This window comes from Mastacembelus armatus, chromosome 7 (genome assembly GCF_900324485.2).
Source record: "Mastacembelus armatus chromosome 7, fMasArm1.2, whole genome shotgun sequence".
NCBI lineage: Eukaryota > Metazoa > Chordata > Actinopteri > Synbranchiformes > Mastacembelidae > Mastacembelus > Mastacembelus armatus.
This window is the reverse complement of record NC_046639.1, coordinates 21,722,300-21,986,220: the sequence shown is the minus strand read 5'-3', so window position 1 is coordinate 21,986,220 and position 263,921 is coordinate 21,722,300. Positions and strand designations below refer to the sequence as shown.

General features: G+C 39.0%; 1 protein-coding gene across 3 annotated transcripts; it reads left to right on the top strand.

The window, feature by feature from the left end:
- The first annotated feature begins 38,887 nt into the window (after nt 1–38,887).
- Nucleotides 38,888–245,084, top strand: LOC113145505 (plexin-A1-like). 3 transcript variants are annotated; one of them, XM_026332321.1, is made up of 33 exons: nt 38,888–39,034; nt 70,753–72,151; nt 89,457–89,639; nt 140,607–140,738; nt 151,575–151,675; nt 152,386–152,509; nt 152,825–152,978; nt 153,970–154,069; nt 162,391–162,505; nt 176,052–176,252; nt 185,909–186,005; nt 190,011–190,234; nt 196,095–196,246; nt 196,997–197,117; nt 197,280–197,416; nt 200,171–200,338; nt 206,589–206,682; nt 208,220–208,456; nt 211,773–211,916; nt 216,813–217,047; nt 221,084–221,226; nt 225,027–225,124; nt 225,779–225,937; nt 227,000–227,066; nt 230,578–230,724; nt 231,353–231,512; nt 231,980–232,083; nt 232,182–232,278; nt 234,125–234,315; nt 237,306–237,475; nt 238,477–238,689; nt 241,360–241,510; nt 243,302–243,397. In XM_026332321.1, exons 2-33 carry the CDS (start codon nt 70,979–70,981, stop codon nt 243,395–243,397), a joined length of 5,688 nt encoding a protein of 1,895 aa, XP_026188106.1. In that variant the 5' UTR covers nt 38,888–39,034; nt 70,753–70,978. The 3 variants fall into 3 exon arrangements, with proteins under 3 accessions (XP_026188106.1, XP_026188105.1, XP_026188104.1); XM_026332320.1 differs by having other exon boundaries at nt 221,084–221,232; XM_026332319.1 differs by lacking the exon at nt 38,888–39,034 and having other exon boundaries at nt 70,979–72,151; nt 221,084–221,232; nt 243,302–245,084.
- Nucleotides 245,085–263,921: the final 18,837 nt, after the last annotated feature.

Sequence of the window (263,921 nt, the reverse complement as noted above, 5' to 3'; positions counted from 1 at the left end):
TGGAGATATCTGTTTTCAGCAACACAGGTGAACCCAGGTGTGCAATAATGTGTTTGATTGACTTAATGTAGCACGTCTGACTCAAGTGGCTGTGCTCTGGGTAATTCTTCCTGAGGTGTAGTCTTAAATTCTGTAGTGAGGCTTTGGTAATTGGAGTGGAGCACGAGCTGGCATGCTCTGCTGCTATGCACCTCACTGTTGAGTAGTTGCACACAATACACACATTTGGGCACTAGCGGCCAATCTTAATAAAAGAAATGACATGGGGGTGGGGAAGGTGGGGTGGAGGATGTGGTCATGCAGATGTTGCTACGGTAACAGCGGTGAGTGAGGACTAGGAGCTAGAAGGCAGCAGGTTAGAAAAGAGAAGTGAGGAAGATGACGTTCGATGCATTTAAATGCATCCTCACTGTCTCCCAGTTGATCCTGTGTCATACCCAATTACCACTGCAGCGAGGGGAAAGAGGGAGTGTGCATCTAGGGGCCTCAGGTGGGGGTTGAAAAGAAAATGCAGAGAGTGAAAGAGCTGTGCGCTGGTGTCTGCTTAAACCTATCACAGAGATGCTGCACTTGTGTATGCCGACACCAGCACCCACGCCTGTCATTTCACGTTTACAAGGAGAAAGTTGTTGCAAAAATCTTTATCTGCAGCTTCAAGAAATTGTGTGAAAGACTGCTGAAGATTTCACTGTGTAACTGCTGCTGTGTAAAAATGTGCCAATATATGGAATGTGTGTGGAAGTAGAGACTCAGATCTGCATACACATTTGTTCCTGTACTGAAAAGATGAACTTTTTTGTCTGATAAAGTAAATTGCCCGAAGGCACCCTTGAGTTCTCACATTCACTCTAAATGATTAAACAAAAGATTTTAAAAAATCACCAAATAGGCCTATATAGTATTTTTTTATCTGTGTGTTTGTATAGTTGCATATTTGTGTTAAAATGTGAAGAGGAGGTGAGACATGTTTACCTAAATGACAGTCCTAACGTGAAACAGATGCATACGGTTTACAGGTTTATCTAAATCAGGTTGTTATCATAGTTTAAACCAACTTTTCTTTCAGTGATTAATTGCAAGCAAACCAACAATTTATCCAGATTAACCAACTTTGACAGTAAAATCAGACATACGTACATTTGAGGTGTGGTTAATAATCTCAGGAAAACTGGGTGTGTAGATCAGTATATCAGCACTATACCACACTGCCATCACACACATACGGTCATTTACACACTTGTGTAATCCCACTGAGAATATAAACCTGAAATTCAAACACCATAAAATCAAATTCTGGAAAAGAATCGTTTTTTCAGTTTTGAAAAAATGTTACATGTTGTCTTTTTTAAAATTTTGGTAATTGTTTGTCCACACACACTTATACACACCTGCCACAAGGGAAATCATGAGCCATGAGTTAACTTTCCCCCCCATCAGATTACTGGGAAAAACTGGCATCAATTAGCCTGAGCCTCCATCTGCTGTGTGTGTGTGTGTGTGTGTGTGTATGTGTGCATGCATGTGCCTTCACTTTACACTCCGATTAAAGACTTCCACCTTTCTGCCATTAGAGGTTGAGAAAGTGGCTGAGGGGATGAGAAAAGAAGAAAAACAGGATGGGGAGAGAATGGTCTGCTTAACCTCTGCGGTCTGACGGAGCACACGGAGTACAGCGAGGGAAGGATTTTAATCCCTCTGTAGTAGCCTGGATTAGTCCTCTGATTTATCACTGCCTCGCTCTTTTTTTTTTTCTGGGCCTCGCTGTCATTTTCTTTCCTCTCTCATCCCTTTTTTCATCCTTCTTCATCCCTTCTTTCTTTCTCGGTAATGCGTCTGCTACTGAGTGGCTTAATGGTGTTTAATGTGTTGACTTTTTTTTGTCTAGAGTCTATTTTTGTCTATTGTCATTACTCTTTCTGATGGACAAAGCGCTCCTATGGTGAAGTTTCCATGGAGCTACTGACATCAGTGTATGTGTCTGTGGGCCGTTGGGGGAATAGCCTTTTTGAATGATATATATATATTGTTTATTTGTTGTTTACCAACATATAAATGCAGCACTTTCGTATTAAAAAAGGCAGTAAGCCCTGAACATTACTAGGATAGCAGCTCATTCCACCTCAGTAAATGAGCCTGGTGCAATTCGGAGGTGAAATTTTTCTGTGATCTAACATATTGGAACCATGTGTCATAGTTACAGTGATAATATTAATACAAATATAAGCATTTACAGTGTACTGGTTAGAAAAGAATATATAAATAAGTATAAGCTTTAGAGATGAAAGACAGATTTTTGAATTCTGGACTGAGCCATGAGGGGCTAAACTCATCAAATCCTGAGTCCAGCTCTCTGCATGACATGCATAGACATGCAATTGTTAAGATTATCTCAGCTCACTCGGAAAGAAAGTAAATGGGTGTATGATGGTATGAATGTTGAAATGTTTCTTTCAAGACTATGGAGAGAATTATGCAGCACTACTCTGGACCAACTGGACCGTCAGGGACAAATGTGCCAATTTGGTTTCACCAGTAATTGTCCCTCACTTCCTGTCCATTGCAGTTTGTGGAAATCATGGAGCACCAATGACAAGCGTCATTCCCTCAAGGCTGTCAGAATTTGATCAGTAGTACAGATGACGTGTGACAGACAGATGAATGCTCTGAGACTGATTCTCACTCTACCACCCTTGTTAAATTTTAACAGACTGACTACAACTCACCAGCTGTCAAAAGGTTTGCTCCCACAACTGCTGTCAGGTCGCTCACATTAAATGGCATACACCTTGTTAGGCAAAAAATTTTGGACTTGCTGCCTCCTTATTAAGTGCAGTTTTTTTAGGTAGAAAAGTGAAGGGGAAATTGACAAATGTACTATCCACCAGCCTTGTTAAAACAGGACAAATCTTTTTCTGCTGAGCACTTCTAGGCCAAGGAACAATTGTCACTGGGGCCAAATGTAGAATTACAGGGCCTTCATTTAGTATATGTATTTCAGCCAGCACTATGAAGAGTTAATTAAAAGGAGCTTAGTGTTTGTGGTGCAAAGGCTGCTTGTTGTTTAATTAAGTGGATTTTAAGAGTGTGGAGAAAGAAATACAGTTTATGATTTTGCAGATAGTTGAATCATCCACTGGCCACAACAGAGGTCATGAAGCTGAGTGCTGACGCAGAAACCAATTCATCACTAGAGCTCTTTTGTGACTGTTCTGGTGCTTTCAGTCACAACTTGACATTTTCTAAGCCCACCAAACAACAAGTCTTGGACACTGTCTTTAATTTGGCTTATTTTGTGCCTTTCTAATGACATTTTTGTCACTCTGAATAATACTACCATCTCTTCCATTAAGGATCATAAAAAATCAGCATTCACTGTCCCCTCTTTTTTAAAAAAAATGTTTTAACTAGCTTTCAGATTTTTGTAGAAGTGTGGATCCATACATTTTAAAAAGAGCTTTTCAGATTCTATTTCATGTCATGATTTGTTAGGGAGCATTGTGGAATTCATGGCTTCATTTTGATCTGCTGTGACTTTGCCTCAATAAAGCTTCAATCAATCAATCAATCAGGAACTTTATTTGTCCCCTAGGGGCAATTCAAGGCACGTAAGCAGTTTACACAGTTAAACACACACAATAGCATCCTCTATATAAATGTAAGAAGAAATGACAAAACTAAACTAAAACAAAAATGGCAAAAATATAAAAATAAGAAATAAATAAAATAACATAGTACTGTGGTAACAGGTTGGAGTATTAACAGTATTAACTTCTGTCAAATAATAATTAATGTATTGATTTGAATCAGGGACATACAGTCAGATGAAGTAATTAATTGGTTTTATACAGGACATTAAAAAAGACAAATAGATAGACCCTCTCATGCAGTTCTCTATAAATGTTGGTCAGTCAGTCAGTCAGTCCACCACTTAGGTTTATGACCAAAATGTGTGATCCTAACACTTTGTTATGGTTATGTTTATGTAGTCATAACCCTCAGTTTAACATTAGGGACAGATTGAGGTCTTGTTTGATATAGAATGAGAGATGTGTTTCAAGTTCTAAGTGACTTGAGTTACATCGTGTGCATTTTGATGTATGTGCATATATTTGTGCCTAGAGCTTAGCTTTTGAAAGGCTGCTCTTTGATGTGTGTGTGTGTGTGTGTGTGTGTGTGTGTTGGTGTGTAACAGCACATGCAGTCTGTCTATACCTCTAAGAGTATGACTACATATCATAAATTGTACAAAAGGGGTGATAATGGGTTTGGAAAATTAACAGGGATCAGGTCTACCACAGTGACACATACAGTACTCACATCATTACAGAGTCGCCTCTTACTTTCAGTTGCATGATGTCATAATATGCGTCTGTGTGTGGGTGTACATGTGGATATGTGTGAAAGAAAATTTCAACAACTTATTACTAAAGAAAAAAAAGAACAATAGGTCATATTGGGAATGTTCTACATGGTCATTAACAATATAAAAAGAATCACTGACTTGTCTACCCAGCCAAGCTGCCAGTGGCTTTGATCATTTGACGTTGAAATTGTCGTCTGAACATGTGAACACAATTTAACTATGGTAGAATTTAAAAAATAAACTTGCGTAATCAGTCTTGCAATCTTGCCAAATGTTGATTACCAATGGGTGGTGTATAGTTTCAGTATAATGTCGTGTACTGGGCATTTCTGTTAACTGCTTTGCTGTGTCAGTCTTGAAATTTTAAAATAATGTCCACTATAATTTACAAATTGACAAATTATTGAGCCTTTAGTGTTGTTGGTGAGAGAGACCTGGACTCAGATGTAATCACTGAAAAGTTTAGCACACCTCTACTCATTCACATGGACTGCTGGCAGATCAATAGAATATGGGTCTTGTCTCTAGATACATAAATGAAGGTGCAGAAACATTCACATTTTTCTGGGAGTCATGTTATCAGATGGAACCGGAGATGTAGAGCTGCTGTCTGGCTGCCCTGCAGATATGCCGCAGGAATTTCTGTTATTTGTTTTGAAGTTTATAATGCCTTCTGCAGAAATGATATTTTTTGAGGTAACACAGACAACACAATCCATATGTTTAATCCCCATTAAAGAGACTAACAAATGCTCTGTGTCAAATTGTCTTCACTGTATGTCTTGCCTCACTAGGCTCAGCAAAACCCTTGACTTGTGCAATGTTTCTGTCATAAAGGTTCATACTGCAAATCTGACCCTGCATCAACCGGAGACAGATAATCACAGCACCATGCACTTTATCCATGTGAGTTGCTATTCAGACATGGCCTGATGATTCTGCTATGACTCTCCAAGGCTGTTTAGATTATTTGAAATGGAACATGTAAAAAAAAAAAAAAAAAAAAAAATGTAGAGTGATATTGAATACTTCAGAAATGTAGTCAGCTCTTTGATGTCATTTTATACAGATACATAGTGTGAAAGTGTTTTCAAATGGTCCTAGATAACTAAATCTTCTTTTGAATGTGAAATAGAACATAAGAAATAAAAATCTGGTGTACATGTAGAATGAAACAACTTTTCATTAATAATGAAGCCTTTGTGTGGTTGGACTATATTAAATTAACAAAAATAAATCCAAGAAAAACAGACAGATGATCTAAGTTCTGCTGTTAAAAGATTGATTTTAGCTTCTTTTGTCCTTCCATTAAATGTGAGCTGTATTAAATGTGTTAATGTTTAAAGCCCAGAACTAAATCTGGCCCCAAGACTCTTTGTAACATGTTCCTCATCACCCATTCACTGCCATCGGGGATTAGTTTAATACACCACCTGATAGTGGAGTGGAAGTAACAGTCTCATGTCGTACCTGTTGCTAACAGCAACCACACATATGTATTAAGTGTCAACCAGAAGCCTTGACATCTCATGATTCTTTTGAAAAAGGGATGAAGTGAAAGCTGGAGGTAGGAGGAGGAGAGTAGTTGAAATGGGCATGCAGTGTTCATCATCTTTCCAGTATATTTTTCTGATTATATAAAATGTGTTTGGTTCTTTCTGGATTGTGTTTAAATGTCATTGCATTAATTTACTAATTGCAAGTTTTGAATCCCACAGTGCTTTAGTAAAATGTGGCATCCTGTAGTATCCTATCCTATATACTCTAGTAGCTTACAGCTCAAGTGTCTGCTGTGATTTGCTACCACAAATATGGTTGTGAATATACAATGTGTCTTATTGTTGAATTATTGAATCTTGAGCAAAGGGAAAATGTGTAAAATGTATTGAGACTAAAGTTTTACTTGTTTTTCTTTGCTCTAAAACAACTTAGACTTTTGCTTTTAAGTAGAAATAACTGACTTTTTTCACCACTTGGGGGCATCAAAAACAATTGGTAAATACAATACTGACATCGCCTTAAAGAGAGTCTGGGTCATTGTAAGTAAGTAAGAGCCTCATGGAAAATTACACTGACATTTGAAAAAGGCAACTAAACAGATAGGCTATCTCCTAAGCCTATTCTTTGACTGCAGTTACTCCAATGAGATTTTATCAAGCATGTTTCATGGAATGCGAATTTAAAGTAGACAATCAGATAATACAGTTCCTGCCAGAATCAAAAGCCTTCCTCAACTCTAAAATCACTACCTCAACAACATCCCCACCCTTATCTAACTCATCCTAAGTCTCCTCTGGCATTTTTCTGAATTTATTTGAACTGTTGTGTTTAGCTTAGTTAAATCCTGTGTATCAGAACAAGCCTACTTAGTATTATATATGATAAATTTGATAGCTGGGTCAAATTTACCAAGAGGATTGTGCTTATCTGTACCCTACAAAATCCATTATTAACAAGGAGCCAGAAGCCAAAACATCTATTTATTAGGTACCAGTTAGTCTCATGCTCCCTCAAACTGCCTCCTGGACATGTCATTATTTACCCAATTATTACAAGACTGCATTTTTACATTGCTATATCCACGGCTTTCTAACCTAGCCCTATTTAATGATGTATGACAGTGTCTGGTTTGACTCCCCCTGTGGTGCCCTGACTGGCAGACAAGCACTTAACAAAACACCAAGTGGAAAAACACTCCTGCTCATCCTTCTCAAGTGAATTTTTAGTCTCATTTGTTTGTTTGCTTGTTTGGGTTGGAGTTTTACAGACACTTTATGTCCAACAAATGATGTCTATATGTGTGTCTGTGGAAATAATGTTATGGCTGATTTTATGAGGCACCACTGAAAGGTTTATGTGTCACATGGAGGGGTTGCATGTAAGGGTTTGGTGGACCAAGATATTTAAGGTTTATATGGTCTTTCTTATTGTAGGTGTTTTCAATGTGAAAAGGAATAACACACACACACACACACGCACACACACAGACACACGCACACACACACACACACACACACAAAGCTCTAGGAATGGATAAATATTTCAGATTTTACCTTGATTTGGTCAAACAGTTAATCATGTTAGGCTTTACTTTGTTAAAGCCCCATTTCAGACAAATATGCAAAATTGGGTTTCTGGAATATAAAGCCCTCTGGGAAGAATGGCTTTGCGTTTTCTACCCTGGCCTTCTAAATTTGTGTGGGCCAGCTTAATTGGGGCTAAGTCTTATCAAAACCTTGTAGTATTTTCTAGCTTAACAAGAGGTTGCTATGGCAACGAGCCAGTAGGTAACAGAGGTCTAAAACACTATTGCAGAAATAATAAAATAACTTTCAAGCTGGAGACTACATACCAACTTTCAAAACTGGCTAATGAGTATCCAATTTGTTTTTGGTTGTCAACATCCGAAAAACTTCTTCTTTCCCTTTCGGCTGCTCCCTTCAGGGGTCGCCACAGCGAATCATCTGCCTCCATTTAACCCTATCCTCTGTATCCTCCACACCCACACCAACTATCCTCATGTCCTCCTTCACTACATCCAAGAACCTCCTCTTTGGTCTTCCTCTAGGCCTCCTTCCTGACAGCTCTAACCTCAGCATCCTTTTACCAATGTATTCACTGTCCCTCCTCTGAACATGTCCAAACCATCTCAATCTGGCTTCCCTGGCTTTTTCTCCAAAACATCTAACATGAGCTGTCCCTCTGATGTCCTCATTCCTGATCCTATCCATCCTCGTCACTCCCAGAGAGAACCTCAACATCTTCAGCTCTGCTACCTCCAGCTCTGCCTCCTGTCTTTTTCTCAGTGCCACTGTCTCTAAACCAGACAACATTGCTGGTCTCACCACTGTCTTGTCCACCTTTCCTTTCATTCTTGCTGACACTCTTTTGTCACACATCACACCTGACACTTTCCTCCACCCGTTCCACCTGCTTACACACGTCTCTTCACTTCTTTTCCACACTCTCCGTTGCTCTGGACTGTTGACCCTAGGTACTTAAAATCCTCCACCTTCTTCACCTCTACTCCCTGTAACCTCACCGTTCTACTTGAGTCCCTCTCATTTACACACATGTACTCTGTTTTACTGCAGCTCAGCTTCATTCCTCTCCATTCCAGAGCAAACCTCCACTCTCCAACCTCTAGATTTTCGTCCACCTGCTCCCTGCTCTCACTACAGATGACAATGTCACCTGCAAACATCATGGTCCACGGAGATTCCTGTCTAACCTCATCTGTCAGTCTGTCTATCACCACAGCAAACAAGAAGAGGCTCAAAGCCGATCCTTGGTGCAGTCCCACCTCCACCTTGAACTCCTCTGTCACCCCTACAGCACACCTCACCACTGTCTTACAGCTCTCATACATGTCCTGCACCACTCGAACATACTTTTCTGCTACTCCAGACTTCCTCATATAAAACCACAGCTCCTCTCTCGGCACCCTGTCATACACTTTTTCCAAATCTACAAAGACACAATGCAGCTCTTTCTGGCCTTCTCTGTACTTCTCCATCAGCATTCTCAAAGCAAATATTGCATCTATGGTTCTCTTTCTTGGCATGAAACCATACTGCTGCTCACAAATTCTCACTCCTGACCTCAGCCTAGCCTCCACTACTCTTCCCATAACTTCATTGTGTGACTCATCAGCTTTATTCCTCTGTAGTTTCCACAACTCTGCACGTCTCCCTTGTTCTTAAAGATGGGCACCAGTACACTTCTCCTCCATTCCTCAGGCATCCTCTCACTCTCCAAGATCTTGTTAAGTAGCCCAGTCAAAAACTCTACTGCCACCTCTCCTAAACACTTCCATACCTCCACAGGTATGTCGTCAGGACCAACAGCCTTTCCACTCTTCATCCTCTTTAACACCTTCCTCACTTCTTCCTTTCTGATCTTTGTTACTTCCTGCTCCACAACAGTCACCTCTTCTACTCTGTGCTCACTAACATTTTCCTCATTCATCAACTCTTCAAAGTATTCCTTCCATCTTTGCATCACACTTGTGGCACCTTTCAACACATTTCCATCCTTGTCCTTGATCACCCTAACCTGCTGTACATTCTTCCCATCTCTGTCTCTCTGCCTCGCCAACCTGTACAAATCCACCTCTCCCTCCTTAGTGTCCAACCTATCATACAAATCCTCATACGCCCTTTGTTTGGCCTTTGCCACCTCTACCTTCACTTTACGCTGCATCTCCCTGTACTCCTGTCTGTTCTCTTCTGTCCTCACAGTGTCCAACTTCTTCTTAGCTAACGTTTTCCTCTTAATACACTCCTGAACTTCCTCATTCCACCACCAAGTCTCCTTATCGGCTTTCCTCTTTCCAGATGACACACCAAGTGCCCTCCTACCTGTCTCCCTGATCACTTTAGTTGTAGCTGTCCAGTCATCTGGATGAACCTCCTGACCTCCCAGAGCCTGTTTCAGCTCCTCCCTGAAAGTCACACAACACTCTTCCTTTTTCAACTTCCACCACTTGGTCCTCTGCTCTGCCCATGTCGTCTTCATCATCCTCACCACCAGAGTCATCCTACACACCACCATCCTATGCTGTCTGCCTACACTCTCCCCAATCACTACTTTGCAGTCACTTATCTCTTTCAGGTTGAAACGTCTGCCCAAGAATCTGTAATCAACTTGTGTGCTCCTGCCTCCACTCTATGTCACCCTATGCTCCTCCCTTTTCTGGAAAAATGTGTTCACTACAGCCATTTCCATCCTTTTTGAGAAGTCTACCACTATCTGTCCTTCTGCATTCCTGTCCTGCATAACAAACTTACCCATCACTTCCTCATCACCTCTGTTTCCCTCACCAACATGTCCGTTGAAGTCTTCCCCAATCACCGCTCTCTTACCACTAGGGACACCCTGAATCACCTCATCCATCTTTCTCCAGAATTTCTCCTTCTTTTCTAACTCACATCCTATCTGTGGGGCATAACCACTGACAACATTCAGCATCACACCTTCACCTTCTAGCTTCAGACTCATCACCCTATCTCATACTCTCTTCACCTCCAGAACATTCCCAGCAAAATCCTCCTTCAGGATAATTCCTACTCCATTCCTCTTTCCATCCACACCATGATAAAACAGCTTGAACCCTGCTCCTAATCTATAGGCCTTGCTACCTTTCCACCTGGTCTCCTGAACACACGATATCCACCTTTCTTCCTCCATCATATCAGCCAACTCTCCAGTTTTCCCTGACAAAGTCCCTACATTCAAAGTCCCTACTCTAAGTCCTACACTCCTGCCCTTCCTCTTCTCTCTTTGCCCATGAACACGCCTTCCTCCTCTCCTTTTTCGACCAACAGTAGTCCAATTTCCACTGGCACCCTGTAAGTCAAAGGCACCAGTGGTGTTCGTTGTTAACCCGGGCTGCGACTGATCCGGTATGGGAGTCATATTTGTGATTCACATGTTTGATTTGGCTTAGATTTTACGTCGGATGCCCTTCCTGACACAACCCTCTGCATTTACCTGGACTTGGGACCGGCACATGAAGACACTGGATTGTGCCCCCCTGTGGTTGCATTTGTCAACATCCGAAAAACATATTTATCAAAGTCTATATGAAAAATATAAATTGCAATGCAATTTCCTTATCTTTCATTTGTGTGTAATCTCATCATTTGTTATACAAAATCTGCAAAGGGAACACAATTAGTTTTTTACCTGAGTTCCCAGACAATATAAATTTATATGACCTGCACAACCTGTTTAAACATGGCTAGTGTTTAAAACACACACACACACACACACACACACACACACACACAAAGCAGCATCAATCACTGTTACTGTGATAATTTAAAAAACTGTATGTCAACTAAATAAATGCATGAACACTGTTTTTTCCAGTTCAGAGCTGACAACATACATTTTAAGAGAACTCTTTCATTAGTCTGCTACAAGTTCTTACAACTAAACCCATCACATAATCCAGCAAAATTGAAGCAAAACTAACCAGATGATTTCTAGCTTCAACACACATCGGAGGAATGCAATTTTCTCCTGGAAAACATTATTGAGTCAGAAGTAAAGAAATATATTGGTTTTTGAGTCAGAGGCTCAGACTTGCCAAACATCATATTGCACTTTATGGTTAGATCTTGCAGCACATATCGGATCTGTAGGCAAACAAACTTCACTGCAGAGCCTTAAAGAGATCTGAGCAATAACAGTACATGATTTTTCTCCATGTAGTCAGCAGCATAGTGGATTGGTTCACTGCCAAAATGTAACTTTAATTATTGAGTATTATATTTATCCAGCCCACTGTCAAATTATTGAACATTTTGTTAAGTACACAACATATTCAAATTCTATAATTTGTACACAGCCAAAACAATTTAAAGGTGCACAAAAATATCATAAACTATGGCTTCCAATGTGGTAGAATATTGTCCAGCAAATGTGAGGTTTAGTGATAATCTGTCAAAAGCAAATAGACACCAGTGTATCCACATAAAATATGTTTATATTTCTTTGTTACTTCCTAAAGGATTGATAAATGTCTCAGTAGATCAGAATGCACTACAGCTACACAACATTTCATTTGAGGAAGTAACACCACTCCAAGCAAGCCCCAGTGATTTGTCTCTGTCACTTTAGCCATCACTTGTCTTCACATGTACGCTGAGCCCATTGTCATATGCACATAGAAAGGTGCTGGGGATGTGTCTGTGTCTGAGGCTCCACAGTGAAAAGCAGTCTGAGGCATGCGCATATGATGAGATCGAACGGGAACGGTAACGATAGATGGCAGCCTTTGCTTCGGTTTACAGCTCACACAGTCACAGACATGATGCCCAAAGAGCCATGTTTCTGGCATGTTTATTTCTTTCTCTCAAAGCCCTAAACAGTCCAAATAAACAGCAGAAATCTGCACAAGGTGCTTGAAAAGAATATTTGAAAAGGAATGAAAATATTTAACCTCAAGGAAAAAATGGTGATCATTTATGCAAAGCTGATTAACAGAACTTATTAACTAACTGGCTATGAAGACTTGCCCAGAAAGCCACTGAGATGCAACCTAGAGGCACCAGGTTGCTCATTAATCACACAATTAAATTCCATGAAAAAATTAAACTTTGACTTTCATTTATAAAGAGATCTATCTGAAATTTTCAAACATGCAGTGTTTTTTCAATTTCAGGGTAGTTTAATTTTTACCTTAAAACAACCAGCTTTAACTATGCTGCTCTTCAAATTACAGCATCTCTGATCATATCTCTTATTACAGATCTGGCTGTCCTCTACATATAATTTGTACTGACCTAACAGCCACTGAAATTGTGCCTAGGGCTGCCCAAGGTGTCTCCAACCAGGCATAGAGAGGAGAAGGAGATAGTGATTGACCAGAAGGGAGAAGGAGAGGACATTAAAGGAGAAGTGAAAAGTGGTAGGAAGGAGGAGATGCAGAAGAAAACTAAATGAAGAGGATGCACAAGGAGGTGCAGGACAACAGAAAATGGTGCAGAACATAAAAAAGCAGAATATAACAAACAGGGTAAAAAGAGGGAAAGAGGTACAGAACAAGAAACAACTGCAGAAGTAAAGAAGGGAGGTGAAGACAATAGGTATGGAAGAACTGAACAGAAGGCAGGGAAAGGAGGAGGCAGTGGAGAAGTGTGAGAGAACAGAAAGAAGGTGTAGAATAGATTAAAATGTGGGGAAAAGGAGACAAAAAAAGCAACACAAAGAGCAGAACAGAGCAGAGGACATTCTAAAAAGAGAGGCGGTGCAGAAAAATGCACAGAAATGCTGAAGTCAGGAAACAAGGTGCAGAAAAGGGGTGTAACAGAACAGACGGAACGGAACATTCATAGGAGAGACTAGAAGTCAGAAGGAGAGAAAAACTGGTTTATAAGGAAAGGATAAAAGAAGGATTAAAATGGGGAGACAAAACAGAAGGAGTGCTAAAAACTGATGTTTTAAAAGAAAGATGAAAGGAGGGTGGAAAGAATGAAGGTCGTAGAATAGAGGGCAGGAAGTGCAAAAGACAAAGAAGGATGTACAAAAATGAGAAAAGGTGGGGCATATAGAACTAAAAGAACATAAAAAATGTAGGCAAAAAGAGTGAAGAGGAGGTGCAGAGGGAGCTACACAGCAATGCTCCACTGATCTGTGTCTGTCATGCTCACCATATGAAACACCAAGTGATGACCGCTGTGATTCACTGCTGGCTACAAACCAGCCACTGGCCATTCTGCGTGTGCATGTGTATGTGTGACTTTCAACTCGGTGCCGAACGCCCCTTTTAGCAGCAGATTTGCCCTGACGTGATTCATGATGACCTGTCTTCTGCAGGGCTGGGGGGGCATGAGGGACACATGCATTCGCAAACACTTTAAATGCTTCAACTCAACAAAATCATGTTTGAATTTTGCATAAAATTTAAATCCTGCAGGACTTCAACGTCGCTCTGGGTGACGTTTTGTGTCCACACACACACAGACAAAGAACTGATAGAAGAACTGTTGTTTCTGAGATAACAACCTCTCTTTTCCTGTTTGAGTCAAACACAGTCACAGGTGCATGGTGCACGGGCTTTGTGAATCCAGCTTTGTGTCTTTGAGTCTGTATAGTCTGTGTGGTTATGGTAAGGTTTAACACAAACACTACAATACACACACAGATGGGAAATGTGTATACTGAGGAGGAAAAACTGCTGTCATTTCCCATCCACATCTACATCAGAGGACCCTGAGACCACCAGCCAAGTAGCCACTAATGGAGGCTTGATTGACAGGCACTGTAGGGACACGCAGACCATCCCTGTGAGTCACTCTACCAAAGCCACATGTGTTTGTGTATGCACACTCCTTCAAGTAAAGGATTCAGTGTCTACAGATAGAGGGCAGAAAAGCCTACCTTAAAGGAAAGCACATTAGATTCTGTTAAATGTTTGCTATAAGCTAAATTTAACAAATAATTACTTGATTTTATATGTTGAAAGTTGATTATTGCTTTGTTCTTGCTATAGTAACACATATGGCTGTTGTAAGTAGTCCAGTTTATAATACAAATGTGTGGGTTTAAAAAACTTTTAAGTCAAACTTTTGGATTGCAGGAAAAAAAAAAACTTGACCAATGCAATGAAAAAATTAAATGCGTAACAAATTGAAGCAATAGAGAACAAGGTCAGGGTTCTTCTGAAGTAAAATTACCCACAGGACTCAAGTGGCTCGTAAAACATAGACCATAGTTCAGTTTTACAGTTGCAGCTTACTTGATTAAAAAAAAGAAAAATGCATAACATTTTTAACATCCTAAATTTACATAATTATAATTTAAGACTTTAGGTAGATTTACATCATTTAGTTGTGTACTGTGTGAGATAGAACCCATCTTGTTCTCTTGGGTGCTTTTTGCATGAATGAAGAAGGATGCAAAGGGCTCAGCAGCAAAATTAATTAAACTTCTAAAAAGAAGTGGTTGGGATTCGAGGGAGAGAGACGGTGCATCAATAAACCGCTGGACATGTCATCAAAAAGCAGTAAATGTGGTGAGGTGTAAGGAATTGAGAGGTGTATCAGTACTAATGACATAACAGTGGCTCTATACCATTTAGGTGTCCCATAGACAGTATGTACAAATGGATCCTGTGACTGTGCCCCAGGTTTCAATATAGGTCCTAAACCCTCCCCATCCATGTTAGTAGATGGGAAATGAGTCAATAAAAATTCAGTACAAAAAACAATTCTAAGAGATTTTTCCCAAAAGTGATTGCTGTCATTTTAGGTAGACATTATTACTCTGCTGCACAACATTTTTTTTGATAAGTTATTTGAAAGCTATTTTGAATTAGTTGTATATGGTATGATTGACAGCTTTGACTGACAGATTGATACTATGTTCCACCTCTGATCACTACTACACACAATCTGGTTTCAGAATGCATCACAAACCAAGACATCAGTCCGTGTAATCGCAACCTCACTTACTGTATACTTCATTTACTGCAACCCCCCCACTTGTACTCCCACAATGCAGTAAGTGGGGTGGTGCCCCAATGTGAGCTGATATGTAGAAATGGACTGTGCCTCAGTTTGTATCATGTCATTGAGGTAAAAATTCAGGAACAGGAAAATCCATTCACATCAGCCCCATAGCTGTATTTTAAAGCATTGCAATGTGGGATTGTTAGAAGAAAGTATCCAAAGGTCTCAGATAAAACAATAGCACTATACAGCACTAATAGGCAGCAATTCTGGGCACTGCACAGACACCTGAAATCAAAGCAGCTACAGAACATAGAATTAAGTCATAATTAATTTCATTGTTTAAACCCACACTTGTCCAATTGTGGCATGTCAAAATATCTTCTATGATAAAGGCCTATGAACATGTTGCAATGTTGCACCTATAATTAGCAGTGTGAAGGCTTAGCAGCATGCTAATATGCCCTCATATGAGCTACATACAAGAAGCTGCTGTTGTTTTGGGGCTGCAAATGCAAGGCGTTCTGCACGTCTGGCCACACCCTAATCAGTGATGCCACAGCAGGTGTTTCTAATCAGCAGTCCAGTCAAAACACCTGCTGTGGTACCAGGACAGAGCATATGAACCCATACTAAGCAGGAGCTGTCTGGTTTGTGTGCTTCATTATTGATTTACCCTTTAATATTCATGTTAGGCCAAGTTGTAGCAGCATGAAAGAAGAACTATGTAGTGGGATGTGTTGCAGCATGTTTGTAATAATTTTCTTCAGATACAGGAGGAGTTCAAAGGATCTGGTCACTCTGTCGGTATAAAGGTCAGACTTAAAGTGCTTTTAATGCAATGAACTGATCATTACTCAGGTCAAGTGAGGTTAAAAGTCTTAACAGTAGTTACACAAAAGAGGCATCTGACAATATAGTTTCTTTGTCTTCCAGAGGCAGTGGAAGCACATCTAGCATCTTTTATCTAAAAAGTGCTGTGATGGTGGGTCTGGATAGAAGAGGAGGGAGAAGATCTATGACCTGACTTCAGGACAAAAGGTAAAAATCCACAATAACAGTATGTTTTTAACAAAATGAAACTTATTTGAGTCTAAACTGTAAGTGACTAAACACAAGCAGTTGGCAGCAACATTAAATGGATAGAAACTGTAGGGATAAACAAGGACAAAAAAAATGTGTAAAGTGCTACTAGTTTACCTACCAATAAGGAATGAAACCATCTTGGAGGACAAATTTGAGATCTCTAACCAACTTCCCTTTAGACCAGGGGTCACCATCCCTGGTCCTCAAGGGTCACTGTCCTGCTGGATTTCCAACTATCCCTGACCTTCCAGTTTTTGATTGGCCAAACACATCTGCACCAGGTAATCAGTCATGGGTAGGGATAGTTGGGAAAACAAGCAGGACCGAGGTTGGTGACACCTGCTTTTGACTGAAGAAACTACTTGAATGAGTGGTGAAATGTTACAACTACTAGAAGTCCAGTTGCCATAACTCCGCTTCCAGTAGGATTCCTATCCAAAGCCTAGCAGTCTAACAAGCACCAAATCTACTATCTAACCCCTGAACATAAATGAGAATAAGAGTCCAAAAACACCCAAAGATCTTTTTGTATTCTTTAGCATATGAGCTGCAGTCCAGCATGTTGTGGAGAGTGGACAATATGTATGAGGGCAGCACCTGAGGCAGGTATACAGTTCTGCTGGGATGAGCTGTCTCAGCAGCAAGTGCATACAGTTGCAATACGCCTCAAGGGGAAAATGTATGTCAACCTGTTACCACCTGGAGGACTTAATGCAAGTTACACACACAACACTCAAGTGAGCTTTTAATCACCGTTTTAAGATGTAACATTATTTTAATCCTTCAAACTGAGTTGGACACAGGGCAATGTTGTTGCTATTTCCTGACCCAATACATATAATATTTGCTGAGTATATAGTAAAGAGAATCAGTACAAAGGATTTGATGTTTCCTGGTTTGCACTAGAAATCAACAGTTTTGCTCAAAGGTATCATTTGTCAACTAGTGTAATGTGCATGTGTGAGAGCTATTTACCTTAGCTGAACAGGGAGTTACTGGGAATTGACTGGTGATCTTGAAGAGAGGCAGTGCCTGAAAAGACTTCACATGTTCCACACTCTATTTTTGGCACATTTTCATGTGAGACCTCAAAACAACCTTTCTGCCAGGGCCGTCTGTGTCCTGTGTGCGCGTGTGTGTGCACGCGTTGCCTGGTGTGATCTGACCAAGTCAAGCTAGTGGTTACAGCTTTGAGAAGCAGCCTAATAATGCATCCTGTTGTTTGGGTCTTGCAGCTGCTGTAGTGTTTGTCTTGACAGTCATCAGAGGTTGAGGACAAACATGGAGCCATGAGGTTTCCAGTTTCCCCACTGTCACTTTGTGTGTGTGCTTTTCTGTGTGAGGTTTAAACCTGACTTGTCCCTCTGCTGTATGGTTGATGATGGGATTGGCAGAGGGGTATGGTTACCATGTTAAGGATTAGAATTGAGGTTGTTCATAGTTTATAGTCTGAGGAAAAATGCCAATCATAACCAAGAAGTTAAATTTGTTTCAGACTTTAAAAACTCTTTATCACAGTCTCTGTTCTGAACCTGCTGCAGTCTCTTTCCTTCTTTTTCTGTCAGCCTTTGCTAAGTTGAGGGTCACTCTCGTGTAAATGAGTGCATTGTTCCATAAAGGGAAGGCTGGCTTTGCGGAGAGGATTATCTGTTGGTGTTGAGCTGTGGGATTCAGTTGCTTCTGGCGTATGAGCTGGTCAGCGAGCTGCATCACTAAGCTTGTTATTATTGTTTTGGGAGAAGGAGTCAAAGTTCTGAGGGAGAAAGAAAAAGAGGAGGGTATAAAGTGGGAAAGACCGACAGAAAATGCAGAAAATAGAAAATAAAATGGAGGGAGAATGAGTCCAGGCCAAGTTTTTAATGATTTACTATATTTGTAAGAAAGGACAAATATAAGTAACAGCAGAAGGATAGAAAATCACTGCATCTGCAGAAACAGTCATCGGGCATAGGTATTAATGGGGAGAAGGAAAAACTGCTTATGTGCTTTTTCCACAAGCAGAAGTGGGTGAGAAACCTGAGGAAAAAGCTCAGTTATCTCCTCTTGAACAGACACACACACACACACTGACAGACAAAAACATGATTCCATGAAGGGTAAAGTTGTCTCTGCAATACAGAACCTTGCAATCTTTATTTTGAGAAAGAACAGTCATGTGTGACCAGACAATTCCACCACACTAAACCGGCACAGAAATAACTTTATATTCTGTTAATTTATGGAAATTTACTAGTTCATTGTGTTTTATGCATATTTAATATTATAAGCTTACACTGGTGTATTTCAAATGCTGAAACTACACACCAGGTAAGTTTTCATGGAGTAAAACTTGATACAACAAAATTATCAACAAATTGTAAATGGGAACAGATAGTAGTGTTCTGCTCATAGTCTGATTGTTGCAGTTTTAGCTCATGAGTGCTTGCCAGTCTTTTTACTCATTCTGAAGGTATTCTAAAAATAAATCTATGGAACTCTAAAGAAGGCACACACAGATTAGGTAATGGAAATGAACATGGAACTTGTGGATTTAATGTTTACTTTATGTATTGTGTTTAAGCTAATATGGGTAGGAATGATGTATGGTGCCAGCTCCTGTATTTATTCCACACTTCTGTAAATGCAGCCTGAAGCTTATTTTTAGACTTCAAGTCTACTCATTTCTGTATTATGTGCATAATGACAGTGTGTGTGTTGGGCTTTGAACCTGCCAAACTGAGTGACCTACAACTCAGTACTGGGATGTGTAGATGCAACACTACAAGTGCTGCTGTCACTCTGCTAATGTGCTGCTCACATTGTACCTCCTGCATAGACATGGTGCAATACTGCTATGTTACTGCATTATAAAAGTGACGTGTGTGTGAGAGAGAGAACTAATCAAACCTTTTCCACTGACGTAAATGTTTAAAATAAGTCTACATTCAACATGAACATTAAGGCTAATTGAATTTAAAGTTAGTAAGATTTTAGCCTGGGTTAGTAGTTAATAGTTATCTGACATCAAAGCATATATCACAAGGTGGACGCCAATCAAATAACAAAGAAATGTAAAAGAAGTCGTAGCAAAAGTCCTTCATTGTAATGTATGTGCACTTAACGTTTGACTGACTGACTGGATTGCTGGTAGCTTCCCTCTCCCATCTCTCCTGCCTGTCAGCACTTTGACTGGGGCTGCTTCAGGTACTGTACTCTGCTGACACTGATGGTCGCACCGTGCACATCCCATGCATTCAGGCTGAAAACTCAACCTGGCATTTTCTTGGAGCTGGATGGAAGACAGGGTAGACAGAGCACTCTCACACTGACAAGCAGATCTAGAGCCTTACTTATGACACAGTCATATCAAGGAAATCAGTGGCCGTAAAAATTGTGAGGAGTTAATGCTGCTTGGAAACAGTAAAAATTTATTCTCAATCTTTCCTCCACCAGTGTCCATAATTTCTTTAGCATCAAAATATGTCTATTTCTCCTTTGAGTAAAATGCTTATACAGTTTTTATTATTAGAAACATTTCCCATAATTGCAAATTTGACCTGTAGATGCTGCTCAAAGTCAGTGGTTTGGCGAGTCATTCGACTTTGACCACTGGGGACCATGAATCTGTTTAAAATTAAATAAGATAAGGACTTTGTCATTGAACAGCACAATGAAATTGAAAGTGTCATAAGTTGAAATATTTCTGTTGGAAGCAAAGTGGTGGCCTAAATCTCTTGGCTGCAGTAGCATAACTAAACACTCTGTATAGAAATGAATGGTACTTCATTTCATCTTTTCTTACATGTGCATTGGTACAGATGTATGAAGAGTATTGTTTAATTGAGCAGAAAATAGCAATTGGCTTACTGTATTAGGGGAAGATATCCTGGATTGACAAGTACCTCAAATTTTAACATTTAGCTTCACCCTGAGGCCCCATGTTCCTCAATTTTGCACCCTTGGGTACGTGGTGTGAGTCGTCTGTCCAATTTCATGTTCTTTCTATGTTTTCTACCATTCCTACCCCCATGTTAATCTCCTCTCGCCCTTTAGTCTGTGCAACGTCCTCACCTCACCCTACATCTTATCTCTTATGTTCTATCTTCCCATTTTCTCCCCTTTCTCCAACATCACCTTTCCATTTCCCCACTCTTTCCATTTCCATCCTCTCCCATTTTCCTTTCATTCCAGCCCACCTCTCTGGTGTTAATCATGGCATCGCTATCTTGCCACAAGGGAAATCTCCATCGCTACTCCTCACTTCATCTGGAATTAATGCAGGATGACGGAGAAGGATGGGAGATTCTGAGTTGCCAAGAATGAATAGTCAGGTGACTGGTAGAAGATACAGAGGAAGAAAATAAATTCTTTACATTAAGTATTTATATTCAGTGTAGGGTAAAACAAATTTTCCAGCTGTTGTTCCTGGGGGTCAGTCACCATAGCTTCTTCATCACTGTCACTACTGTCACAAGCCAAATATGCTATTTGGTATAGTATACTGTAGCTTATCAATGCTGATACCCATTGTAGTTTTTATTTTACTCATCATAGTCCCCAGTGAAGGAATCTGGTAATCACACGGAGTACTTAGTGTCTAGTTATGCTTAAAACAATTACAATGAAATCCCAATAAAAAAAAATCCTCAAATTGCAACTAAATCACTGCAAATTGCTTCTTCCTTTGGAAGGCCTGTTTATAAAACATTAAACTGAACCAGAATACCAAGATGTTTTAGTATTTGTAATGCAGCTCTCACATATCAGAAAGGGCTGAAGTAACTTTCTGTAAGCAGGAGCAACATATATATTGAATATGTACTGATACTTCTGTATCAGCAGGCCAAAGTAAGTGAAAGAGTTGCCTGCACCCTGAGTTGATGTAGTGCTGACATCTTTAAGCACAGACACTGTATGGTGTTTTGAATTCTGACCCGAGAAGAAAAGAAACCAAGACGGCAACTATGATAGAGAAAAAAAGACAAGTGGAAGTGACAAGTTGTATGTTTGGCAGTTTCATGACTTGAAAAAAATCCATGGCATGTTAATTACTGAGCTTCAGACAGGTGTTTGTTCCTTGTGGACAGAACCAGGCAAGCTCTTTCTCCCAGTTTACAGTACTAAACTAGCCATTTATACTTCAGAGTTGTATCATTCCTTTTATAAATATGCACATTTGCTGCTTTAGATTCAAGTATTTCATTAGGAGTTGAAACTATACAGTTTTATAGCAGTAAGCATGAAACCTTTGTCTAAAGTCACTCCTGTCTCTAGCTCATCCTTTGTCCTCATTTGACAAAATCTCTAATTCTTTCTGAACAAACACTGGGGTATAATAAACTACAGTATATTAAAATTCTGCTGATGCTGCACCCTGTGCTGTGTTGCTGCAGGCTGTTGGCTTAAAGGCCTTGCTTGCTGCAGAGCCTGTCTGCTTGTCTGCAGCCCCAGCTGGTTAGAATGGAGCTCGACTCATATCGTCTGATACAGAGGATGAATAATGAATGCACAGACAACCAACTAGCCATCCACAGGCAGCAGCCAACCTTTAAGCCATATCAGTCTGCCATGCAACTGGCCATTGAATCAACAAGCAAGGCTGTTGGTAGGAAACCCAGTCAGTCAGCCATGCAGCCTGCAGGCCTTGAACTCAGCCAGCCAATGACATGGGCTCCCATCTAATTAGCCAGTCAACCAGTCTCACAGCCAGCCTCACAGTTATGACCTTGATTCCTTTTGTAGAGTCCCATCACTGAAAATTCACTTTATCTCCTACCTGCCCTTCCTGACTTTCTGCTCAGTTTGTTTGCTTTTCTCCCCCACCCCCCATCAAGACCACTACCAACCCCAAGCCACCCACCCCTATTCTCCCTTTTTCTCTTCTTCTGCTGTATGTGTACAAAGGCCAGGCCTGTCAGAATAGTTTAGCCACAATGCTTTGTTTTCTCTGAGGCACAGACAGGGTCAACTGACCCCAAATGTGTATTTACAGTCAGGAAGGAGAGCAGGGAGATTCACAGCAGAGAAATCTAACAGTGGCTGAGCCTTTGACAATTCTGATTTCTTTTTGGGATTTAACACTTCAAAACACAACCCTCCAAGCTGTACTGTAGGAATGAAATTGTATGTAATTAAACAAATCATACTGTGACTGAAACTGATACTGAAAACTGACTTGGAGTGGAAAAGGTTTTAGTTGTCTAGTTTTTTTTGTTTGTTTGTATTGTTTTTGCTTTAAGTTGTCTTCAGTAGTTACAGTTAGTTGGTTGAAGACCTCTTGTTTAAAGGTGTGTGTGTGTGTGTGAGAGACTTTATATGTGTTACACACAAAGCATAAATACACCCTGTGTGTTGTGGTCACAAAAGTGAACACGAGTTGTTTCATTGTCTGTACAACAGTTTGAATCATTTAAAATAGAAATGTTCTTGCAGGAATGTATGAGAAAGGCAACTTAAATTATAACTGGATCACTTGTCATGTAAACAGTGTGTATTAGTTGTCACTTGTTTCATTTAGTTTTGTGGATATATGGATTTTACATGTCTAGCTGACAGGATGTCGCTGGAGTGAGCAGGGTAATGCATGACATCCCATTGACTCTCGGGTCTGTAATACCAGCTTCAGTATTTTATTTCATCACTCATAAGATTAGCTAACTCTGAACACAAAGTACAGCTGCTGCGATACAGTTTCATAGATAGCCAAACTATTCCAATTTATCTTTATCTCATGAATGTTGACGCACTCTCTTGAATAGCTGTTAAGATATTTTTATTGTGGAGCAAAGCAGTGAGGATGTACTGACCAGGGAACTAACAGAAGCTGCCATACCTAGAGCTTTGTTGTTGGTATGGCTTAAAAATAAGCTCAGTCACAATAATTAAGATTGTGTGAATTATTTTACCACTACTATAGAGTATTTGTCAGAATTGATTTTTTTTTTTTTTTTTTTTTCTGACTTTTGAACAAAAGAAACTGGGTCTGCACATTCAAACAATCTCAAATCACTCAATGTTCCGATGACGACTTTAAGGCTGTTATGTGCTAATTGAGGGCAAAGTTATTACAGAATTAAAAGAATATTATACACAGTAAAAACAAGACTGCAGCATAATTCTTTGTCCAATGTGCAATTGATTCTGTGCACTAGGCTGTGCCAAGACACTAACCCTAGCTGAAGTCAAGCACGTCTGGGTTAAATTGCATAAGAGGCTGAGCTGCCTTTTGGGCAAATTAAGTCCCTGTGTCACCCTGCCGTTGAGTGCCCCCATCCTTTGCTGCCTTGTTCACACTGCATTGTCCCTCTGTCTTTCTCACTGTCTCTTTCTGTCTCTCATTCTCGTTCCTTCACTCTCCCCCTAATGCTCTTTGTCCCCTCCCTCCTTGTACAGTACATATCCACACAGCTGAGCTGAGCCAAGCTGAGCTGGTCTGGCCTGCCTGCTCACCGTGATAGTAACAGCTTTAATAAAAACACAGTTTGGGGGATGAGAATTGAATTTCATACTTGGACGCCCTGACACTACATGTGTTTCTTTTTAATAGAGAAAGAAAAGCAAGCAGAGTATGTGTGAGAGAGAGAGAGAGCAAGAGCGCAGCACAGAGCTGCTCAACCAAAAGAAGATAGGCCAAGGCTTTTCTCATTTCTGCTCACATTTTTGCTACTTTAAGCTCAGTTGTGTGCTCGGTGTTCCATGAGGGACCTGGAGGGGACATCAGGCTTGTCAATCAGACCGTTTCCAGCTGGCTCAAAGATTTGTTTCCTCTCTTTTACGACACGGAATCACACAGATTTAATTTTAAGTTGGCATGCTGAACAGCAGTCAGAAGAGCATCATTAAGACACATGCTACATATATACAAGTTGTGAGTAGTGCAGAGAGAAACTTGACAGTTAATGCTCAGCGTTAAAGATGTAGACAGTTAAGATGCTGCAGTTGACCAATTCAGCTATTCATTACCAAACACACAAAAGTGCACATAAGAGGCAAACTTCAAAAACTTGTCCACAGCTACTGTCAGAGGCCATGTCGTTCAGTTTTACTTTTTCACTGTTTAATTTTTTTTTTTTTAAATATAATTTTCTTGTCCGATTTGTTTTTACCTTCTAGTAGTAAATCTTTAAAGACAAGAGTTTTTATGAATAGATTGTGGCTGTGGCCATGGAGAAGGCATTCAGAACATAAGTGAAATCATAAGTGAAAAAGGAGACAATTGTTCCAATAAAACAAAACAAAAAAAATGCCTCCTTGTTTGCATTCTGAGATCTGTGAAAAATCCATTTTCCAACTCTATCTGGTGGGATAATTATATGTCAAAAATGTTCACAAGATTCATGGATGCTGCCAGTGGCTGTGGTTGTGAGACTGCAGATGGAAAGTTGACTGCTGTAAATTTAAACCAGTGCAGACAGAATTTCCACAACACAGCAGAACTCTAAGCTAAGACAGATTAATTGATTGCTTTCAAATGTGGCTCTAAAATCTCAGATATTAGATGAGATATCAACAACACAAGGAGGTCAGTAATGTTTGCATTCATTTTGACTCTTTTTCCTTTCTAACAGAACTCTGAGAAACTTCTGTCAGATCTGGAAATCAGTAAAACGCGAATAAGTTGAAATGCTAGTCTAAATAAACAAGGTATTGGCCTCAGTCCCCTGTAACTGACCCAGTGTCGATTTCCTTATCATAACTGACCTGATGTCAGTGCACCATAGTGCTGCATAGCCCTTGACACAACAGTCAAGAAAGCAAGAAAGCTTAGTCTGCTGTTATTCCTGCAGGACCTGCTCTCATAACAAACGAGGCCAAAACAAAACAAAGCACCACAGGAGAAGATACAGTATTTAATGAAAAGCTTTGGAGGCTTTTCTAAATATCTGCAGAAATTCAGTAACTAAAACATGATTCTAAATATTGGCAGGAAAATAAATTACCTTTTTATTTTATCTCAAAAGAACACTCACATACCTCATACTGCACACACATACACCAAGAAAGAAAGCAGTTTGACGGTTGTGTCCAGTCATTATGTGTTATGCATTATGAAATAGAAGACCAGGGGAATTAATGTGTTTGAGACGAAGCATGAATGTTGGCAAGAAAAAAAGAACAAATACACAATTACAAATGAATGAAAAGAAATTAACACAATCTTCCTGTGGCGTTTGGCTAAAGGCATCTGTGTACTTCAAGTGATGAGATGCAGAAAATATTGTTGCTTAATTCTGACTGAGACTGTGTTGGGTCCTGGTTACTTTTTTCGTTAATAGTGTGACAGATTGCAGTCTTAAATTCAGTAATTGCATAATAGTTACTATAATCCCAGTTCTGCCATTCATTTTACTAGGATCTTGATGGATGAGTTGTTTCCCCCAAATCCATCTGAAATGTCCCATCATTTCCTACACAGGGAGGTGTCAGTCCATAAACAGCTTCCTCCTAGCAGTGTTAGATATTAGACCTGGTGCTTGTTAGCCTGTGGAAAGTATTTGTGATTACTGTTTTTATATTAGTTTGACACCTGCGTATCCTGTTAGTGTGCCCTGCACTCTTTTTTATTTATTTGAAGTTATTGGAAAGTGAATATGACAGAGATAGGCCAAGAATATTGAGGATAAAAGGAAAACAGACACAAACGAGCAAAAGAGGGGGGAAAAAAGAGCAGGTGGCAAAAGAAGAGATCTGGTGGGGGAGGGTTTAAAAGAGAAATGACTCTAGTATGAGTGTTGTGTGTATATGTGTATTTCAGAGCAAGCTAGTCCTGGGTTGCAGGTCCTCATGAGATCATGCAGACCTTAATAGAAAATGGCTGTGTTGTCTCCCATCTCATTTGAAATGTGGCGCAGGACGACAGTTTTTAAAGTTGCATGGGAAAACCTCTTAGCGTGCACGCATATACACACATATAGACAGTGCTTTCAATGCTGACCAAGCCATCATGGGAGAAATGAATAAATGGATGAAATGTGACATGATTCTGAGGATAGAAAAACTACCTGGGTAAAGAAGCAGATAAGAGGAGCAAGAGAGGAGAAGCAGGGGAAAGGGGGAAAGATAATAAGATAGAAGCAAGAATGAGCGATTGTGAAACAAGAGGAAGAAAGGAGAAACTGGTGACAAATTGCAAATGATTCCTAGCACCTCTGACTGACAGCCCAATCATCTTGAAAGCACATCTTGAGGCGATGCCTGGCTGACTGTTATTAATTGAAATGTGATTGGAGAATCTTGGGTGGAGGGGAGGAGGAGCAATTAATAACACATTCACTCCTCTCCACTCTCATCACCATTGATATTTCCAATGGTGACAAGAAATTAGAAAAGGAGAGAGAAATAATTGAAAAGGGATAATGCCAAAAGGGGAGCTGGGGGCGATTGATGAAATTGGGAGAGGGGATTAATTTGTGCAACAATTCAGTGGGCTGCCCAGGGGGGGATTTTTTTTTTTTTTTTCTTTCTAAATTCCCTGAGAGATTTTGCAATGTCCAAAATTTCTCCAAGTCACTTTCATTCATTCCATATACAGATTAAATGGAGAGTAATTTATTGAACTTCAAATTTTACATAAGCAGGTAGTGTTAGAAGTACTTCAGCTAAAGTCAGCTCCAGGCTACAAAGTAAAGTTCAGGTCATATTCCTATAGATTCTAACCAGATTCTGTCTCAGACATTTCTTTATTTCTGTGCTTCCTCTGTTTTTGAATCTGCCGACTACAATAGATTTATAATTGGTTAAATATTTGAAACATCAAGCATCCAGTTGGAATAGGGAAAGTGTAGAAAGAAATAATTTAAATTAGAGAGGTGTGTGGGACATGGAGGCAAGTAAGATTAAAATTTATGTTAGGTGCAACCTATGATGTACTACCATCTCCTCAAAATTTAAATAAATGGGTAGATGAAAACCCATGTTCAGGAGGGGAGGAAAGGATAGGTAAGGTCTGGTTGGTCTTGTTTCTGCGGTGTCTCCATCCAGCACCAGTCTTAGTTCTACCAATGTTTGGTGTTTACAGCAGTTTTAGTGCTAGCAATGTTTGGTGCATAAAACAAGCCTGTGGCCTGTAAGGCTGGTTTCTGCTTCTAGATTAGTTTGATCTGCTGCTGAGTGGACTGTCCAAGCTGGCAATATTTTTTATTACTTATTCATGTGCTGCGTGAGCCAGGTCTGTGGCATTCTGGTTAGTTTGCTACTAGCATAGTCCTACTACTGGTCTGGTTTGGGTGAGTGAAGGCAAAAAGGGGGGTGGTTATGGGACACTGGAACACACTGAGCCTCAGTGTCGTGAGCCCGACACAAGGCACCATTATCGAGAGGGTGCCCACCTGATGACACTGTAGCCGGCACTCCCACACCCATACTGAGGGCTTGTGTGTTTTGAAGTAATGTATGTGATTATCTTCGCTAACCTACTAATACTGAGCAGAAAGTAACATACAGTATAATGTGCAACTAGGTTCAGGATGGGAAGGGTTGGAGCATGATCTTGTTGAAGATTTATAATGGCATGGTCTGAACCCTCTTTTTGGGGCCACATGACAGGAGCTTCCATATGAAGGCTCATCCATTTCTTGGCACATTCTGTTGTGTATTTTGGTTAGTGCTTATATGTTTTGCAATTTAGTTATCTAAAGATGTTATGAACACAGTGTCTTAAAAGTAAATCTTGATACTTGTTTTTGTAAGCTGTAGATTATTTTACCTGATCTTTACCATAGTAAATGTTTCTAACTAATACAAATTTGTTTCTAACATTAACCACATTGTAGTTGTGATGTGTATACTCTGTAAAGAAACACTAACACTGTGTTTAGTTCAGGCTTTTACAGACTTGCCTGGTGATAGTTGGTCAAAATTGTCTTTCCAGTTGTCCTGGCAGCCTCATACTTCATGTTCTGAAGATGCAAAAAGATATCAGAGAGACAGAGTTGAATTAGTGTTGGCAGTGGTGTAGCTCACAGAATCTCAGACTGCCATGCAATGCTATAAATAGGTGTGTTGACTGAAAAAAAAATCATACATGCTATGTGGAAATGCAACTTAAATGAACAATACATATTGGATCCTGTTTCTCACCTTTTCATCTCCATTCAATAAACCCACTGTGTACAGTGCTATTTATAAATCCAAAAGTATGTGTGCAGCTGTATTTTCTTTTATTTGAAAGATTATATAGGCTGCATACATGATTTTTGTATGTATGAAGTTCACAGTCAGTTCACCTGGCCCCATCAACTTCTATCTACAACCAGCAAGAACTGAAGCAATATCAACACAGGTTATCAAAATTTTTAATATTTATGTACTTTAATTAAATTGGCACAAAATAATTCAGGTTTATAATTTATAAATCTATACATTTTCTTTTTACACTATCCGTCATTCACATTTTTAAGGAACTCATTCATTCAGAGCCAACGATCAATTATCAAAGAGTCAAGTCAACCATCAAACTTTCAACCTCAAAGCACTGCATGTTCAGCTTGTGTGTGTTGCACCGTTTCCCCTAGATTGTTACCTCTAAATACAAATGTCAGACACAAACTGCTGCACACCAAACTGGAGCTAGACAGCATCTATATACAAGAAGCTGCCAAAATTCAGTTAATTTAGTTTAATAAGTTTAAGTTCCGTTATATTTTCTATTCTATAAAGGGTAAAGTAAAGACAGGGTAACCTTGCCCTGCGTTGCAGCTTTTAATGTACACCTTTTTTTGTTTTTTTATGGACGTATTACTTTTTTCTCTTAGAAAACAAATCATTTTCTCAGGTTTGCTCTGACATTCACTCTCACTTCCATGCAGGCACACACACAGATTACGAATGCCAGCTCAATCAAATGACCCCTATGCTGAATAAGGACTTCCATTATAAATGAATCCACATCATTGTGAACATCTGCAGTAGGAAATGAAAAACTCAAAGGCGTAGAGCAGCACATAGAAAAGCCATACAAAACTTTGTGTCCTGGCTCTGTCTACACAACCTTGGCCCTTTGTATTTAGAAAAGCCATTCTGAGACATTACAGTCTGAATATCGTTTGAAAAATAGTTTACAAAACATGAGACAGTAGTCAGACACCAGCACTTGACACGGTATCAAAGTTTGTTTACAGCTTTTATAGCCAAGCTACTATCTACAGATGTATTTCAATGTGGCTGGTTTAGGGAAAGCTCTCCACTAAATGTTACTTGGGGAGGCCATGGTCACAGTGAATAAACTGAGTTACAAGAAGTTTAAATTTGCATTGGAAAGGTTTTTGAAAATATTCAACGAGATCTGGACATAAACATAAAAACCTTGATTAAAATGCAGACATTCTAGCATATAGCATTTAGGAAATGTGCCATTTGTTCCATAAAAAGTTTTTAGTCCTTATGAGTGGGATACATGTGGGGCCAATTCAGAAAACCTTATTGTTCTGGGCCTGACAGTGTCCAAAACATGTCTTGCACAAAGACAAAAGTGATGTGTTTAAAGAAAGAGAAGTGGTAGCTGCAAATGAAGTGTCTGCAAAATTGATGTGATGATGAGTGTTAAGCAGCTCTTAACAATCAAATGTTCTAGTTTTGTTAATATACTATTTAAAAATGCAGCATTTACAAAATGAACATCAAAGTTTACGCTGCATCCATCTTTTGAATCTTCACATTCTGCTGACTTCCTGTTATCCTTTGTCCTGTTTAAACTTTGATAGAACATGGATGTAGAAAGTACAATTTGGCTTTGAATAAATGTATTTTCTGATGTGCAATCACACATTTTTATCCACTGATTACAAAATATCTTTTGTAGTAAATACTATTAAACATTAAAAAGTACAGTTCACCTCCAATTTCAAATGAGGGAATGTATTTTTTTTTTTTTGTTTGTTTGTTTTTCTATTTAAGCATTCCCTTTCTACATTTGGGAGCTCTGTCTTCTCTTCTGCTGCAGGGCATCGAACAGTTCAGTTCATAAATCTGTTTCAAAATGCATATGAACAGAAATGCAAATACTTTGCCTGGTTGAAACTGTATAAACTGTCCGATCATCCAAGTGTCAGCAAATACCAGAAAACTCAGACAGCTTGCCAGATTGAGCAAAATGCGTTAGTGTTTCTAATGAGTAGGCCCTATCTAACACTGCCCCCCTGCAGTGGAAAATGTGCTATTAAGTATGCAGGGCAAGGTGCCTGTTCTGGACTAATCACAGCAACTGACTGAAGGAAATCAATGAGCTAAATGCCAACACATAAATGGACAAACTGGCCTGTTAACAGAGGCCAGGAGGGGACACTGAAAATGTGACTGTTATTGGCTAAATATTGCACAAGGGAACTGACTGATTTCTTCTTCCCAATTCTTTTAATCTTCTTCATTTTGTCCACCAGTTCTGGCCATTGACTGACATGTGCCTCTATAATGACTGAAGCCATTCCTGTCTATTCATTCCCTTCTCTTTTCATTTGTCTGAGTTCAGTTCTGCTTCACTGCCATCAAAACAAAAAGAGACTGACACAGATGAGGTAATATTACAATTATATGACTCGTACACTGAAGATCTGTGAGAAAATTCAGTTTTTAGTAGTAAGATAATAGAAAAAGTTTCTTTTGCTCTGCAGCTCAATAAGGCTATAAGCACAGTGCAGCTTCTAGCTAAATGATATTGTTAGCATGCTTTGGGTGATACTGGAATCATGCTGATGGTAGCAGATATGTTTTCCAATGTCATTATCTTAGTTGAGGCTGTTAGGATGTGTTAGTTTTGCAGATGTTTTGACAAACTGGTGGCTACAGTGGAAAAGTCAGTAGGTTTCATTCTCACGTGTTTACAAAAAAAATATTATGGCAATCCAGCAACTGTCGCTGTATTCCACAACTACTACTTTCTTATAACAGCCATTAAAGGATTTTTGGCCACTTGGAGGCAGTAAGAAGTTTTAAATAATGAAATATTTTCACAGCATAAAGTTGTTTATTTGTCTATATACACATTTGAGTTGCTTCTGGTTTACTTTACAGATGTTATTCTAAACAATCTTATCTTTTCTGTATTGTCCTCTGCCTCATATTGTTATTTCTTCCTATTTTTCCTCATGTCCTTTTCTTCCATTCCCCTCTCTCCATGTCATTCTTCCACTCTCCTGCTTTCTTGTCTTTCCTCTGATGCTTTCCTTTACCCCCTCCAGAATCTCCTTTTTCCCCAATCGTCTTCACTCTTCCCATTTATCCTGCTTCTATTTAGTCCTTTTGGATGTTTTTCCACTCTTGTTTTATATTCTTCGGACTCTTCCCTTGTCTCTCCATTGCCATGTCTCACCAGTTGCTTATGCCTCCTCAGTGAGTGCTATTACAGCATCACTTTGCATTTAGATAACCATCGCCTCACCACCCTAAATTGGTCTGGAGGAGGAGGATGATAAAAAGAGGGGGACAGGGAGGCAAAAAAGGAAGAGGAGGAGGGGATATTGAGGTTCAAGCCAAATCTTTCCAGGAGAAATAATTGTAGACATAAGGGCCATGATGACATACAGGGAAATTTTAGGGGAAATACAGACCGGCAATTATGATCAACAGCATTTTTTCTTTTGCTGCTCCCCTGCTGTGCCATCAACATGTATTTAATCCATTCTAGAATCCTTCCTGTCACCAACCAAGTTTATGCCAAAATGTTTTACATTATAATATCTGTTATATATATATCTTAATATCTGTAGAATGACTGTTTCGTTTTTCAGTGCCAATGAGCCTGAACTGTGTGGATTTAGGAAAACTTCTTTAAAAAATGAAACTTAATGTTTGGTCTTATGTCCTGGAAAAAATGCTGCTGGCCACATTCATGGGTATAATTTTTACTGATACACAATGCTGCTCTCTGCTTTGACACCAAATTTGTATGGACATAACACAGCAACATAAGCCACATCCATCAGTGTGCACAGCTACACTTATATTCACTCTGAATAAATTCCTTTCAGTTTAACTTTCCAAATGAGCTGTTTATCTGAACACTAAATCAAGTGATCTGGTAAAGTTTGTGTTTACGTGCATCTAAGCATGTAATTGGAGTAAATGTTGAAAAAAAAAAATTATTTTGAATTTTTGGACACTCATTATTTACACTGTGAGCTAAAAGAATAAGATATATTTGAAATTCAACATCGTTTTCTCGTTAAAGGAGAAGTCTGTTCTGAATGTTCTCACTGATGCACCTTGCAGTCTCATGACAGTTTAAGATATTGACAATTTTGAGACAACTGTACCAAAATTATAGTTTTTTTTTTTTGTTTTTTTTTTCCATAAGTGTGTGTGAGTGAGTGTGAAAGAGAGTGAGCTGTGAGCAACAGTGGCTGTGTGATTGTGTGATGCTCTGCATGTTCCTGTGTTGTTGAATCCCTAATGGGGACTGGACTGCTCACACATTTTATTTGTTACCATTTTGAAGGGCACAGACCTAATAATGCTGTCAGATTAGAAAATCCTTTAAAAGTCTGAAGGGGAATTACAAATTATGTGTTTTGTTGTTTGGAGAACTTGTTGACTATACAAACATGTTTGCAAGCTACAGCACTTTCTAAGGAAGTAAAATGGTGTTACTGTGCAACTGTAACTTTGAGGTTTCATTTCTTGGCAGCAAGTAAGTTTCTTATATAGGTACTATGATTTTGGCATGAAGGACTGATTGAATGGCTGAATATAAAGTAGAAGAGTGCTGCACAGGGAAACATAATGTGTGGGATTAGAGTGGAGAGGAAACCATGAACCAAAGAGAAGCTGTAATTCTGCAGATAAAACTCATCTTTGGTCTGTGTCTGTTTCTTTGCGATCTTGCAAACAATAAGAACAAAAAACAGATTCTTGTTTTCTCTGTGGCTGTTCACTGGGGTTCCCGCTCACAAACGTACAGTTACAAAGATTGAAAGTGTCTAGTTAGTCATAGCATTAGCAGCCTCCCCTGCTGCTCGACACTGGTCCGGCTGTAATTACCGACTCATCCAGGAGAGACAAAAGGAGGAAGCTAGAAAGAAGGCTGGCCTTTTAGCCCTGTATGTGCATGCATATGTGGTTACACCTGTGCATTGTGCGTGGGTGTGCATCATATGTGTGATAGGAATCAAGCAGAGATGCCTGGTTGTCCTTTGAGCTGCTGCTCTAGAAGAGCCCCTTCCCCGCCCCCCACTATCTCTTTGTTTTCCTCTGTATTTCTGATTGCCTTCACTTCCTTCTCATGTGTCTTCTCTTCTTGCTCTCTGTAATTGCTGTTGTATTTGGTCTGAATCAAGTTTAGCATTACATGGACTGCTCTGATTTTGTCACTGATCAAAAACAAAAAAATAACAAAGAATTGGATTAAAAAAAAAGCAAAAAGATGAAAACATGCAGAGGCCTTGTTTCTTATGCACAAAAGTTGAGAATTTGATTCAAGTCTAAAAGCAAGAAAAAGGTGCAAAAACACTGTATTTAAAATGCCTAATTGGCTTCTTGTACAGGCAGTACTCTGGAGATTTTAATTATGATTTGGCATCAATTTGCATTTATAGGATAAAATGGACATTGTTGATCATGTCTCGGTTGGATAGAGGTAAAGATGGATGGAGATACAAGTAAATTAGAAAATCGGAGAGGAGGATAGAGCAAATCGTTATAGCTGGAAACAGTTTCATCATACTTGAGTATTTACATTACATGCTGACAAGCGATGTATGCCAAGTCCTGTTCTGAAAGCAGAGTCAATTTGCTTGCTTCATTATTTGCATCTAAAGTCCAAACCAACAACATTTTAATATAATGTCTCTTTTCCTACTTTCTTTTGTCAGTTAAAGTAATGGCTCAGCTACGGGCAGCTAACAGGTATATTTCCATTTGCTGATCTAAGCAGGGAATGCCTCTTCTGTTTTGTTTTATTTGGGGAACAATACAGGCACAGTAAGAGATGTGTCTTGCTGGATTCAGTCACTTTAACACCTGACCCCTGGGTGCATCTTTGAATGCCCTCCCAGTCTTTAGTGATTATCTGTACAATAGGTGATCATCAAATGTTTGACTGGGTCGCTATATTCTATGTCCTGTATTTCCCCCTGGACTTCTGTGTGGTTGTAACATTCATATATTGTATGTTAGTAGTTATACAACATTATCTTCACGTTTGTCTTTTGGCTAAAAATATATTTTAACTGGTGCTAATCGGCCAGAAACCTTAGTTATCTAGTAATGGGGACCCTTCACCTCTCATGAGTGGAGTAGTTTACCAATAAAGTGTGATGTATGAGTGGAACATTTAGAATTATACAAAAGGAATAAGATCATTTTGCATATTTAACACCTAGGTCAAATGAAAACTGTCCAGTTTGTGTGGTTCTTTTAGAATGAGCCATCAATTACATGATGCATCAATTATTGATGAATCAATTCAACCCTGTGGGGCAAACAACTGGATCAAAATCACTAATGAAGGGTGATCTTGGACTGCTTCCAAGTGGACTTTTGTCCATAATATAGGAGAGAGAAAAAAAAATTACATCACAATTAGAAAATTGATCACCACAATGTTTTTTTGTTTGTTTTTTCTGCCCCCTTGCCTTTCAGGGGCTACATAAAGGAAGGCTCAAAAAGAAAAGGGGGAAGATATGTTTATCAAAATAAGAGCCAAGAGAACATCTTCAAATTTAAAAAAAAAATGTTCACATTCATTACATGCATGTTCCAGCCAGTAGCAGTGATAGGGACCATGACTACATGGGCATTTGCAAAAATTAGAATGCCACCCAGAGACTCCAAGGATATCCATGGACATTTAGGCAAAGTAGTAGTATTTGTAGTATTTTTAACATGGCTTCCTTGTGTTAAAATATTAATCAGGGAGAAACAGACTTTAAAGAAACACTACTTGTACAAACCCGTACGTTATTGCTCGTTGTGGCTAACTCTGAGAATGACTGTTTCCAGCAGCAAAAAGCAGATAAACATCTATTGTCTGCCTGGCACCAAACAAATGACAAAGTTGGTAACTAACTGCTGAACATAGTGGAGTATTTAACGGCTAAAGAGGCAGAGTCCTACAGGAATTAATGGAGCTGCAAACCACAGATTAACAGAAAGTGTATGTTGGACATTAAATTATCGCACCAAATTGGTAAAAAGAAAAATGATGCTGATTTAAATCTTAAATAAATGTCATTTTGTCTGAATTTCTCTTAAATTCTTAATAAATTGGTGTTAGTGTGTATTTTGTCTAGGTTTGCTATATAATGTTTTCTCATGCCAATAAATACATGTCAGGGGAGCATCAGCAAAGTGTTGTGACTTACTAAAAGTAAGTCTGTCCTTTCTGTTCTCATTTCTATCTACTTTCTTTAGTGCATAAATAAAATTGGTGAGGTTTTTAGCAATGTTAATACACTTTATTCAGTGTATGGTGGTGTACCATCCAGTCAGCGATCATAAGGAAAACAAAATATTGGTTCACTGTATCTCATGTGTATCCCCTTTTCCTTTTCTTTAGTCTAATAACTCACAGGAAATTAAACTGCAAGTATTCAACTGAATCTGGACCCTGCTTTTCAACATACAAAAACACAAATCTTTAAACATTTAATATTATACTGATTTTAATTGATAAAGGTTCCAGCTGTACAAGCAGAATATGGCACATGTCGATGAGTCAGATGTTTTGGGAATTATGAGATGGCAGTTCCTCATAGTCATGTAAGTCTATGGATGTTAGCAGAAAGGATGTTCTCACACACACACACGTGTGTGTGTGCGCGTGCGTGTGTGTGTGCCTGTACCACGTACAGTAATCTGAGCAGCGGAGTATCATCTGTGTAACCACATCCTCTGCCTCACTGTGGAGGGAGGAACCTGACACCTTGTGTCCCTGTATGAAAACTCCTAAGTCATCACTAATATGGGAAGGAATATCAACATTTAATATGCACAAGGGGACCTCAGAGGTCACAGCATGGGCTCAGCAAATACTGTGCAAATTCTTGCAGAGAAATGAAAGTTATGGGGTTTAAACACACACCAACAATTCATCAACCTTTCTCTCCTCTCCAATTCTCTTGTATTTAGGTTTACAGTGGATGTCATGTTGGAAAATTGCGCTTTTACCAGTCTGGCTTTTGCAAACAGAAACTGAATATAGCACATTTTTTAACTAAATCTTTTATATACTATATGATATTTAACTTTTCTGACAGTTGCTTTCCAAAGTTCAAACACTGCTTTATTTAATCTTCAAGCCCTTCACTGATTTCATTTGACTTCTGTATGTCACAGAAATTAACTTGCACATTTAAGTTGAACATTAGCCTTTTTTGAGTTAATCAGATTATTTTTAATGTCATAGTTTCAAGGAAGGACGGTTGTCTAAAACCTTAAATGTAATGTAGTAATAATACTAACAGTGACTGTTGTATTCGATGTCTAGGTTAAGACAAGACATAGTGACAATAAACCAGCAAGTAGAATATCAGGACCCACACCTGACACCTCTAAATCGGATACAGTTATCACTGATTTTATTTACGTGTTTGCTTTTCACACTGTGACATGTTAAATCCTTTTAAAAAGGTGTATCAGCTGCCAAAAAGCATTTGAAAATTTTATTCAAATGGACAAACAAGCAGACACTGACATGCTGCACTGAGATTTCATTAAATGTATTAATAACACTTTATCTTACTGTGATGAGTTAAGTTGTCTGCTACGAAAAAAGCATAGGGAAACATGAGCACAGCAATAGAGAAATGCAACATTTGTCCCCATCTCAGTAGTGCACAACTTATAGCAGTAGCATTACATACAGCATAGAGAAGCATGACTGATGACAGAATATTAATTTTACTTGCCGTGAAATGTCTATTTAAAATTTAACAGTGATAGAAGAACTATTGAGACTCTTTGAGTAAAAGCAGCACCACATTTCAAAAATAATCCATTACAAGTAGAAGTCCTGCATTCAAATCCTATATAAGTAAAATGTCTAACAGGCAAAATGCACTTAAAGTATCAAAAGCAAGACTATTAATAATGGAGAAAATTGTTGATTATTGCTACTACTGGATTAGTGGTTAGCACTGTTGCCTCACAGCAAGAAGGTTCCTGGTTCGAAGCCCATCAGGGGCCTTTCTGTGTGGAGTTTGCATGTTCTCCCTGTGCTTGTGTGGGTTTTCTCCAGGTACTCCAGTTTCCTCCCACAGTCCAAAAACATGTATGTCAGGTTGATTGGTGACTCTAAATTGCCCATAGGAGTGAGTGTGAGTGTGTGAGGTTGTTTGTCTCTATGTGGCCCTGTGATGGACTGGTGACCTGTCCAGGGTGTACCCCTGCCTTTGACCCAAAGAGAGCTGGGATAGGCTCCAGCAGATCCCTGTGACCCTAAGTAGGAATACGCAGGTATAGATAATGAATGAATAAATGAATTGCTACTACTGTATATTATGTTTTTGGATGAATGTTATGGTTGCATTATTCCATATATTGGATTTTTCTTATTGGAATCATTTAAGTCTGGACAGTTTTAAACTGGATAACCAATTCTGCAGCTGTGCATCATGTTCTCCAGTATATGTTTGAAGTTTTCACTGGTCAGGAAGTATAAAATTGAAAAAATATGAAATTTGAAATGTAACTAGTATCTAGAGCTGTTAGCCAAATGTAGTAAAGAAAGTACACAATTTCCTTTTGGAGTGTAATGGAGTAGAAGCATAAAGTTACATAAAATGCCAATACTCCTGTAAAGTACAAGTACCTCAAATTTGTACTTAAGTACAGGACTTGAATATATCTACTAAATTATGTTCATCACTGGATTTTAAAATAATATCAGTGTTAGTGTGTTGTGCATTTTCTCTGTAAAGACAAAGTTGGTGTTTCAAAGTAGAGTCTGGTCTTTGAAGTAACTGACAAGGCCAACGCTGCTTATAGAGATGATTTGTCAAGTTTCAAGGGCGCTGACCTTCAGCTGTGAATGTTATACACAAACACATGGGCACACAGAGCACTGCTGTGCACATATGCATGCACTCATGCTCAATAAAACACATGCACATTTTTATATAAAATTAACATAAGACCAGCTCATACACATAAAGTGAGCAGAGGGGAAGAAATGAAGAGCAGCTCCAATCAGCATGTTACACAATGACAGGAGAAATCATTCAAGCCGAGTAGTAGACAGTAGCCGAGTAGGAGCAGCCTTTTATCAACCACATATCAAAGAATCTGAGTCCAGTATCGCAATCTTTAGCATTTCACTTAGGAGACTTCGAGCAGCATGAAAACAGATGGTACTACAGGCAGAACCGGGGTAAATGCTGCCACCTATGCGCGCCATAGAACAGTGCGTCTAACCATCCGCTGTAACGCATTTACGCAGCCAGGGGGCGCAATCCTGACACTAACGTTGTCTCTCCCACTCGCTCTCTCTCTCTCTCTCTTTCTCTCTCTCTCTACACCAAGGGATGCCGGAGCCTAACCGCAGCTCTCCTTCCATTCATGCTGAGCGCTGCTCTCCTGTGCGCACGGAACTGCAGAGCCGAGCTTTGGAACCGGTGCTGCTGCTGCTGTCGCCTGACAAGCCCGCCGGGAATGGAAATGTCTACTACTTGCAACTCTTTCAACCTAATATGATGCCATACAAGACGAACGCGAAAGACCAGTAAGTACAGCCAAACTTTTCGTGGTTGTTAATTATCTCTGCTCTCGTCTCGGAGCTTTTTAATACTGTTCATCCGAAATGTTGGTGACATTTCTTTCCCTCTCCGACCCTTCCTCTTTCCTCTTCTTGTTACACTTCATACCTTCCGCCGATGTCTCTTTTCGAGTCATCTTCCTAACACGAGCAAAAATGGATCAGAGTGTGCGGCAGGAGATAACAGGTTTTGTGCTATTTCATATTTGCGCTTCGAAACACCGCATGGCTCATGTTGCGCACCCGGGGATCAGCAGTTAGACGCACGCCAATGTTGCGGGTGGACTATCTCCGAACTGACTGATCGCCCTTCTTTTTCTCTGGTGGAACTGGTCAAGTTGTTGAAGGTGAAGGATTGCTATAATTCGCTGGCAGTGAACAGCAGATGTGGGATGGAGTGTTGCCATATGTAAAGGCTGTTAGTGTGAGCGCCCACATCCTGAGCTATAATGTTTATATGGTACGTACATTCCAGATCGCAGGAGTACTATGGGAATATTGTCGCATTATTGTAGTGATGCTGTAGTGACCTACCTGTTATAATAGAATCTGAATAAACCTGCTGAGCACCACAGGCACGCCAAAACACCACACCTCTAAAAGAGTAGTGTCGGAGTTTTGGATGTGAAGCTGTGATGATTCTTTGTAGCCTGAGCGAACATGAGCATCGCTGCATCTGCGCTCAAGGGAAGTCAACTTGGAAACACACTTTGCGTTCACTGTGCACGTACATGCGCACGAGTATATATTCATGCCAGGTTTTATGCAGTGCGATCAGATTGTGTGTGTGTGTTTGCGCGTGTGCATGTATAGCTGCACATGTATGCAGCTCCGTGTATATTTCTGCTTATTTAGATGCAAAATGGAAATGTCTGAGGTTCTGCGCGTGTGCTTTCAGAGATGCGTGTGAGCGCATATACTTGTATTTGTATGGTTATGGACTGATGGGACTGCTTTGTGATTTATACCACTGACACACATTCAAATGGCTTTTAAGTTAAGGATTTAGTTTGGATGGTTAAGGTTGTGGTTTGGGGAATCAGTCATATCAGCGAGCGTCCTCATACACTGAAATAGCTGTAGAAATATGTGTATGAGAGAGAGAGACCCTCACTCAGCCATATAAATACACACACACCAGTATTTTTGAGTCACATAAACATGCTCTGACAGTTTTGTGTCACCTTTTGAATTTTTGACTTTAAATGCGTAGGTGAGACAGATGGGCTGATTTTGAGAGACGGTGGGCGCCAAGCCACCAGTCTGGCTGCCAACCACATAGAAAAAAAAAATCATTTTAGGTTGTGTGTGCACAAGAGAGAGAGGAAGAGATCAAGAGGAGAGAGAGCCTTCTCTGAACCTCCTCTCATCTCCTTCTCTCTCCTTATCTCACTCAGTGGTGAACTTGTGAGGGTGTGTGTGTGTGTGTGTGTGTGAGTGTGTGTGAGTATGTACAGGTGTGTGTGAGTGTGAGAGACAGAAAGAGGTGGTGTGGGAGCTATGAGGGGATGCTAAGAGATGTATGGGCAAGAAACACTTCTCACCCTCTCTCTTAAGTGTGTGTGTGTGTCATGATGTGCCTGTGCGCCTGTGCTGGGATGCGTTGATAAGGCTGAAACCCTGAACATCACCTTCTCTTTGGGGCTGAGGCATGACATTCAAAGTGGCTTCATGTGCTTCTAGTGTATAATGACTGTGGAGCATATTAGCTCTTTTTACACTGGCAGACACAGTATTTTCAGACGTTTTAGTCCAAAATCAAACTCCCATGACAGCGATGCTGCATGTGCTTTGAGTTGCATGTAACTTAATTACCTAATTTATTCTTGTGGCTTTTTATTATTTAGTTGTTTTCTTTTTACTCGTTATACATCTGCCTCCAATGCACTGTATTACAGACATTCATTAGGTGCTGTAACCAGCACTCGGTCATATGTAAAAGGATACAACTTCCCATGTGATACTAGTGTGATGCTATGGTACCCTATCATACCATTTTTTTTTGTGTGTGTGTGTTTTTATTATTTCACTTTAAAAAGGTATGACTACAGTTTTATTTGAGAGGATTGATATTGTGTTTATGGTGTTCAATGATATAGTGGATGTGGTAAGTCTCTAAGAGGTTTTTATGGGATTATCTGGGATTTAACCTGATCTATAATATTCTAAATGTTTGCTGAAAACTGTGAGGATCCTGTGTAGAAAAAAAAAAAGAAGATGATGAATCAATCATTGCATAGTGATTTTTGTAAGCGCTGTATTTTGGTATTTTGTATTTTAACAGTGTCATTTTCTGTTCACCTTCCTCCACCCAAGTCTGTTCCTTGTGGAGCTTCCTTGAGTTTTATGAGGCAAATTATAAGTGAGAGTGCGCTCTGCATGCTCACCACCTTGCCTAGTAGGGGCGAAAGCACCAAACGCCAAAGAGAATGTGTGTATTTATGTGTGGGACGTCAGGTGGGGGGGTGCTTGAGCTGTGTCTGCGCTTTCAGCCTCAGCAGTTCAGACCCCGGCTGAGATGAGAGCCACAGACAATCAGTGATGCACCCTGCAGTCCGTCTGCGTCAAGCTGCTTCATACGAAGTGCTTGTAAAAAAAATTAACCAAGGGGGAAATGGAACAAGAAACCAAACTGATAAAGCAGTTTTAACTCTCTTAGAAACCCCCCCGAGGAGCGTGTGTTATCAAGTCCATAGGATGTAATGAAAATGACATTTAGCTGAGAGTTTTTACTCACACTGTCTTAACAGTCGACATTTAAATGCTGTATGGGCGTCCCCAGCGGGAGCCACTGACCCAGCAGTGTTAGAGCCACGCTCTGTCCCTCTGAGCTGCTGATGACTAAACCGTTAAGTAAGCTTATATGGCAAAATACCAGTTTGAATCCCACATACTGTACAATACAGGTTTTAACTGCTGTTGAAAGGCAATTTGTCTGCTCAGTTTAAACCATCATATAGGTGAAATAAATGAGCGATAGCCTTAAACGTAAAGATATGATGTAATCTGGGAGCGTGAAGCATTTGCACTTGCTTACACACTTGATTATAAAAAGGCATTAGCTGTCTCTGTCAGTCTTTTGAGTAAGAAAGACCTGTTGGAATGAGCATCCTGGTCATGGTGGGGGTGATGGGTGAGTTGCCCCTGAAAGTCATAATATCACAACAGTTTTTAAAGAATAGCATCCAATAATAACTTGGTTTAAAGAATGTGGACGGAAAGATGATGGGTCAGGTTGGTTGATGAAAGCTTTGTGAATGAGAAGAGCTTTTGCAGTGTAATGAAGCAGAAGTGATAGAGATGAAACAGCTATAATTATAGCAAGTCTTCATAGTGTAGGATCAGAGGCAAATGCAGGTAGCCTTTTTTTGCACATGCATGAGACAACCATAGGAATGCCTTTGTCAATATAAGTGCATAGTAATTGTTTTGTATAGAATAAAATAAAACCCTGATTGTTATGACGAGCTGTAAAATATTAATGCTGAAATTGAACCATCTGGTTTTTGCTTTCTTTTTTGATCGACCTAAAGTGTTTACAACTCCCAATATGGGAGGGACAGAGAGAGATGGAGGGAGAGAGAGAGAGAGGGAGGGAGAGAGAGAGGGAGAGAGAGAGAGAGAGAGATGGTGCTTTTAAGTTCCCATCTTTTTGATGCAGCCTTCGCAGTGAAAGGCCACAGCAGATCAAACAGGGCAGGCAGACTGAAATAGTTTCTCTTGTAAGGGGATGAGGTGCTTCGATCCTGCACAGATGTGACAGGTAACCACAAGTTGGAGGTGGCAGCCGCGTTTACACGCTGCCTGATTGCAAACACTTGCTTCCCAAGTTCAAAAGGAGCTGTTGGATTGTCATTAGCATCCACATTCTGTATTTTCAAGTCAGACAAACAGTGTATGGGTGGGAAAGTTATTTCCTGTCCTAGTGTGAACAAGGATGATTCTGCTGTTTTGTCAGCAATTAAAAGAATTTCAGCAGCCCATTTTCTTCTGCTGCTGCAGACCATACAGCTTTTGTTTGTTGTCCCAAATGGCCAATTTCTGCCATATGTTCTGTGCTGTCTGAACAGTGGAGGCAGCAAAATAATCAGTGTGTGCGTGTATGTATATATGTGTGTGTGTGTGTGTGTGTGTGTGTGTGTGTATGTGTATGTGTGTGTGTGTGTGTGTGTGTGTGTAATATGTGTAATATATATATATATATAGACCCTTCTTGCATATATTTCACACTGGGTCAAGGTCAAAGTTGGAGTGCTTCATTCTTGTATTTTCCATATAGTGCTTTCAGGAGCAGATCTGTCTGTTGTTATCAGTCCTGCTGGTTAGATTTCCCCCAGGCCATGCAGACATGTCAAAGGGAGGTACAGGAGGAAAATGCTGAAATCCACTAAAGCAGAAGGTGGACAGAAGGAAAGATAAAGCAGTACTGCAAAACTTAGCCATCTTACCTTGTAATTCGAACATTTAAACAGCGCAATTTTGGCTGCCAAAAAATTAATTATATATGCAATTATTATATGTAGAAAATCTTGGTCATACATAATATTTAATGGGTTTTTGAGAGGGATAACTTTTCTGTGTATTTCATCTGGAAGTATCCCTCAGGCTAGCCCATGCAAAGCACATAGGGGTGAAGTTTCTGTGTTAAAGTGCCTTTCATTGCAGTCTCAGAGAGAGTAAGGTGTTTGAATGCTTGAAAATCAGGATTCCCATACCATAATGTCACAAAAATGCACACTGTAGCCTTATCTTAAACAGCCCAGAGGATGTCTTATGCTTTGCAGAAAATGACACTAAAGGCACCAGAGAAGTTAAAGCTCCAACACTAGTAGTTTGTCCAGTGCTCTCCTCCAGCTCTTCAGCTTTCCTGTGGGGAGAGAGAGTGAACACCAATACCAACACCAGAGAGAATCAGTTGAGTTAGGTAAGGATGGAAACCACGTTTGTGTTGCAGCCTGCTAAGGTTTGCTGTTATGAAAATGTCCTGTACACCCAGGGAAGAGACTTTAAGAACAGGGGATTTTTGTGCATCAGAGTTGAGTGGAGATGGGGATGAGGGGGTAACTTAGGTCTGTGAGAAAGTGGGCTGGGTGAGAGTGGTAATATACAGTGTGCTCTGCTGTCTAGGCTTGTTGCTGTGGTTCACTGAAGAAGTGGAGAGAAGTTAACTGATGAAAGAAGCTGTAGAAATTGGAATGATGTGGCAGATGAGATCAAAAGTAAAAGTAGGGTTACTGCTCTTCACACAGTTGTTTCAAAAAGTAAAATGCAAATTAAAATCAATATTGATTTTTTTTTTTTTTTTTTTTTTAAAGAAAATAAAAGAACAGATATGATGCACATAATGAGAAATCTTTTAAAAAAACAATCTGGCAAGGTGTTTTTGTTCTTTGATACCCACTAATGTTAGCCTGATATTATGCTCCCTTGAAGATGAACAAAGGTATTTGGTAATATTTTAAAACCACGTAATCTAATCTAACAAACACTTGAAATGCCTGGAAACACAGCCAGTGATCCATTTGCTCTGTCCCCTATTGAGAAGGCTATAAGATAAGGAAGAAAAATAAACAGAGAGGGAAAGCAACAGAATATCAGGACAGTAAAGTCGTGGAGAAAACAACTCAGGCAAGGTTTCAAAATTGAGAAACAGAAGGAAATGAAAGGACGAAAGGGAAGCTGGAAGAATTGAGACAGAGACGGCATTCCTAACAATGTGACTCAGATGAGTGGTCTCGGAGAAAAAGGAGGGAAAGGATAGAAACAAAGGAGTGAGGTTAAGGTTGTGCAATTCAAATTCTGCTCTTTCTGGAAGTGATTAGGAATTCAGAGTAAAAGAGAGAAAAGGGAGCTGGAAATAAAAGTGGTGAGAGGAGACAGAGACAGAATCACTTGGCTGACTCACTTGATGAAACAGCCTTTACACTTTGCAGATTTTGATGACTAGGCTTGGGTCATCTATTCTGTATAGTCGATATCGGTCTGCTGATCACTGTCTCCAGGTTTTTCTCCAGGTAGAGTTTTTCACTAGAGCACTGTAAGCTGTGGTCAACAAAGACATTGCCAGTGTGGACAACATGGGCCACAATGAGGTGTGCCTCTGACTTGAAGTATTCTGCTTCATTGTAATACAGTTTCACAGTTTCAGTGCTCTTACAGAGTAGAGTTTCTTCCTTCACTTTCTTAGCTGTCTTCTTGGCTCGGGACATCTCTAATAGTTTTATTAAATTTCCTGCCATCGAGAGTGGAAATTCTGCATTGTAACTGGATGGAAGGTGTGGGTTAACTTTCAGTAACTGGGCAGTTTAACCAGACAATTATGGTGTAGGTCAGGGACAGGCCATTCTGGGGCAGGGATAGTTAGAAAACAAGCAGGGCAGTGGCCCTCAATGACCAGATTTGCCCACCCCTGGTATAGTTATTGGTTTGACCTTTCATTTTTTAATGGACCAGCAGCAGCTGAGCTTTAACTCAACAGCTTGGAACTGTTTGTGTAAGCACGATGTCATTTTACATCTGTGTGAATCTGGATGTTCAAAGGAGTACACAAAAGAAAGATGACATTAGTTTGTGATTACAATGGATTCCACACTAGCAAGCTGGGTCTTAACCCTTGAATCGTTTTTTTACAAGCAGTGTAGTGTCCAATATAGTATTTATTAGACCACATCCACAGTTTCTCCAGAATGAACAATACTAATGTTGTTAAAGTGTGAACATGTCACATTTTTTGAGGAAAAAGCCATTTATTCTGGGAATTTCTGGCACTGAAATTTCCAAAATAAAGGTCAGTATAAAGAGTGAGTTGTTTGACTACATGACTTTTTTTGGATACTAAGTTCACTTTTATTACAATGCCAAACTTGGCTTTACTCAATTGTTGCTGTTAAAAATACAACAATCCTGCATTCAGTCATCCCTGATTTCCACTTGCAAGGAGTCCAGTCAGTAATCAAATCCCTGTTTCACTCCCAAAAGTAAACCACCAAAACAGAAAACAGTACTTTTATGATTAGTGTTTCATCAAGCTGCCAACAGAAACAATTTGGCAACTTTGGGGGAAATATAAGGTAAACAGACTTTGCCATTGATATTTTGTTTTAAACTCTTTGAGAAGGATCCTGACAGGTCCCACTTGGCCCACGCGAGGAAACTGTGGTGAGATGACAGAAATGACAACACAGAAATGCTGAGTCAGGGAGTACAATGACACCCCTCAACACACACACACACACTGGCATGCACACACATTCACTGAGCTTCATGTGATTTTGTTGACTGCTTAGTCAATCACCAGGCATGTGTGAGAAAGGAAGGGGTGTGTTTGTGTGTACCTGCGTTTTGAAAGTAGGACCAGAGAACCATACATGATGCTTCCTGCCATATGTCTCTCAGATCTTGCTTCGAGGTTGAGCATTTTGCTCAAGGGCACGCAAGCAAAGGTTTTTGCATCTTTACAAATTTTGTCATTTGATTCCTTTGAACTTTAATCAGTTTAGCACCAAGTTGAGCAAAGATGTGATCAGTGTCTGAAGGAGATTCTAGTATAGAGACGCTGGTTCTACTGGTTCATCATTCATCTTTCTCTAAATTGTAAGAAAAGTAGAGCAAGCAGGTGCTGCTCGAAGGTGACTGGCGTTAGCTTTGTTTTGATAGATGAGCTTCTTGCTCGAGTTGAGAAATGAACATTCTCTACTCAGTTTAAACCTCCTAGAGCTGCGTTCTCCCAATCCAGCTCCATTTCCCTTCTCCCTTTTTATCTTTGTATGCAGTTCTGTCAGCTTTGAATTCCTTTGCGATCTGTCTCTAAGAGCGATGTGACTGATAAGACACAAAAACTGTGTAGTGTTGATAGTAAATGCTTCCACTCCCCTGCAGCAAAGTAAACCACAGGGTCAAAAACATGTTGAAATCCATTTAAGGCACCTTGAGGTTTCCTGTGTAAAAGCAGCAGCGCTTAGGCATCTCCTTGGTCACTGAAATTGCTCCATGTTTCTCTACCTTTATAGTGTGGTGATGCATGGAAAACCATTTTAGGGCAATGCAGACGGGCAATTTAGCTTTTAACAGACACGGGGGGTTGCAAATGGACCAAAATTGGAGAGAAAGTGTTGAGTTTGGTGGAAGCAGCTGTGACACAACCACAGGAGAAGCTTTTGTCTAGTGAGATGAATTTACTCAATAACTTCTGCCTAATGGGGCTGTCTATTATTTTCTGTTTTTGTGCCTATATCTCTCTCTCTCTTTCCTTTCTCCACTGCTTAGGTATTGTGATATTATTTTCTGTTATTTTCTTCCCATCTCTTTATTTTCTGTCTGTCTTGTGCCCTTATTCGCTCTGTCCTCCATTCAGGAAATTTACATAACTTCAAATCTGTTTTTTTTTTTTTTTTTTTCCACTTTTCCTTTTATCTCGATCAGAGCTGCTACCAATGACATTTTATCTGATTTCACAAATTTAAGATTATACACTATATTGGCATCAAAACACCCAGACTAATTATTTCCTAGAATATGTAAGCCCACACACTGGGAACTCGACTCGGATGTCAAAAGAATTAGATGCCAATTGTGACATCAAGGTACAAAAAGGCCCCTGCAGATGTAACTGGGCTGCAGGTGAAGGTAAACAAGTGGCAAATACTCACATGCTACTTGTAAACCCATACAATAACATTGAGCATGTACTGGATTTGACGTTTAAATGATTTTTGGTGGAACAATGGTCCTTGAGTTTCTATAACCTTGGACTCGCCCTTGTTCTATGGGGGCTTCTGTTAAGACTTGTCTGTCTCGGCCTTAGGTCCCGGCTGAGACTGACACCATGACACTGGGGATGGCAACATTTCAACAAATTCTGAATGGACTGCCATGTAATGTAGTGTGGACATATTATCATAATGACTTCAGTGATTCCCTTTTGTCTTGTACTGCCACAGTGAAATTGATGCTTGTGGTTATCTGAAAAAATTCTCAGCTCCTGGTGAATGGAGTATCATGGTATTTGACCTGAGGTTGTCCTCATGATGAAATGTAAAAACTTTTTATTGGATTGAAATCTTAATTTTTCCAATGCTTTGGTTTATCACCAAATACATAATCAATGTCATTTGACTAATTTGAATGTAGATTTGTTTATAATGAGTAGGACAGTCAGCGTAGTCATTAACATTCTGTATATATTTTCTTTTGCACAAATGTACAGTAGTTGGAAGAAATGTTAAAGCTCTCAATGTCCCTGAAACTTTTAATCACAAAAAAAGCCACAGGAAAAGTGGCCTTATATCAATTTCCACGTTCAACAGTCACATTTTTACGAGTGAAATCAATAAATGTCAGATACACTCAAGTTGCTTAGTGTCTACTGTAGCCATACTACCCTTTTCACTCTTTATGATTCTGCACTCTCTTGCCATGTATGACAGTTGTATTCCTCCCTCCTCTTCTCCCTGTCTGACTAGTCCTGTTGGTTTTAGAGATCTCAGCAGACTGACTAGAGGAGGCTTTGCTGCAGGCAGCTCCTTCTCCCTAATGAGAGAAATAGAGCCAGACTACACATACATACACTTCTATGCTCTGTGTGTGCATGTGCACATGAATGGTTGTAGCAGTGCGTGTATGCAGTAGGAGTGTGTGGTTTGTAAAATTGCTTGTATGAAATGTGCTTGTGTGTGTGTGTGTGTGTGTGTGTGTGTGTAGCTGTGGGGTTTGTTTTTGAGTGTGTGTGTGTGTGTGTGTGCGTGTGTGCGTGTGTGTGAGAGAGTTTTATGCCTGGTCTCTCCATGCACTCTTTCAAATACTTTCCTGTTGTGAAACGGAGAAAAGTGAACAGTTTATGTGGCTGTTGAACACAACATTTCATTTTCTACTGTGTGCTGATGTACTGTAGTTGACTGGCTCTGTGTACTCTTGGAGGAGTTTTGCTCCATGTTTTTTCTTTCTAGTTCTATAAACTCACTTCATACACTCTTGCACTTGTAAGTATCTGTGTGTTTGAAATTGTACCATTGTGTGGAGGAAATTTTTTACACTATCCAAATGAATAGGTTTTAGTTAAGTCTGCCTTGCCTGTTTAACACCAATCATGACTATTTAACTAATACATTTTGCCTGAAACTATTCGATATTTTGTTATTTCCGTTTTACTGAATTGATTGAACACTTATTCTAATTATGAAGAATGATGAAAAATGTCCATTTCAATACAAAGTGACATTTTTAATTTCCATGTTGTAACTGACCAACAAAAGCATTCTGTTCCCAGTGCACATTAAATACATTGAGTTGTAAATAAATCACTGTTCCTTTTTTATTTAAAAAACTGTCAAAACTACTAATATCAATAATTGTTATAAAAATATTGTATAAATGTTGATATTCTTTCAGAATCATTTAACATAACACTGGGCTTCCATGGGAATGATCACACAAATTTTGGCATATTTAATCATGTTAACTTAAAACGCAATTGACTCCAGTGATTCCATGTTGGTGTCAGGATTTCCTTCTTTTGTCCAAATAAAGAAAGAAAAAAATAACAATTTGGGGGGTTTGAGAAGATAGGAAGAAGATGGTGCTGTCATTTTGGCCTCCAGTGAATTATAACACACTTCTCACTAGGTACTGAGATCTGCAGATTTATTATTTGTAGATTAATGGATGATGGAAATAATCATTAGCTGCAGCCCTAAAATTTATCTAATTTTCTACAATTAATATAATTGAAAGTCAAATGTTTTACTAACGTGAATCCTGTAGTGATTGTTGTTATTCTTTATTAAAAAAATTATCTTGAACATCTCCACCATAATCTTAAGAGCACGAGAAGCTATGGTATCATTAGAACCTGAAATGAATCATTTCATTGTCTATTTAAATTTTATATTACGTGTGTCATTACCCAATATTGTGATTTTTTTTTTTTTTTTTTTTTTTTTTTTTTTGTGTGTGTTATCAGTGTGCTCTTTGTGTTATATACATGTTACTGTCAGTGCGTTTGATTAGTCTATTCCACATAGCTGTTCTGGGAATTACTTTTGAGGCTACACAGAGAGGGAGAGAAATGAGCATGAAAGAGTGTGAATGGACCATGAAGCTCTGCCATGCTGAAGGGATTAGAGGGGGTTAAACTATGGGGTGCGGTAAAGACTGGCTTTTCTCCGTCACACATTCTCAGGCCTCGTGTACACACACACACACACGCACGAGTGAGTGAGAGAGAAAGCTGTATCTATGTGTATAAACAGTCATACTTGCAGATGTGTATGCCTGTGCAATTCAGCTTCTGGTGTGTGTGTATGTATGTGTTTTTGAAGTGTGTGTGTGTGAATGTGTGTGTAAATGTGTGTGGCAGTGACCTATAACTACCATGGGGCAGTCAGGCAGTTCCAGTGCTGAGCAGCAGGGGATTACTGATGGGTTTTTCTCTGCATGCTGATGCTCAGATCCAGAAAAAAAAAGTTGCACGGAGAGAAATACAGAAGAGGAGAGAGATGGAGAGGGAGTGTGTGTTTGTGCGCTTGCAGTGGAGCTGGCAAAACAGGGGGGGTGAGGAATCACTGCTCGTGTTGCTGTTTAAAAGTGACTTAGTGGCTGTTAGGCTTATAACATACTGCAGGAATATAGCGCAGCACCTCTGTTCATCATCAGAGGTCTACACACTGGCCTGACACTGGTGTTTTGACAGTGGAGTTTTATGTTACAGAAAACAGACAAAACTTCCACTTGTCTTGAAGGCTTATTTATCTATTTTCTTGGAACATGTTCACCTCTGCTAACAACACCTGGGATATAAAGGTTGTCATTTAGATGGCAATTCTTTTATTACTTGAAAAATGCCATGAGAGGGATGTTTTTCAATGCTTTTATTTTTTTTCTTGGAGCATGTTACAATTTTCAATTGTCAAATTAGGGCTAATGCATATGATTACTCTAAACACAAGGATCCACTGGATCCTAAGACATTTATGTTTTTATTTACATTTTTTTTTTTTTTTGGAAAAGTCTGTTTCTGAGAGTATTTTATTACTCATGTTTCTTACCTTCAGATTACCTTGATTGATATTACATTACTGATTTATGTCATGAACAATTGTTTTCTTTAAATCAGTGAAAGATTTGTTACTTTCTCAAGGGAGATTTTAACACAAGTAGCATGGAGGATTTCACAGTATTCCTTTAATATTGGCCCATTCATGCTCTCTTCTCTCCCCGTCGCTCCAGTTTTTGGCAGCCCTGTTTGGGTTCTGGAAATGATTACCGTGCCAGACAGACCAATCAGATAAGGCTGCTGGAGCGGCTGCAGAGGGTCATGGGTAGAGGTGAGAGGTCGCATTCCTTCCCCTCTGATTAGATTCACTCCTCACACTGTTGCACTGTAAACCATCACAGCTGCTGGAGTCCACATGGCACCGAAATCAAGGTTTCAACATGTTGCGTTATAATTGTTTCAATAAGATGCTTATGTCATAATGAGTCACCAACAGTCTTATGCATAATGTACAGTGGCGTTCTTCAACAGAAGACATTACAGGAGACAAGAATGAAAGATTGTCTTTCATTATGAAGGGGGCCAACAGAAACTAGAGCTGTCACCAAAACTGGGTCCTCAAATAGATTAGGATACAGACAAAAGGGCCTTTATTAGAAGGCGGATCTGGTCCACATCTACATATCTGGCTTTGTTGAAGACTGAAGAGTAGATTTGATTTGACTTTTTTGCAGCTGTTGTTCGGAAATCCTTTTCCCACTGCCAAAGTGAGCCAAACTGAGCTATGGCAGGCTAAGCTTGAACATGGCTAATGGAGCCATGGATTTTTATGTGTTTGTCCTGGTTCAGTGTTTCTGGCACTTTGCTTCGTGCTTGGAGTCACAGTGCATTTTTTCCACATTTTGTAGGCTGGAAAAAGAGGATACAGGGCCAGAGCAAGGCCTTTATGCCCCTGCATGTGCACGCACACACACACACACACACACACACACACACACACACGTTTTCATTCAGGCCTGTGCACTAGGCTGACCTCTTCACATGGGTGCTTGCACATGTGCACATGCTTTGTTAATTCAGTGAGGCCATTTGTCAACTTCAGGACTCTTTTGTATAGTTTTCCATACACAAAATAAGTTTAAGTCACATTTCTTTTCTGCAGTACAAAAAGAAATCAACACTACTGCTTTTGAGAAGCTGGACCGTTGACGTTTGTGTGTTGATTATGTCTTTACATTTATGGCTGCTGCTGTCTTGTTTACATGAAATGTGTGCCTACTGGCAAATGACTGTGTCAGCTACAATGACATGGTGAAGGGGATTACTGCTCAAATGCAGCGAGTATATCAACTCTGTCCATACATCTGGTTCTCTCTGAGTGGGAGTGTTACCCCACTCCAGAGGTCCTTTAGGGAAATGAATGCGCCTGATATACAGAGAGGGGCCTGCACACCCAGATTAACAGATTTTATCACCAAAAATAGAACTTTCTACAAAAACACAGTCACGCAGACGTTATTAGTATGCATCACATGAACAGCACTTGTGTTCACTCTCTTTTTACAGTCTCTAGCTTGGACAGATGTTTTTGGTTTTGGAGTCTTACACCTTTTTGAGTTAAACAAAGGTCACACATCTTGTCTTTCTAACCAGTAGTCTCTTATTTATTTATTTCCCTGCAGTGCCCTTTTATTTCTCCTCAGTCATATATAGTCTGTGGCTTGGTTCCATGTCTTTCTTACCTTCAAAAACCCATGAAAGTGTCTCTTAATGATTTTCAAATGTCTCACTCTGTCCATCTATAAGATGTTTTATAATTGGGATTGTTGTCTTTGTGACAAGATTATTTGGTGAAGCCTTCAGTCCATGTTGTGCTTCTTTATGTGGCAACATTTTCTGTGAAATAGCTTTGCTTCCTATCCTTTTTGTATTTTTATCTGTTCTGTCTTATTTCTTCAAGCTTAAAAACCACCTGCCCCCCTGACATGACTCTGTTCACATGGCAGTGATGCCATCCATCTTAAAAAAAAAAAAAAAAAATGCAATTGAATGTGTGAATAATGTAACGGTGCTCTGTGGCAGAAATGTTCAAAAAGCTTAAGGAGCCAGATAAAAACAAATAAACAAGTTGAGCTTGTGAGAAGATAGTTGGTCAGTGCCAAGCACCAGAAACCAAAGAGTATTTCATGTGTTCATTGGAAATGTTCCAAAACACTTAGAATTTTGGACTCAAGGCTTTTGATGAAAGCTATCACTTCCTTGACAGTGGCAACAGCAAGATATATATGTTCACAAAATGGAATATGCCCCCCATCCTGTGCCAAGAAGTACCGGCAAATAAAACTAATGCTTGTTTTTCAGATTGGTGGGTTTAGTTATTTAAACATTAGTCAAATGCAGATCTGCTCTATAGAGTAAAATTAGTAAACCTTTTTGTATAAATGACACCTATTCTTTTATAACAGAGTTAACGATGTTTTAAATATAGAAATCTATATAATGCATTTTCTTTATTTTATGAGCAGGGGAAGATTAGCAGGGTATGTTAACTTGCTGCCCTCTTTTGCTGTTAATCTGAACTTGAACTTGAAGGTCAGCTACTGTATGATAGATACACGTATTCACCTGGACAATTGAGAACTGGTTTATGAGGTAATCCTTGTTTTTGTATTGGCTCAATTTGAACATTCTAGCCTGAAAAGGTACTGTTCTTTAGCTCCAGCTTCTGTGTTTTAGTTTAGTAAACCATACTTCATTTTCTTTTGCAGCTGCTGCCAGATAAATCTTTAGTCAACTAAAATTTACTGCCGACATAAATGTTGAGTCATATTATTGGCTTTGTGCAATTCGGATACTGACTCAGGGTGCGTTTTATTTCCATTTAATCTTAGTGATATTCCTGATTCAACTTTCCCCAGGAAATGACTCAAGTAAATAAAGAAGCAGTCTGTAGCCTTAAAATTTCCAAAAATATAAGATGTGACCCTATGAATGGAAGGCAAGCAGAAATAGAAAAAGATGCAATGCCAACAGTCAATGGGGCTGCTTAGAGTTCAGTGGCCACATATTTTCACTCATGGGAAAGTATTGTTGCTCCCTTAATATGATGAATTTCCTGTTGTAATAGCATGATGGGGTGGGAAATGAGACAGCAAAGATTCAAAAATCAGCTAGAAGAGAAAGATAATGTTGTGAGACAGTCACAGTGTTAAAATATTTAATTCCTCTGATCTCTTGGGATTTTTTTTTTATCTCTTTATTAGGTAGCATCAGTAGAGATATAACATGAAATAAAGGAGTCTGTCTTAACCATGAAAGTGCCCTGTGATGGTTGAAAAGTGCAGACTGAGATCAGCAGTGAACATTTTCCAGGAGGGAGCAGTGTGGATTTTAAGAGTATGAGACTGAACGACTTGTCAAGATGGTTAATAACCTCGTGAACTCCTCTGAAAATCTTGTCTTAGTATCCTCTGGGGGTCATGTCTTGCAGGTTAAGGTTACACAGTGATTTTACAGTATTGGTTTGCTGCTTTGGAGCAGATCCACTGAGGTATGTTGGTGTCTCTGTCTGTTCCCCTCTCTCTCTCCCAGCCTGGTGTTCCTGTGCTCTCACGCCCTCTGTGACCCCCAGGCTCATGGGTGTCCCTCCACATGTCTGAATGAAAACAGCAGTATCAGGAAGACACTAGCTATAACATAGTCTGAGTATTTATTCAGCAGCAGTAGGCCTCTGGCTGTAGATGGATGATATGAGCAATGCTGATATTTCACCATAGAATTGTTTTTTCATTTTCCATTTTGCTCCTTCATGAGGTGCCTTGACTGGTCAACATTAGCAGTGCTTAGGGTGTGTGTTTCCCTCCTATGTACCCACTTTATCAATACTTTGAAACTAGAAGTATTGTTGAAAACACCTGCAGAAATCTGTTCTCACTTCTGCTTCATTCCTCATTTTAAGCCTCGTACATAATATTATACTTTATTTTTCTGCTGGTGTGTATGTTTTTTTCATAATTCATTTCAATAGAACATACACTGTAGTCTCATTGAAATCTTAATGATAGCACTTTAAAACTGTATTAACTGCTTTATGAAAAGGGGTTAGAGAGGGCAAGTAACAATAACAACCAAAATGCTATAATTTGGCTGTAGGTGCTTTTTTTTTTGTACCCACTTGAATTATGACTTCAAAACAGAAAGAAAAGCAAAATGAAGGCGAATTCCAATACATCATCACTCTCAACCAGGACAGCTAACATATGCGGTTGATTATTTATGAACCCCCATGGGCGTATGCCTGCCAAAATCTACACTACACTGCTGCACCCAGCTGAAATATTGCTTTAAGGTTAACAAGAGCAAATCATGAATAACTATAGCTGCATTACAGAAACACAACAAGCTCTAGGCCAGCCTTCAAGTTCCCTGAGATCAACACATCTAGTCAGAGAGCATGGCTGAAACATTGGGGTTAAAATGTTATGTTAACAAGAGCAATGAGAGTGCAAGATTGTGTTCAGAAATAAAATGTGTGTTACTGTAACTGACAAAGCCCTGTGCAAAGTCCATATCCTGATTTTGTGTGTGTGCGTGTGTGTGCGTGTGTGTGCGTGTGTGTGCGTGTGTGTGCGTGTGTGTGCGTGTGTGTGCGTGTGTGTGCGTGTGTGTGCGTGCGTGTGCGTGCGTGTGCGTGCGTGTGCATGTGTGTGTGCGTGTGTGCGTGTGTGTGTGTGTGACAGTGGCCAGTATGAGAAAACAAGAATTGCTGGATTGTATGAGTGTGTGCATTTCTGTGTTTGTATAGTAATTATTTTCAGTACTGTGGAGTTCACCTTTGAACGCCAGTTTCCCTGCAAGTAGTTTTATTGCCTTCACCAGTCCTGTTACCTACTTTAACTCTAACCTCAGTTAAAAGTGTGTTGTCATTTATAGAGTAACATAATTACTTTCTTTTCTACTTGAGATAATATAAAATGAGCCACTGATGAGATGATAACACTTGATATATAATTTTCCTAAAAGTCTGATTTACATTAGAAAATGGTAAGACTACCTGATTAAATGAAGGTTAAAACAATCATGACAAACAGGAAGAGAAAAATGGTTTGTCTTGTACAACAATATTCCTTCGGGTATAAGTGTAGGATCGCTATGTTAGATGCTTTTCAAACTTGAACCACTTGCTAAAGTACAGAAGCACAGCAGAGCACAGTTTTAACTGGTTTTGACTGTGTGATTGATCAGAAGTAATCCACACAGTGAAGCTGATATACATATAGATGCATTACCATGGTTACAGCCCAAACTGACAGTACAAATAGGCAAACTGGAGAGTTCATTTTAACCAAGCCGGCAGGTTCGAAATCACTGGCAAATATTCTTCACTTTTTTAAGTCAGCCTGACAGACATTTGTCTTTTTGACAGTCTTTTGTGGTGGTGAACTGCTCATGAACCATGTGAATGTTTATCATTTATTATGCTGTCCTTACCAGTAGACTGCAATAATATCATGATACTTTATTACTCCTTGTGGAGAAAGTCTCTTTGTAGTGTAGTTGCCCACAGAAAGGTCAGAGGTCAGGTTCAACTGCAGAACAGCAGGTTGGGTACGTTTAGGGATTCAGCACCTTGTTCAAAGAGCGGAGCTGATGGGGTCTGGGGTCTTTAAGTTCATTTCAAACTGAAGGATTAACCCTCATCTAGAAACTAGAATGGTTTCTCCTTCCTTCAAGTCAAGTACTATAGGATGAGCAGACCCTTACACAATGGGTAAATCCTTCCCCCTGTGAGGCTGTGGCCTTGCAGCAGTGCTGGAATGCTGTCAGTTCTTAGATGTAATAATCAGAACCAGATCCAGGAATCCAGGATCTCTTCCAATTGCAATCAGGCCAATGTGACGCCCCAAGAATCTGCCCTGCCGAACAACGAACATGTAGATCCAGACTGAATTAGCGATAGAAGTAGAACGGCATCATTAATGTTTTTATGTCACGGCCCACTGAGTAAAGACACGTTGAAGATTTTGTCCCAGGATCACTTGGCAGTTTATTAGGTACACCTGCCTACGACACTGTAATACTTCAGTACTGCAATAAAACTTAGTTTCATGAAGACTATATTCATATTATATTTTCTGATTTAGAGTGCAGTATGATTGTAGTGGAGGCTGTAGTTTGTGCTGCTGTTGAACTGCCCTGCATTGCATTATACAGTATTGAAATTAAGTGGGGAAAAATAATAGAAACGTGTGTCAGTGTAATGCAGTACAATTCAACAGCACCACAAAATTTGTGATTTGTATTTAGAAATGACTTCATTTGTATAATTGTAATTCAGTTTGTATAGCAGAAGAGCTCTTTGAAATTATTTTGCAAATGTTAGTGTTACTACTAAGAAACAAATGTATTCAAAATGTCACCCTGGGATCGATTCAGGTTAAGAACTTCCGAGTATCATTGAGACAACCAGGGTGTGAAATTTGGTTTCTTGCAACATCATTGATATTGTGTTATTCAGATGTGGAAATATTCTTAAGTTGATAATGTAGTTTTTAATTGATGCTGACTTTAAATCCCAGTAAATAAAATCTCTTTATGGCCATTTTGACGCTTAACAAAAATATCACTATCACACCCCCCTCCCTCTCCAAGTGCAGCACTCAACAGACACATAAAATAACAAGTAGCGTTTCAGTGTCTAAATCAAACAACATTTTAGTGTATTGGTTCAATCATTTCATAATCAAATGTAGCAAACAGTGACTGATTTCATTTTCCCAAATGCTTATATTTGAGAAGGTGAAGGAGAGTGATGGGTTAAAGGCTTTGGATTTAGACAAGCTTTTCTTCCATCTGATCTGAACTGCTGTGTGCACTTTAATAAGCACTTTCATTTATATTAAAGATGCAAATGTAGCCTTTACAAGGAGATTGATATGCATGGAGGAAACGCGTGTGTGTGTCTGTACTACTTTATCAGGGTCCTCTGTTCATTAGCCCAGTGTAATTGTGTTAGCAGTGTTGCTGGCAGGGTGGGAAGAAAATATCTGTGTGTAAAGGTCACATCAGAGGAGAGATGACATACGGATAGATGGCACACACACAGCATTTGCGGACACACGTAATTAACATCTACCGCACCACACATGCACATACATTCCGCCTCACTCTCAGATGCACATGATGATGCTTGTGTTTTGTGAGTGTGTGTGTGTGTGTGTTGGTGTAGGTCTGTGGAGGTGTGTGCATGCCTAACTCAAGTGGCAATGGTTAATCAACTATGATATTCCTCCTCTGTCAACTTGACACCTGCAATGTAGGCAGCAGAAAGAACAGTTACATTGATCTCCTATGTATTTTTGTGTTTGTTGTACTTAAAGATTTCAAAGCTTCAAAAAGAAGAGAGACCAAGATACTGTAAGCTATAATGAAAGTGCATATACACAAATTTACACAAAGTTCTGTGTGAAGTCTTATCTGATAAAGAGGTGCTGTATGTAGTTCTCCATATAAAACAGTAATGCTCTATTACTGGATTATCAGTAATTGACCTATCATACCAGTTAGATCATACTATTTCCAGCCTGCCTACATGTGTGGGTGTTAAAGTATGTCAGTCTATTATTACAGGGTCCTCATGACAATAGCTCTCAGAAATCATAATAATGACAATTTTGTGATGGTCTGTTGGAAACTAGTGGTGAAATTATCTTCAAAGCTCATGGTCAGCTGCAGAACAGGAGACGTTCTTGCTTAAAGATGTTGCAGAACAGGAGACGTTCTTGCTTAAAGATATTAAAGCTTACAGGAGGACTTTTTTGGCTCCACTTGCATGACAGCAAGCTTTTCAAACAAGTGGTTTTCAATCTCTGATAGATACTAGGGAACACTTTTGTTTTTATAAATTGCCATGGAGCTTGATTTTTTTTTTTTTTTTTTTTTTTTTAGAGCCATTAAAGACTTTCAGGAGGTAGTTGGTGACCTTCCAGAGTGTCTGATGGAGTAAGCAATTACCAAAATTTACCAGCTTTTGGCTCATGGCTGCAATTAATTTCTTACAAGCTTAAAGGCTTTTATCATAGCAAGAGTTATAAGAGCCTGTTATTACCTCTTTAAATGGCTGAAACACACTGTGTTCTGGTCAGCACTGACAGCACAGTGAACCTGCTGAGATCTGCATTACATCATGATGACACCCATAAATAAGTTTAAAGTGAAAGCAAGCCACTTATGGACAGAAATGGCAGCTAAATCATGTTTTCTTAAGGTTTGGAGGAATTATACAGTAAATAGTTCAGTATCATTCATCCATGATCTATACCTGCTTATTCCTAATTAGAGATACAGGATCTGCTGGAGATTAAAGTTTAGGTCATTATGTTTCAGAAAAAAAAAGTTTTTAATCTTTGCACTGAAAATGAGCTCACTGCTTTTCTCGCATGGTGATTCTGAGACTGCAGGTACAGTGCAAAATGGAACTGTCAGATCGTTGTGCCAGGAAGTGTCAATTGACTGATGGATGGCTGAGCTGTCAATAAGGATAAATTGAGGCTTGCACTCAAAGAGAGCAGCAGAAACCACAGAAGCACCACTGTGTGAGAGTCATACTACAGTAAACAAGCTTTTACAGAAGGGACAACTTAAAATGTCAGTAAAATATTTCTGTCGTTGCACTGAATGTGTCACTGAGGGCAGAGGGACAATAAATGACAAAGCAACAGCTAAAAAAAAAAACATGGTGTGCACACTCAGCAAATAGTGGCAGGAACATCAGTGAGTTTCAACAGTAAAGCAAAGGGATTGTGGTTGTTGAGGAGGGGGGAAGTAAAATCAGTGAGATTCTGACTAAGCACAGTGATTGTCAAGTTACTAAAAATCCAAATGTTGATTTTGACTAATAACGTTTCTGTACAACAGGATAATCCAGTACAGTGAACAAGAAGGTGTCTTTCAGTTGGTTTAAAGTGCTGCTTGGTCTTCATTTCACTGTGGCTGTGTTAAGTGTGTTTTTATATTTGTGGTGCAGTCACCTGACATCTACAGGAGGAAATGAAAGAATTCATGGAACTGTCACTGTAATGTAACTTTTACCTCTGGGCCTTGGGTTATCTGGACTTTGACTCAGGGACTTTACACTTTTACCAGGATGTTTGTGATTCAGACTGGGATGTTTGAGCAATGTGGGCATTTTCTGGATAGGAAGGACCCTGTGTTGACCCATAACAGGGATCGACAGTCATGATATATCAGCCTTCGTTAGTTGGTCCAGACTGAATTATCTCAACGACTATTTGTCATTCTGATGACATTTTTGACAATCTTTCCTTACCTAGTGATGAATTACTACATCTTATGTATCAAACTGTGCTCTATGGATCCATGAGGTTGTTTAGATTCATTATGATAGTCTATTACAATACCATTTCTTGGTCTATTTAAATTTGTGCTGTATATATAAAATATTCTAGTTTGAAGAGAGCTCCTTATCATTGTTGTTAGTGACTCAGCTGCACTCAGTCTCATGCAGAACAGACGTTGCTAAATCAGTGTTTATGTCCCCGCCCTTCTAATGGTGGCTGAACATTTGTACTAACAGCTCCAGTTTATAGTCAGTGTTACAGCACCACTGCGACAATAAAACTGGCTTCCATTGCAGCTTGAGTTTAAAGTCTCTCAGCAAAGATAGATGATGATATTCCTCTCACCTTTCAGCTATGAAACTACAGTACATGCTATGTCTGTTGTCTGTATGATTGTACACACACACACACGGGTTCTAATGCAGCAATTTTCTTCTCCCACACATGGGATGAATGGACTGCAATTTTTTTTGTTTTCTTTTATCCCCCATCTCTCCATCCTTCATTGCTCTCCCCCTCTCATTTTCTTAAACTGCAAAATTGCTGTTCTGCGATTGGGAGCCAGCTTCGATTATCTACGCCAAATTCCCTGATAAAGAACTGTGTTTCAGGGCCTATTCAAGCACTTAAAGCCCCTCTAAATGGCTTTAGCTGCAGGGTCCCCTCTTTGGAGACTGCACGCACTCACACACACAGCTTGAGCACACACACACATACGATGCAGTGATTTCAACACCCATCATGGGAATGATCCAACTGCAAAGTAATTTCTCTTTTTAAGGTTTGTCAGCACATACACGTCTCTCTCCCTCTCTTTCTTTCCCTTTCAATTGTTTCTGTTTTAAGAAAAGAAATGTTTGTGTTTTTGTATAAAGGAGATTGGCTTCCTAAAGAAAGAAAAAAGGGGGTGGGTGGGGGGGATCAAATTAAATGGCTAAATTGAGGGCTTAGGTTTGTGACAGATGAATGGGTTTACAGAGCATTTGACTGATTGTAAAAAAGTTCAGCTCATGTCATGCAAATGCAACTGAGCTTAAGATTTCAGGTTACTGAAATCTTGAAATACTACACATTTCAATTAAAGACTGTTTCTTTCAGCATTCATAGATGTGGAGCAGCACAAGCTGAGTACATGGAAGACAGGGAGACGATAATTAAAGCCATGTCACCAGACAATATGTGAAATCCCATAGGACATAGCACCAAAACAGGATCTGGCGTCCATTGCTAGACTGATGTCTGCTGCAGTTTGAACAGAAAAGGTATAAGGAGTCTGTCTGAATGAGATGTTAGACAGATGCAACAAGGACAGGCTGCAAGTCACTTAATAAGCCCAGATGTAAAATTCAAACAGGGTTGAAATAATTTATAATGGTGACAGACATTAACTGAAATAACATGTAAATCTTTCAACACATTGTCCTATCTCCCAACTGTCAGCACCGACTAACTGTAACAGACTTGGTCAAATTATTACTAGAATTAGCTCAACAGTTGTAATTTGTGTACCAGCTTTAGTTGTTTATTGAACACAGATTTAAAGATGTAGTTTACCATATGGGAAAATTGCTTAGTTGCCTTATTGTGGAAATTTGGAGGAAAAGATCAATACCACTCTCCTTATATTTAACAGACAGATATAAGTGGAATATTGATTTTTCTCATCTGCCACTTGGCTAGAAAGCAAATTGGCATATTCCTCTAAATGTTGGACTATTTCTTTTAACTCATGTATTGTGACTGAGACACAAACCACAGTCATTCTAAATGTTGGTTATTTAAGTCAACCAACTGTGATGTTAGTGGCTTTGTGCTTTTCTGAGTTTCAGCCCCTTCATCCTCATGACCTGGCCAACTTCTACAGTAGGAGCCATGAAAATAAAGTCCACTGTATTCATGCTGTTGTTTTTGTTTATGCACTTGTGTAAGAGTAGTTTGAATAGCTGCTCTGTCACTACCCTCAACCTTTTGTTTGGAGGGGAAAGTATTAGACAAGTAGTAGTGGGAAAACACCCACATGCACCTCACGTACCAGTTGATGGATTGAAATTTGTAGGGTCAATGAGGTGGTGACACACTCATATCTACACTGGACAAAAGTTGCTATTGACATTTCTGCAGGTAGAGAATCCAAACAAAACCATAAACTTTTCAACAGCTTTGATTAAATGTGAATTATATTTTTTTGTAGTGGAGTAGATGGTTTTTACCTAATTCTGATAAGTGGCCATGACAGAAAGAAAAGTGATACTGTATAAAGATACAAAAACAGACCTCAGTACTAATATATTTAATTTTATAAACACAGGCAAGGATATAACACATTTTTAAAGGAGATTATTCCAGTGCATGTATTGAGCACTTCCATCCCTTTTTAGTATTTTGAATTCCCAGTATATCTTTGGAGTCATTATCAGGAAAATCCCCAATAGAGATTTAATTGTGCTTCCCGGGTCTATTTCTGTGGTTTCACTGCAATTTTCTTTCTAAATGCACACTAATATTTCCAGCACGAGTACAGTTTCAAACGATAAATACAAACTATCAGTGCTAAGCAAAACCAAATCAAGTCTTCTATGAGTTTTTGTGTTCTTCTGACATTCAGAAATCCACTATAAGATTACAGATAACAATGTTTCCATAGACTTGTACTGTAATAGCTGTTTTGATTAAAGGGCATAACTCAACTTAATTTTGGAGAAAACTCTCAAAGCATTTCTGCAATCCTTATTGCCCTCACCACATACATGTACAAAATTGATAGCAAGTGTTCTATTCAATGGGAGTGAAGCCTGTCTAGAGAGAGTACCATACACAGATCAGGGCAGATTGAAACCAACCACATGCAACAGAAAATTTAATAAAACTTAATCAGAGTAAATCTTGAAAGAGACTGAGCATTTAAGGTTTTCTGCTTAAGGCATCTTTCTGAATAGCTGCACAAGTAGTTTTATTTTTGTAAGTTTATATGTTTATATAACATTTCAGTTTTACAGGAAATGACTGACTTGCTATCTTTTGTCCAAGTAATATCATGAATAATTTAAATATAACATTTTATCATGTGATTTTTTTTATTTTTTTTTATTGAAGGATTGAACACAAGCATACCACAGTTATCAGGTCTTTACTTTATCTGAAAAATCCCTAAAATCTTCCAGGTTGAAGAGCTTGGAGACAGAGTGAGCATATTGTAGAGGAGACTGTCAGATTAAGAATGATTAAGACTCAACCATTGAGCTCTGTTCAGTGTAGATTCTTAGGGCACTGTCTGAATGACTGATGGCTGAGCTGCACCTGACAGCTTGGAAAGTAAGTGTGTGTGTCTTTCTACCTGTGGGTGTACATGAGTTTGGATGTGTGTATGTGTGGCTGGGCTCATGTAGGTGTGTGTGTTTCCGTCGATATGTGGGTGGCTTTGTTTGTGAATGACTGTTTACAAAATCATCTGTTTTCGTACATCTGTTTTTTCTGAATCAAGTGGAGCCATTGTATTGTCTGCTTACTCCAGTTAATTACTATTGTTGTAAAAAAAAAAAAAAAGTGTGTGGGTTTCGGTCTGATTTAAACCATGGGGAATTATCTTAGGTTGAATGATTTTCATATATTGTAACTGCACAGGCCATGTTTGTGTGCATGCAGCTGTCTGTGAGGTCAGTGTGTCAGTTGTGGAATGTGACTGTAAATGAACCACTGTGTTCGCGCTCCATGGTGCAGCACAGCAGCCCACATGTGCACACACACAGTCAATCCACATTCTCTATTCTTGCAGCCTTAGATGAACGCATACTTCACACCATTCAATTCACAAACCAGTAGAGCCACAGAGTTTAGTTTAAATAATGTTGTGTATTGACATTACTGTCACCTGTTTCTGCATAAAAGATAAAATATGACACAATGCTACTAAAACACATCCTGTTCCAATGGTTCCAATGGAGTCAAGCAGACCTGTCTTAAAATGAAGAACTCTCAAATATCAAAATGAAAAGAAGTAAAAATTTCCTCATTCCTACATATCTATACATCTATACTGAATGAAACAGTGTACTCAACACAAACAGTCTGTGTAGGCTGAGTTTCAATTAAGCATAAACAATTTCAGTTTTTTTTTTTTTTTTAAGACCTTAGGTAGAGGTTTCACCACATCTGTGTTAGCTGATCACAGTCAAAAAGTGGGCAGCACTACATCAGGGGTTTTCAGTCTGACATTCTGCCCCCACCCCTCAGGACAATGACAATGTTGGGAGACATAAACAGGAAGTACACTTTTGGAGTGGAGTCAGTACATAAACAGCTTCTCTTACTGTTATTTTCTGTTATCTGTTATTTTTATTTTCTTTGCAAAGATACGAATGAATCTTACAATCAAGCAGTTTTGATGTCAATAATCTCCTTAAATAGCAAAATATCTCATGGTAAGTTTACACTTTTTCTTAATGTGACACTTGTTTTTAAAAAGTAATCATATATAAATAAAACACTAGATAAAATATACATTTAAAACAGGTTATTTTTGCAGTGTGTATAACTGTGTATGTATTTAATCAGGTTCCCGATCCGCTCCTTTCCTCCTCATCTTTTCTTATCTCTGGCTGTCTGTCAGAAGCCAGGAGAGGAGGGTGTGATTCGACTGCTGCCTACAGTATTAGCACTTCACAGTATTACGCCTTTTGGAAAATGGATTCCAAATAGAAATCTCCTCACGTTCAAGTGCATGGCCGCCTGCTGCCCCTGTTCCCTCCTCCAGTGTCCTCATCTGACCTGCACTGTGGCTTTAACTGCCATCTGTTGGAAGAAGCCTGGAGTTAAAAAGTGAATTGATGAGATCAGTTTCTGGTTTGATATTTCTATTTTGCTGCATCTTAGTAAATATGTTTGTATGTTGACTTCAGGAGTCTCATGGGCAGATTTCAGCAGATGTAAAATCCCTGTTCAGAGCTGACAAAGCCACTAACACTTCAGCCTTTCCATGTTTTAGGATAAATTGTGATGTTGTGCACTTTGACAAAAAGAAAAAAGGAAAAAAACTTCAATTTTCTACCTTCTACCAAAAAATGTAATCAGTGTATAGTGTCTTTCTATTCCCATGACTCATCAGAGTACGGAGTGGAAACCGTATATGTGTGATATGTGGTTTCCACTTCGTTTATGCTATTTAGCGCTTAAGAACTCCATATTTTGAAGAAGCCACACAATTTTTAATTAGATACATTTGCAATCTATTAAGTGAATTATTTTCTTTTTAAATTCTTTTGGCAGCTCCCGTTAGGGGTTGCCACAGCTGATTAATTGATCTGCATTATTGAAGTTTTACCCTGGATGCCCCGTCTGACCCAACCTTCTCATTTAGTCTGCTTGGGACTGACACTAAGACCACACTGGCTTGTGCAACCTCAGTGGCTGAGTCTAGCAGCCCTTGGTCTTCCAAAGGCGGTCTCCAATCCAAGTACTAACCAGGCTTGGTCTATTAGGTAAACCAGAGAAATCCAACCAGAACAAAGCTATTGCATCTAAACACTAACTAGGTTACAAAAAAAAAAAAAAAAATTCACTGCACAGCAAAATCGCCAGTGTTAAATCAACACTGCAAACTGTTTATGTGTGAACAATGGATACATACAGTATAAATACACAGGTGATTTTACTGTATGGATGATAAAATTCTACATTGTATGAAACAAATCTGTTGAATTGAGGACTATTGCTGTAATAGAGTAACAGATTTGTCATCCTATATGACAAAAATACTGTGATGTGGGAATTCCATTAAAGTTGTTGCTCCTTGTTGGAGCACCTATTCCATGGATTTGAAGCAGCAGTGTTTGTAGACTCACTTACCTGAGGCTCTCTAAGCACCATCACAGGCCAAAGCTGCTGAACATAACAGCAACATTACCTCAGGCACTCCATGCCACTTAGATTTTACACCTCAACCCTCTGCTCTAGGTTTAGTCAGTTGACTGATCTGATCATGTTTGGTTGATCAGCACACAAATGACACGACAGCCGTCAGTTTCATAGTATGAAAGAAAACCAAAGGGAAAGATAAAGGTTTTATGGATGAAACTCTTCCTAAACTTAAGATCTTAACAGAATTACATAATTCTCAAATGCCATTTTATACATACACAGGCTGAGTATTGAGACCCCAGCTCAAGGCTGAAGAAAAATGAATACAAATTTGTTTATATATGAGACATGAGAAACATTTCTTCATGTATGAATGCACATGTTTTGAAAGGTCAGCTGAAAAACAGAGTTAATGTTCAAATGGCTTGAACTTGTAAAATTGCTTGACCATTTACCTCAGTGGCATCATCTGTGTTTTAATTTTTTGTTGTCTGTAAAAATCAAAACCAAACAAAAAGGTTAATTTGCTTTAGTCATTAGGGTTATGCATGCAAGTAAAAGTCCCAAATGGTTCAATTCAAGCTCATATCTCCAGCATTTTCTCTTTCCACTACACTCTAGAAAGTGTAAAGATGGAATGGGTATAAATGTACATGTTTATACTGTGGTTTGTAGAGTTGGTCTGCCATTATATGCTGTAGGCCTTCTGTACATATAGTTTATAGTATAGACTGATGCGTTTGACAGGCATCTGTGTGTGTTTGAGTACTAGGGTTAAATAGATACAGGATGCTCACACACATGCACATAGCCAAACACACAGACTCACACAGAGTGAGGCCAGCAGGCATGGATGTGAGTTCCATGCTAAAGAAGTGGTGTGTATAAATTTGCCTAAGTGTTTGGCCATGGTCTGTGGTTGTGTGTGCAATCGATGTGCCAACAGCAATAAATCAGCTTGGGACAAACCTGAACGCCTCTACAGCTTCATCAGATGTGGCAGGTGGGCTTCAGGATGTCCCTGTAACACACACACACACACACACTCACTCTCACTCATTCTCACAGGAATGTTTTCAAATGAATAACATAATGCAACAACTGATAATATCTTGTCACATACTTTTATGATTAGTGAAGACTAGGTAATATTTCAAAACATAACTCAGGCAGGCAAGATAATTCTAAAGTTTTATATCCTTTTAGATAGTGGAGACTTATTTTGTAGGACTATTAAAGTGGTATTCATAAATGTAGCTGAGAACATATCTTTTAAGTGATTGTACCATGTATAATGTACTGTAAATAGAGAAATATACACAAATTCCCATATGGAGTGTCTATGAGATAAATGCATTGTAAAATGTGAACGTGAGACAAATTTGGTTGGAACACACACACACGATATAATGACCACACAAGAAGCAAAAAGTCTGTGCTCATTAAAGCATTCTGTCCCATTATCAGTATTTTCTTTCATTTGTGTCCAATCAATTTCTTCGTCCATCGAAAAACCTTTCTGCTTTTACTTGTTTTTCAGTTCACAAACGTCTTCTTTGCTCTCATCTTTTTGTTCCAGTTTAGTCAAACAGCTCTTGACAGCATCAGCACTCAACTCCACTTGCTGCTATTAGAATATTGCCATTGAGTTTACATGAACTGTTTTTTACTTATTTATAACGTTCATAAAGTACATCAGACAAAGTGAGATGAAAATGCTGTAAAAATAGACATTCTTAACAGATCACTTGGTAAAGCTCAGTATAGCAGGTCATTTAACTCGGTATCTTTAACTCTTGTCTGTTTCTTGTGTGTGTGCGTGCTTGTGTTGATCAGTTGTGTAAGTGCGGGATGGTGCATGAGTGTGTGTGGGCTGTTCTATGTGAATTATGTGTATAAGTGAGACATGCCGAAGTCAGTAGGGTATGTGATGGTGGGTAAAAATGCTTTTGACCACTGTATGTGTATTTTCGCATTTTATGTGTGTATATATGTCCAAGATGCTAACAGTAGCTGTATTGTTCTGATGGGTCAGGCAACAGCATCATCATCTGGGCCACTGTAATCATGGCTGAATTGGAGATGAAAGACGCTATTGACAAAAAAATGAAGTGTCTGAGGGAGAGACAGAGGAATGTAATGAAATAGAGCAACAGCAGCAGAAATAAGAGATGAGAACACTTTGCTGACCAAACTCAATTATGAAACAAGCCTTTGCCTTGTGGTTTGTATGTAGTGAAGCATAAACCAATGAACTAATAAAAAGAATGTTGTGCTGTTCCAAATTATAGCAGCGTTTGGAAACACTATTTTGTTTTTGTGCCCATCATGAGCTGTTTAACAGACTTAAGATATCCTAAATGTAATGCTTTCTTGTCATGGTTGACTAGGTGGATGCATTTTGAGAACTTTAAATTACTTAAAGTTCCTAATTTGACGCATCAAACATATTAGAACTACTTGCCTTCTATTGTGATATTGGGTTGTGGTGTTATATGTTTTATGAACGTGGTGTAATCGCACAGTGTTTGGGTAATGGGATTTTCTTTTTTTTTTTTTTTTTGCAGCAAGTCTGCTGACCATCAGAAAAGATCTAACCTGTCAAATAATTATTTGGCAGGTGATTGGGAAAGCCATCTGTCAGTCACTAGCTAACACTGCATAATTTCAACCAACCAGTGCAAGTAGTCACATGACACAGTAATTGTGTGCTAAAAAAAAAGAAATACAACAAATCACAGAGGAGCCATGGATGCTAATCTACCATTATCAGTGAACAGTCCACTTAAGATTTGTTGTCTTTGTGAGGTAAATATGTGCATAACAGGCATGTTATCGAACAAAAAAACATTGCTTTTGCTGCCATTGTTGTTTGAAACACATGCTCCTCACTGTCATCAGGATAAGCTGTCATCACGGCCCTAACTGAAGCTGCAGCCTCACAGGACCATTGGTCTGAACCAGCGGCGGTTCAATGAAATTACATAGCGCAGATTCTTGCAAGATGGATTGTCAGGGGTTTGTAAACTCACAAACTTGTGAGAATCCAGTAGCTGTGCAAGGTAAGATAAGACCAGCAGCAACATACTCTGCCATGCCATTTATCTCTACTAATACATGCTAAAGTGAAGCTATTCTGGACTGGATGCTGCAGAGCTTGTAGGTCAAAAATACTTGAATGGACTTATGTAACTGTGTAATATATCCGCAAACCGAATAAATAAAAATTCTGGTGCATTTTCCAAGCAGTGTCCTGATGCAAAAACTATGCAATCAAGATTTTTGTGTTAAGTCAAATCAAATCAAATTTATTTATAACACAGAAATAACACAGAAATGTCATCAAGTTAACCAAATATTATTTTCTGGTCTACTTGTTTCCAGAACTCAATGAAGATAAACTTTACTTGGGTAAATTTGATTTGTTGTGGTTTAGTATGGTGGTGAAGAGGTTTACGGAGTGATCAGCCTGTAGTGGTTAGAGGACAGTTGAGTATTCAGCAACTTGTGCATTTTGTGTTTCAGGGAGAGGAAATCTAGCTTTACTTCTGACTATAAATCTGAAGTTTTTTTGATAAAATTATTCTTCTACAGTTTAAATTAACCTGTATGTCTGAATTAAAAAAAACAAAACATTTGTCATCTTCATTACGCAATGATGATACTAATGGCAACAATGATGATACTAATGGCAACAATGATGATACTAATGGCAACAATGGTGTTAGTAGTTGAGCATGTGGTGCAGACATGTCATTTTTTCACTTGAGCTTTCAAGACTATACCTGTTAGTCAGTGTATGCTTAGATATATTGAACTGGTATGAAGCCAAATAGCTTTTATTTCTTTCAACCTCACTGTCTCCTGTTTTATTGAGTCAAACCAGTTCTCTCCCTCTCTCTTTCTTCAAAATCAGGGTGCCTGTATTGTTCTGCTCTCTTGCTCAGTAGTAAATATGCTATAGGATTCTCTTTGCAGCACAGCTTGGAATTTATGGATGTTCTCCTGTATCACGATGCTGGGCATCAAGTGCAAGTTTCTATATGTGTGTTGTTTTGTGTTGTATGCACATACTATTTAGAAATAGATCAATATGTTCTCCTACTTGCAAACACTTGTCATAGTTTGTATTTTTTGTGTGTTCAAGGTCTGCATGTATTTGTGTGTATGTGCGCTTTGTCTGCTGTATCCTTTAATACCTTCAGACAATCGATACGCAGAGGAGCAATGTTTGGCCCTGTCTTCTTTTAAAAGATGCACTCTAAAGAATGGTGCAAGCCAAGAGTTGAGAAGTCAATAAAACAAAGCCCATAGTGCCCTCATTTGTTTTTTTGGACTTTGGCATGCAAGCCTCCGAGTCCGGGTTTGCGGGCGAATATTAAGTGTCTTGTCATTTTGATACAAACAAATGTTTGCAAAAACACAAGTCCTGAATATATTGACATCTGTGTTTGCTAAGATTTTGCTTTGTTTCTCTTTCTCAGGGCTGGTGGCAGACACGGATGAGGATCAGGGGATGAGGTTATAAAAATAACAGCAGAAAAAGAAGGAAAAAAGGAAGAGGAAGTCGATTGCTTGGAAACTAATTTTGTATCATCCTACCCTGCAGTCCTATAAGGCACTGACTGACTCTGCAGAGGATTACACACTCAAAATTACACACCAATACCCAAGTGAACCCAAGTTCACACCTCCCCTCCCCTTACCACCATGTCTTCCCACCTCAACCCACCCCTTCTCATCCTCCCCATCCTCATCCTGCTGCTCTCTCTGTCCATGTCCTCCACCCCTGCTCCTTCCACCTCCTCCCTTCTCTCCTTCTCCCCACCTGAAGGCGGCCTAACACATTTGGTTGTCCACAACAAAACTGGTGAGGTCTACTTGGGTGCTGTCAACTGGATCTACAAGCTGTCCAGCAACCTTACCAAGCTGCGAAGCCATGTTACTGGCCCGGTCATAGACAACCCTCGCTGTTACCCTCCGCCTGGTGTCCAGTCCTGCCCCCACGAGCTGGTGCAGACCTCTAATGTCAATAAACTCCTTCTACTTGACGCGGCCCACAATCGCTTAATTGCTTGTGGGAGTACTTCCCAGGGAATATGCCAGTTTCTCCGTCTGGATGATTTGTTTAAGCTTGGTGAGCCCCACCATCGCAAAGAGCATTATCTATCCAGTGTTGCTGAAGCGGGCACCATGTCAGGTGTTGTGATCTCCCCAGATCTTTTTGGTGAAGGGGGAAAACTTTTTGTTGGCACTCCCATTGATGGAAAATCTGAGTACTTCCCAACACTGTCTAGCCGTAAGTTAATGTCTAATGAGGAGAATGCAGACATGTTCAGCTTTGTCTACCAGGATGAGTTTGTCTCTTCGCAGCTCAAGATTCCCTCAGACACGCTCTCCAAGTTTCCTGCATTTGACATCTACTACATCTATGGCTTCAACAGCGAGCAGTTTGTGTATTATCTCACCCTACAGCTCGACACACAGCTGACGTCACCAGATGCAAGCAGTGAACAGTTTTTCACCTCTAAAATTGTTCGCCTGTGTGTTGATGATCCCAAGTTCTACTCCTACGTTGAGTTCCCTATTGGCTGCACCAAGGACGGAGTGGAATACCGTTTGATTCAGGATGCTTATTTAGCTCGGCCAGGGACCCGTTTGGCTCGTTCGCTTGGTATTCAAGAGTACGAGGAGGTTCTGTTTACTGTATTTGCTCAGGGTCAAAAGAACAGAGCCAAGCCGCCCAAGGAGTCGGCTTTGTGTGTGTTCACAATGAGGCGGATAAAGGAGAAGATTAAAGAGAGGATTCAGTCATGCTACAGAGGAGAGGGGAAACTCTCCCTTCCCTGGCTGCTCAACAAGGAGCTGGGCTGCATCAACTCGGTGAGTTTTTGAGACTGTACCTTTCAGAGATGATCAGAGTTGTCACTGCTACAATATACTAATTGCCCAGAAACCTTTGTGGTTCTATTGCATGAGTCTGTTGGCAATTGAAAACACATAATAGGCCCTTTTTAAAATCTTGAGTTTCATGTGCAGATTTTAGTTCCTGGAATAAGTGTTTTGTCAGTTTTAGTGGGTTTGTGTGGCTTAGTTTGTATTTAAGAAGAATAGCAGTCTGTCTTTACCTTACACCTTGCCAAAAACATTTTAGTGGTCATGGCTCCAGGGTGTATTATAACAAGGCATTTCTTAGATGTTTCTGATGCACCTCCATCAATTCAGTGTTTCATTTATATGGATGAAAACACTGAATGGTATGTAGGGACTGCTGGGTCATTTTTTGTATTAGGGAGAATAGAATCAATGTTAAACTAAAAGTAAAAATCCAAAGGCAGGGTGTGGGGTCAAGTCTAACAATGACAGATTTAACTGAAATGATGCTGTCACCCTTGCCCTACACTCAAAGCCAAAACATGCTGACAGGATGAAAGGCTGTGTCTCCATCCATTTGCCTTACTGTGGTTAACCTGTAAGTGGAAGGTATGAATCTCAACAAATTCTTTAATGCAGTAAAGTAATCTCATCCAACCAAAATGTAGGTGGGATTGTAAGCGTTTTCTGCAACGTGAAATAAATTCTGTATCAGTGACTTTTCCAATCCAGCATGATAGAACCATGGAAGACCGAGCTACAATGCATAGAAATCCTTCATCCTCAGGCTTTCATTTCTCTTCAATGTTCTGACCACACGATGGTTGATGAAACAAAACAAATCATTTGTGGTCAGTACTAATCCAAACATAGCATGTTTCATAATTGGCTATGATGTGAATCTACCAGATGAAAAACTAAAATAACTACATGAATTTACTGCTGGTACATGCCGTATCTTAGAAGTGACATTGGCAAGAGCTAGAGGAACAAAAGCTTTAATCTTATTAGAAATTAAATTTAATCTTGTAAAAATGTCTCTGCTGTCAATGTGGCCCCGTTCTTTAGTTTAGGGACAGAGCAGCTGTCTTTCAAAGTTTCAGCATTAATTCAGTCCACAGGTTGAGAGGTTTGTCTTTCTTCGTCATAGATGAGTTGGCCTCAGGGTGCCTGAGAGACATTAACTGTGTGTGTGTGCGTGTGTGTGTGCGTGTGTGTGTGCGTGTGTGTGTGCGTGTGTGTGTGCGTGTGTGTGTGCGTGTGTGTGCATGTGTGTGCGTGCGTGTTTCACCTGCTCCCATTATCCACATCTTTCTCTCTCTCACACACACACACAGCCCTGTATACTCATGAATAATTCACCTGGTCTCACCTTCTGTTATTCAGGTGGTGCTCCATAACAACCTGCCATAAATCTCTGGACTGCTCTCCACCTCTCGGTCGCTGTATTTCTCTGCTAACCCTTCTCCTCCTTCTCTTCCATGCCTTTCAGCCTAGCCCTGTTATTTGCATAAACTTTTCTTTTGCTTTGGTAGCTTCATTCTCTCTGCACCTTTTTTCATTGTCCTTTTCTTGTTCTTCTTCTCTAATTCCCTCGCCCAACTCCTCTTGTGACTGCATTGTCTTTAATATAACCTTTAACCTCATGCATTTTTTTCACTCTTGCTTGTTTTGCTCTTCTTTTACTTGTTTCCTCTTATCCACGTCTTTTTCTCAAGTCTCTGCTGTTGCACCATCTCTCTCTGCCCTCTTCACTGATTGATTAGGTATATTGTAGTGACTTAGTGTTTTTAGCCAGGGACTCGATGTGATATGAAAATGCAACATGGATAGAACAGAGAAAAAAGAGCAGAGTGATGGGGAGTCTAAGAAATTGGGAGTCATGGATGAGATTGGAAGGGGGGGGGGTAGCTGCTGATAGAATGGGTTGTACACATATGGGAAAGGATAATAAATAACCAAGGGAAAGATGTGAACAAGAATGTAATGGCAGACAGAGAATTATCAGGATGGGCGAGGAAAACAGGATGTGTGAAAAAAGAAAAGAAGAAAGATGGAAAAGGAAAGACTAAATGGAAAGGAAGATTCAGGGAGAAAGAGGAAGGAGAAGTGATAGAAGCTGTTGATTTAGGTATAGAATGCTATGGAAATGTAAGTCTGCCAGTCCACCACTTCAGTCCATTTTGACATATCCCAACTGTGGGAGTTGGTGTAGGTGTATTGTCATGAAATTTTCTACACAACTGGTTTGATCCTCAAATCTCACAGTTAACACAGTCAGCAGTTTCATTTATTACTTTCAAAATATCTGTTTCCTCATTGGATTGGAAGAAAATATTGTACAGAGTGATTCCCAGACGATGTATCCAAATGACTATGGGGGCTGACTTTTCTTCTAGCAACAACAAAGAAGATGAAGTTTAGAGTTTTGAGTATCTTGGCAAATACTGGATGCATTGCTATGACTTTTGGGACACACTCATCTTCCACTCATGATAAATAATAGTCACATTGGTAATCCGGTGACTTTTAAAATCACTGTTGCACCATCACAAAAGTCACAGTTTTAATTTTGCCAATTCTTTGAATTATTATGAAGTAGTTAATGGCACTTAGATCAGTGCTTAGTTGTAGTTTGTGTTATGAGCACATTAGTGCATGTTAGAATTCGAAACACTAAACTAGAATTGTTTACATGGTAAACATGATAAATGCTAATTGTTGGTGTAAGCATGTTAGAATGCTGACAACATCATTAGGCTCAAAACACAGCTGTGCCTAAATACAGACTCATAGGGGTGTTAGACCTGGAAGACTACGCTACTTTCAGCTTGTCAACAAGGCTAAGCACAACAGTACCAACTGGCAGAATTCCAACATGCAAAAACACAAAGGTTTTAAAAAACAGATGTGAAATAAGAAATATTTAAAATATTGAAATATTTAAGAGCATAAACATTTCTAATGCTACAATGGATGATAAAAGTCAAATAAAATCTAACATCTTGTCATTTGGTAACTTTAACTGCTGTCTGTAATGCCTATGATGTGACTGATACCATAGCTCCTGAGCAGCTTTCATTGTTGTTTTTTGTGCCTATCAGTAAATATTGCATGTGAATATGGTGTCAGATGAGTGATTTCTGAAAAGAATCCCCTAACAGTGCTAATTCGACCCATAATGTAATCATGGTGGAAAATGGACCAGTCTTTGTCCATCTGTTCATTATATTTGATTTGTCTGACACTAGTTGTCCAGTTTTGACAAAGCACTGGGGAGCCAGAATGAGGTAGCAGGTTAATTTATGTGCTTAGATAGGCCATATGGCAGTTGTAGAGATCTAACCTGTATTTGTAAGGGATGGTCACTATAATCACTGTGTATCATGCTACCATTTTGTGGTATTAATAACCATATTCTTCAGTAACCTTTGGTCTAATTTCTCATTTTGTGCTACAAAATATAAGAAAAGTGTTGTCAAACATGGACATCTTTTTATTTATTTATTTGTTTATTTATTTATTTTGCCAAATGGAATAAAGCCACTGTTTCTGTTCAGTAGTAAAATGATAATATATAATTTTTTTGCATAAGTGAAGCACATTCAGTATGTTCTTGATCTGTTTGCTAATTTTATTTGTCCTGGCTCCTGTGAGTCAATTACAACATTACCTCTCTGTCACAAGCTGACTGGTGCTGTGTGAGCGCCATGTGGCCATGTAGTCTAAAGTATATGTATATGCATGTGATTATGCTAATGAGCATACAGATGATAACATGATTGTCCTTTTTGACCATCTGTCGTTCCGCTTGTGATCGATCAAGGTCATGTCAGCAGAACTTGCTGTGGGATGCTGGTGTGATGAATCTATCATCAGGCATGTTCAGTGTTTCCTGACGAGAGCCGTGACAGCTCGTTGCCTCTGCGCAAGTGTCATTGGAAACTTTCATAGTGGCTCATTTCAGGAGACAAGGTCGAGTCACTCAGTCAACACTCACACTCCTCTCTACCTGGAAGCTATCAAATGTCCTTTTGGTGTATAGCACTTGAGAAAATCATTTTCTAGAAAACTTCTCCATGAAGTCTATATAAAAATGTTATTGTTAAGAATATAAAAGTTTTCATCTCCATGATAAAATATGATACTCCTATTCCTGTGGCAGTGGAATATCATTGACCACTTTTATTACAGTTAGGAGGTGGAGGGACTTTATGGTCACACCATTTACATTAACTTGAATTACATCCAAGTTCAACTCCAATTTTCCTGTTATGACTTAGGTAACATAATTCACATAGAAGAGAAAATCATTTGTATTTTAGTCCTTGAGAGTCTACAGTGTCATCCATGCTGCGACTTGATATTTGGCACTCCATATTAAGGACAGAGACTATTTAGAGCTTGCAGAATGTCAACTTATATTTCACCTACAGAACCCCAAACTTCAGTACCAGGCCAGTACGAGGGAAATTCTATTCTAGCCCTACTGTCTGTGTCTCGTCACATTTGAGAGGCTGTTTTCTTGGGTTGTCTGCTCATTTTGTTGTCAGCAATGGCAGGTTGTACATACAGTGGACATCTGTGACATGGAATCTGTGAGTGAGACATGGGATACTGTATGGAAGAGAGATGGGCATGTAGATGGATAAAGGTCCATCTGAAAGCAAGAAAGCGTTGTTCCATTTGTTATGTATATGGTCATAGCTTAATGAAATACACTTAATCTTGCCTCATAATCATCTAGGCATTTTCTTTAGAACATTCGAGGTTGCCGAACAAGCAGGAACTAGTGCAGCATGACTAATCCATTGTAAAATAAAAATAACTTCAAAATGAGATCTGGTTTCCCTTTTTGTTGCCAAATGCATATTTCTGCGCATTTCCGATACGTTACCAAGTTGACAGGAGATATCTCTCCCCACTATTCAAGCCTTTAGTAGATCTTACCAGTTCAGATTGCTTGGGGTACAACAATATTTCAGTTTAGGATGTTTTCTCGCACAGGTCAGTGCCATGGTGGGTGTGTCTTAAATTGCAGGTCTCTCTCTGTGCATCTTTATTCATTGTACTCATTATTGGAGAGGCCAGTTTTAGGTCTCTTGGGAGTTAAAAGTGAGTGGTGGGTGACCTTCGCTGGGTGTGGGCTTTTATCCAGCTCTACAGCTCTGTAAGCAGGCTGACCGAGCAACACTACAGCCTCAGCATGACTAATGAGACTGATTCAGACAGAGCATGATACTGTCCTCTGACTATGTGTGTTTAGAACTATCTATCTACTTTTTAAATCTGCATCTCTCCCTCTATGTATACTTTACAATGCATGCTCATTTGTGCGTGTGCCCACCCCTTATCCTGGCCTCCAAAAAGACGGACAAAACAGTGAAAACAAACAGAGGAAAATGGGCTGATAACAATTTGTGTGTGTGTGTGCGCGCGCGCACGTGAGTCTGCATTGTCTGCAAAAAACACAAAGTGGACGTTAGAGGGGAAAATTGCCTGCAATAACAGAGAGCAAGAACACTCTACTGTTATTGCCCTCTCACTCTGTTCCTAACTCTCTCTATCTTTTCCCTTCCTCTCTCACGCGCTCTGTCTCAATTTTTCTCAGAGCATAATAGTGTTTATTAATATTTATCAGTGTTGATCACTGCTAGCCAAGATTATAGTCTATTTTAGTGGCATTTTGTATTCTTTCTTCCAGGCGGTTGGTGACTGGTGTGTCTGTGTGTGTACTTAGCCAACACTGTGAGGATCGCTTTGAGTTTTGGAACTGAGGATATTTTGGCAGAGTGAGAACATGTTGTTCGGTCCTTACCTTCAGACACACATTCAAAGGAGTGTTTTAGGGTCCAGAAGTGGTTTGAGGTTAGGTTAGAATTAGGTCTAGGTTTGGGGTTAGGCATTTAGATATGATGGTTCAAGTTAGGATAAGGTCCTAGGGAATGCAGTATGTCATTCAGTGTCCTCACAAAGACAGTTGCAAAAAGGTGTGTGTTTTTGTGTATTCATTGCTTCATTGTCTCTATTGTGTCACGTTAGCATTACCTTGGCCTCAGTGGATGGATCACACACATTGCATCACGCTTTGGGTCTGCTGGGTAGGGAATATCAAAGCTCTAATGGCTGCACTTACATCATGCTCATTAATATGTCCTGAATATTTGCCATCAGAAAGTTATCTGGTCATGTGTTGATGCATGTGAACACCATGAAAGGTATTTCAGGTATGTAGTATACCCAAGTCTCATTAATTTTTAGCAAAACAGTGTTGGAACACTTGAGTTGAGAAATATTCTGTGACTGTCAAAGAGCATTTAAGCTCATAAACATCAATTCATTAAGTTTAAAATGTTGTTGTGCATTCAACAGTGACCAATGATAAAGAGTATAAACCTGAAAAAAATGTTTTTCTAAAACACAGTTTAAATCACAAAGCTTTAATCCTTGTAGTTATTTGGCTTATTTAGTCGTTCACATGTGTGGCATGGTACAGTAGCCACATTCTGTCTTCAAACCTGGTGGCTGACCATGGTCTTTCTGCATGGAGTTTGCATGTTCTCCACAGGTCTGTGTGGATTTTTCCTGGGCACTCCAGCTTTCTCCTCCCACAGTCCATAGAAAGGCTGGCTAGTTTGATTGGTGACTCTAAATTGCCTGTAGCTGTGAAGGTATGCAGAAATGTTTGTCAGATTGGTCTCAGTCCTCTGTGCAACTTGGTACAAGACAAGAATCAAGGAGTACAATGGATGGATGGGCTTTTCACACCACTACTTAAAGCAGTATTAATTGATTTGTTGGTGGTTGTTTTTTTGTTTTTTTTTGTTCTTGCTATTTTTCTAGTGGAGCAGTTGGACCAGCAGTTGTTTTAAAGAAGTCAATTTTTTATGACTCAGACTAAGTGACTTGTAAATACGACTTTTTGTGGCAGTGCAGTGATAAATACATGCAGCGCTGAAGTGTATCACTGTCAAAAGCTGTCTGGAATACAGCCCAATGGGGGAAACGGTTTTGATGAGGTGCAGTTTTCTCTCTTGCCTCATGAGACATTTTGATGCATGACACAGCAAAATGGTACATACTTCCAGATATTTTAATGACTTTAGCTGTAACACTTCCCCACATGTTTTTGTCTTGTGAGATTTTTGGCCTCAGGCTGAATCACATGGTGTGTACCATGCAGTGAAATTGTAATACTTTATGGTGAATTCTCAATGGGAGAGTTTCTTAGAAACCCACTACAATATGAATGAAGCCTGTGAACTAACTTTATTGGACAGTTCATTGTTAATTCTAGCACATGACAACATGGATTAATGACTGCTATAGGCTCAGCCTTGGCTTGTTCCGGATTTGGAGTTTTGCAGATGCTTAGCCTTTTAAAGCTATATGAGTTGGTTGGACTTGTAGTGGCCTTTTTCTCAGACACTAACCAGTGGTCTAAAAGAGATTTTTGTGTTGATATAGAAATATAAACAGAAGTGCTGAAGTTTAAGAACCTTAGTGTCACATTTGGTATAAACAATTCTTAGCTGAAAGGCTGGACTTAGATGTGGTTAAGTAGTTCCATCAATTTACAAAACCCTAAACTTTGTTTCTGTGTGAAATATCATTTTTGGAATCACCAAAAAATCTGCTTAGAAATGACAGAAATACCCTGAAAGTGAAATTCATCTTCTAGACCTGGTTATTAATTTCTTCCCTTTTATACAAACACCCAAACTACTGACCTGCAGCATCTAATAAAGAGTTTAATTATTTATTGATGGGCCTTCATGCTGTGGGCATATATTTGTCTGTACTGTATGTAAATATGTTGGTTCATGATAGACATGGATATATTCATGTTTTGTGTATATATTCATTCAATTATGTACTCATATGTATTAATACATATGTATTAATACATATGTGCATATGATTGCAGGGTTGCACGTACTCTAAAACAGTGTGTTCCTGCTAGCTGCTCAATAGGACCAGCGAGTTGAGATAAACCTTAACTATGTAGCTCGGCTTGTTGTCGAGCGGTGTACACATACAAACACACATGCACTGACAGTATACACACAAAACAATAAACTCATATTTAAAATATGAGACAAGCCTTATTTTTTATTTAGATTATTATTATTTGTGTGTATAGCATGCTATTGTAGGTCTGCATGGGTGTTTACTATCGTGATCATGAATGTACATAGTTATACCATGTGTATAACTATGTACAGCACACCTTCCTCTCTGTCACTCTGTGCCTGCCATGTTGACCATACAGCAACTTAGTATTTCGCAGGCTCCACATTTAAGTGAATCCCTGTGGTGTTCTGTAATTGGATTATGGCTGTCAGGAAAGGCTTTAGATTTTAATCTGCAGTGCTCAGATGGACAGCCTGGCCTAAAGAGCATCATCTGGCTTGTCTTGCATAGAAAGAGCATTTTTGGCAAACTATCAGGTGTGATGTTTACCTACATTTGGTAAATGTAGGCCAAAGGTAGCAGTTGTGCCCACCACAGTATTTATCTACATGTTTACCTGTCTAGACAATCTATCAGTCAATCTATATACCTAGCTAGACATCTGTCATCTAGACGTTACATCTTGAGATCTAACTGGACATATTTTCAGATATATACACAGAAATGTAGACATCAGCCTGTTTTATTAAGAAATGATTGGATATAATTTCATTTCTCTTTGTATGAGACATGATTAAATGTAGAGAACTTAAAGGGTGAAAAATTATGAACTTGGAATTTGCAGTTTGTATCTGAGTCCAATGCAGATAGAGCATCAAAATTTTGATATAAAAGCTGTTTGACCACAAAACATAGAAATACGAATGAGGATAAAGCATTTATGGATTGTGGATATGTGGAGTACTTAATTTAGATTAGAGATAAGTCACTAAAAAACTCAATTCACAAACACAAAAATTAAAATGAACTTGCAGAAAGCAGTGTTTGAAATGTGCATCAGTGCTGTCAGCAAATGTCTGCTGTGCCAAAAAAAAAAAAAAAAAAAGATAAATAAATAAATAAACATGTTAGACCGGAGCTCTTCATGTGGAATTAGCTCAGCTGATGGCTGAGGTCATGTGGGGTAAAGCAGGCTGCTGTCCCACTGTGGCACATTAACCTATATGGCCAACTGACACTGGAGTGCTGGAGCCAAGCCCTCTCTTCCCACAGATCAGTCTCTGTCTCTACGGGATTCCTTTGCTTTGTACGTTTTGTTTTTTTGCACACTATCATGAAATTATGACCTAGAAAAGTTTCTTAGTAGGAATCAGCCTTGACATGCGCCTCCAGCAAGACTGACAAGGATTTTAAAGGTGCTCTACCTTATTTGAATTTAGTGGTACTTAAAGAAAAAGGCATGTGTTCATGATTCGTTTAACCTCTGCAATTAAATCAATTATTCTAAGAGTGTTGTAGGTATTTTAAAGTAAATTGAGAGTAACAAATATTGGAGCTTCCTGCATGCATGGACCCCTGTGTGGAAGGATGGTATAAGGAAGAAGAGATGATGGAGAGGAACTTAGATGACTAAGTAAAGTGATTATTGCCCTCACTTCATGTTCATGTTATTTTTTTACTGATGGATTAAATAGAAAGAGAAAAGAAAATCTTCACAAACATACAAATATGTTCACGCTTGCAGGTCAGTCAGGTTTTGTGTGTTTCACACATTGGTGCATCTGTTTTCAGTTGGGGGGGGGTAAGAAAGAAGGAAAAACATTTCAAATAATATTTATGGATGAGTAGAAAATGACGAAACCAACAAAGTAATGAAGTGGTGTGGAATAAATCTATCTGAAAAATAAATGTTGGAATAAGTGGATTAAATGTTGATCTCTTGGCATCCCAGCTATTCCTGACTGTGACCTAAGGGGCTGATGGCCCTCTCTCTCTCTCTCTCTCTCTCTCTCTCTCTCTCTCTCTCTCTCTCTCTCTCTCTCTCTCTCTCGCCCACGGCTTTTCATTCCACCAGAGCACCTCTCCTTACTGCCAGACTCCATCTTCAACTTAATACTCATCATTTCACCAAAGCCAAAACAACAGATGCAGAAATGTCAAATTGCTTTTCCTCCACTTGTGATCTCACAGAAAAGTTGAAAACATTCATCAAATTCCAAAAAAAACTTCACACATATTCCTTTTTCTGAATGCAAAAATCAGGAGCAGATTGTTGTGACTGTCCTTTTGCTTGCCAAACCTCAAAATGGATTTTTTAATTATTTTGAAACATCATATTTACATATTTTTTTACAATCAGTTGGCCTTTATTGCCACATTGATACATTTCTTGGAGTGTCAGTTGTGTATTGTCAAATAGGTGGAAGTGATTTGCAGCATCTGCTTGCTCATGTGCATGCATGTGCATCCTCCTGTAGATAATTCTGCATTGTGAGATACAAACACAGCATAAACCAGCTTGTTCAAATATAGCTCCAAATCAGGGAGAGCAAACTTCACAAGGTATTCTGATAGCAGAGAGAGAGCTTGTCCTTAGCTCATGTTGATCACCATAAACCCCATGTTTCGGTTTGGGGAGGGAGAAGAGGCTAAAGTGTGCTTGGACATCATGCAGCGAACAGGGGCCCACATTGAGCTGTCTCTTGCCAAAGACCAGGGCCTGTCCATCATGGTCACTGGCAAACTGAGCTCTATCATGAAGACTCGCAAGGAAATTGTAGCTCGCCTGCAGACACAGGCATCAACTACAGTCACCATCCCTATTGGGCATCATCGTTTTGCTTCAGATTCCCTACAGTCTGGCACCTGCTGACATTTCAATCATTGGGGGGCAGTCGTGACCTAATGGATAGAGAGTCGGATTTGTAACCCGAAAGTTGCGGGTTCGAGTATCAGCACCGGCAGGAATTGTTGGTGGGGTGGAGTGAACAGCCAGCGCCCTCTCCACCTTGAATTCCACGACTGAGATGAGACCCCTGAGCAAGGCACCGAACCCCCCGCAACCACACGGTGTGTGTTCACTGCTGTGTGCGCACCTTGGATGGGTTTAAATGCAGAGTGCAACTTCCAAGTATGGAAAGTCACTTTCATGTTAACATACATTTAGCACCTTAGTTTATTACTGGATTAGTAAGTTAGTGACAAATTGTCTTTTGTATTCATTTATAATAGTCATGGCTTTTTTGGATTTGGAGAACATGTGTGTTTGTTTGCTGGTATGAAAGGCAGATGCCCATGGTTCTGTTGCCATTAGAGCAGACTGCACAGCCAGATGTCTGCAAGAAGTCCACTCTGTGTCCTGTCTGCGTGTGTTTGTATGTGTGTTTGGATTTCTTGCAAAGGCTGTACACATGCCTAATACTGCACATACTCCTCGCCAACATGCACAGAAACTCACGTGTGCATATCTTTGTGTGTGTGTTTTTAGTTTAGGCAGGTCAAGGCTTTTACTAGCCCAGTCTGTTAGACAGATGTTTAAGATCCCTTTTGCACCCCCTACCCTGTCACAAACACTCACTGCCTTTCTGTCTCTTTCATATGCTCTGACAAACAAACACGCACACATATACACACTCATTAACAACCAATTAGAGAGAAGATATTGGCTCAGTGGGGGAATCTAAAGGCCAACCAGTGTTGTTCTCAGCATCCAACGCCAAGTCACAACAAATACCTGGATATAGGCCAGGGGAGTGTTAAGCATGTGTGTGGATGCACTTGTGTTTGTGTGTGTGTTGTTGACCTATTCATCCCAAGTTTGGCAATCCATTCTCATCTCCTGTCTTTATTAAAAAAAGACGCACACACACACTCAGGCTAACCCTCACATAATTAAATGCATTTTTCCACTCTGCAACTCTTGTTGTTCATTGCATCAGCCAGTGTGTCTCAGTAGTACAACTCTCACTTCAACATTATCTTTCTCACATGGGACTGATGCATGAGCTATGTTTAACATACACACACACTCACAGAAACACACACACTTGCTCATTCTCCATGGGACTGGAGCGATGTGTTTATGCCAATGTTGGATGAGGAGATGCTTGAGACATTTGGCTCTCAGGAGAGCATGTTGACAACACCCCCCCCCCCTTCTGTTTACCTCAATCACTGTCTCTGTCTTATTCTCTCTCCCTGACTCTGTGATTTTTGCAGTGTTTTCTTACATCTCTGAGTGAATGAAGCTTTGCAAAAATATCTGCTAACATTTAAGTTAATTTATGTCAATTAGACAGATGTAGATGTTTCATTCCCAATAAGCATCTGAAAACAAGGAGCGTTGGGGAAAAAGAGAGAAGTAGATACACACACCCACTCTAATTTGCACATTCACACACATACTGTTAAAAAAGGTTTTACTGGCTTAGTGATTTCAGAATAGAGGCCAAAACATGCCTGTGAATAACCTATCTGAACCCAGCATGTCTAAATTTTCATCAAAAGAGACCAAATCCGAAAGGGGCCCGAGGACCCTCATGACCTGATATGACTAAACCCAAGGCTGACTAAGTCCAGCTGACCCACAGGCACCCAAATAGAGAAACACTAACATTGAGAGCAGCTTAATGTGACATCAAAGACAGATTTTACATACCTATTGATTTTATTTATGCATTAATACAAATGCTAGTTTGCACTTGGGTATAATAAGTTTTTAAACCTGTAGTGGTTTGTGTAAATCAAGGAAGGAATAGTTGATATGATTAGCAAATAAACTCATAGTTCTGGTTATCAGATATGTTCACAAAAGCTTTTTCTATGATTTTATAGCTGACATCTGTTCTAATTCATGGGATATAATGTAACACCAACTCATTTATCTTGAAGGTTAAGTGTCAGAAATACAGATTACAGGTCACTTGCCCTCCTGTGACTCATATAATATTTGCAATATGCTACTTACATGTTCTTCCCAATGCTACATCTTCTGAAACAGTATGGTCCCTGCAGCACTTATGCTATGGCAGTTAATGGGCAATTCTTAGGGCTGAACCTGAACTCCCTCCCTCCCTCTCACTTCCTGGGTTGAGGCTCATTAGTGGCGACAAGAGCACTGTTGACCCTTAGCCTCCCCCTCTGTCTCTCCTCTCTATCTCCTCTCTTCCTTCCACTTTTTTTTCTCCCCATCTCCTCTCCATTCCCTTCATCTCACTTGCCCCACTCTTTCTCTCATTACCCCATCATCACTCACCCAGCAAGAATTTGGCAGGAGTGTGTGTGCATTGCCAGGGGCCAGCCTACGCCTGTGTACAGCAGAGGTCTTCAGCAAGGACAACATAGGGGACACTGTCCTTGTCTAACCCCCTGAAAATAGAACAAAGGTGTGTGCGTGTGTGTGTGTGCATGCATGCCTGTGTGCACGTGTGTGCGTGTGTGTGTAATAAAGCAATATACAGTGTCCTGACAATGAGCTATAGCTAGTAATAATAATAGCACGGTCAGAGGTCCAGAAGGAAGGTCCAACAGGAACAAGCTACATAGAGTTTCTAAAATCACTAATAAAAAGACAGCATGTGACCTTAAGTTAGAGACACAGTGAAGGATTATTACACTGATGTACTATTTATGTGTAGCTAAGGATTGATATGTGATTGATTAACCACTCAAATCAAGCTGTTAATATGGCATATATGTGATCTTCAAGGTCATAGATCTGTCCTGAACTAAGTGTGTTAGCAGGAAAAATGGCCAATAGCAAATTATATTTATATATATATATATATAAATTATTAAGTTTAAAAGGGGGTGGCATATCAAAATATATCCCAAATGTTAAACACTTTTACTTTTCATTTTTAACTCATTTGCTCTTCTGTATTTGTATCATTCATACATGTTGTACATTGGCCAGATGAGAAATTTAGTGTGACTGAGTGAGACAAGCTCTCATTAATGCTATTCCTTATGTTCCATACAAATTAATCCTTCACTGAACTGGCTGAACTGATCAGAGCTCAAATAACTGCCACAACAGTTCCAGTGCCATGTGTGTGATTGAAAAACCTTGTCATTGTATCAGTTGAAGAAACAAATGCAGTTCCATGTTTCCATGTTTTGGATGGTGCATACATACAGTGCTTATTGTGTTTACAAGACTTCAGCATATCATCATATTTTTTTGAGAGCTAGCCATAAAGTGTATATACAAGTCATGCAACGTTCTTTGTTTGAGGATGTACAGTGTAAATTAATGCAGAACTACTTTGTGTATGCATGAGTGTGATAATTTTAACTAAATGATTCTAACTTAAAAATGTTTAATGTATAACAATCAGTTGTTTGTTGACTGACATTAACAGTGTGTTCAAGTGATGAAAGTCTTATTTTAGTGATTGAAAAAGCTTCTCAACGTCTCCTCAATAAGTAGAGGAATGATAGAGTAGGCTGACTGTAGGAATTACATGTCTACAAGGCACACAACAGCTAGCAGATGTCAGGTCTGTGTGGGGCCACATTTGTCTACAGTGAAAACACGTCGACTGAACGCTCCACTGTGCCTCAATCTGAGCTGTTGACTCTATGGTAATGATGCAAGTCAAGCTAAACATAACAAACCATTAGCGTCCTCAGCATGCAGGCAACAGTGCTGGGAAGATGGCAATCTCACTTCTGTGTGTGTGAGCTTCACAAACACTGGGAATGCAGATTAGTTTACAAGAATGAGGCAGCCGGTATAAATAAATCCAGGCCAAATGATGCTAGTCAGAGCCACTATTTTAAACAATTTTTACTCTGGTCATGTTCCTTAAAACCTTAAAAACCTAGTTTAGACATGAAGTGGATAACAGGCTTGGTTTTTGTGGGAACAGAGCTGTAGTGGATTTGACCCGGTGTTGCCTTGGCCCAATTTGCCACATATGTACGGTGGATCTATTCTTTGTCCTATAATTTGTTCTCAGCTTAGTGGACAGACCTGTGGAACAGATTTTATTATTAGTTATTCATCTCAAGCATCAAGTGACCTGCAAATGCTTGCAACCCAAAATCATCATCGTGATAATGTTCTTAAAGGAAGGGAGGAAGGAAGGAAAGATGGTCTCATAGAGCTACAGGCATGTGAAAGAAGAAAAAAAAGAGTAACCCCCTTGGGACAGATATGATTTCCCATTGGTCAGTGTCTGTGAACACTGAAAGATAAAGAAAAGGGATGAGAGAAATATTTAAACACAGAAAAGGAAAAAAGAAAAGAGAAGACGACCTTATCAGGGAGGGGAGATGGCAGAATGAAGAAGAGACAGAAAGGCAGAGGAAATGAGTGAAAGAAATGAATAGAGGTCCGGCTCTGGTCTGTCTTTATCAGAGGAAACAAGGGGACATGTATGGCAGGGACCCAAGGCCAGGGTTCATACTGTCATTGAGCTATGGTCTCTCTCTCTCTCTCTCGTTCTCTTGCTCTCTCTCTCTCTCTCTCTCTCTCTCTCTTTCTCTTTCTCTTCTATTCTTTTCTTTCTTCCTACCCCTTTTGCCCCATCTCTCGATTTCTACTTTTCTGCACCCACTTCTCTCTTGCTCTCCATATCATTCACCTTCTCTGCTTCATATTTGCCTTACTCATGTTAACTTGCTCTTGCTTTTTCCTCCTTTCTTCCTTGCAAATTACTTGCAAAACTGTTCAAAAATTGAGATCATGTTTATGTAAATCATAAAAACCCAAAGCAGTGTATGTGTATGTGTCTCAGCCTCGCTCTGTCATTCACTCTGCCTCACTGTACAACTTTGTTCATGGAATTTAAACTTTGCTGTGCTTGTGGTTGCCTTTGTAAGTATAATAGAAGGCAGACAATGCTCGCCACAGGCATTATCTCAAACTTTTACCAACCTGGAACACTCAGCCATGTATGCACACACACATACACACATACACACACACGCACACACACACACACCCTGACAGTTTTGCTGTTTTGGAAAGGGGAGATGATGATATATAGTGACGATACATCTAGTAATGAACAGAGAAGAGTTGGCATGTTAATCTGTGTAGTGGGTGGTTTGATCGTGTGTGTGCATGCATGTGTGTATGTTCATATATTCTAGTTTTCGAGTTGTGTGTCCATGTGGTTGTATGTGTAATGCCTCACTTCAAAGGCTGCTTTTTAGTGCGCTTTCAATTTGCACAAAGAAAAACAAAGTGAAACCACAAATGCAGTGTAAGTGAAAAAATGTTTTGTAATATTTAAAAAAAAAACAAAACCAAAACAAATCTAAGATTTTCTCAGCTGAGATAGAAAGGCTGGTGTATTGAAATAATCAAAATGTGACAATGCAATGGGAAGAGAAAAAACTAGCATACATGAAGCATGTGATTTGAACATTTCTGAAGTGCCTAAAATTAGTATAACTGTACTAGAACATGCGTTCACAAAGACATTCATTCAGATTTTTTCTCTAGTATAATTTTTCACTTGTATGAATGTGCATTAGTGAAACGCCTACTTGTGTATTTTGTAGTGTCCAGCAGGTGTGTGTATGTGTGTGTGATTGCCACGGTAATACAGATTCTGTTGATTAGCTCTATTACACATGTCAGAGCCAGGGGAACTTCCTGAAGCATACATTGCTATCACAAGCTATTAATGATATGCCTATTACACACACGCGTACATGCAGTATGTTCATAAATCAGGCGTGACATATCAGGCGTGGTGATGACAGAATATCAGGGTGGCGATGTGCCTATATGAGGTACTTTGATCACGATATGCTAATTTGACCTATAATTTACTTCCTGTCATTTCTCTGTCATCTCCCCCAGTGTCCTGCTCATGTGTTTACTCTCTCCTCTTTGTTTATCTCAGCTCCATTTGATTTACTCCCTGTATTGGCTTGTCTGTTATTAAAAACTACACTGCCAAGGCTGTAAGCATAGAAATCAATGTTTAAAAAAAATAGCTGTTCTTATATTGTGTTCATTCATTCAGACCGTGCAGAGGTGCTTAATTGCTTGGCTTGACATCATGTACTATATGAAATAATCAAAGGCTCTGTAGAAACCACACATCACAGAATACTTATCTGTATATTGCATACCAGTTAGATTGTTCATTTTGTCCTTAATGTTAGAAGACAAATATCTGTCTCCTTAGTTTTCAAAGTAGTTCAAAAAAGGAGTTGAGGAGACTGAAGTTAATTTTCCCCAATGATACCCGTTAATTTCTCACCAAGTCTGCAGTGCCTTGACATCACTCCAGCACCATAAAATGTCTGGTAAGCGCTGGGGAGATTGAAAGTCTCCTCCTTCTTTAAGAATTAATGTTAGTTTAACGAGAAAAGGGATTTAAAAAGTGCTAATGGTTGAGTTAATGGCTTTCTCTCCTCCTAACCCCCTACACCCCAGCCTTTGCAGATAGACGATGATTTCTGCGGACAGGACTTCAACCAGCCTCTAGGGGGCACAACTGCCATTGAGGGCATCCCGCTTTACGTGGACAAGGACGATGGCATGACCTCTGTGGCAGCCTATGACTACCACGGACATACTGTGGCGTTCACTGGCACTCGCAGCGGTCGTGTGAAAAAGGTAGGCAGTGGAGTGTGTGTTTGTCTGTACTCTGCGTGGTCTTTAAAGTAAAAGTACTATTGCTATTGTGGTGGGAATCTCTCACATCATGGCTCACAGCTGTATTAATGATATGTAAAGGACTGCAAAAATTCAATGAACATTCAATCCTGTTTGGTGCTTTTCACAAACCACACCAGATAAGCTGTAAAAAAAAAAGTACTATAGGAGCTGTTTTGCAGATAGAAGATTTTCACCCTACAGTGACAATACAATACAATAATTCTGTCATGCAATTGTGCCTTTGTCATTGTTTGTATGCCTCTTACACTTTGTGAATGATGTGAGACATAAATTACAGTGATAACTGACATAAAACTAATAAAATGCGACTATAATGGGAATTCAAATGCACCTGCTAAAGTATAACAATTTCAGTGTGTATGTCTGTGTGTGTGTTCCATGCTCTGCAGAAAATGATTCTGGAGCAATTTTGTGTAATTTTGTTATTTTCAGTAGTCCTGGTTGTGGTATTGCTGACAAATCTTATTGCAGGCATCATCTGTGAAAATATCTATATTTTTTGTGCGAGTGTATCTTTAATGGCATATTGTGCGTTTTTGACTTAATACAGCTTTTCACTGCTTTGTCTTTGAAACATATAGCAATGAAGGAGCATATCTTTGTTGAAGACATGTAAGGCAGCAGCTGGAAATGTGGAGTTGCAAATCTTCTCTTACGATTGAAAGTTGTGCATTTGTGTTTTTCTCGGTGAGATTGTAGCCATGCTGCTAGACAAACTTTAGTTTGGGTTTTATCCTGCTGAGTATTGTTTTCGGGCCTAGTCCCGCAATTGTCAAGCACCTCAAAGTGTTTCTGAGAGGCTGAATGGTGGGTGCAGATGGTTTCTTGTATCTCTGAGTACCTCAGGTGAAAACAATTCCACGTTGTGTGTTTGTTTCCTTGTGTGCTTATTCTTGCAGTGGCAGCCTCAATCACGGGCTAGCAGCAATTTCATGTTCCGTATACACATAGCATACAGCATTTGTGTGTGCGCCTGCCAGTTTACAGTATATGTGTGTGCTCCTCTACTACCCATGTTGAGTGAGAGTGCATAGTGTGTGCCAATCAGCTGTTCCCTCATCTGAAATCCAACTGAGCTGCTTGTTTTTTGTTTTTTTTCTGCATACTGTACTCTTTTCATCAGCAGGATATCACAACGAGTGGGTCTGTGTCACCAATAATCCAGAGTGAATCAAAGATAAAATAATTGAATAATGTATACATAATACAAGACAAATAAACACAAGTTACATCCGCATTTAACTTTAAAAAGACTTGTAGGTCATATTCCCCAAAGTTGTCTCAGAGTACTTTCAAGGCAGCTCTGTTTTTTTTTTTCTTTTTAGGCACTGATGTCTTATTTGAATTGATACCAAATTTCTATGGACATCTTTGTGTTTACATTGTACATTTTGTCAGATTCTATTCAATTCTATCAATGCTGCTGTCAACTGCTTTTATATAAGCCATGATAATATGCACACACGCCACCTTACAAAGCTTCCTGTCTCTGGTGTTTTGCTAAGTGCAGTGAAACCTAGCCCAATAGTCCTTGTGCCTGACCCCTGGATTGTTTCTGTATGTGTGCAGGCAGATGAGTGTGTGTGTGTTGTCTGTGTGTGGGTGTGTTGAGTGTGTGGGGTCAGCAGATCCTGGATCATATCCCGCTGATCGGAATCCCATTTCCCCTCAGCCGGCATGTCTTCCTGTGCTCGGGGATGGATAGAGGAAGGTGAAGACAGAGGTGGAGGCTGCCAGTGTCCTCACACAGATCAATGCAGGTACTGCAGTAATATGCAGTCATCTGTATAGGCAGGATAATGGTGAGACAGGACATATAAGAGCCTTATATTTGTGGCCTGGTATGTCTTTTCTCTGACATAGGACCTAATTAGTTTCAGCTTTAAATTAGGTCTTCCCAAATAAATTGATGACTAAACTAGATTTGTACAAAACAGAATGTGGAAGGGAGGAAAGGGGCAATAGAGCTGGGATTAGAATGGAGGAGAAAAAGAGTAGGAAGCAGATGGAGAGAGAGATGGTTAAAGTCTGTGTGGTTTTATTGCTATTTATTGGGAGTTAAACTGTGCTCCTTGGCCTAATGAAATGTAAAGTGCAGTGTATTGATGTCTGCACACACACAGTCGCACACTCATTAGAATTCCTACAATGTGACTTTAGTTAAATGTGTGTTTGCCTACGTGGACATGTTTCGGCTGCTAGACTCACTCTATTGATTGATCTATGAATATGTAATCACTAGTGTAAATTTAAAACCTACACAGTCCATTGGACAAGTGTTGGAGTCGTTGTCTGTGTGTGTGTGTGTGTGTGTGTGTGTGTGTGTGTGTGTGTGTGTGTGTGTGTGTGTGTGTGTGTGTGTGTGTGTGTGTGTGTACCATGTAAAACACACCAAGGCTGACGTAACCCAGGCTACAAAACATTTCCATTACTGTTAAGTTCACTTTTTTTTTTTGATTGATCATGGAAGCAGTAACACTGTTGTATTAGTTGCCCTTGTAGAGTGCAGTTCTGCCTTATATCCATTGAGTCCTCTATTAGTTAATTCTCCTCAGTGGAACACAGCTGATTAAGCACCCCATGTCAAAATAAAGGCTCATTATATAATTTAATGATGTAGTATGCCCTTTGTTAGGATTAGGTGCTATTGCAAAGAAAAAAGTAAACTGACAAATTGCTGACACTGGATATCAAACTGCTTGATGTAGATACGACATGCAAGGTAGAACACACAGCAGGATGCGGATGTGCCTTGAGTAATTTATTGAATCAATTAGTCTGATTAAAAAAGATCATTCAGAAACTTTTTATTATAATAATAAATTGTTCCAATATATTTTCAAGTAAAAATGTCAAATTAATTAGTTAATTAGTTAATTGGTCCCAGCTTTTCAGTTGTGAGAATTTCCTTTTTTATGTAACAAATAAACTGCACATGATTTACTTTGGTACTGTTAGACGGTTTGAAGTAGATTTGGGAAGATATGATATAAATTAACCAGCAGAATAATAGATGATGAAAGTAGAAAATCGACAGTTAAAACAGTTGTGGGTTAATACAAAATACTACAATATAGTATAAAAGCAGCACTACTGTAAAAGGTCATTGTATATTTTGGTACTTTAATGACTATAGAAATTGTAGTTTGAATAAAAGGTTCACCTGCTATTGTAGCCTCTTTCAGCACTTTAGAAGACATCTAATGAAGATTCAACACAAAGCTCTGGAAAAAGCTTTAGTCTGAGTGGAATTTTAATTAAAATTTAATTGCAAATGTCTCAAATGTTTATTGTACAGTATCACAAAAAAACTGACATTATCATTAGGCACCATAAGCTGGTGGTCATACCAGTCCATTTACAACTGCAGTAGCAAAATATTAATAGTATATGAACTGAGCAGTATGCTTTATTGCTTATGAATTTAGTGTTTTATGAGTATGAGAAAAATTGTTTGTTCTCATTAAAAATACATAGCCTTGCTTATGTTATAAAAACACACTTGCTAGGTAAATAACACAAGCAAAAATTGATGCTACCCTGTTTACTTTCTAGTGCCAAAATTCTTGAAAACACTGTGTATTGAAAGCACTGCTAACTGCTTGATGTTGAGTGTTGAATGAATGACATAAGAAATTAGATTAAGAAGATGTTGTCCTAGGCTGAAGAACATATTAGACCCATGATTGCAAGATGAAAGACATGAGATAGAGGATAGCTAAGATGAAAGACAGACATTGTAGGATATAGGACATATAGTAGTAGATGTAGGAAATAGTTGTAGTACATAGGCTGCAGCCTTGTCTCATACTGTGTGTATGAGGCTATAGCTCAGCACCGTTTATATGTAATCTAGATTATTATTATTCTGTACCTCAGTACCCACATTTTTCCTTTTAGCTCCACAATATATCTATTTATACAGCAGTAAGGTGTGGGTGGGTTACTGTTTTTAACACCATGACATTGCACTGTGTGCCGTTTGCCAAAACATCCTTAAAAAATTGTCCTTAGATCTCAGCAAAAACCTGGAAATCCTTTCATTCCCCTTATTCCGTCTCTACTTTTGTCTACCTGGAAGAACAAGGCACTTTTGAAACATCAGGAAAGATGAAAAGAAACTTAACAGCCTGAAATATTTCCACAAAGAAAAAGAGCCAAGCAAGACAGACAAAGAGAAAGAGAAGAAGAGAGATTTACTCAGGGTGGTGTATAGGTGTGTGAATTTGGATGTGTGTGGTGGGTGAAGGGGGGATGGTTTCATGTCATTTCATCATTTCCCTGCTAGCAGCAAATCCAATTACTTTTCCCTTTGCTTTCTATCTTGGAAGATAGCCTGAGTGACAGGGCCGATTGAAGTACAGCACTACTGAGGTAACTGTGCCAACCAGTTGATTGACATAATGTTGGCACTTCACTGTCTTAAGACAAGGAGACAAGTGAGACTGGTTAGACTTCAGGGCTTCTCAGAGCTGAGGTGAACCACAAGTTCACCTGCCCCGCTCCTTCGAAGTACACCCCTCCCACACAGACCTGATCTAATTAACTCTTGGGAAAGATGCTCCGTGTGCTCCTTTGCTTCTTCGTGTAGTGACATCCTGTCAACCCTAGCAGTTCCATCTAAGTGAGATTCCTCCCCTAAACCTTTTAGATAGCTTTGTTTAAATAGAGGTGTAAAGCCCAAATCATTCACAAACAGTCCTAAAGATGAAATTCATTTTTATTGCTTTGATGCTAATCACCTTTTGACCTCTCAGATTTCTCTTGCAACTCTTTATAGTGATCTGACACCTGTTGGGAATCACTGGACTCCATATCACCCAGCAACCATCAAAATCCTACACAGGATAATAAAGTAATAATGAACCCTGATATATAGACATATCAGTGGTAACATGAAGCTTTATGTAGATGATCCAGTACATTTGCTGATAATGCTTAAGAAGCTGACTGCAGAGTTTCCTTTCTATCTTTTTCATATTACTGCATTTTATTCAAATAACTTGTTTTATTTCTGGTTAGTGTTTTTCAGAGAAAGTAATTATTAGAGAAAAGCCAGTAAAGTGAAGAGAATGTTTAGGACTTGTAAATCAATTCGGGAAACTGTATATTCAGTTTATGACCCGCTGGAGGGTCCTACCCTTGAGTTGGGAACCAGTTGTCTAAGCAGCATACAAGCTTTTGGAATCCCAGTGGGCCCATATCAACCAGCAAGTGAATGATAGTGTCATAGATGGTATCTTATATTGCTAGAGTTTTTCCATGCATGTATTGGCTTTGTACGCTAAGCAGTAAAACTAGCTGTCAGAATGATTAAGCCTAATCAGGAAACATGGGATGGAGGGTAATTTAGCATGTGAATGCTAATTAGCACTAGCATTTAGACTGGCAGATGATGATTGAAGCAGCGCATCGACTGCTCAGCCTGGTTAAATGGCAAAAACACCAGGCTGGTAGAGATGATTGATAATCTTGGGTCGGGCTGCTGTCTGTTTCTGTTTGTGTGTGAGTGTGTGTGGACTGTAGTTTCTCTTCTCTCCAGTGCAAACTCATAATGAGCAGATGAGTGCAACACCTGAACACACTAATTCCATCTTTATTTCATTAACTAGAAGTTAGTGGAATAATGTCCTATTAGTTTCTCAGAGTGTGTCCCATAAGGTCTAAGTGCACAAACACACACTTACATCGCACCCATACATTTCCACACATTCAATACGCACAGACGCTAACACACATGGTTAAAAGCATGATCTGATACTTTACTGAACTGCAGTTTGGCATTCACACTTAATGTGTATCTGTACTTGCTCATATGTGAACATTTTTATGAAACTATACCCATCAATGTCTTGATGGAGATGCGTCTTCTTTGTTTACTGTATAATTGTGTATAAATGAATGTGTTTAGCTACTGTAAGAGTCTGCTGAGAGAAGACTAGTGTGTAAATCATGCAGAGATAATATTACTGCTGTCAGCGATGCTAGTTTTTAACTTAGTTATCATTCTGTTCTTTCCACTTGTACTTCCTTGCATTCCCTGTCCTCTGGTCTTACAGTTTTCCTGTCTAGAACCCCAACCCCTCCCCCACCACTCCCCTTCATTCTCTCTTATATGTCACCTTCAACTTTCTCTTTCCAAACTGAGCTGGGCTAGATGCCCACGAATCTGCCACCCTTGAGAATTTCCCACCTCGTGTGTGTGTGTGTGTGTGTGTGTGTGTGTGTGTGTGTGTGTGTGTGTGTGTGTGTGTGTGTGTGTGTGTGTGTGTGTGTGTGTGTGTGTGTGTGTATCTGTGTGGAGAACTGTCCTTCTCTCCTCTGCTCCTCATCCCCTCTCTCCTCTACTTCATTCTCCCTAATTCCTCTATCCATTAGTACATTAGTACAGCAGCCTGTAAAAACCTGCTGTCTCCTTTCATGAAAGAGTCATAGAGGGACACACAGAGAGACACAATGACACGTAAGACATTGTAAATTATCCTATTGTGCATCTGCATAAAAAATTCAATTTGTGCATTTGAAGATATGGGTGACAAAGTGGAAAGTATCTGGAAAAAAGTTAGTGTAATGGGATAGCTGTGTGCATGTGGATGTGTGTATACTCATTTGTGTCTGCAAAAGATCCTAGTACTCTTTAGTACTAGGATTTTTTTGGTGGGTCAGCCTGTTAAAATAAGCTCCATGAACCAACTTACGCCCTTAACATTAATTAAACAATAACCTAAGCTTGCTGCACCATCACTTACTTAACGCATCCAGATTGTATTTAACCAGGGATCGCATGATGACTGATCTGAGGTCATCTACCATTGTGTGCAGTGTACGGTCCCATTCAGTTGTGAAGAGCAGCTCCCACTTGTTGATGTAATGCAAAGTGACACAAATCATGGTGGCAAATTAAACATCAACAAATTTATGCTGGTTCATGATTTTCTTTTCAGTTTTATTTTTTTATTATTATTTTTTGTGTTATTCTTGTGTTGTTGTTATCTGCTGCTGGCCTACATTCAGCTCATTTTTTTTTCTACGCCTGTATCTATGAATTTGTACTCGTTGCACAAGATTTTTGCTGGTTACCCATTGGCAGCCTGGTTGGTACCAACCCAATTCAGGAAATATTTGGACAAAGTTTTTAACTGGCCAAAATTGTTTCTAAGCATTCAGAACATTTTCAAATAAGTAAACATGATTATACTGTATATGAATGAATATATATATATAGTCAGTACAAAAACATCTTTATCTTACATGTGAAATTTTATTTTCATTTGAAGACGTAGTTTCTTTTTTTACTGCCACTGCCAAATTTGCAGAAACACAATAGAGTGAAAATGATTCTCGCTTTGACATGTTAAAATTTCACCTTTAAACTTATCAGCATTTGTACTCCCCAGTTATGTACTGTATGTACTGTATATTAGCAAGGGCCAAATGGACAGTAGGTATAGAAGAAAAAAAAGGATTGGTACTGTGTCAGATGGGGAAGGAGCGATACAGAAATAGTCCTTTAGCACTGACAGAGTGATCTGAATTACAAGAGCAAGATCTCTGCCACCTCTGGGACAGAGGCTGATATGATACTGTTCTGCATCACTTATTAGAAGCAGCCGCAGCTAATGTGCTATTGTGGTTGTAGGTTCAATTCCCAGGTGGGCTATCACTTCATATGTATTACCCCCTGTGTCCTTGAGCTGGGCATTATCTCAGCGGTCCCTCTGGAGAAATATGGCTCAGTGTTAATGGATGAACGATGTGCATGGAGAGCTAGATGGATATATTAGTGAGCTAATGAATCTTTGATAAGTAGGAAGGCTTTGTGTGTGTCAAGAGACAAAAGGAAAGATCACAGCTAAACCTATCAACTGTGAGATGGCTTTAATTTACATAAAAAAAAACATTGAGGAGTCTGGCATTTGCATTGCTATCATGAAATAGAGTGATGTGCTAGTTGATCCATTTGGGGAAAAAATGGACATACGTGGATCAAATATAGCTGCTATAAAATGAATTTCAAATAAATGAATAAATTTTGATTAGCTGGGTTGGAGATTAAAAGGTTTGCAGGTTAGTTGAGTTTACTACTAACATATAGCCCCTATATATTACACATTAGATTAGATTTATCTATGACCACGTTCCAGTAGATTGTGTAACTTAAAGCTGCCAGTTGTATTAGGAGTTTTCAGTTGCCCAAGGAACAAAGTGGTATTAGTTTGCAGCCATGCACTGTTTTACTATCAAATGCCTAAAAACTTGCTACAGAAGGGATTTTGCAGCACTTCTAAATTGTACAACTGTTTTCACAGGCAGAGTAGTACTCCTTATGCGTAAACAGGTCAGCCACTTTCAATCACAGTACACATCTAGCACTTGGAGTTGTTTCTAGCCATGTGACGAATGTTAGACCTTGTTAGTCTCCAGAAACTCTAGCACTAAATATTTGTTTTTTCAGATATATACATTTTCAGATTCTCCAAAATATTCACCAGCTAGTTGCTACCTTTTTCTTCACTGCCTTTTCACTATTTAAGTTCTGATGGAGACATAAAGCATCCACCACACATAAATTAACCAAGGGCAACACTTCTTGCTTATATATACATATACACTATAATCTTCTTGCTTAGTATTTTGTATTTTTGCTTATCTCCTCCACTGCCTTCCAGGAAGGGCTTTCCTCTCTGTAATGTAATTTACATGTGGCTACAGTATGAATGCAGCATATTGTGACCATGCAAGAAAAATGCGTATTGTAATCATGAGAGAAAAATTTGCAAGAAGAACAAACCTAGCGTTCACCTTTAACTCCAGAAATCCAGCTCCGTAAGAAATGGCACAGAGTCCTGCTGCATGTACAAGTCCACAAGCCCAGACAGACAGACACACACATATATGCAGACATTCACCAATCAGCCAGCAATGCAGTCAGACAGCTGTTGTGCTGATGACCAGTGTCAGGTGCCAGTGGCCTGATTCAAGCTGGCTAACCTCCTCACGTCACAACATGTGTCTGCACAGATACAGGAGGTGATGGGTGGACATGTGTCTCTGTATCTGGCATGCATGTGGACAACAACTGGCATGTTGGGGTTAGCTATGTGCCTGCTGATGGGGTGTGTATAAATTCATTTGCGTATATGCAGGTTTGCTTGCAACACTAATCCTTGGTGCGTTTTACTGCACTCTAGGTAGCCACAGACACAGCTTAACCATATGTGTGTTTGACAACCATCAGTATTAACTTCAAGGGAAAGATGCTGCCTGGATGGGTGTGTCTTTATCGCTGATTAGAGGGCAGCAGAATCATATAAGTGTGTGTTTGTGTTTGTTATGGTAATTTCTTTCACATCTAGGGAAAGATGCAGCCTCTGTGGGTGTATGTTTGTGTGTGTGTGTACACATATGCATCTGATTAGAGGGCATATATGGGAAGGGACACAGACTGGTGTGTGTGTGCAATACACTGTGTGTGTGTGTGTGTGTGTGTGCGTGTGTGTGTGTGTGTGTGTGTGTGTAATACACTGTAGACAAAATGTATTTTTGCTTTAATTGTGTGCACATGTGTGTATGACTGTCTGGAAGGTGCTTAGATTATAGAGAATCTCACACTGTGTGCGTTCGTTCATCTTCTTCAGTGTGTGCTATGTTTAGAGTAAGCAATAGTGTGTGTTTATATATTACAACAGCTTTCTTCATTTAAAATGGAAGCTGCCCACCTGATGCCAGGGCAGCTGCCACACACAGCCCAGTACACGTGCACACACACACACACACCAATGGTGGTGATTTTTTTTTTTCTTTTTGTGTGTGTATGTTTTGTGTGTGTTTGCTGTAAAGTGGAAGAGAAAGGGGCAGCTGCAGTACAAAGCCCTCATCAACTGTTCCTCTAGACTGCCCCATCTGTCTATCCATTAATACACACACACACACACACACACACACACACACACACACTCACACACACACACACTAATGCATACACATGGTCCTTCTGTTGTCTCAGACACACATGCTATATTGCACATTCAGTGGCGTTTATCACATCAATGATATGTATTTCCTGATGTTTTATGTTAGGGAAATGTGTGTGTCAACTGTCTGACACATGAAGTGGCATTTCTGTTTTAATAAAATTATAGAGTTACGGTGGGAGCAATTGTACTATGTACTTTATTAATTATCTTTTCATCTATGAGTGACAAATTAAAGGAAAATCCATTACAAAGTATAGCATTAGGGTGGGAAGACAAAGATGTTTATAGCTCCGAACTGCTGCGCTTAAAGGTGTTATAGACAGGAGGACATGACATTGCTTAAATATGGGCATAGCAACACATTTGCAGAAGCTATTTCAATATCCAGCAAGTAGTTCTGATGAAGTATACTGGCACCTTTAGGCTTGTTAACCTTTAAATGTTGCTATCATAGACAATGAACCAAAGGAAAGCTCTGCCAGCACTCTTGCCATCCTCTGTCTGAAAATCAGTTTTATTCTCCACAGTTAAAATCTCCTCCACTCTGCTGTGTGTTCTGTAAATCATGAACACTTGTTTAATCCAGTGTTGTTTTTGCTCAGTCATTGTCCTAACCTTGGTTTCTGTGTGTATGTGTTTTAGCCTAACTAAGAGCCAGCTTGTCAGCCAGACACAAGGACATCAGGTCATGGCTCAGCACCAATATGTTAATGAGTGAGCGAGATACTGAGAGTTGGTGAGGGTCAAGGGGATATAATGAAATAGAAAATAAGAAGGTTGAGTGGGAGAGACAGTGCATGTGTCAGAGAGAGTCAGAGCATTGGCCTTGAAGATGTTTTTGATATTGATTGGCTACTCTCAAGAAGCTTCCTGATTTCTGATTTGGACACTTGTGAACATTGTGATTGCAGTGAGAACATCTAACATCTTGAGTGGCCTCTGCAATCAAGGACAATGACCCTTCAGTTCATGTATGCTTGCTCTCTCACCCCCACACTCTCTCACACGTACTTGCATACCTAAAGTTTTGTGTAAGAATCTTTTTGTTTTAGCTGTTTTTATAGTTTATTGGTGTGTCCAGTTCAAATTAGTACATTTAAATTGTTCCTTCAACACCTTATTTGTTAACACTGACATAACCCACTGCAGATTTGTGAACAGTTTGCCGTGCCGTGTAAAAATGCAAGTTAAAGCTCTAACACATGAAGAAGAAGCCATATATGAACATGATCTAGAAACACTGACATATTCTCTAGGCCAGTAAAATGGTCTGTGGCAAAGTGGAAAACTGTGGTCAGACGAATGACAATTTGACATTCGTTTTGGCAACCATAGATGCTGCGTCCTCCTGGGAGGAGGGACCTTGTTATCAAGGGCTCACCTCAAAAGCATGCAACTCTGATGGTATAGGGCTGCATTAGTGCCTATGGAATGGACAGTTAACCTAGGTGCTCATTGTGTGTGTGTGTGTGTGTGTGTGTCTTACAGTCTTCTGTACTATTTTGTAATGCATGTTACTGAAACTTTGGCAAAGTGAGATATTTTGTTACACGTCAATATATTACCTCAAAACTGTTCCTCCTTCTATGTAAATGTTTTTTTTATATATATATTCCACGACTTCCTGTAGCATCATCTATGTTGTGCTAACCATGTTTTATTTTTCTCTTTTATTAAGAATTATTTCATCTAATCAAATATGTGCGTGCACAGGGCAGGATAAAAATAAGCAACTGTAGTTGAAACCACAACACTGAACCAGAACCATTGGTCGATGAGCCAGAGCAGCAAGGTTAATCCATCAGATTACAGCAGATTACAATACACTGGGGAATAGCTGAATGGAAGATTATAGCAGAGAGTTGAGGGGTAGAATAATGGATGGATAGTGGAGAGTGACAGAAGTTAAGGGATCAAGTATAGATAAAGGAGTTAGTGTTTGTGCTTATTTTGTTTATGCACTCATCCATTGTGTACCACACAATGTCCTAGCAAAATGTTATCAGCTGATAAACTACTCTAAAATATGTTTCATTCACAGTTGTAACATATTGTTATGCTCCCAGTCTATTATTTGCTGAAACTAAACAAGAAGGCAAATTTATCATCAACTGACAAACTTTTCTGCCTTGAGAAAGCTAATGAACAGTTAATGGCATTTGAGGTTTTATAATTGTATATATCAAATTATAATTAAGTAATCTGTAAATTTTGCAAAGTAACAAAGGATGCATATGAATGTTTTCTAATTTGATGACCATATCAGCAGGATGAGGTCCTTTCTCAGTGTGTCTTTTACAAAAATGATTCATTTGACTGATTTCTGATTTGCTGTCATTCTTAAGCTTAGGTGTAAAATTGACTTTATTAAAGCCAGAGACTGTGGTCAGAGTAAGACTATAGCCATGTTTTTATAAGCATAGTTTCATTCAAACTGTGAGTCTACACATTCTGCACTCTGACCCGGTGTCACAGTGTTTAATCCATGAGCTAGTCACGCCAGAGTGAAACGGGACAATGAGACCTTTGAGACCACCTGACCAGGTCTGTGAACCACACAGCCACATACATTAAGCACCACAACATATGACTTAGTCAGAGTTCTCCTAGGGGTCTCGATTGGAATCGTATAGCTTGGTAATAACAAATCTGGTTTTACAAAGACATGTAAATATGCAGCATTTGATACTACTCCATGTAATAGGTTTGAAATGTACATGATGAGGATGCAGAAATTACTTGCCTTCATGGTGGCCTAGAGCAGACATAGCACATGAAGCACAACAGTATAGTAATTTATGGTCAATTAAACAATAGTAAAAAATACAGTATTCATCATTATCCTCATGGGGACCACTTGGTCCCTACTCATGCAGGAACCCCGTAGGAAAATCACTGGACAGGAGATTGTATCACTGTAATCACATTAGAATATGTTCAGGCTAGTTTCTTCACACAGCAGAAACATTGAAAATAACAAATTTTATATTTATAAAACACACACGTAACATGCTTTCATATAGCTGTGTTTAGCTATATGGACAATTTAGCTTTTAGCTGCTTTTTACGTGATGTAATTTGTAGCATGAAGATGGCAGATCTTATACACAGCATTTCTTAGTGTGGAAAACAAAGTGAAAAGGTTAAGTCAGATGAACAGACTCAGGGGAGAGATTAGAGATGAGAGAACTCTCCATGTCCTCTTGTATCAGTCCAAACTGCCTGCCTGTCTGCCAGGAGTCTTGCTGTCTTTCTTTCTTTCTTTTTCTTTGTCTGTCTACCTCTCTCTGCCAGACAAATGACACAACGTGGAGAGAGAGATTATGAAATAGAGATGCAAGAACATGGAGGAATAAGAGATTCTTGGACAACATGGGTGTCTTAACTTTGGTTTCTGTGCTTGTGTGCATATTCGTATGCATTGATGGATAAAACATTTAGGTATGTTTTGTGGACCGAACTGTGTGACCACCTAAACATTACACCAATATGCGATCATTGAGCATTAACCTGCTGCTGTAACAGCCACGTCATCTCTGAAAGCTTTCCAGAAGAGAGTTTGTCAGCCGGATTGTATAGCTACAGTGTTGTGCAATTTTCATTTGTGTTTATAATTTATAAATACTTTATATGAATGTGCCTTGTGCCTGACCAATAAGTGCTGCAGGTTACCCAGCTATCCCTGGGCTTAATAATGTTTTGCAATGTATTAAGGTTGCTTACTTTTAATAGTGTACATCAGCATGCATGTGTTACACAGCTAACGTCTTCCGATGGATTGCCTCAAAATGTTTTAACAGCCCAACTAAAGGCCAATCAGCAAACAGGAAAAGTTTATCAATATTCATAAAGTATCTTGAGAGGAACAAAAGCACTGAGTTTATAATAAAGTGACAAGTAAAAGAGATGAAATAGAAATATGTTAATAGATCAGTATAAATATCTTTCCATCATAATAATGCTGTAGATATGCAAAATATGTTTTGCAAGACAGAAATTGAAACTTTAACACAGTAACAACTTAATGAATGCCAATTATAGGTGCATGTAAGTTTTTCTTGCATTCCATGAGATTTGAGTGTAGATAGCTTTGTATTTTTATTCTGTCTGTAGCTCATGATAACATGGGGCAGCTTTGTGATAAATGATAATAAAAAGTATACCCACTGTTTATTAGGATACTGTTAATTAGCTCAGTAAATTATTAATTAAATGTTTGTTAGACCATCTGTATTTTCTCTCTCATTTGGCAGCAACAAGAACTTTACTGTACCTCTAATAATTAGTAAGTATATCGCTTATTCATCGTAGTTTTATTCATAAAAAAGAGTCAGGATATAAAATAAATGGATTATTTGTTCATTTTTCTTATTGACTCTAGAGCAATTGCTGGCTATTTTTAAAAGGTCCACATACAGTAATCCTCTCCACACCTTTTTCTAGCCCCACCTTAATGGATGGAATCTGCAGCTTCTTGGTCATTTATAGCTGTCCTACAAAGATATTATAGATTTCTTCTTATTGTCACTGCAAAAACTCAATGTCCTTGTAAGTTTCACAGTTTCATCTCATGTCAGCTTATGGTTCTGTCCTTGTTGCATGTAATAGTTTTCAGGACTGGAAACCCAGTTTTGAACTATGTGATAAAGATATTAATTATACAAAATAACCAGCGAAGTCAGGTAATACACAGAGGATCAGACCAAAGTAGAACTTGCTTGGTGACTCAGGCCACTGTATGTTTAGGTTTGAATATACAGTACTGCAACTACACAACTATAGACTCCAGCACAATTATTTTACAAAATTGCTTAAGGATATATTTTTTTTTATTAAATACCCCCTCCCCTTCTTTGTATTTCATCATCTGTTTAGACAGCAAAGCACAAGAACAGGGGAAATGTTGCTTTGACTACTTGGCATCAAGCGGGATGGGAGCCTATGGGGGACGTGTGTGTGTGTGTGTGTGTGTGTGTGTGTTCTCTTTCCTTTATTGTTTATTTGGCTTTGGATTGAACCAGCAATCTTCACTGTTGCTCCCAGGTCAGCCATTGTGAGTTGTTTACTTCTGCGAAGAGAAAGTAACACTTTGAAACATTTTAGATCGTCAGTCAGCCTGAGGGCAAAAGTCTGTAGAGTGGGTTCAAAAGGCAAAAAGCTTCACTTTGGAGCTTGCAGGGAGCTGGGAACACTGAGGTCAAAGGTCAGCAGAGAGGAAGTTTAATAAAGAAAGAAAGGGAGGCTGAGATGGGTTAGAGGGAGTGCTTTTGATTGATTGTTTCCTGTCTGTGCCCAAGTCTGCTCTCGCCTTTCTCCCATAGTTTTCTACTGCCTGGTTACTCTGCCCACTGTAGGTAGCCATTGCACTATGCAAAATATAAAGAAAGACTCAACAGACATTTGTAACAGTCAAACTGAGGTGATAAATTTGACTCTAAAACATTTGCTGCATGGAACAGTTATGAAATGCTCATAGTAACAAAATTATACCATCATTTGTGATTTGTATGTGTGTAGTTTTGGTAAAACCTATGTCTCTGTCCTTTCCTTTTTCTGTCTCCCCTGGAGTAAAGTGGCTATTCATCACATTCTTTTGTTTAACCTTCTAATTGGAAGACTTCTGGCAGGCATGCACAGTCCTTTATGGCATCACAAGTCTGATCTCTCTCTCTCTCTCTCGCTCTCATACACACACATGCACGTTCAACACCACAGTCTCCCACAATGGCTGTGAGAAAGGAACAAAAAGACACAAGACAAAAAAAAAATCAAATTATCAGCTACATTTAATTACCCACAACTAGACAGACACAATAATGGTTCTAAATCCAGATTTGTCTGCGCATGAAAGAGACTGAGAACAAGAGAATTTAGTCAGACTGAGGTTCTCTCTCGCCTTCATTTCTTTGCAGCAGGGAGTGGATTTTTTCTTCCTTTTTTGAAGACATTGCTGCAGCGTGATGACAGCTTATCGGATTAGGGATCACTGGATAATAAATACCCTTGTTTGATTTCTCCACCCATACTTTTTAAACATGATTACTGCTTACTGTTACCGCCAACATCACATTATAGCATGCTGTACAGCAGCACAGATATTTGCATAATGTTTATAGAGATGGTAAGAAGTGATGGCTGCCAAGGGTAAGGATGCTGAGGAATTCATTGAGCCATCACTCCCCTCAATCTCTCTTCATCTTTAGCATTTTTGTTGCTGTTCTCTCTTGACCTTGTTACCACTTGGAGCTGCTGTTGCTGCTTCTCTACAGGGTTTTGTAGTGCATGCTGACTGCCCTACTTGTGCACATCTACTCCCACCTCCAATTTTTGGATTCATGTCCAGGTTGGCAAAATATCTGGGTTCACTTAACTCTGAAGCTAATGAATCTCCTTCTGAATTTTTTTACTTTCCCTGTTTAGCAAATGCCATTTTTAGTTATAACTGACTTTCATGTTTGCCAATTGAAAAGACACACGGCATTAATGACAAATTATATGAGCCCTAGCCAATAAACATTAATTCCATTACAAAAAAAAAAAACTTGATAAAAGGCCAGAATGAAACTTGGCTTTTGGTCTGGTCAGTGTGTTTTTTGCAAACCGGCGTCTGCACTTAGCCAAAGATCATTTGTTAGAGGAAGATACATCATTCTAATACATCTGTATGATTGCAAAGGGTGTTTGTGTAGTGTGTACAAGATCATGCAGATTTCACTTCTGTGTACTTCTATGTGTGTACGTGTAAACTGGGCTAGCTCCACTTTACTCTAGATCAGTGTGTCTGGATTAACAGAGGCCTTTAACTCACCGAGCAGCTACTGAAGCTATCAGTGTTTCTGCTGAACCACAGTGACACTCACCAGATGCCTCCACTATTTGTGTGTGCGCTACATGCATGTGTGCCTCGACAAATATGTATTATCAGTGTGTGAACGCATATCTATATACTACAGGACATATAAACTACGTGTGTGGGTGGGTGGCATGGTGTGTGTGGGTGGGTGGCATGGTGTGTGTGTGTGTGTGTGTGTGTGTGTGTGTGTTGGGTGGGTGGGTGGGTGTGTTCGGCCACTTTCTAAACTTGTGACCTTGTGGTGAACTTCACTCCATTCTAATTCACTGAGCATCACAGAGAGCCTGTTAACAGCATTAGCTAATTACAGCTGGAATGCTTGTTGGCTCTTTCCCCACAGCTCTCATGCACATGCAAGGGTGCACATGCGACGTTACCCAGCATGACTCTAAGGCAACACTGTCTAGACGAACATCACCGTGATAGCTGTTTTTCAGGACAAACAGAAAGCTTTTAAAGTCTGTTGTGTTGGCACAATTGGTGAGTAGTGATGTCCAAATTTAAAACCATGGTGTAGCCTTACAATTAATGTTGGCTGAAGTGTTTGGCTCTTTTTTTACTACCTTAGTTTCTTAAAAGATATTTGAAGCTCTAATCTGTTTTGAAAAAGGAGACTTTAGATTGACAAAAACTTTAGATTGATAAAAAGTCCAGTGAAATTAGTCTGCTTAACATTGTATTGCTTTGCCAAGACACTTCTTTCCTGTCATGCCAGTAATCATTTTTGATTTGAAGAGAAGAAAACTAAAAGAAGACAGAGAGAAGAGTATTATGATGATGAGAGGGATATAAAATACAGGGAGAGAGAGACCAGCACAAAAGAAGGCAGACAGAGAGGAATTCAAAAAGAGAGAGAGAGGGATGTTGTCATCATCCTCAGGGAGACAAAGGTCGCCATTGTCATTCAGTTCTTGTACTGTATTTTGTTTTGATGTCCAGTGTTTTGGGCTTTTTGCCTGTGCCATATGCCATAATATGTCTGTACGAGTATGTGTGTTTACAAGGGTGTCAACACACTAGGCTGGGAATCACCATGGCAACCATCGCCTGCAGTGTTTGAGGTGTATCGGCTGTGCGGCTTTTTTTCAAAGCGCAAAATAGTGGCAACGCGTTATTAGATAAATTTTCATTTTCATTTAAATGTCCATGTCTAGACAGGTGAGGGACTTTCCAAACCTTTCATAAAGTTGGAAGAACACGTGTTTAAAAGATATTTGAATGCTGCATGACTGAGTTCTTCTTTCAAGGATAGGTTCATTTTTTTTGTCTATTGAATTTTGTACGTTTGATGTGACTGTTCCTTTTTGTTATTAGAAATCATTCGTGTCAAATGTCAGCAAAACACAGAAAATTAAGTTTATACTAACTGAATTTTAGCTGAATTTAAAATGCATTTTTGCACACAAAGACTCTAAATTTGTCCCCTGTTCCCCATAAATTCCATTAGAAAGGGATTTCTTCATCCTCAGTATGGTCAGGATGAGTAATTGTAGGGACCAGAAACTATTTCAATGTACATGATGGCACGTGATTATTGATGAGAGAAAACTAGTGAATTAAGGAGCCTAACCCAACCCATGAGAAATATGAACATATGACCGTATTTCTGCGTTCAGGCTACCCTTGGCTCAAAGCTTTGAATTGAGTTCAGGTGTAATTTTTAACAGAAGATGTAGCAAGGTGCAGAACTTTTGATCAGTAAGCCTTTGTCGGTGCTAGAGCTTTGTGCTCGCCTTGGTGTGTCAGGGCTTTATCAGAAGGAGAGGGCTTAAACATCACAGCTGGAGATGCCCTCAGCCTAGTTTCACTATCTCTAGTGGAAATATAATCTGTTCAGTTCTTTCACAACAAGGGAAACAACATTTCCACTGCAGAAAATACGAGAAATGCAATTTTCTATGGATTTGACAGTTAGCACGACCAAGCACCACATGTGACAGATATCTCTCTGGTGAAACATACTGTCGACTTATTGACTCTACTGACATCTCTCTCTTGCTTTCACTCAGTGTGCTTACTGCCTTCTGAACTATACACATTGATGGATGTTTTCTTCAAGTGTTTGCGTTGGTTGACTGAGTTTACTTGATGAATTAAAATTCAATATGCTGGATACATGCTGACAGCATTATCCGTATTGTACAAGTCAACAGTATCAATAAATGTGGATATACACTAAGTAATGAAACACAAACCCTTAAGCCAAAAGAAAGAAAACTTATCTCAGATTCTGAATGAGTTCTGTTTTGTTGGTCTTTCTGAGTTTTTCCAGGACAAAATAAATGGTAGCTATGTTCCCTTTATAGCGATTTATGACTTAATACTTTTGCATAACATCTTATTTTTAACAAGCAAATGTCTATGCCTTTTTTGCTCCAAAATAAAGTGGCAGCTGTGTTTTTGCCACGTTGTGTTCAGAGCTTATATCTTACTCCACTGCAGTCTAATTTGATTGATGATTTGGTGGTGAGGCATTCATGTTTTGCAGAACACTTCCCCTAAAATGAAATTATTAGAAGTTCAGATGAGTGAACAGTTAGGAAAACATGGCTATGTGACCATCATTGTTTGTGTGTGTGTGTGTTTGTGTTTGGTGGACTTGAACTTATCAACCTCGTCGCTAACATGATTACCCTCTAGCTATGTGGCCTAGGAGTTAACACAAACACACACACACACACACACACACACACACACACACCAGGCCAGGCCATGCTGCCCGTTAGTCTGAGTGCCCTGGCTTGGAGACCCAACAGAAACAGACAGCACCAAAATATCACTGCAGGGTTCCCATGTCAACACTAACAGATGCAACATTAATTCAATCAGCCATGGAAAGTCACAGAGTGGAATGGCTGCGAGGAGTCAGTGGCACAGTGTTTAGGAAACTTGAGGGACTGCAGAGGTTTCTTTTAAATCCACTGGCTCATTTGGATGACATGATGATTTAGGAAACCAATAATTAATGTAGTCTTTAAATGGCTTTAAACAATTTCAACACAGAAATCTTTGAAATGATTTCATGATGTTCCTTCAAAGACCTTGATTATGTCCTCTTTGCACTATGAGCATGTTTTTGTGATATTCATCGATGAGATTAAAGCAGCCCTATTGGTTTTCTTAGTAGTTAAATTGTAATCTACTATTTTACTGATAACAAGGCATTATTTTGCCTGTACATTAACAGAGTGGAATACAGTGAAGATTATGGTGCTGTGATTATTTGCTTACCATGCAACGTCACATTAAATTCATCTCGGTTCAGGTCACTGCCCATGTTGGTGCTGACAGCACCTGCATTGGATTATCACTGAATGATTATGTACAGCAGATGAGAGAAATCAAATGCATCATGGGAAATATGTCAGTAAACTAGCAGTTAAGGTAAGAGCCACTACTCAATATCTGACTATATGAATTTCCTTATTTCACTCTAGCTTGTGGGCCCAGACCTGCTGCATCTCTGATTTCTGATTCAACTAAGTCACAGCTGTTATTGCCAGTTGGAGAAACAGTTGACTAATCAGAGCTTTACAGGCAGGATTAATAATCGGGATGTAAAGACGTACACAATCATCATTCAACTGACCTAGCAGCTGTACAAGTTGCTGTAAATCAACAGCTCTAAAATCAGCACATTTAGTCATGAAAAAAATGTCCTAACAGCAACATCATGACAATAGTTTCTATGTTGACTTAACACGAGTGCTTCGTCTTCTCCAAAGCCCCATCTCATTATCAGAATGTCCACCCACAACCACAGATAGGATTGCATCTGAATGTTTTCACCTCTGTTTTATCACTTAACTATAGTGCACTATCCTAAAGCAAAAAAGAATAATCTTCTGCCTTAACCAAACCTTTGGATTCAGTCGGTCGTGGCACTTTGTAGATTCCCGACTGTCCAGGCGACAACTAAGTCACTAAAACCTGTTCAGTCAGTAAAATTAGTTATTCATCAAAGCAGAAAAAGCTCTTCATAGCCTACAGTTGCAGTTCATTAAATGCTCATTAAATAACCACCAGATGCATTTTCACATTTCTTAAATAAAGGTAATTTCCTGGTCATCTCTGGATTATCCAATAAAATCAACACTCAAGGAGGACTCCTTGGCGTCCCCCGGATTTCTTGCTCAGATAGGATTGCGTCATTATGTATCAGCCAAATAAAATGTTAATGAGGTTCTGTCATTTATTCTAACCTGTAAAATGTCCAGTCTGCTCTGCCAGAAGCATTAGCAGGCTACATAAAAGATCATCATAGTTAAAAAGGGACTTACATACATTTACACGTTTGTCCTGAAAATACAGTGCACCTGAAAATAAATCCACAAACATGATTTTCATCCACAAAGGTGGAGACTATTTTTGTTCTTTAAAGTTCTCTATTCTTTTCTCTTGTCACTTAATCTGTTTTCTCCCCCTGCTGTCTTTGTTCCCCTCTTTTGGTGGAATTGAAAACAGATTTAATATTTGCAGAGGGAGTACAGGAAGACCTGTGAAAGAGAAACACGGCTGTCTTATTGTCCAGCTTATCTGTGAAACTGAAACACATTACATGCTGACATTTGTGTCTATAACTAGTAACATGGATGTATACATGCAAAGGAAAAATGCCTCAGCTGTTGCTTCTCCTCTATGACATTTTCAGGAAAAACATGTATGCCAGAGAGTGTGATTTGTAGATGTGTTTAAAGGCTGTTGTGTACTGGTATAGTAAATTCATGACTTTTAGAAGATCGCTTCAGCTAGCCTGTAACTCTTCTCGAGTATACAGAGTGCTGTGTTCTCTAATCCCTCTTCATCCTTTTGGTGTCATTTGCCGTGAGAAGTGCTGCACTGTGCAATCTGGGTGACATTAAGCATATCCTGCCATTCAGCCCTCCTCTTTACCTCCTTGACTAGTAGCTTACTGTGACACAATCTTTCATGTGTTCTTTTTTAAAGCTATTTATCCAGAAAATGTTTGCTGAGCACGTGTTCTATTACAACATCTTTCCTCTTTGCTTTCATGTATTTCTACACTTGGCAACACCACCGTTACTCATGAGGGCCACTAAGCAGCAGCTAAGGGTTCAAAAGGGCATGTCTTTAGCACTGCAGGTGTTTAAGGAGCTTTTACATATAGTAATCTCAATGGCTTCTGAACACCCAAATTTCAGTTTCAGCTGGAACTGCTTTCTACCACAGAAATAGCTGTTCCCAGCTTGTTTATTGGAAGGATGAGATTAATAAATAAATGTAAAGTATTAATTAGTAAGAAATGGTCATTTGGCAGTAAAAACCATGATTTTTTTTTTTTTAGATTTACACTCTGCCATATACATATTTGAGAGTTTAAGAAATCTGTAAATATACTGACACTTTACAGTCAGACATAATGATTTGAAGGCTTTTTAGGTAAACAATGTGATGTACTGCAGATTTAGTTTGAGAGGTATCATCTTCAGTGCTGGAACAGACAGTTGAATGTCCTGAACAGGAGTACCGATGAAGGGAGATTCGTTTATTCTTTGCTCAGTAGAAACTGAAAAGCTTCAACACATGCATCACAAGCAGTAATCTGCAAGAATCCCAATGCTAAGCAGTATGCAAAAAGTTGATTTGATGTCTTCAAAAGGCACATTTTCTGGGTTTAGAAAGTAAAATAAATTTATGGACAGAATTTTCCATAAACAAAAGTTGTCTGGGCTAATTGGATGTTGAGTATAAATTGAAGCAAATCATTTTTGAAGGGAATCGTGATTTCACCACCATCCCTCCCCATCCTGGCTGTGCTTCTGCCCAATCTGTGAGGGATTTGGATGTTGACACAGGGTGCCAGAGTGTGGGGCAAATCAACATGTGCTGGGGCAACAGACTGTGTGTGTGTGTTGCTCTCTTTGCATGAGTAAAGGCGCTAATCTGCAACAATGCGGGGGAGGTCCTCCAGGATTAGTATAATAAGGGGTTTATAAGGGCCATCTCCCCTTCCCCACTGCGCTGCACCTTCTTATCCCGTCATCTCTGGACTACTCGGCCCTACATCCACCTCTGCATCCCTCTTTTAGCCCCTTCATCTCTCAATCCTTGCTCTTATCCTCGCTCTATCCTTCCCTCAGTCTCTTTACCCCTGCTCAGTTCCTCATTCTCGCCCTGCACTTCCATTCATCCTCCTGACCACATCCTCTTAGACTTAACCTCATCATTACCTTTTTCATTGTAGGCATTTAGCTAGGCCGCTTAGAATTACAAGCTGCTGCCTGGGTGGAATGCAGTTCTGAGATACTGAGCATCAAAATTTAGAAGTCTCAGCTGTGTCAAAGTCTGATATCGCTGTGAACACTGACTGACCACATGAGAGCAAAAGTGCCTTGGAAAGCAATTCAAAGTGAGGAAGATAGCAGGGTGCGAGGCTGCACTGCAGATTTAAGTTGTGCGGGTCTGAAAGTGCAGATATCTGCACTGCGTTCGAATTTGGGCTTACTGAGGCTTCATTTGGCACTGATGTATTTGGACTGATTTGGTACACTTCATTTACATTTCATGTTATGAACATACATCTTGTCTAGGCATGATATATACTAAGAAATTTTATCATTTGGTATTTAAAAGGAACTTAGTAGAGAACTCATTGAAGAAGGATTTATATACATTTATATACTGGTCAGGACTTATGTTTCTAAGATGTAAGCCTCAGTAACAAAGATGTAGGGCACACTTAAGTACCATTTTACTTTAGTTGGAAAGTAAGAGATATATATTGTCTGAACATTATTTGGTGAATACACACCACGTAAAGTCATGCTGCACAGTTCTTGTTACCTGGAATCATGGATGTACAGACTGTGAATGCACTGAGTCAGCTTTCTCTCACCAAATTAGTTTACTTCAGCTCTGGGTATTCTTGATAAGTGCTCTCCTTAACCAAAATTCAATGTGTTGTGGTTTAACTGAGTTATTAGTCTGAAAAGTGGTGCAACGTTTGGTGTGCAGAGCATCCGTCATCAGAGTAATAGGATTTAGCTGAAAATGAGATGTTAGCACAGAGATGAAAACTTATTTAATAAAGTGGAGACAGATTATTTTTACATAGAAAAACTGCCACTTATATGAGGGTGTAAGACTGAAGCCTTAGATTCTTTTGGTTTGAAATTCACCGTCATTCCCCATGTTCTCAGCCCTCCGTCTGCATATATCTCCTTAAATGCTCCACTTTATCCCATCCCCTCATCCATTTATCTTCCTTCCTCTGTCATCCACCCCCGTATTTCAGCAGTGGCTCCTCTGTACAGTAACTCAACACTCCTCACAGTCGGCCTCATCTACTTATCTTCACCCTTTCTAAAGGTCATTACACACACAGCCTGTTTTCTCAGATTAAAATAGAGGCCTACAGAAAGGAAGATGAGGTGTGTCATATCTGTCAGCTTCTAACCTTATCACACACACACACACATATACATACACGCACGCACACATACATGCATGCAGATGTAGACATACAGATGTGCATGCTTCCAAAAAAGAGTAGAAATGCACACACATACACACACATACACGCAAGAAAAACACATCAGTGGTAAGTCACACACCTGCATGCATTCTGTCACACACTTCTAGATGTGCAGGCTCATAAACCAATACACACATTCTTTCCCTGCACACGTGCAGTCACACAAACATTCTGCCAAACACGGCAGCACAAAAGCACACTCAATTACAATTGCCCATCAAATGGGCTGCTGAAGAGCAGTCATGAAAATCAATAGACGCTATAAGCAAAAGGCGTTTTTAAAATGAAAAGATGCCTTTGAGATTGAAGAGGAAAATAAGCAAGTTTAGAGAGTGAGAGGAAGGAGGGCTCTATGAAATGACAGAGGAGTAGGCAGAGAGAAGGAGATAGCAGGCCTTGAAATAAAACCGGCAGAAAAAGGAACAAATCGAGCCTTTAGAACAGGAGTTTGAAAAGGAAGGGAGGTGTTTTTTTTTTTTTTTAAAGATTTATTTTTGGGGAAAAAGAGCTGGAGGGTGTTGCAAGGAGAAGGACTTGGCTGAGAGTGATGCCAGAGCCTAGACGCATACAGATCAGTTTATATTCACAGTTGTAAAATGGACAGAAAGGACTGTTGCTGTTCAAAAAAAAAAAAAAAGAATCGAAAAGGTAGTCCCTGTCAATGGCGTTCAGACTGGTGCGGCAACAGGGAACAAATTGGGATTCCACGGTTGCACAAGTCTCCCTTGAAGTTTATTGTGGTTTTTGTTGGAGTAGTGGTCTGTTTTTTTTTTTATTTTTAAACCTCCTGCATTGCAAAAAAAGATTGCGTATTGTATAGTGTGAAGACTTACAAATAGGATTCTGGACACATATTAGTAGGATTAACTTGAATTATGATTATTTTTTTCATTGTTGCCAACTTCTCAAAAATAATTTCTTTTGTAATTTTTTGCAGCTGGAAATCACTCTCCCTCACTTCTTTGCCTTGTCTGCCTTGCCTCTTGTTTTGTTGTCTGAGTGTGTATGTGTGTAGCCGTTTCTTTGAGAGGGTCAAAGCCTCGTATAATGTGTGTGAAGCCCTCATGCTTTTCACATGCAGATCAGCCACATAAGCTTCTCCACACAGGCTTTCACATGGACTCACTATAGTCTTCAACTTCTCAACAAAACCCATTTGTTCAGTATAGTTGGCTGACTGGCCACCAGGTCCTTTCTGTGGATATAATGCTCACTGGCTGCTGTGGCTGTTGACTCGGGTGACGGCTGGCATATCCTGTGGGTTCTGGTTGAGTCAAAGCCTTTGTGCTGCTACCCTATAAAAAATGCTCCATCTAAAGTTTTTGTGGTCAGGTTTTGAATGTTGACATTGTGTGGGCCTTGAAAGGATTGTCAGTTTGTATTTTGTTGTAGAATAATTTAATTTTATTTAATTCAAAAATTTAGCTCATGTTTCCTAACCTCAAATTAATGTCACATTGTAGAATGAACACCTTCATTTGCTGTGCCTCCACTGCTCACTAACTGACAGGCTAACAAATTTGTCTTTGTGGTAAACTGTGATTATATTCAATGTTGACTAATTATTTTTTTAATGCCCAAATCACTAAAGCTAGCCTATTCATCAAATAACCTATGCAGCTCGCCTTGCAGTCTATCTGCTGACCAGTCTCGGAATCTTTTCTCCTCTTTTAAACTCCCCATTGAATCTGAAATTTCAGAATTCATTAATAAATCTAAATCTTCCACGTCAACTCGATCCTCTACCTACCCAGCTGGTTAAAGCCTGTACGCCCTCACTCTACTCTCTCATAACTCGAATTATTCACTCTATTATTCATTCTATCTTCCAGCATTGTTCCTTCATCCCTCAAAACAGCTGCAATTACTCAGATTCTTAAAAAACCTCGTGCTAATACTAATGATCTCAATAATTTCCGTCCAATTTCAAATCTTTCTTTCATTTCTAAAATATTAGAAAAAGTAGTTTCAATGCAGGTTCACACTCACCTCAGTGACAATTACCTTTTTGAATCATTTCAGTCTGGATTCCATTCTAAACATAGTACGGAAAGTGCTCTGGTGAAAGTTACCAATGACCTCTTGTTGGCTGCTGATGCCGGACTATTAACAATCCTTGTCCTACCAGATTTGAGCCCAGCCTTCGGCACTATTTCTCACCCAATTCTATCAAACCGTTTAGCTACAATTGACATCACTGACATACCTCTCGCCTCATTTGTGCATTTAAAAAAAATTCTGCTCTCAGCCTCTCCCAGTCAGCTGCGGTGTTCCCCAAGGCTCTGTCCTTGGTCCCCCTCTGTTCCTCATTTATCTTCTCCCTTTTGGTCTTATCTTCAGAAAATTCAGTATACATTTCCATTGTTATGCAGACGATACACAACTGTATGTCTCCACAAAATCTAACTCTGCTTTTCCACCCTCCTGTCTCACCAACTGCTTAAACAAAATAAACACTTGGTTTTCCTGCAATTTTCTCAAACTTAACAACAATAAGACAGAGGTTCTCCTCATAGGATCAAAATCCAAGTCTAAAAATTTCTCACTCTGCATCGATGGTTCTTCAATTTCTCCCTCTCCTCAGGTTAAAAACCTAGGGGTTATCCTTGATGGCACTCTGTTCTTCGAGGCCCATATAAACAATATCTGCAGATCATGTTACCTCTAGCTATGCAACATTTCTCGTCTTCGCGCGTTCCTCCCCCCACACACTGCTGCCACTCTTATACATGCTCTGGTCACCTCCCATATTGATTACTGCAATTCTCTTCTAACTGGCCTATCACAAAACTCCTACATAAACTCTAACTTATTCAGAACTTTGCTGCCCGTATTATAACCCAAATTCCCTTAATGCACCACATTACCCCCACCCTCCAACAACTTCACTGGCTCCCTATTAAATACCGTATAGAGTTTAAAATTCTCCTCCTCACATTTAAAGCACTTCATTATCTCACTCCCCCTTACTTATCGGAGCTCGTTCAGTTCTACACCCCCTCACGCACTCTTCACTCTTCTTCATCAAGGCTTCTAGTTACACCCCCTTCCCGCTTGACCACCACGGGTTCTAGAGCCTTCAGCCGTACTGATCCACGTCTCTGGAATTCTCTCCCAGAAATAATCCGTAACATAGATTCTCCAACTAAATTCACATCTCACCTTAAGACTCATTTATTTAAAACCGCTTATCTTACATGATGTAAGGCTGCACTAAAATCTCCACTCAAGTTATTTGTCTTCAAGTATCTTATGACTCTGTTTTTGTTTTATTAATATTGTTCAATGTTATCTTTATAAAAGTTATAGTAACGCTTCCTTTTACAGTCCCCTAATTGCTAAGAATTTACTTGGTAGATAATGCGAAACTTACAGTATGTGATGGGTAACTACTTTAATCTGTTTCTGGGAAACAAATGAGACTTTCTTTTACAGTCCAGTTTCAGCTCACTTACCTAGTAAATAGTTGTGTTTTACTTAGTATAAATATATCTGCTTTATTACCAACATAATCCAGTTACAACTGACAAACTGAAAGGCACTTGATGGGTAACAATTGAAGTTTTTCTTAGTATTTCATCTGTAGTTGCACTGTATTTACCTACTTGTTACAGATGGTAGTTACCCATCACATACTGTAAGTTTCCCTTTATTTACCATGTAAATTCTTAGTAATTAGGGGACTGTAAAAGGAAGGGTTACCTTTTTAATTCAAACAGATCATTACAAATTTAATACTTAATCTGAATAGTTTTGAATATCCAGGAAAAAAGTACTTCCTTGGGACATCCTGATAGTCTGGTGATCATGACATTTTTTGCTTAGTTCTTTTATATTATATTTGTAAATGTTCTTTCCTAAGTTAGAGTCCTTCAGTGGTGCCAAAAACGTTCATTTCAAATTTTACTGGCTGGAGTTGCCTAGCAACACGAGCTCTTCCACCATTAGCCCATTTTATGTGTATGCGTGTGTGTGTGTTTATGGTGTTGGTTATTGTGTGTGAACAGTCTTAAGCGGAACCTCAGCTTATTCTGTTTTATAGCACTGTAACCCTATAAGGGGTGCATGACAACACACACATAAATTATTAATCTGAATAGAAAACATTGACTGCATCTTTATATGGACAGTAATTCACTTTTGTACTATCACAGATCTTTTTACCAGCAATAATGGCAAAAACAAGCTCATGATTCTTTAGTAACATTTGCAAGAAATGATTTTTGCAACTTGGACAAGAAATGTATTATAAGAAATTTTAATTGCAACTACAGTGCATTGTGTAATGAAAGTCTAAATTTCCCAAATGTGTTACTAAGTTGTCTTAATTCAGAAAACTGTCCAAATGCCGTGGATGCCTTGAATCTTTTTTTTTTTTCCTGCTTTTTCCTCTCTCCTCATTAAGGCACTGTGACTGTGCTGTCCTTCCAGAAATATAATTGAAAGCAGGGAGAAAGGCAAATGTTGCTTTAATCTCATTTGCAGAAGAACAATGGGCCTGGGACTACGCTAAATTCATAAAAGTGGCTGTAATGCAATGAAATTTAATGAGGTAATTTGTGAGATGGTAGAAGTGTCCTACCGTGTACAAGGGTATACACGCTCACACACATATAGAGGAAGACAGAAACACATAGAAAGTAACAAGAGGGAAAGAGAGAATATTCAGGTAGGACTTTTTTGTCTTATGCACTTCAATGGACAATGTTTTAATTTCTGTGTCATTTTAGACAGTGGCTGAGTCATGATGTATTTGTGACCCAGGCATCATAGTTCACAAATACTGAAAAAATTCACGATGTCATTTAAAATGACATAGCTCTTTGTGCTTTGTACCATGCATGCATACCCTGGCGCGCACACACACACACACACACACACACAAATACATTTATGTTTTACGTGTATGTTTGGAATGCTTGTATTGATCAGGCACAGATGGGATTAGGTTTCCGCTGTCAAGTTTCTTTTGCTAAACGTAAAATGTATTTGAGGCATTAACATTCTTTTCTAGATTTGACATAGTCTAAATGGAGCTGCTGACCTCAGTGGGATATGACATCCAGGCAAGGCAGCAGTTCCACATTTCACAAAATGTAGCTTGTATGTCTGATTAGCGCAGTGTCACAACAGCCTCCTGTCTCATAAGTGTCAGCAAACTATTGCTTTTATTGTGCAGCAACTTGTAACAGAAGCGATTAGAGAAAATTGAATGGAAACACGAAAACAGAATTTGACTTGAGATGCAACAGAGCTATCATACAGTCAGATGGATGGGTAGTGACAACTGTGAAGCTGTCTTCTTGTTGGCAGGTTTTAGCAGCTCCCTGAAAGTGAAGTTCAAATGGCTGTGACATCATCTTACCTTTAAAGCTGCTTTGTGATACTTCTGACAGCCAAAGAGGACAGAGGCAAAAACATGAAGCTAAGAAAGAGAAATTGAGAGTAACCTCCAGCATATTGTTAAATATCACAATTTTATCAAATGTATGTTTGTTTTTTAATTGAAAGCAACAAAGAAAAAGTTAAAGGTTTGGAAGGTGCAAATGAAGTTATAGCAGAAACACTGTGACCAGATGTAATGACTCACAGCTTTTAGTGAAATAGCTTAGATAACTGAATTGGACTTTTTTATTAGACACACACACTAGGCTTTATTGATATTAGCTACCTCTACTCTTACTGTTTCATTGTTAAGTGTTTTAATATCATCAGTACAAGATTGATACTCACATATTTGTTTCATTTCCAGGAAGTGGGTTAGCCTACACAAGCCAAGGTACTCAAGCACCATATCACTTCTTGGCACCAAACCGAATGACTTCCATTTTATTATGAATGAAATGAAACTGATGATTGAAATTAAAAGCAATGACTGATTGACTTTACTCACATTTCATGACCTAGTTTCAATAGCCTACAGTGCTGGATTGGAGGACAGTGCATTTCCCATACTGTATGTGTCTTCTCTTGGGTGAAAGCCTGTGTAATGTCATGTGAAGAGATAGCAGTGAATGGCATTGTATGCTATGTTTTTTTTACTAGATTACCTTAAAGTACTATGATAGCATACCACTGTGTAGTTTGTCCCACTTTCATCCCACCTCCCTCCTTCCAATTCCAATATCGTAACTTTTACAGTAGTTAGAGCAATTAATTTAGATCATATACTTTTATATTTGACTGTGCAAAGACAAACACACAGTTCTCTTTCTGTGCTGCCAAGCCCCAGTGCTGTTGCTTTGCTTCCTCTGCAGAAGCCAATAACAGTTTAACTGTACTGTCACTCAATGTCTCCAAACACGAGAGATGGATGAAAATGAACAGGGGGGAGAAAGAGAGCGAGAGTTGGAGAGAGATTAAAAGCAGAGAGATGGATGAGACAGAGAAAGAAAGCAAGGCGAGGTGTGAGAGGGTTGGAGAGAAATGATGGTAGGTGATGCTGGAGCTAGAGGAAGATGAGAGATGTGACAAAGGCAAGAGAGGAAGGAAAAGGGTAGATGAAGGGAAAGGTAAGAGAGCAAGAGAGACCTATAGTTAAGTAGAAGTGCAGTGGAGGAGAGAGCGGAGTGGTGGTCGATGTTAGCAGCTTTATAACAGCAACCTTAGCAGTTAAAACTTTGCCAGGTCTCCATCGATCACAGGTCACCGCTGGCTAAAAGGACCCAGTGGTCACTCTGCCAGAAAACTGCAACTCCCACAATCCATTTAGACCCTCAGCTAATGACACAAGCAACCTTGAGTCATATAATGAACGTAATTACACAGTATATTTAAATAAATATAGCATATAAATTACAGTTATGGGTTTGAACTGTGTTAAATACAGTTATTTTTAGCCACTTTTTTCCACAGAGTAATGTGAAGCTGTCTTTGAGGTGCTGATATGATGGTACATTAATCTGAAGAGACATTAGCAGTACACTACACACTGTTAGCTTCACTAAACACAACAGGACATGGAAAGTCCACAAAGGTTTTTTGAACCTTTAGATATCCATCTTTTTACAACATTTAATGATTCTGAGTAATTTTTGTCCTAAGATTAAATATCCCCTCCACCCTTTGTCAGCCAGCCCTCCAGGCCCCATTAGCCAAGAGATGAGGTGAGGATGGGCGACATTATCGTAACCGAGGTGAATCACCTTCCCACTGGCTCCATGAGGAATAAAAAATATTCTGATCTAGGGAATGGGATAGTGAGAAAGGAGAGAAGGAAAAGAGAGACCTTCTGTTCTGTCCCAGTATAGTTTCAGGTCAAGGTAGATGTGTGCGGTGGCAGTGTGTAATCAAGTATGCACACATGCAAGAGTCATGGCCACCTTCTCTGGAATGTATTATGCGCCTGTCCATGCATCATTTTAGTGTGCGTTATGTTTTCTGTGTGTGTGTGTGCGTGTGTGCATGTGTGTGTAGGACTACATGCATTCATTCATGCATGTAGTCCTGTCTCTCTGAGTGACACTGAGGAGCAGCCAAGTAGTAAATGATGTTCACCCACACACACAATGTCCACCCCCTGTGGGACACCACACAAATCAAATCAGTTTTCTTTGTTCCCTAAAATTAAAAAAATATGTCAGAGGGTTTTACAATCCCTATGATTATATTAATGTGTGTGTGTGCGCAGTTCATTATTAAAGGATTAAAAGAAATGTGTACAATTTAGAATAAATCTTCACTGTCCACCAAGTTCAAATTGTGTAAGTCAAGATATGAAATCAGCACAACAGAAGTGAACATACAGAGAAATTGAATAGATGCGTGTTATGTGTCATCCCTCTGATGGACTGTGGATCTGTCCTGGTTGTACCCCACAATATCTCTCTGTTTCATGACTCAACAGCTACTGTATTTGGATTGAAAAGTTTTCCATAAATATTCATAATGAATTGTAATCTGATGTCACTATTTGACATTTTTTGTTTTTTAGTAAAGTATCCTGTCAAGGATCAGATTGGGTAATAATGGAAATTTGGTACAGATATGCATGGTACTCAAAAGCTGAATCTCAATGACTTTGGTTCATGCACAGTCCCCACAGGATTAGTTGGAATAACAGCCTCACATCACAAATCACCTTGAAACAAAATGTTATTTAAACTGAAGCCTATTTCACTGACAGTTATATTCTTTTGTAGTTGTTTTGTAATGCAATTCATTCACATGTGTCTGCAGTGTAGGGTTGAATATCAAAATCCTGCATGCACTTGGAATTTACACTGGAAGTCATGTATCACAAGGTGTTCGATATTTGATGAATAGTATATCTCTGTGATGGACTGGTGACCTGTCCAGGGTGTACCCCTGCCTTTCATTCAAAGAGAGCTGGGATAGAGTCCAGTAGATTCTTGTGACCCTAAAATAGGAATAAGCAGGTATAGAGGATGGATGAATGGCATATCTGTAGATTGCATGAAATCTGCATCTAAAGATGTGTAAATTGCCATTACACAGTTGGACATCAGATTCATATTTTGATTGCTCTTGTTCCAATAACCTCCAGAGGAGATAACCTTTAAGCCCCATACACTCACCACTGCAATCAGTCCCAGGTTATACCCAGACACCTTTCTCTGCCTCCTCTTTCTGTGCCACCATCTCTACACACAGCCCTCACACACCTATATGAAGTGACACTAATGGAGCGTTCCATAATCTGCTCCATCCATCTATCAGTAATGGGCTGCACTATCAATCCAGCTGATGTGGGGGATGGGGTGTGTCTGTAGTCACCCTCATCGTAGCGATCCCTCATAAGGTGTGTAATAACCATTGGCTGAGGTAATCTCCACTGTGATTAGACGGGTTCCAGCCAGCCTTGACCCAGGTGACACCACGGCTGATGATGATGTCATTTCCTCAGATAGACCCCTTGTCTCAAAGTGTGTGTGTTTTGTGTGAGATCACTCCTCATGAGTAGAGGTCAAAGCTCTGATCTCATCTGTCTCTCTCAGTGCGCTGATTGAATTGAATGACCAAAGAGAGATACAGAGAGAGTGTTCAAAGTTGAGTGAGCGTCTGTGTGTGCGTGTGTGTGTGTGTGTGTGTGTGTGTGCGTGTGTGTGTGTGTGTTTCTCATTAATCTGAGGAGAATATGAAGCAGGTGCTCAGTTCATCCTCCTGTTTGTTAGCAGGAAGTAGCAGGAGGTTTCAGCTCTTCCAAGTTTCCTATATTAATGAGCATTTTCCTGTGAGGAGTGCCAGCAGTGCTGGACAGTTTGCTCTCTACTGCAGTTTTTTTTTTTATCTTCAGAATAATAAAAAAAAAAATACAAAGACTGTTTCTCTCTCCTTGTTCATACGAATTCACCAGGTGGCTTATTGACGATGGTAATCCAAACTTTGCTTACACAGACTGTGACAAAACAGGACATTTCAGCCATTATAAAGTAATATATCAAAACCCTAAATAGTACACATCCCTTTATTTTCATTCAGTTGACTCAGAACATATAAGAAACACTTCACACTGATTTTTTTATCACAGACACTGGAATCGTTTTGAGAACTCTTCCTTCATTTTATTTTTGTAAGCAGTAATTGCAGAACAGTTTATTTTCCTCAGGTTGCCTGTTGCGTGTGATTCTGTGTGTTTCTCTGGAAGTTCAGTCCAGTTTCCGCTCTGCTGTCTGTTTCTGTTTGCTGTCTTAATGAGTGTGTTGTTGTGAGGAGACCCAGTGATCTGCAGCATGTTTAAACACCTTTTAGTTTGCAGCACAGAGTTTACCCAACTTATTGGCTAACATCAATATTCACAATGTAACCTCACAGTATGCATGCATATACATCTATTCGATTTATTTCAAGTCTTGTCTCATCCTCTAAACATAAAATAAAAATTAAGTACTTAAAAAAAAACTTTTTGACAAATGCACAAGCACCGACTGACAGGACTTATTAGAAAAGGAGATTATGCTTTTAAGAAAACAGCAAATGTGGTGCAGTTCCAATTATTGTTTTCATGCAATTTTTTGAGTTAATGGTTTTAACAAAATGTATTGAGATTCAAACTTATTAGACTTTCTTTGGCCTAATATTCTTTTATATTCACTCCCTAATTTTCTTCAATTCCTATTTATTTTTCCAAGAGTTTCTCTCCTGCTGGTCTCTCTTGTCTGTCTTCTGAATGTCTGTAGTCTCATTTCTCTGTAGATATATTTATATAGGTGCTGTTGGATAGTCTGTTCCAAGTTACCCCTGTTCCAGCTTTTTAACTATACTTTTCTTCTCTCAGGAGTCTGGTGCTGAGAAACAACCTCCAGTTGCCAACAGTTTTGGGTTAAATCGTCATGTGTGTCTTTTCTATTTATAGAAAGTAAAGAATACAATGAAACTTCACTGACGCTTTTGTTGAATCTTTCACAGACAGAGAATCTAATGCAGGAAAAAGTATTCAGGCTAAAAAGAGACAATTTAGTATTTTGATCTTAAATATGCAATATTCCTAAATTTCCATTTCTTGATACTCATGATTAAACAATCCAATATTTATCCAGCTAATGGCAATATTATATTGTGTTGCTTTTGGGTGAATCTGTTTGATTTTGAAGAAGTTCATATTATAACTGAACAATTATTGGTAAGAATGTACTTTTGTGGCTCAAATAAAATGTGTGCATTATTCCAGATATATTTGCTTACTGCAGCTTTAAATGATGTCATCAATCTATGTCACACTTCAGTGGAACTTAAGCATCTCAGTGGTTTAATACTCTGCTGTGCATCTACAATACTGTCTGTGTGTGTGTGTGCTTGCATGCACACATGATGGGCATTAAGGATGACAATGGCCACATTATTTCTTGCAGCAGCTGTGATCAGTTAGAAACAGAGACGTGTGTGTGTGTGTGCGTGTGTGTGTGTGTGCATTCCACTAGCATCCATGTGGTACCAATGTGACTGCAGGATGGTCGCACCTCACTAATCATGACATCATGGTTTCCACTGGGCCTTTTCCAACTCTCCTCGCACTGTCTTCTGCCCTTCCTCTATCTCTTCATTTGTCTCCGCTGGCGCTGAACTTCCTGTCTCTGTAGGGCAAAACCTCCCATGTCTGCATGCTGTAAATTTTCTATATTTCATTTTCTTTCTTCTTTTTTTGTCTTTCTTTGACTATTTTCCATAACCTTGTGGTCTGCCAAGGCATGATTAGAAATATTTCAAGCGAACTGGAGACACAGAGAAGTGAAAGACCTGGTGAAAAAGAGCTGAAGGAAAGATGGAGGGATTTGGGCACTCAACTGAATTGGTGTTTTTTACTGCCACACACAGAGGCCCACCCACGTTAAAAAGGGAATAACCATATGCCCACATTCCTCCCAAGCTTACCACACACACAACTAGTGCAACAAAACCACACTCTTGCACCGTGCAGCCCCCAAAAACCTACAAGAAGCTAGCGTAGCTACCATGATTAAAACCACCCAACTCTTTCCAAATGCAATTTCTAGTTTACGTATAGCACTGACTTCACCAGTTGCCACTACTGTAACCATCTCTTGAGTCACGAGATCGACAAATTGATTGGACATATGTGTACGTTTTTCTTCAGGTTCAAAGTGGAGTTAAACCTGACATAACTTGGAAAGACAAAGAAAAGGGAGGGGGTGTGACAGGACATCAGTTAGGGGCATGGTAGCAGTGGTGGAAAGTTTTGGAGCTGCAGCAGCCTGAGGAGAGTGTTGACTTCAGGGACAGAATTTACTTTTTCCATGCTTATTGCCTTTCTTGTGTTCACTCAGCTTCTCTTCAAAACCACTAATACTCACCCCCTCTCCCTTCCCTCCTCACTGTCTCATTATTAAAGAAAACACTACTAATTTATGCCTTTAGCATGGCTAATTCTTCATTTACTACTGCTTTACTATTCACAGTGATGCCTGTGGTAGCCTTTACTTCTGCTTAATAATTATAAAACTTTCCTAAAGTAAACAGATTTTACAGAGAACAAAAGTAGCATAAAATTTCCATCCATTATCTATACAGCTTTCTGTTTACCCTCATGTCTACCATGTTCCTGTGCAGATGCTAACTCTAAGCTATTTTTATAGTGTTGAGCTTTAATTTTTCTTTCTCTTCGAAACTAGTTAACTTTTTGACTGTTGCTATTTACTGTGAATTTATTGGGAGTGGAGACCATAAATGTGGTTATGGACAAGTTTAACTACACTAAAGTAGAACACTGTAAATGTACTGTAGAGTGGCATATGAATTAGGCAGTACATAATAAAAAAAAAAAACAACTGTGAATTCATCATTGCATCATTACATAATTCATGCTGAGCTGGGGATAGCATTAGGCTGTTAAAACTATCTGAACACACTGTTAGTGACTCATTTATTCAAATGTTCAGCTGTGTGTTGGAATGGATGTTTAATCCCTGCTTCCTCCTGTCTTTTCATCTTTTATTGCCTCTGTCATTGAATTGATCCTTTATAGTTGGTGTCTACAAATATGTTCCACCAACTAGTTGATTGCAGAACATACTTAAAACTAACCACATGAAGTCTTACCTACAGCTCCAACTTATCTCTATTCCTTACTTCCTTTTGTCTGTCTGTTTCTTGTCCCTGTATGTCTCTCCCATCGTTTTCATTCTTGGTTGTGTTTGTCTTCTATTTAAATAAATCTAGAAGTAAAAAGAGAAAGTAAAAGACCATAACCCAGGAGAAATGGTAGTGTTAAAAAATAAGCAGAATGACAGTTGCCGCCAGGGAAAAGTGAATGAGAAAGAAAAAGTGAAGACAACAAATAAAGAGAAATCGGCTGGAAAGATATCTGAATACAAAAAAACAGTGCTTGCTTATGTTTGGAATCATATTCAAACCTATGCCTGAGGGTTGGTTCTGTACTGGGTGTGCGCTGTTTGTTTTGTAAGGGGTGTGCACTGTTTGATGAATGCATGGCTGTAGCTTTACCACCAGCTGTGAATTAAGCCTGGTATAAAAGTAAAATCTTATATCCATAAATACAGTTACAGCAATAAAGGGGAAGATGAAACCTTTCATTGCCTCCAGACATGTGGTCTCTACCTGCAGGGGCTGTGGTTTACAGCCAGGCATTATCTGCAATGATGCTGCAATGATGCTGTGTTAAATAAAAAGGTGAGTAAACAATTGTATGACCCTCAGGCATAAGGCAGCAGTATAAACTAAAATCAATTACATTTTCACCAAAGCATTGATTTATATTTGGCCCTTAAACAAATCTATCCTCCAATAGCTTCCTTCATGATGATGCCACTCCCTACAATGTTGAGTATGAATTCACATCATAAAGATTTTTATCATCTTGGAAAGGCTGTTAAATGTTGGTAAACACACCATTCTGCACAAATAAAAAAGGGTGATTTGAGTTTAGTATAGTTTACACTGTAGAACCTCATTGTTGTGGCTGCAGTCCCATTTGTTGTCTAGCACCATAAAACCTTTAAGCATAGTGTCTGTACGGGTTTTTAGTAAATTTAACGGCACAAAAAAGTACCACTGAAAATTGTGTGTGTACATATCGCTTTCTGGCACTAACGAGTAACGAGATTACCAGTCATGGGAGAAGTACAATAGTGTACGTGGTGGTGTGTGTGTGTGTGTGTGTGTGTGTCTATATTCCAAGGAAACAAGTAGTGCTATATGTAGTGATATAAAATATCACCTGAAACAAACTTTAATGATAGAAACTACATCCATATCTCACCAATTTCTATTAAATGTTTTCAGTCAAAGCCCCAAACTAGGGGCAACATCAGGACAGTCAAAGCTGTAAAACCCAGTATAATACCTCCAGCATCCCTTGTTTAAATCCACCCTGTGATCCTTCCTGCCCATTAACCCCCTCTCTGTCCTCGTTCTGATTGATAATGTGATTCAAAGGAAGCAAATCTCTCTTACAATAGTAAAACACCATTTTAGATGATAAACAGCAACGAAACACCAATGAATTATGTGAACAGCAAACAACACTCTGTGACTGTTTAATACACAGTTTCTTATTCAAGTGAAAAATCTAAAGTGTTCTGTTGGGTTTGTACACCATAATGGATAGTAAAATACAAACAATGACTCCTTTGTTGACATTCATCAATTACATCCCCCATGAGGGTTTGATAGCATGACAACAGCTGTGTACGTAGAGTGGGATTACAGACCCAACAAGACTGCTACTGATATGTGGCTGCATCTAACTTGTGTGTGTTAGGTACAGGTAGGACCAGTGTCTGATTACAGCTCCTCTTACACTCATTACATTGATGATGCCCCGTGCAGGTAATTAATTGGCTTAAGTTATGGCCCATGTAAACCGGGAGGGTTGTTGTCAGGAAATGTGGCAAGAAACAGTTCACACACAGAGCATAATCTTGCCCTCTCCCATTACATGCACAAACACATGTTCTCGTAAAAGTGCTCATAGTGATCATATGTTGAATGGAGACTCATTGAATTTCTTATCCTGCACCCTGTAGTTAGCGTATACCTTCATTTGTCTGTGTCTGCATGTGCAAGCAAAGTTAAGGTGCACAAGTGTGTATCAGTGCTGGAGAATTGGAATACACACATATGCAATGCTAAGCTATTTTTCAAGTATGCGGTGCTACGCTATTGCTTGCTCACAGGGAATATATGTGTTTTGCAGGGTTTCTTTATTTTTGTGTGGTTTCAATGAAAGAGGAGTGAGCACAATGTGATTCCTCTGTGTGTGTCTGTGTGTGTTTGTGTGTGTAGAAGATGGCCAGAGGCAGAGAAAAACCGTTTCATTTGTGTTTGTATGTTTCCATGTGTATTTGTTGGCAATGATCGTTCCCTCAAAGAACATTCCACCGCAGACCACGAAATCCCTCCTTGTCCCTTCTCAAGCCTTTCCCACTCCTACTTTCTGTTCACTCTCTTATCTTCTCCTCCATCTTTCTCCCTTTCTACCTTAAACTGTCAGCATCTTTTTTCCCTTCTCTTTTTTTCTTCCCTCCCTCTGTGTTCCGTCTCTCCTTAAATGTAAAAATTGGTTTCTCCAGATTCAAATTATTTCTCAGCTGAGTGACTGCGAGGTGAAATTATCTCTTTTTGCCTCCTTCTGTTAACATTAAATTAATAAATGAAAACAATATGATTTAAAGAAGGGAACTCACGTGTTAAATAATGCTGACTTGAGCCTGAATATTTCTTCTTAATCCGCGCCTTCAGACTGTAATCTTCACAGATATTTTGGCTGCTAAAATATGGCTGTCTGCTCAGGGAATCAGGCATTTTTTGCTAACAGGGCTGCAGGGTACTTTTTTCTCCCCACTATTACTGTTTCTGTTGCTATCTTTTCTACTGTGATTCCTCCATGCAGACATACTTACTACTCAGCGGTGACACCACCAGGGGAGTGTGTTATTGTCTCCCACCGTATGGCTGTTTTAAATGGCAATTTGAAGCTCCGCTGGCTCTATAATTAGCTGTGAGCTCCCACGGGAGAGGAAGAAACTGGCTTATCGTCTCTCCTTTGTAATTACACGTCCAAGTAGGGCGACAGACACACACATAAGCAGATACGAGTGCAGACAGATGCACAGACATATGAAAGGCGTGCATGTATTAGCATCTACATGCACATTTATAGTTATTTACTGTACCACCTGGTGCCAATACATTAAGACTTTTCTACCAGACTGACTTTCTGTATTTTCTCAAAAGAAAGTGGCATTTAGTTTTTCTGTCTCAACAGCTGTGACAAATATGCGAAAGTGCAGATGAATGCAGAACAGCAGTAGAACAGACAATCCAAAAATATGAGTGCTGTGAGCTCATCCCAGTGAAGCTGTGAGGTGATGTGCAACACCAGAAAGACATACATGTAGAGGCCAAGGTCATTAATCTGACAGGCCTCTGCTGTCTCTGTTCCCAAGACAAGAAAGTAGGGAAGCTGAGGAAAGAGAACAGAAGGCAAATAGGAATAATATAATGGAATCCTATAACAGCCCAAGACTGTCAAAGATAGCTATTTTTCTCTGAATGTCTAAGTTGATTTTCAAAGTTCAGAACCAAAATGTCTACAAAGTGCTTACTAATCTGTCTGCTTGAGATTAGATGAGATAAACTTTATTAATCCCCAAGGGAAAATCCAGTAGCTTTGTGCCATAAGAAATTTTTAGTAGCTATTAGCAAGCTTAGCTTATTGTAGTGTCTGTAATGACAGTGATGATCTCATCCAGACTTATTTTTGTTAGCTTTGTGAAGTTTGAGAAAAAAAAAAAAAAAGCATCTACTACTTCAATCTTAACCATTCTTTTCTCTGCATCTTGTGAGTCAGCCTAGCTTTTTGGAAATGCCATATTACATTACTGGACTAGTTACTGCTGGCCCATAGTAATAATCATGTCACACCAACAAAGATATATTTATTTATTTCATATGAGTAATCAGCAAACATAATACTGCAGTCACAGACCTGCACCAGATCTCTGTTGTTATTACCCTGTAGTTATTTTATACCACTACATAAATTGAATACAGTATATTACAATTGTTGAGAGAGCAGTAATTTTCTGTGTTTTCCGCATCATGAAGTCCTCGGCTTATGGCCAATAATGGTGACCCTTTTTAATGTTTTAAAGTGGATACACCTTTAATGAGTGAATGCCCAGTGATGCTGAACAAGGAGGGAGGAAGAAGGATGGAAAAGCTCATTGGAATGACGGCTTCCTGTCAAAAGATTTGGTTTTTTTTCATGGTCTTTTGTATTTATCTTACCAGCAAAAATTAATAATTCATGTCTCTTCTGTCTTTTTAATTGCTTTTATAATGTGCCTCACCTCACAAACAAACGAGAGCACAACAAATATTAAATTTAATCATAAACTATGAAGACACATATATAAAACCATTTTCTCAGGCTTCATCAATCTCTTTTCACTTATACTCTGCTAGAACTTTGAGTGTGAATGTAAAGGGGTACATATTGGTGTGTATAAGAGGGTAATAGCAATCTGTGTGTGTTTATGCATTTATAGCTGTGATAAACGTGGCCTTTAAAGCAAGGCTGTCCATTGTGTGTCACTCACATTGCTCCCTGTCTCTGTGCGTCCCAGAATTAATCGCTGTGGCAACAGGCCAGAGGATGAGAGCAAAGAGAAAGAGAGAGACATTTATCATTTGTTAGTAGATGTTCACCCTGTGACCGCACCGTGACATTGTTTTCTTTATTTAGTTCATTCAGGCCAGCTGCTGATAATTTATACGCACTACCCCTTTAATAATGACTTGTTGCCTTCTCAGGCACACACACCCAAACAAACATAAAATGCTCAGTCAACACTGAGGTCGTGACCACTCTTTGTCAAAGTCAACACACACACACACACACACACACACACACACACACACACACACACACCACACACACCACACACAACACACACAGACACTGAAGGAGTGGCAGTGATGAAGTATCCTTTACTCCTGGTGTTTGCACCAGTCAGCCTGATCCAAAAGAACAGAAGTGTCTGTGCTTGTCTTCACCTCAATACTTTGAAGACAACAGTATGAGGGGTCCTCAAGGCCCACACCTCTTTGCTCTTGACAAATTGAGCTAGTTTAGCTCTAGTTTCACTGCTCACTACAGGGAAAATGCATGCATGTACACACACCCACACCTATATGTGCTGCTACTCTGCGCAAGTGTGTTCTGCTTAGCCGCTCATGTGTGTCCACTGAGCTGGTACATCAAGGGGGGAAAAAAAAAAGAAGGAAAGTGAGAGTGTGACAAGAGAGAGTGAGATGACAGAGGGACAGATGGAGAGAGGGAGAGAGAGAGAGAAAAACGAAAGAAAAATGCAATTGTTTCCAAAGCTCTAAGGAGTGAGTGAGAGGAACTCTGGCACCAAATCAGATATTGCAAGGGTAGTGAAACGCTGTGTTAGATGCAAATACAGACTCACAAACGCCACATATCACTGATAGGGCTAGAGAGATGATTTGTCCTTATATGTCCTCATCTCAGAGCTGTCAAGATAAAGCTATTATAGTGGGTATGTGAAAACAATAGTTCAGGGACAGCAGTTATATTTTAGGCACAGTAATGCTTCCTCCGTCCTCATTGTTCTCTCTCCATCAACATCAGCTTTCTGTTTCACCTTAAAATCCTCAGTCCAGCATGTTACTCAGGGCGTACCCAAACTCCAACTCTAAAGTTGCCACACCCACATCACATCTTCAGCATTTAATACTTTTTCTAAGAAGCACCCGGTCTAGGCATCGGAACTTCTTATTGCTCATTAACATCTAACTGTTAACTCCATCACACAGCACACCCCAATCCTTATCCTTACAATGAAAGACACTTGAAACAAACCAAACAGTAAAACTGTGACTGAGAAACACATTTAGCCTTTTTTTTTTTTTTTTTTTTTCAAATAAATATCGTGTAGAACATAGATTTTTTTTTTTTTTTTTTTTTTATAAGCATTATATGGTTTCAGATTCATGATTGTACCTACATTTTCCAAGCTGGAACAACCTAACAACCACACCATTACAAGACATTCCTCAGAAGTGTGAGGATGTCATTAGCTTCATGTTGGCCTCAGCCTGCAGGATCTGCCTCAGGGAAGTCTGTGGACCTACTGTTTTATCACACAGCCAGACCTAGACAGGAGCATTGTAAGGGGTGACATGGCATGGTGAGGAGAGAAGAGGAACCTCACAAAACTACCCTAACAAGTCATTTAATCTACTCTTAAATAGCCACTGGGCAGGATTAGTTCACTCCATTTCAATGAAAATCAACTCATTTCAGGACTGCAAGTTAATAAGTTGTCATTTTTTGATACCAGTTGAGTGATCTGCATTATTCTGCCTTGTTTCATGATAATGACACTAGTTACTGAAGTAAGTGAGACAGTATTGAATTAAGAACTCTTTTATGGACCCCCACTGTCAGAGTGTTTCACTTACTTTAAAGAAAAAATCACTTAAAATCACAAAAATGACTAAGAATGACAGCCGTTTTTTGTAGAGCGAGGATGGGAGAAGGATGATGAAGGAAAACGGGGAAGGAAGGAAGAGTGGGAGGAAAAGTGAGTAAGATGGAGAGATGAAGATAAAAAGAAAGCCAGAAAACAAGATGAGATGCTTGACAGAAGGATGAAAGTGACTGAGGGTTAAGAAGCAGAAACGGCAAAAAGAATGAAGATCGAAGTGAACGATCATTTCAGAATTTCAGGGATTGGTTACAGCTCATAGTCATGATAGGAGCAGGCAGGGGGGAGGCAAGCTGTGTGTGGGTCTGGGGCTGGGGGGTTGGGGCCATTGCTGAAGGGGAAACTCAAGTCCATCATGCCCGTGAGAGATTAAAGAGGCCTTACGCCCGCAAACACACACTCATAACACATGTGAAATGCCAGCCTGGCCTGGTTGACAGCAGAAAAAGTACTGTGCCCTGTCTTACCACCTGACAAGAAGAAGATGAAGGGTACAGATGCAGCTGTGGTGGAGGGAGCTATGTGGGTGCATGTGCCTATCTGTCTGCTCCTGACTTGAATAGAAAAAGACGTCTTCTGTTAGTGTCTTCTGATTATAAAGTGTGATTTTATAGCACATATTCCCCAGCAGGTGTGTAAGTCAAAGGTATACTGTGACATTTTGACACTCCCAGTGCCCTGCAACTTCAGTTTGAAATCCTAACAGTGCTAATGGTGCTAATAAAGCATATCAGGGGTCTAAGAAAGAAAAATAACATCAGCATAATTCAAGTTGTTGTCAAGTTATACCTTTGAGAATGTTACAGTGTATCTAATTGCTCTTGCTGCTTTAGCTACTGCTGTCACATTCTGGCAAGTAGAGGCAGCTGAAAGTAAAAATGGTACACTGGTGCTCAAAACAACTTCTCCTGGAAGAGGAACATGTCAACTGCTTTAAAACAGTGCTAATTTTCCAAGTTGTTGCTTGACACAAGTAAAATCAAGTTGGTTTTTTTTTTGATTGTTTTTTTTAACAACCTGGATCTTACTTTGTAGTTTTGTGAATTTCTGACAGTGTTTTCACAACTGAAAGTCCTGTGACAAAATTAAAGTGTAATTTAACATATGCAGCAGTTAAGTTTATAGTTAATTACTTTTTTATATATAAGTTCCATCATATAACTACATTTTAGTAGGTGATAGAAGATGTGCTCTCATTGTCACAGCTGTCTGTAGGTCTTTATGCAGGTCATTGTCCAGTATCATCACTTGTTACACCTCACACTGAAACTGGAGACTATGAAATCATTTGGTGAAAAGCAACAACAGCTAATCATTTTTGTTCTTAACGTGCTGGCAACATCTGTTTCAGTTTTTGCAATACTTGCTTGCTTGTGTTCCGGGAAATGTTACCAGCCTTATTATAATAAACCTTATTATCCAACCACATGAAATCACTTTTAAATCATATCTTCTCCATTACAGATTTAATATGTTTCTGATGTTAACATCTGACTGTTAGCTATAAAAGCACTGGTGGTATGGTTATTTTGTGAGAGAAAAAATCCCAAAAGTCTGTTGGACCAAACAGTTTGTACGGTACATTCCCTTGTCCACAGATTGGCAGTGTTGTTCCCTTTCAACCAGAGCCAGCTATTATTAGCTGTTAGGAAAACAGCTTCATAGTGGCATGCTGTCACCGACCAGCTGTCCACCTGTCATTCTTTCTGCGTGTGTGTGTGTGTGTGTGCGCATATGTGTGTGTCACCTGAGGCCAGTCCCCTGTTGTGAGAGAAGCAGTGCGACAAAAGAACGATGATTAATTTCACTTTGAGTAACCTGTCTCACTGATGTTGCTGTGCCAAGACGTGTGTGAGAGCTGTAGTCAGCAGGTGTGCTGTGATACTTTCCCGTCAGGGTCAGACACACACACACACACACATTTACTGAGATGACTGCTACTAGAGTTACATATTTGTGTGTGTGTGTGTGTGTGTGTGTGCGTGTGTGCGTGTGTGCGTGTGTGTGCACGTCGCTCGCTTGCGCCTGCGGCCCCTCCTCTGAACAGATGAGAACCAAAGTCAGTTTCATTTTCATTTAGAAAATGCCTTTTCCTCCCTCTTTTCCCCTCATCATCAAATAGCTACTTGAACATTTAAGGGCACGGGTTCATTACTCGTCCACACCAGATATGTTTAACATGGATTTTGGTGAAAATGTTAAGAAGGTTAACAAGCTGATCCTACCTCCCACTCATTTTTCCTCTCTTCATCCTTGCTTCCTTCTCTTCCTCTTTCCTCCCTTTGTTCTGCCTTGCAATTAACTAGATGTTTAACAGCTGAGCTTGGACAGGGCACTGTTATGTCTGGACACACATACACGTGCAGATGCACACTCAGTAGGAAAAGATGTCCGTGGGTATATCCCATCCCTCAACCTGTCCACCATCTTGAAGGAGATCCAAAAGCTCTTATTTTTGTTCAAGGGAGGAACCATGCAAGGAGCAATTCAAGACTCCCACGTTTTTATATGATTTGTCCTCAGATTGCCCATCAAGTTAAAAGCACTGGATCAGTGTTAACTGGTTGTTAGAAGAACCATGAAAAACTTTATTCATCCATCATTTTTCTCTATAAGATCTTGTATTTTTGTCATGGTGAGGAAAGAAGCCTGATTTCTTGTAGCATCAAAAATATTTAAATGTTTTATTCTTGTTTCCATTCATATCAATAAATGTATTGTTGCATAATTAAATAAAAAGGGGCAAGGGGAGGGGAGACAGGAGGGAGGAAAGGAGGATGGAAAGTGGAAATATATACAGAAAGAAAGGAAAGAACACAAATGGGGAAAATAAGTGATGGGGATAAAATGAAGTGAAGTAAATAAGGACATATCAAAAGTACATGGGGATAAATAATGGAGAAAAAAGGAATGAGAAAGAATGCAGGTGAGAGAAGGGATGCAAGTGACCATAAAATGGAATAAAACACAAACACAAAATTGGATGACGAAACCACAAATCTCAGTGTATTGTGAGGCATTCAGTGAACACATTCCAAAAGAAAAGGCAGAAAGAAAGTGGTGAGAAAGGAAGTTGGCCAAAGACAATTGAAAAGGGAAAATGAAAAGTAATGAAAGTTTTAAAAAATGAAAGATGGTTCAGAGAAAATGAAAGAAGAAGGAATTGATAGTGATTGTGTTTTCCCAGTCTACCTGACCCAAAGGTGTGACCAGTGTTTGAACCCAGTATGGTATTAATCACTGCAGCACTTCAGCCAAACCTCATTACTCCCCTTTGTTCACTTTTATTACCTTGTCCTCCTCTACACACTCCCGACACACTTGTGTGCACACACACTAAACATGCCTCTCTCTCTCTATGACTACGACCCCTATCTTCAGTCTGCCTCTTTTCACCATCATCAACTTTTGCCTTCATCAAATGCACTACAGTTAAATGTCTGCCTCTCCATGCTAATTAATACCAGGTTTTCCAGCTGATTAGTCAGTTGCATCAGTTACGTTGATGAGGCCACAAGTCTAACTTTCTTGTAAATCAGACTGTGAAAAGTATTTACCGTTTTTCAAGGAAGGTTCATATGCACTAATGACAAATACTTCTCTAAATGGGTTATAATCTATATATTTATGACTGCAATGTGCCAAAATGATGAATATCACATTCTGCAGCTTGACTCAGTACTACAGAGCTCATTGTTTTTCTTGATTTGTAACTTTATATATATTTTTTGTATTCATCTTCACTGCTGTCAAAGTGTTCTTTTGGTTTTACCAAAACCCATTGTACACCAGCAGAGAGATCTGTTAGAAACTAGCTGGTGAACACAGTAGAACGCTCATCTTTCAAAAAGGGAGACCTTTCTGTTGAATTGTTAGAGATCAGGTGGACAGAAACACATTCACCTAATCTGGAAATCAAAAAGTATTTAGTACAGCAGTACAATGCAACGCAGCAGCAACAACATAAGATGTAATCCTGAAATGACCAGAGTGAATGTGAGCAAAGGCAAATGTAGATTGACACTGTTTCACAAAACCTCATAGTAAGGAAGGCAGGGGTGGGTCCAGTTTTAGGTGATAAGTTTTACTGCCTGAATCCAACCAAACGAGCAGTGGCAGTTAAAAAAATGACCGTTTTAATAATTTATAATGGTTTTGGATAGCCCTGACAAATCCTAAACTCATCATGGTGAAAGTGAGGTCAGATCAAAATTCTCAAATTGATCATTTCTGAATATAATAATTTAATCTAATTTTGTCTGATGCACATGTATGACTCTAAGTGTTAGTTTGCACACTTAGGTATGCATTCCTGTGCACACCTGTGGACTTCAATGCACGTGTAATGGTTACACTGTCCTTGGTAATATCAGCGTTGGTTTATAATGAGCGTACTCCCCGGAGCATGGAGGAGACAGAGGGGTCTGAGGGGGACACACAGGATGGTATAAAAGGGGAAAGAAAGTCTACGTGAGCTCAAAACTCATCATGAAGTCACCTTTAACTTTCATCCTGAGCCCAACTTTGCTCAGAATGTCGTCTCCATAGAGTTATGTTACTCAAAATGGTCTAGAGAGACTGTCCTTTATCTGAAAGGTCGCAGACATGATGCATGTGTTATTGCATTGTCCTTAAGCAGGACATGCAATCTGTTCCTGTTTCCTGAATGTACATCACTCTGGAAAATTGCTTTAGTTAAATGCCTGGAATATTAATGGAGAATTCACTAATCATACACAGCATCCTTGTCATTTTAGCCTGCATATATTCCAAATAAACACTGTGTTTCAAAACTAATTGATTGGTGGATAATTTGAATGCAAATAGCAGCAATTAATGCTCAGTGCACTCATCAAGAGTGGCACTGCTGAGCAAGATAAAAATACATATGACTGTCTAGCTCCAAAGAGGTAAACTAATCATTAAAAACTGTCTTTTTTAAGTACTCATACGCTGTCAGTAACATCAAAGTGGGAGCCATTTATGGGATTTTTTTTTTTACTAATAATTATCCTGCAAGCAGTTATAAAAATCACCTTTAATAAGCTCCTTTTAAAACAGGTCTACTCTCTTTGGAGCAGTGTCTTACATCTTATAGCCTGGGCTCTCTGCTAATAAGTTCCAGAAAGTTAGAAACTGGACAAATGGAAACATAAAAAGGTTCCAGATGCTCCATTGTCGCCCGTTTTTTACTTTAATGGATTTGAATTTAGCGAGCACAGAATTTATGAAGCTGGTTCCTGCAGCTATTTCAACTACGTAAACGGATGACATTTATTCGAAACTCTTGTAATATAAGACTGTACTTTATTGAAGCTAACAAAACTTTTTCACTAGATTGCGTTGTCTGCATCACTTCATTGTGAATTCTAAGAAAGAAAATGTAGAAAGTTGATTATTGGGTTGATCAAAGTTTTTCACCCTCAAGTGTTTCCTGTTCCTTGGTTTGTTTCCTCTTAGTGTAGACATAGTCACTTCCAGAGTGCACAGGTCACAACAAGAGAGCAAAAACCTGCAGGCTGGCAGACTAAATGAGAATCTACAGTCACCTGCTCCAGTCTGTTGTCCCCTCTGTGCCAGCTGACCTGAATCCCACGCCAACTGCCCTCTGCCCCGAGCTGTAGGGCAGAGCACGCTCCCTGCTCCTGTTCCACCCCCCTCCCCCTCTCACTCCACCACAATTCAGTCATCAAAAGTGAAATGGCAGCCCACAGCTTGTAGCAGTTTTCACCAAATGAGAGATAGAAATTATCAGAGCCAGAAACTAAAGGGGACAAAAGGTCAGACTCACTTCACGTCAATAAAACTTTCAATGTGTGTATTTGTGTGTTAACCTAAAACAAATTTGGACAGTAACAACTATTGTAAACTTTTCTAACACAGAATATGAGATGCAGGAAATCATGAGTTTTATTTTCATTTGTTAGCAGCACTTGGCCTGCTAACAAGCGTCTGATTTTCTAATAAATTCTGCTCATTATTGTTCTGCTGTAAGCAGACGTTTTACCTTTAAGAGGAAGATCCTTGGGTTTTATATACTAAGTGTCCCATTCAGTACTCAAAGCTGGTTTGGCAAGGCACTTAACTTTTTAATCAAAGCCATTTCCTCTTCTTAAAGCAACAAAAGCATATACAATAATGGCAGTCTGTCTGTTAATGAACCTTCTGTTTGCAAAAAATGAAGAATGTTCTGGTAGTGATTTGGCAGATAACTGCAGAGACTGCAAGGAGGAAAAGGAGAGATGACAGAGTGAATCTAGGCAACAGAAAAACAAAAAAGCTTTAGAAGTTGAAACTCTTGACAGTTGATGGATGAGCAGATGGAGGTTGGGAAATTAGAAAGAGAAAGATACAGCCAGAAAAGTACAGAGGGAAAGGAAAAGGATTTACTTGGTGGTACAGGCAGTGGCCCTCTTGACTCTTCAGTTTTGTCAGTAAACCTACCATTGGCAGGCACCAACAAAAGAACTTTTATTTAGTCATGTACTGTAGTTACACCCTCAGCGGTGGAGCACCATAACTAACTGGTGTGATTGTGAGATTCAGCATAAATTGAGAGCCAAATGAAAGTGCTTAAAATGTCAGCTGCCACTTGAATAGCTGTTTTTCAGCTGACAGCAACATTATAAGAAAACTTCTGAAGTGGAGTGAAATTGGAATTGGCTGCTTTTACTTGAAGAAAAAGCGAATACATAATTTTTCTGAACATACTTGAGCTGCTGCGCATTAGAAAAGACTCCCACAAGAAGAAAGTAGTGACTGTCCCAAGAAATTAGAAATATTCAGTAGGACTGGAGATGATCAGCTCTGGACTGGTAACTCACACCCCCTGTAAATAATGGTGTATTTACATTAAGCAGACTGTGTAGGGTACGTGCTCTGTAAGAGGTTCAGAAGGATCTTTGTTTCAGTGGACAGATCAGTAGAGTCTTTGTTGAGAGAAACTCATGTACCTAAAGTTGGCACAAAAATATTTTTAAAACTTTCATCTGAAAAATAATGTATAGGTTCATTTTCTTCTGTGGTTTGGAGTCTACTTGAATATGCTTATATTATCCTATACATGTATGTGTCTCTGCCACGGTCTATAGGATTATGAGTTGATAGGGTATTTTTTCTGATTACAAGAGGTGAAGCCATGGGATTTGATTTGTACAGGTTCATCTGTGTTGATTCTGTCTCTAGCTGTTAGACAGCTAACACTGACCAGCCTGCAGACTGTAGCTATCAGACAAATGTCAAGAAGCACAGCAGGAGCAGATGAATTAGTGTGCAGACTTGCATACCTGGGCTGAAACTGATTACTGAAACTGACGGGATGTCTGTGCTCTGTACTGACAGTCCAGAGCTGTGTGGCATAATGTGTATTTTTTTGAATATGCATGATGACAGCCTCGCAGGTGGTGTAGGTGTTTTGTTACTTTGACTTCTGTCTTGAACATGAAATCCTGGAAATATTATCTTTCAGTAATATTTTGATTATAATTTTTGTATTATTATTGTTTGCCTTGAACCTTTTCCTACTTTTTCAAATATGTCATATGAGATTTACATCATTTCATTTCATCATCATTTTCTGCATCCACCCTAATGGATTTTGCATTTTTTTCTGTCCCCTTCCAGCTCCTTGTGAACTCCGTTACCCAGCCTGCCTTGTTGTATGAGAACGTGGTGGTGAGTGAAGGGAGCACCATCCTGAGAGATCTGCTCTTCAGTCCAGATCATCAGCATTTATATGCCCTCACTGATAAACAGGTACTGTATGAGTACCACACACAAGAACTCTGAAATTACAGTTACCCACATCAAATTACCTACAACAGTGTAGTGTATTTTGCAGCTGACAGTCCCTGTTTACAACTCTACAGTAACTATCAATAGTTATTTATCTGTGTGCTGACTTTAAAGACGGAGCCAGTGATATCTGACAGCCTGCATTATGGCAAACTAGAATGTGAGTTTTTAAGTCTGCAACAGTATATGTAAACAGTATAAAAATAGAAGACAGAAGATCTGAATAAGAAAGAAAAAATGAAAAGGAAGATAGTGGAATAGCAGTGGAATAGTGGAATAATTATAAAGTGGTGATAAGACAAGTTATATTAACATACACAGGGGGAGTGAGACAAATCAATCTGCATACAGTACCATACACATACACACACGGACATATGAGTCATGAGTGCTAATTAATATCACGAATGTTAAAATGTGTTGTACTGTATATAGGATGAACCTTTTAATAATTAATAATTTTCAGAATGTGAACAATTCTCTCTCTTATAAAGTGACTGCTATATTTTTAATCCAGCTCTACATGAAGATCCAAGTAAGTTTTGAAGCTCTTAATTATAACTTATAATTCCTGTTTTTTCATTTGTTTGTTTGTTTCACTTTAAAAGCCTGGACATATTGGCATTTAAGACACTTATAGTAGTCATTGCTTAATTAAGAATACTTGTAATGAATATGGAAGCTGTAGGCTTATACGATGAATATCAGGCAGTTTTACAGATTTACCCAACTGTACCAGAAAGAATAACCTTTTTATGGGTGTTTGTCATAAATAATAGGTAGCACAGCTACCTTCCTATAATATATTAATAAACAACAAAGGAATAAAACAATTTGCTCATGAAAGCAAGTCAATTTTAGAGAATGTCACTTCATAGTCAATTTTTTTTGATAAAAGTCAGTGATGCTTACTATTAAGCCATTTGTTTTTCTTTTTTTTTTCTTTTTTTGTCTCATTGACTTTATGTTTTCCACATTGAGCTAATCTACAGAGTAATGAGTACAACAAAATCCTGTAGTCCTAAAATGAGTGTTTTTATCTAAAACTGCTTTCATTTATTGGCGTTTGATATCTACTGCAGTTTTAGAGACTTCAGCTATGATCATTTCCTCTCCTCCACTTGCCCTCTTGTCCTTCCTGTACCTGCATGACTCTCTTATGTCCAGTAAATGACCACAATGTGATAACCTTCAATGAGACTCCCCAGTATGTAGATAGTAACTGCCATGTGAGTGCTGTGTAATTTACCAGCTATTAGCCATAATTGACTTCCGTGTGTCTGAATGAGTGTGGAGAGGAAGTGCAGTGTAATTGATACAAAGGATCGGTGTCTTTGTTGATGTGACAGGGGAAATAAGACCCTTGTAGATATCAGTCAAGGAAGTTAAAATGTGCATATGGTGGTGTGAAAAAGTGGTGGTCCCCTTCCTAATTTCTTATTTTTTTGCATGTTTGTCACACTTTGTTTCAGATCATCAATCTAATTTAAATATTAGTCAAAGATAACACAAGTAAACACATCATGCAGTTTTTAAATGAAGGTTTTTATTATTAAGAGAAAACAAAATCCAAAAGTACATGGCTCTGTGTGAAAAAGTTAAAACATAACTTAACTGTGGTTTATCACACCTGAGTTCAATTCCTCTAGCCACACCCAGGCCTGATTACTGCCACACCTGTTCGCAATCAAGACATCACTTAAATAGGACCTGCCTGACAAAGAGAAGTAGACCAAAAGATCCTCAAAAGCTAGACATCATGCTGAGACCAAAGGAAATTTAAAAACAAATGAGAAAGAAAGTGAGATCTATCAGTCTGGAAAAGGTTATAAAGCCATTTCTAAAGCTTTGGGACTGCAGTGAGAGCCATTATCTACAAATGGCCAAAACATGGAACAGTGGAGAACCTTCCCAGGAGTGGCCAGCCGACCAAAATTACCCCAAGAGCGTAGCTATGAAGGGGGCCAACACTTTTTCACACCACTGTTCTGGATTTAAAAGCAGAGAATTTTAAATTTTAAAACAAGCTACCAGGCTCACTAGCTGCACAGCAGGATGAAGAAAGCTACATTGAAAGTTCATACTGGGAGTGTTGGAGATTTTCCATTTTAACTCCTGTCATCTGTGATAAAAATGACAGCAGTGATTACCAGAAAGTCTTTTTTTTCCAGTTATTAAAACTCGTGTTTTCTTTTTGATAAGCACTGATATGTCAACAATAGATGTGTCCTCTAAAAGAGGTGATGGGAAATGAGAGGGAAAGCAAATGGCTGAATCAGTGTCACTGTCATTTCATTGTCTCAAGTGTGCACACATTTAGTTCTAGTATTTTTCTGCTGCTTTAATACTCAATCATTTGAAATGTAATGTGGAGACATTATCTAAGGGGATAAGCATTAATTCTGAATAGGTAACATGACTCAGCTTTAACTAAGCTTCTGAGACAGACTACTGGTGTAGTATCTTTGGTGGAATAACACATCTCTATTGCACAAAATCTGCTGTAATTCTTAGCTGGTCTCCTGGTTCATTTCTGTAGGTTCTGCCATGATCAGACTTAGCTGCACTGGTAGCCATTTAAAATATCTTTAACTTTCCCTTACTTTAATCTCTCGTTACTTATTGACCATTATAAATGCCAATGTCAACAGCTTAAATAAGCCAATAAAATCGCCCCTAACCTGTGCTGTGAAGTTTTGTTTGAATATCTGATTTTTATTTCATTTTCTGAAAGTGTTTCTGTAAAAATCATACTCACACTCACTAACTGCAAAGATAGTATGAACATATCTTTGAACAGAAGAGATAAATGGACTTTCACTTCAGCGGTGACCATATTCACTGTCCAGTCACAGAATGAAGAGTGTGTAAGAGAGAGGTGGTGACGGTTGGGGAGGTGGGAACATATAATTGGTTTGCAGGATATGCTTTGTTCCTTTCTGTCTTTTCATGCCTCACCTTTGAAATATTCTTAGGAGTCATCACTTCTGATGGAGTAACTGCTCTAGCACCCTCCGACAGCAAAGAATAGAATATGGATCTTCCTCCGTTGCTGAATGTGAGCCTGGATTCCAGACAGTACAGGACTAGAGTGTGTGCTGAGCCTCTCTGGTCTGCTGATGAGTATTTTCCTAGCCAGTGGCTGTTTGGACTCCAGATAATCTATCATGGTTTAAGGTCATTGGAGTAGACCAGGGGTGTATAAACTTCTGTTCTCTTCTTATTTTTTCAAGTCAGGAAAAGTATATAAAACAAACTGTAACTGTTTTATCTGGTTAGCTAAGCATTAATGTTTAGCAAGCTCTTGGATTCCAAGTCCACAAAGTATGTTTTATTACCATTAGTGTAGTGGTGCTTACAGCTAAGGCTAATTCCAAAAGCTAAGTAAGGTCTGCTCAGTCCTGGGCTTGCAGAGCTGGTGCCTTCAGAAGTGAGGTCTGTAGTACAGTAGGACACTTTTTACCATGTCATTTAAAATGCTCTCATATACCTACACAGTCTCTTTAATAGGCATTTACAGAAGTGAGCTATACCTTTACCCTGTTTGTCCTCTTCCTTCCCTCTTCATACTTCCATTTCTCTCTCCTTGTTGAATAATAGAAATGCCATGTGATGAGAGCTCAAACATCAAAAAGCCCATTTCCCAGCCTGTCAGAGCAATTTACATTTTCCCATATTCACTCACACACACATAATTAAACATGGTGGATTGAACTGCATCGTGTAGACTGCGTATCTGTATAGCAGTACTGACTCACATATAATCAAGTACACACACACACAGCACAAAAACATAAAACTGTCCTATTCACTGCAAGAGGAGAGTTTTCGATTAGCGGCGATGGATTTATACATGGCTCTCCTCGTGTCTCTACTACACATAAACACACACACTCAGGTTCTCTCTACACTCTCTCATTCTATGTATGTTGCTTGCCTCCAGCTTCTGGTCTATTGCTTTCTGTTCAGTGATACCACATCATTTTTGTGCTCATAAAAATGAACAATGGCACTAAATCAATTTTATCATTGCCATTGTTCCCTCATTACATGTTCAAATTGTCCCGATCTAATAAAAACAGCGGGCTGAGGGAGATTTTTCATCCTGTCATCACCCTCTGATGTTGATGTCACCAAGGCAGAAATATTTCTTGTGTCCTGTATGTCCCTATGGATGACATCACCTGGCTGATTTAAAGTCAGCGACTAATTGGATTACATCTCAGAATATGCTGATATTGATTTCTACTGTACCTTTTTACAAGATTTCTCACTAATTATATAATTACCAGTCTTGCTTGTAATGTGCAGTTATGAAGTGAATCCTGTTTCCCTGTTGCCCATTATAATGAATTAGTATTTCATTTTATCACAGATGAAAAGAGCCTGAGGATGCGTTTTATGTTTTTGTTAGTTTTTGGGATCTGTAATCTGTTTGAATTGAATGTAATGTGCTGATTTGAGGCCATTTTAGCATCACCACATTTTCACTACTGACCTCATAGGCAAAGTCAAGTCTCTCTGCTTGTAAAACAGCTTCATAAGGTGACCCTTTGGCAGCTGATAGCTTCGCCCCTGCCTCCGTGCAGCCCCTCAGACAATCGAATAATAGTCTGATGATGTATCTGTGTATCGATTTAGCTACAGTACAGAAATGTACTGAGGTGTACTGTACTGCACAATGGAGAAACCCTACCCCTGGCACTGCATCAGAGAGGGTTTATATTCAATTCACTCAGCATTTACTGCACTTGGAGGTCAGGGAGAAAGGACTGCCGTGCACTCCTTTTAAAGCAGGTTCTTTGGTGTTTGTCCAACTTTGAAGTTGCAAAAAATGTTAGTGTAGCAGGGACAGGGATAATAATGAGGAGAGCATAGAGAAATCTACTGGAAGTGCCCTTGGCCCTGCCAGCTCATTGGTGAGTTGAGTTTTGGAACAGCTTGTCTTAGTAGTTGTTTTGCATGGGCAAGCTATAATTAGAGACAGAACGGTTAAGACTACAACTTAAGACGGTGTCAGTTTTTTAAGTTGACGACAGTTGATAGCAGTTAGTTCTGTGCTTAGTAAGAGTCTGTGTGGATGTGTTGTGGGTTTATTTTGTCAGGATTTGAGAGCTGGGCATACAGTAACTGTGTCCCTGCTGTGATTTAAAACCTGGAAAGTGAACATAGTACTCCTTCAGGACAAAATGTGATTCAGGCAGTTAGTGTTTAATTTCCAAACCATTTAACATTTATTGTTATTGTAGAGATAAATAACACATTTTATTATATGTAGCCTGGAAAATAGTAAGATGGTCAATAAGATAAAATAATCCATAATACCATATTACGTAAATGTTATACTTTATTATACTGCGTTCTAAAATTAATCATATATTAGGAGTGTGCTGTAAAGAAATTGTTAGCCACGTTGTAATAAATGCTGTTAAATTCAACATAGTTCTAGTAAAATATCTCTGCTAAAACCCTTTTCATACTTACACACAAATACACACACACCAGTTTTCTGTCTGTCAAAGCAGAAATGAGTGATTAGCTGATCAGAAAGTGATTTGTTAGAGACAAAAAGACAGACAGCAAGACAGAGATGTCTTAACGTGGTTGAGAGGAACAGCGTGACTTGGGTTTGAACCAAGTAAATGGGCTAAAATTGGATTTGTGAGTACTGACTGACTAAGTGTGTGTGTGAATGTGTTACTGTGAATTTTGGAGGAGGCTACAATGAATTATGTACACATCTGTAGTTAAGAAGACAAGTTTAAAGACATTGTTCAACATTTTGGGAGATATACTTTTTTGCTTTTAAGACTTAGATGACAAAATAGATAACGTTCTCATATCTGTCTATCTACAAACAGCAGATGGTTGGCTTAGCTTAGCATTACTTTGTTCAACTTATCAGAATGTTTATACACTAATTATGTTACATCTAATTTGTTCATGTAAAGTTATGTATGTGAGGCAAGTTGTGATTGTACACTGACTGTATGCATCTTAAATCTTTAACCAGTGTGAAAACATATTGGTGAGCTCCAGAACCGCTGGTTTTGTTTACCCTGCTTTCAATCTTTATACCAGGTTAAACTGACCGCTTCAAGCAAATAGCAGAACAAATATTTCCAGAATTATTTCTTTAATATTTCATCAGGTCCTGAAAGGATAAAGATTTTTCAAGTAGTGCAACTCAAAGGCTTCTTGTTTAGTGTGAAGATAACACTCCGCTTTTTTGTCATCACTAATAACGAAGGTGTATGTTTATATCAAGCCCATTGCAGTTTTAAACTGTAAGTTTTGCACTTGATCCAGCCAGTACAGGGCAGTATGTCAGACACAGCATTTTTTCTGCCTCTACAGTCTGTCTTCTGCAGGAGGGGCAAGAAAAGAAAAGATGATATTGTCCATATGGATGTTGGGTTTTGAAAACAGCCCCTAGATAGGAAACTAATACATTTTCCCGTTGTGTTGCTTAGATATAGCTAACATGTGATAGTGATTACAGAGCTACTACATGTTAATGATGGCCAGTTTGTTTCTTTACAGTTACAGCCTGTATTTCTCTTCTGTTTCTCTGTCTCAGAGTTTTGTCTGCCTGTGTCTACTTGTGATCAGTGTCCTCATTTGCTGTGTTTCTTTGTATCCAGCCACGTTCAAGACATAACAGAAAGATAGAGAGCAGTGGAAAGGAAATTGGACGAATAAATAAATAAAAGAAAATCTAATAACGGAAAGTGTTTTTTAGAACCTGCTATTACCCAAAATTATTCATATTTTTACTTCGGATTTTTTGTTTATGTAAGTGCTATGTGTTTGTATTTACGTCCTTGTGTTCCCTAAATACCTTTTTTTTTAGCAAATACTTTGTATAAATATAGCATATATGTTACTATAAATTGCATATTTGCATGTACTTCATTGTTGGTAACGTATATCTGTTTGTATGGCAGTCCAATCCATCAGCCATCCATCAGCCTGCTGTGTAGTGATAATGTCTTGTGTTATCTCCCCATAGTAAACATATAGGACCATTAGAGCTGGGCCTATAGCAGCAGCAGCAGCTTGTTGGGAACATGCAGGCCACATATATGAAGTGAAGCATCAGTTGCACTTATATTTGTGTCTTTTTTGTTCATCTTTCCCTACATTCCTTTTCCACATCCCTCTTCTTCCACCCCATTCTCTTCCTCCCATCTGCCACTGGGCAAATTAAGAGCCTCTCTATAATAACCCAAATGAGAGAGGCTCATTTGTAGCTGTTATTTATTTGTAATAAACTCCCTCCATCCCTCTGCTCTCACTCGTTTCTCCATATGGCAAAAAAGAAAAGGAATTTTATTCCTACTGGAAGTGTGTTTTTTGTCCACAAACCTTGTCCATTATCAGTTTGAAGACCAATATTCATCGTTACAATGGACAGCTCTTTTGTGAACATTATTTCTGCCGTCTTCTACATCTTCTCTCAATTCTTCTACCCTTTCCTCCCACCTCTATCCACTGTCCACAGATGAATGTGTTTCCCTCTGCAGCAGCAAATAGGCCAGGGATGAAAATGCCATACTTAATATAAATAGGTGGTCCTCACTTACTTTCTGTCTCACACACACAAACACACATGATCTCAAGACACCTCATAAGACAAAGACTCTTTGGCTTAGCATCTCCCATTTCCCATCCCATTATCTGTTTTCTAAAACTCAATAATTGAACTGTTTCATTGGAATACATCATCCACCCCACTATCACAAAACCCAATTGAATAAACCTCTCTCCCTGGCTATTGTGCTTGAGTATTACATGTTTTTTTTCCTCCTCCCTCTATCAAATAGGCTGTATTACTAGCGTGGTATTTGTCCAGGCGCAAGTAATGACTGCAATTTGCTGTTATTTGGTGTCCTGTAAGAGGCCTGTGCCTGATAATGGTAGCATTATAATAGTTATCAGACACAGGTTACTATTATCATGCTATGAATCTACCATAAGCTATTGTGCCCAACTGTACATCAGTGTGACACTCAGAAGACATTCACAGTCTGAGGATGAAATGGAGAGATTACTGAATCCAGTTGAGAGATGTGTTGTTTGTATGAAAGCTGTCTAGGTTTGTAACTTCAGATAACATCATATTAAGATCAATATCCTGACCACAAAAGAAAAAAAGAAACAGGGAATTTTCCTAGCACAAATTTAGCGTTTAATTCCTTCAAATAATTTTTTAATACTGACAGAAAAAAGTTTACATATCATCATATATCACATCCATTCATCCTTTACATTCCACCATCAGGAGCCCCTTTATTGGTATTGGAGTTACTTTGCTAATATGGCAGAGCTCCCAGACTTATTTTTGCGCACTGTCTGTTCATTTGCAACACTGAGTGTACAGCTATGCTAGCAGCTCTGCAAGTCTGTTAGAAGCCACAGCTTCAAGCTAAATGAAGACATGCTCACAATGCCACCATGCTGATGTTAAGTAGATATAATGTTGAAGATGCTTAACTTTTTAATTAAGCATGTTAGAAGGCCAACGTTTGCTAACAATCTTAAGATAAATCTTTGGATATTTCACTACATAAGTGAAAACATTGACTGTTGGTCATAGATAAAAATATCACCAAAGTCATTATGATTGTTCTTTCAGGGGCAGTGATTGTCTGCCAAATTTTATGGCAGTGGAGTTTCATTAAAATTTTGATTCTTGCTTTCGTCTGTGAAGTTTTTGAACTGCAACTCTTTACGACTGTCGCCTAAATACTGCAAACTAAACAGTTTGACCAAATCTCAGTTTTGAGGGCAACATGCTACCTTGAATGATTTGAAGCAGCATCTGATTTACAATTAAAAGATGAAAAGATGAGATAATGAAAAAGGAAAAATGTGCATGAAGGTAGAGTTTCAACTTTGAAGGCTCCTACACTGGTGTGCCTGAAGCTGCCATTAGAATTCACCCTCAGCACCTTCCAGCTCACCTGGTGTGCCCCCTGCCTCTGCAGTGTTATTGATGTCGTATTTCACTAGACGGAGGCAGCTGGAGGTGTGTGTGTGCATGTGCTCATGCATGTGAATGTGTCTTGGGTGGTCAGTGATGTATTTAAGTATTTAACAACTGCCCCAGAAAACTTGTCTCAAACTCTCAATTTTGCTTCAAGTAGTAACTTTCTTTCTGGACATGTGTGTGTGTGTGTGCGCACCTGAGGAGGTTTGCTGTGTGCCAGTCCTTCTGTCTGCAGCAAACAGTATCCAGCAAATTGAAATAAAACATACAACTGCTGATAGATTTTGGAAATGAAAAGGAGTAAACCGGATTATGCACCGATCACTAAAATATTGTCTTAAAGGATAATTCTGCGACTTTAAAGCATTCTTCAGTAAGGGTGAAATTCAAACTAAGCTGTGCTTCCCGATAATTGTGCAGACAGATGGCGGATGGCGAAAACGCAGACAGCAGCAGAAAGCATGGCTGTTGAATGATACCTGCATAGACTATCTGAGGAAATGGACTTAAACGATCCTTCCTGTCTGTCTCACAGTGTCCCCTGATGTTCTGACTTGTTTACAGTTAGTACAGACAGGTAAACGTGGACAGTACTGTTTGATGTCCTTGTTAATACTCAAGTTCTCTTGTTTCCCCAAAGAGATGATTAAAGTTTCATCTCATCTTAGTCATGCAGACACACAGATGGCAGCTGGTAGTGATTTAGCGGATAAAAGGAGTAATCCTTGATGTTTATCTGAATGGTGTTAAGTACAATAGCATATTCTTTACAAGGAATTCACAAGCATTAAGCTAACTTAGTCCGCTTATCGTCTGATCAGGGCTCAAGCAGAAACTGTCATCTGTGTATAAGATTTGTGTAATAAAATGAGCAGAAAACAAAGAGAGTGAGTGAAGATTTTCATTTAAGTGTTCGTCTTTGCTTTTCTTTGAAATCACTCACTTCCTGCTGAGTACGTTGAATTAACAATACAGAGTGTTCACCTATTTTTTTGATTATTGTAGTTTATCTTTCTGCCAATCAAAGGAGCAAACACTCTTTTGGTTCAGAGACGGAGGAAAAACAACAATCTTTGTGGTTACTTTGTTTGAAGGACTTATTGCATTAGTTGTGCAGGTATTAAGCCGAAGTATTGTGCAAATTGTTTTTGTTCATCCGAGATGAACAGAAATATGTGTGCCCACCTCATAGTGCAACAGGAGCAGATAGGTACAGAACATGAAATATAACACATTGTTAATTTTAAACAATAAAATAGCTGACAGCAAAACCACAACACTAAATTCCAAACTTTAAGTTTCTGTAAGCTATACTGCTTATAACATTACAGAAAAATAGAATAAATAGAAGTAATAGTGCGATTCTTAAGAGAGTGAATAGAAAATTCAGTCTGGCATAATCTGAAACAAAATTGTCCAGATATAGTTTTTTTTTTTATTTTCCAGATTCTGTTTAGCATCTCTCAAATTTTACTACTGTTGGTAGGTTACAGTATATTACAGAAAGATGGTTGTCAGAGGGTGTAATCTTAACTCGTGTGTTTATACATGTGTTTAAAACTAAACTTTTGCCCCTCAAAGCCAGCCATGTATGCAGCAGTGTGGAGTTGTAAGCAGCGTCTCAGGAGCTGTTTATCTCTGACTGGACTTATTCGTTTACTCATGTTCCAGGCACAGCACACCTCCAGTACATCCAGTTTGTACCAGGCCTATATTACGGTGTAAGGTGTTTGAAGGGAGTGTAGACAGAGTTTATGTGCAACATTAACCAGGTGTGTATGTGTGTGTGTATGGCTCATTTCCAGGTCACCCGTGTACCAGTGGAGAGCTGTGAGCAGTACACATCCTGTGGAGCTTGTCTGGGATCAGGAGACCCTCACTGTGGCTGGTGTGTGCTTCATAATGTGTAAGTTCCTCTGAGGTCATTGTTTCACAAATAAGTTCATTCATACAATGTAGGATTTTAAATCATACATCAGTGGGAGAATGTTTTATGGCAGGTGATGCGCTTTGCTCTTTCACTGATATTGGTCATTGCTCATATGGTAATTGCAAGGTTGGTTATTTTTGGTCATCTGATAGCTAAGCAGCTGATGAATGAACCCCTGAATGTAAAGCCTCAATGAGCAGTGGTACCAGACAGTCATGCTATATAATGAATTTTTTAATTCATCATAATGATTATTGCACCCATTATATGTATTGCACAAGTACACCTAATTATTGTGGTACTAAAATTCACAAGGTAATATGTTTTTTTTTTTGTTTTTTTTGTTTTTTTTTTTAACCTGTGTCCTTACATGTCACCATTAACACAACATCTTACCACTGTGTTAAGCCCTTAAACTGCATAGGTTGTTCATTTGTACCTTCTTAATTTAATTCTAATTTCCATGGATCCATGCACCTATAAATTAACTGCCTCTGCCTCAAACCCTGCACAGTGGAGTTGTTGTGAAAAGCAGCTGAAAAGCCGATGCTACAGTTTGACCAAATACATTTACCATGAACAAAACCCAAACAAAGACCAGGAACAACCAGTGTTATGTACAAAACACATTTGGATTAAATTATACAGTTGAATCGAAATGTGACTGTGGTATATCCTCTTCCTAGATGTTCGAGGAAGGATCACTGTGAGCGAGCAGAGGAACCTCAGCGTTTCGCCACAAGAGTTGAGCAATGTGTCCGACTCTCTGTCCAACCTGACACGGTCTCTGTCACCATGTCGGAAGTGCAGGTACAGTCTGTGGGTGTGCTGGAGCATGAGTGTTTAGATTGTTCAGATTGTGTATTTCTGTGACATGGAAAAAGAAAGCTGGACAGAAAAATGAAAGGTAACAGACATAAATGATCAAATAAAGATTATGTATTGGTACATGTTTTGGTCAATCATTTTTAGCATGAGCTCAAAAATGGATTTTGAGCTACAGATCTGAGCTTTAGTTTCTGCTGTGGGTCAGTATAAATCCTGCTTATTGAATCACTAAAGGAATACATTGATTTACATTTGCATTTATGTGCTCAACATTTCTGCTTTCCTTCATCCTTCCAGTTGGTACTTCAGATCCAGAATGTGCCCTCTCTGTTAGCTGGAGTGAATTGCTCCTTTGAGGACTACGCAGAGACAGAAGGACGCATCTACAGTGGACGGATTATCTGCCTGTCCCCTTCCACAAAGGAGGTTGCACCCATCACAAGAGAACAGGGTAAAAAAAAAAAAGATTTTATTCTGAAGAAAAACTTTTCATAAAAATACAACACCAGCAGTATTGGTTTGGACATGAACTGAATAAATTTAGTAAAATATGTATAAAAGATATAGATAAACCAAAACCCATTATGAGATCCAGTATTATTTTATCATTCATTTTCATAATTAAATTGCACTGGCTATCATATTTGTTTTATTATAAAAATGGCCAGTTTTTATTTATTCATTTATTTTCATTTTAAATGTGATAGCAGTTGTTTAGCTTCCCAGTTTAAGAGGCAGAGCACCTGTGATAGGGTGGCGATGACACTGCTGTCATGGAAAGTGACAAAACAATATATTAATTTGACTACTCATTGCTTACTTATTTATAGTATTTAATAATGAAATTAGTCCTGAAGTTGCATTAGTCATGCAGTTGAAAAAAAGTTGAATGACATTGAGACTCTTAAAAAATGATTTATGCTAGAGAGAAGATGACTACTTTATTTTGGGCTTTTTGGATGAGCAGTTTATTTGATGTTGCACAAATATAATTTCTTTGCTCCATTCAGGCTGTTCATTCAACCGTGAAACACAAGACATGCTGCTCTTTTACTGCACCCACTCTTCATGATTATAAAAATTAAAAACTGCTAAATCATAAACATACTGCACAAAACTCATAAATGTATGGGCAGCTGAACTGTTTCCTCTACACAGTAACTTATCTACAAATTCTATTGATTCTGCTCCAGGCTCTGCTTATTTTCCAACTGAGGCTCCAAAATGCCATCTATACAGGAACTGACAAGTAACTCTTAAATTGAAACTCTTAACTTGTTAGAATGCATATCCTGCAATTGGGCATGATTCTGGGGTCATGAAACGTATTCCACTCACTAACTGTAAGTGATCATGTCAGTTGTGCGGTATGGAAATATTGGAAAACTATTAAAAAGGCAAGCACCGATGATGTGAAATGGATGTTTTTTGTCTCCCTGTAGGTGACCAGCGAGTAATAAAGTTGTACGTGAAGTCAAAGGAGACGGGGAAGAAATTTGCCAGCGTGGACTTTGTGTTCTACAACTGTAGCGTCCACCAATCGTAAGTTATGTTCAAATTTCTAAATTAGTGGTATTCAAATGAAAGAACAGTGTCTTATTGCTGATATACTATTTTTCCAAGCTGAGTAACCCGAATGCTGTTTCAAATACCCACCCAGCAAGATGCAAACTGGTGGAACGGGGTAATCAATAGAAAGAAGACTGTGGTTCTTTACCCAAAGCAGTTGTGCTAAAACATTGGCCTGCAAAGAAGTCCTATAATGAGGAATGAAGAGAACAGCATTCAACCTGTGCTAATTTGTTATTCAAGCTTTTTACAAATCAATTAGTTAATCAAATCTCAAGCAATGAAAGGACTAGTGGCGAGTGAAATAATAAATCTATTCCTAACCATCTAATCTTAGGAGACTAAAATACGTCAGTTGTGTTTCTTGAAATTATCCCCATTTTAAATAAATGAAAGCTAATTGAGTTTTCAGCATCAGTTTTACTTTTACTTTTTACTTTTTACCTTTTACCTTTACATTTTTACTTATATTAGTTTAAATGCATGGCTTATTTAAGAAAGAAATGGAAGACAACATGCACAGTCTTCTTATTGGAAATGTTGTAATGTGTGTGAGTAAACTGATGTTCTTTTTAAGGCCCAGGCACCAGAGGTGTGAAGCCCTATTGTTTCTGTAAGGATTATTATTATTTTTGTTATCATTAATATGATTAGGGCCGAAGAAATACTGACAAACTAAGACAAAGGAGCTAATGTCAGCCCAACATGTTCCTAAGCTTGGCAGGGCTTTAACAGCGTTAGAAAGCTTTAGCTTTGTAGAGCACAAATACTGTCCTGGAGTTTAAATTGCAAAAACATCAGGATTAACCACAATTAAATATTCCTCAAATCATTCATCTTAATGGTTTTGTCTTTTAATTCCAGTGAAGCACAATCTTATTGAAAGAGAGGAAAGAGCGAGTAGGGTGAGAGAGGCAGAGCAGCAGTGAGATCAGGCTGATAATGAATGATTTTTTTTTTAATTGACCTGCCTTGTTAAATAAAGGTTAAATGAAAATAAATAAAATGTCATTCCCTAAATAAATCGTGTCTGCTCCTCTGAAGTTGCTAAGTGAGATTCGCTCACATACACTCTTTGTCTTTCCTTATATTCTGTTCCACCTGGCAACGAGTCACTTCTCACACTTAGGCAACTGCTCTTTGCATCAACACACCTAAAATGAAAATGCATCTGTCATGTACTTAAAGTGGATTTCACTTTTACTAGCTAAGCATGGATTGTTGACCGCATTACTTTCTCAGCTGTGTACATTATCCAGAATACAGAAAATCAACCTGACAATCTGTATGGAAATATGGCCTGGTGACTGGTGATTGGACACAGTATATTATTCCTCCATTCATGACTTTTATGTATGTTATATTCTATGTAGGTTTACTTTCTTTCTTTCTTTGATTGACTGATAGTAGAATAGCAATGAGGAACACCAAAACAAAAACAAATGGGAAAGTCCATTATTGGCCAACTACTACCAGAAGGTCAGGGCTCAACTCTGTCTCCGCTCTTTTTTTGTTTTGCTTTTGTTTCTTCTGCATTCACAATTTGGCTTGTTTTTTGCATTTTTAATCCCTCTGAGGAAACACAAAGACTAGAAAAATAGACCAATAATGGCAGAGGAGCAAAATTTAAACCTTGTTTCCTCTCTTCAAACCGCAATCCTGTAAAAGCTTCTCGAAAAAAAAAACTTCCCGTGCCATAACACTGAAAATACCTAAAAACCTAAATCTATTAATCATGACTCATGTTTAATTCCTGGATCACAAGTATTACAAGCTATAAGGATTTTCTCTTTTCCTATTCTTTCTCTCTCTCCCTAACACCTCTTTTTGCCTCACCCACACACACACACACACACACAAATCCACAAACCAGCCTCCCTTTGATTGGCCCTCTCTCGTTCATCAAGCCCATTTATTGCCTGCGCTCTGCTCTTGGCCCTGCATATATCTGCATAGTAATAGGCCGTTAATTAGCTCTAGCCAGGGTGCATGTGTAGAGATGGTCATAATGGAGTGGGCTTGGAGAGAGCGAGAGCTCACCTGGGCCACTTCTCAGGGCCTTCAGGCCTAGTTCAATGGCTCTGATTCATTTTGTCAATTTGTGTGTGTGTGTGTGTGTGTGTGTGTGTGCGCGCTCATATGTGTGGAGTGTTCAGTTTGTTCTCTGTGAAACCGTACAGGATGTGTCAAACTAACTGCAAAAAGAGCAGTGTAGCAGATATCTGTGTGCATGTAGGAATTTTCTCATTTGTGTGTATGTACATATTTATGCTCTGTCCTCCTGATTAACCAGCCCACCTAGCCCTCCTCTGTTTGCTGCTAAACAGGCATGCTGCTGCTTCAGTTATTGATGTTAGCTTTGCTGGCCTCTTCAGGACTCCACAGGACTGTAAATCTACATAGTGTTATTACTGCAGCAGCTGTAACATAAACCCTCATATTATCCAGTCCCCCTCTGCTGTTGCCTTTCACCTCTGAGTCTTTGACCCCACCTGTAGGAAGCCTGGTGCAGGAGTCGCAATATTCAGCAGTAGATAATGGAGCTCTCCTCGTGGGTGTGGTGAGCAGGTGAAACTATAGTAGACTCACAGATGCACAAGCCTACAGGCAAGTGCCCCAAATGGCTTGTGTGCAGCCTCACACAGCCTTGCACAACATGCTCAGAGGTGGATCCAGAACTGGCATCACCAGCCGTATATATTCTCATGCAAACACGCATAAACAGGTGCACACACGCACACATACACAGTCAGAAGAAGCACACAGAGACAGAAGGCACAGGCTTGGCTCAGCAAATTATGTTGCAAGCTATTTACATATGCTGTTACAATATTAGAAATCTGCATTAAAAAAGAGAATTGGAATTGTGTAATTGAGCATTTGGGAGGAGAAATAGGAGGGAGGGGACTAGAAGAAGACTGGGACAAGGAAGAAAACTCATATTCCCTGCGAACTGGACAGGGAAAAGTCAACTGACGAGGAGGCATTAAAAGAGAAGAAAGATATAAAGCAAAGTGCTAGCGAATGTGAGAGATTGAGCCCATCATATCTGGAATGCTGTGTTTCACACAAAAGGTTAGTGCCCCAGCCTCAGGCCACCATGAGGCTATTACAATATGAAAAGGCTGGAATCTATGCAGTGAAAAGAAGGACTCAAGGGAGAGCCCACACTTTGGCCACCGGGAAGGGCTCTCATTTCTACACCAACCATTTTTTGTCGCCTCCTATTCAGTGACCAGTCGCACATCACAGCTGTTTGAACCAGTGGCAAACTTTTGGGCTTAGAACCACTTTAGATTCTAACTTTTTTGATTAAATCTCTATTAGTAAATGCTTTTTGTGGTAACAGTTGTTCTTCCAATTATCAATGAGCGTGAAATGGTTTAATTAAACTGAGAGTTGAGACACACAGACTTACTGCTTTTGGACATTGCTGTGACAAGATGCAATAATATCTTATGAGTCTGAGTCCCCTGTTGAGAACCTAAACTTCTCATCTGGCTCCTATGCTGTATAACTTAATGATGTATGCATCTTTTTATTGCTGATCACTTTGGAGCTTTATTGCATAAAGCACAAAGAGGCCTATTTATAGATCACATAGTACAGGCAGGCATAATATGTGTCTAATAACTGTTCATATGAAAAATATCTGGAAGATACAAAGGCTGACCAATCAAGTACTGGTTAAACATTAATAATTTGTGCTTTTTGCTGGCCTACTTAATTTGGCTTGGCACATTTTGACAAGTGTAAGTGAGCATTAGATGAAAGACTAACCGCTTAAAAAGTCTGGTGTTTATTCAAATTAAAATGAGCATATGACTGTTCACTCTTGTTATATACATTTGGGATGGGACTGTTGCTCGCATATTAACAGCTTTGTTCCATCAATCCAGCCTCACCAGAAGAAAAGCTTAGATAAGATGAAAAGGCACTTGACCCATCCCTGTTGCTAGGCCTTAGTAAATAGCAGGGGATTTTATTGACTACAATGCAGCAGTACAGCCACTTACCCAAGCCAGTTGTTCTGGCATTGACAACATTACTGTAGGATAAGTCTCCACTGCCCAGGTGACCCATAGGAATGCTTCAGTGTCAACATGGGTGACGGTTTATGTGTATGTGCTTGCCTCAGTCAGAGTGTGTGTGTGTGTGACACATCTGCATCAAGAAATCAATAAAACCTGAAGTTAATAGTGAGGAGGAACTGGCTCACCAGCTCAAACAAACATCAGACTATAAGGATAACCTCAGGCCACCCCCTCCCCATAGAAATCCACTTGCATTGATTATAAACATCACACTGCACTTCAGTCTAGTCTCGCTAGCTTATCAGAAGCTTTATGAAGCCCATGTTATCACTCTGTCAATACAGGCAGTTCGGGGGTTAACCCTGAAAAAATCTAAATAAACCAAGGACAGACGTACAAAGACAGCACAAGGATTAGACTGGAATCCAATTTAAAGTCAGCCTTTCTGGCAGCAGGGTGGCAGTTGTCCTTCAACTTTGGAGGACCTGGTTTTAAACCCCCATGGTGCCTCATTACTGTGGTGTTTCTGGACTAGACCAGGTGAAGATCACTTGTCATTTAAACAGAGAAGGTGTTATAGTGATTTATCTTTACTTTGAATTTACTGTTTAAAGGTTTGCATGTCTTTAGCCAGCACTCTATCCAAGCCAATGTTTTTTGCATAATTGTCTTAGTCCCAGATGCATATACACCATGTTTTATTTTACCTATTCAGCTGCAACTATTCCTAACAAATTAAGTGCATATTTCTATTGTCGTTTAATGTTACTCATAGCTAAGTTAGTATAACTGTTTTTATACCATCCTCAGTATTACTTGTGTGCTAGTTGTACTTCTGTTTTATTATTTCAGTTCTCAAACAGCTGATGCACTGGGCCTTCCCTTTACCTAGAATTTATTGTTCTAAGTGAGACATTTAATAGTCCCGCTAAAACTATAAATATATAAAAAGGTGCCTACAAAATGCATTTTACAGTATTGAACAATATGCTTGCCCAAATGTTAGATCAATCGTTGCTTTTTTTTCTCCTCAAAAAATGATTGTACAGATTAAACAGACATATACAGTGGGTACGGAAAGTATTCAGACCCCTTTAAATTTTTCACTCTTTGTGTCATTGCAGCCATTTGCCAAAATCAAAAAAGTTCATTTTATTTCTCACTAATGTACACTCAGCACCCCATCTTGACAGAAAAAAAAACAGAAATGTAGAAATTTTTGCAAATTTATTAAAAAAGAAAAACTGAAATATCACATGGTCATAAGTATTCAGACCCTGTGCTTCTACTCAATACTGAGCACAATACTGGGTTCCTCCGTACCCACTGTAACATGCTCATTAGTGAGATTCTGGAGAGGTACTAATAGGTGGATTTATATTTGTACCTTTGGAGAGTTTACCTCTGCTTCCACTCATAATGAGCTAAGTGATATTGATCTTCTTATTTCACTCTTGGCAAGAAAGACAATAAGTGTATTCCCCCAAAGGTCAAGCAAGCAAAGACCTTTGTCATTAATTCGTCTAATGTTACTATGAAGAATTGCTAATTAACGAAGCTGTAAGAAAGGTGTGAAATGAGCTTCTTGAGGTATCCCAGTTGATAATTTAACACACATTTAGCGGTTCACAGTAGTTTTATTTGCCAAGTACAATTTACCATTGTAACTAAAATTCAACTTTAATTGTATGTAAATATCCTTTTTTCCAAAAAAGCGACAAGGTGTTAGTAAAATGAGCACTACCAACTAGAGTATACATACCATACAGTCAGCAGTGCAGTGACATTATGAAAGTAATCGTGGAGAGTGAAACTGGATAATGGATACATACAGTGGACACCTGTGGGTTCCTAGTCAGCTCCTCGTGTGAGTGGGAGAGCGGAGACTGTAGGTGTGTGAGGGATGAGTTGAGCCTGAATGAATAAAGTGACAGCATATAGGAGAAGGGACTGACAGAACATGTAATTAGTTTGCTTTTGTTCAGGTGGTTAGGAGTAAGGACTACAAGGCAAAACTTTTCCTCAAAGAGCACATCAGTGTTTTTGTTTTTTTTAGAATTAGCTACTAAAGTAATTATGTCCATCACTATAATTACTGTCTCTTCCATTTAACATCTTTTCATCATTTTTAAAGCATATTTACAGTTTAAATGTAAGTTCTTACTCAGCTAACAAAGACACACGACAAAGTGACAACAATATGATAATAAAGTTTGGGAAGTGGAGATTGTTCTTCCTGTGGGTGTGTTACAGAAGGCAGAATGCAACTTGATGCTGATATGAAAACAGGGAATTGTTTTCAAGCAGAGACTTGGAGCAAAACAAATAAAGTCATGTTTATGCAGATGATGTTGACAGTGTAAATTTCTAATCGAATGTGCTATTGCTCAACTTTTCTCCATCCATCCATCCATCCATCTTCTTCTGCTTATCTGAGGCCGGGTTGCAGTGGCAGTAGCCTAAGCAGACATGCCCAGACTTTCTTTTCCCCAGACACTTCCCTCAGCTCTTTCGTGGGGGGGGTGGTGCTCTTAGGCCAGTCGAGAGACATAGTTCCTCCAGCGTTTCCTGGGTCTTCCTCAGGGCCTCCTCCCAGTGGGACATACCCAGAACACCTCCCCAGGGAGGACCCCAGGAGGCATCCGGAACAGTTGCTGGGGCCACCTCAGCTGGCTCCTGACAATGTGGAGGAGCAGCAGCTCTACTCCAAGCTCCTCACCCTATCTCTAAGGGGGAGCGCCCAGCCACCCTGTGAAGAAAGCTCATTTCGGCCACTTGTATCCGAGATCTTGTCCTTTCGGTCACGACCCAAAGTACATGACCATAGGTGAGAGTAGGAACGTAGATTGACCGGTAAATTGAGAGTTTCGCCTTTCGGCTCAGCTCCGTCTTTACCACTTTTCTCCTTTTTTCAAAAAGAGTTATCTAACTTTCCAGTTTATTCAATCTTCTCCATGATTTCCTTTCTGTGCCTGCCATGATAGCCTTGTTTTTGTCTGTTAATCCATGTTTGAATGTTCATTTTGGTTCCTCAACTCTGAAGAAGACAAAAAAGTGTTATATAAAAACAAGCTTATCTTGGTCTGCCAGCTTAGTTCACTGTAAGCCTCCAAGCATTGAGAATAAGAAAGGAGGAGTGGATCACCAAGGATTCTTTGCTGCACTCTCTCGGCTGTATTTCAGCGTCCGCCTTGGCCTCGCTGACAGCTGGAATAAAGTCTTAATGCAAGGGGCCACAGTTAGACTTGTCATTCTAACCTGATTTCTGGAGATTTGCACATAAACATTTGATGTTGTGCAGCTGCAGTGAGTCATGTCTGTGCACGGCCTGTCACTGTGTGATATGTGTCCCGATTGGTTTTCTTTTTCTTTGTCATTTTTTATGTGTTTCCACTTTTCTTGTATTTAACAGGGCATCATATCTCTCTAAGTATATTATATCAAATCTATGATGAATTCAGGTCATAGTTGCTGGGTTTCCATGTCTATTTTATGCTAAATATGAGTAATTTAGAGCTGCTCTCTGTCTCCTAAATGTTGTTACACATTATTCTTTGTTGTTTTCAGAACATTGCTGACTAATACATGTGCAACACAAATGATAGATTTTGTCTGATAGAGCTGAATTCTGTGTTAATCATTTGTTTTCAGCAGCGAACTGATTTCATGGATTCCAAAGAAGACCAAAGTTACAATCTGAAAAGAGTGAATGGCTCAGAAAAGTTGCTTTAATATGTTGATTCACCAGGTTTTATGAAAATGATAATGATCATAGAATTTCATGTTTTAAAAATGTCCTCAGGGGATTTCAAATATATGTTTTTATGTCACAGCACAAGTATTAGTTCTCCTGGTAAAATGATTTGTTTTATGTTTAGGAGATTTAATTACCACTAAGGCTTGTGGTTACAGCAGCTACTAGCTTGATTTTCTAATCAACAAGAAAAGAATATAGACCTAACAAATATTGCATGAAGTTAGTGTGGCTCAGTTGACTGCATGGCCAGGTCAGTACACTTTTCTTTTTCTTTTCTTCTTCCTTCTCATTCATCAACAACCATCAACATTACCATTAATCAGTGATTGGCACCATGGCTGACCAAGCAAAGAACAAGGGAAGTAGAAACTTAGACCTTGTCAAAATAAAATTCAAGGAAGAAGACTACAGGCTGCAAAATTAAGATTAAACTTCTGAAGTTAATCTTTAGCTTTAAAAATCATAACACCCTCTTCTGTCTTTCACATTCTCACTTGCTGCAGGTGCCTATCCTGTGTTAATGGAAACTTTCCCTGTCACTGGTGCAAATATCGCCACATGTGCACGCAGGATGCCAGTGACTGCTCTTTCCAAGAGGGACAAGTCAACACTTCAAAGGTAAGGATCTCAGCACACGCACAAAAATGCAAAACAGACACACAAAGATACAAACACTCACAAATCCTCACACACAAAAAAGGCAGAAGCAGAGCTGTATAAAGCCACACAAGCACATTTACAAGTATTAATGCATGTGCACGGAAACACACACCAATAAGTATACAGTAGTGGCATAGCAATGCCAAGGGTGCAGCTGGGACCTGTACACATTTGAGTGTGTGCGTATGCGTATGTATGAATGAGTGCTGTTGTGAGTGGCCCAGCAGCAGCTGTTGTACTCCAAGCAGCACTGGATTTATTCACTTATAAACAAGTCGACGTGAATGAGTATGCAAATAGCAGCATGCACTACCGTCCCAAATGTTATATTTGCATTAAAACCCTCATCCATCCATGAGCTGACTCGTTTTCACAGCCTGTCTCCATCTAAGTCTCTAATTTTGTCTCTCACACAGTCAGAAATTCACGCTGACAAATACAAAAACTTAAAGTTGTGCTTGACACCCAACAATCACCTTACTTTTCTTCCTATTTAGGCAAAGAGTTGAAAACCACTTTTAGTGCATGTAAGATGATAATTATTTTCACTTTTTTCTCCCATTGCTCTCTCTAATCACTCCTTTTATCATCTCTCCTTTCCTTGTTTATCTTTCTGTCCTCTATCATCTTACTGTATTCTAACAGGGTTACATTATTTGTGTTTCATGGACACAAATACACTGATCCTTTCTTTAATCCAGGCCTTTTGCTACATTTGCTTTCTTTTACTTCTTGTTCTCATTGTTTCACTCACTACATCATTCTGTACTGAGATGATGAAAGGATATAATCAATATAAAGATAAAAAAAACAATAAGGGAAGTGTGAAATTCATGTGCATGTCTGCCTACATATGGGCGGCTATATTGTAGGTTTTAGGTTTTCACAGGTTTGTCTATGTGCATGTGTCTGTTTCTGTTTTATCTTATATATGAAATTTATAGACTTAATGTGTATGTCCATGTGTATTGGTGCCTATGAAATACACAAAGGGAGCACTGGTATGTGTGTGTTAAGATCTCTGTCTCTAAATGTATAAATGGGGCAGCGACTTCAGTGTACCATGTATGTTCGTGTGCCATGGTGGTGGGGTTGAGTGTTGAGTGTGTGGTTTTTGTTTTGTATGTTTTTTTGTTTGTTTGTGTTTTTTTTTTTTGGGGGGGGGGGCACTATTTTTGTTACACTTGACTTCACACACCCCGTCATCATGTTACATTGTTCTGTAAACACACCATGCTGACATCCATCCTAATCTTGTTTGTTATTTTTTGTTCTCTCATTTTTTTTAACCCATCTTATTCTCTCTTGTGTTTGGTGCAGGCGTTGCCATGGTTACAAGACACTTTGAATGTCAGGAGGTGTGGTGTGTTTGTGGTTGGGGGGGTGCTGCATTTTGATAGAGGTATACAGGCACACATACCAGTGCTGTCGCCAAATCCTTACATAGATTACTGTTAGACTTTCGTGACGGATGCATGTGTTTGGTTGTATTTTTAGGTTTCCTCTCTGTAACCGAATATGTCACAATTTGAAGCAATGCATATGCAAGAGCAGTAGTTTTATCGTCATGCATTTATCTCCCCTAGCCTTGATTTTGTTCCAATTTACCAGTTCGTAGCCCCTGCTGAAAGCAATATTGCCCATCTCTGCTGCCTGGAAAACTTTCCCCTTGTGTCATTGGCAGTCGGTTGCCAAAGTGATTGAATTCACACTACACTGGTTATCTTCCCAAAGGCATTTGTCATATTTCTTGAGGTTGACTTCACTTTATATCTGATCAAATTCATAGCATCTGTGAATCTGGTTCACAGGTAGATCATAAAAATACATTTTCCATGTGTATGTAAACACTAATCTCTAATTTTAGCCCTCTTAAAGTAAGTATGGATATCTGCTGTCACTTCCTGTATATGTAAATATATATAAATCAGCTGTGTTGTGACAGCAGATAAACAGAGAGGCACATTAAAGGCAACCAGGCAGAAAATTGCCAGAGTCAGAGAAACACTTGAGAAGGCCATCAACAGAAAAGCATATAAACACAAACAATGAGAAAAACACAAAGACAAACAAACACAGAGACAAACAAATTTGCTCTGCTCCAGTGAATCCCAGTATTGGGCTGGTATAGCAGACTGGGCCGACACCAGGGGTTCGTTCAGATCACTTCATTCAGATTCTAGGAAATAGGAAAATTAAGACTATAATAAAAAGCAACAGAAAAAGTAATAGAAAACAAGTTTGTTTGCATTTATTTTCCTGTCTACAAACTTGCTTCCCTATTCATTTATTGATTGTAATTTGCCTGCTTGTTAATTAAGTCATTCATTCATGTTGCACTGGAGTTGCTTTTTACTCTGGGTATTTCATGTCCCACAAAAGATTTAATGCATCGCATGGCTGCCAAGTAGATGGGAGCTTTTACAAGAAGTGACTCTTTTTTTCTTCATGTAAAATGCTACAGTCTGTGCAGCTTCTTGCCACAACATTTTCACCATAAGTAATGACTTAAGCTGCTGCTTATTGACAACACCCTAATATTCCCTTCATAATTGTTATATGAGTAACATAAACATATAAAATGCACACACCAATGTGCCAAAAAATGGTAAAACAAAAAAGGCTGATTTAGGCAAAATAGATGAATTTTATTGAAACCCGATTACAATAAGGTGCAGAATTGTGCAGGTATACTGGCCTAGTCAAGATGGAGGAAATAACACTGTAAAGACTTCTATTTAGTATGCTGAATTTTTGTACACCATTTTGGAGTCTGATGAGCCTTCAGACCAATGACACTGCTACCCCACATCACCACCAGTGTTTCCTCCTGCATGTTTTTAATGAAATAGTTTTTTTTTTTTAATTGATGTTTTAAGAGAGCGTAGATTCTAGTTGGTATTTATTTCAGCCTGCTCTATTCATGAAGACATTGCCTGAGTGAAGTCATCTGTATCCGTCAAAAGAAGTGCTCATTATGAGCTGGTGCTTGTTCTGCATCAGCTGTTCTGAAACAGTTGATTTAACTATGGAGGCATTGACCTTTTCAATATCTGAAATTACAACTTACCAGGTTTGACTGTTCTCAGAGGGATTTCTTATCTCTTGTTTTTTAAATTAATTCTTCCACTGTTTTCTTTCTCTTCCTCTTACTTGCTCTCCTCAGTCCTGCCTTCTTTCTTCTCTTTTCCCTCAGTCATGCTTTATCTCTTCTTTCTCCTTCACTCCCTTCTTTCTTTACACTATCTCTTCCTGGTAAGCTGCCCTCCTTACAGAATACACTCGGCCCGTGATGCATTGCCGCAGCACAAGGGATTGAAACATTGGCTTTGTAGCCTAGCCTCATTGATAATCATTAGTAGTGTGTTAGACTCCAGATGTACAGAAGGTGAATATAGATATGTGGATCAGCGTTAGCCTTCGTGCCGCTAATTAGAGGATGAATCACCATGATGAGTGAGCTGGATAGATGGTTGTATGTTTCTGTCTTGTCACCTCACAGCTGCAGGAAACCAGAGCAGACCTGTACGTGTGTGAGCTACAAACCTTTCTACATACAATATACCACCATAGCCTCACTGACCCAATCATGTCATGCATCTCTCCAGGCATCCCAATATTCATTTCCCTTTTAGATTTCTAACCTAGTGAGCTCTTCCCTCTTGTTCACCCTCTCCCTTAGTCCCTTAACAAGTCAATTAGCTGGAGCCAGACACCGTCTCTTTGTGTCTCTCAGCTAAGTGTGTCAGAGTTGCAGCTGTCTTTCCATTGTGGAGCTCAGGCTGGTACACAGCTCTTAGTTGCCCAGTTCAGAGACTCTGGGGCTGGAGCTGGCACAGAGCAACCTTCCCTTTTCCCTCTGAGTCTTTCTGACTGGGGGAGCAGCCTGCCATTGATAGGCTCAGCTGTGTGTGTGTGTGTGTGTGTGTGTGTGAGGGTGTGTGTGTGTGTGTGTGTGTGTGTGTGTGTGTGTGTGCGTGTGTGCGTGCGTGCGTGCGTGTGTGTATGTGTGTGTATGTATTAATTATTCAACGTGTATTAAAGCTTAAAGACACATCTCCGATCGTTGGCATGTGTAATGGAGAGAGACAGATGAGATGAGAAGCAAAAGGTGGAGCATCCACAATAAAAGATAGAAGAGCAGCAGTGTGGCAGTGGCCTAGCTGCTAGAGAAGCCAGCTTGCTAAGACAACCTGCGGCCTCATTTATAAGAGTGTGTACACTGCACATGAAAAATTAGGAAAAAAACATTTTTGTGCAAAATAATATTTCCTGAAATTATGAATACACTTTTCACCCTGCCAGCCTAATATTTAGCGTAAGTGTTATATTCAGTCTTGTCAGTTTCACAAGCAACAAAAAGACATTGATGCTATCTCTGTTACAATACCCACAAGATTTTAAGTTAAAAGTATAATAGGAAGGTCAAAAATCAACATAAAAGTTTGCATCAGGAAGCTCATTTGAATTGTCTCATTATGCATGAGAGATTGGACAGTGCATGTGTCCAATTTGCTCAAGGCTAATTTGTCAACAAACATGGTAAAATTAGGATTGATTGAACATGTTATTAGCTTGCATACTTAGAAAAAAAGAAGATACAAAACTCTTCAAAAAAATTGGACGATGGGAGAAGGGAAGATATGATGTACTGTTTTTAGATACAAGACAAAGTAAAATGCAGGAAATAAATAACATACAACGGGAAAAAGAATCCGGCTGGTAAAATAAGAATAAATAATGAAGATATCAATGTGTTGCGGGGGGGCAACATTAACAGAAAACTGAACAGAAGGAGAGGAAGGAGAGAACAAGCTGATGAAAGGAGGAGAGGGATGGAAGAATGGGAGGAGAAGGCGTAGATGTTTAATCATTCAGGAGATGAAAGGATACTCAAGTGTCATGACACCACCTGTGTCTTGTATGTCTTTAGCATATACTGTACTTAGTAACTCTATTTTATTTAGCTAATGCTTTCTGTCCTACTGTCCTTTTTTACATTAGAGTTACAGAACATAAAGAACATACATGATTCATGCAACTAAAGTTTAAGGATTCCAATCAGCATTTTATTTAACTAACAAGAGGGCAGTTTTAATAGATGTGTGTAATAAACTGTTCATGATGAATTTATGCAAATATTTAGTTAAAACAATATGTGATACTTTCATCTTTCATGTGTTTGCAGTCAAAATTGATGCTTTTCTGTGACGTTTTTCCCATCTGACCCCACTTCTCCCTCACACCAAAGGCTTAATAATCTTCACTCCACTGTTGCTTCTGAAGAGACATGAGTAATCATATGTGGGAAATTAGTTTGAAAGAGTTTAGATGGGGCTCACTGTCTCAGTGGATAAATTTAATGGCCATCAAACTGCTGAATGGTGTACTGAGAAGGAGAGCGAAAGGAATTAGCTGGAGTATCAATGCTCTCTGGTCCATTGTTCTATACTAACAGTGGTGATTTGGTTATATCAACCATCAGCAAAGTAAAGGAATATATTTAAGTCGTGCTACTTCCATCATGTCTTGCTATCATTTTGACCATTTGCTTGTTTGTCTCTAAATTTACAGATTTTCTATAAGCGTAGTACTAAATGACTGTATCAGCCCCTACAATACTTATATTAACTCAAAATACTGTGTAACAACCTTCAAAGATTACACTGAATAAAATTGGGAAGGCTGGAACCTAATCAAGAAAATTGGGTAAAGAACCTGGAAAGAAGACCTGGGAAAGCATTCAGTTTTGATATTCAGCGCCCCAGACACTCAGAGTGTGGACAGTTATGACTGTTGGTCATAGTAGCCTGTTGAAACAAATGACATGTGGGTTTGTTTGTTTTTTTTATAGGAGGTCAGTCTGAGTTGTATTGGTGTAAACTTTAATCATATGCGGCAAATAGGAACAACCACTGCTCATGCACAAGTTCATCTAGCTCAGTGCACTATTTTTGTGACTATAGTTTCTGGCACATGAATGATAATTGATGTTGGCAGTTATGGTTGTACCTGGTGACCAAACTTATTCTTTTTGTCTTTGAGTGCATGATTCAGGAGAAAGGAGGAGAATATCCTTTGTTTTTCACTAGGTGTAAGTGCATTTTAATAAATGAAGCTTCATTCAAACGCAAAACATGCAAGTTACATGAGAACTTTTTATGGTTGAATCCTACAAAATCCCTGTGTAACACACGCTGTAGGGATCATAGTGCATAGTTCCATTTTCTGCTGTGCTCAGATTTTGGCTTTGTTGTTAATAAAGTTGAGTACCAGTGAAAGTACCAGTGGAATATGTGAAAGTAGGCTCCTCTGGAGATGAATGAAAAGGTAATAACCTGCTTAGATTAAAAGTGATGAGGGTAATACACTCAAGTTTGCTCTAGTTTTCAAAAGTAAGTAAAACTGACAGATTTTTCTGACGTCTGATTAAGCTGTTTTGAAGTCAAAGTGTTGATGATGTCCATACATTTATTTAAGTATGAGAATCTCTATTATTAACTATACCTCTTTTGGTGTTTTATCTTTACTGCTTCACCCATCTCGTTCCATATCCCCTATAGTAAAGGGCTGCCGAGAGTGGGTGGACAGTCGAAAAGGCTTCTAACACAGTTCAAAGTGTCTTTTATTGAACAGAAGCGCTCCTGCTCTGGTGCAATGGGGTGTCTGCCCTGCTTCCACCTGAGACTACGACTGAAGAACTTCAGTTCATTTGAGCAAAACAGATGAAAAGTTTTATTGTTGAAATGAAGCACAGGGGATGAGTCACAAAATCTAGAATAAAAGATGAAACAGGTCCTGCAGAGAGAAGCGATCGCTTTCAAAAGTTTTTGGCCACGGTGAATTTGCATACTAGATAGGGTGCTATCTTTTGTTGTGAAGTTGGCTGTGTTGTGCGTTGTTTAAACTTTTCCGACCTCAGACCATGAGGAGCAAGAAATCCATTCTTGTTGTCTCAAGACTAATACAGGAAATTAACCCAAGTAGATGAAGGCAGATGATGGGGAAATCAGAGCACCTATCATGAGCTTTTATAGTGACCTTGAAAGGTTGGCTGATTTTTAGGTGGGTCACAGAAATCTTTTATTATTCACTGGGTCATTGTCTAAAGTGGGTTGCGAGTCTGTTTTTGGTTGGATCCCACATGACAAGGAGCACTTTGTCATTTCCCACTCATGAGATGAAACAAAATTTATCAAATTTTGATCCTGCAGGCTGAAAAAAACAAACGTGTTTTGGGGTTGTTGTAGCTTTTCATTATCTGTCATGTATCTACTATGTCACCCTCAGAAATGCCCACACTCACAAACAGTTTGTGTATTTATAGAGGCTCCTATCGATCCACTAGCTGATGCTTATCGGCGACATCCTCCTCTTTGACCATCCAGACCTGATAGCATCCAGATAGACACACAATCACACTTGGTCATCAGAGATAGTACACAAAGCACAGCTATTCTAATGAGACATGTGTGATGAAGAGCACTGTGGAGTACACATCTTTTCCCACAAGGCATATGTTTTTTTTTTTTGTTTTTTTTTTTGTAAAAATCAAAAATTGCACATTGCACATACAGGACACTGCAAACAGAAATACTACTGCATATATCTACAGACATACTAAACTAGATTGCCTGCAAGAGGTGCAGTCAATATATCATACATTATTCTTCTGTAGTAACAAGGCCCACAGGAGTATTATAGCATAGCCTGGCTGCTATGCTGACAGCTATCAGTTTATTTCTGGTTGTCTGATTTCTCTGCTTGGGTCTTTACAGAAAGAGATATGTAACACTCATGCATACAGTAGGTAGCATGTTAGAGACTGTCTTATTGTATAGTATGTGCTCTGAGTGTAGCAGAAATGGCTGGATATTGTGACGTATAGGTTGATTAAAACTCTTACTTTTTGTCTTTACTTCGCTTGTTAAGAGAGACAGACACAGAGACGAGAAAAGAAAAAAATGTTGTTTCTGATGGGTGACAGAAAAAGACTCGGGAGAAACAATGTGTCTAAATGTACAAGGTGATCTATATAAACTAGATATTTATAACTTTTCTGTATGTTAAATGAATGGAGAGGTCTATTGGGATTCCAAGCACTGAACCGTTTCACTTTATTGTAGTATTCTCTGGTGTATGTACAGCATGTGTGTATTGTTTGTAACTTTCTGTTAGTCATTCTCTATGGGCTTAACTACATTAGTGTCTAAAACTGAGGCACTGCTCAACAGATGATTCTTCCTCTTTCTCCTGGGAGATGTGGTCATAATATCAGGTCCTTTTCTTTATTTCTTTGTGTCTGTGTCTGTGTCCGTGTGTGTGTGTGTGTGTGTGTGTGTGTGTGTGTGTGTGTGTGTGTGTGTGTGCGTGCGTGCGTGTGTGTGTGTGTGTGTGTGTGTGTGTGTGTGTGTGTGTGTGTGTGTGCGCGCGCGCGCGTGTGTGTGTGTGTATGTGTGTGTTTGTATGCGTGCGTATAACAGCACTGGTCGATGGGGTCTTGCTCCCTCCTTTCTGAAATGGTTCATTGGACTGTAACGCTAATCCGTGGGGACCCTCTACACTGCAGTGACCCCCTTGACACTCACACACATAGACAAACACACACAGACCCCTCATCTATCATACTCGGAGGCTGTCAGTGCCTCAGTGATGTGGCCTCATGGGTGACAGCCAGCAACCAATCGGGGCTCTCACCTCATATATGACATCACCATAGATAGAATATCATCATTCTGATAGAAAGTAATTAGAAGTGAGGGAAGGAAAATAAACAGTTAATAACTTTAGGTGTGGCAGAGCTAAATGTAAATGTAAATGTCATTTTTCACACACAATCATTTTTTCAAATTCACTAACTGTTGGAAAAGCAACATATACCATATATCATAAATATTGCTCTCTTGCCTCCATTTAAAGTGTAATGTATGTTTCTAATTTTTTTGTTTTCATGGTCTGCTAGAAGTCATCTAGCCCTAAAAGAGAGAAAAGTTCAATATGAAAATGCAATAGACAGATTGAGTTTGTGGTTGCAGGCATCATCATGGTTAAATAAACAGTAGATCAGGTAGCAACTGTGAGGGTGAAGGGTGCATAGAAAGTATGATGGGATAGAAAATACTTGTCTAATTATTTGCATTTGTAGTAAATGAACAATATCTGAGATATAACCAATTCATCTGCAACCTTGGAGAACAATCGTAACATTCACTTTAGAGCTGTCATGAGAGGTGTATAGATCATTAACTTAGCTAATTTGAATATTTACTTTTAATATTCACTTTACTTTAAAGATTAATCCCCAAAGATGTTGCTCTTCCTCTTACTGTTGTCAGCTCAGTAAGTAACCTCTGAGTAGTGAATGAGTAGAGGAGGGAGTGATTTCAGTCAGTGTGTGGGTTTTGTGGTTTTTCAGTGAGCTTTTAATCAGAGTTTAATACTATGTATATCACAGCTCAGTGCTCTCCAGGAAGTAGAACAACACAACTAAAAGCTACTGATTTAAATGTGGTTCTCTATAGTCACTTCACTTTGAAGATTCTGTGGCAAAGATGTGTTTGTAGATGTACTGAACACAACCGAATGTTATAACAAGCTCAGAAACTGCCGCCCATGTTTGAATGAAACATAGCAGGTTCTACTAACACTTTGAATCTTTATAAGAAGTGAACAGAATTGTGCTGGCAGTGATTTACCTCATTAATTCATAAATTGTACCAATGTCAACAAATCCCTTTTTTCCCTTGAGGTGACTAAACCAACAGTGCCAACCAAAATACATATTCAAAAGTTATACACATGTTTCAAAATGGCCACACTTTAAATAAACACATAAACACATTGGGAATATATCAATCACTTTCCAAAATGTGACCTAGGGGAGCCGCCCAAGGTACAGTGTATAGACCTCTAATGCCAGCTGACAGAAACCTCACAGAAATTGTAGATTGGTGGTATGAAAAACAAACTCAAACTGATTTTTTTTTCTCTGAAGGCTTACCTTCCCCGCTTTGATCACAGTGTCTGTGTATTTGGCCCCAAGGCTACTGTAAAACACTCCACAGGCCTAAAACTGCAGTAGCTTACTGCTCAGAGCCAGAGGGCAAGATTAGGCTTTGGAATCAGTGTGTGCGTGTTTAGTTGTAGCTGCTGTGTGAGGATAAATGTGTGTGCTTGATTTCTCTTAATGTTATGTGCATTTGGGGTATATCTGTCTAGATGTAACACTGTGTGTGTGTCTGTATTGCCCATCTGGGATTTGGTTTGGATAGATAAAAACGGAGTGTATGTCTCCCATGTTGCAGTGCTCCACCCCTGCCTCAGTCTGGTGGGAACTTGACCTCCTCAACACTCTTCTCCCACTTTAATAAATGAATATACAGCTCCCAAGACCTCAGCTTCTCATCTCCCCACCTACCATCTCGCTTCACCTCTCTTCACCTTTTTACCTTATAGTCGATCCCTGCTCATCCTCTGCATCCCTGACTTTGACTGCAGTAAATTTATATCTCAACAAGACTTGTGTTTTGATGCGTGTTGGTGATTGTGTCAGGAACTTTCCAGTGGTCACTAATAGCAGACTGGTTGTACTGGGAAGGTCTGGGGCTGTATGAAGTTGATGAATATTGTTGGATGTATTTCCTTAAGGATCAGAAACAAAGTGACAGTCAGAGTGGAAAAGAACAGGGCTAGAGAGAGAACATAAGAAGTGTGATCAAGAGGAAGAAAGAAAGGAGAGTGAAAGCGCAGTATTAGAGGAATCCCCCAGGTAAAGAGATTGTTGTTTCTCATTGTGTAGAACTGCTCCACTATCTGATGCAGACTCAGCTCTGACACCTGTCACCACTCCTAATGAAACCGCTCCCACAGACCTCTTCTCCTGAATCTTTTGTTCATTCCCTCCCTACTTCGTGTGTGGATGTTTCCCTCTCTCTCCCCTTTATGTGGCTATCAAATTTAGTCTTTGTATTGTATGTAGGCCCTGCATGGGGGATGCCTTTGTGTGTGTGTGTGTGTATGTGTGTATTATCATGGTCCTCAGAGGAATTTGACTCTGTGCTTTTTGTCCTGACTCTTATGCATGTTGAATAAGTCACAGACTTTAGGCTAATGTGTGTGTGTGTCATTGTGTGTGTGTGTGCATTGTGTGCATGCGTGTGTATCTGTGAGTGAGCGTGCATGCGTGCGTGTCATTGTGTGTGTGCGTGTGTGTCTGGTAGCCATAGAGGAGCAGAACCAGCTACTGTCATTCGTGTTCGTACTTTCACACTTTCCCTTTTACTCAACTGTGACCACAAAAAAGAGCAAGACAGTTGGCAAACATGCCAACAAAGGTACAGTAGAATCATCAATTATAATTACACTAATATAGCTTATACTTAAATAGGACAATCATCATGGTTGCAGTAATTTATGGATAGTTTTAAAGCTGCATTGATGTTCTTTTTGGCCACTTTTTGACTGTGGAACAAATTGAAAACACAACACTGAGATAGTATCACCTAATTATCTCCTTACTTCATGTAGAGCCCAGCTGCATAAATATAGTTTATCAGAGCTTTTGCTGAAAACTGCTAACTTCTGCAGCTACTGTGGTTAGAGGTGAGGTTTAGTGGGCTTTGTGGATCCAAAAATAAAACAACTCAATATTTATTGGTTAGAATTTATGATTGGCATGTTTCACATCACACGGAGTTATTGGATCTATTGTTATTATACACAGTATTGATTAATGCAGATTTAAGGGAATTTCAGAACTGACAAAGCCTAATGAATTTTTAGATTTGCTTTGATATAAGTACTTGAACAACAATCATGAAATTAATTTTGGCTTTCCTTCTTTCCCATCATTGTTTATTGTTTTTGTCCATGTTAAATGCTCTCTCCTTTTTGAGCTGCAGGTTTCTTGACTTAAAGATTACTTTTTAACTGCTCCTTGTAAGATACAATCTCAAATATTCGCATCCACACTGCTTCCATATGGCTTCAGTCTGATCACTTCTGCAGGAGCATGCTCTGTTGTAGCAAAGGGAATAGAGGTGTCTCCAAGTGCCATTATGTCCAAACCTCTCTCTCTTCTCTGCATCCTTTCTGCCATTTCCAGGCTAATCTGCAAGTCATTACCAATGCTCCATTAGACAGTACCTCAGCACACAGAAAACTGATACAGAGATTGCTCTGCAGAGTATGGGGCTGCTGGTGGGGTTTAACTTTCTGTATTCATTCTTGATTAAATAGAATGCAGCTCCCAATGAGCTATTGTTGCAGATATAAACATTTACTGTCCTAATAGAAAAACTATAGTTTGCTTTAAGCTTAAAGAGATATGCAACTTAATTCAGAAATTCTGATTTTGTATGTTTGTTCATGATTGTTCACTGCATCTCCAGATGAATACCAAGCTTACATTAGTGACTATAACTAGTTCATTACAGATTTTATGATAATCCAGAGGCTTTTTAACACACACACACAAATAATGTGCTACCAGGTCCCACACACCAAAATTATATAGTTTAATCTTGTGTACAGTAAATTTAAAACAATATATGACAACATACAAGTATACCCCAACCGGTCGAGGCACATGGCCGCCCAAACTGAGCCCGGTTCTGCTGGAGGTTTTTTCTTCCGTTAAAGGGAGTTTTTCCTCTCCACTGTCGCCAAGTGCTTGCTCATAAGGGAATTGTTGGGTTTTTAGTTTTAGTTTTTGTAAAGTGCCTTGAGATGATTTGTATTGTGATTTGGCGCTATACAAATAAAATTGAATTGAATTGAATTGAATTATGAAAATACGAAGAAATGCTTCTGTTTTAGCTAAACTTTTATGGGTTGAGGAGCAGCAAAAAGCTGCTTAATGGAAGTGCTGAACCCAAAGTCATCCCCCTCTCTAATCCTAAAACTGTAGCTTTTTACAGTACAGCATGGAGGAATTAACACTGTCCACGTTCCTAAGAGACACTGCCTCAGGCTCCCATTTTTGTCCATGCTGAAAGACTTAGAATATCCTTTGGTGTATTCTTTTGGGCAAAAAAGCTCCATTAATATGGAGACGGGTTTTATTCCAAAATGGCATGTACTGATTTTGACAAGTGAATGGCACATCCAATATTCAGTGTTTCTTAAATAGGACAAACGTTGATCCTCAAGGGTATTTATAATTTGTAAGAGGAGGTTTTAGGCTGGTTGATTCTTTAAACATATTCCATCAAAAGAACAAAAGAGGCTGGAATGCATCTTGAAAATCATCTTATGTGGTTGGGTGCTGTTGGGAGGAAAAAGAAAGTGATTCATAAATATGGACATAAGGAAGTTGGAGGAAGCCCTGGTGGTATAACATATTTTGTTCTATGTCTAATTCACCATTATTACTTATCAGTTTAAAAAGTATTTTTTTTAATGTAGCTTGCAATTTATTGTATCTGTATTTGTCTGAAAACTATCATTCTCTCTACCAGGATCTGCATGCATCTTCTTTTTTTCAAGTCTCTTATTTCCTCTCCAGAAGTGTCCTCAGATCCTGCCCTCGACCCAGATCTATATCCCTGCTGGAGTTATGAGGCCGATCACTTTGCTGGCCCAGAACCTGCCACAGCCTCAGTCTGGACAAAGAAACTATGAGTGTATCTTTCACATCCAGGGCAACACGCACAGCGTCCCTGCTCTAAGGTTTAACAGCACCAGCATACAGTGCCAGAAGACCACGGTAAGACTGAAAAAAACAAATACACACAGCTTATCTATTGACTGAAGGGTTTTTTATTGGCTGACTACCATCTCAACCAGTCCTAATCAGTGACCTCCCTGCCCTGACTATCCCAAGCTGTTTAGTATGTCAGCAAGAAGTCATTCAGGACAACCATGCTGCTTTGACCATTAGGAGGAGGCTGTTTAGCTACAGTGTGAGACAGTGATAGCTGTGTGATAGATGGGTGTGGCAAAACTTGAATCGTATGACCACAGGAACTGATTATTGCACAGCCACTCTCTCTTCTTTTCAACTCCTGATTCCCGCCTCTTAGCCCTCAGTCAAACTGTCTTCACTAATCGACAGCGAATGTTTCAGCAATGTAATTTCCTTGGCTCCACTCATGGCATCAGGCACAGGGCAGAGGCATTTTAATGATACCAATTGTGAGTTACTTAATAAGACATATGATTAACATGCAGGCTGCTCACAGCAGCAATTGCTCACGGTGATGGCTCCACTAGTGAGTCCACACGGTTAAAGGCAGCAGAACTCAATGTCTGACTTTCGCAGCTTCACCGGCTGCCTTCTATTCGGCCTGTCACACACTTGTCAGGGGCTCAAGATCATTTAGCCAGCAGTTGCATTATTGCTGGACTGAGAACACATCACTGAATTGCAGCCACTTGCTGTTTGTCAAACTCTACCCAGTTCTCCCCACAATAGAAAAGATTGAACTTCAACGTTGTGATCCTGAAGTCATTCTGTCTCCAATGTCGGAGTGTGACATGAAAAATAGTTCTGGGGCACTTTACTGAAGTTGATTTCCAAATTGCAATGATGGCTCCTGCAGTTCTTTTGTGTTTTAGAAAGTAATTTCTGCACATTATGTCGTTTGTGCTTTTGTAATTGCTTCATGCAAGGGAGTGTTCTGTTAAATTTGAATTTTTGGGTCGTTATTGAGTTTTTTTTTTTTTCCAGATTTGTGCTCAATTACCTGAATACTTAAAAGCCTAATGAACAGAGACTGAGCTGCAAAATTAGAAATTGCTGTATGTCAAATTATATGAATAATATATAATTTGATTAAATAAACAAAGAACCATACTTTTGGGTTTGACCAAAATAATTCTGGCTGCACACTCCGACATAAAGATTTATGAAGACCTGCTGAGATGGTCATCCATCTGATAAGTTCTTCAATCTCTGTAAAGGATTTAGAGTGACTTTATAGTTGGTGGTTACCACCCTGACTAAAGCCCCTCTCTTCTGTTTGAGCTGTGATAGGTGGTTACTAAACATCTTCTGTTTCACAGTTATTGAGATACCAGAGGTCTTCAAAGGAGATTCATGCAATTCCAGTTTTATCCTGACATGCAATATGAGTTGTGGTACTTTTATATGCAGGTGTGTGCCTTTCTAAACCATGTGTAGTCAATTCAATTTGTAACATGTGAACTCCAGTCAAGTTCACGTCTCATAGATAATCATGATGACTAGGAAAAATTTGACCACAGTTAAGAGTGCCACAGCAAAGGATTTGAATACATTTGTGAATAAGAGATCTCCATGTTTGATTTTTAATAAATGTATATTAGCATTACATATATTATATACATTAATATTTGTGAAAATATGTTTTCTGTTGGTCATTACGAGTCCCTTCAATATCCCAGTTAAATCTACAAAAACAATAATGGGCAAAAGGTAAAGGGGTCCGAATACTTTCATCCATTGTAAGTCTTGACTTCTATTACTGACATTATAAGACTAATGCTTTTAAAATGTTTTGTAGATAAGGAATGTATTGCTTGAAGGCCACAGTTACATGTTAGTTTTTCTCATTGACTGTTGGATTTTGAGTGTGTTCTGAAAGCCTCCCACACCTCCAAACACCAGCACTTACTCTAGGAAATATCAGTGTGCAGTTTGCATCCCCTGTGTTTGATACACTCACATACACCCATTACTACACCAGTACTACTGCTGAGAGTTGCTGATGCTAGAGGACAGAGACCTTCCTCAGCAAATCTCTGATTCACTGGCAAAACCAAATGGATACACACACATAGATGCACACACAGACAGCAACACACATGCATACACACATTCATTTCTTCATTCCTAAGTGCAATACAATGTTTTGTAAAACCCCAATGTTCTCCTGGAAAAATAGTAAATATACAGGCCTGAACCCCCTATTGATGAAGCTATGTGCATGTATGTGTGCTTGTGTTTGCCCACATGTACGGATGTGTACATTTGGTGTGTACTGTGAGTGAAGAAGCATTATTTTCTCCAACCCCACCCATGACCACTTGCCATTCCCTACCCCCACCTTTTTCTTCGTCAGGTGGGACTGTGATAGGATCCAATTAAGGGAATTGTAGATAAAATGATGATGAATTGCAGTGGTGTAGTAGACATAACAGACGCAAATACACATATACCAACACACACATACACAAGTCTGGCCAACAACTAAAACAAAAAAGAAGTTGGCAAAAAGACAAAGGAAAAGACAGCTAAGGAGGTGAGGGAATTAGGAGTAGACAATGACAATACAACAAAGAGTGTGGCTGAAGTAGAAAAGAGGGAAGAGAGAATGAGGAAAATAAAGAAAGACAGAGGGGAGGAAAAAAAGACTAAGCTTAGCAAGCAGACTAGGGGAAACAAACAAATGAGGGAGAAACAGATGGAGAGAGAATGTGTCTGGAATACAAAAGATGTGTAAGGCTGAGAAAGAAAAGGAAATCATGATCCGAGCAAAAGTGAAACTGCTGAGATTAACTAGAACAGCAGAGGGTGGAAGTACAGTTGGGACAATTGGGACTAGTTACAAAGTTGTTCAGCTGTGCAATGTTAGTTTTCCGATATACCTTTTTGGTGTACAATACAGTAGACAGGAAATTTTTTGGACTTGTAGGGAAAAACAATTCACTAGTGTCTGGTATTTTGCCATGATTAGAGAACTATGACAATTACTACAGAATCAAAGATCCAGCTGTGATTGAGAACCTGCAAACCAGCTAGCATTGTACTGGATATTCTCAAAAGGCCAGTGTGTGTATATGTATTGCAGCTGGCTGTGACTGGGACAGTAGAGTGTAATAAATCACAGAGAAAATTAGCCAGCAGTAGATGTACAGTCATCCATTCAATCTTACTGTCTCTTTGTGCATTATTTAGCCCCTCGCCCAACACTGAAACATTGAACTTGCATGCTCAAATTCACCTGGGACACAAAGTATGCCTGGCTGCACGCTGGGATGTTCATAGGAAAACAGACACTGGTTTGTATGCACACACACACACACACACACACACACATGCCTGATGCATGCAACCTGCATTTGTTTATGGACAAACACACACATTCTCCCCAAGGGTTTGGAATCCCAATGTGAAGCAGGCATATGGAGATTCTCCACATGATCCTCTTCCTAATCATGTGGAGCAGACAGAGACTGTCGCATCAGCAACAACCAGCAACCTGCTTTACATGATTTATTACACTGACACACATAAGTCATCAAATGCTGTGTGTGTGTAACTGAGTGTGGATAGACTTCCCACTGGAAGTCCGTACATAGTTCCGTGGCAGACTGTGTTTGTGTGTGCACAGTCAATAAACTGGTCTAGATTTGGCACTAGCCTAGACTTTTAACTTTCAGAAACATGCTCTCTATATATAACACACATATAGTTCTTGCACAGTATGTACAGTACACTATGCAGATGTGTATGTAACTCTAACACTATCTCTTGCAAAATAAATGTATATACTAATTTGCTGTGGCATTCTCATTATGGAACAGTAGATAGTTACTCTTAGAAGTCATAAGGAGGAGAACAAGGCGCATGGTGTATAAAACTCATGTTTAAACAGTAGTGAGAAAAGTATTAAGATCTTTATAAAGGTTGTAGTGCTGAAATAAAAAAAAAGATGCATTACTCAACCAACTAAAAATCTTGAATTTCAAATGGAATATAAGTGCATTACTAGTAGCAAAATACACTAAAGTAGCAAAGTAAATCTCCCCATAATTTAGAGAAAAAAGTTGTAGTGTTGTAGTTGGTCAAGGTGAAGCTTGATTTACTATAGCTATATTTTTTCTGTAAGATTCTAATAAGATATCTAGCTATTATAGCTTTCACAATAATAAAAAGATGTGCCAGTTCCCTCTGAAACATAGTTCAGGAGGGTAGGATAATGTAGGAATGCTGAGCTTGTATTTTAGATTTGTATTTATGTACAGTATGGGAGTAAAACTCGATTGGCTTATTTGTTCAATATTCCACCAAGACAATGAACTGATTAACCAAAACCTTAACCACAAGTTAGTTGCCTAAACTATTAATTATACTACTATTGGTGGTAGTCGTAATAATAATAATAATGTAATAAATAAGGAATGGCACAAAAATTGTTTAGATGTTTGACTCTATACCAATGTACCACCACCACCTTTTTTTTATTTTTTTTTGTCTCGTATGAGGTTTTGTGGGTTGTTATATTTTTTGTTTTTATTTTGTGTGTTGTCTGTAAATTGTCTTCCATCTGGAAGCTACATTCTAAATAATAATAATAATAAAAAAGCTTATTACATTAGTTACATTAGTTGAACGGAACAGATGTTGTAGAAAATAGTATTGAAAAGATACGTGAATACATTTATGTATTGTTTTAATAGTATTTCTATTTTCTGCCACCCCACCCCCACCACAGGTTATCAACCACTTGACAAAACACCCTCAGTGTATACAATTTAAATTAGATCTACTTCAGCTGCCTAAAACAATAAAAGCTGCACCAATATTAACAGTCTATGTTAGAGATAAGAATATATCAGCCACAAGGGACTATTAAGAATGGGTACTTTTACTTTTGATACTTTATGCATATTTGACTGCCCCATTGAACTGAAATTAATTGAAAAGGAGGAAATGTGTGTGCAAGTGTGTGCTAGCATTTATTTTTAACACATGTTCAGGTATCCTTCATAATGACTAATTACATGAGGGTGACCTGCACATGGACACTCACGCAAATGCACTCAGCTCTGGCTGCACACAGCTCTCCCCCCTCACCAAGCAGCTGCTCTGTTTTGTTAACATCGGCAGTTTTTATTCAAGCACGTACGCACACTGTCTGACACACACACACACAAGCCATATCTATTCGTACAATCCATGGAGACATGCAATCCATGGAGACGATTCATGTAGCGAGAGAATAAACGAGTGCAGGAGCAGATAACGAATGAACCCGAGCCAGGCTCGTGTGTTACTGTAATGAGGCCAGGGACGGCTTTGTGCTCACCTTGTACTTTTTACACCTCCTCCCCTCCCTCTCCTTTTTTCTCTATTGTCATCCCCCCTCCCTCCCTTCTTCCCTCTGTACTCTTCTCTCTCTTATCTCCTCCTTGTTTAAACTCTCCTTCCAACCACTCCTCTACTTTTTGTCTATTGTACTTTACTCTCCTTCTTTTTGTCTCCCCTCTATCCCTCCCCTCTTTCCTCTTGGTGTTATCCTTTTCCACCTTTCGTTGACTTGCCTCATTTTCCCTTGTGCCCTCTGTTTCTGTCCTAATCGTCACTGCTCCTTCCCTAATTCGACTCTTCTCTTATCTGTTTAGCTTTAGCTATCCTGCACTTGAATCTAACAAGCATGCCTCCTCTTCTCCTTGCTCTATTCTCTACTCTACTCTACTCTACTCTACTCTACTCTACTCTACTCTACTCTACTCTACTCTACTCTACTCTACTCTACTCTACTCTACTCTACTCTACTTCTCGTCTCCTCTCCTTTACTCCCCTCCCTTCCCTGGGGGTGGGGATTGCGGGGGTACACTATGAGTTGGCTCAGGTAGATTAATTACATGCAGTGACATCGAGGAGTTGGCCAGAGGCTTCAGTAATGAGTCTGATTACTCATCTCTAGCAGCTCTGGGCACTCAGGGGAGGGACGTCAGGACAGCAGGCCAGCAGAGGGGCCTCGCAGTGGGGGGAGACCAACTTTTACCTACAGGGTTCTACAGAGTTTTTAACAGCTCTGGCACCACCTCTTTAAGATCAAAGGTATACCAGGAGTCAGTGACATGCTGATAGCTAATGGCTGTAGAGAAAAGTACCCAAGTGAATGCAATAAGAAGCTGTCTGTTTCTTGAAGACAAGGAAATACCCGACTACATATATGTGCATAAGCTGCAAGTCATTAGGGCAAACATTCTAAAGTCTAACCTCCAGGAGACCAAAGGAATTCCTAGTATGAAGGAAATCCTACATGGAGGCCAAAGAGGTAACCCAGAGTGGGATGGCTAAGAGACAAAAACATAATTAAGTGCAAGAAATGGTGGAAATAAATTGTGCAAAACATGAGCATGGATAATAAATTCTAAAAACAAAGGACAGGAAGGCTTCCTCATTAAACCAAGAGAGGGGGATTGCTTTTTTTAAGAAAGTCAAAGAAACAGTGAGGTGAAGCTGAGATGGATTTCTTGAATGCCTTTATTTTAGAAAATGCCTTCTTATTAATTACAGATTGTGAGTATATTGTTGGACATTTGTTTCTCCTGCCCCAGTGGTACAGGACATGGAAAACAAATCATATTTACGTTCACTAAAAGACCCGCACACACGACCTGGTGAAAATTTCGGCAGTGCAACGTACAATAGAAACTAACAAATATTACGTTAGTATTAAAAATATAATGGGGTGTTTTCCAAAACTGTTAGGTCCTCTTTCTCTGTTACAGTATTATGCATACTTGATAAGATTGTTTAAGGTGAGAGGAAGGGGTGACACTTGGGAAGGTTTTAATGCTTGACTTATTTAAGTACTCTGTAAGCTATTATATTTAACACTTTGAGATGATTACTGTTGCCAAGTCATCACTCAACATTCAGACAACCATCCCTAAAAATCTTGTCCTTTTGTAAAAAAAAAAAAAAGGTCCAAGTAGAGGTAATTGCTTCAGTGCAATGTTCTGTAATTAGATGTACTTTCATGACAAAATCATAATCATGACTGTCATTATCAAAAGGTGTCTGTCTAATTGTGGAATAATGCTCTGCATTTCTGTCTCAGAATTCTGTTTATCAAAACACTGAATGCCTACTCTCATAGAGGAAATGAAACATGTGAATATAACTGGCTTTCTGATGCATGTTGTTGTTGATAGGTAAATGCCTCATCCTTAATCGAATCCTAAAATATGTCATAATGCCTTCATCTAAGGTTCCAGTTTTACTCCTAAATCTCATTAGTGAAGAATTCAGAGGTCAGAGTAAAGTAATAACTGATGACTGAAAAGAGCAGTGTGATTAATTATTGAAGTGTCAGCTTCAGGGATATTCAGCTGAGTACTCCCCTGATGTGGCTCCATTATTTTTTAGATAAGGTTTTTAGCCACACTGATGGCATTGCTCTGGGGATGGCAATGTCAGCCCACCACTGTGGCCCACACTAAAACATCATAAAATTTATTGGATAAGTCCTCGTTAATTTTGACGCTGGTGGTCCCTAGAGAGTGAATCCTACTGACCTTGGTTATAACTGACTTTTTCTTTTCTGCCACTATGACATTGACATTTGTGGTTTCAAGTAAAATATCTTAAGAACCATAGGATGAATTGCCATGAATTTTGTTACACACATTCATCTTACCTTTGGGATTAATTGTAACAACACTGGTGATAAAAATTGTAATTTTGTCCAGTACTTTAGTTTATGACTAAATGCCTGCAAAACTCATGGACAACCCTTCAACCTGCACTTTCTTTTTTGTTCAAATTTATAAATGTTAACACGTCAACATGCTAAACTAACATGGCAAACATGACTTGATAAATATCAGCATGTTAGCATTGTACCTGTGAACATGCTGACTTTAGCCTTTAGCTCAAAGCACAGCTGTTCCAAAGCACAGAGAGGCTCTCTCCGTGACTGTACACATGGAATCTTGTTCATTGTTTCTCAGCAACAATTACAAGGTGAAATGTAGATCTTTAAAATGTTACTTTATTTAACACCTGTGGTTTAGGTGATAGTTCAGTTGTTTTAGCTTAATATCTTTGTCCCTCTGTTGCCTTTGTTCTCATTACTATGTATTTTATTTACTTTGAATATTGAATTAGCCTACAAGTCGTCTTTTACTCCAAAGTGTCACCAGGAAACAAATTAGACAGTGGAGGATTCTCCATGTGAATGGTTGGCACAGTGTCACAGTTGTGTCGGCGTTTTAAACCATGTGACAGAATGAATAAAGCATGATGTGGCAGGCAGCAGGGTGGGTAGGGACTGACAAGAGAACAAGCTTACCCAGTGTTTTGGTGACGGCAGACAGCTTGAAAACCCTTAAAGTTTAATGGAGGCCACACCGCAGAGTGAAGAGGAGTAGTATAGGACGTTTGTGTGTGGGTCCTGTGGTTTCACTGGGGCTACTGGCTGCCATATTCAGGCCTTCAGTCAGTGGGATAAAATAGTGATGCTAATAAAGTCACCAGCCTACTTCATGTAAGATGGATTAGCGTCATACTCAACTAGTGGGAAGGAGAAAAGACCAGTCAGCCTTTCTGTTTTGGCCAAATAGTGTTTTGGAGCTGCTGACCTCTCACAATCCTGTGGTTTCATTGGTCTGTGCTTGTCTTAACTCCCTTCTGTTTCACTAGAGATCCACACTTCCCACATTTTTTCTTCTCTGGCTTACAATGTTTTCTTTTTCCTCTTGTCTGTGTTCTTTTTCTTCTATTTGTGTTTTTTATTCATTGCCTGCTCCTCAAGGCTGAACCAGACCCATTACTGATTACTGAAATACCACTGTGCTCTGTTTTGAAAGGTTTACATGTACAGGTTTACATGATGCACATGGGTTTTGGAAGACAATACCAATGACAAATACAATGTCTTCATACTTGTAGTGATGCCAGATCAGAAAATGTTCTGACTATTTCTGCTATGGTAGTGCTTTTCCAGTTAACGCTTCTAAAATTTGACTCAAACTAAACAAAGGACAGCATCATCACATATGAGTATCTTATTCATTCCAAGAAATATTTGGTGTATGAGTCATGGTAGTCTATCGGAACAGAGTGGAGAAAAGTTTTGACTATCATAAGGGTGTGTGCCTGTGTGTGAGTGTCTCAGGCCCCATTACACATATGGGATGGTCGAACATGTCTACCAAATCCAGTGTGTCAGGGAGCAAATTGGAAATGCCAATTTCACTTTCCACTGCTCCGTATCTTATCTCTCCCTTACCCTCATCCCACTACTTAGCTCGTGTGTAAATGAATAAGGTCCTCTCACTTGTCTGCTAGTGTCCGATTTCTGTCTGCTCCCACCTCCAACTCCCCTTCTTCTTCTCTTATCCTCATCCTTTCCCACATTCTCCTCTCATCACCTGTTCTGTCTCTTCTCCTTTCCTTCCTTCCCTGTCTCCATTCTTCCCTGCCCATTCAACTGTAACCCATCTGTTATTTCTCTGAGTATTTATGAAACATGACTGTGTTGGTGAATATGGATTTATGCATCCTCGGTTCACTGTCTGCAGCAAACAGGCTGTGTTGAATCATAATGCAAATGAAACAATATCTCATGCTATTCCCAATTTGCATTAAATCTATTATAAATCAGCAATTTCTCACACACCCCTTGTGTTTTTCTGTCTCAGTATGACTACGAGGGCAGTGACATCAGTGACCTACCAGTCGACCTCTCTGTGGTGTGGAATGGAAACTTTGTCATTGACAACCCATTCAACATTCAAGGTAGAACATTTTCTTTTATTTTTGTGATCTTGCTTTCACTCTGTGGGCAAAAATTAGAATCAGCCCTGCCTTTGTAGCTCTGTGTAATGACTTTCTGTGAATCAGTAACACAATACACTATAATCTGTAATTTCATTTAGACAGCCACCAGGGAGAAAGGTGAAAGTGTACCATCCATTTGGAAAACCACAACTTTCATGAGTGGTAGAGGGAGTGATTGATGGATGGTGATGATGACAAACACTAAAGAAAGAAATTAATAGGGATGGATATTAGAGAAAAAGACAAACAAATGGAGAAACTGACAGGCAGGAGAAAGGATGAAGAGGAAGAAAGATGACTGGATGACAGGTTGATAAATGTAGAACGTAATGGTGGGGGGTAGATGAGAATTTAGGGGATTGATAAAGAAAAAAAAAAAGTGACATGGAAGGATGTCATTTATTCTTTTTAACCGCTATACGTACATAAAGTGGAAAACAATTACCAATTTTAAATTCTTTACCAAGTGTGATATACGAGGTAGTGAAGGCTAATGAATTTAGACGTCCCATTACACAAGATAATATACGTATTGCTCTCAAGAGTATTATACAGGCTTTGTTCTGTATTTGCATGTCTCGAGTCAGAATAACTAAACCCCTCTACTCTTTTCTGTTCTATTATGTTCACTATTCATTTCAGTCTTAAAATGACACACATACATGTTTCTTTCTCACGTCCTTTGTGTTCTATCTGACCTCATTTTGGTAATGTCAGCCATGCAGTATGTTTTGCAGATTGTTTGGAAATTAGTTGCTTATCAGTTATAGCCTATTTCTTTTGCCTGTTGTTTTGTTTAAGATTTGCTCCTTTAAGACTTTCTGCCTGTCTGTGCTGAAAGACCATCTCCTGGGGTTAAACATTCTGTGTTGAGCATGTGGTGAGATGTGTTGTAGCTGTCACAACAAAATAAATAATCCCATTTCTATGCAATCAAACTGATCCTATACTGTAATTTTCAACTAGATTAGATGGCTGTTCCTAATCTGAAGTATTCAACTGAGCAGTGCAGAATAACCTATTCAGTAATAGTGTCAGTATATATAGTAAGCCAAGTAAGTACATTGCACTTTAACATCTGTGTGTTTATTAGTACATTTTTGCCAGAAACATGTTGATATTTAAAATTTCATCATTTAAAGGTGTTAAACACGCAGTTGGCATTTTAGATATGCCAAGCAATCTATAATGCATGTTAATATAGTTATATAGGGCTAATAGAATGAAAGAAACAAATCTTTAAGGTGACTGTATAAAACTGTTATGTTTATGCTATTTACTGTTGTTGACAACATGATCATTTTTAGGTGCTTGTTGATGGAAATGTAATTGGGTTTTAATACACTGTCAATATCTTTAAAATATCTTTGTGATAAGTTGTAAGGATTCATGAGGTAAAATTTAGCGTAAATTTAATCCAGTCTCTAAACATCATTTGTATCTGATGTTTCATAACATCTTGTTTAAAACACTTTTAATAGTGGAAATGGGGCTGAAATACAGCAGAGAAAACAATGCTCACACTGTTCAAAGACAAACTCCCCACTCTTTTGTATTACCCAGTACCACCTCCAAATCCCCAACTTTCCTCACAGCCCACTGTCGATATTTTTAAAATACACAGTTTACAGTTCAGTTGAAGACAGAGAGCTGTGAGGAGTTGGAAGGGAGATTTGGTGGCATTCTTGCAAACTGGGAAGAGTGTACTTTTTATAGGTTGTCTGGAGTCATCTGGGTGACTTTGACTAAAACTCATGACAGGGTTTTTGACATCCATGTTCCAGATATGAGTTTTTATACAGCAAAGTTATCCAGATAGCTCTTGTAAAAGGCCCCAGGGATGTGTGCCACAGTGGCTGCTTTGCATGTGTCAGCATGGTGTTGAGCTCTGAGAGTGGAGCTCTGGAGTGTGAAATCCAATAATCTTAGAAGCAGTGTGTGTGAACTTGACAACTAACTTGTCAAGTATGTTCCTTTATGCAGGCAGCATCCAAGGCCAATGGTGTGTACCTCAAAAGAAGCCAAAGATAGATTTCTGCAGCTCGCTGGGTTATGGATGAGAAATTAGTGTAAATCAACAAGGCTATTAACCCCCCAGCAGATACAGAATACTCTCTGTGCTTTTATGAGTTCAATGCAGTGTTATTGTTCAAGGTATAAAGCTCCTTAAACATGCATTATAGAGCCATCCTCACTCATACAAATCTCATAAAGACCTTCTCCTCCTTTTCTCCTCCTTTTTCTCTCCATTCTCCATTCTCTATTAATCCCTCCCACCCCATCCCTGTCGTTTTCTTTCTGAATTGAAGCTGTATTATCCGTCTGAGGCAGAGCTGCTCAGTGCTGACCCGACTTTGCCCCGGTGTAAAGTGGAGATGTTAATGTTAATTAAATCACTCATTTGGTTCAGATTAATTAGCGTCACGCTACTTTTAAGCTGAGCCGTGGCTAATCAGATTAGGGCGTGCGAAGGGCCGAGGCAGGCAGATGGATCCAAAAGAAGCTCTCTTTGAAGTCCGGTCTCCGTCTGTCTGCTGAGGAGGAGGAGGAGGGCGGAGATTCTTCCATGCTCTCTCTTTTTTTTCCTCTGTTTTTCCACTTCAGTTCATTTCAAATCTGTTTATCCCATGTGACAACAAACAAACCTGGCTACAGCTTGTTGTAATGTAGTATCAGCTGAGATAATGGTGATGGAGATTAATAGATGATAAATGATAACAAAACTCCATCCATATAGCAGTATATTCTCCTCTGTTTTTGCTTGTTTCTCCACTCACTCAGATTCTCTAAGGTCCCTTCTTTTGTCTCTTTCCCACTTTCCTTTAACCTCTCACTCTGTCACTATCTTAAAGTTCACAACAATTCTCATTGCTGTTTTGTTAACAAGCACAGCAAAAATGTATCCTCCCACCACCCCCTGCTCCCTTTCATCTCCCTCTCCTTTAATTTGTCAGGTGTTTGAGGTTTTAATTATTTATTTATCTGTTTATTTATTCTTTTTTTTTCTTTCTTTTTTTTTTACTTTTAATGACTTTTTCCACTCTGCAGAGTTGAGGGAATGGTTTTATACACAACAAATTATCAAATCCCTGTTGGTGTTAGAAGATATTACCTGTTGAATTAATTTCTCTAATATCCCTCTGGGTTGCTTGTTCAATGTTTTGAATTTTTTTCTGCGTGTATCTGTGGAAACAGTTATTCTCTCATCATCACAGACTCACACTATTTACGATCACCTGCTGAAGGTTTTAGGTGTTATGTGGCTGATTAACATATTCATTTATGCTGCTTCTCCCTCTTACTCCCCTTCTCCTTATTACTTTTTTGACTTTTTGTATATTGCTTTTATTAATTAATGAACCATTTATAGAACTTACAAAATTAGGTTTCTCTGGTAGCATGGGCTTTGGTATAATTTCCAAAATAAAGGCAAATAAGGAATATAGTTCATGCATTTGAATTATACCAAGTTCATTTAAACATGTTTTAAACATGCGAACTTTACTGTCACTGCTGTACAAAATTGAAACAAATTCTTTGTGCAGCAAAAACACAAAAACAGATATTTGAAAAGCTGAAAATGAAATAATGATAAAAGAAACAGGAGTGTGACTTTATAATATAACTGACATCTTGTGCTGCCAACTGCAAAAACTCATGGTCAGATAGTTCAACTATCTCGCTAGTTATCTAATCTGGCTTAGCTGAACATACAGTTATCTTACACACTGTTTTAAGAAGATGGTTAGCTAGCGTGCTAACACAAATGCCATAGTTATACATGCATGACTGTCACTGACATTTGTGTGTTTTGAGTGCTCTAGGAAAAACTGCTGTTCACCCTCTAAATCAATGAGAAAACATCATCCTCCAGAGCAGTCCAGTGACTGAGGATTGTTTGTATTGGCACAAATCCAATCATATCATGTCTGCCCTCTCCCACTCTTCCTGTTTCTCCCCCAGCCCACCTGTACAAGTGCAGAGCATTGCGGGACAGCTGCGGTATGTGCCTGAAGGCCGACCCCAGGTTTGAATGCGGCTGGTGTGTTCAAGACAGAAAGTGCTCACTGAGGCAGGAGTGTACTGGTGGAGGAAACTCTCACCTACCACTACAGCTGGCTGAAAGTGGAGGGTGGATGCACGCCACATCTGGAAACAGCCGCTGTGCCCACCCAAAGATCACTAAGGTAATTGGGTGTGTTTCTTGGTATGGATGCATACATTGGAAGCAACAGCACCTGCCACCATGGCACTCTATGTGGATGACTCTTTGCAACAAAACAGATGTTTTTTCCATATTTTGCAGTCATCAGTGTTGTCTATTATTTTCTTATCTCCTTTTTAAATTAAGACCAATATTTATAAAAATGAAGGAACAACTGTGTTTTACTACCTTTCAGTCTAGGTAAAATATACATATCATGCATGTTAAGCTACTTTAGTTCTTCTCTTTAATTTGCTGTTTAATTTAAATTATAATTAAGAACACTTTTGCAAAATTGAGGCCATAGTATGGGGGAAATCTAAAGAAAAATGAAATGACATTAGAATTTCATCTAGGTGTAAAGTGGCAGCTGAGAGGGTGAAATCTCCACTGGTAAGAAAGTAAAAAACATCCAGTGTTCACTGTCGACAACCAAAAGAAACCATTCTAATCAAACTCCCTTCAGTGTTACGGCTCTAAGAAAGGCAGTGTGGTTCCTTTGAGCACCACATCACATCATAATCTCGTCAGCTGTTGAGCAGTGTAAATTCACCTGCTGAGATCCAAAGCTGGGAAGCCTTGATAGGCCATTGCGTCAGCACTGTTTGTTGAAGCCCCTGTGGTCATGAAAGCCCTACGTGTCCTGAACGGAGAATAAAAGCTGCTCTATTTAAATGTGTTGCTATTAAAACTCACACATGTTGGGACCTCGTTCCTGCCCTTGGCCCAGAAGTGGTTTTATTACTCACTGTTACATCAAACTGGTACTCCAGAGATGGGGGCATACAAAGGTTTTTTTGGTTTTCTCTTTTAAACTGTTTTGTTGAAAACTGTCAGGTTTCATTTATTTTTGATTCTAGATTTTTTTATTTTCTAACTTCCTTTTTTTCTGTGATTGGCTGTTAGTTGAAAAGAGGAAGGAAAGCAGTCATCATGTTTCCTTTGAAGCAGGTACAAAATCTGACAATATTCCCTGATGATATTCTGTCCTCATTTGTTTTACAAACAGTGAGTAACATTAAAGCTTCAGTTCTTGGTTAAATGGCTGGTGACACTACATTTTTTAGACTTTTTATATCAGTGTTTTCACCATATTTCAATGTATTGTGATTGTGTCTGGTGATACAAGACAAATCATCATCATAGCATCATTGCAGTTGGTTGAGAAGCATACTGTTGTAGGGTAGGTGTAATTCTGTCTTGACCTTACAGAACTAGTAATGCCACTGGAATACAGTAATGTTAAGACCTTTACTACTGTATGTTGGTCTGGAGCATGAGTGGATGAGGAAATGGAAGAAAAGATCATGCACCAGAGCAGGAGACGGACAAAGAACAGCTATATTTTCAGAATTTTCTGCAGTTCTTCTGGTTGTTCTAAATCGTCTCCTGTTGTTGTTAGTAAGCATTTATAACATGATGACCCAACAACAGCTAAAATACATATCTGACGTTTCTGCCTGCTGCTTCTTGCTTTGTGTCTGGGATGGTGGTTGTGTCTATTCTCAAACTCACCATCCATGTGAATAATAGTAAATGCAAGCATCGCACATGCATTTGCAAATTAAAAAGATCTATCTTCATAAACAAAAGTGTTAATACCTTTGTGGAGAAAGGACAGTAAGAGTGATGTGTTTTTATCTTATAATAGTACACCTGGAGACTGGGAGTAATAAATGTCTAAAGGGTTATCAAAGCAAAAGGTAAAAGACACCTTGATATAGGAAAAATAGCTGATGTCTCTATTCACTTGATTCAGAGATTCATTTTGTCTTGTTTACTTTGTTTGTTAATTGTTAGTTTACTTTATATCCCCTATCAGGAGGGGTAAGCACAGTAAGTTTTAAGAATTTTATTTTTCATGTAGATCAGCTATCATAAGTATCTATATATATATAATATACTATCCAATTACCAGCCATTTAGCCACAAATAGGCTAATTTACAAGTGCTTATGTTTGTAGTAGGTAAATGGCTCAATGTTGAGCATTTAATTATGTGATAATTACATTTCTCTGTGGAATCATTATGTGAACATACCATCACTTTGACACTCACTCAGATTTAGTAACAGTGACTGCATCTTAGACCTTCGACAGTTAAGCTACTTGAATAAGTGATGGGCTAGGGTCAAGATTTGGTCATAGTAATTAAGATAAACCAGGTTAATTAGTTTCTGCATTAAGAAAGACAATATACTGCTCCATGTTGTGATACATACTACCTGTAGAGTTTCTGATTAATCACATAGGAATTGCTGGCAGTAACCCCAAATCAAAAGAAAAAGCAGACCATCAACCAAGTCTCTCAACACATTAAAAGTGCTTGAGTCGATTGTATCAAAAACAATACTTTAAAAACATTACAGTCTCCAGACACCTAAAATCCACTTTTGAGAAAATAATATACCCAATTCAGTATCCCCAAGGTTTTTAAGTATTTGAAGATAATAACACTTATAGATTATTTGTGTGAGTCAGTATTCCCAAGGAAGACCTATTGCAAAATAAATTTCCCATACTCCATGTTTGCTTGGAATGTCTTTTAGAATTCTACTATTTTCTGACCACATAAACAATGTTCCCAGTTTTTTAACAGCTCTTCGTCCTCTGTGGTTCCTGGGCTATTGGTTACCATTGAGACCACAGCAGGATTACCATGTTACAGAACATATACACATACATACTGAATGACTGACAGGCTGGGAAACCACTGCTATAATACTGAGGATTTGATGTGGCTACAATGTGGTCAGGACTGCAAATATAAAGGCAACACCACCACAGAGACGCCACAGTATCTTACTTCTAGTGGATTCCTGGTTAGAGGTATGATGAAATGACCAAACATGGGAAGAAATGTAATGTCAAACATATAAAGATTAACTGAATTCACAAGTACTTCCAAAGCTGCTGTACCCCTTAGAGTACATCCACAGAAAGCTATACTTCATCAGCTCTGCAGTAGCTTAAAATTGGAATAGTAGATATGGTGGAGGGACCTCCTTTTTTCATCATTCATCTTTGCATAGAAACAACAAACTAACAAAATATCTAAGGAGGAATGCAGTTTCTGTTTGAATAATGCAGTAGTAACAAAACTGTGGTTCAGTATGAATATCTGGCAATTCAGTAATTAGTGGTTAGTAGCTGGCATGGACTGCATTTTACTAATGCATCCACAATCATTTATGATCCTATCGGTTGAGTCCAGATCAGTTAGGCTGCTCATGTGGAACAATTATATCTGTTATTATTTTGTTTTTAAAGGTGGTTCTGTTGACTCCGGTTACTATCTGCCAAACTGCCTGATGCTTAATCTCAGTTTCAGGGCATCTGTGCTTTACAATCCCTGGAGATTTGTGGTTATGTCCCTGGATGAACATTGGTAGTGTTGTGTCAAATCGCTGCAACATGAGTCCAAAGCTGCTTGAGGTCCTATTCCCACACTGTGACATCTGCCTGCATGCCCACAGGCACAGTAAGCACCAGTTAACTTATGTGGTGAGTTTGGGGTGTTCCAATGGGAATCCACTCTCAGATGTCAGAGAAATATTATAATTGTAAACAATCATTGCATTCTTTTAGTCATATTAGCTAGTCGGTGAAGTGGTCTGGCTCCATGCTCTGTACCATAGCGATCATGTTTCAGATACATAGCTAGAGATCATAATGTGGTTAATTAGAGGAAATGTTGTTTTCTTTCATTTTCCTTGTGTTATGAAGTATGAAGGGATTCTGCATTTGGTCTGCAGCCCTACTTGGTGGTGGCTAGCCAAGTAATCTCTAATTTTTTTCTCAGTACTCCCCCCTTTAACATTTTGGGGAATGTTGAGATTTTGAGTTCTACCTGTGGGGCCCATTGTGTTGAGTGCATAAAGTTTCAGTGTGAACATAATATGCCCCAACTATCACAACCTCACCTACCTTTTCACAAATAAAGCTATTACATGTGACGATACAGAACTTAGAGAATATCAATATTATAATATATAAATTAATACACCTCTGTACACTTAATTACAGACATAAGGTCTGTGAATAACTAGGGGCAAGTATTGTTTTTGGTGCAAAATATTTAGATTTGCTGCACAAACTAGATGGGACACTGCTGTGATTGATTTGTAACCCCAGCAGGCATCTTTAATCAAGTCAGTAATCCAGTGGTGATAAATGCTGGTCCGCCTTCACTGGACACTTGTAAAAGCTGTGGTTTGTAGCCTTTTCAAAGTGTGTGGGAGACTGTCCATTATACTGCAGGAGTGTATTTTGGTCTTTTTGATACTGTAGGTAACAATTACATACACACATCATCAGTAAAGTAATTTAGCCAGAAAACACGTGTTCTAATATTAGACTCATATAGATTCACATAACGTACTCTAAAGCATTTTTCCATTTGCATTTGTGTTTATTGTGTGGCAGTATACGGACACTATAAAGTCTCAGATTACAGTGAAAATCCCTTTTAACAGCACTGTTCTTTCTCCTTCTCTGTTGCCTGGCTGTCTGTGGCACTGCCAGTATTTGCTATCCCAGGGCTTGGTAGCTAACTGATATTGTATTTTGTGGTATCATAGCTTCATTCTTCCAAAATCATCTGAAGCACCGTTTCCACACCCTGACATCTGTTGTCCATAACATACCCTAGGGCTTGATGGCTACTCACTTTGGTCAGTGTTTACCAGTAATTGTGTTTGTGGAACCGAACTGCCGAGGCTCTACTCGCGCCTGAGGTTCCAGCATGAGTCAGCTTCCAATCAGCAGGCCTGACTGCTCTGGCTTTGTCTGCCCTTGGTCTCTCCATTGACTTACATCCAGGTTTACACTGCTGTATAGATTTTTATAGTGGACTATACAGTAAGGTGCCAGTTTTCAAAACCCAGCACAATCACCTCAACATACATTCAGTATGATTAGGAGATTAGAATTCAAAGTCTTTGTAATAAACACAAACTTAACAGAGCTGTAGAAGTGTTTGGATGTCAGCTGAGCGTCTCCATATAAAAGTTTAGCATTAAGTCTCATGTGTCTGGCAAGACATACACAATAATGTGTATCTAAAATAATAATAGCAAAATAGTATCCACACTATTGAAATCACCATTTGACGTGTTGTTTTGAAAAGTCTGTAGTATAATAATAGCAGTATGCCTCTATACTTTGGTCTCCTCAGTTTGCATTCCCATAACTGCACTCTCTACTCAGCCAAGCACTGCAGAAGAACAGGGCAGTGGACAGATTACACATAATTACCTTGTGATGCTTGTTAGGGATTAGTTTTGCATGTGTATGTCTGCTGTAGTGTGTGTGCACATTTGTGACAACCACTGTTCATCAGTCACCATATTTGTTTTGCCACACCACACCTGTCCTCGTTGCGTACCGTAATCTGGCTAGATAAATCACATTAAGGTTCAGCGGGATGACTGAGCATTACACCATCACAGCCCCAGCAACCAAGCCAAGCCAGCGTAATAAGTTTCAATTAAACCTCGGAGATAATGCTGCTTTGGTTGTGTGTACCGGCATAACTTTAAGCGGGTGATTTTTCTTCATTAAAACTTAAATCACCTGATATGGGCAGTTCTGCATTATGTGTGTGTATGTGTACGTACCTAATATTTTTGTGGACCAGAGGCTATGTGTGTATTTGTTTGACAGTATTTTGTGCAATGTCATGTTTTAGAACCATTTTTTGATTTGGTTAAATGGGGGAACCATATGAAACTAAACTTATATGTATTTGTCTTTTCTGTATACTCTTTTCATGCTCGTCTTCTATCTCTATGTCTTCCTGTCTACCTATCCTGACCTCCATCCTCCATTCTCTTGTTGGTCCAGTTGTTCCCTGAGACGGGGCCCCGCCAAGGAGGAACCAGAGTGACCATTCTCGGGGAGAACCTGGGCCTGCAGTTCAGAGACATCCAGATGGGTGTCAGACTGGGCAGGGTGCCCTGTGTGCCTATTGAGGAGGAGTATGTGAGTGCGGAGAGGCAAGTTAAGAAACAGAGGAAACTCAAGTGCACACATACAGGGATCTTACACAAAAAGACACGTTCAAACGGTGAAACTGTGTGTATACCTACAAAGTATAGAATTACTGATGAATGCATTTTCAAGTGCACACAGACAGCGGTTGTCTATCCAATAGAAACCCACACTTACATCATGTGTCTGTGTAGGCACACCTGCATTCAATAAAAGATGATGGCACCCGGGTTTTTGTGTATTTGTAAATTCCATCTGCCGTTCCCCTCCATTACTACATGTGCTCTTTCCTTTATTTTTCTTCTTCCTCCATCCTGACATTTACTCCTCTGCAGAGTCCTACACGGCTGAGGAATTGAGTTCACACAGATCAAACAATCGCTCTCTAGTGCAGTTAGTTGGGAAATGATGCATGTTGAGATAGAGGGTATCTCTACTCAGATATTACACACACACCAGTCATTCAGCACATTATACTGTGCCTTATTTTGAATAAGTGGTGCAGGGAATCATGTATAATATATTTTTTTCCTTTCTTTTGTAGTCAGATTTCTTTTTTTTCTCTTTTACCTACATTTTTGAGATTACCACAAATGGATATGTGGTAATCCTTTGATAGTGGCTAATGTTCAACAGTTCTGTCATTTTCCAAACTGGTCAGTGAATTAAAAAAAAAAAAAAATCACCACATCAACAAGAATATCTTTAGCCTGACTCTGTACTCTTTTTTTTTTCCAATCCCTCAATCCCTACAGAATAGTTTGTCTGCTGAACGATGCTACAGGCTACAGGGTCCAAGAGGCTCAGGTGGAGGTGTGTGTGAGAGACTGTGTCAATGACTACAGAGCGTTGTCGCCAAGGCCATTCACCTTTGTGGTAAGAACAAATCAAGTTCTTCAAGGAGTCACTTTATTGAATCTGTTGACTCAAAGATGCATGTGTTATACTTAAGTATGCAGAGAAAATAAAGTCACAGTATTTTGAAATACTTTTTTTAGTAATAAAGATGAACTTGTCTTTATTTCCTTTGTACTCTAGACGCCGTACTTCACACGTATCCAACCATCTCAGGGGCCAATTTCTGGTGGTACTCGGGTCACCATCGAGGGAAGCTACCTCAATGCAGGCAGCTACGTGTCTGTCAGCATAGGACCACAGCCCTGCTATTTCAAAAAGTGAGGAGCATTTTTTTATACAGTATCTGAATAAAAAATTTTAATCAACCCTATGGGGAAAATGTAACACCATAACAGAAGAAAATAGAAGTTAGATAAAAATAAAACAAATGTGGACTTACATAACCAGTACTTAAGATAGCAAAACAAGTTCTTAATTATGACTGATGGTGCTGTAGATAATCCACAAAATAAATAAAGATAAAGAAATTATCTACATAAACAAATAAGCTCTGTATAAAGAGTTGTTTATTTGTATAATAAAACAGTGTCATTATCATAAAGATATTACATGCACATTTAAGCATGTAATCAGTGTGTCAGGTTAGGACGTTTATTCATATGAGTGGGATCAGGAATGTTTGTGCCTATGCATCCTTGTTGTTTGCAAACACATTATTTCTTTGTCTGCATTCACACCAGCTTTTCCTAATCTAGTGCATGAACGAATATGAACTATCACCACAGTACTTGCATGTCAAATGCATGGATTACCTACTCATAGCTAATCTCTATTGAAGCAACGGGATGCTAGCTTTGATGTCACAGCTGTCGTTTCTGCATCATAGCTTCCTCACAGTAATCCAACAAATTCCACTTTGCCACAACTGTTCACTCACCTCACCCCTGTCTTTATCTGCCACACCCTAACTGTGTGACTGTGTTTGTGGCATCTTGTGAAGGTTTCTGGGCATGTGTTCTTTATGAATGGGGTTGCTATAGTTACAGGCAGGGATTAAATTGGGACAGAGCCCACCAGAGCTGAGCTCCACCTCCTGACATCCAAATGGCACCCTGCCGGAGCTCTGCTCCATCTCCTTCAGCATCAGAGCATTGGCAATTCTCATACTTCTGGCTTGTAACAACCACTTTCAGACTGTGTCTCACACTGACCAAACAAATGTAAAATGTCAATCCTTTCATTCGCCTTTACTAAATCATTATAGTGCAGACAGATACAGGATTGATATGAGTGTATTTACACTGAGACTGGAGCTGTGTGAAATGTAAGTACGTGGCACAACAGCAATACCTCCATTCATTTTTTTAGGTCTTCTAATGTGATATTGTGATCTTACTCTAGTCTTATTGACCTAAATGCTTGCACAGAAAACAGGTCAGCTGCCGCAACACAGGCATACTCTTTCTACATTGAAACAAAGCAGCAGTGTGCAGAATCTAGCACCATCAAGCTGTTTTTTCAGTCCAAATATTGTGTCCTCACTAGAGTTTTTCTTGGCCATTGACTGATTTGCTGCAGGGGGTCTTCAGCTTTGCTGCATACATGCGATGTTGTAGATGGTACATTTGCCTCAATGCTAAGATGCATCTGTTTTTATGAATAAACAGAAAGTTCAGTGTTTCACGAGTCATAAATTCAGTGCATGCAAAAAATTGCCTGGTACTGGAGGTGTTTTTGCTACTGGACTTCACAGTGCTTCAAGGAAGTGATTTTTTTGTTTGTTTTTTCTGTCTATAATATTAAGGTCACCTCAGTCACATTACAAAGAAACAAAAGATTAAAAGTAAATTAAAGTTCATGGTTCTCCCTACTTGTATCTGACCATTTAGAGAGGTTCAGTGTGAGATATATGGAACTTCACCAATGTATTACAGGTGATTGGGGTTCTGTTTGGTGTTCAGTGATGAACCTCATCATCTACATTCTACTAAAGATATAGTCCCTATCAAATAACCCCTGTGACAAGCCCCTCCTCAACCTCATTAGACAAAGGGTCCCTTCCTCACAATTGTGTTTAACAGCTGCTTACAGGCCAAAGGACTTGACAGGGTGAATATTATGGATTCTCTCTTTTCTTTTTCTCTCCAACACACTCTCTTCTTTTTTTTAACTGCCATGGTGTAAGAGGCACAATAGGTTGTGAAAAACTACATTAAAGCATGTACACATGCACACACACAAACTACATATCTGCACAGCTATGTGTCATGGCCCAGAAAAGCAGCCACCAATCAACTGTGCTAAATACATATTAGATAGCTACTGGGGACTGCACTCAGGAATGCAATTGAACATGTTATTTTGCCTATGGAACATGCATGCATGGACACACATATGAAGGGTACACATGCGCACACACACACACACTTTTGTGACTGGTGGCATTGATCCTTGTCAGTGCAACAATCATAGCAGGTTCAAACTTCAGTAAACATGACTTCAGCTCCCTTTCTACATTATTCTCTTCCTCCTTACACTCAACTATTCTCATTTCTTTTTCTATAAAAAATAGAAACTTTGGAGGTGGAATTACACACTACTCAAAATAGAGACCTGTTATTATTTCTCATTCTTTGCAAAGTTATTGTGTTACTGCAAGTGAAATATTTATCCTTTACAATTTGACTTCAGTTAAGTTTTTTAATTTTAATGCTTTTAAAATGTGATTTTTTTTTTTTTCTAAAACCAATTCAATGCATCCTTAGATAGAAATCAATGTCACCCAATAGGTCAACAGTTCAGCTTGGAAGTCAGTATTTAGAGTGATTAAACTCAATTACACAGCATCTTGCTGAGGTGCTACTGGGGGCCTCTCTCTGTTGTTTTCGGTTCTCTCTTTATGTGTAAATCTTGCTTGCTCCAAAATAATCAATTTTTGCCCTCTATAATCATGTACATGTTTACGTCTAACCATTCTATATTTATTTCAAGCACCTCCACCCATCATCTATCATTTGTCAAATGCTTGTCGATTCTTCCTGCATCTATTCTTTTGTCTTTTGTTCATCCAGGAGGAATGCCCGTGAGATTGTGTGTGTTACACCGGCTGGACTGGCACCAGGTACTTCATCAGTCTTTGTGGATATTGATGATGCTGAACTGAGAAACCCTGAGGTCAAGTTTAACTACACTGATGATCCCACTGTCCTGAGGATTGAACCTGACTGGAGCATTGCCAGGTAAATAACTCTTGTGTAATAATTGTCTTAGCTGGATTACAGTTTAATTTTAATCTATTTATATGGACTGTGCCAATTTGTAGACCAGTGTACCTTTCTAAACGAACTGTATTTGGCATTTCACCATTTTTTTTGGTGAATTTTGTTTTAGAGAGAAGAGTCAATTAGTTATAGCAATAAATTGCTAATGTATATTTAACAAATAAGGTGTAACTCAGTAAATGCAACAAATCAAAAAATACTTCTTGCTACTTGAATTATGTCCAGTAGGAAACATGTTTGAGTGCAGGGTGAATATTCTCAGAGGCTAGTGGCTTAAGGAAATAACAGTTTGGACCTTTTCCATTTATATTCATGCTTGTGATGCAGCATCATTACCAGGACAAATTTGAGGAAACGTTCAAGAAGCACTGGTTAAAAAGCAGACTTAAATGCTAGATGAGAGCTCTGACAGCAGATTTGGGTAGAGGTAAATTGATGGTGCCGCCAGAGATTTTTCATCTGGCTCCAGCAAGACATTTTTAGTAGAGAAAATAAGCAACAGCAGCTTGGCTGATCTGAAAATGAGGAGTGTGAGCTTGTCAGATTATACAGCCCATTAATTGTTTGAATGTAATTGGTGATTGAAGAGGCAGCTTATACCGATCAGCTGATGGTGTCTGAGGCTAAAGTTCTCTGCCTGAACTAATGCAACTCTCAGTTTGATACTCAGCTTTCCCCAGCTAAATAAATAACTCACTACTACTTAGCACTAAACATGCCAGCAGAATCACTGGGGAAGAGACACACAAGCATTAAATTAAATTGAATCAGATTTAATGGCAGAGAGGGAAGATGCACAAGCACATTGGTTTTTATGATGGATACTTGAATTGATTCTGCAAAACCTATCCCTTACCTTTTTGGGCTGGGTATTATTTCTCTTTGAGACTTTAACATACCTTGGAATAATCAGTGGTTTTAATTCTGTCTAGGGTGCATAACTGTTTGATTTGTATGTCACTACCACACTATTAATTACAATCTCATATATAATACCAACTGATTTTTGGCCCCTAATTGTCCATATACCGTCAGGCTGGATCCTAGGTCTTAATGTGTAAGAGATGGAGGCTGGCTGGCAAGGAAAGTCACAATTTCCCTACAGAACATAGTTGTTTATTACACACCACCCCATGTGAGTTGGAAGATGCTCAAATTCTGTCGAGATTAATAAGTTAACAATATATTGTTACCTAGCTGTCTGAATAGGCACTCTAACATATTATAAGAATCTAACAAATTGTAGCAGAACACCAGCTGTACCTTTCTTTGTACTGTGTGTGATTCTGACTTTTTTTCCTCTATACTCTTTATTTATTTCAAGGTTTTGAAAAAGGCAACTATATTGCCCGGTTATCCTTGGTCTACCTCCTTCCTTCCTGCTCTTTTCTTTTCTTTGTGTTGCTTCCTTTCCTGTGGTGACTCATCAGTAGATGGTAGCAGATAGATGCAGAGCTTGTTAGAGAAAAGTGTTGATGAATCCTGCCCTGTTCCCTTTGCCCAGTAGGACTGGCCGCAAAGCAGCTGAGGCCCAATCACTGCCCTGCACACCCACTGTGAGGGTGTTTGTGTGTGTGGAGCTCAAAACTAGGGTTCTACTTCAGGAAGCTCACTCAGGGGTGATGATCCCACATAAATAAGACATATACATGCACAAACACACACACACATGCACACGCACACCCCACTGATTCTCAGAGTCCCTCATGTTTGGCCCCAGATCACTCCTCCATCTGCCTGAGAAAACCGCAAAACAACACCCCCACCTTCCAAACTTTAACAAAACTGTAATACACAATGTGTGCAAGTTGCGTCCAGCTAGAGAGAGCTTTAATTTAGCTGACTTGTTTCAGCCAGTACCACTGTGTCACATGTTGGCTCAGGTACAAGGTGTAACGAACCAGTGAGATATGATATCATTTTGCTTTATACATCATTATTGTGCTTGGGTGATGATAGCAGGAGTGGATGAAAGATAAAAAGAGCGGGAGATGAGAGAGAGACTGCATTGTTATGGTGCTGGGCTGATGACTTCCTATTTAGAAAGAAGACAGAACACTTCAAAATAAATCAATGAAGAGTGCTCATCTAGAATACTGAAGAAAGATTTTTGGTCAGCAGTAGAGGTTACAGAAGCCATTTTGGACCAAAGACTGGCTGTAGCTGGGTATGAGGCTTGACAAGGTACCTTTAAGCAAAGCAATAAATCTCCCTTCTATTCAGTAGTGTAATGATTACCCCATATATCCTAAATGTGTAGATTTATTTCATAAAGGTGTTTATTTAATTACACATGAGCATATAAATCACACATAAAGTTGTATACCAAGTGCATTCAGAAGTCATCACTGAATGGGCAGAGGTCTGGTGTCATAGTTCCAACTGACTGCAGTATGTGAATTAATATAGTGTAGTTGGAAATAACGGACATGCTAACAAGCTAAGAACATGCAAACACTAATCTTAATAGCTGTTCAAACATCAGTCCATTTTCTGTACTGTGCCATTCTCTCCCCTTGGCATTCTGTTCCTATAATTGTACATCATTTTATTCAATGAAAAAGTTATTGAAGAGGGAAAAGGAAGCTCTCCAAGCTAGCTATCTTGCCAAGTCTCAATTAGGCAATGTCTGTTAGCAAGCTCCTTAACTCCTCTACCACACTGAGTTTACAGTGTTTATTCAAAATGTAATTGTGCTATTGATTCCTCTCTCATAGCTGTTTGCAAGACAAATCTAATGCTAATTCATTGGTTAAAAGTTGAACTAATTAATCCACTGATTGCCACAATTCTGATAACATTAATTCATTGCCTTCATGGTTTCAGTGATTGAAATGCCAATGAGACGGCATCCGAAGTGTGTATTTTATTTATGTTACCCAATATTTATGGCACATTTCACAGTGAAATTACAAGGAATCTTTTCAAAATTCCCTTCTGTAGAAAAAAAGTACTATTTATGGCAGTCAGTGAGGAGGGTTAAACTAAGATTACGAGAAACAGGAAAACAGAGTAGTAAAACAAAATGAGAGGACAGGAATGGCAAGAGAGCAAGAGCATATAGCAACACTAACAACACTGGTTAGATTTCCCCTGCTATCCCTGAGAGTTTATCCTGATTGTCTTCTTGTCTGTTCCCTCAAGCATGTACCTGAGCTAAAGAGACTCACTTAGACAAAGAGAGGAGCAACAGGGACAGAGGGACTCAGCACAAATATACATCAAGCTGAGGAGGAGGGCATGGGGGCGAAGGAGAACAAGGCAGAGGATGGGCAGTATTATAAGTGCAGTCTGCCTAGTCCCATGATGCTGTTGTGGCAGTGACATAAACATCTAATTAAAACTCAGTTCATTTGAATGTGGACTCAGATGCCATGCTCCCTTATTAGTCAGCTGCCTTCATCACTTATATAAAGAGCACAGTAATATTATATGAGGTCACTTTTTTCTTTTATTAGCATCTTGCCTAGTATATGAGCAAACAGAATATAATGTACAGTTATTGTACAGCAGGAGCAATTTGTTTCAGTTCATGGTGCCTTACAGTAGCTGTGGCTGTCAAAATACCAGTCCTGAAGTTGATGCCACTCCGAGTATCTACAATCATATTCTAAGATATTCTAAGATACTCAGTATGAATGAGAGTCACTCTTCCTAGTCTGTAATAGGCAAATTGAGAAGAATAGAACTAAGAAAACAGACTTGAATCCTTTTGAAATGTTGTCCAGCTTTGTCATTTACTCCCTGTCATTACCATTTGCTATATTTGTAGGTCTCTGTGAACGTCTGATAATAGCCAGCAGGACTCTGCATCAATAACATTAGAAGGCTCTTTCTCTGCTTCATAGAATAATATCACTTACGTTGTTGCTGGTCAGTGTACACTACGTTCTTCTTGATAGCTGGATTAATGTGTGAGATAAAAAGACACATACTGTACATGTTGCAGAAGTCAGTGGTAATACATGGTGGCCCACTAGAGGGAATGTGCCTTGTTATTCATCTGTGATGGAGGGTTGGAGAGGATATTCTTACATGGACAATGAGCCAGAGACAGAGACTTGCCCAATGCTTCAATGAGCAGCATGTCGCCACTGATCAATTTGCAGCTGCACAAGGTGGTGAAAATACTTCTGCTTTCTGAGTCAAGAGGCGCAAAGTCCAAACAATACTGTGGCACGACCATCTATTTTCACATGGAGACAATATGTGCAGGATTGCTGAAAGCTTCCCAAAGTTATCATCATCATCAGTTATCAAGAATGGCAGATAAAGAAATAAAGAACAGGCAGCACACCACAATAGGGCGAGCTCCAGAAAGGATTTCAAGGAATCCAGTCTGCAGTCTGTAGATGATTGGCCCAAATATACCTAGATGTCTGCTTTCAAAAGTCTAAAATTTTACTTTGGCATTAGACTCCACAATATTTAAGAGCACACAAGACAAACAACACACCAGGTGAGTCTTTGGCGGTCCACAGAAAAGACACTTGCCTACAGAATATGAGCAATTTCCAACCTGCCCCTGCAGAAAGCTGATACCCCCAAAGCAAGAGAGGAAATGAATCTTAAATACATTTGTCTTTAATGTATAGAATGTGGAGGCAGCGGCCAATCAGGGATCTCTCAGCAAAGAATTGGATGTATTACATTCCACATTCAGCAAGACACCTGCAAAGAGATGGCATACTGACATATAAGGGTCTTGGCCATTTGAACAACCAACTTCACAAAGGCCCAAAGTAGCGATTGGTTGTCTGCTGCATGTTTTAAAAAACACTTCAGTGTCCAATGTGCAGTAAGGGAGCTGTGCATTGTTTATGGGGTTTCAAGATTCAAGTTTTTATCCCAGCCTTTTATTTCAGACAGCAGTGAGAGACTAGAGTATATCCCCCCTCTAGGCAGTAAGGACCTTGCAGAAAGATACATAGCACACACTATATTTCTCAGAGGCACAGCAGTCAAAGAAAACATAGTCAAGTACTCAGAAGTTGGGACCACCATAGTAAAAACAAGAAAGGGATCGAGGAGGCAAAACATCTCTCACTGAAACCTCGTAAATCCAGTTTAAGTGTAGCAGTGAAAGTGACAGAATAACTCTCTTGTCTTTATAAGTGGCCATGAACTCAGTGAGCCTCTCTTGGCACTAGTAATTTTGCATTCTGGGGGTTATCAAAGGAAGTCCACAAAACATTTTGGGTCAGACAAACAAACAATAGCATTGAAGACTTAATCATAAACTCCAAAAACAAATCCACAGTCTCAGTCTCAGTAATGAACATAGATGTTTCTAGAACAGGATGGTGTGAGTGTGCCTGCCCACACTACTCACTAGCAAAATGAGGCAAGCACACATTTACTGTGGAAGAGTTAGAGCATATACAGTACAATACAGTATAAACACAATGTAGTGTATGTACTCTGTGGATGTGTTTTCACTTTCACTCCAACATATGCTCTTTGTGCTCTCTGTCCTCCTTTTTTCTCTCTGTAAACTCTCTGTAAATTCCATTATAAAAGGTCCATCCCTCAGCCCTACCTGATGCCCAGGGCACACAGTGCTACACTTGGAGCCAAACTTTATTTCCTGTGAAGTGATCAAGCTGTTCTTTTCTAAGATTTTTAATAATAGCTTCAGACATGGAGTGCTGAACTATGCAAGTTTATGAAGTTTAGTTTGGCTTATTTTCAAATGCCAACCAACCCAGATTCTGCCATGTTGTTGCCATAATGAAGTTTGTATTGCGCTGAAACAATACGTTGGACGAAACATAACAAAGCTCAGAGGATACTTTCTTCCAACACTACAAATAAATGTTTAAATTAAATAAAATAAAAGTTTCAAAATTGTTGATGCTGATCAGTAAAAGGTTTACAGACAATATGTTTATATGTTAATATACAATAAGTTCTTCACTAAAAAATCTTGCAATACAATTTCTACCCATAATGATAACGGCATTTTTAAACTGTTTCATGGCAGTGTTTAGGCACTCGCAGCACTCAGTTAAGGTTAGGGAAAGATGGTGATTTTGGTTCAGTATGGGAAATGTCCACAGTACAACATTAATGTTCATTTTGGGGTAATTTGTAGCAGTCAAATTCGTCCATTACCAACCAGAGGGTTGTTAGCCCTGGACAAGGTTTTCCCTACAGACTGGGCCATTCTTTTTGCCTTTACCTATTCTCCTCTTTTGTGTTTCTGCAGTGGTGGGACTCTGCTGACAGTTAGTGGGACCAACTTTGCAACCATTCGAGAACCGAAGATCAGGGCCAAGTATGGGCAGGCAGAATCATTCCATGTGAGTATTGATGAAACTGATGAACACATACACCTAGCACATAAACACAGACGCACACCTAAACACACACACACACAGCACACACAGTGCAAGGATGCAGGTTAACAAATAGTTCACTATGACAAGCAGCCAGTGCAGAAAACCGACACCAGCAAAGATAAGCTCCAATACACATGAAGAAATTCACCAAGACACCCGGGCATAATTCAGATTTATGCATATATATACACATTAACAGACAAATATATTTGCTTATACCTCTCCGCAGAAACCAGACAACTACAGTACTTCTATAATACTGCTAAAAGATTATATGATTGTATGTGTGCTGCTCACATCTCCTCTTTCTGCAGCTAGATCTTCAGACATCTAGCTCAGGCACATAGATTTATGAGGCCTGAGGTAGCGTGACACATGAGTGTTTGTGTCACAAAAAGAAAGAGATAACATGAGAGAGACTGTGTGAGTGTGAGAGACAGAGGCAGAGGATGTTTAAAGTGGTGATGAAGGAAGAAGACAGTTCACACAAAACCTGGAGTCCCAGTTGAGGAGTGGAAGATTTGAATCAATTGTGTAGATAATGTTTGCAGAGCACTGTGCTGATTGTTACTGTGAGTTCAAGCTCTTTAGTTGTCAGGGTTAAGAATTGAACGTCAAACAATACTAAGGCACCTGCAGATAAAGCCGTTGTTTATTGAGGCAAACAGCCTACAAGGTGCACCCAACACATCCCTTTATCAAAGTGCTAATTTGCACTTAAAGGACCACGCTAATGTTTTTTACTGCAAATCACAAATACTTAACTGCCAGTCATTTTTCAGAGCAGACCGCATTTTACATTTTTCATACATTGTCTCGCCTTCCTGAGAACTGTTGAATTCCGATCATCTTAGTGCAATAGTCAGCTTGCGGTGACTACTTTTAGTTTGTCACAGTGGAATCACCATATTCCACATCATTTCTGTTGAATATTTATATTAGTTTTGTCAGGGTTGTCATGGGTCTGCAAAACGGGGTGTGTCTTGCCATAGGCTTGGATTAGTTTCCTATTAAATAGGACAAAAAATGTCTACAACATCATGTTCATTCTCCAAAGTATGAAAAATATTACAGGTCCAGGCAAATTCACACAGCACATTGCAGATTAACAGACTATAAATCTGCAACTAATTTTAATTTCTAATAGGTATAACAGCATCTCAGTTTTACAGCGCATTTACTTACAATGGTGGATTAATAAAAAGAGATTATTCAGTTATCATTATTTACAAAGGAGACCAAACTACCTCTTTTATATATGATATTCTTTTGTAAATAGAAGTCATTTGTAGGACATATTTAAGTTTTGCACAAATTATTTAGATATAATAGTTTCATAATAACAGTTTCATCCTATAAATACTAAAGGAGTTTTCTTTTTCCTTACCATCTGAAATCACTTATCTCAAATTTAAATATAGTATAGTAATGTACTATATACTATACTAGTATGTCTAATATACTGTATAAATTTGTATCATATCTCCCTCATTTTCAGAACTGTACAGTGTATAACAACTCAGTCATGGTGTGCCTGGCTCCATCAGTGGCAGATTCTGAGTTGGGTTTTTCAGAGACCGGCACCAGCCCAGATGAAATCGGGTTTTACATGGACAACGTGAATGCTCTGGTGGTTGTCAACGAGACTTTCAGCTACTACCCTGATCCTGTGTTTGAACCACTGAGTCCCTCTGGAATACTGGAGCTCAAACCCACATCACCACTTATTCTCAAGGTGAAGTGTTGTTTTGAGGGATTTCTTTTTATCTATCTGTGCATTTCATTTTATTTTATCAGGGTTGTGATCTGAGGCTTCCAACTCGCAAACACCATTGGCTGGTACTTATCTAGGAGACTTTGTAAACACTTGTCAGGGACTTGTTCTACAATGGAGCTGTGAAGATGAAAAGATGCACTGCCTTTAAACAACTAATGCAGTGGGAATGAAGGTTTCGACACCTGCTCACTATTGACAATTGACACATTTAATTGGTGTTAGAAAATGGTCCAGATATAAGGCTAATTTAATTTGTTTAGTTTTTAAAAATAGAATCAGGTGCTGGTATCAGCCAGAGCATCCCTACTCCATATATTGAATCACAGAGTCAAATTTGATGGGAAATCTTCAGCACTGATTTCTCAGTTAGTCCTACCTTAGTTACTATTGCTAACCCTGTCAAGTTTTCCATTCAACACATATTGATACATTGGTAGACAACAACTGATGTGGCTGGCTGAAATTGCAAATGTTACTAATGGATTTTAAAAGAGTTGGTTGAAAGTGCTGCTGTTAGATCGGTACCATGGTAAACAATGAAGCTAAAGCTGCATGTCCCTGCAAAACGTCAGTAGGGGACATGTACATAAAGAAACAGCATTGTTCATGTTTACCAGCTGCTTTAGATAAAGAAAATGCTGTTCTTTTATTTCAAACAGAACTAAAAGTAGATTTAACTACCTATTTAAATGTGAAATAAAACTGTACGGATACTGATGGTTGTTTTTTGAGAGATGCTATTGATTTTAAAAAAGACTTGAACAACTGTACAAAAAAAGTGTGTGTATATGCAGTGTTTCCATACACAATTGTACAATGATTTATTTGAACTTAGGTAGTGGTAGATAGATGTTTATCTCCCAAGGTTTTTTGACTTTTAGGTTAACTACAAGAGTACCAAACATATTGAACATATCTTGTATTAATAAAGGAAAAGCTTGAAACACACAAGCACACTCACAAGCATTTTTTCATAACAGAAAAAAGTGTTCACAAATGTGTTTACAAGGTCTCTCAGAGAGGAAAAGAAACATCTCACAAATTCATCATTGAAAGCTGAAAGCAAACAACCACAACCATCAAAGGCCAATTTCTGTCCTTCAGTGACTAACAGCTACTTCTTTTGACTGCTGTCGTCCTCTGCAGCCTCAAGCCCCCTTAAATAAAAGTCTTTTCAATTTGTGTAATTAATTTCTAGCTGTGGAATGGCAACGGTGGAAGTGCACAGGCTTATGGTCCTGGAGATTTGGATTATGTTGGTTTTCATTTTCATTAATAATGATCGGACATAAGTACAGTATATGAAATAATTTGGCAAATTCGGAGTCAAGAGTATGTGTTATTGTGTTATCTCACAGAGCTCACCTGAAATGTTTAGTCAAAGAGTGACTGGAGAGGAATTAAAGTAGCTGTTTGGGAGACAATATGTGTGTGCTAAATGTAAAATTAACTGATGATATAACCAACACGTTTGTCTTGAAACAACATAAGGAGGTAACAAAAAAATACTATATGGGCTCCACGGTGTAAATAGCATAAAGCAACATAATAGAATTTTTACAGTTCAGTGTATTTGTATTGAGCCCAGTGCTCAATATCTTTGGGTAGTATATGCCTAAGATTTCTCTGACATTATCAGGGAGTGTGTTATGCTATTTATTTCTATGAAGAGATTGAAATCAGCGTAACAGTTACAATTTATTTCTTAAATTATAATGTATTACCAAAGAGCCTCTTAGTAATTGTCAAATGTCCTACTTGGTTGGTGTAACTAAGATGGATAAGATGGTATTTGGTAGGGTTATATGTGATTATAGGGTTTCCTAAAGATGCACTGTGTTGATCTTTCATCTGAAGTGTGTTTTTAGTGAAGTGTGTTAGCGTGAAAAAAAAATTATTGGTGTTTCGCAAGTGCTTTCCTGTGTGTGCTTGTGTGTTTTTGAGAGTGTGTTCTGGCATGATGCTTCTTGTTTGTTGGGTGCATGTGTGGCAACAGCTCTGTGTGGGGCTGTAACTCAAGTGCATGTGTGGCTTGAACTCTGCATGTGTGTTTGTGACTAGGAGGCTGTGTGTGTCTAAGTGTTTGTTTGCAAGCTGGAATGGGATGCATGTTTACAGGGTTGCAGAGCAGGGCTGGGTGGCAGCCTGCAGAGATGGTGGGATTGGAAAACGGAGTCTCTCTCTGCATCCCACTGCTAAACCAGCGGGAGACACGGCAACTATCTCCTCTTGCTCTGTCGATCTCTCTCGCTCACTAGCTCTGTTTCCTGCTTATTCCCCTTTTCTTTCTCGCTTTACACTATATTCCTTTCATCTTTTTCCACTTCTCATATTCTTTTCTCTGCTCTCCACATCCATTCTACAAATGTTTTCTTACTACTTTTACTATCTGTCTTGTTTTGTCTGAATTCATCTTTCATCCAGTTGTCTTTTGTTTTTCTACTGTTACTTGGGTCCCTGCTTTTCACAACACTAACTGCTCCCGTCCATCCCAAAGTGTGTCTTGATTTGGTACCTGTGGATTTAATATTGAATGAAAAACTGAAGCTGAAATAGAAAAATGCTGAAATTTATACACCCAGACTTAATATCTGAACACAAGACAGACACAGAATTGGTCAATGTGGGTGGGTTTGTGTGTTTCTCTCATGCCTCTATACAATATATGCAGTACAGTAAGCATAAGTTCACCTTTATAGCATCTTCTTTATGATCCTCTCTCATTTTTCCTTTGGTTTTTCACTTATTTTATCAGAATAATGTCAAAATGGGAAAACCTCAAAAAGTCCAGCTACAAACTGATAAACAGTGTTATCAGCGGTTCAAGCAAACACTTGTCTTGCAAATGCAAGTAGTTTTTGTTTAAATGGCTTGTTCTTTTACATTGTCAAAAATCACATTAAAAGTCCAAAACCAACAGTGAACAAGTGAATTAAGTGAGATTATTGTGTATGTATCCAAAGTCTGATTTAGGATGCTCCTCTATGTCATAGAACTCCATTGTTTGACCAAAAACTAATAAAAAGACATCATGACATGTTCCTTCATTATGGCAAATGTGCACTGTAGTTCCTCATGGTTGAATCCCACATACAATAAGAAAGCACCAAATGTGTATTAATCCAATAAGAATAAACATCACTAGCCATATTCTTTACAACATTTTTATCTAGTGGCTTATTTCTCATCATTTATTCACAAATTTAAAGAATCATAATTATTATATCATTAAGTTATTGCCTCTTCAGTATGGTATTTCTTTTTCTGTCTTTAGGGGCGTAACCTGATCCCAGCAGCTCCGGGGAATAGCCGCCTGAACTACACAGTGCTGATTGGAGAAACTCCATGTGTCCTCACACTATCTGAAAGCCAGCTGCTGTGCGAATGGCCAAATCTTACCGGACAACACAAAGTCACGGTCAGATCACAACTCTACCCTCTGCCTCTTCAACTCTGTCTCTATGAATGACACTCCAACCTGTTGTGATTTTGCCTTTACTTAAAGTTTACACTTTTGCCCCATGTTGTCCCAGCATGTATTTAATGGATTATCTGAGAGCACTTATTATAGAGTCCCTTATTATAGACTGAGACCTTCATGGTAGACTTCTTTCTTAATATAATTTATTTGTAATTTTTCTTATGCATTTTATTACTGGGTCAGTTTTCAGAATTTAGCTATGAAGCAGTTTAAAAAAGGACAGAAAATGCCACCTGTTCTACTTGGTATATCGACACAGCCTCAGTAATTCATGTTTATGAATATGAAAACATTCTTGCCTGACAATCACAGCCCATAATGTCACTCTAACCTTGTTGGTGAGTTATGTGTATAACCCCTCATGTCGTTTCTAAACAATTTCCTCTGACAGATCCAGGATATGCTTCATTGAGCTTGCGCACCAAGGCTGCTGTTAAATATGGAACGCTTAATTAACATGTTGATCTTCATTGGCCTTTAGCAGGCCCATTGCTGAAAATAGGGCAGCAGAAGTTCAGCTCATTTACAAGTACCACAATCCTGATAAATATATGACTGTACATTCAAAACAAATCTTCACATTGTGCACCATTACAGTTCTGTTACCACCGGGAACGTTTTGACATCTCTGCAGATGGAAAACCATGTTTCTTTCTGTCCACTGAAGCGTATCACACCAGCAGCTATGCAGGCGTCAGCACTTCTCTGCACATAGTTGTGGATTTGAGAGGTTTTCAGGTTCCTCAGTGTCATCTCCATTTTTCATATATTTTCATTAGCTTCACTTTACCTTGATAGTGTAGACATTTAACACTACACAGAGTTCAATTTATCAAACACTCAATAAATTTGCAAGTCAGTGTTTCACCCACTTTCACCTCTAGTCAAAGCTACACTCATTCATATTGCACCACACTGCATCAAAACATTGCCCAGCTTCAAACTTGGCTGATGCAAATAAAGAACTTATTGTGACATTAAGCACATTTGATAACTGTCTACATAAAGAAACTTGTAAGGTTTTTGCAAGGTTTTTCTAAACCCTTGGCAAGTCCATCTCAAGCTAAAGTTTTCACTTAGAAATTTATTGTTATATTTCAGAATATAGTATCCACACAGGGTTATAACAAATTAACAGGCTATACATAGAATACCTAATCCTACAAGCGCAAAACATTTTATTCATGGAAGTAGAAAATTAACTAGAACAGAATGTAGGTAAAGGGGTAAATAATGTATGCAATTTTTTTGGTAAGAGCATATCCACTTTTACTGCAGTTTGTGTCCACGACAAGGTACTGCCAACAGTGGATATCTGTCCTTTCCTATGCAGAAACATAAAAGCTGGTATTAAGAATAGAATTGTTTCTCAAGGATGCCACTGATACACAGACACTAAGCTTGTCTCTAAGCTTTAATCCAGGAACCTTGTTCCCTGTATAAACCTTTCTGATGTGCAAATTTTTTCCAACTCTCAAAAATCCAAGCTAAAGTTGCATTTTTTTGAAAGTTATCCTTCCTGTTTAGATATGTGAAGTGTCACAGGCTGCAACTGCAACCTCCTCCCACAGTGTGAAAACAGTGTGTCAATGTCACATTCATTTCATATATTCTGAAACAACAATATATTATAGCAGGAAGTGGTTCAGGAAAAAGTCACAAAACAAGCCCAGAAGTGCAACTCGTGCAACCATTCAGCTTTACTTGTCAAGAGTGTTGAGCTGTCAACAGACTGAAGGCTGAACTCTCTGATTCAGTCTGACTGGATCAGATTTTCATAATCAGTGCGTAGCTCTTGGAGCATCTGTATTAAAAAAGGTCAAACCTCAGCCAGGTGAAGCAGCACTCAGAATTTATTTGGATGTTTGTGTGAATATTCCAGCAGTACACCCATTCAAGCCCCCTCCCACCTCCTGCCCCTTTTAAACTTATCACCGATGTCCTTTCAGTCATTTCACTAGATCTTTATGACATTTACTCCCTGCTAGCTACAGCCAGTATACCTAGAAAGCCACTGACAGTGCATCCATGTAATTCAATATGATAGCTCTCAACGGAACCAGCCAGCTCCAAGGTGGAACTCTCTTGATTTTTTTCTTTTTTTTTTTTTTTATTTGAAGGAAATGTCATGTTGAATATCGGAGCGATGCGATGTGTTGGAGGGGGTGGTGGAGTTAGTCCTTCGTCTGACAATAGCCAAAGAAAAAATAGAGCTGTCTGTTCCTATCTCTTCTGCTATATGTGTGTGTGTGTGTGTGTGTGTGTGTGTGTGTGTGTGTGTGTGTGTGTGTGTGTGTGCGTGTGCGTGTGCGTGCGCGTGTGCGTGTGTGTGTGTGTGTGTGTGTGTTACTAAATGCACTCTATTTCTATGGCTCTTTCTAATGTGTGTCAATGTGTGTCAGTGTTCATATGTTTTTGTTTATGCACACATCTTTGACTTTGCATCTGTCGTGCAGTGTGCTGCAGTGGGGGTCACAGTTGTGGCACAATAATGTTGCGCCTGACCTACATATAGGGGACCCCAATGGGTGTCCAGGCATTTCAGACTTGTGTGGGTGTGTGGTCGTACAGTTAAGAAGCACTGTATGTGTATGTCAGTGTGTGTTTGTTTCCCTTCAGATGCTCAGCTGTGTGTTGGCAGCTGTGTGTCTCCCTTGAGTTTTTGAAGGAACTTTTGTTGTTTTGGCCTTCAGCTTTTTAAGTTTCTCCATCACTCCTTCAGTCTGTCAGGAGAATAAAAATAGACACATGTCTAGAAAATGTGTCACCATCTTAATATTCCATGTCCTTATGTTGCATTCAAGTCATCTGAGAATGTTTCCCTTGGGTTAATTGTACCAGATCTACCAGTGACATCAGAGACATTGAACCCCCCCACCTCCCTCCAAAGGAGAGAGGAGAGTTGGGGGGTACCTGGAGGTGCAGGGGGAGCAGCCAGGGCGCCGCTGTCCAGCGCTTAGGTTAAGGTTCCGGGGTGGGCCAGTCCCCCCCCCCCCCAACGGCTCCTCCACAAACGCGCCCTGCTGTCAGGTCCGTCAGCTTTTGGAGCAGGCTGACGCGGCGCTTTCGCTTTTGGGGGAAGGATGTGTGGGGGGGGCCGAGGGCGCCCGGCCGAGAGGCCTGTCCCAGACAGAGATTGGCGGGTAGAAAGGCACGCCCGCGCTTCTCCCTACTTTCCACCTCCACCCCCTGCCGTCCGTGGCCCAGAGTTGTTGAGGGGGTTGATGGGGCACTTTGATGACATGAGTGCTGCCAATGTAACGACTAACAAGGCAAACTTATAACTCTCAATTTTGGAAATCAACCATAACAGATCTAATGATCACTTATAAATATCACATGATTCTGTGAAACCGAAACAATAAGCTAAAAGATGCTAAAACGTCCCACCAATCTGCATCAGCATGTACCAACCACACTGACATTTTCAGACTGACTTGCAATTTCTTGCAAGTATTGGTTTGAGTGAGATATTGTATTTCTGCAAATCAATAATCTTAAGTTAATTTTGTTCAGTCTCCAAACGAACTTCTCTCATGTCTGCACAGCTAATTGGCTACCTAATCTTATACAAGCCAGTATAATTGTCTCTAGTATGACAAATTTAATTTGTTGGCACTGACTACATTTATATTGATATAACAGCTTCTCTGTTTTATTTTTTAATCAGACTTTGATAATGTTAACATAGAAGTGCACTTACAAGAACTTCAAAGTGCATAATCACACCTCATTTGAATCAGTTATCAACCCCCCCAGTGGCTAGCTTGATTTGATGGATTCCAGTTCTGTGTATGTGTTTTTTTTTCTGAGACACACTGTGCTTATGTTAATGTAGTTAGAAAAAAGGAACATTGCATGTGTTTCACTTCCCATAATTAGCAAGGTTGCTTGGGGGGAGGTATAAATGCTGGTGATTAGTTTGTTTGATTAGTTATGCTGTGTAAGTATAGTATATGTATTCTATGTATGTTTAATGTTTGAGTGTGTATATAACTTTAACACTGTCTGCCTCCACTGCACTACTTGAACTTTTGTTTTATTTTATTTCAAACACTGAACTGGTGACCTGTCCAGGGTGTACCCCTGCCTTTCACCCAAAGAGAGCTGGGATAGGCTCCAGCAGATCCCTGGGACCCTAATTAAAAAGGATGTTTGATTTCATTAAGAATGAAATATCTCCTTTAAACCCCAAATATTAAGTCTAACTATCAGCAGACAATGCAGAAGAAAGTAAATCATTAAAAAGACTAAAAGACTAGTTAACTTATGAAATCTTCATTATCAAAGCCCCCTGAAGCTGCTCCCGTAAAGGCAAGAATCGAAGACCTAATGTTCACAGTACTCAGTAAGGTGATGTAAGCTTCAACAATATAAGTCTGTCAGAGATCTACCTTTTCAGTGTGAGTACAGAACAGATTTAAAATTTAATGATCCTTGTGGTAGAAATTGGGTCAACCAACTTCGCTTTCATCAGACCACCAGCTTTCAATCTCTTCAGACCACCTCATCTGTGTTCAAACTGTCTGCTGCTGGAGAAATAACCGCTGTCTGATTTTTATGTCTCTCTGGAAATCCCCAGACCAGATAAACAGAATCTCATAGGGCAGGTAAATAAGTGGCAATTTCCTCCCCCTTAACTCCTGTGGTGGAGCTGCCTTTGAGCAATGCACTGAACCTTCAGCTCTGATAACACAGTTGCTTGGTGGAAGTCTGAGGTTGCAGCTCTCTTGTGAATAGCTGTGTAACTGTATGAGAAAAAAAGTGGTGGTCACAGAAACTTCTGTCTTTTCTCTCTTGATCATTAAAAATCTGCTGTGCTTGTGTGTTCAGATCCGTGCAGGCGGGTTTGAGTACTCCCCTGGGACTCTTCACATTTACTCGGACAGCCTACTGACACTACCTGCCATCATTGGGATTGGAGGGGGCGGCGGCCTGCTTCTGTTGGTCATCATTGCTGTGCTGATTGCCTATAAACGGAAGTCTAGGGACGCTGACCGCACACTGAAACGTCTTCAGCTCCAGATGGACAACCTGGAGTCCAGAGTGGCCCTGGAATGTAAAGAAGGTAAGTAACATAAATACATGTACACTGTTTAATACACTTTTTTTTTTTTTCTGCTCCAAATTTAGCTATTATAAAATGAATAGTCAGACCTGGCATGGTACATTTCAGTTTAAAAATAACGTGAATCACTAGTAGAGAGAAACCATTACACAAATCTGAAATTTGCAGAAAAAAATGATCTTAATCAGATTTAGTTTATGTGCAGTTGTAGACTAAATGAGGTTTAAAAAGAATAGTTTGACATTTTAGGAAATAAATGTATTTGCTTTTCCTAGAAACCTCAGCAAACAACAACAAACATAAAAAGTTTTACGAAGGTCTTTTAGAACGTCTTCGATCCAGTAACCTGTTTTCATTTCAGATATATACTAAGCACACTTGCTGCTTGCTATAGCTTTAACTAGGCTTTTTTTTTATACTGAGTTATATAGTTCGTTGAGTTCATATGAAAGTTCATATGAAATGATAGCACGGTCAGCAGTGTCGGCTCATTACAAGAAAGTTCTCAGCCTGAACCTAGTCAGAAAATAAGTGGATTTATAGGCTGTATGTGTAGATTTATTGTATTGAGTAATATTCAAGTGAAAGACGTATGTGAAAGAAGCTGCAGAGCTAGAATAAGCAAAGCCATCAACTGAAGTCAGACGATGGCATCATCACTGACAGCAGGGTGTCTGCAGGGTATGTTTACTGAAGCAAATGCATAACTGTGTCATAACTGATTCATAGCAAATAAACTGTTTTGTTTATGAAAATGCAGAGCTGGTATGCAATTATACATAACAGAAGTAACCCACAGTCAGTTTAGTTGCAGTGATATTACCATCAACATAACAATACAATCAATCTTACCACCAAATGTGTCTACCATGTGTTAGATCCAGATCCAGATCCAGAACAGCTTTAGTGCTTCTTTATGTAGATTTCTCAGTGATATAACTGGAGGATGAACACTATTCTTCCTAAAAATATTCCTGTTGTGTTTTGGTGATGGTGGTGGAGAGAGCTGTGCAGGTCATCTGTCTGTACCTCAGAGTGAAATAAACAGCTCAAGCTCGTCAGAAAAAGACAGATAGCATAGAAAGTAGTGGGAGGTAGATTGTGAGAGAGAGACCGTATGAGGTCAAAGTAAGAAGCAGATTATTTGCAGAGAAATGAGAGGTAAAATGAGTGAGAGGTAAATAACAGAGAAATGAGACTAAACACTGAGAGTCATCCCAGGCTGAGAGGGAGGTTGAGGGGGCTTATGTGAAGTTGGACTGCTAGTAACAGAGTAGATGTCTGATATAAGGACAGCCCAGGTGTTTACACTCGATATAATGACACAGGTACCTACAGATATGGTACAGGGTTATAATATGATTACACTGCAGTCATCACATAGAATCATCAGCCACCAGGGATCAGTTGTCAAACAAATCTGCAACAACTTTTGATTTAAAGTGTTATAGTTTCAAGGAGATAGGTGCACAGTTTTGGACTGCGATGAACTTTTTGGAAATGCATTCTTACTGCGCCTTGTAATAGCTTAAGATTTTGTAAGAAATACAACTAAGTCCTGCCCGTTCCTCAATTAGAACCCAGGCAATATTTGTTTTGAGAGGCTTTTTTCCCCAAGCCCCAAAGCCAACCGAACCCTCCCAGCTGGCCTGTAGAAATGAGACTGTGTGTGTGGGCGGAGGAACAGATGACGTGGGCGGTCTGCTGTGTTTGTGATAGTAAAAAGAAATGTGCGGGTATGAAGTCAGCTTCACTCTAAGAGTCTTTATGCAGAAGTGTCAGGGGACCTTTGGTTCAGTCATCCATGAGAAGCAGACATCGCAGCATATACTATTATCTAAATGAGCATATTACCAGTCGTGGATAATAAGTTACACATTTGAAATGACATCTGCTGACTGCTAAATGTCCTCTTTTTCTTTGGAGTAGGTAACAATGGTTGTGAGATGCTTCTTTAAAAAAAATAAAAAATGCAAATGGGCTTTTAAAAAAACTCATGGGTAAAGCATTGTTTACATGCCAACCTCACTGAGCACTGCTGCATTTTTATACTTCACTTCCCAGACTTTGTTTAGATTGAGTTCTTGTCTCTGTGTTCTCTAATCAGACCCACATGAGGAGTTTCCTAGGACAGACCTACCAGACATTCACAGCGGTGTAGTAGTGAAGTCTGTCATTAACTGGATATAAACCCCAAATTATATTACAGCAAGTGAGAATCAGCAGAATGTGATTTTTGAGCTTCTTTTCTGTTTCCAGTTTATCAACAGCCTTTTGAACACTATTAATTTTATTGGAAGCATGAGAATGGGCGTGTGTTTCCTGATTACTGCATTGTTTGTTCTGTCTTCCATTCTGCTTCTTCTGCTCTGTCTCTTTCTTTTTTATTCCTCTCTTATCTCCACTCATTACTTCTTCTCTAGTCTGACCTTTACCTCCTGATCTTTTACTCTTCTTCTCCTTAGTCCAAATTACTTATGCCCCTGGTTCTCTGGATTTTCTTTCCTCTCTGTTTTACCTCTCCTGCTTCTTCACCTCTTGATCTTTCTTTCTTCTCATTTTTTCATTCTTTCCTTTATCTTATTTGCTTCCTCCACTCTCCATCTCCCTTGTGGACCATACAGTCCTATAACAGCTGGGGGAAATTATGCGTGAAAAGTCATTCGCCACTCTCTTAATAATTATCCACTGATGCAATTAATTGACTTTCCTTTCCAGGAACTTTTTCTGTCTCTTGGTTCTGTTTTCCTGTCCCCAACCAAGTTATCCCTTTTTATTGTGTTGTGTTTGAGTCTTTTTGGGACAGGCAAAGATTGAATTTGTCAGGAGAAAGACACCACAGAAGTTCAGTTCCCTCATCTTTCGGCACTTTCTTGCAATGAAATGTTTTCTCTGGATTTTTGTGCACCTGGAGGTTTTTACATTAGACATCACAACACACATCTCCTGCTTTTCAAGGCTTCTCCTAATAACATGTCATTTAGAAAAAGTAACTGAATTGCTGATTCTGGATCTGTTATTATGCTTTAAAGGCTCCCTTTGTTTTCCCCTATGCATTTGTCTCGTCTGTGTTGTAGTTTATTTCATTTATTTTAGTTCTCATTTCATTTATTGCCTTTGTGGCCCTGTTTCCTCATCATAGCTGACCTTTGTTTTCAGCCCTACTGTGTGAGAGTGAGCCTGCTACACTCTGAATAGAATATAGTCCTTTGTATAAGGACCAGACTTTTTCTAAAATGATGTACTGTCTGCCAGTATTGTGATCCTTACTCTGTGCCTGGAAAGTTCCTCATCTGACCCATATATATATTTTTCAATGCAGTCATCTCATTGTTATACACTTCCAACATAATCTTGTGTTGTTATTCTTATATCAGCTTTCCATTTGTTTGTGATAATTGTGATAATTGTGATCGGTGAGAGATTTAGCAAACGTGTGACCATCCTCTAAGTGTCATAAGTTCATAATAGTAGCACTTGTCACTTCACAATTCAACCACACTGGCACATGAGAGCTTGCTGTGGTCCACTGGAAACTATGGAGTTTAAAGCACCAAATATCACTGAAAATATAGAAAAATGGCTGATTAGTCCTCTCAGAAAACACACGTGCCATTTTTTATAAGTGGGAAGACATGAGGGATCAGATCCTTGTTTCAGGTGAAAAAAACTAAATGACATTATTCAAAAGACATTTGTACCAGCTCCTGTCTGATGGTAGTCTACATCAAGCTGTGGTAGCTTCATCAGTCTGTTCCCTCAAAGATTAGACTGTTTGCTGTTTGTCAAAGTTCACCACAGTATAGACAGATAAACTATGTTATCACCAAAAGAATATTCAAGATTAATTAATGTATGTTGCCATTGAACTGTGTTGTTGTAAATGCTGAGGTGACTTTTTTTTTTTTTAGAGTAAACTTGGCTTATGTCAAGTCAAAGCTCTGCTAACAGGGCGCTAAAATTACAAAGCCAATCCTTCAACATGCTTCGTTCTGACATTTTCTCTGTTTCTCCATCTGCCTTCTCTTTGTTGTAGCTTTTGCTGAGCTTCAGACAGACATCCATGAATTGACACAGGAGCTGGATGGAGCTGGGATTCCCTTCCTGGACTATCGGACTTATGCAATGAGGGTCCTGTTCCCTGGGATTGAGGACCACCCTGTGCTCAAGGAGATGGAGGTACGGGTCAGTACGCCACCAACTGAACTTGAAACTGAAACAAACTAACCAAAAATAATAAATAACTGCAATAAAGCAAAGAGCTAGTTTGCATCAGAGGTAGAAACAGACTGCTTATACTAACTGCACATAGGTCACCTCAGAAAGCTCTTAGATTCAGTGCTTTATCTAATTTATCTTACTGTATTCGACTGTCTCAATTAATGTAAATTAGACAAGACTTAGTATCATCATTAGTGTGATGACATAGGACATGTTCTTGCCATATTCTTTTTATACAAGGAAATAGAGTTTTACAGTGAGGGTAGCTTGAAATTGACTGAAAAGGTATGTTATGTAAGAGATATCAGAAGATAAAGAGGTGTAAAAAGGAGAGTGTGAAGCAAAGATGAAGGGAAATACAGAAAGGGGATTAGAGCCGAGACAGAAATAAGATTCAAGGCTACTAGGATTGTTTCTTGCTTTATACATCAATGTATTAATTAAGCCAGCACATGCACAACATTGCCAGCGCAGCTGAATGGAGATACTGCACTGAATATATAAAGACATTTTACTGCTGAGACCAAGGGAAGTAGAATTAATTGTGTGTCAACATAAACTACCCTCCTCCAAAGGTAGAAACCAAAGAGCCAAGTCTGTAATCAGCAGTATCATTAAGATGTAGAATCTAGTGCTGCTCCATTGACTTTGATTGGAGCACTGACTTTTTGAAGTCGAGGAATAATTTGTTTGACCTTTTACAACTTAATTTAATCGCTCTAATCCAGAAAGTAGATTTATATTCTTAGAAAAAAGCCTTTTGGGCTTTCTTGGCCGCCATTTCTGCCTTTTTTGATTCATTCTGTGCGATTTATCCACTTTTATTTTTTGCTAGAAGAAATAGTGATTATTTAAACACAATAGACCTAACCTTGGATATAAAAAAAACTCATTATTATTTCCAGTAGAAACCATAAAGCAATAACTTCAAACTACTGATAATATAAATGTTAAAGAATATAGAGTACATGGAGAGCTTTCTCTGACATCAGTGTAGCACAGGGTAAATCTACTAAACTCCAAATTTTCTTTTACTTTCAATTAGTTTAGTCCCTTTTGAAAATGATTAATCTAAAAAGCTAAAATCACTGACATTATATATATAATATTAAAGCTTAACTGCATGGCATGATGTGATCATATCTCTACAGACTTATGGTTTAACATTAAACTGCTAGACTGGACATATATTGAAATCACCTGTAATGCAGTTTTTCCTAGTCAAAAGAAACATTTCAGATATCCACAATATTATTCTTCTGAGGACAGATGACATCACTTTTGCCATTTATGTGTACTGGGCTTTGAATTTCAGATTATTTTTGATATCCACAATGTTCATTTTGGATATAATTGAATTCGTACTAGGAAAAACTCCCATTTCTAATATCTAAATTCCAGTTGTTAATCAATATCATTTTTAATTTTAAGATTTTCAAAATAAAAAAAAAAACATTCCTTATATCCATAACGTACTTTTAAAATTTGTAATAGATCACCACATTGTAAACATTTTTTAAGTATAAAAAAACATTATCAAAGAATTTTAGTCAAAAGCAATCTCTGGCTGAGTACATATAATGGCTTGCAAAGTGCACATTTCAACAGCTATGTGTTTTATTATACAGTAGCTGTAGGGGAATAAGCATTAATTATTCACAGCTAATATAATCTCCTTGCAGCAATGTTTGTCATTTAACTGGCTAAAGTGGTGGTCAGCACCAGCTAAGCATTAAAAGTGATTGTTTTTCTACACGGCTGTCTACCAGTAAAAAGAGTAAGGAAAGAAACAACGGTTCAAAAAAAGATTTTTGTTCTATAAAGAAAATTTTTGGTTAATGCTGGTCACTATATGAACAAACTGTATCTATATCCTTACATATAAGATGTCGCATGTGTAGCAGATATTACTGTGTAAGATGTCACCTGATTTAAAATCCCCTAAATGTTGGTACACCTTTAATTTGAGATTTAAAGGTTTTTACTTCTTTTATAGTTATGTCTAGACTTTGTTCCCCTACAATCTGTATTTCCAATTGTCTGTATAAACCAACACTCCTAGCTTTATTGCTCTGTGTGACTGTGCTCTCCCTTAAGCTAGACAGCCACACTCTGCCTGTGCAGTATGTACATGCATCTCCATCTGTCGCTCTTTCTCATCCTCCTTTGCTCTCACTCTCTCTGTTATCAAACACACACACACACACACACACACACACACATACACACACATCACACTCAGTATCCACCCTGGAGGCCCGAGAATCTCATTTAGCACTTTAGAGAGAGGCCCAGACACTTTATTATGGCACATCGGAGAAGAGAAAGAATAGATGTTACAGTGGTACAAAAGGATGACAATAGAAAGTGAGAGAGAGGTGGAAATGATGTGTGTTTGTGTGCGTGTATATGTGACAGAGACACACAATGACAAAGAGTAGGAGAAATTAAAATGGAAGAAAGACCAGCGATGTGAAACAGTCAACAATAAGTACGAGGGAGAGAATTAGAGCAGTGAGGAAGACAGAGCGAGTGAGCGACAGAGAGAAGTCTTCAGGGGGTTTAGTGTGTTGTTGATGAGTAGTGACAGGTGCCAGCCACTGGAACAAGCAGGGTGCACCTCTGTCACCAACTCTGACACACACACAATTCTGCTATGCCCCAATGCTTCTTCCTTCCATTCCCTTCTCTCCATCTCTTCCTTTCTCTGTTTGACAGAAGAATCTCTCTCAACTGGTCTGGTTCAGGCCAGTCCCAGCAGTCTGATTAGACATTGGACATGAACCACACTGCTGTGTGGTTAAGGGGACTGGAAAAGTATGAACACCTGAGCAGTTAAAAAAGAGGATTTACATAAATAATTGAATATCATATTGGGAATCTTAAAACCTGACATCACAGAGAATCGATTGTATGGCTACACTAAATGTGCAACTTGGTCTGGACCGATGATTAAAATTCTCACCTTATCGATATTCATCTAGATGCTGCTTTGAGCCATCTACCTGCTGATGTCAAGACGCCAATTATGTCAAATTGTCTGCTAACATCATTTGGAGAGTAACTGACAAACACTTGCAGCAGGAGAGAGAATAGCCAGTCAGCTTTACCTTGCTGTGTACAAGCCAGTCTCAGCTCATCATATGAAAAAATGTTGGCCGATGTGTTCAGAATCTCATTTCACCTAAAGAGAGTCTTTAGGCCTGATATACTTATTCCACAAAAAAAAATTCAATTGCCAAGTTGACACTGCACTTATTCATTCATGATAACTGAAAAATAAATACTACAATATTTTTTTTTAAACTGCTAGTTTTCTTTAAATTCACTGTTTCTGAACAAAAAGCACTGTGGGAAAGAGACGTCTCTTCATTCATTCAGGTTTATACATCAGACCTGTGTAGGTTGCACTGTTGGCTTCCAGGGGCCTTGTGATGTCACAAAATCCTGCCTGTACATACATGTCTTTAACTTTACGTGAGCAGAGAGAAACCTCCTTCAGGAGATGAATGGGAAAACAACCAGCTGTTGTCTAAATCTGTTCAAAGTCGAGACATCCATCTGAGATAACAATAAGCTAAATACATTTTTGAGTGGAGAGACGACACCCTCTGAGGCTTGTAAAATGCAACAGATTTTATTTTCAAGAGTACAAAAAAAAAATGACATAACAGAACATGACTGTTTGTATACAAAAGCCTGCTCTGTACTCCCATCAGACACTGTGGTAACTGGTGTGTCTTTGTGGCTCTTTTCAGGTGCAGGCGAATGTTGAAAAGGCTCTGACGCTGTTTGGACAGTTGCTGACGAAAAAGCACTTCCTGCTGACGTTCATAAGAACCCTGGAGGCACAGAGGTGTCTGCCTTTATTTATTGTTTAGATCTATATGTGAAAATAACAAAAAATAATTTGCATGTGATACCACTGTGTTTGTAGGTATGGGAATTAGGTTAGTTCAGGTTTATAAGCAATCAGAACTGCTAAGGTTTCATCGTGAAGTCTAAGATGTAGTCAATGCAGTAAATTTTATGCTTTTTGTCTACTAAAATGGATCAGTATTTTTTAGAAATAAACATAATTATATTTTTAAATACTGGGGAAGAGATTTTAGCCAAAAAGTCCTCTTGGAGGGGAAAAAAAGCATTATTGTTTTTGTAATTTGTGCTTCTATCAACTTTTATCATCTGTCATCAATTTTACACATATGACATGAAAGACTGGGCCTTGCCTTGGATTAGAACAAAAAAGGCAAGTTTCTAAAGAGTAAAAGCTTTTTTAGCACCTTTAAAATCCTCGTAAACCACTTAGCCCGGTAGTTAATGGCAAAACAGAGTTATACTACAATTTAATTGAGATTAAATGTTCATTAATAATGAAATGAACTGTTATGAGCTTAATGGTGTGCATGTTCTTAAGGAGCAGTTTTGGTGTGACCCAACAAAAACGGGGGAAAGTGTTTGTGCAATATTTATGCTTAATTTTATCTAAGAGGTTTAAATGTATTTCCAGATCATTTTCAATGAGGGACAGGGGCAACGTGGCATCTTTGATTATGACAGCCCTGCAGGGGGAGATGGAATACGCCACTGGAGTCCTGAAACAACTGCTGTCTGACCTGATCGACAGAAACCTGGAGAGCAAAAACCATCCCAAACTGCTGCTCCGGAGGTGAGGAAGATATAGAGAGAAAAGAAATTCAGTTCAAATTAATTGAACTTTTTATGTTTAGCTTGCAGTGTTTGAGGCTATAAAACCTACTGCTCTGAGAGCCTTCTTGTTTGTACTTTAAAGAAAACTGATATTATGGAAACCGTGTCTTTAAAACCCATAGCCAGTCAAGGATATTTTAAACCTGAAAAGTTGTTTGGTTGCTTCGGCCACATGTTTAGGATCATTGTTCTGCTGAATGATGATATGTCGTGCAATGGATTTTGATGCATTTGGCTGAATCTGAGAGCACAGAATGCTCCCTGCATTCAGCCTATTGCTCCTGCCAGTTCCATTTGCAGCCATACGTGCCCACGCCATAACGAAACCACCACATTTGACAGATGAGGTACTATACATTGGGTCATGAGCTCTTTCTCCACGCTTTCCTTTTTCCATCATTTTGATAGAGGTTGATTTTTTTGATTCATCAGTGCATAAAACGTTTTCGTGTTTCTTTCAGAACTCTAGCAGTGTCTTTTTAAGTTTTGTAAGCTACAGCCTGACCTTTCTGTTTTTGAGGTTAACCAGGCATTTAGACATTCAGGCCATGAAGTTTTCTCTTGATTGTTAAACAAGAAAACATTTATATCTACATCCTGAGTTCATTTGAGGTGTGAGGTTAAAGTACAATGGAGAATCTCACTTTACCCTAACTTAGAGTAGCAGCTCTGTAGAATATCTGAAAGAATTTGCAAAAAATGGATTGTATTTGATTTCACCTGGAGAGTCCTTCACTCGGAGCACTGCAGATCATAAATGGGAAATAATGTAAAACTTTTTCCCCAGGCAACAATGCAATCCAGCATTTACTCTATGTTAGTAACATCCCCAATAATCAATAGATAATGAATTAATGTTAGGTTTAAATTAGTGGATTTTGAATGCTGCTCTGGAAATCAACACCTGTTTCACACAACATAATACAACTAACTAAATAAATTTTCCAGGAATTTATGGTACTATGAATTTACAGACCTGAAAACTGTCATCCAAACAAATAGTCTTTTCTATGTGTGTCAGAACGGAGTCTGTCGCTGAGAAGATGCTGACCAACTGGTTTACATTCCTCTTGTATAAATTTCTCAAGGTAAGCCCAACTACACAGCATGATGGTATATCTTTATTATCTCTTTACTATATCTTTTAAATGCTAATAATCCTTTAAAGTGGATTTATATTGTTCAATGTGTTTACACTGCCTTTAAGTTTTAAATTCCCCCAGGTCTGTATTATTTCTCAATTGCATTCATCTTACTGTGATTATTAAAAGGGTTTTCTTATTTGGGCCACATAATTTCTCACCCAAACAGTGCACTAGACACATGGTAACTCATCAAAGAGCAGAGCAGCATGTGTGTCTGCTCTGAGTTGTTTTAATGTCCCTTTTTTTAGTCCATAGATCCTCTCCACGCTCATAAATTCAGTCTTGTAGCTGACACGTCCTCTTCACTGATCTTGACTTCATTCTTTTAGCTCACATCTTCTCTTCCTCTGATCTCTCTTTCATCTGTGTCGTTTCTGTTGTCATTATTCTGCTGTCAGTCTCCACTCTGCCTTAAGGTCATTTGCCTCACCAAGGGGAGCCGTGTCGCTCATGCTGTCCTCACATGCCCCCTCTTTTCTTTCATCCTCATCATCTTTCGGCCTGTCTCTAACTTTCACAATGTCTGCTTTAAGAAAGCAAATCCAGTCATAAAATGGTGTATTGTTCTTCTTCTTTTCTCAGTGTTTTCCCTTTCCCTTTTCACAGTCCAGTTACAATGTACATGTGTTCTAAAGCCTGAACACATACATAAATTCCTTTAACTTTTATTTATTCATTTACCTAAAAAACGCCCCTGACTTTTTTTCCACTTATTGTTAGAAATGTAGGAATCTAAGCCTATTTATCGAATCCTATCCTATCGAGCCTATTCCTATCTCTGTACAGAAAGCATCAATATATTCTTTAAAAATAAATGTCAGCATACAATTAGGAGGCCCTAAAGGAGCTGGTATGTGGAGTTTCATAGACAAGCATACAATGGCCAAGCAATAAAAGCAGAAAACCAAAGTGAAAGCACAACAGTGAGATGCATGCTTGATTTGTCTCGTTAGCAGCTGCCCAACTAATCGGTCCATATGCTAATGAGGTTCTTAAAGCGTACAGCAGTGGAATGAAGAAGGGGAGAGAGAGAGATGAGATGGAGGAAAAAAGGGGGCTGGAGGTGGCCTCCTAGGTGGAATAGAGAGGAAGGTGGCAGTTAGGAGTTAAGGAGCAATGGGGGCAGAACGTCAGAGTTGAAGGAGAAAACCAGGGTAGTGTGAGGGATGTAAAAAGAGTTGAAAGGAAAGAGGAAGATGATTTAAGTGACAAAATAAAAAGAGTGAAATTAAGCCTGAGAGAGAAGGCAGACCAGATCAGAAAAACATCAAAAACAATATTTGTTTGCCCCAGTGGGGTGTAGAGTCCCTAGTTGGAATCCAATGATTTAGGTAATTTTTCTAATCTCATAAAAGCCCTGTGGAGGTTTGTGTAAACAAACAAAGGTTTAGTTTAAGTTCACTGTTTCTCACCAAAAATCATTTTGTGTGAGAGATTGGGTACACCCTGAACATATCACTAGTCCATCACAGAGGTGACACCTAGAGAGAGACATATTCACACCTATGGGAATTTTAGTTAACCTATCCTGCATGTCTTTGGATTATGGGACAACATGCAAACTCAAAGAAGAAAAAAGCTACATTTCACCAGCAGGTTCAAACCTGGAACCTTTTTTCAACAGTAGGGACAGTGATAGCCCTCCTATATTTAAAGCATGTAAATGTCATACACTGCCTCATTGTGATTAAAGATCATTAGTTACTGAGATCTCCAGTATGTTCAAGTACAATTTTGCTTCAGAATCACACAGTATGAAACAAGGTTTATATCATATACAGACTAAAAATGAGCTGCAGGAAGTACATAACATATGAACTTGCACTGAATTAGCAGTAAGGTGTTGAGAATTTGTCTTACAGAGGAAAAGAAGGAAAAAAGACGGAAAAATGTGTGTGTCGAAAAGAAAAAGAGATTTGTTGAATGTGCTTGAAGGTGAGGCAGATAGATTAGTACTTTCCCCTGTTCTCTTCTGGAACTCAAGCATCTCCCAACAGACACACACATACACACACACACACACACACACACACACAGTCTGAAGTATCTCCCTGAGCACTGCACGGTCGATCATTAAACTCTCATCAGGAAGAGTATTGGCCGTGATGTGTCCTCTCTCTCCCCTCTAAACTGCAACTGCTTCAGTTGGGTGCATTTTCCTTGAGCCAAAGTGATGACTAATGACACTATTGATTGGCAAGTGTCTTTGATGGAGTGGAGAGTGGGAAACATATTTATAACATCTGTGTCTGGTCATATAAGCTTGAAGATTCAAATGATGGGAGAGAACTGAAAAGATTTCTATAACGCTGCTTTCAGTGGAAGAAAGAGTTGTTTACATCACACTGCACCATCCTTCACATTTTGAAACATCATTTCAAGACAGTTTTAAGGTCTGATTTCTAGAAGTCAATTGCTGTACTCCATGGGTTGTTCTTGCATGCTAAAAAATAATGCAGCAACTTGGCTCCATTGGCAAACTTTGAATATCTTGCATTTGGCCATTGAAATTATGAAGGAATGTCATGCAAATTATTACTAATGACAAAATCTAACTAAGCAATGTTGGAAAACACTACAGTGTTTGCAGCCCTTTTCTTTGGTGCAGAAGTTAATTTACTAAGGGTCTCATGCAGCAAGTATTTTAAATAGTTGCTGTTGACAGACACAAAGATTAGGAAGAGGGAATGGAAATGAACTCAAAAAGCTGAAGCAACTGACTGAAGATTCAGCTCTCCACCAAAGAAAACTGCATAAAATTTAACTAAAAGATTTGATATAAATATATTATACCATGTTTTATCAGATGTGCGTACACAGCAGGGTTGAAACAGGAAGTAAGAGAGATAGATGCAATAGTAGAGAAGGACACACAGAGGAAAATGCAAATTCAAAGATGCAAAAATTTAATTTACTGCTACTCTCTGCTGGCAGCACAGCATAAGACAAAAGAGCAGCAATGCAACAAAGACAATTCACACAGTTTCCCTGCAGTGGCTTTCTGTTTTTCCTAACAATTAGTAGTATTAGTAGTAGTAGATGACTTCAGTCTCAACTGTTGTCTCACAAATTCTCCTCCTGGATGAATATTACAGTGTGTGTGTGTGTGTGTGTGTGTGTGTGTGTGTGTGTGTGTGTGTGTGTGTGTGCGTGCGTGCGTGCGTGCGTGCGTGCGTGCGTGCGTGCGTGCGTGCGTGTGTGTGTGTGTATTGCCAGCTGTGAAATGTTTCGTGGAATAGGAGGTTTCACAATATTGTTTTATCTTTGGTTTTTGTTGTGCGTCACTATTTTGTCTCTTCAAACCTTTAATAGTTGTTGAAATGAATTACATAAAGATGATGTTTTAATTTATTTAAAAAATCTAGAAAAGGAAAACTCTGTGAGGAAAACTCACAGGGAAACTCTGTGGCTGAGTTGCTGGCATCTCATCTCCTTGTGACTTCCCCCTCTGTAGGAGTGTGCAGGGGAGCCTCTCTTCATGCTTTACTGTGCCATCAAGCAACAGATGGAGAAGGGACCCATAGATGCCATCACAGGAGAAGCCCGCTACTCCCTCAGTGAAGACAAGCTCATCAGGCAACAGATTGACTACAAAACACTGGTCAGTAAACTCACTGTGCCTTGAGGCTTGTGCCTGTCTGCTTTGTTCTGAGTTATTTCATGACTTGTTAAGCTTTAGTCACATTGGCAGTGACGAAAATGTTAAAGCAAAGTCTAAATAATGAGCAGTAGAGATGAGGAAGCCTCCTTTCCCTACATTAGGCTGATATGTAGTCTGCTGTAGGGAATGATTTCTACCAGGCTATATATGGAGTTTCAGCATCAGTTGTGTTTGGAAAGAGAATGTGATCTGACCATGAACTGGCGGAACTACTACCAAACGTTAATCTCATTGTCTCGCCGAGCTAAGCACTTCAGGTTTGGATTGGAAACATACAGACAAACCTGCTTATCAGCAGGATCTGCTACAGTTGTTTTGGTCTGCACCCAAGTGTGAATTCTGAGTTATTATATGTCCAAACAGTGTGAATTGGCTAGGAAAATGTCCAGGTTTTAAAATAACTGCTGCAAATGAATTGTGAAAGTGTTGTCAGGTACATTCAAATGCACCTAAACAATTTTCCAAGCATCTAACTAGTTGGCAACAGTCTTGCAGTTTTCCTGCTTAAGCCTCTTTTTGTTTGTTTGTCTTTTGCCATTTTTATTTGTTTCTGCCTTTTTTCTGCCAGACGTTGCACTGTGTAAACCCAGAAAACGACAATGCACCTGAGGTGACAGTGAAGTGTCTGAACTGTGACACCATCACTCAGGTCAAAGAGAAACTGCTTGATGCTGTGTATAAAGGAAGCCCTTATTCACAGAGACCAAAGGCTTCTGATATGGACCTTGGTAAGTTCTATACAACTGGACTATACCACCTGTTTGGGACATGTACAGGTATATTCACTGTTCCCCACCGTAATATACATAGTCATAGTCATTATTTGTTCATTTTAACAAATTGATTTGAGCAGCTTTAAAAAACATCATAAAATTTACTGAAAAAAGTGGACAAGTACTGTACATTGAAAAACACATTGACCTTTGAAGCACAACAAAGGCACCGCAAACAACGAAATGATGCAAGATATGCATATAGTTCACATTTGAATATCTTTGCACAGTAAATTGAGCTAATAATGCCAATTTATTTATCAAAACCAAAGATAACTAATAATGAATTAACACATTAACTATAGATTGGCAGTAGAAACAAAATATATTTCACTAGATTTGACTCTTGCAAGATATGGAAGACAAGAGTTAGTAGTTGTGTTGAATTCTGTCCTCTGAATATGTCTTCCCTCTTTTCAAAGAATGGCGTCAAGGTCGGATGGCCAGAATTATTCTGCAAGATGAAGATGTCACTACTAAGATTGACAATGACTGGAAAAGACTCAACACACTGGCTCACTATCAGGTACATAAGGACACAACAGGCTTGATAGACACAAGCAAGATTCAGCTATTATGAAAGATTCATACTGTGAGTATTGCGGTGTGTGTTCTGATGTGCAGGTAACAGATGGCTCAGTGATCGCCCTGGTGCCAAAGCAGAACTCTGCCTATAACATCTCCAACTCCTCCACCTTCACCAAGAGCCTCAGCAGATACGGTACGGCTCCCATTTTCCTCTTGACTTGATCCCATTTAAATCATTCTGTCAATGATTCCCATTTCTCTAACTGCCTTCCACCCCCATGCCCTCTAAGTCTTTTTCATTCACTCGTTTTCTTTGTTTATCGAGGCCATGATTGGGTCTCATTCTTTTTTCTTTTTTACCTGCCTCTGAGTGAATAGCAATCCTTTTTATACATTGCTTTCAGTCCTGGCCAAGACTATTCTACGGCTATTTCCCAGCAGTCTGTAAATGACAGGCATTAAAGTAGACATCTCGATCCCCAGCTGATAGAGTGAAAGGGAGCAACACATGCCAGTCTGATAGGTAGAAATGCAGCATTTGGTATGGTATTCTTCAGTAGAAAATTAAACTATTTAGAAGACAAAATACCATCAAACATGTGCAACTGCTATCACGCCCACTGGTCTGGTGTAGTCCCAAGGCAGTCTGGCTTTTCTCCGAAAACTTTATAGTAACTTTATAATAACATTTATCGTAACTGTTTTTTGCCACTTGGAGGCTGCGGAAACAAACTATAAATACAACATTACATATTATTACCTTATAAATTCATATATAACATGCTACATGAGTAAACAGTTGCCAATTTACAAATCCGCAGGAATGGAAGTTAGCATTCATTTGGAATCAGGTTTCCTAGTAAGCACTGTTCTGGACACTCAAACTCCTGAGGGAAAAATCTGCATTTATAGCTATTTAGTACTTTACTATGTTAACTAGTAATGCTGATTCCTGTTTGGTGCTGGAAAGGTAGAACATTTTACAACTATTTTACTGAAAACAGCTGCTTCTTTCAATTGAAAATGATTCTGATACGAGCATTGAAAGTGAACCAAAACAGTAAAGTTGCAGGCTGGAAAACTAAATGAGTTAAGGTGATAATTTGCTGTCAGTTTATCACTTCTAGCAACCCATTTCACATCCAAGTAGTAATGTGATTCAGCTTTATTATAAAAATATTGATTATAGCTGCTTTAAGTCTATTTGGGTCCACGCTGACTTGAATAGGAATGGATATATGTCAGTATATCACACAACACCTACACTGTTTTGAGTACTAAATTAATGAAATGCAATCACCTCACTTTGTTAAAATTCAGCATCTATAACATTTTTTCTTCACAGTAAAAATGTAAATGTGTTTAGATGTTCATTTTTGCTTGATTGTGGTCATGTGGGTATGTGCTTGTTCGTCGGTGTGTGTGTGTGAGGGTGTGTATTTATGAACAGACATAAATGTTGGCCACCAGTAGCCATGATGCGTTTAGAAAGCCACTCAGCACCCTGCTGGCAAAAACAACAACAGCACTAGACACCACCCCACTCAGCCTTTTTCACTTTTCTATCCTATTCTCTCCCATTACTCTCCATTTCATCCCCTCTCTCTCCTGACCTTTTTGTCTTTCTGTCCATTTATCCCACCCACTCCCTTTTTCTGTCATCTCCCCTACATTTGTGTCTCCTCTCCTCTCCAGCCTTTGTCCAAACATAAAGGTACTGCAACACACATAGCATCCCTCTTTTAGATAGTCATCACTGCCCCATGCACCTCACCTCCCCAGTTCCTCTTCCACCCCCACCCCCACCCTCCACCCCCCACTCCATCCTCAATGGAACAGGCATAGATATGCTTCTCTTTGCTTCACTCTAATCAACTTAGACACTCACACCATGAATAATGAAACCACCACAGATTATAGAGAAAAAGGGAGGGGGAGAGAAACTGTTTGGGGAATTGTTGGTTTTAGATCTGAATCCAAAGGTTTCCAAAAGAAGTTGAGATAATTTTCTTAAGCCATCTTGTGTTTTTGCACTTTAGAGAGTATGCTGAGGACAGCCAGTAGTCCAGACAGCCTACGATCTCGGACGCCCATGATCACCCCTGACCTGGAGAGTGGAACAAAACTGTGGCATCTGGTGAAGAACCACGACCACTCAGACCAGAGGGAGGGTGACCGAGGAAGCAAGATGGTCTCTGAGATCTACCTGACCAGGCTGCTAGCAACAAAAGTAAGACAGAGCAGTAAATTACACACAAGTGTAATTCAGTCAGCTCAAACAGAACTTTGAACCACTGGGGTACACTAAAACATACCACTGGAACTTAGACTAATGGAATCTTTTCAGCATTACTAGCTCTTTCCCCTCACACATTTAACGGTAGAGGAAACTACTAATAGAGCCTGTGGAGGTCCTTGGGCTATAAAATGTATTAAATGACATCATCAAAACTCAAGTTGTTTAAAGATTGTAAATCAGGTAAATGGGTAGACATTTTACATTTATGTGCATCCATGTAGCAGACACTGGTTTCCAAAGCAATATGCAAATTAGAGTCACAGTAGATCAAGGAGAAGTGCCAGAGGGTTTTAAGTGCATTGAGTAACACATAAACTTGCTGCAAATGAGAAAGGTTTTTTGAGACCAAATGTGAGAAAAGTTTGGGTGGAGATTTATACACACACAGTGATGGAGTGGCTGATGTGCAAGTACCCACTTGGTAGGTGAGCACTAGAGATGGTAGAGAGTAATAAAAAGTGGAATAACACAAACAGTTTTTGAAAGGACAGATAGAGTTTTCTATCATCAGCATAAAAATTATAAGAAAAATCATGTTCCACTGCAGGGGTCCCCAACCCTGGTCCTCGAGGTCCACTGCTCTGCTTGTTTTCTTAATATACCTGCCTAAGCCCACCAATTCACTTCCACCCTACCCCCATCAACCCCCTGCAGGCACACTGTTCTACTGTATATGCTGATCATACTGGAGGTGTCTCATGCACCACTCCTCACAGTACTTTGGTGGAAAGCATGGATAGGCTTTATTTGTATCACCATATACAATATTTTCAATAATTACTTTATTGATGGATAAGCAAAATTGTGTTCATTGCTTATTTTCTATTGTTAATGGCATTTAATTATATTATTTGTGCCTTTTTTTTTACTAAATGCCACCATATACTGCATACCCTAGTGAAATGTTGTGAAGGCGTGAAAAAAAAGATACTGCCCAGCACTAGTTGTGCTCTTCTGCTTGCCAAACCACTATAACAATTTCTGTATCACTGAGAGGGTGCAGCACCAGCAGACTGAAACTGTACTGATTTTGTATGCAAGTGCAAAGCTAAGACTCTGGACAGGAACGGTAGGAATGGGACTGACCTGTAGGTTTGAACTTGAAATGTGTTTGGGTCTACTTTTTTAGGAACAGAGTAACCCTAGCCTGCTTAAACATCGTGTTATATCCAAAGCCAGTGAAGCATTATTCATGTGCTTGATCATACCTATTATTCTGGGTGAGATGCTTTGAAAGAATATGTCACAATCAAGTGTATTTCTTTATTGATGGTGAAGCTTCATCATTTTTTGAGTTTCAGCTAAACAAACGAGTTACTAATGTGAGAAAGGACCAACTCTATATGCACATAGATTAACAGACCGCTAACCTTCCTCTCCAACTTGGGAACTTGCTGTATGAGCCAATCCAGTAGTCTTTCCTTCTCTCCTTCACTGTATCTCAGTTCATTGTCTCTTTCCTAATTGTACAAGTAGGAGAGAAATATAGCAATGGGCAGCAGTTACAAGGAAGCCAGCTTTTCAATTTTCACTTGTAATAAGAAAAACAGATTAATAAAAGGTGGCCTTGTGCTGCAGAAGGCAGAGAGGCAGATACAGGAGGTGTCAGGAGACAGGCAATTTGTTGAGGGATTGAAGATTTGGCTTTACATGATGAAAAAATCAGAGAGGCAAATGCAGTTGAAGAGCTCATCTTGTCCTTGTCTTGCCATGGCTGTCTTTCTGTGTGTCTGCCCTGGCATCTCATCTATGTAGCTCGCCACACTTTGATCTGCAACCGGGACAGAATTCATTCCTGTTCCATTTCACAATGGTTGACTAAATACGATCTTCAAACATTTCCTCTTTAATAGATTTTGCCAGATGGCATAGCTGGAAAAGCAAATGTGTTAGGGAAATTCATTTAGCTACATTTCTTGTAATTATGTTGTAGCATTGTCATTGGAAGAGAGCACCAAATCCTAGAGCTGGGGTTCCTGTTTGTGATTCTGCAGAGTTCAGTAGGAGGAGAGAGGCAGTCACTGAGCAGGAGTTATCACTGTGATTCCCAATGGGGTCATTCATACCAAAATGTGCACACTTGACACTTATTGCCCATTCAGGTGCTGTGAATACAAGTAGCTGGAAACGCTACACTATATCCTGTCACTCTGTCTTGTGAAACTATGTTTATTTATCATTCTCCACCTTCTCCCCCAGAGTTTAAAAGATGTTCTTATTCCCCTCTAATTACCAGGAAGATTTGAAAATGAAGTGTGTAGAGTTTTTGTTTGTGAGAGTGGGGGTGGATGGATTGATCATGAATAGCAGCACATAAATGCATAGCACATAAATGACCAAGATCAATATACGTAATAAAAAACAAACAAAAATGTTGTTCAAAAAAACAAAGGTCAAAGTAAGTTGGCATAATAATTCAATATCACCTGTACTAAAGTGTCAAAAGAAATCAAGCTGCCTACAAAATACTTGTCAGATTTGTTTGATCCCAGCTCATACCACTGTGCAATCGTTACAAATTTTATGTCTCAGAGTGCATATCCAATTTGGCCTCTTGCTAGTGCACAAAAAAGGATTACAAGTTATGTTGTTACATAAAGTTCAACATATCTTGAATTTTTAATGTATATACCCTCTCAGCTTTTATACAATATCCCAGATTTAATTTATTCAGCCTTTCAAAAACATGGAAATTAGAGTACTCTCATCCTAACGACTTAACACTGATCACAATAATATGGTGAGAGAAACACAAATGGTAATTTAAAGAAAAACAACACAAATGACAATTCTTAATAAAACTGTAATAAACCTGTTAAAAGAACCATCCAGACAAGAGCATGAAAACAAACAAGGATTACAATTAAATGAAAATTACAGTTTAAGTCTTTACAAATTTCTGGGTTCTCTCTGTCCTTCAGGGTACATTACAGAAGTTTGTGGACGACCTGTTTGAGACCATCTTCAGCACAGCTCACAGAGGCAGCGCACTGCCACTGGCCATTAAGTACATGTTTGACTTCCTGGATGAGCAAGCTGACAAACACTCCATTACGGACTACGATGTGCGACATACCTGGAAGAGCAACTGGTAAGGGAGAGAGTCACACTGTGTTTACCCTTTACCTACTGTGCAATAATTACCACGAATTAGCACAATTATGAAACATGGTAGCCTATGTGTTCCACGTCTCTCCATGGCTCAGTCTGTCTGAAGTCCAGCGCATATGAAAAAATACAAGAATAATGTGTTGATCATTATTTAATGCTTTTAAGCATATATTTAAGTAATTTTTATATGTAAAACAAGGCCTAGTTCCAGCTTCTGAATTGTAAGTAATCATGCATTTACTCAATCATGAAACTTACCAAAAGGTTTTTCTGAGCGAGACAAAATTATAACCTGCTACTATGATTACCTTGCTATCTAATTACTGATCGGCAATGAAATTACACTGAAGTGTATTTAAATGACCTTGTGAATGATAATGATGTGCAACAGGATCTAGCATTAAAGGTAATGTTATATAAGCAATTTGCAAATGTCAGGAAAGTAAATGTTTTGAGTAAGGCTTCTTACCAAAGTCATTAAAGCAATAAATCCAGGTCTTTAAGTGCATTGAACAGTTGCAGTGTTTGCAGTATGTTTGCTTTATAGAATAACTTTGTCATCTTCAAACTAGCATTTCAATCTTATTTCTATATATTCAAATTTTTTATTTATTTTATTCTCAGGTTTTTTCTGTTTGCACAGCATTTAATTGAACTTTTTATACGTTTCTGACAAACTGAATTTAAACCATCCAGCTGCTACTGTACATTATCTGAGGGCAATGGCACCTACTGAAGACGATTAGAACAAAGATAAACTATTAGAACAAGCACATAATGCAATCACAACTGAAAATGCATAAATATGAACTATAGTAAACTAATCAATCGAAGAAAACCTCTGTCAGTTTGTACAAGACAGGACAGCTGCCTTAAGGTACGTATCGTAGGGATACAGGCTGCAGCCAGGTTACATTTAATTAATCCATCTGAATTCATAAAACATTGATCCTCTTCTGAATTTTGTCTTTCCCTCTCTAGTCTTCCTTTGCGGTTCTGGGTGAATGTGATCAAGAACCCCCAGTTTGTGTTTGACATTCATAAGAACAGTATCACGGACGCCTGTCTGTCTGTGGTGGCCCAGACCTTCATGGACTCCTGTTCAACATCAGAACACAAACTAGGAAAAGACTCACCTTCAAATAAGCTTCTCTATGCTAAAGACATCCCCAACTACAAGAACTGGGTAGAGAGGTAAATCAGACTTTAATCCACACGAACTCCCATGCAAACCAACTTCATTTAACTAGAGAATACCAATATGTCACAGCTCTAAATGGTAAATGAAAAAGTTTCTTAAGGTGCTAAAAGCTGAAGAGGTGGTCTACAGGGCAGCAGTGAGAAGGGGTTGAAAGATCAAAGGTAATTACACTTTTTAGTATTGAGCTAAAAACAACTGTAAGGTAAAAAGAAGAATCAGGTTGACTGCATTAAACCTGTTGAAAGCAATAATTTCCTAGAATTATACCATTCTTGCTCCAAAGGCTTACAAATATAAAATATAGTACACACAGAATGTTTGATTTATTTATTTTTTGTTTTGTTTTAGTTTTAAACTTGACTGTGGGAGTTTAGGTCCAAGACACATACAGTACAGTCTTTGATTTTCAAATCCACATCACCTGTAAATGAAAAAGTAAAGAAAGCAGTGGAAAGAAGGATTTATAGCAACTGTTCAGCATCATTTTCCAACTGGAAGCTCAGTCAAAAACATCCTTATTTAGCTCCAGAATGTTGATCTAAACTCAAGACAAGTTATGCACCAGATCCACTTGACATGGATGTTGTTTTTGGTTTTTGGGAAGACTCCAATAGTAATTTCAGGAGCTTTTCTGAACTGCTACTACCCAGACTCTTTGTTTGACAATGTCTACTCCTACAGCATGTTGGGATTTTTTAATTCCCAGATTGTCAAACATGTTTACAGGGTGTGAACATCAAACACTGATTAGAAAATGTCATAAAACAAAATTATTTGACTAAGAATGTTGACATACCTATATGCCCAACTCACAATAACATTTCTAGTATGCCCTCCCCAGTTAATCGTTGTGCTGCACCACTGATACACCTAAATAGGAGAGCAGATAATAAAGGCTCATTCTATTACAAGGTATTTCTTTATATCAAGCAACATGCTTGAATGTGCTAGAGCAAGTCCTAAGGCTTGCAGAGAGCATTTGGAGGCAGTATAAGATAAGGATTTATAGGTGAGGGTTAATTGGGTGCAGTTAAGCCTCGTTTCTATTATGCCTCCTAACCTACACTCAACCCCGGCCTGCCCTACTGCAGTAAACCTTGAGATAGCTGATATATGGATTCTGCTAACTGGGTCGGGTATAGCTCAATATTGGAATATACTCTTAATATACTGTATTGTTCACTCAGTGTGCTTTCTGCCTACCCTCACACTGGGCTTTTTGCTCCTCTCCTGCAGCCAATGCCACCAAGTCAATCATTTGAAGGTTGTTGTTCCACAGCCAGACCGGGCCACAATAAATGCAAGTCAACACTCAGTCAGCATTAGGGACTATTCACAAATTATTAGGGTGGGAAGGGGTCTGATCCATTTATTGCATTTAATAAAATAAAGCAAGAGCCTCCCTGGTGCTATTAATATTTTTCTTTGACCATCCCCTTGATGTAGAGAAAAACAGCAATACCCTTTTTACACCATCTCAAAATAATATATTTTTGGCAAACATCTCAAAGTGATGAAAACGCCACCAGAGGAAAGTTCTTGGTTCAGGATCTGACCTTACTAGAAAGCAGATAATGGAAATACTAAAAGCATTTCCATTGTATTTCAACAATAATGTTGGATGGAATTCAGGCATTGATTAATGAATTATTTCATTTAGATCTTGAAAAAGGCTGCAAAACCTTTTGCATTATGATCATACGGAACATTCTCATTGTTTTTTAATGTCACTTTTTTTTTTTTTGCCAAACCCATTTATCTATACAGTGGATTTGCAATTTTGCCAATAAAGCACACTTTTTTGTCAAATTTTTCATAATGCTTACAATACAGTATTTTGTATAACAACACCACATGGTGGTACGTCAGTGAAACAATATGGCAGTATAAAAATATCAAAGTTAAGAAGTGTACTTTAGTCATCATGATAATGACAATGGTAGCGCAGAGTTGTTGCTCATGACAAACCTACACTCTAAGTGCTGCTGGTTGAAAGCTGGACTTGAAATTCATTTTGTTCATGCTGTAAAAGCTGTCTGAATCCAGTCCAAACCTCCCTGCCACAACAGATCAATACAAATTATGGTGGGACACTGCACAAAATATTAGAGGGAAAAAAAGCTCAGCTAGAAAGCTCAGGCTACTTGCAATAATTAAAGCAAATGATGTTGTGGATGACAGGGAGCAGGAGTTAAGGTGGCTTTTTTTTCCTTCTCCTGTTTTAATAATACAACTCAAAAGGGAACATGGAATAAAATATAAATCTGGGTTGATAAAAAGTTAAAGGACCTTTCCTGCCCTCCCTAAAAAATTAGCCTTCATCAAAAAGCAAAAATACATAACTGCCTTCCTTTTCTGACTTCCCTCTTTGGCTTAATTTTTTTGTACCATCCTCTGGATTCCACATAGAAAACTGTAAAGCTGTGTGTATTGAATGATTTACACCTCGTCCTTAGTCTGATAGGGCAGTAATGTCCAATTGCCATGTCAAAGTGCCAGTGAGCATGAAACTGAAACATTAGAAAAATATTATGCATGGAAATGTGAATATGAAGACTGGTCACCAGCTGCAGAATATTGAAAAACCAGTGAGTCCACACAGTAAGTCAAGCCTTGCATTGAGTACAAATGATTCGAAAAACTCTGCTTGACCTCTCTTCTAGGTATTACTCTGATATCTCCCGTATGCCAGCCATCAGTGATCAGGACATGAGTGCCTACCTAGCAGAGCAATCCCGCCTGCACCTCAGCCAGTTCAACAGCATGTCTGCACTGCACGAGATCTACTCCTACATCATCAAATACAAAGATGAGGTGAGCTCATACTGAATTTGGAATAGAGTCAAACGCAATACAGTGGTGTAATTACTTGATAGCAGAGTGTGCTATGTCTTCCCCCCTTTACTTGTCTTGACTAACACTGTGAGGTCATTTTAATTCAATTACACTGATTACCAGTCCACATCGTTACAAGGTATTATCACCATTAGGATGCACATTAAGGCATGAGCTCAACACATTATGGACCTAATGGAGCTTCACTGAATTTATGTGATTTTCTTTTTTTCCCCAAAGATGTGCGGTATCCTTCAGTTGCTGCTGGCAGATAGAAATTCTTTTTTGTTCAAACCGGAAGTCTGGTTTTCATTTATTGAAGGAATACTTTGGCATTTTATGAGTTATGCTTATATGCTTTCATGCTGAGAGTTAGATGCAAAGATCAATACCACATTGCTCTCTGGTGCTAAATATGAATATTTTATAGGATTTAAAGAAACTGACGTTAATCAGTAAGTTATAAAGATGCTCGGACTTGGGTTTTGTGACAGTTGAACAAAGACGCTAGTGTTTTTGCCTTTGTTTCCAGATTTTGTGCATAGTTAAGCTAATGTAGTATCATCTTTACCACCATGAGAGTGGTATTATTAATGTCATCTTACTCACAACAAGAAAAGAATCAGTGTAACAAAATGTCAGAATATTCCTTTATTTATACCTGTTACACTGACTCAGCTCAGGTGTATCCAAGCAGGGCAAACAGTGGAGAGCAGAGTTCATTTGTAGTGAGTGGTGACTGCTTGCAAATTAAATTGTGTGCGTGTGTTTATGTTTGCGTGTTTGTGTGTGTGTGTGTGTGTGTGTGTGTGTGTGTGTGTGTGTGTGTGTGTGTGTGTGTGTGTGTGCGTGCGTGTGTGTGTGCATGCGTGCATGCTAAATGTCCTGTTTTAAGTGGACTAATAATGTAGCCTTACATCTGTACCATGCACCGTACCCTAACCCATTAAGACCCTGTACACTCACCCCTGAAATGACAATGCCCCCCAGCTATTTAATCTTTTCTTCTTCTTTCCTTCCCTACCTCATTATCCTTCATCCCCTCCATCTCTTTGCTTTCTCCTCCCATGAGTCACTGCAGTTCAAATCCCCCCTCGACAATTAGCCGTCCTACTCCTCCTCTAACTTCTGATTGACAGCCATATGTCCTCCTCAACCTCTGCTTTCTGTGACTTTATCATGCTTTTATGTGGTGAAGATAAGTCATTTCAGCCTCTTTTCCTCCTCTGCTTCCTCCCCCCATTACAGTAGTTATGCTGGCTGGTTGCAGCTGGCTCCATTCAAACTAAATGCTCCCTTTGATTAAAGCCTATTATCCAGATGTAGGCAGCTGCATGATCTCCATCGCCTCTACCATAACACATGCCCTGACCTTACACAATCACAAAAACACACACAAGCTTAAAAGTACACACTGACATTCGCAACCTAAAGCACATACACACCTCATTAAGCGAGAACAAATGCACACATAAATACAGGGTGTTTTTACACATACTGTTCCAGCTCCTCCCTCCCCTGCCGCACAAAACAAGACACCATCATCATACACTGTGGCCATGAACATGCCATTATAGACATCCCACTGGCCCTAAGACCTGCATCCCCATCCATGGCCATACTGTCAGCATCTCTTTCAGATGGCATCCCTATTAACAGACCTGAAATTGTCACCCTAATAGTGTTTCTGCTGAATAGTTGAGGTTTGCTTATGCTACATGTTTGAAAGAATTCATTAGGTATTCTAACCTTTTCTGTATTTGCACTCAGATCCTTTCAGCATTACAAAAGGACGAACAGTCACGCAGACAGCGTCTACGTGGTAAGCTGGAGCAGGTCATTGACACCATGGCCCTGGCTAGCTGAAAACTGGCCAGCACGCCTGCCCTGACAACTTTTGACATTTTGACCCTCGACGTTTGAAGTCTGTCACCATCGTTCTCACAAACAACAACCAACAGACTGCAAGGACACAAGCACCCAGCAGCAGCAGCACACTGGAGGGACAGTAGAGTTTGAAATAAGGCCCTGCCGGGTGGGTTGGCTTATGTTTTTTTCCTCTTCTGAGCCAACAACCCTGCCATGAACAACCAAATCATACACAGCCTCAGCGGACCTCAGCTCAGGAGGGTGTTCATTTTCATCAAGGGCCTTGTCACATTTTGATTCCTACAGGAGCAGCAGTTGGGTACTTTGTCCAGAGTCAGGAGCAGTACATGCACAGAGGTGACCAAAATCTCATCTCGCTAGATACAGAGCTGAAACACTACAAGAAAGCCCCCACCTAGTAACTTTTTGCAGTCAAGGCAACAGTTCAGACTGTGGGTTGAAAAAAAATAAATAAATCCAGGATACATTATCGCGATACTTGATCCCTTTCTCTTTTCTGTTGCCATCCTCTACATGGAGGTCAGAGTTCAGGAACAGCTACAGAAAAGCAGCCACAAAGCTGGTAGGGAATCAGTGTGTTGCTCAAAGACACTTCAGCAGAGTGGATGCTAGACAACATACACTGTAGGCTGCTGCCACTGCAGGCAACCAGGGGGAAAAACTTTGCAGGGAAACTCTTCAGAACTGACTATCCAACCCGCTATCAACAAAAACAACACTGTAGTCTAACAAAGGAGATTTTCAGTTTCACAATTCTGCTTTTGATTTGTTATTGCATTCAATTCCATCCCTCCACCCCCAGCCTACTCTCCCCAGTGCTGTGCCACTCGTGTTACTGCTGAATTTGCACAACAAAGCTAAATCAAAAAGAGAGGTTATATGAATATATATAGATATATAAATACAAGCCTTTTGTTTTTAAAACAAAATGAAAAGGTTAAAAAAAATGTTTTCCATTTTAATGTACAAAAGATAAGTTTGAAAAGAGGATTTGATATTTCCAAGATGAAAAATTATGAAAACACAAGGAAAAAGTTGTCCTGTGCCATGTTTTACTTTGAATGTTGTTTAGTGCAAAGAAACTTCTTTTTGTTAGATGATATGTGATATGATGAAAATTTTGTCATGCTTAGTGACTGAAAGTGAGATTTTAAAATAAGTAAATGGCAAAAAATATATATATTACAGACACTTTCTATATTTCATGGGATCTTGGGGCTGTTTGTGTGTTACATCTTTGGCTCCATATGCAGTGAAATGACAAATGATGTCTGGAAGTTGCCTGTGAGCCACCTACAGTGCTTTTGTGTTTGTTTTGGAAAAACCCAATACATTGAGGTTTAGCCAGTCGATTTATTTGAGACAAAACAGTCATTTCTGTGGTGGCCAGCCCATGCTTTGGTAGCAGACTACTATAGAGGCTTTAGGCAGTTATTTAAATTGAACTCTGGCACACTGGGCTCTTCAACTTCTTGATCTTGTTTTCTATACTCCCCTCTTGTCAGAAACAGTTATAAGGTGTGCCATCCAGACCAACGGCTAGTTTTCCAGTATTGTCTGATGTTTATCTCATTTTCTAGTCTGCAGTGAAGATGGAAAAGCTAAAGATTGCTTTTTTGAAATGTGAACATGGTTTATGAAAACATAATGAATTGTAGCTTGATATACGTGAGTGTTTTGTACCAGTTGAAGGCCTTTCTCTCTCTTTTTTGTGTTTTTCTTTTTTTTGTGGTTTTTATAGGGGTAAAAAAGAAGTTTAAATGTTTTCATTCCAGTACGCACTGCTCCACATTGACTTGTAGGGCTTTGAAAAACATGCTTTCATAAACAATACATTCCTAAAAGGGTAAAAGGGTTATGAGACTAATAAAGAAGGCTAATAGAAACAGTAAAGAGACTGAAAGATGTTAAACCAGGGTACTATATTTTGTGCGTTCCATTAATCCTGTGAAGCCGACCAGATACATCAACAACCAGGTGAGCTAAAGAAAATAGTCATCTACTTATCCCTGTTTCTTTAGATAAAAACAGAACAATACAAACTTATCACTGTTTCAAAATCATCAGGCCTATAAGGTCCATTTAAAACTGAACTTTACTCTGAACCACCAGTTACTGTACTTTTCACTTGTCCAAGACCATACACTGAAACACTTTCAGAAATGGAAACTTAAAGATGGTAGTTACTATTTCCAGCCTCATTCATGCAGTCTTTTTCTAACTTGGTGATAGAGCGTTGTGATTGTAGGGAGTGGTACTCTTCCGTACAACCTAACAGGGCAAAGGGAAACTCCTAAGTACACTTTCCAACACAGAAAAAAAAAACACGTTCTTAACATTCTCATTTATCCTCATCTTAAAACTTTATAGGTGCAGATGCATTTTTTAAACATGGACAGATTTTTTTTCTAATACAGGTAAAGCATTAAGTTTAAAATAGTATCTCAAAACTCACACATAGCAAACAAATAAAAAATAGCAGCATATTTTAGGATGTGGCAACATTACTTTAACAGTTTTTTAACTAAGACAGAATCGCTATAATCAACGATTTTTTCAAAACTAAATTATCAGTTCAAAACAATGAAACAATAAAAACTAATAATTTGAATAATAATGACCTGCATAATATTAGACATGCACATCCCAAAAGTTTAATACATGTACAAGTCGTAGAAACCAATACACATTCTTTTGTGTCTGAATACAGAAGGCCAGCAAATTAGTCAGCATGTGAGCACCACATATAACACACCTGAGGTGTACCAAGGGATTGTTGTTGAGTCACAGCTGTTTTACAGTATGAAAGATGAAGTGTGACTATTGAATTTGGTGTGTGAATTTTAGTCATCAAGATTTGTGGAAAATGTATATCTAAGCCCCTTTGGATTGGCTGTTTGAGCAGCACTCCCTCCAATAAACATCTCATGTTTTAAAAACAATAGGAAAGTACTGATCAGAATAGGACTGAAAAAATTGATCAGAATAATTTTTTAATCAAATGATAGTTTCCAGATTTACACCACAGCTGGGATGTCATGTTTAAAGTAGAACAATGTAAGCACTTCCCCTTTCATTGCCCAAGAGGTAATTCCAGAAACCTTAGTTAACTATCTCCTTTGTCCATGTCCTTTTACACTGAGAGTGTGTTAACTACAATTACCTTGTAATTCATGCATCCAAGTAAACCACATATTGCTCAGTAAAAATTCCTGAGTTCAGCAAAAGTAAATTTACCTTCATAAAGTTTTATGAAGCCCTTTTAAAAAATCTGGTGTACAGTTCAGTCTTTTGGTATTGTTCTGACAGTGTTTTTGTCTGATAAGCATACACACGTGTCTAGGCAAAATGAAAATTATATGTGCTTCAAAACTTGAACCGCTGATCAATACAGGGTAAAACAACATACAGGGCGGCTGACCAAAGCTTTTTTTTTCATCCACATCAAGAGAACAACTCAGTGACAATAGGTTATCTTTATTCCAAACACTTTTCAGCTCTTCCACAAAATGATTTTAGTTCTCAGTTAAGAATACGCCCTCAGTGAAGGGATTTACTGTTTGTCTTTATACTTAATGAATGGTGAAATTGAGGCGATGTTACTTCCATGAACAGATACTCATTAACACATTCTGTTCAATTTGAATGAATGACTAAAAGAGTTTGAGGCTATGGACCACTGCATTCATGTTTGACTACTACCTGCACAATTGTTCTTTTGATGAAGACTTGTAAAGATGATTTTAGTGATGTGGAAAGAGTAATGAGGCTTAGTTGGTAAATCCTAGGATCACTTTGTAGGGAGTAAAAAAGAAAAGAAAAAATACAGTAAGATGGTGAGATAAGGCCCCCTTGTCTCTGGTGCTTTTGTTTCTTAGTTTTCCTCCCTTTGACTCTGCTCCACCACTTGGGGTAAAAGATGAAAAGAGTGAGGAAGTGCTTTGAAGGCCATGGTCCCGCTTCATTTTTCATTCTGTTGCATCTATGACGTTCAGTTTTTCCACATAGAAAAAGATAGTTAAGGAGGGAGGAATGACATGAAGCTGGAGATTCTCTTGATGCTTGAACTGATGCAGAACTGTTCACCGTGCCATGTCTGCCATACTGAGAAAATGTTTTTCATGTATTCATGAGTGTGATTTCAAGGTAGGTTGGACAAAGAACTGGATATACATAAAAAGATACAATTTGACAACAATCATTTATTCAGATTTTTAGTGCAGCATTTTGTGAAATATGCTCATTTGCTTTCTCTCTGAGAGTAAAATGAGAAGGAAACAATTTTTTGTCATGTGATTCACCGAGCTGGACTCAGGCTCTGACTACGATGAAAAAGACTAGTAACACATTGGTTATTTCATTTTTGAATAAACAGAAATGTGAATGCAATGTATGGTCTTAGGGGGAGTAATAAAAGCCTCGCCTAAAAATCATCAAGTTCATTATCCATTATTATAACAGTTTATCTTATCAAGGGTCACAGGGGCACTGGACACAAAAGGACTGGGGCGAGAGACGAGGTACAGCCTGCATAGACTGACACGCAGAGACAGATAACTGCTCCCCCTTCAAATCCAGCAATTTACGGTGCATTTTTTTTTGTAATTTTTAGACAAATGGGATACCTTATATCAAAAGTTACATTTGGAGATTTTAAAGGGTTCATGATTTCACAAGCTGTTCTTTCAGTCTTCATGAATTGAACTACCGTAAATTATGACTCCAGCTGAACAAAGATATTTAATATTGACATGCATCTTTGATATCTCACACTCAAAAGCAAAGTATATAAGCACATTTCTCAATCATGCTACAGTAATTTGTTAGTTCATTGTGAAGCTGATGATTAGCTTAGTTTAGCATGAAAAGTTGAAGCATGGGAAAGCAGCTAGCCTGGCTCTGTCGGACGGACAAAACATCCACATAGAGTAGTAGTATTTCTAAAGCTGGCAAATTAGCACAGTGTGTCTTATTAAGAGCAAGGATAGTGCTTTTCCCATATAGGCTTTTTTTCCTGGTATCTACATATTTTTTTGTACATTCTGAAAACAGTCTCCGAATTTGTTCTGAAAGCATCAGAAAAGAGAAATAAGTACAGTTTGGGAGATTTTTCAGTGTGGGCCTCATCACCTCAGATCTATATAGACACATTACTGCACAACCTTAATACTTCCCCTCATCTGCCATTTTGAGCCCCCTCAGAAGTGACACAGGTTTCCCATGCAACTAGTTTCAGTTTGCCAGCTTCCCCACCTGCTGAGTTCACTTTGATTAAAGTACATTTGAAAGAAGGACCATAGGATGTAAAATACCTTCACACACAGATTAAAAAAGAGAGAGGTAGAAAGAAAAAATACCTTAAAGAGTTTTAATACTTTATGAATTCTGATACCTTTTTAAGAGTTTCAGACTTGAAGCTGCTGTGACAGGTTTTGGCTGTTTCATGCCCGTGTAAATTTCCTGCTCTTTCCTATTTTGCAGATTTATTACGTGTAAATAGACACACATCAAGAAGAGATTAAACATGTTTTTTGCTAAATCTGGTGTGTGTGATTTCTTTTTTTTATTGCACCTACTCATTCCTGTAAATCCTCAAAGTTGCGGATTTAAAAGTTAGAACAAGTTTTAGATTTATCTCAAGTGCACGTCACCACAAGAAGAACTGAAAGATCAAAAGTAGTGTATATGAGACTTAAGTGTAATTGTACTGTATGTAATGTGTTAGAGCAAACACTGCTGCTTCTGTTTGATTTCTACTCTGTTTTATGGCATTGATGTTGATGAGGACATTGACTAAGATGAAGAAAGAAAATTATAAGCCTTTACTTTTTCTCTTGCTGATAGGAGACTGGAAGATGTAAAGCTCAACTTCAAGAGCACATTCACCCACCCATATCCACTCACTTTCCCATCTATGTCAAAAGACTGAAATTGTCCCAGTGAGTGCCAGACCAGTGAATCCTTAAATGACACTGTCAGATATGAGCGCTGTGTTGCAGTAATGATGTGACTGAAAATGTGCTTCAGAATCTTCATGTTCCATTGAATTTGCTTATATTGTAAATCTTTCAAAATGCATAGATCATCATAAATCTGAGAAATACAATATGTCTGATGCTGGAGTTCACTCAGTGGAGAAACTATCTAAAACGCCGGGAATATGTAATATGGATGGGTGACAAAAAGGAAATATTGCTGTACTTGTCTGTTTTATCACTTTGTATTTTCTATTTCTTCTTTTTTCCCGTGTTCTTTTGAGCATGTGGCTCTGGGGTTGACAATGTCATTTTCTCAGTCTAGACCAAAATATTTTGCTTGACAAACAAGGTTTGCCATTAAATTTTGTACAGGTATTTATGGTTCCCAGAGGATAAATCATATGGACTTTGGTGATTCCTTCCTTTTCATCAAGTGCCACCATGAAACTGATTATTTTGTCCAGTTTATCCTATCCAAATTATTTTGTCCACTACATTGACTTATAACCAAATGATATTTCTGTGAGGTTCAGCTGCACTTTATCTTTAGTGTTAATTTGCAAACGTTAGCATGCTAGCATCCTAACCAATGACACTGAACATTATGCATGCTAAACAGCAATATGCTAATGTGAATGCTAGAAGTTAACATTTACCAGAAAGCACCACTGTGCTAAAATACAGCCTTGCGTGGCTGTTTGTGTGGCAATAGATGCTCAGGTCAGTTTCTGACTAATAGGTGACTTTCAGGTCAGCAGTAATTACAGCTGGATGACCAGTTTTTCCAGCTTGGTGCTACATAATGTGGAAGTGTCCCAGAATATGATGCAGTGATTAATAAGTGTCTAAAATCTCAGTTTACTGCTCATCATAGAGAAAACACCACAGTGTCTCATACATAAAGTAATGAATGAGTGGACAAGTGAGAAGTTTTGGATTTCAGATAGTTTTTGTGTTTGCTGTTCAGTTCTCTTACTCTCTGTCCACATAAATAACATTAAAACAAATGAGGTCCTGTGCACTCTTCAACTCTCAGACTGTTATCAGTTGGATAATGTAACACATAAAGGGCACCCTTGGAAACCAGAAGATTTGACAGGCAGCCCATCAATCAAATTAAAAAGCCCATTACAAAAACATAAAGAGGAGCACTTCAGACCTCCTGAGAGAATCTGACCTGGATATCACAGACACCCCATTTTTCAGTTTTGCCTCCACATATGGGACAATTTTAGACCCTAGTTCTTATTTCTTCCTCTGCATGATAAGGTTTCAAGCTAAGGATGGATGGATGGATGGAAGTCATATTATAGAACTTTAATTATTTACCCATTTCCTTTTCCCTTAAATTTCTCTTTTCTGTGAAGATCTGTTTGCCTCCATCTACCAACTGTGGTCCTTCAGTTGTAGCACAGTTGTTTCTCACTCCTCTTCTGCTCTCCATTCTCTCCTTGAGTTTGCCTCTTGCATACTACTGGGATTCCCTGCTGTAGCACTTGTCACAGTAGGTAGAGCACAGCAGTGCTTAGATAAAGCCATGGGTTGCACATGCTCAGACAGACAGCAGACACCACCTCCTGTTGCCTGCAGCCCCTCTGTCTGGCTATGTGTTCAAATATGTCAGGGCATCAAATTACCATGATTGAATTGTACTTGTTGCAAAAAATAACTCTTTTATTCTCCTCCTGTCTTTTTTTTTTTTTTTTTTTTTTTGGCTTAAGGCTTATCTGACAATTCAGTCATTCCGGCCGTTCTCGACATAAACAGTCAGCCCTCCTCTAAGATGCCCTGACACAAAATAAATGACAAAGTCACATTGGTTTGTGCCACACAAAAGCAACTCTCAGCTGGAGATTAAACTGTGATAAGACTCCATTGGATCTCCAGAGAGAAGATGATAACAGAGGGGACTGAGGGAAAAAAGGCAAGACATCAAGCAACAAGGAGAAAGAAGATGGAGAGGGGAGAAGTGTAGGCTGGGAAAGCAGGACAGGCTTGAGTTTGGTTTTCACAAAGGAGGCGGGAGATAAATACTTCCTGACTGAGAGCTCTCTCATTCTATCTTTATGAAGCCTCAATAAATGACGAGCAGCAGGGGAAATAGGATGATAGCGCAGAATTCTGGGCAGCAGACAGAGTCACGTCTGCCCGGGCTGCTTTCTCTGTCAAAGCTAAATTAAATGCAATGCTAAATTGCAATTGTGTGGGGGCATGACTGGGTATGCTTTAAATAAATAGTGAGCGAACTTGCATAATTTGAAGCAATCACTGTTTTCTAATGTATAATAGATATTCAACCTACAGACTGTTCATCAAACGTTTGTGGTTCTGAAGGTTTATCAGGTGAAAAGGAAACAATGTGTTTATACACATGTATATGTTATATTTGTGTTTTACAAATAATGGAGGCTGCCAGGGAAAACTCAAAGTTTAATAGAAAATTCAAAGAATAAGAACTCATACTAACAAAGACAATGTTAGATTAAAAATTCAATGCTGCTATATCACAGAAACTCAAGTCAGATCAGATCAAATAGCACATGTGAAAAAAAACAATTCATAAAAAACGTCCAAATCTGCCCTAGTAACACAGTTTTTACAAAACGATTCATGAGCTCAGTTTCTATTGTTATTCTTTCAGTGCCACTTACAATAGGGTTAATAGGAAAAGTTAAGCAACTGGAGGTAAAGTTTAGAGAAGGATTGCGGTTACGGTTAAAAGTCATTGCTGTAGAGGTGGTCAGGAACTTTTCACCACCTCTTCATTCTTACTTTCTGCAAATGTTCATAGCAGGTACACCATGTCCCAACTTGGTTCTTATTCGAGTGTGATGTAAATCCTGCAATACTTTTCTTTTACTTTTCACAAATGTTTATTGAATCAGATGTGATTACGTAGAAGTATAACTAGTTAGGAACTTTGATGAGACACTGTAAAAGATTTTCTGATTCTATCTTTTAGGCATGGCTGTAAGGATGGAAATATGGTCCTCCACTTTGGTCCAGTATGAAATATTTCAACAAATATTGAATAGATTGCCTTAAAAATTTGTACATGGTGCCCAGAGGATAAGTTGTAATGACTTTGGTGATCTCCTGACTTTTCATGTAATGCCACTGTAACGTTGACATAAGTGGTTGTGAGTGAAATGTCTAGTGGATTCCACAAAAGTTAGTAGAGACATTCATATATTCCCTCAGGAGGAATTGCTATAATTTCACCTCAAGACTTTCTCATCAGGTCATGATTTTAACTTGGTTTATTACCAATCACCTGCATGACATCACCATCAGCTTTAGCTGTACAGTACTTTAGCAAATGTTAACATAGTAACATGCCTGCTAAATGTTTGCATGTTGACATTATGTACATGGTAACATGTAGATATTAACATTTGGCTTGCAGTATATTGATTTGGATGCAATATATTTTTCATGTAATTTTCATCTTACAACATTCTTTTATTATTTGCTCGTATAATTGAGCATTTCTTTGTGTGAAAGGGATCTTTAAACTTCAGTTCAAATTCTATTCTTCTCTGTATGTTCCTCTTCGTATATGCATATAAAAGCAGTTTTACCAAAGGAGTCTCCACCTGCTACCCTAGTTATTGTCTGAAAAGAATAAAAAAAGCAATATTCTGACACTGAACATTGTTAAAATTGACTTTCACTGTACCAGGCTAGATCAATGAATTCCAGAATAGTCCTCATAAGGGAGTTCCTATAATACTAGAGGTCTGATTGTAAGTGCTTCTCTGGCAAGTGAGGGATGACAGACCAACAGAGCCAATGAAAAGCAAATGTGACATTAGGAATTCAGCTTGTGGTTCAGTCTATTTTGAAGAACTCTAAACCCCCCACCAGCTTTGCTCCTCGCCATCTTCACAGGAGCTCATTTCACCTTTCCTCTCACTAGCCACTGAGATATGCCCACACTTTCATCTCTCTCTGTCTCAGCAGGATGGACAGATGCTTGGGAAAGCTGACAGAAGAGAGCAAACCTGACTAGACAAACTAATCATTTTAGACCACCGTCCTCCAGCTCTTTCATCCCTCCATTCCCTTTTGCCACTCTTCCACTTGCCCTGTCATCCGTTTATCTCGTCTGACCCCTCATCTAGCCCCTTCCTCTCTCATCATCTTTCCTCTCCCTGCATGCCTGCTTTCTCTCACTGTATCATTTGTGGCTTGGCTGCAGGCAGTGTTTCGGTATTGGGAGCAGCATGGGGCTTGAGGAGTCATCTGGTACTAAGCAGAGCTAAGCCCAACCTCCAAAAAGCATCTTAGCGTTGGGGTTTGGAAAGGTTTACAAAGAATTTCACATAATAGGGCAGTAAAGCTGAAACCTGGCCTCAGACACCTCAAGGCAGGGTGGCTGAGATAACTGAGCTAACTAAAATGTGATCTAAGATGAGTCTAAGGTTAACTTGCACTGCACCAAGTTGGCACAGTATCCAGAGAAAACAGTGTTGGGTTAAATATTTGAAATGGTGATGCTTCACTCATATATGCTGATCCCACAATCAAACTGTATTAAAAATAAAAACAAATCAGCTACTGTATCTAGACATAATCAAATTATTTTTAAGCATAAGATTATTGAAACCAACATAGTTCTGAAGTGTGATACTGAGAAGTACAAATCTTTAGTCTAGCCTCGCTGGTATAAAACAATGGAGAAAATATGATTATTATTATGATTATTATTCAGAGAAAACTTGCAGAAAGTTGAAGTATGGTTCTCCTGTGCTGTTTTAGCTTCTGTACTGTAGTTCTCCATGCGCACATCAATATGAAGCAGTAGGTGGAACTTTCAAACTCTCTTGTGTTTTTTGGTGAAGTGCTGTTTCTGAGTTCACTCTAGTCACTTCCCTGTGTGTGCCAGTCTTCCCAGTTTCTGCCAACCTCCTGATGCCTGACTGGTGTTTCCTCTGATACATGGGTTCACACCAACATCTCATTTTTTATTTTGCAGGTATTTTACCAAGGAAGTGTAACATGTGATATGGTCTTCCTCATCTCTGCCTACATCAAACTCAAGGTTAAGGAACTGCAGAGCTTTATGAGTCACTATGAATAACAGAATTAATGTTACTTAACAACCTCCAAATCATCGTCAAACCTTTTTTAAATGTTGTTCTCTACTACAAAAAAAGTCTATTTTCATAGGTAATAGAGTTTTAGGAGCCATATGGAGTCGAGGGCAGGTGAGAACAACTTTCTTTTCATACAGAGCTGATTTGGTTGACTCAGATAAGGTCAAGCTACTCAGGCTGTGATTACAAACCAAAGACTTCAACACTCAGTCTGACTAGACTCATCAGTCTATTCATTTCTTATTAAAATTACTTTATATGAAATGATTTTTGAAGCAGTGTCAGAATGTGTAACATTCTAAAACTGCTAATACTCTTGACTACATCATCATAGTCTAATCTTTTGACATTGGTTTGTTCTCAGGTATCATTTATTTGATTGAAATCCACTAAAGGATTTTATATTTTATCTTTTCTGACATTTGCAAAGCCTGCCAACAATAAAGCCTGGAAGCTATAGTTACGGCACACAACTTGGATAGTGTTACTACTACATCTCATAGGCCCACTCCATTCCTTGCAGCATATGCCCAGTGCACCCTTTTCAAAGAGTGGTGTATCTGAGCTGTCTTAAATAGCTTTTCTCTCACTGTTCTGCCCTGCCACTCCCACGGCTGCAATTATATGCTATTGTTTTCATACTTCATACTTTCTACCGCCAACCCAGGAGCCATACAAGCAAAGTTCCCAATCTAACCCACAGGTATTTTTCTTCTGCTTAACTTGGTTTATCAATGTAGTGAGTGATGAGGTCAGATAGTTGCCAAATATTAATTAATAAGGGTTCCAAATGTGAGTTGGCTGACTGAACTAGTATTAGGTTGTAGCTATAGGCTGCAGCAGGTGTTGGCTTGTAATACTGAGGCTGAAGCCAAACTTCCATCCATCGTAATGAAATTGGCACACACTAGAAGATGAAGGGGATGAAGTCATTTGCGTGGCAATACTTCACTAACTGATAAAATACGAATGCTATCAGACTACAAAATGAAGCTCAAAGTACAGTATATGTTCTTTTCTCTAGATGTGTGTATGGCCTTCTGCTTGTTTATTACTCTAACATAAAAATAAATTCTTTTATAAAAATTATTGCTTGACAAAAATCTATAAAAACACTATAAAAACAGTAGTATAATTTAACAACAAAAACAAAATGAGAGAGAAAAACTGAGGCTGTTATTAATTGAATATGTTTATCATAGGATTCTAAATTGCCCAAAGGAGTGAGTGTGATGGACTGGTGACCTGTCCGGGGTGTATCCCTGCGTTTCACCCAGAGAGACCTGGGATAAGCTCCAGCAGATCCCTGTGATCCTAATTAGGAATAAGCAGGTATAGATTATTGATGGATGGACGTTTTAATTATATAGTTCGTATCCACCTGCAGGTCCTCTGGGCGCTGCGAGGTGGCAGTGTTGTTCATGTTGTTCAGGGAGTAAGTGATGTAAAACAAACGAGCTAGAAAAGTGAGGCAGTTTTAACTGCGCTACTCTGCGCCATTATCTCCGTGTAGGTGTGTTTACCCTGAAGCTTTAACTAACAAAACTAAGGAGTGTGAAGAGGAGCCACGTGGTGTAAGGTAAGGAAATTCACCAACAGCTGTATTAATTGTTTCTGTTGTATGCGCACGGCTGATGTTTTATCATTACTATTGGAATTTGTGTAGACATGCAGGTGCATATAGATGAAGGTATATCTGTTTGCCTTGCAGCACCTCTAATGTTTTTGCATTGGAATCCAATTTGATGTTGCTGCCAAGTGTCAGTCCACAGTTCTGGCCTTTATCTGCCCGTGATTTAAGCACAACTTCCTAAACGCTCCATGGCTGTTCTGTGTGAAAGGCCTTTATTGGAAAGGTGAGTGGCTGCTTGGTTTTTGCTACAGGCCTTCTTGTGGAAATGAATGTGCAGCTGTAGGAAAACCACAGAATCAAATAATGAAATCAGTGATGGTTGAATTCTGTGTCGTTGCTAAAGTTTCAGAGTCCTGTTGTGAGTCATGCTCAGTTATTGGGAAACTTGAATAGAATGGATTCATTGTGTATGTTATTAGTATCACATGTACTTTTCCAACAATGGAAGCTAATGTAAACTATCTGTTGTGACAAGGGCCTTTTTGTGCATATGGTTAGAGGCCTTACATGTTTTGCTTCACAGTACAATTCAACTGTAATTTAATTTTTAGTTTTTGTTTGTGTTGATGGAAAGTTGGAGAAATGCCTTCAGCTTTATAAGGAACTCTTATCAACAAATGAAGTATTTACTACTCCAGCGATTTCTTTAAATCAGACTTCTGATAGCTTTTGGAGTGAACAGCTCTATGAGCTCTGGACTCTGGGTTAATTTAGTATTTTCATAATTGCAAAGTTTAGCAGTGAAAATGGGCAAGTCATCCAGTGTACCAAATATTGGATATACATGTATTTATATTCAGATTACCCAGTGGTTTACTGAGTAATGTAGCTGTTCTTCTGAAATACTATGTTTGTTTTTTTTTAAATTACTCTGTTTAACCAAAGTACACTACAGCTGAAGCAGTCAGAAATCCTTGTACCACCTCTGCCCTCATAGTCAGAGAAAAGTATGTTTTGTTGTTTTCTTTAATTGTTGAGGCTGAGGTAGCAACTGGGTTTTATTGGCTTGTTAGTAATATGAATGTTAACATTAACTATAAATATTGTGATTGCTCTCCTTTTAAGCCTTTTAAGATATTTGCTTCTGTTTGCTGGCTAACCACTGATTTATTTTGGTTTTATTTCTACAGCAGCTCTTTTTAGCCTTCATAGTATTTATACAGCATGTGTGGTGTAATTAAATAGACTTAGTAGTTCATTATGTCATTTGCAAAAAGGTCTAACAAATAGTACATGTACTGGTGCAGAATCTTTGTCATATGTAGCATCCAGACATGATGGCAGCATGTAAAGGTGAAAACAAATGATTCCAGTCTCTTGGAGTTCATCTCACTTCTTGTTCTTCTAGAGGATTGAGTCTTGGATTTTGAGGGATCAGAGGTGAAATAGACTAGTGCACATATACTTTGGAACCCATGAATCTCTGCTGGAGGTTATGTGCATTCACCAGGTACATCCATCGAAGCAGTGCAGGCCAAGGCTGGGTGGAGCAGAATGTTGTTGGAGATGACTTCACTGCACCAGACAAGGTCAAGGCACTGAGAGTCTGTGTACGTCGCATTGATTATCAGACAAATGGTGCAGCGGCACAGCTGACCAGCCACACAGACTTGTAGACTGCAAACTACATAAATCGAGACAGACAGGAGAAACACTGCTTAGTACTTAGCAGACAGGTGTGGCTGTCAAATTGTGTAGGTAAAGACAGTGAGTCTGACAGACACAATGCAAGCCAAGGAAACTAAACATGGGACAGGTAGACAGTTCTTCCTTGCAGTAAAGACAGTGCACACAGGGAGGTAGGCAGATAGACAGAGAGAGATGAGAAAAAAACCCTGACAATCAGGCTGACAGGTGGGCAGAAAGCAGACTACAGAATACAGACATATAGAAAAGGAATAAATGACACATTGTTTGAAAATTGCCTCAGAGGGATCCAGATAATAAGATGGGCTACCCAGCCATAAACACAGGACGTCCTGTTTGATTGTGGTGTGTTAAGAAAGGGGAAACTGCTAGAGGAGTCTGAGTGGGAAAAGAGGCACGTTGTCTGTGCAGATATACTGTTTTTAACTGGCCCGAAGTGATGAAGCAGCTGTTTTTGTGGAAGCACTTTTGCAAACATAGTTCTGGCTGTCATTGTCCCTGCAAATTAATGTATTAAGCAGTTTATGAGGGAGGTGACAACTAATGGTGTCTTTGCAGTCTCAGTTTACTGCAAGGGTGTTACCTGCAAACACAAGGTGATAACTGTCACTGGCACTTTGCATAATGCTTACACGGTTACTGTGTAATTGTTACGTTTTCCATTGCAGCTGATTCTAAACTGTTATTAGCAAACATTGCACCAGGCTCATAGTGAAATTTATCTATTAACTGTTTGTGCTGTCCATCTTAAGGCTGTCATTTGTTTGACATTCCAAGAGTTGTACAAGTTGCAAACAGAAAATCCTTTGTGAAAATTATGCAAGAAAATGTAAATATGAATGTTGCAGATTGCTGTGGGGGTGTTTCATAGCTGGCTGCCTGTACTAGTGGAGGGGTCTAATTGCTGGTGTTTTAGATGTGAAGCACTTGCATTTTATGTATAATTGTATGGTTCTGCTTGAGGTGACAAACCAATTTTGCCCCTCCCTCCCTCATCTTTTTGACAAAGGCTTTCAAGCAGTGTTAACAACTTCCTACAACATTCAATTGTTTTGTGCCTAAGTAGCCAAGCCCTGTTTAGGACTTGCTCAACTAGAGATGATGGTGTGAGAAGAATCAATGTATCATCACAGCACTTCTTTATGTTAACGTTGTGACATGTCACTGCTGAATTATGTTCACCCGAATCATCCAGTGCTGCTGTTGCTGCTGCCCGTTCCTAAAGAACTGCCTCAGCTGTTGTTTAGAAATAGTTCACTTGTTGTGATGTGGTTGGTTTTTGGTATGTTGTCAAGCTGTAGCAAGCAGGCAAGCTGCATGAAAAAAATGTTTTCTCTGTCACTGTAGAAATTGTTTCTATTGCAAAACTTGATTAGATGTTGTAACATGTTGGTAGGAAATGTTTCATGCTGATATATAAACATTGAAATTAGAACTGCAATGATTAGTAATTGAATTAGTAAGTTGATTAAAAGAAAATGGCACTATAATGATAATTGGTTAATTGGTCTTTGCTGTTCCAAGACAAAATTCATGATTCTTTGGTTTTAGCTTAGCCTTCCCCTTTTTAAGTCATCTATATTAGCAGGCAAAATACCTTTGGGTTTTTGATTTATGGGCATTTTCTGCCATTTCTGATGAGTAATTGATTAATTGAAAGTCATTCTGATTTGCAGTCTTTAACTGAAATACCGTTAAAATAACTGTAGTTCAGCAGCAGTCTGGTGCTATAACAGGTGAATGTTTGATACTCTTTGACCACGGCTTATTTCAATTCAGTGTTCATCATTCGTATTATGGGTGACCTACAGTAGCTACGCTATACCCTATGACTGTGGAATAAGGAAAACCTTTTGGAGAAATAGGACAGCAACTATACTGTCATCTTGACTCTATTATGCATTCATTAGACTTAGTATATAGACAGGAAAAGCAAAAACCCACACTGCGGTTTGAAGCGATATCCAAAAATAAAGATGTTTGGCAGCAAATGCATATGTATAAAGCACAAAGCTTTCCATGTGACATATGCAATGCATGTGAAGAGGCAGTGACTCATTGCTGGGCTCCTCTCTTTCCTGGAGGCAAATATTGTATGCTGGCAGTATACAGTATCCAAACAGAGCAGTGAGAATTAAAAACATTGCACTGCGGCATATCATAATGTGCTGATTCTCTGTAGTGTCCATTTTGTTAATCCTAGTTATGTTGAAATTTATTTGTCAACGACCTTTTCCTGATGACAGCGGTGAGATGTTGGTAAGATGCTCTAGTAAACAGTGAAAAAATCTATATACAACATGATATCTTTTTAAAGAAGAATTGATTAAAGTGCAGTTTAAAATAAAAATAAATGAGGAGAAGAAATTACATTTATATGCCAAACAAATGTGCTATCATTAGATGGCTATGCCACACTTTTCTCTGCCTGTCTGCCCAAATCATCTTCATGAATGCACTGTCAACAGTGTTAGCCTGGACCTATCTACTGTAGACACTTCAGCATTATGGCTGTAGAAGCTTGGACGACATCCTGCAGAGGACAGGAGTTGACTGGAAAAGAACATGATGGCAAAAGCAGAGCCTTGCTGTGGAAAAAGTAGGTGTGCATTATTGTCATAAGAAATTGGGGAAAAAATGGAAGAATACTATGAACCTAAAGAGACACCTTAATGTGTTGCAAACAATTAGGGTAATGTTGACATAAATAATACTATCTTACTTTGAAAGCCATGTGAAGATAACTCCTAAAGACTACTTTGCTTGCAGATGAACGAAGGGATGGTTTCTGATAGCTGGTTTGTTTTGGATCTGTTTCCATGTTGGTAAATTGGCCTAATTTTTTGCCTGGGGGGGCATTTGAAAAACATTGATATTTTGGTAGGTTGAATTTCCTCTTGTGAATGAATACAAATTTATCTTATCTAATTTGCACATAGCGACTTCGTCTCCCTCACTCAACCTGTCTCTGTTTTGGGCGGCAACAACTAATTGATATTATCGATAAAATGTGATTATTAAAATAGTTTGGCAACAAATGCATTTATTGATTAGTTAGATCTAGTGATGTGCAGTTATTTGCGGTGGCACACTGCAACATGGTGAGCAGCTGCAGAGATGAAAATGGCAGAAGCAGGGAAGAGTGAAAGTTGGTTTTCCACAATGAAACAATTTTTACACTGTTATGTGGATAGCGGTGGTGCCTTCTTGTTCTAATTTTTCTGTTATGTGGTCAGACAATCAGTCATTTAGTAAAATGTTTACAGTTCTCAGGCCAATTGACAGTAACTGAGCATCACACTGAGCAGGCAACTTCTGTTTTATCTGATGTCGGTCCACACTGACTCTGAGACCAGTGGCCTCCTAATCTGTGTGTTTTTAGGCTTCATGACATCACATTTATGTATTTATTTATTTATAGCTGTTTTGTATGTGCTGCAGTTGACAATGAAAACGTCACACACACACACACACAGACACCGTTGTTCTGATGAGTGACACAGATTGGAGTCGGTGTGAATTAACTGTTTCTGTTTTCATATATAAACTCCCGACAATTTAATGAGAAATCACATCCAGCGACAGTCTGGAGTTGTCGTTTTAACACATACAGCCACAGTGGGAGACACAAGGGGTGGACTGAAACACTGATTCAAAAACATGATTGACCAATTAATCGAATTTTAATTTTTTTTTTTTTTTTTTTTTTATAAATATATAGTTTGTTGCAGCCCTACTCTGCTTTGCTCTGTGTGGGTGTGTGGGTGTGTGGGTGTGTGTGAGTGTGTGAGTGTGTGTGAATCATGGATAAGCTATGTCCTCTCTAGAGTAACAAATGAATAGCAGTCATGGCACAAGAGGCTGAAATGAATATAAGACGCATCTGTTTTCTGTGTTTCTTTTTTGTGGGTGGGGAGGTTGTGTTAGCAGGGGAACAGTGAAATGTTCTGCTGCCATAGGTCAGACAGAGGGTGGCATCTAGTAAAGACAATAAGATGCACAGGTGGGACTCTTAACAGTAGCTGTTATGGTTCTCTGTTGATGCAAAATATACTTACTGTAATATCTTCACCTAAAGTCTTACCTCTTACTGTATGGGAAAATAGTTGAATAAATAAAAGCATACAGTCTATTCAAGAGCAGTGCAGTTAATTTTTCATTGTGCAGCTCCATTCATTGATGATGTTTTACACACAAAATCCATTAAGCTAGGCCGCCTCAACAAGCATGTAAAAGCCGTCCTAATGTATGCTGAGTTGACAGATGAACAAACAGCTTGTTCTTTTTTTTTTTGCTGCTCCTTTCCTTCTATTGGAGGGAGTAGGAGGTGACTGTATCCTTGTCTTACTGTATATCGCTGTTTTTGGAATTTGTAAATGTAGAATTTCCCTTCAGGCATTAATAAAGTTTATCTTATCTCTCATCATCTCATCGCAAAAGGGAAGCTTGTAAAGTGTAATTTGCAGTGAACCAATGTTAGATATCTAATAGATTTTAATAACGTGGCAAATGAGGAGAAAGCATTTTATTTATTTTTTTGTAGTTGTGTATAGGACACAGTTCTGAATTAAAACCAGTTCAGGGACCAGTTTTTTGTATGTGGCTTAACCTCTCGAAGCTCAAATAAGGAATGTTGGATGTTGTAATCATGGATAAGGATATCTGGTTATGGCAGTTCTTCAAACACAACTGAGAGGTTGATTACAAAAGCTGGATTTAATTATCTGAGATAATTGTGTGCTCTTGTGATTGTTGAGAAGCATGCATATATATATATATCAGATATATATATATATATATATATATATATACATATACATATATATATATATATATAGGAGAGAGACAAAGCACATTTCTCACTTTAGCAGACCGAGCTCCTGCTGGAGAGCTATGAAAGAATTCATATGCAAGACAGTTCTGCAAAAGCTACGAAAATGCAAAAGGATGGATGGAAAAAAAAGTTGCTGACAAATCCACAACTATTCATTTAACTATCATATCCTCTACATTAACATGACAGTAGACCTATAATTTATGTTGCTCTGCATTCAACAGAGCTACGTGGAAGCTAAGAGCTAAGTGGAACTAAAACCTGGGAACAAGTGCAAGTAAGATAGTAGAATATCCTCCACAGATGAGTAGCCTACTTTGAGCTACACAAACACTATTTACAGGCTTATAGAGCTCAGATAAATTAATTAAATTAATTCAAGCTTTCTTTAAAGTAAGTAGGATGAAGGCAGACATAAATTGCGACAGTACTGCTGCTGCAGTCCAATGCTCCTGTCACTTCAGGAAAACCTTAAGAGGGTGGAGAAATTTAAGTCTGGTGCTGATTTGCATATATAAAATGAATGCCTACACATTTATATTACCTGCAGTGACATATAAAGCCTTGCTGATGGACCGCACATGCAGGGGTCCAGAGAAAATTATGAAAACCCAGAAAAATCATAGTCATAGTCATGTACACCTTTCTTATTATATGGTAAACAACACTTTTCCCTAAATGTTCTGCAGTGCTGATTGTACAACAGGAACTGCCACTTCCTAAGAAGCATAGTGTAATAGACACTTACTGTGTATTAGCCAGTAAAGGACCCCTTTTATTTGGCATTTAATATGAAGTGCTCCTAGGCCACTCAAGTAGATGATGGCTTTCTGACTGTCTTTCTGACCCTGTAAGAAACTGCATTGAACAGTGGAAAGGTGTCACTGAATATGCAAAAATATTTGATTTGATTCAAGTATGGGTTAAAGAATAAAACATGTGATTATTATTACCAAAGAACTATTGTTTCTAGTGCTGTTCTGCAAAGTCAGTATGATCATTACTGCACTTGGCATTTCCAGACTTAGTTTCCCCTTAGCACAATAGTGTTTACATTCAAGGTTAAAATCTTTAACTGGGTAATTTTTTTTTTTTTTTGGTAACACTCTGGTTTAATTAATGCAAGAACAGAAAAAAATGGATGTTTAAATCAATATGAGATAGATCAGGCATAGCCATTTCTCGTAAAACTGGGTGAAGTTATGTTTATTTTTCTCTTTTAAAGTTAATGATCTTGTAATCCTTCAGTCTGGGTCGATGGATGTAGGCTGAATATTACAGTTGTATCCATAACAACAGGATTGTGTCC

Coding starts and splice junctions, on each gene's coding strand:
- LOC113145505 (XM_026332319.1), top strand. CDS start 70,979: ATGTCTTCCCACCTCAACCCACCCCTTCTCATCCTCCCCATCCTCATC. Junction 225,125..225,778: donor AGAACCCTGGAGGCACAGAG/GTGTCTGCCTTT, acceptor ATGTATTTCCAG/ATCATTTTCAATGAGGGACA. Junction 230,725..231,352: donor AGATTGACTACAAAACACTG/GTCAGTAAACTC, acceptor TTTTTCTGCCAG/ACGTTGCACTGTGTAAACCC.